The following is a 288,358-nucleotide window of genomic DNA, read 5'->3' as shown; positions in this document are numbered from 1 at the left end:
TGCGTGCTTTTATACTCTATTCTCATTGTTCATAATGCATTGGGTGCTGCATATCTTAAGAACCAACGTCCTGCACTTTCAATGATTTGTGCATCCACCTACCCAGATTAATATCATGTGCAGATCCTTGGAGTTGAGAGGCCATGGATGGTGTAGAGGATACAAAGGGTTATGGGAAATGAGTAGATTTTAATGAGGGTATGAGGGGCTAGGTAGGGTGAATTAACTGGCTTGGATTGGGCATGGGGACACTGTGGAATGAGGGACGGTCAGTTGGAGGAATGTCTTTTGCTTTCATTTTTGACTTTTAAATTTGGATAACAGTGCTTGGGTCCTGAACCAGCCTTTCCATCCAGGCTGTCTTGGGAACTGTCATCTTTTTAAGCTTGCTGGGTCACCCAGCTTGGCTCCAAATTCAGTTCAACCACCACCAACCACTCCGTTCTGAAAATCGCAATTGCAGGCATCAATTTTCAAAGGTGAAGTTCACAGAGCTAGGATTCCTCTGGCCTCAGTGTGCCTGATCCAGGAACAAAAGTCAGGGCTCTGCTGGTTTATAAACAAACATTTATTAAGACACACTTTGACAGCAGCCACAGAGAGAGAGTAGGAATATTCAAACCCTGCTTCAGACCTGGCAACAGCTGAAGAACTGTGGCTAGCCTTCAATTGCCAAATTGAAGAGCAAGAGCAGATTTTCACAACAGAAGTCAAACTGCACATCACAGCGTGAAGTCAGAAACCTGCGACTGTAAACTGTAAGCCATTGTGATTCTGTCACTGGAAACACCCAGCATCTACTTCTTCAGTGAAACAAGTTACAGGTGTACAATGTTTCACTACTGCATCACAAGGAAATCGAAGGTGACATGGAAAATTTGGACTCTCAAGATGTGAGTGCATGCTATCTCTTTTATGATCACATTTGTGTGTGTGTGTGTGTGTGTGTATGCACACGTGTCTGTGTTTGCATTCTTGTGTGTGTTTGTGTATGTTTGAGTGTTTGCATGTGCGTGTGAATGCATATGTCTGTTTGTGCAAGCGTATGCTCATGTGTGCGTGTGTGTATGTTTGCCTGTGTGCCTGCGTGTGAGAGTGCGTTGAGCAGACATGTGTGTGAATGTATGTTTGCGCATGTGTGTGTGTGTTTGCGCACGTGTGTGTGTTTATGCACCTGTGTGTGTATGTGTGGATATGCATGTGTGTGTTTGCACATGCATGTGTGCATCGGCATGTGTTTGCATGGATGTGTGCTTGCATGTGTGTGTGTTTCTACGTGCGTGTGTTTGCACTTGTGTATGTGCTTGCACCCATGTGTGCATGTGCGTTTGCCCATACACGCATGCACATGTGTATGTACGTGCATACATTTGTATTTGCCCCTGTGTGCATGTGTGTGTGTGTGTGTGTGTGTGTGTGTGTGTGTGTGTGTGTGTGTGTGTGTGCGTGTGTGTGTGCATGCGTGTATGTTGGCATGTGGGTTTGTGTGTGTGTGTACGTATACATATGTTTGTGTGTGTGCAAGTGTGTGTGTGTTTGTGTGCATGCATATGTGTGTTTATGCATGTGTACAAATTTGCATGTGTGTGTTTGTGCAAGTGTGTGTTTGCGCATGAGCGTTTACGCATGTCTTTGCTTGTGTATGTGTGTGTTTGCACATGTGTTTGCACCTATGTGTGCGCATGTGTATGCATCTGTGTGTTTATTGTGTGTGCATTTACAGATGTGTGCATATGTGTGTTTGTATGTGCGTGTTTTTACATGTGTCGGTGTTTATACATTTCTGCACGTGTGTTTGCGCGCGTGTTTGCGTGAGTGTGTTTGCATGTGTGTGTGTGCTTGGATGTGTGTTTCCGCACATCTATGTATTTGAGCGTGGTTTTTTTGCACGTGTATGTGTTTGCAGCTGTGTGTATGTGTGGATGTGTTTGTGTGTGTGTATATGTGCGTGCATGTGTTTGCTTGTGTGTATGTATGCACATACATGTATGTGTTTGCACATGTATGTGCTTGCATCTGTGTGTGCATGTGCGTGTGTCTTTGTGTATACCTTGTGTGTTTGCACATGAACGTGAGTGTGCATGTGTGTGTTTGCATGTGGGTCTGTGTGTTTGCACGTGTGTGTGTGTGTTACAAATGCATACAAATGTTGAGTGTTAAACATTCATTCCTTTAGTAAGAAAACATGTCTAACAGCTGTTATTGAGACTCACAGTGCTGGAGAGATTAAAACATATTGCCTCTTTTAAAAAAGTATCCTCCAGTCAGTCAAGAAGAATTTGGAAAAAGGAGAGCAGACCTATCTTCATTCCTTTGGCTGTAAAATTCAGAATATGAGAAGGATCAAAAGCTTTGTACCTTGGCAAGACAGCAGGTGAGATGCTTCAGCATTTAAAGAATTTCCCGTTTGTCATTTATTCAGTTTCCTCAAATGCCATTGCCCACTCACTTCACTCCCCTGAGAAGTTTCAAAATGCCATGAAACCTATTTACCCACCATTAATACTCGGGTAACACGGAGTAAAAACAGCTCTTCATGAGCATTTTGCGCATTATAATTGCAAACCTGCATGTGACACAACCACACACTGTAGGTTGAGGTCAGGTTAAAAGTGGAAACTGGCAAATTTCATTCATATAACATTAAGCTCTACCAAATCTGTTGATGCCACAAATAGTCTTTGGGTGGAGACAGTTGAGTTCTGCAAAAGTACCAAGAAGGGAGTAGGCCTATACCGTACAGCTCCCAAGAATCCTTAGAAAATTTGCCAAGCAAGTTATTTTAAACTCACTTTATTAGATTGCAACTAACTACATTGTAACCTCAGAGAAGTGCTTCCTCTGTTTCATTGATAGTTTATCCTCCAATGCTTATAATTGATTAGGCCCTAGGCTCATCATAGAGAAAGAGGATCAGTGAAGCAAACTACCCAAACCAGAATTCCACAGCCTGATGGAGGTAGTACCTGACAATATGACATCTCCCAACAATAACCCTCCCACTCAGAACAGGTTGAATCCCCCCATAATAAACAATGCAATCATCATGTGTAGACAAAGCATGAAGATTGCTGCCTTGTTTTCAAAACCCAACTGATATCTATTCATTATCACATGCTAACTTTGTATATATTTTGTAATCAACATATTCAGAGATGTTAGCCTATACCTATGAAGTAATTGGGATTTGAACCTAGGACTTATCTGGCCCAAGAGGCAGGAGCAATACCACTGCACTACAAGAGCCCACCTTACTGACGCCGTATACGCTGAGGAAACTAGGAATGGGCAATAAATGCTGCCTCAGCTATTACTACCAGCATCCCAAGAGTAGAAAAGTGGCTGGTATACGTGCCACAGACGCATAGGGCTATTGAATACATGTTACATTGTTTTCCCCCATGTTATCCACTGTCAAGAATATTTGCTCATGTTTAAAATTTTCAAGATATTCTGCACATCTGTTCCTTTCTTAAATCCAATATCAGAATAGACAGTAATTGTAATATCGTACATAATGCCCAATCAGTGTACAATATGTCTCACAAATAAGCAATAATTAACCAGAAGCAAAAGAAGGGAATTGTAAGCGAAGATGGGTTAAAAGGCAAAACAAACGTAAGAGTTGGAGAATGAGACTGATCAGCCAGAATTCCAAGTATGAGATTTGGTATTTAGAAAAGTGAAAGATATTATAGCAACTGAAGGGATTAAGATTCCGACCTGAAGTCATACAGCACCAGTATTATCAGTTAGATATTTAATTAAGATAATGACCCTGTAATCATAATGTCATCAGTAAATGCCATTGTAAAAACTACAAAGAAGCTAGTAACCATATCTTAATGCTGGTTTTGGTCAGAGTCGCCAGGTCCCAGATTCAACAATGTTTGGATCGTTAGGAATTTTGATCCAATTTACATCTTTTTGTCCATAGATGGGACCTTGTGCTGCAGGAATCATATACTCAAAGCATGGTTTGCTGTATTTGAATTCATGGATTTGAGCAAGTAGATTGTAAACATAATCTAACAGCTTATTTATATCAGAGGACCTTACAAAGAGTTGTTAATTCCCTATACAACAATATATTCCCTCCCTAATGACATTGTGGGTCAACCCACGACAGGTGAACTGCAGCGGTTCAAGAAGGCAGCTCACCACCATCTTCTCAAAGGGAACTGGGGACGGGCAAACTAATGCTGCCCCGCCAGCGACACCCATGTCCCACAAATGAATAAAAGAGAATGACAAATAACATGTACCCAGCATCTTTAATGTAAGAACATTTCATGTCCTTTAGAAGCAATTTTCAGGAGAATAGGTATGAAGAAAGAAAGGGAAAGATTGGGGTGGGAGGTGACTGAATCATTGACAAACAAGCACAGTTGAAGGATCCCTGTCTAGTTGATTTATTGGTGATGGATAATACTTTGGATTAGAATGATTATACTGGTAATGATTTCTAGTTAGGGGTTCAACAACTAGAAAATGGGAATGAAAGTTCAGCATTTTGGAAGATAGATCATTCACAACTCACATTGGTATGATAAAATTGCCTATTAATCCCAGATCTCATATTTCTCTTATTCCCATTTCTGATTCCAGAAATCCTTTTGGAAATCATATGAAAATGTGAATGAAAATTGGAAAATGGAAATGAGAGAAAATTGATACCAGTTCTGCATTTACGTTTCTACAGATCTAACCACACAAACAAATTGTAAAAGTCCAGAGAGAGTGGCTTCTCAATGTTTGTTTTCCTTTCTCTAATATTTCGCACTTCTTTCAAAAATGTCCTCTTGTAGTGCAATGGTAATGTTCCTACCACAAAACCAGGAGGTCTGGATTCAAGTCCCACCTGTTCCAGAGGTGTGTAATAGCATCTCTGAACAGGCTGATTAGACAACTGGGTTAAATTTAAAAGAATATGTTTTTATTTAAGCACTTGGGAGCCAGCTAAATACCTGTGAACCTTTGCATCAGCTACTAAAGACAATATTTACTCCTCTTTTAAATGTTATTACTGTACCATTTCTGCTTGAATTGCAAACCATTTATTCACTCCTGACAATCACATCATGTGACTTAACTCAGTACACTCAGTTTGATGGGTTTACCAAATTCCGATCTCCAACAGAAAACCGATATTTCAGACTTGCTCAAGAGGATAATGTGTGCAAGGATGTTCTGGCTCTATCTTGATCTTTTTCACTATTCCTGATTTGTAGATAGTCATAACATTTCTCTAGCACCCCCCGTTTCTATCCCTCAACAGGTTGACTAGCATCTGAAAACTCCTTTCGGATTAATTGTACTGTCAGACAGGCACTGACATCATGAATGCAAGTAATCTCAATTGGAGATATTTTCTGTAAATGTGCTTGTCTGGGTTAACGTCTGCTGTTCTAAAGTTTCATAGCCTGCAGGAGTCTCACATGACTGTACCTTCCTATAGTTCTATTAATTATTACCAAGATCAGATAAGCTTATACACTTAACTATTCACATTTTAATTAAACTACAGTACCATTTCTTCTTCCTACTCTGAATTCCCACTCAAGTCAAGTTCGCTTGTTTTGTAACTCTCTTCCTCGCTAACTCACAACATATTGCATTCTCAGCTAATTGCGTAACTAAATAAAAACAACGTGGATGCTGAAAACGCAAAAAAATGCAGGAAGTGCTGGAGAAGCTTAGCAGCATTTGTAGAGACAGTAGCAGAGTTAACATTTCAAGTACAGTGAAAGGGAAAAGTTGCTATAGTCTAAGAGCATCATCCTCCGACACTTCCGCCATTTACAATCCGACCCCACCACCCAAGACATTTTTCCATCCCCTCCCCTGTCTGCTTTCCGGAGAGACCACTCTCTCCGTGACTCCCTTGTTCGCTCCACACTGCCCTCCAACCCCACCACACCCGGCACCTTCCCCTGCAACCGCAGGAAATGCTACACTTGTCCCCACACCTCCTCCCTCACCCCTATCCCAGGCCCCAAGATGACATTCCACATTAAGCAGAGGTTCACCTGCACATCTGCCAATGTGGTATACTGCATCCACTGTACCCGGTGCGGCTTCCTCTACATTGGGGAAACCAAGCAGAGGTTTGGGGACCGCTTTGCAGAACACCTCCGCTCAGTTCGCAACAAACAACTGCACCTCCCAGTCGCAAACCATTTCCACTCCCCCTCCCATTCTCTAGATGACATGTCCATCATGGGCCTCCTGCAGTGCCACAATGATGCCACCCGAAGGTTGCAGGAACAGCAACTCATATTCCGCCTGGGAACCCTGCAGCCATATGGTATCAATGTGGACTTCAGCAGTTTCAAAATCTCCCCTTCCCCCACTGCATCCCTAAACCAGCCTAGTTCGTCTCCTCCCCCCACTGCACCACACAACCAGCCCAGCTCTTCCCCCCCCAACCACTGCATCCCAAAGCCAGTCCAACCTGTCTCTGCCTCCCTAACCGGTTCTTCCTCTCACCCATCCCTTCCTCCCACACCAAGCCGCACCCCCAGCTACCTACTAACCTCATCCCACCTCCTTGACCTGTCCGTCTTCCCTGGACTGACCTATCCCCTCCCTACCTCCCCACCTATACTCTCTCCACCTATCTTCTTTACTCTCCATCTTCGGTCCGCCTCCCCCTCTCTCCCTATTTATTCCAGTTCCCTCTCCCCATCCCCCTCTCTGATGAAGGGTCTAGGCCCGAAACGTCAGCTTTTGTGCTCCTGAGATGCTGCTTGGCCTGCTGTGTTCATCCAGCCTCACATTTTATTATCTATAGTCTAAGAGGGACTGCTATCTCATTAGAGAGAGAAGACTGGTAGTGAGTTTAACCTGAGGGGCAATGTTTGTCATGGGAACCTCAGGTGATACAAGAATTGAACTCACGCTGTTGGCATCAGTTCACACTGCAAGCCAACATACAGCCAACAGAGCTGACTGACTCCTATGAGTGCAGCATGACTTTTCTTCTGAACTAGTCATGTTGCAATTTGTATGCATCAAGGCTTCTGTGCGAGCCTGCATACAGTCACTGCACTGCACCCTGGGTTCATGTCTCCCTCCAGGACTTGACAGCTGGACAAGATACATTTGTAACTTGGCCAAACAGGTTGAGTATTGACATGCAAATCCATTCAGAGTATGCCAATTGCAGGGAGAGAGAAAGCGAGAGAGAGATTCCTGGTCAGTTACCTATGAAAACTAACAGCAAACCAATTCACAACGTGGCCTGGAACTCCCTGGAATCTATGGACACCAAACTCTTTCACAACAAGTTATCTAAAGAAGTAAGACGGCAGGGAGGTTCTGTGGCACAGTAAGTAGGGATACCCGGCTCTGATCAGGGACTCTGGCATGGGCATTATTTGCCAAGGGAAAGGCCAACATCTTAGCTCTTCCTTCCTATATACTTTCAATTGACCCATCTGGCTTCTTTCTCTTTCTGATTGGGTATGTCCTCCCATTTTCACCAGCTTTACATTGCTATCAGCGTCTCTGACTGTGTCAAACTTAGACTTTGAATTTGACTACCAACTCCATGTAATGATTGGGAAACACCAACAGGTTTATCAAGCATGATTTTTCATTCACAAATCCACGCTGACTATGCCCAACCAGATAGTTTTTATCCAAGTTTCCATTAGTCACCTTCTTTACGATAAATTCCGGTGTTTTATCTACTCCTAACGTCAAGCTGTGGGGTCTGTAAATTGCTGTGTTTTCTTTTGTGCTCATTTCTTAAATAGTGGCCTGATATTTGCAATCTTCCAATCTATAGGAATCATTCCAGAATTTGTGGAATTTTGCAGATGCTGCACTGAAGCTAAAAAGGGCGGAAAGATGTTGTGGAATTTCCCACTGCAACAAAATAACACAGAAAATATTTGACTTGCGCTGACAACATGACAGACTGTATTGCCCTTGTCCAAAAACAGCTGGGTAAAATTAAGGTTAAGAACAAAGTAAACTGAGCTTTTCAAGATCTAATACCCGACACTGGGCTATTGTAAAATGTGAACAAATTAAAAAATAAAATTAGTTTTCACTGCGCTACTGTGTGTTTTCATTTTTCTTTGAAGTAGAGATAGATTGTGGGCAAATCAGGTCACATAGAGACCTCTTTGGCTGTCTTGAAGTTCAGTGTAACACAAATTAGTTGCAGAGCAACAGGCACAAAATTAGTTGCATGATTCAATTTATCCTGATTTTACTGCATGGTGAAGACAAATGTAAAATACCTGTGGGATGACTTGTGTGCAATATTACAATGGAATATGATACTGATGTAGTATATATATTCTTCTGAGGCTAGCTTGGACTGCACTCTTAGGAGACATAAAATGGTCTTATACAACTTCCAACAGTGCTGCATGTGACTTGGGATCACTTAATGCTGATACTCACGGTTCAACGATAGAAAGCCTTTTGTTTCCCAGTGCTAAAGAAAGGCAAGAACTTGCATTTATACAGTATCTTTTACCACCTCAGGACATCCTAAAACACTACTCTGTAAATTAACTACTTTTTGATATGTAGTCACTTTTCGGATTGGACAGAAATTCATCATTTTAATAATGGCATGATTAATAATTGGCACGATTGAACTCTCTACCATTATTCAGCTTATAGCAACTTCCAACAAAATTTATTGAAAATTTTAGATAACCGGAAATATAAGTTTAATGTATTTTTGACATTATTTTTCATCGAAAGTATAAAGCATTTATTTTACTAAACCCATCAGTTTGTGGGTGATTGCTATCGTAAAGCAAATTTCTTTAAAACGTTTGCCAAAATTGATGTTAATGATTTAGAATGATCAATAATCCTGAGTGATTATTTTCTAAATGTTTGTCAAATAAATTGCTAATTGATTTAAAATCATCCCTTAGAAGTGTTTGATGGGCTGACAATATAAGCTGGTGATCTACTGATTGATTTTCAAATCAATGTGATGCTCACAATTCAGCATTGTGAGACAAATGGGAAATAATCCAAAGTCAGAAATCCGGGAAGGGTATGTGGTATGATATGGCAGAAACTGGACTTGAGCATCACTATGGGGGTGGACAGGCAATTAGTGCGGCGCGTTTGATAAGATACAGGGAGAGAGTCCGTCAGACCTCATAGCAACAAGCCCTCCAAAAAAAGCAACTGGCTTAGCCAAAAGAAAGTTTCATCCCACAAAGATGCAACAGAGGCCAGGGTACATCATTTTCCACCAGAATGGCAGATAAAGGATTAAGGTCCACAGCGCAGAGCCTTATAAAGTGCTGAAGAAGGATGGAATGAATTGAAAAGGAGTGACCAGGCAGCGGCAAGGTTAACTTTTGAAAGACTGTTAAATGCAGGATGAAGACGACACTGAGGGAGATGAGAAGTTGCACAGTTAAAGGCTTTAAGACAGGGGGGTATGGAATAGGGATTGTGTATTGTGTGTTAATTTTAAGTCAATAGGTTGGCAGAAAGGGCAAGTTAGAATAGGCAGGATGTGGGACTAATAAAGTACTGACATAGTAACCGAGCAAACTCAAATTGAGAAGGGTTGTGATAAAGAGACTAAATCAAGCATATCACTCACTTTTGTAACAAATTTTTACTTTTAAATATACGAGATTCCTAAGCAGCCAAAAAATGTGATAGTTCTTTCTCTATCAAAATTCCAGGCATCGTGTGTAAAATGGTTTACATTTTCAAAACGGTTAATGGCAGTCACATCACACAGAGTTAAGTAAATATAATGTCACTGGAATATCTAGACTTCTCGATCAGTTTTTGATGGAATACAAATGAAACTGTTTGGTAATGCATGCATCGCATTTTTTGCTTTGTGTTGCTTTTTGCACTCGGTATCCTCACCTTCAAGTTGGCCATATGTATAATTAAACTGCATCGTGCGGAATGCACAGTCTCATGCCATCTAATGCTATCAAGAGCTTGTAAAGGAAAATCCATTCTCTATAATGTATCTTAGCTGTACAACACAGTTCATTGGTCTCTTGATGAATGTGTTGCTGCTTAGTGTGTGAAGGCTGGTTTCTTTATTAATGGTAGTTTTACAGGCTGAGATAGGACTGAGGACAACAGCTCTGTATTCCAGTTACATGCCAAAGCCAGACAATGCAGCCAGACAATAAACCCCAATAACCCTTTCAGAACTGAGACCTTAGAGTCTCAAACAAACTTCAATCCTTTTCAAATCATTTAGTGTGTATATAAACTTCATGATTGTACTGAAAGTCACATGTAATATGACAAAATACAACGTTTTCAGCTGAAGTTAAGTTATAACGGTCTGTTCAGGGAAACTTTACAGCTTCCATTGGCATATTGGAGGAAATGCAGAGAGTTTTTCCAAACCATCCCGATCAGCACTCCCCCTTCCATTAACCCCCATCAATACAGACAAATCAATTTGGCATTCAGTTTGTTGGACATTAATGGTGCAAAATGGTTACTTAGTTTACATAATAATGTATGTCAACATCCTTCAGTCATTGATCATGTGAAGAACTAATATACGCTCATCATGTTGCGTGAATGCAATAGATTTTGATGTTATAAAGCAAATTTTGAGTACTCACAGGCCCTATTATGATACTGCAATTCAGTTGCTGATTGATGTTTAGACAATGTGACATACAATACAGCACAACATAGGAACAGGCCCTTCAGCCCCCAAGCCTGCGCTGATTCCTAATCCTTATTTCGACTCACTGTCTATTGCCCATGCACGGTTTCTATCTTCCAATTCGCCCCTTGTTCATATGCCTTACTTGTTGCTAATGCGTGGGTCTGCTCCTTCCCTAGCTACCCTCATGCTCCAAATATATGTATAAAATGCCAGAGACTCTCCTTAATAGTGCTGGTCAAAGACATTTCATAAACTCCCTTTAGCCCTCCCAACTCTCCATTTGAGCTTCTTCTTACTTTCTCTATCTTCTTCAAGGACTTTGTCTGTTTTTAGTTGCCTACACGTTAGGTATGCTTCCTTTTTATTGTGACTAAGCTGATAATTCCCCCTGCGGTTTAAGGTTCCCAAAGCCTGCCATTCCTGTCCTTCATTTTCACAGGAATGTACGTGTCCTGCACTCTCATCACCTGGGCCTTGAAATGTCCCCCGCATGTCAGACGTGGATTTACATTCAAACAATTGCTCACAATTTAACACCAAGGTCCATTCTTGTCCTCATCCATACGTATGTGAAAATTACAAAATTATGGTCACTATTCACGAGATGAACCCCCACTGAAACTCTAAGCTCCTGGCTGGGCTCATTTCCGAATACCAGGTCCAATATGGCCCCCTTCTTCATTGGGCTATCCACATACTATTTCAAAAAACCCTCCTGGACACAATGAACAAATTGCTCTGCATCCAAACACCTGCCACTAAGGAAGTCCCACTCAATATGGAGTAAGTTAAAATTACCAACCACAGTAACCCTGTTATTTTCACTTTTTTTTTCCAGAATCTGACTACATATCCCTTCCTGTATCTCCCACTGGCAGCCCAGAGGTCTATGGTACAATCCCAGCACCTATCCATTCCTGAGCTCGACCCATAATGCCTCACTGCAAGATGACTCAAGGGTGTCCTCTCTAAATACAGCTGTGATATGCTCCTTAGCCAGTAATGCCACTCCCCCACCTTTTTCCCTTCCTCTGTCTTGTCTATCACATATTATGCTGCCAATCCTGTCACTGTTTCAACATTATTTTTGTGATAACAACAACATTATAATTGTATACATTAATCCAGGCTCTAAATTCATCAGTTTTACCTTAACATAACTCAATTAGTTGCACCCTTACCTCTGAAGTTCAAGGTTCAATGTTTAAGTTGCACTCTAGGCTTGAGCAACAAAAATCAAGACAGAATCAACTCCAGTGAAATACTGAGGTTTGCTGTTTTACCAAGACTGCATCTACCAATACAGTTGGTATTCTGAAGAAAAGCAAGGATCTTATGTTTTGAGTCTGGGCCAATATTGATCCCTGAGCCACCATTACGGAAACAGATCCTTCTCATTTTTCTATTTGTCAGTCACAAATTAGCCACCTCATTCCTGCATTTTAATAAGTGGCTACACTTAAAAGATATTTCATTGGCTGTAACGCACTTTTGAGATATTTGGTGACTGTGAAAGGTGCTAAACAAATGTGAATCTTTGTTTTTTGTTCCTTTGATGTGAAATATGCATATTATCTTTGGCATATTATGGCAAAGATTCCACGCCAGGCAGGCTTGTACCCTTAATGCAGCTGTGTGAAGTTTAATGTCATGTGACACTCTTATGTCAGAACATAGGAGCCAGATCATGCCATTCAGCCCTACAACCATTATCTACCATTCTAGATCATGGGCTGATTATCTACCTCAATATCGTTTTCCTGTGCCTACCCTATATGCTTAATGTTGTGAGTAATTTGAAATCTAGCGATCTTGAACGTACTTAATGGGGTAGAGAATTCCAAAGATTTACTACCCCCGATTGAAGAGGTTCCTATTCACCTTAGCCCTAGAGAGTCTGTATTTTATCCTGAGACTGTACCCACTGTTTCTAGACTACAGAACTTTTATGAGCCCTTTGCAAATTTTACAAGTTGCTATGACACTGCCTCTGGCTCATCTAAAATTTGGAGAACACATGCCCAAGCTATTTTATCTCTCCACAAAGGACAGCCACTCCAACCCAGGAATCAGTCCAGAGTAGATCTCTTCTGCACAACAACAACACTCAAGAATCTTGATACCATCCAGGACAAAGCAGCCCCCTCTTGATTGGCACTACATCCACAAGCATCCGCTCCCACCACCATGGACTCTCAGTAGCAACAGTGTGTACTATCTACAAGATGCCCTGCAGAAATTCACCAAAGATCCTCAGACAGCTTCGTCCAAACCCGCAATCACTTCCATCTAGAAGGACAAGGGCAGCAGACATATGGGAACACCACCACCTCCAAGTTCCCCTCCAAGTCATTCACCATCCTGGCTTGGAAATATATCGCTGTTCCTTCACTGTCACTGGGTCAAAATCCTGGAATCCCCTCCCTAATAGCATTGTGGGCCAACCCACAGCAGGAGGACTGCAGCAGTTCAAGAAGGCAAATCATGCCCACCTTCTCAAGGACAATTAGGGATGGGCAAGAAATGCTGGCTTGCCACTGATGCTCACATCCTACAAATGAATAAAAAAAGACTCACTCTATGGCAAGTATATCCTTCCCTAAGCAAGGATACCAGAACTGGTGGAAAGTGAATCCTCAGTCATTCCCAACATGTAACCGACTCAGGGCAAACATCCAGTTAAAGGTATGAAATGTATGACATTATCAGTAAGAACCAAATCCAAACGATCTGTGATATTGTAGCTTCTCATTAGTTGGGATACTAAAGGGTCAAGAAGAATAAAATTCACCAGTATTTCTGATGATGACCACACAGATCCTGACAATATTTTTCAGATGCTATAAGATCAACTTATATTTTAAGTCAATTTCAGGATGAATTCATAACACACCACCAACATCCAAGTGAAACAATTGACCAATTGATAAGCAGGTTTCGATATAAAGGTTTGACATGATTTCACCAAAGTGAGTTTAGATTAAAGGTTTATGGAAATGGCTGCTTGCCTTTACACCCATTAAATCTTTTTAGGATGCATTTGTCGACAAACTCAAAGAATGTTCTATTGATGTTGCACTCAAAGAAGGATATAAGTTAGAAGAAATTATAGCAGGGCTGCAATATCTACAAGTGTTTGACTCTGGAAAATCAAAATATTGTAGCTATTAAGAGGCACAGTGGAACATCCAAATCTTGAATGTGATGTGTCTTGTCTCACCCATCAAGACAGAATCCAACATTTCACACAACTGTGTTTCACAATAACATATTTGGCTAAAATTTGTAGGAAATCCAATCATCCAGAAAATCCCAAAATGCAACACAATTCTCCACAACTAAGGTAAGGCAGTTTTTTAAAATTACTTACCGGTAGCGGGCAGCGGTGTTTTTCTCTTTCACAGAAGGAGCGGGAGCAGCGGAGGAAGTGACGAGGACCAGAGGGGCAGCCGGGAAGGAAATCACTGACCATATATATCAGCAAGGCAGCTAAACCCGAGACTCTACAACTGTAGTGCCTCCCACCCGCCCTCCTCCTCTAACCTAGTTAATAAGGTAAGGTTCATTCTAAACTTTCTCTATTGAATATAAGTTTGTTATTAATTTTATAGCAACTTGAACTAAGCTTTCTACTTTAGTACTGAGTGGGTGTTCAGATAAGTGGGGTATGGATGTTAGGGCAGTTGCTTGCTCCTCCTGCAGAATGTGGCAGGTGGGAGATATGGCACACATCTCCGCTGGCTACATCTGCGGGAAGTGCACCCAACTCCAGCTCCTTGAAAACTGTGTTAGGGAAATGGAGCTGGAGCTGGATGAACTACGGATCATTCGGGAGGCAGAGGGGGTAATTGAGAGGAGTTACCGGGAGTTGGTCACTCCTAAGGCTCAGGACAAGGATAGATGGATTACAGTTAGGGGGAGGAATGGGGACAGACAGACAGTGCAGAGATCCCCTGTGGGCATTCCCCTCAGCAATAAGTATACCGTTTTGGATACTGCTGGGGGGGATGACCTACCAGAGGAAAGCCATAGTAGTCAGTTCTCTGGCACTGAGCCTGACGCTGTGGCAAAGAAGGGAAGGGGGCAGAATAGAAAAGTACTCGTGGTAGGGGACTCGATAGTTAGGGGGATCGACAGGAGATTTTGTGGTCAGGATCGGGATTCCCAGAAGGTATGTTGCCTCCCTGGTGCCAGGGTCCGGGACGTCTCCGATCGGGTGTATAAGGTTCTAAAAGGGGAGGGCGAACAGCCAGAAATCGTGTTACATATTGGCACTAATGATATAGCCAGAAATAGGATTGAGGATATATAAAAGTGATTTCAGGGAGTTAGGATGGAAGCTGCAAAGCAGGACGAACAGAGTAGTGTTCTCTAGTTTACTACCGGTGCCACGAGATAGCGAGGCGAGGAACAGGGAGCGGGCGCAGCTGAACACGTGGCTGCGCAGCTGGTGTAGGAGGGAGGGCTTCAGATATGTAGATAATTGGAATGCCTTCTGGGGAAGGTGGGACCTGTATAAGAAGGACGGGTTGCATCTGAACTGGAAGGGGACCAATGTCCTGGGTGGAAGGTTTGCTCAAGTAGTTCGAGAGGGTTTAAACTAGTATGGCAGGAGGGTGGGAACCTGAGCTGTATACCGGAGGTGAGAGTTGATGCAGGTGAGGCAATAGCAGGTAGACCTGCTAGTGGGAAGGATTTTCCTGGGAAGGAACCAAGGGATCGGTTAAAGTGTGTTTGCTTTAATGCAAGGAGTATCAGGAATAAAAGTGATGAGCTTAGAGCATGGATCAGTACCTGGTGCTATGATGCTGTGGCCATAACAGAGACATGGGTTTCTCATGGGCAGGAATGTTTGCTGGATGTTCCAGGGTTTAGAGCATCTAAAAAGAATAGGGAGGGGGGATAAAGAGGAGGGGGTGTAGCACTACTAATCAGAGAGGGTATCACAGCTACAGAAGCTTCCACTGTCGAGGAAGATCTGCCTACCGAGACAGTATGGGTGGAAATTAGGAACAGCAAGGGAGTAGTCACCTCGTTAGGGATTTACTACTGGCCCCCTCAATAGCAGCAGGGAGATTGAAGAAAGCATAGGTCGGCAGATTTTGGAAAAGTGTGGACGTAGTAGGGTTGTTGTAATGGGTGACTTTAACTTTCCTAATATTGATTGGAACCTCCTTTGAGCAGAAGATTTGAATGGAGCTGTTTTTGTAAGGTGTGTTCAGGAGGGTTTCCTAACTCAGTACGTTGACAGGCCGATGAGGGGAGAGGCCATTCTAGACTTGGTGCTCGGAAATGAGCCAGGGCAGGTATCAGATCTTGTGGTGGGAGAGCATTTTGGTGATAGTGACCATAACTGCCTCACATTCTACATAGATATGGAGAAGGAGAGGATTAGGCAAAATGGGAGGATATTTAATTGGGGAAGAGGAAACTATGATGCGATTAGACATGAGTTAGGAAGCATGGACTGGGAGCAATTGTTCCATGGTAAGGGCACTATAGACATGTGGAGACTGTTTAAGGGACAGTTGTTGCGAGTGATGAATAAATATGTCCCTCTGAGACAGGCAAGAAGGGGTTAAGATAAAGGAACCTTGGATGACGAGAGCGGTGGAGCTTCTCATCAAAAGGAAGAAGGTAGCTTACATAAGGTGGAGGAAGCTAGGGGCAAGCTCAGCTCTAGAGGATTACAGGTAGGCGAGGAAGGAGCTCAAAAATGGTCTGAGGAGAACCAGGAGGGGGCACGAGAAAGGCTTGGCAGAACGGATTAGGGACAACACAAAGGCATTTTACACTTATGTGAGGAATAAGAGAATGGTCAAAGAAAGAGTAGGGCCGATCAGGGATAGCATAGGGAACTTGTGTGTGGAGTCTGAGGAGGTAGGGGAAGCCCTAAATGAGTTTTTTGCTTCTGTCTTTACGAAAGAAGCAAACTTTGTAGTGAATGAAACCTTTGAAGAGCAGGTGTGCATGTTGGAATATATAGTGATAGAGGAAGCTGATGTGCTGAAAATTTTGTCAAACATTAAGATTGACAAGTCACCAGGCCCAGACCAGATTTGTCCTCGGCTGCTTCGGGAAACGAGAAATGTAATTGCTTCGCCACTTGCGAAGATCTTTGCATCCTCGCTCTCCACTGGAGTCGTACCTGAGGACTGGAGAGAGGCAAATGTAATTCCTCTCTTAAAGAAAGGAAATAGGGAAATCCCTGGCAATTACAGACCAGTAAGTCTCACGTCTGTCGTCTGCAAGGTGTTAGAAAGGATTCTGAGGGATAGGATTTATGACCATCTGGAAGAACATGCCTTGATTAAATGCAGTCAACATTGCTTTGTGAGGGGCAGGTCATGCCTCACAAACCTTATCGAGTTCTTTGAGGATGTGACTAGAAAAGTTGATGAGGGTCGAGCTGTGGATGTGGTGTATATGGACTTCAGTAAGGCATTTGATAAGGTTCCCCATGGTAGGCTCATTCAGAAGGTCAGGAGTAATGGGATACAGGGGAACTTAGCTGTCTGGATACAGAAGTGGCTGGCCAACAGAAGACAGCGAGTGGTAGTGGAAGGAAAATATTCTGCCTGGAAGTCAGTGGTGAGTGGTGTTCCACAGGGCTCTGTCCTTGGGCCTCTACTGTTTGTAATTTTTATTAAAGACTTGGATGAGGGGATTGAAGGATGGGTCAGCAAGTTTGCAGACCACATGAAGGTTGGAGGTGTCTTTGACAGTATAGAGGGCTGTTGTAGGCTACAGCGGGACATTGACAGGATGCAGAGATGGCCTGAGAGGTGGCAGATGGAGATCAACCTGGATAAATGTGAGGTGATGCATTTTGGAAGGTCGAATTTGAAAGCTGAGTACAGGATTAAGGATAGGATTCTTGGCAGTGTGGAGGAACAGAGGGATCTTGGTGTGCAGATACATAGATCCCTTAAAATGGCCACCCAAGTGGACAGGGTAGTTAAGAAAGCATATGGTGTTTTGGCTTTCATTAACAGGGGGATTGAGTTTAAGAGCCGTGAGATCTTGTTGCAGCTCTATAAAACTTTGGTTAGACTGCACTTGGAATACTGCGTCCAGTTCTGGTCGCCCTATTATAGGAAAGATGTGGATGCTTTGGAGAGGGTTCAGAGGAGGTTTACCAGGATGCTGCCTGGACTGGAGGGCTTATCTTATGAAGAGAGGTTGACTGAGCTCGGACTTTTTTCATTGGAGAAATGGACGAGGAGAGGGGACCTAATTGAGGTATACAAGATAATGAGAGGCATAGATAGAGTTGATAGCCAGAGACTATTTCCCGGGGCAGAAATGGCTAACACGAGGGGTCATAGTTTTAAGCTGGTTGGAGGAAAGTATAGAGGGGATGTCAGAGGCGGGTTCTTTACACAGAGAGTTGTGACAGCATGGAATGCGTTGCCAGCAGCAGTTGTGGAAGCAGGGTCATTGGGGTCATTTAAGAGACTGCTGGACATGCATATAGTCACAGAAATTTGAGGGTGCATACATGAGGATCAATGGTCAGCACAACATTGTGGGCTGAAGGGCCTGTCCTGTGCTGTACTGTTCTATGTTCTATGTTCTAACAGTGGAGGATAGCCAATCAAGCACCAATGTCAAAGAAGTTCCCAAAGTTCAGTCCAAAAAACATAAGTTGGTCAACGAAGTCAAAAAGCTCACTGCGATGTTACATCTTGCAAACCCCGGTCATGCAGTGCATGTGGTAAACTTGACGTGCCAAATGAATGCCTTAAGAAAAGCTGAGTCCTTTATTTATATCCAACTAATATATTGCTCAGGCATACCATCCTTTTATGTACCTTTAATGAGATAAATGTAGGAAACTGGCCCGGCATTCTGCATGCACATAAGAGAAGCTAAATGCTTAGGACAGATCTAACATCCTATGCATTGGCATTGTCCACATTAAATATCAACACAGGTCCTTGCAGAGAACTCCTGAAATCTTTCACATTGTTGAAACAGGCAGATCTCCTATCACTGGCCTGCCAATATGCATAGATCCACAAATTTTCATGATCCACGAGGTAAAAATTCCATCAGTTGCAACACAAATGATTCCAGACCACAACATCAAGGCTCACCTTCATCCAAACCAGTTTGAAGCTATCAGCATCTTTAAAGGCAATGCAGTGTTACATTTAAAGATCATATGACATGGGCTGGGCAAGATTCCTATTGCAGAAGTGCTTAATCCCAAGTTCTCAGGTACCAAGAGTTTGCAAATTTCAAAACTCGATAGCAAGAATGGATATAGGTCCATACATCTTTCTCCAGAGTCACACACCCTTCAGTAGATACTATTTCTTCAGATTGCCATTTCAATTATTCGTCATCAAGGAAATATTCCAACCATATATGAATCCTATAATCAAAAATTTACCATGGTATGACTGTATTATAAAAGACTGTATTATAAAATTATTGTTCTCGGAAGAATTAAACATGAACATGAAACAAGCCTCAATCACCTCATGACAGTGCCAAGGAAACATGGTCTTTCCTTCAGCAGTAAAATGGATAAAATTAACATAAACCAATTCTTCATCAATCCACTCATCAAGTTATATTGGTGCTGATCTCACCAATATGGAAGATATGTAGACGATGCCTGCATTGCAAAACAAAGGCGACTTCAAACATGTCTATTTCTCCAATTTCTGTGGCCAAGGTATTTCCTTTTCGAGTTGTTATCCACAAAATTACATCATACTTATGGCAAGAAGATCACTAGCTTGTTTTTTTCAATCTGTCAAAAATGATCCATAATCCAGTAAGTGTGACCTTCCATGTTGTGATCCCACCAAATCTACCAAGGTGTAAATAAATGTATCCCAGAAAGCCTCGGATTGTCAAGGATTTCAAGCCTCTCGTGTTTGGATCTAAAGACCTTGTGACAGCAGGATAAATACACCAACATTAAAAGAGGAACACTTGCTCCAGTTTCTGGGATGCGCCAGTTTCACACATACCTATCCAAAAAGCATTTCATTGTTCGTACCAGGTACAAACTGTCAAAACCTACTCACAAGTGCATGACTCCATGAGTGCACCCACTCCATGACTGCAACATCTATTTGTGAAGAAACAAAGGTGTGATTTAGAAGTACTATGCAAACCAGGTTCCCAAAAAAAACTACATCCAGTGCTCTCAGCCACTTTCCAAACAGATAATCCTTTAGATCTATCAGAGCTGAAAAAATAGAATTAATATATGTTTTGGTCACAGAAGAGTGGAGTAAATTCAGCCAGCTGCAACACAAGAAGAATACCATCAACAGGTGACCTGAATATCCCCAACACGTTCCCAAGCTGGAATACTCATTTTGATCATTCGGAGATTGACTAGGACTCTCCAAGAATCTGATCATCAAAGGCAAATAAGTTGTTAATCATCAAGCTCTATGTCATGAAATGGTAGACCATATAGGTCACATTAAAGCAAAAAATACTCAATAGGTTGATTCAAGAAGCTTTGCATTGGCACAGTATTAATAAGAGCAACTGATCAAGTTGTGTGGTAAATGTCAATTCTATCAATGACAACAACAGATAGAACCTTACTTTTCACACCAGATTCCTTCAGAGTCATAATGCATGATTGTGGCTGATTTTCATGTTCACATGTCCAGGGATATGATTACATTCTGGTGACCAATTACTTCATCAACTTCTATCTTATGCAACAAATCAAAGATCCCACTAGTGCAACGGCTAGTTATACTTTGACAGCCGTACTCAACACGTTCAATGCACCTTAACAAATTAGGTCTGTCAACAGTCTGCAAATACCATTACAATTGACCAGAAACTGAACTCAACCAGGCATAAAAATACAGTGGCTTACAAGAGCATGTCAGAGTCTGGGAACAATTCAGCAAGTAGCTCACCTCTTGACTCCCCAAAGCCTGTCCACCATCTACAAGGCACAAGTCAGAAGTGTGATGGAATTCTCCCCATTTGCATGGATGAGTGCAGCTCCAACCACACTCAAGACAAAGCAGCCTGCTCATTTGGCACCAAATCCACAAGCATCGATTCCATTTATTGCCAATGCTCGGTATCAGCAGTAAGCATCATATACAAGAAGCACTACTGAAATTCATCAAAGCTCAATTGTAAAGAGCAGCACTTTTCAAATCCACAACCACTTCCATTTAGAAGGGCAAGGGCAGCAGATACATTGGATCACCACCTTCTACAAGTTCCCTTCCAAGCCACTCACTATCCTGACTTGGAAATGTATCACCATTTGTTTCATGTTGAAATCTTAGAATTACCTCCCTAATGTTGTATGTGTCTACTTACAGCACATGGACTGCAGCGGTTCAAGAAAGCAGCTCATCACCACATTCTCAAGGGCAACTGGGGATCGACAATAAATACTGGCCCAACCAACAATACCCACATCTCATGAAAAAATTTAAAACAAATAAATAGAAGTACATAAATGCAACTTCAAAGACGTACAGGAAATGGTTGGGGGGGCAACATATTACATCTCTTTAGTTTCTCAAGATAAACAGTTTCTCAGGATGCACATATTGTAAAACCCATGATCATTAAATATAAAGCAACATGTGAAATTTTCAGATAGCTATGTTAAATCTATACATTGCACCTCTAAAACAGTTTTATCCTCATCAGCAGATTGCATGTTCAGAAGACTGCTTACGCATTTCTTCCCTCCCACACTGTTCCCATCCAAAAACACATGCATGATACGTTGTTTTTAAAGAAGGGAGAAAACTGTACAAGAGCATGATCGAAAAGCTTGAAGACAGTTATCCCAACTTGAACCAGGACAGTAATTTACAAGTCTGAAGCTTTCACATAAACTCACAAGTTTGTGGAAAGATATGACATCCTTGTGTCCAGCCTCGGTCATACAACAATGTAATGAGCAATGGCCAAATCCTGTGAAGAAATAGAAAGTACTCAAACTGCAGTTCATTAAGCACCCTTTTTAACATAGATTAGCAACTTGGGTACTGAAAGTATTCTGCCGAATAAAACTCACATATCTTCAATAACTGATACGCATTCCATCCGCAATGACAGATATCACACCACAGAATGATTGTACACTGCCAAATTATGAATACTGTACAAGTACCAGATCTGGTCATGTTTATGCCCACTAAGGCATTATCTGACAATCTGAAGACAACATGCCACATGCATCTCTGTCCGTGTTGATGGAGAAAAGTTCCCATTCTCTTAAAGGGGTGGGTGTTTTTGATTGTGGCATAGATTCCAGATCAGTCAGGCCTGTACCTCTAAGATAGTTGCATGTATCATTCTGTGATAAAGGTACCCAGCTTGGTTTCATCCAGTCTCACTATCAGTGTAGTTAGCCAGTTACATACGTGAAAAACACAGTAAGAACACACGTGTAGATCGGAGGCATTTTCCCTTGTGAATAGTTAGTGTGGTAAATACCTTCACGATATCAGTCTCAAGAAGAACTCAAGTCTCTACTACATAGACTAACATATAGACAAACAACACCAGAGACTGATATAAAACATTGGGAATTGTAATGGTGTTAATTAGCATTTGCATGCCCTTAATGTAAACATAAGTCCTATAGTATTTTACATATTATTGTCAAGAACAGGTGTCAAGCTAAAAAGGGAAAGATTTGGAGATGTCCACAAATTTGACTAATTGAGTACGTTTTTGAACAAATTTTGAAAAGAGAAGAGGAAGGTGAAAAGGGTTTAGAGGCTTCAAATAATAAGAATAGTCACATATTGATTCTGACTGCTCTTTTTCTGGTCCTCCCTGAGAAGCACGCATTCACATCAAAATGCAGTTCCAGATCTCCTGGCAGTTTCCTAACTCCCTCAACCGACTGGAGTCAATAATTTCTTCCATTTACCACGTGCGCAGAATTGTAAGGACGAGCGAGTTTTGAGAAGATTTGTAGCTCAGGTTGAGGTTCTGGATGTGAGTTTGCTCGCTGAGCTGGAAGGTTGGTTTTCAGACGGTTCGTCACCATTCTAGGTAACATCATCAGTGAGCCTCTGACGAAGCGCTGGTGTTATGTCCCGCTTTCTATTTATCTGGTTAGGTTTCCTTGGGTTGGTGATGTCATTTCCTGTTCTTTTTCTCAGGGGATGGTAGATTGGCTCCAAATCAATGTGTTTGTTGATGGAGTTCCGATTGGAGTGTCATGCTTCTAGGAATTCTCGTGCGTGTCTCTGTTTGGCTTGTTATAGGATGAATGTGTTGTCCCAATCAAAGTGGTGTCCTTCCTCATCTGTATGTAAGCATACGAGTGATAGTGGGTCGTCGTTTTGTGGCTAGTTGATGTTCATGTATCCTGGTGGCTAGCTTTCTGCCTGTTTGTCCAATGATGACGTTAACTAGAATGGTGACGAAACGTCTGAAAACTAACCTTCCAGCTCAGCGTGTAAGGACGAGGTTCGGTTTTTGTTACAGAGCTGTTCAATTGCACAATCACACAAAATCCACATATTGGTTTTCCAGCTGGTCGCATTTGCTAGATCTCAATTCAAAGTGGTATTCCCTCTAATTCTCACGAACAGTTTTTGAGCAGTTAGTTTTTTTTGCGGTTGAGGGGGTAATTCTGGTCATTCAACCAAAACAAAACTTTGACAATTCTGTTGATCTTTTGTGTTCAGTTTAAGAAAACCATAGTCAGTATCTTTTCTAAATAGCATACAATTTGTGCTGGCATTGTTATCATCCTATTGCTGGACAAGCCAAAGGCTTACAGTAATAATCATACAAAGATGAGTTCAAATCATTGATTGAGAACTTGAATTCGTGCAATAAAGTGACTGCAAAGCTGTCAAGTATTAGAAGAACTCAACTGTTCCAAGAATGCCTTTTCAGGAAGAAAGTCTAACATCCTTGTGCAATCCAGTCTGGGAGAAAGTCAAAAGGAAGAACCAGCAACAGTCAGCAACACTCAAAAGAATGGGTGAAAGCAGCACCTGGAAACAGTCAGCATAGCTATAAAAATAGTATAAGGAGCACCTGAGGACTGGCAGTATATTAAGGGGTAGGATGACACTTCTATGTAAAGTTCCCTGTTAAATGTGTTTGTAGATAGTACTGAATATCATATCAACAATATTAATGCTAGCATGTGCGAATAGCTTTATCAATGTAATGTTTTCTACTGGTGTAAAAATGTGCAAAATTGTCCAGACTCTGAAGTCAATCTCCTTGGAAACAGCAGCACTCTAGGAATTAGATTTTTCAAAACTGAATAAGGTATATTGACTTAGTCCTGTGGAAACAAATAAGGGATCCCCAAGTTCAATATTTTTCGGACAAATGCACCTCTGAGGGCTATGGTAACAGCTACTCTAACTGGACAACATTAATTAGTTAATATTTTGTATTTGAGGGGTGTTAACATTGGGAAATTTAACACTTTTCAATTTAGGAATATATAGGGTCAGCAACAAGCACTTCCAGGTGAGGTACAGCATAGTTTGATGCAGAGTAATACTGTCCCCGCTCTATTCCCAACAATATGCACCAGGCCAAACCTCCACCAACTGCAACAGTGTGATGTTTTTCTATCTCTTGCATAGCCATCCTGGAAGGGCTCCTTGTCTGAGATCACCAGAACTGAGAGCAGCTTTGAACTGTGGCTCCACAACCACAAGACATTGGATTAAGACACAAGTAAATTTGTGCCCAAAGATATCACTGGATGACCACTAAAACAAGCAAGAGCAGAAGCCCTTCCTACAACAATCAATGATATTATGATCATTGTCAATACCCTGAGGGCGACTACCAACTAGAAACTCTGTTGAACCAGACTCATTGCTGCAGTTAGTGCTGGTCAGAGGCAGCATTTTTTTTTAGAAAGTACAGTCAGTCCTCCATATGCAACAGGTTTCTGTTCTTGAGATGATGAAATTTGCAAGTGCAAATCTGGTTTAAAAATAGGTTTAAAATGACAGCTATACGTGTTTTGCCTGTGGATGTTGATTTTTGTTACTACTTATGTTTTTGGTGTGGTTTCATGATTTCACGGATACATAGGATTTACTGTAACTCACCCCTTTCCTCTGCAAAGCCTACTGCTTAAGGGCTGCACTGAAATACCCTCCACTTGTGATAGAATAGTCAAGCCGAGACTTCTTGGACGGAATTGCCCAAACTCATAAGCTCTGAACAAGCAGTCAGGAGGCACGTGTAAACATCACCAAGTCTCTCTCCAGACTGACAAGGGCTCAATATGCTGGTTGTTCATTTAATTTGGAGCAAAATATTGGAGCTTCCCACCTTGTAACATAATGAAAACATCTTCACCTCACAGAATGTACCACAACAAGAAGAAAGCTCACCAGCAGCTCCCCTATGACAATTAGGGATCACAATAAATATTAAAATTTCCAGTGGCCCATACTTCAAAATTGGTTCTATTTTCCGAAACAGTCCAATTGCCAAAATATGTTTCAGCCTAAAGTCCAAGATACCTCTGTACCATTAGTCTGGACTGAATTTGAACTCAAATCTGAGATATGAAACTTCAATATTATAATGTTGCAACCATTAAAGAAAAAAACAGAAATAAACAACACAGAAAATTGATCAGCATAACTTTAAAACAGGCAATGCAGTGAAATATATTACATTTAAAGATGCTGATGGGACAGGAACCATCTAAAATATAGTTATATTTCAGTTTAGTTGAACTTTATAGTTCCCATGCATATTTATATTTAAATATTTATAAAGTTTCTATTATTCTATTAACTATTTATTGATTTATTATTTAAAAGATTTATGCTCAACCATTAAAAATGACTAAGTTGGATTTCACCTATAAGAGATGTCACATACCATATATTGTAGGGAATGTCTAATGTGGCTTTTCTCTTCAGCACAGAGTGGCAATCAGTCAGAGGTACTGGGTTTATTTTTTAAACAGTGCTCTATACAATTCTACAAGAAACTCAGCACCATATGAATAGAATTTTGAGGTAGCTAACTTTTCATCTTAATTGTTGGTTTCTTTTTTACTATTTTCATGTATTAATCTATTTCTTTAACCTTCTTATAACCAATCCAATCATTTTGAATGGCACAAGCCATTACAATGAGTTTTTGCTCTATGGCAGAAACAATAATTCTAATGTTAGAATTAAGTACCTTTCTTTCCATCTGAAACTATAGGTGACTAAATTTACAAGTGACACTCCCACTCAAAACTTTTCAGGCAATTTACCTAACTGAAATTGTAGGTAACTCAACAAATGGCACAAAATACAGGTAACTACTAGTGTCAATTGCCAGGTAGCACTCTCCTTGTGTTAGGGTACAGTATATGCTGCATTCTACTGCAGTCCCAAATACCAAGTAAACGCCTGAGAGTGATGGTGAGACCAAACCTGAAACATTGTGCACCATTTTCATTTCTCTTACCTATAGAGAGATATACTTTCTTCACAGGAAGTGTGAAAAGTGTTCCCCAAACTAATTACTGAGATGGGGTGGCTGTCCTTTGAGGAAAGATTTAATTTTAAAGACTCATTGTTGACTGGTTTGAAAAATGACTGGGGATCTCTGCCAAAAAGATAAAATGCATACAAGGTTCAAATGGGAAGATGCAGGAAGGATGTCTGTTCTGTTTGGGGACACCCGGAATGGGGTACACTGTCTTGGTATAAGGAAGAGACTATTTAAGAGAGAGATAAGGAGGAATTTCTCCTCACAGAAAGGGGGACACTATAGACTCTTAGTTGTTGTACATGTTCAACACTGGGATTGATAAATTTCTCCATATTAAAAACACCACAGAAGTCTTACGGTGCATAAGGAGGCCATTTGGCCCATCCTTCATCTCCTTGCCATATTAAACAAATATCATAGCCTCGTGCCAAACTCCTGCTTTTCCCCATACCCTTGATATTATTCTCATCCAAATAGCTGCTCTGGCAACCTTTGCTACTACCTAATGATCTGTGCACATATACACCCAGGTCCCTCTGCTATGGAACCTCCTTCAGAACTGTAACCCCTATGTTACACTGGCTTTCAATGTTCTTCCTACTAACATGTGTCACCTCATATTTCTCTGCATTTAAACTCATCTGCCACATATCCATTCACTTAAACAATTTTTCAATGTCTGTTTGGGGTTAAAGATTGTCCTCCTCATACAGTACACAGTTATTCAAGTTTCATGTCATCTGCAAACTTTGAAATTGTCCCCAGCACATCATGAACATCAAGGAATAGGGAGATAGTGCAAGGAAACAATGCTTCAGGCAGAACATAATCTGTGCTCTCATTAAATGGTGGAATTGGTATGGGGGGGGGGGCGTCTCTTGGCCTATCTCCCGCCCCTGTTTTGTTTGTTCTTATGTTCACAGCTTTGGAAGGATATGTTTGCTTTGAAGAGAGTTGTCAGAATGATATTTGGGCTTCAAGATTTAAATTATAGGGAAAAATTATTTAAAAAACCTTAAATTGGAATTCAAGAAGTGTATGTTTATTTATTCAAAATGCTCGTGATAATGAGGAGAACAAGTAAGGCAACGATTTATGTTAGCTTGAGTGATTATGAATCTAACTTCATATTTAAGCCAGACTTTTAGGAGTGAATTTCAAAAAATTCCTACACGTGAAGGTGATAGAGTTTGGAACTCTCTTTTCACAAAATGGAAATTGATACAAGTTTAACAGTTAATCTCAAATTAGAGTTTAATAGATTTCTGATAACCTGTGGTACTATGGAAAATTAAGCAAAGCAAACAAATGTAACAGGGCCATATATTTCCCATGATCTCACTGAATGGCAAAACTGTATGAAAGAATTTATCAATCCCTTCCTGATTATATGTTCCTACTGACTTCAGTAAGCTCAAATACGGATCCAATGTCCATATAAGTTTCCTGCTGTCCCAAATCACACCTGTCGGCCCAAGCTCTTTAGTTGGAAAATAACTACTACTGTTTCAATTGAACATCTTAAACAAACAAATTTTTCCTTCATTCCTAGTGAAGCTTACTCAAGGCTTCTGAACCAACCTATGGTTTTGACCATTCACTTCAAGAAAGTAAAGCATAAATTTAGGAATAAAAGATGAACACCATGCAAAACATTTAGATGATCAGGATCAATCTGTGACTTGCAAGTCTGTACTACAAGTGATCTGGGTGCACAAGTCTATTTTTCTTGCTAAATTTTCACCTTGCCAGTCCAAACAGAAAGAGGAATTAAAGAATTATCTTCTTACCACTTAAGATAGAGATCAGGCTGACTCCAGGACTTGCATCTTTAAAGAGGAGAAGACTCCCCAAGAGGCCCTGATGACAGACAGATTCCTGATGGGACCTGTCAGCACTAATGGTCTGTAAAGTGCACTGTACTATCTGGGAGAGACACACTAAGAGTTTCCCTGTGGCAATAGTTATACCTGCATGGCTAATATCATGGGAAATTGTCTGATCTGTCATCAGATGTTAGGAAGTCACTCTTCACAACCTGTTGAGGTTTAGTCATTTTCAAACAAGAGAAAATATTACTGCTGGATATTGTACAATACCAGAATGATTCTTCATTTTATTTAAATGAGTAATTTAATATTGAATTATAATTGTTAATTGAATTGAAAGAGACCCCTATGAACTAAAAACTTTACATTGGGAAAATTGCTTGCTCCTGTGCTGCATATTTTTATATAAAGTTTCTTACTCCAACTTCCTGAATTATTTCCCTCATGACTGCCATCTATTGTCCTTTCATGTTCTCTCCATCATACTTTTGCGCCCTTACCTATCTATTTGGTTGGTATTCCCTTATAAGGGATAAAATAACTAGAAATGCCTTTTCTTCTATTTAAGGAAAAGGAAGCATTTTGCTGTGTGAAATTGAACAACGTACTGCAAATCAGCAAGAATTGATCAAAGAAAATTTAACATGATTGAAATTGGTGACCCTATTTTCTTTATTGTCCTTAAAAGGCAAGCACCTGGAAATGGAAAGCATAATGTGGCACTAACTGAAATATAGACATGGCTAATGTACATGAGTAAAACTCAGGGACAGGAATAATAAGAGTGTAGAAATGGTTGCATGCTCCCTAATTACTGCCTAATGATCTACATTGGATCAGGACAATGTTTGGACTGGGCCAAGTGGTTGAATATCTAGGCAAAATTAATTTCCAAAAAGCTTCCATGCTTTTATGGAATGGGAGAATGAAAATTTTTTTAAAAATGAAACATCACTTGCAGGATGATCTTTGGACTGAAATATTATCGTATAATTACAGAATTTTTACATACATCTCAGTGTTTCTTTTTCCAGATTCCACAATGCAGGAAATACATCAGCAAAATAATCTTTAATGAACAAAATGTCTGTATGAAAGGTTCATAAATTGAAAGCTGGAAATGACTTGTTGTCTTTTTGAAAGTGCCAATGGATTTGAACCTTGCTGCCTGCGATTTATCTGCCATTAAGTGACTCTTCACAGTGGGCAATGTCATGTCTGCTTGAGCTGTCACTCCAATAGACGATGAAAATATAATTGACTGTCACTGAATCCAAGAAAAAGTCAGCAATATGCCAAATATCAAGTTCATATCAAGTTATTCACATGAAACAGTTCATGCTGCTTTTCTCCCTTTCTTTCCAGAAGAGACACACTCTCACCAACTGCACTGTTCCTCAACCAAGCTGCTGTTTTTCATCTTTGAAGTGAGACAGTGAAAATTTGGCAGGCTAAATGAACATTTAAGGTATCACCATGGACTATTTATATCACCTATGCAGACACTTATGAGCAGCAGTAATTAGATGACCATCAGGAACGAGAATGCGAGTTGATTTTTCACTCTTCCCACTGGCAATTTGCTTGAGTTCAACTTTCTTGGAGTTGCGTAGCACATAAGACCCTCACACCTAAAGTTATGTCTCACACAGCACACATATATGCTGCATAAACTAGTCTCAGGTTACTTAAACCTGGGTACCTACATCAATCACTTATTCCATTTTGTGTGCATACAATCCTACATACGGCATTCATTCCTGGTACACTTACCCGTCGCATTTTACATAGGACAACCATAGCACTAATGTCTCAAGATGGGTATCCGTATCTAGCACCTGAGCCAGTTATGTCTCACACAAAGTACGCACACATTACAGCAGATGGAAACCAATACTGGTTTCTATATAAGTTATTTTGCCGTGTCTAAAATAAATTATGTCAAGTTCATTCTCTTGGTTGGGGAAGGTATACAATGAAATAAATTCAATTTTAGGAAAAGCTTATTAAAATATAAATCTATCCTCAAAATACCAACTATGCAAAATTAAATCTTCATGCCAAGGTTTATTTCAAAGTCAGATTCTCCACATTCCCTCTTTGCAACAGAAACCTAAATGACTACTAACATTTACTTGCTATATATTCTTTAAAGGGCTCTTTCAGAAATGATATCCTGATCACAAGAGCAGATGTTCATTAGTTCTGATATTTCACGACTATATAGCATTTAGGACTCTTTAAATTCATTGGGAAATAAATTCTGCATTTTTAAAGAGATCGATTCAAACGCTGTTTTTTTCAAAGTATTGAACAGTTGCTAAATTAAATTAAAGTTCAATCACCACAATAAGGCATAAGAGAAGGGGAGGGGGAGTTTGGCTTATTTCCAGGAACTTAATAGAGTTAATAGGAAACAATCGTGTAATGTACTCTGACTGCGATTGCACCTAACCATGCGTGGAAGATTGAACTTGCTTGCCTGATCTATGCTGTGCTGATGGAATTAAGTAGTGTGAACTTCAACTGTAGTTTTATTTTGTTGTTTCATGCTCATTAAGGTGCAGATGTTGGTGCTGGAGAAAAGAACACTTTCCATTTCAGGCACCTGGGGGCAGAAATTGACGTGTACTGTTTCTGCGTTTCAGGCATAGAACAAATTTAGCAGTATCTACTTCACAATGGTCTAGAGTTAGATCAGACTAGTCCTCTGAATTCGCAATGCAAGTTCAGCATTGATGCAAAGAGGAAATCATTTCACCCAAGACTCAATCTCTTCAGTTCAAGAAACTTCACCTGTTACTAGAGCTTCAAGAAATTACCAGACATTGTACCAGACCTTCCCTATTGGTAGGCATGTATTTGAAGTGAATCAGTTTAAGTTTTCATGGAAATTCCTCTTACTTACAATTTGCAAGTGTGTTTCTAAACTTAAAGGAACAGACCATAAAGGACTAATTATATTCTTATATGTACCACAGCTAAGTACAGTGACCTACATGCCACCTCGCAACAGTATTTCAGCTGACTTTTCTTCAATTTTCTTCCATTTCTCTTGAACTAGTCAGACTTCCTAGGGTTTGATCCATTCAAGCCCTCCTACCTTTCCTGAAATGTAAATCTGGATCTCAAGTGTGAATTGCCTGTTTGACTACAGAGGACACATCGTAGTTCACTTTGTTCCCGTTGTCATGCATTATCCACACATGCAGAAGCTATTTCATGGCAACTAGGAATAAAAACAGTGGAACTATTTATTTCGCCCGCTTTATCTCAAGGGCAACAAGCTTTCAGTATCATTATTTTGGTAATGAATTTGCGACCTGCAAATCATGTGCCCAATTCTTACAACGTGTGAGAATACAGGTTGTGAAACAAACAACTCTGGTAGATTGTGGACCAGGAAGAAGGAAATTACCATGAATTCTGCTAAATTACCATTTGGAAATCTTATTGGTCCATTAATGTCCTTCAGGGAAAGTATCTTGCCACCCCACTAGAATTGGCCTACACATAACAACAATTCTGTTCAATGTGACTAACTCCAATGTTCTCAAGGACAAAAATAGAAGTTGTTGGATAAGCTCAGCAGGTCTGGCGGCATCTGTGGAGAGAAATCAGAGTTAGCACTTTGGGTTGAGTGACCCTTCCTCAGAACTCAACCAATACGTTAACTTTGATTTCTCTCCATAGAGACTGCCAGACCTGCTGAGCTTTTCAGCAACTTCTGTTTTTGTCTCTGATTTACAGCATCCAGTTTTTTTTTTGTCTTTTATCCAATGTTCTCAAGCAAGATACAATCACTGTGGAGCAGATAGTCCATCATCATTTTTTCTTTAGAAGCTTTTCTATTGTTAGTCAGGTATGGCGAAAAATTTAGCTCTTGTCAGCTTTATCCATGTCCTGAAAGAAATATGCTTTGTAAAATTTATAGTACTTCTCCCATTATCCTGGCTGGCATTAGTCAGTTGAACAGGGAACAGGCTAACAAAGTGTGAAGCTGGATGAACACAGCAGACCAAGCAGCATCTCAGGAGCACAAAAGCTGATGTTTTGGGCCTAGAGCTCTCTGATGAAGGGTCTAGGCCCGAAACATCAGTTTTTGTGCTCCTGAGATGTTGCTTGGCCTGCTGTGTTCATCCAGCTTCACATTTTGTTGTCTTGGATTCTCCAGCATCTGCAGTTCCCTTTATCTCTGAACAGGGAACAGAGTATTTTTGTTGTATGCGATTTTATGATGAGGAGTGCAAATGCCTATGATATCAATGTAACTAATTGTTAACATGAAATAAATTATACCATGTTAAACTGCAAGAGACTCTTCTAGTTAGAGCATTTAGTGGATTTCCTCTACCACACCAAGCAAATTCTGTGATTTGGTTTCTTGCATTTAAATCGGATGGTGATCAATCTTCATGACGTGTTCTCATACATTGTTCTAACTGGCATGTCCATGCAACATGGTATACAGTGACTTGAGATAACAGGGTGTATGGCTGGTTGAGCACAGCAGGCCAAGCAGCATCAGAGGAGCAGGAAGGCTGATGTTTCGGGCCTAGACCCAAGAAGGGCCTAGGCCTGAACCGTTAGCTTTCCTGCTCCTCTGATGCTGCTTGGCCTGCTGTGCTCGTCCAGCTCTACACCATGTTATCTCAGATTCTCCAGCATCTGCAGCTCCTACTAACTCTGAAACAGCAATGTGAAATTATTTGCTGCTTATCTTAAATGGGGAGTGGCATTTTGAGATCTTAAGAGTCATCTTGGGTTGCCTGCTTATACAACATGATTAACAGCAGGGAAAAACTGAAGAGTTAAGAATGTTACAGAAGAACATCTCATAGCAGTCCTCAATCAGGAAGCATATTACCATAAATGGTAAAAGCAGCTCAGACCTGATAATAGAAGGACTGCAACAGGAGAGTTAGCAACTCCCTGGAGAAAGATAATTCATAATTCCTGTGCGGAAACATGTTGCATCATGAGGCGATGGTCTGTGGAAGGAGTCCCAAGTCAAAATTCCTCAGAGGCTTGGTGATTAAAGTTTAAAATCTCCATTAGGTCATAGAAAACTTTATAACAGTGGAGTAAGAGAGGCTGGAAAAGTGAGAAGTTAAAAAAAATTACTTACAGTTCAGACGGAGTGTTACTGCCATAGAGACCAGACAGCACAAGGCATGACTACAAAGGAAAATGCCACAAAATAAATATTAATTTGAGATCACAGACCCAGGAAATTGTGAAGAAAATTACTTAAAGCCAAAAGACTAAAGACTAAAGCAGATGTACTTTAGTGAGGAAAGAAAGATTTGAAGATTATATTTATGCAGGAGATACTTCATAAGAACTGTAATCAAGGTGGGAATCATTTACTTAGATGAGGAGGGGAAGGTTGATTCAGTAAAAACTGTAATGAAAGTAGAAATTATTCATTGAAGCCATAGATACTGGAAATCATTCAGCAAAACTTTTAAAGATGGAATGATTTATGAAGCCACAAAAAGCAGGATATATACAGTGATAGAAATCTATCATCCTTACCCAATCTTGCCTTCGTGTGACTCCAGACCCACAGCAATGTAATTGACTCTTGACTGTGCTCTAGGCAATAAGGATTGAATAAATGCTGTCTCAATCAATGATGCCCACATCCTGTGAAAGAATAAAAGTAAGGAAAAGTATTATTTGTAAGAAGACTTAACAAAACACAGAACTGTACATTGTTATGATATTAATTTCTAAGATAACAAATAGATTCCAAATCAGACACTAAATCAGAAGCTGAACAAATAAATACATTTCCATATGCAAATGAGAGTAAGCCTGAGTGTGTTAAAGCCCATCAAAACATGAAATAAGCAACATATTCTTTTCATGAAATTCTAAAGTAAAAACTTTGCCATTTGTTTTAACCTCAGAAAAGAAAGTTATTGAAGCAACAGTATTTAATAGATGAGTTCAGCATCAAGGGAAATCTGTAATTTTCCTGCATGATCTTGACAGATTAATGCAGAAATGCAACCACAGTAACTTTAAGTCAGAATTGATGAGCCAGAGTTGTTGTCAGCATTGCAGATGAGTATTTGTCAAATTTATTGCAGTGACCCTCCAAATAAGCAGTAAAGTTTTTTTAACACTTGACTCCAGAGAAATCCATAAGAAGAAGATTGTAACATAATTTGGTAATGTTTACTTTAGCAATGGAAAGGGATAGGAACATGCCACGGGGCAAGAGTTATTGATGGGGGAAGGGCAATTATAATGCGATTAGGCAAGACTTAGGAGGCATAGAATGGGTTCGCAAAATGCAGGGGATATGGACAATCGAAATGTGGAGCTGGTTTAAGGAACAGATATTGCGTGTCCTTGATAGGTTTGTCCCTGTCAGGCAGGGAGGAAGCGATAAGGTAAGGGAACCGTGGTTTACTAAAGAAATTGTATCTCTTGTTAAGCGGAAGAGGGAGGCTTATGTGAAGATGAGACGAGATGGTTCAGAAGAGGCGATGGAGAGTTACAGGTTAGCTGGGAAGGATTTAAAGAGAGAGTTGAGAAGAGCAAGGCGGGGACATGAGCAGACATTGGCAAGTAGAATAAAGGAGAACCCTAAAGCTTTCTATAGGTATGTGAGGAGTAAGAGGATGACTAGGATAGGAATAGGGCCAGTCAAAGACAGAAGTAGGAAGTTGTGTGTGGACCCTGTGGAGAATGGAGAGGTGCTAAATGATTATTTCTCATCTGTTTTCACTGAGGAACAGGAAAATATTGAAGAGGAGATGACTGAGTTACGGGCTACTAGAATTGAAAGGATTAAGGTTAGTAAGGAGGAGGTGTTATCAATTCTAGAAGGTGTGAAGGTAGATAAATCCCCTGGGCCGGATGGGGTTTCTCCGAGGATTGTCTGGGAAGCTAGGGAGGAGGTGCCGGAGCCTTTGGCCTTGATCTTTAAATCCTAGTTGTCTACAGGTTTAGTACCAGAGGACTGGAGGATTACAAACGTTGTGCCCTTGTTCAAGAAGAACAGTAGGGATGACCCAGGTAATTATAGACCTGTGAGCCTTACGTCTGTTGTAGGAAAAATTTTGGAAATTATTATAAGAGATAGGATTTATTATCATCTAGCAAGCAACAATTTGATTGGAGATAGTCAGCCTGGATTCATCAAGGACAGGTCGTATCTCACAAACCTCATTGAGTTTTTTGAGAAGGTGACCAAGCATCTGGATGAAGGGAGGGCAGTTGATGTGGTGTACATGGACTTCAGTAAAGCCTTTGATAAGGTTCCACATGGTAGGCTAATGGAGAAAATACAGAGGCACGGGATTGAGGGAGATTTAGCAGTTTGAATTAGAAACTGGCTTTCTGTAAGAAGGCAATGAGTGGTGGTTGATGGAAAATATACAGCCTGGAGTCCAGTTACTAGTGGTGTGCCTCCAGGATCTGTTTTGGGACCAATGCTGTTTGTCATTTTTATAAATGACTTGGACGCAGGCATAGGTGGCTGTGTTAGTAAGTTTGTAGTGACACTAAAGTCGGTGGAGTGGTGGACAGTGTGGAAGAATGTTGCAGGTTGCAGGAAGACTTGGATAAACGGCAGAATTGGGCCGAAAGGTGGCAAATGGAGTTTAATAAGGATAAATGTGTAGTGATTCACTTTGGGAGGAATAATATGAAGACAGAATATCGGGTCAATGGAAAGATTCTTGGTAGTGTGGATGTGCAGAGAGATCTTGGTGTCCATGTGCATAGATCCCTGAAAATTGCTACCCAGGTTGATAATGCTGTTAAGAAGGCTTATGGTGTTTAGGGTTTTATTGGTAGAGGGATTGAGTTCCGGGGCCGTGATGTCATGCTGCAACTGTACAAAACGTTAGTGCGGCCTCATTTGGAATATTGCATATAGTTCTGGCCGCCCCATTACAGGAAGGATGCAGAGGAGATTTACCAGGATGTTGCCTGGTCTGGTGCGCAGGCCCTATGAAGAAAGGCTGAGGGACTTGGGTCTGTTCTCATTGGAGAGAAGGAGGCTAAGAGGGGATTAATAGAGACATACTAGATGATCAGAGGATTAGATAGGGTGGACAGTGAGAGTCTTTTTCCGAGGATGATGACTTCAGCTAGTACGAGGGGGCATAGCTACAAATTGTGGGGTGATAGATTTAAGACAGATGTCAGAGGCAGGTTCTTTACTCAGAGAGTGGTAAGGGTGCGGAACACCCTGCCTGCCAATGTAGTTGAATAATGATAGGATAGTGTAGGGGGAGGGACTTAGATTAGTTCACAGGTCGGCACAACATGGAGGGCCAAAGGGCCTGTTCTGCGCTCTATTGTTCTATGTTCTATGCTCTATGAGCTTTAAAGGATGAGAAGGGATCTCATTGAAACTTACAGAATACTGATTAGTCTGGATAGTGTGGGCGTGGAGCAGATATTTCCACTAATAAGAGAGACTAGGACCCAAAGGAAAGCCTCTGGGTGAAGTGTCAACCGCTAGATGAGGAGCAATTTCTTTAGCCAGAGGGTAGTGAATCTGGGGAACTTATTGCTGCAGTTGGCAGTGGAGGCCAAATCATTGTATGTATTTAATATAGAGATAGATATGTTCTTGATTTGTCAGGTGATTAAGAGTTATGGGGAGAAGTCAAATGAATGAGGTTGAAAAGTATGTCTTGCCATGATTGAACAGTGGAGCAGACCTAAAGGGCCTAATGGTCCAAATCTGCTCCTCTATCTTACAATCTTATGGTCTAGTTTCAATAATCTGGGCCCTATATGGATCTTCTTCCCTACTCTATGCCTAACACTCTTCTTGTAAGTTGCTGTTTAAGGATTACACCTTTGGGCAAACTTCTGGTCTTCTTATCTCCTTCTGTGGCTTTATGTCAAACTTTGTCCAATAATGTGCCCATCAAGCAGATAGGGACAGTTTTCTCCAGCAGAGCTGTGATTGAGAGATTTCAGTCTTTGTGAAACCTGTCACTAGTTCTATTGGTTTGTCAGCTTAAGTCAGTTCCTGACCAGAATATCGTCTTCACTGAATTTGGATTTTATGATGTCCTTTAATCATGATATTCACCTCTCTGTCCTGCAACTTTGTACACTTCCTGGAACCCTATTCCTACAAAGTGCCCCCTCAGTGCATCCTCCAAAACCCTAACATCAAACAACTTCTGGACTTCATTCATTTCCCCTCTCTCCAAACTCAGGCAACAATTCATTAATGCTAATGCTGATTCCACACTCTGACTTCATCATGGAACCTCCACCTTTAACTTGGACTCTAACTTATTACCAGAATCAATTTCCTATTTTCCATTTACTGTAATGTCATATGCAACCTAATGTTTATGTAACTGGACCGATGTAATTTGAGAATTCAATGCAATTCAGTCACATGCTCATTTTGGTTGCCCACTCTGGACCTGAGCCGAAATTTCTATTTTTACTTTTGTTTTCATTTTCCTTTATTCCCCAAGATGTATTTCTTTATCATGCCTCCTATAACTTCACCCCTCTTAGATACAGTGTCCCTCTTAGTCCCTACTATAACACCTTGGTATTCCATTCCTTTCTCTCCCTCTTGCTGCTGTCTCAGGTTTGACTCACTGTTAGTTCAGCCCGGAGCTTCCCTCTAAAGCTTTCCTGTAGCCTTCAGAGAGGCACATTAAGGCACTCTGTAATGGTCTTCCCATCCTGAGTGTGTTCTAGGGTCTGCATTGCCAATCAGCTCTCTGCCCAAGTCACCTCACACAATTAGCTTTGGGGACTCTGCCAGCAGATCATTTCTTACCACTCCTTAAAGAATCCTTTTCCAGATTAAACATTCATCTGCAAACAAGACTCTTGCTAACCATGAACTTATTTTGGATGATCAATATTATGGCTCAAATGGAAACTTGGCTGTGAGACGATATCTTTCTCCTTAATGAAGCGTCCTTTCCTGTCTAGATCATCTGCCTCTGCCTCCAACAAGACTTCTATATTGGTAATGAGGCACCAATTGCTTAATCACAACATAGAGTCATGAATTTATAGAGGCCTAAAGCATAGGAAAACGTCATTGGCCCATCAAATCTGTGCCAGTCAGAAGCAATCATTTCAATCCCTTTTTCCAACACTTGGCCAATGGCTTTGTATGCTTGACATTGTAAGTACACATCTCAATACTTTCAGATGCTCTTAACATGTCCTACCTCCTGCTCCCTAGCACATGCTTCTTCTTGAGCACTCACATTATTCCACCACTTTTACCTCTCTTACTAAATCACCGCTCTCACAAACACGACAGAAGTTTTCTCACTGAAATACCTTTCGTCACTTTCATCCGTCTTCTTCATCGAGGTCTCCATCCATTCCATTTATAGGTCTTTTATCCTCCCTAAATCTCTCCCTCCATGTAAAATCTCCAACTCATATCCATGGCCACCCTCCTTATTTGCTATGTCAAGTGATCTTACTGGTCCCATTGTATCAATAACAACTGAATAAAACTCTGATTACTCCCACTTGATATCTGCAACCACATTCCCTTTCCACACTCCAAACTTACCTTCTTCTGTATGTGACCCTAAAAGAAAACTACCAATTCACCACCACTACATAGTCAAGTCCTAGCTATTTAGTTTTTCACCCCCATTTGCCACAATATTTCTGCAGCTGCTGATTTATTCTCCTTCACTCTCACTTCCAATTTCATTGCCTAATCTCCAATAAGACCATTAGTCTCACACCTTTGCTGTTCCATTGGTATAGCCCTTATTTGGCTCCCTGAAACCCAAGGGACAGAGATTTGAAAATATATGGTAGACCACCTGTGTAGCCTTCCATTACCAGCAGTGGAGAACTTAATACACTACTAGGTCCTATTCTTGTTTGCTGAAATTGTTGCCATTTCAGGGAGGTAAAGTTAAATCCAGTATTCTTTTCTCCACTACAAACCATTTTCTTAAATCTCTCACCATCTACATCAAATATAAGAAGCTCAAGGAATTTTTGGTCACTAAGAAGAAGACAATCCAATAGGCTGCCTCTCCTATGTTCCTATAGTTCACAATCATATCTGTCCAAACGAACAAACTTCCTTTTATGCTTCCCCTTGCCCTACCCTTGAACTTGTATTTTTCTTTAGCTTCTCTCATATGTCCCCTTGTGCCCTGTGGCCATCTTTCAATGAAAACCACCTCATATTCTCTTGATCCTATTCTTTCTAAATTGCTGACTGCCCAATTCCACTTCTTGGTCTGATATCAGCTAATAATAAGCAACAGTTTTCTTTTGGTCCACTGGTATTGTCCCTCTCTTCTATGGATCTGTTGTCATCACCTCTCTCCACATAAAAAGTCTTGCCCACACAATCCTGCCAAGTTACTATCTCATCTCCAATTTCCCTATCCTCTCTAGTGTTTTTGAAACTATCTCCCAATAGTATTTCCATCCTTCCCAGAATTCCATACTTCAACCCATCCAATCAGGTTTTTGCCCTGCCACATAACTGAAACAACACTTATCAAATCCACAAGTGACATGCTACCTGACAGTAAAAAACTAATGTTTCCCTGCTCATTCTTCTTGTATGCACCATTTGACATGGTTAACCACCCATCCTCCTCCAAGACATCTCTATTATCAACCAGCTAAGTGGGACTGCCCTCCCTGGCGTCACTCTGATCTACCTAACTATGTACGCAAGTATAGATGATAATTTGCAATCACTTCTCTTCCTATTCTATCACTGCTCCCTTTAACATCACTAACATTCTTTCCACGGTCCCCGCTTAATTCTCATCTGCATGCCACCCTTTGGTGACATCTTCCATAAACATAGAATTTATTATGTACAATGATGACACTCGGATTTATCTCACCGTTACCGTCTCAACTTCCTTACTGTTCCTGAAGTTTCAGACTGAATATCTGACATTCAATATTGGGGAGCAGAACATTTCCTCAGTTAATTATAGGTAAGAATAAAGCCATTGTTTTCCCACTCTAACTCCATTCCTCAGCTATTGACTCCATCTGGTTCCTGGCACTGCCTGGAATGAAGCCAGTCAGTTCACAATCTTATTATTGCATTTGGTCCCAAGTTGAGCATTCAACTTCATTATCATATCATTAATAAGGTTGTTTATTTTCTCCTCTGTAACATTACCTGTTTCACTGCTGCTAAAACCCTCACCCAAACTTTTGTCACCTTCAGACTCGACTATTCTAAAATACTGCTGGCTGTTCTCCCAAACCCGACAGTATAAATTTGAGTTAACAAAGTGTGGGGCTAACCTAGGCCCGAAATGTCAGCTTTTGTGTTCCTAAGATGCTACTTGGCCTGCTGTGTTCATCCAGTTCCACACTTTGTTATCCTGGGTTCTCCAGCATCTGCAGTTCCCATTATCTCTGAACACGAGTCTAAATTTGATGTTGCCTGAATCTCTTCTGCTCATATCTTAACTCGCACCAAGATCCATTGCCCTATAACCCCCAAGCTCACTAGTGTATTTTTGCCCCCAGCCAAGCAATATCTTAATTTGAAAATTCCAATCCTTATTTTCAAATTGCTCACCTTTATAACCTCTTGTCACACCCCACACCCTCTAAGATACCTGTGCTTCTCTAATTCTGGCCTCTTATGAATTCCTGATTTTAATCATTCTACTATTTGTAGCCATGCCCTTGGTTGCATATGCCTCAAGCTCTGAAGACACTGCCTACATTTCTGGATCTTGTGTTAATCCTTTACAACACTAATCAATCCTAGTTCTTTGACCAACCTTTTGGTCATCTGATATACTTTATCTTAGGTGGATTTGCATCATACTTCCTTTTCACAATGATCCTATTAAGTATTTTGGAATGAGTTATTATATTAAAGGAGCTACTGACATAGCCATGCATTACAGACCCAGATCACCTATGGACTTATCTAACTTTTACATTCCAACATGTAACATGTGTTTTTTAAATGATGACGGATACAGTCAAAAATGACTGTAAATCTCGTGACTTGATTCCTCTAAAGAAGAATTCTGGAATATCACACTTGCAGGTGTCAAAAAAACTTCAATTTGGAATACATTTCTGTATTTGAATTATAATCTCTATGGTGTATACGGTGAAAATAATGGTTACAAAAGCAGTCTGGGTGAAAGACATTTGTATTTTCCTCTTTATGTTATGCACAGGGACAGGGGTTAAAAGTGAGCTTCAACCCTAGTCTATTTATGTTAGTGGCCTCACATTCTAGTGTGAGGACTGGTGTGACTAGATTACAGTTTTAGAAATAACCATTAACTGCCCACACGCTGCAGGTAAAACAGAGGATAGTCTTTCTTTCACTCTGAATGCTTCCAATCAGCTACTGTTGAAAGAAATCACAATAAAAGATTTCCAGACTAAACAAGAAACTAAAGGAACTATGGATGCTGGAAATCAGAAGCAAAAACAGAAATTGCTGGGAAAATTCAGCAGGTCTGGCAGCATCTGTAGAGAGAAATCAGAATTAATGTTTCAGCTCCAGTGGCCCTTCTTCAGAACTCTGCTGAGTTTTTCCAGTGATTTCTGTTTTTATTTTAACCCACAGAGCCAAAAATCTTAAAATCGATTGTTCAATCATCAATGTTACTGGCAATATCACTTAATGGCCACAATGTTCTATTATCCACTCTTGATGAATAACTCAGAGACAGAGCTGTTTGCCTCTTTTAACTTTTTTTCGACTCACTTCTTATTCCTCATTTGTGTGTATGTGTTCATATTAATATGAACATTTCTTGAAACCCTGCAATGTGGAATCAGGCCATTCAGCTCATTGAGCTTACATCAACCTTCTGAAGAGCATCCCACCCAGACTCACCCTATCCCTGTAACCCTGCATTTCCCGTGGCTAATCCACCCAACCTGCGCATCTTTGGAATGTGGGAAGAAACCCTTGCAGACACAGGGACAATGTGAAAACTCCACACAGATAGTCACCCAAGTTCGGGATCCAGCTTAGGTCCCTGGTGCTGTAAGGCAGCAGTGCTAACAACCGAGCCACCGTGCCGCCCCATGTTCCTGTTCAGTAATTAATAATCTTGACATTTCTTTTTTAACTCAAGAAAGCTGAGTTAAATTGGCTCCTCATAAAGCATGAATTCAACTGGTCTTGGAAAAAGGCATCCGGAAGGGAGGGATCTTTTTACTAAATTAACCTTGTTGTGAGTAACTGAGGCAGTGAGGTAAATAAAGGAGGGCAGCTAGTTTATCCTTTTTCAGCCAAGAGTCTAATAATTTGGGGTGTTCCGTCTGTAATCACTATAATGTGGGGGACATTGCCCGGGCTCTGCTGATAGCTCTTTATACATGTAAACTGTCATTGTTTTACTGTATAAACTACTCAACATAAATGCGAGCTGTTGATCTATTGAAAACACCCCGTATTTAATGTAAATAGGCAATTGATAGTACAATTGGACTATGCAGCACATATATGTTTTAGGGTTAACTTTACACTATGTTGTCTGTGAAGAAGCTTTCCTTCCAAGAACACACTCTGAAAAATTATCCACAAGTGTGTTTGTGATCTCCCAATATAAGCTCATGTCGATAAAATTAGTTCTTGTGTTTGCTGTTTCCCATTCGTTCTCGGTACCACTGTGGGTATAACTGTACTGAAAATCTCAGTATTGTGAAAGCCAGCCTCTATCGGCCAATAAAGAGACTTTGTGTCTTTAAGATTTGCATTGAAATATGACTCAAGCCTGTACTTCAGCTCCTAAACTGACTCTAATTATCTGCTACCTTCTGTTCTGTGGTCCCTGCTGTGATGAAAACCAGCAACGCTAAAGCAAACTGGTTCTTAATTTTCCCTGACAGCCTGCCTTAAACATAAAGGCAAATCTCTCCTCTAATTAAAAGCACATTCAAAGTCCAAACAAATTAAGTACAATTAAATCCTCTGAATTATGAGTATCTATCACTTGGAAATATTTTTGTAAAAATTACCACATTTAGATCAAAGTCTCCTGCCTCCTAGTTTAATTGCATCATTAGGAGCATTGCAACAGGCTTCATAAATATAAAGTCTGCTCGTTTCTCTGGGAATACTGAAGGGACAGCCCTCAAGCTAATTGTTTCCATATTTCCATAAGAGGCTCATCTGTTTGAGCAAGCATAATGGACAGACTGAGAGTTTCACCTAATTTGGTGCCCTATTATTTTACATGTAGATTTATCATTTTTTTTCAGGGTGCTTTTCTTTTATTTTTATGAACTGCATTCATCTGGACAGCCTCCTGGTTTTTCAAATTCCATCAAGTATCAGGCTGAGCCCATCTGTGAGATTACAATTTTCCTGTCTCAACGAGCAGCAATCAATTATTGATAAAGCAACAGTCTTTCATTATGTCAGCTTACTCAGCCTGCATCTTAATCAAACAACTGATAGCACAGAGTGTTGCAGAAAGTACAACTTTATTAATTGCTACTGGGGAAATATTTAGCCATTTGATCGGCCGGTATCTTGAAACGCTCAAGTGTTTATGCAAATAGAAGGACTGCAGATTAATTCAGAAAGCCTACCCTATTCTTTCAAAATCCAGACTCTTTGCTCAGCCTGAATTTGTTTTACACGGCGACTTGCAATAATCAGGAACTTGCTGCCAGGAGCAAATTACTTACGTATTTTAAAAATGTTTTCCCTAATTGTATGATCTGATATGACTGGGGAGAGTTTAACTACAGCCCAGTAACAAATGATTCTGGATAACACTAAAATAGCTCTCCATTAAACCAGGGCAGCATATTTTTCTTTGTTTGATTCAGAATCCTAGTAGACACCCATTTTTCCCATTCCAAGAGACCAGTTTGTGACCATGCAATCTGTAAATGCCTAGCAGAATGTGCACATAAGCCACACAGAGTGATATGTGCAGCTCTCCCCATGTCTAAGTGACATTTTCCCCCATTGTCCCATGGGATGACTATGATGAGGGTCATCAATTATATTGAACAAATGAAGAAACTGAGACTGTTCTCTTTATATGAAAGAAAGTTAAGGGTAGATTTAATGGAGATGTTCATAGTTATGAAAGGCTTTGCTGGTGTGAAACTGTTTCAGCTGGAAGGAGAGTTGGTCATGAATGTTTAGCTAATTGACAAACGAATCAGACGAGAGATTAAAATTTGTTTGACCCAATGTGTTCCTGCAATCTTGCATTCACTGCTAGAAGCAAATCCAGCAGAAACTTCCGAAGGGAATTTATGAGCAATTGAAGTGAAAAAAATTGAAATGTTATGGGACTAATTAGATGAATCTTTCACAGCCAAGATGGCTAAATGGGTTTTATTTCTGCTGTGTGTTTCCATAACTCTGTCAATAACACCGAATTTCTTGTGAGTTCCACCACCTCCCACAGCAATCCTTACAGAAGCCCAAATGACTGGTCGAAAATGTTGAGTCCCCAAAACATAAAAATATGGCACTTCCCATATGTCTCACTCTCTCTTTACTGAATTTCAGATGCTTTTAACCAAACTTGATATCATCCTAAGCTAATTTAACTCCTCCACTACCTTACTGATTTTAGCCTTGATTTTGCCTTGCATTACAGCCTTGGCTGTTCACTTGGGATGATAAGGTTAATTAATTCTCAGGAAACATGCCACTGAGCCTAGTTATTCTCCAGTCTACCATTTTATTTCAATCTTTACTTATTGATGTTTTATGGAGGGCCACAAAGTGAATCTCACCCTGACTTGTCTGAGGAATGTTACAAATCCAAGTAACAGAACACAGATTCATTGCCCCAGCTATCACATGCTGAATTCTCAATCTCAATCATGCTCCTAATGAAGAATATATTTTCAAAGGCATTGAAAGCTATATGGAGAAAACAGATATAGACTACTAAGTGGGATGATCATCCATGATCATACTGAATGGTGCAGCAAGCTTGAACAGCCAAAAAAGCATACTCCTGTTCTTATTTTCTATATGTCTGTTATTAAGATAGGCATAAAGATTCTACGCCTCATGAAATTGCATCAGTATGTAGTTCCATTTACTTTCAGTATGGAATCTAAGATATCTCTGGTTCAATAATATTCAAGATAATAAAATGTGAGTCTGGATGAACATAGCAGGCCCAGCAGCATCTCAGGAGCACAGAAGCTGACGTTTCGGGCCTAGACCCTTCATCAGAGAGGGGGATGGGGTGAGGGTTCTGGAATAAATAGGGAGAGAGGGGGATGGGGTGAGGGTTCTGGAATAAATTGGGAGAGGGGGGATGGGGTGAGGGTTCTGGTGTGTCTCAATTAGTAGAAAGGCATAAAGAAAGCACACTGAAGCAAACAAGCCATGTCTCACATATAAGAAAGAGGGCACACGTTCGCCTTCCTTTTGTTATGAATAAAGGGAAGACCAGCATAGTCCCATGCTCTCATTAGAGAGAGAGATGTCCAGTGGTGTGCTTAACCTAAGAGTCATCATGTCTTAGGCCAGGCGCAAGGTTGAGAAGGTAGGGCTTTCATGATGACTTCAATTGCTATGGGAACAGAACCCATGCTTTTGGCATCAATCTACTTTGCAAACCAGGTGCCCAGCCAACTGAGCTAACTGATCAATATCTGCTCTCTTTTAACAGTGCCCCACCTGATGTCTTCTTTGCTTGAATGTTGTGTTGTTTTTAGGGCTTGTTTCTCTGAATTGCATGGACATTTCCAGTTTATTGTTGTTGCCTCCACAGGGTCCCATCAAAGCCTTGGCTCTGGGAAATGCTTCTCCATGCCACTGGCAGTTCCTACACCTCCCTCCACAATAACCTTTCATCCTTGCCCCTTCCTGGGGCACACCTCCCAGTGTTATCTCTTCACTGGCTGCGCTTGCCTCGGCACTGCCTCCCTCTGCCCTTACCCTGGCCTCCTTTACTCTGTTCTTCCTATCGGCCACACTCTTAATCCTTGACGCTGCTCTCTCCTCCTGGCTGCAGTTCTTAATTCATACTGAATGGCTTCATTACAGGTGAAGGGGTCAGAAGTTGTTTGCTTGGTGCAGGCAATGCTAAAACTGAGTAGTTCCCTGAAAAGCTTGACTTCTACCATTAGGTGGAGACTGGTCAATCCAAAAATAGGGGAATTTTTTTTGAGTAGGCACAGGTCTTGTCATGTTTGGTGCAGTGATTCCCACTGAGTGCCACTTCCTCACTGTATCTTACCAAACACATGCTATTAATTGGCCTTTCAGCCCTCATAGCCAGCAATATCCGATTTCTATTCCCATATTACCATGTTCTGCAGCAACTATTCACCAGAGATCCCAGCATTGACTGGCCTTCCAGGTGCTGGTACCATCTTAAAAAGCCCATTGTGCACCTGGACAAGCAAAGTCAATCCGGAGCCATCCTGCACAGGTCACACCTGACAGGGGGATACGAGTGCCTTGCTTTGCGGACCTGGTCCTGGAGGTCCTGATGGCCAGAGGCTGGATTTCCACTTCTCCAAGACCACTCACGAAGGCCATGACACCAGATCAAGCCCAGCCTGGTACAAGGCTGTTGCTCAGATAGAAGTAGTCTCAGCCATCTGGAGGAATCTCCCCAGTATAAGAAGGAGGTCAATGGTCTTCTTCAGTCTGCCAAGGTAAGTGTCAACATCTTCTCTCCGATATCGCACACTCATGCTATCTCTGATTCCACACCCACTTTCCATGAAGCTCCACCATTCTCACTACTGCCAGCAACATTTTCCCTACTCACCCTTACCCACCCCAGCTCCCGATACCACTAACCTTGCATGCCATTTACACTGCCTACTCACTCTGGAAGCCTCCCCAGATGTATTGACAGTAATAGCCAAGCCACCCACAATCATCTCCCATAAAGACTGCCTCTCTCTCATTCCATAAGCAAAGCAACCCACAGATGGGGTAGAAAGAGTCAAGGTACATGATGTGTAGCACATCAATCAGTTCCTCGTCCCTTTTGAGCAAAGGATCCTGACTCTGACTCCCCGAGCAGGGACAGGACAAATCAAGGGCTGCTTTTGATTTACTGGGCTGGGATTCCCTGAGCAAAGGCCATTCCCCTTGATGACTGAAGCCCGCAGGCAATGCTGGCAAACCTCAATCCTCTGTGTTAGCGCTAAATGGCAAGGCAAGACAAGAGTAATATGACCCTAATCTCTGGCTGAAGGGCTGAAGCACAAAAATATAAGGCAAGTCAATCCAAAGCAATGGTGACATGAATATCTGGGTCAGCTCAGAGTGAATGAGGGCTATGATACTAAGTGAAGAGCCCGGAGATGTAGTTGGTCCAGTCCATAAGCTGGGCGCACATCCCTGATCACACAGTACCCTTGCTGCAACATTACAGTGAGAGTTACCAGCCCAGCCTTGAGGTGTAGCAATAAAGTAGTCACAGCTAGAATGCTATGTGCCGTTCTAGAATCCACATTATAGGACAGATGTTATTGCGCTGAAGAAGGTACAGAAGAGATTTGCCAGGATGTTTTCTAGGTAAGTGATGTTCAGTTATGAAAAGAGATGGGATAGGCTGGGGTTATTTTATTTGGAGCTGAAGAGACTGAGGTGATTGAGCTGTATAAAGTTATGAGGGCATTAACAGAGTAAATGGGAAGATATTCTTCCCTTCAGTGGAGGTCTAAATGACCAGAGGGCATGGATTTAAAGTAAGGGGCAGAATGCTTGGGGGGATTTGAGGACAAGCTCTTTCACCCAAAGGATTGTAGAATACTTGTACTCACTACCTGTAAAAGTGGGTGGAGGCAGAAATCCACAGAACGTTTAGGTAGTATTTAGGAGTACACTTGTGATGCCAAGGTTTACAAGGTTTTGGATCAAGTGCTGGAAAATGACATTAGAACACTTAGATGGTTGCTTTTTCACTGATGTAGACCTGATGGGCTGAAAAATAATTTTTTATTTGCCACTGTCCCCTGTTACTCTATGACTCTAAGTCTAAGGGGATCTGAGATCAGCCAACAGCATTCCTGAAGGTTGGCACATATTGGATGGCCATGTCCTTGGCCAGTGCACATGCAGAATACCCAAGATGTTACATAGAACATAGAACAGTACAGCACAGTACAGGCCCTTTGGCCCAAGATATTGTGCCAACCTATTATCCTACTCTAATATCAAACTACCTGCATACCCTCATGTTATTGTCATCCATGTGCCTATCCACCAGTTGCCCTGTGTCTAAAAGGGAAGTATTTTGGAGCAAGTGGCAAGTTGAACCCACCACAACCTGCTCTGAATTCCAAAGCGAAGGTTTCCTGATGGCTTGTTTGTATAACATGTATAGGTTAATGGGCAATCCGATCAAGCTAATGAAGAGTAAATGTTATCAGTGGAGCCTGCTGACGTGAGGGGCATGTGCCTGCAGAGTTGTAGGAATGTTTTCTTCCCACCAACTTTTCCATGTCATGTAAATCACTTTTAAAGGTTGCTGTTCACCAGTTAAAGAACAGACTCGCCTGTATCTGTTACCTCAGTACGATCTTACTGTGGTGATACCATTAGCAGCCCCCCATGTGATAAAGCTTTATAGATGTCCAATGTGACAACAGGCACATTCAAAGCAGACAGCAGCACAAGACAAACCTAAACTGCAACGTACACTTAGGCTTAGACAATGTTGTGAATGAGTAATCGCCAAGAAAAGTGAGCCTGATGGGTAGTGTATTGCAGGACGTCCACAGCAGCAGTACACCTCAATGACTCCCAGTCCAGACCCCAGAAGGCGGTAAGCAAATGGTAGTTGAAGAGATACTGTTTGGTTATTACACACAAGTACATTAACTCGCAGTCTTGCTCAACTGCTGAGCATAGTCATCCTTAACGATGGATAAATCCCAAACGCATACCTGAGCATTTGCTCATGAAGCTGGCCTAGATGTCTTAATGGATGAGTTGTCAACAACAGTTTATTTGATGCTATAACACCTCAGACCATGCTTTTAAATTTGAACAGGTTAATGGCACCAGACACATTGCTGTTGTAATTATTGTCCAACTTGGAATAGACAGAAAAATAACAAAATACTATTAGACTTAATTAGAGCTGTCTACAACTATTTCATTCTAAGGTATAACAGTGTTATCACCTGCACCCAGTTTATTCCATACAATCAGGGGCCATGGAGAGTCTCGGTTCTTTAATGAATGATATCTCTCATTTACCAGACCACTGGAAGGCTGGGACCCTATGAGATGAGCTTATACAAGACCACATTCTAGTTGGAATCCTGATTGAGACTCTATCAGATCTCCTACAGTCAAGAGAGGATCACATGTTGTCCAGGCCTGTTCAAGTAGCCAGGCAACTTGAAATTTACACACAGAGCAGGTTTTTTCTCCAGAGAGACAGAGACTTTCCCTGGGCACCAGAGCTGAGTCTGTTCAGTTTGCCATTGTGTGAATTGCTGCCAGCCAGAACATTTGGAATACAAAAGGAACAGTCACTGCAATTGCTCATTGTTCTGGTAGGAAGTGTTAGCCTTGTCACTAATGCAGAGTGCTATACCTGTACCAAAAAGTAATCACTTCCAAATTGTCTGCACTGGCAGCAGCACAGTCCAACTGTGGGACAGAATAACAAAAATAAATTGCAATATCCTATCCCTGCCTAAGAAGTAGATGTTAATGAAGACCAAGTTTTTGTTTTCTGGAGGAAGTTATAGAACCTCAGGATGGTTTTTGAGACTTGACGTTTTGTTAATGGCAAGGAGACTTGTTTTAAATTAGAGACTGTAGCCAGTGTGTCTGTTCTTTCTGATACTGAACATTTTTCAACCCTGTATAATCCAATTGCAAGGTATGGGAGGTACTTCAATGGAAGTTAAAGCTTTGTGTGACACTTGCACTGTAATTGCTGCGAACTTAATAATATTCTATGTGACAGTTCTAATCAACAGTATTCCTTCCTGAATAAAGATGTTTACCTCAGCCTGAACCTTCTTTATTTCTGCAGTAGCATATGACTACATCTTCGGGCAAAGTCAAACAGAGATGTGGCAGGGGACAGAAAGAATTTGAAAAGTTCGATGAGTTGAATGTTTTAAAGGTAATGTTCATGGTTAAATGAAAATAATTCAGTGGGATAGAACAAAGTGTAAAAAAGTGGATAATTCCTTTGCTGCTAATGAATAGCACACGTAGTATACAAACAGCAGAGAAATGCCTGCTGACCTGAGGGCCATATGGAACTAGGACTGAGGTTGCGTGAATCTAGAAGTGTTCTCCCCTACCACTTATGGAAATAATGTAACCACTTTATAAAGGTTGTTGTTCACCAGTGTGAGACCTCCGTCCACATCCTCAGTATGATCTCACAAAAAAAACACATGATCTAGCAAAAGCTGCAACTCAAATTAATATAGTCATAAAAATAGCAAACCCAGCACTAGGATTCAATTCTAAAGAGAAGAATTGAAAGTAGAGAATGGTTAGACTAGACTATAATTCTGATTGCATATTATACAAAGGTATGAAGGCACTTGAAGAATAACAAAACTATTCATAAGGATGACACCAGAAAGGCAAGATTATTATTGAGATGGACATGCCAATGTTGGAGTGGGGTGGGTAAAGTCAGAAGTCACACGGCACCAGGTTATAATCTAAAAGGTTTATTTAAAATCACAGGCTTTTGGAGAGCTGCTCCTTCATCAGGTGAAGTCCAGACTTCCCCTAACAAAGAGCAGCGCTCTGAAAGCTTGAGATTTCAAATAAATTTGTTGGATTATAACCTGGTGCTGTGTGACCTCTGATTTTGAAGATTGTTATTGTCAGGAAAGGTTGAACAATCCAACTATGATATTTTGATATCATAGATATATAGACAATGTTTCAACCTGTAGGAAAGAGCACAACTACAGGCCAGCACTTTGGTATAGTTTGCAAGAAATCAAATTAGAAATTAAAAATAAACTTCTTCACCTAGAAGGTTCTGGGAATGTGGAATTGGCTAGAATGGGAATGTTGAGGCAAATAACGTAAGTACACTTAAGTGGAGGCTAGATAAGAATATGAGGGAGAAGGGAATTCAGGGTTACACGAACAGAGTTAGACAAGAAAGGATAGTATGAGGCTCAAGTGCAACAGAAATATGAGCATGTCTAGGTGGGGCTGAATGGCCTGTTATTGTGCCTTAGGTTGTATGTAATTCGATGTCACATAAGTAATATTTATCACAAATATTCAGCCAATTTTCTTCTCCCTTCTTTCTCTGGTTGTTCAAGTGTGTGTGTATGTTTTGATGTTAAGTGACAACTTTTATAGAGCTGTTTATAATATTCAACATAGAAACAGGCAATTTGCACCTAACTAGTCCATATCTTGTTTATGTTCCCACAAAGGACCAGCTCTGGCCTCACCTTATCTAAAATCATCAGCATATCCTTCTATTTCTTATCCCCTCATATGTTTACATACCTTAACCTTGAATCATCTGTGATAAACACCTCAACTGACTCATGCGGCAGCAAGTTAACACCTATTAACTACTCTCTCAATGAATTTTAGTGATTTTCTTGTATTTATGATCATCATTTGACTGTGATGCATTCCACAGTTGAATAAACAGCTATGGCACGCCCATAAAACTTTGATATAAACGATAAGTCAACTAGGCAAGGTGACTGAGGGCAAGTTGTGCATGCACAAACAATTTTCAGGAAAGATGGAGAGAAAATTGGAACCACAGAACAAATCAGCAAAATGGATGGAAAACGCTTCCAGATGATCTTTAAACTACTGTTACTGTGAGTATTGTACATTGGTACATCTCTAAATGTACTGTTAATTGGCTTTTGTTTCCTTATGTGTTTCCTCACAGATTATTTATGCTTACACAACTCTTCAAACACCCATGACTAGTGAAAAAGTAAACAGAACAAAAAGTACTTTCAAAATTGCTCATTGACCTCTGAACCCTTTAAGTGCGGAGTTTCCTGAGCAAAGTTTTGTTAGAAATATACATCTTTTTTACGTAACGCCTGTAAAATAATTTCCTTTGCGTCTTTCATTTATTTTAAACAGACTAAAGAGAATGTCAAAACATGGCCAGAGTGATGACATGAAAGTCTTTTAACTAATTAGCTGTATGTTTGCCACTGTGATTTCTAGGCCAATACTTATCCTCCAACCATTGACAGTGTCACATTGTCATTTGTGAGGTCTTGCTCTGTTCAAATGCGTTGCCCTACATTACGACAGTGATCACATTTCAAATGCATATTATTCATTTATGAAGAGTTTTTGGGGCATCCCAATGTTCTGAAAGGTGCTACAAGAATGCAAGTTCTACCTTTCCATCAAGGCATGTAAATAGTTCTGAAGAATTTAAGACGTACGTAGCTTTATGCTTCACCTGCTTGGTCTCAGATTTTCATTAATCCAGGTTTTCATCCCCTTAGTGTCTGTCCCCGCCCAAATTCTCTCTAGCTTCCTGTTTAATTTGCTGCCACCATCTGTCAGTATAGATCTCCTACGCAATCTGCTCCACATAGTCATCACTAATTTTGGTCAGTCAAATCTCCTGTTTCCCTGTGTTTTCAAACATCTCTTATTTTATGACAAGAATGGAGATTCTGTTCCCTGATTCTGCTGGATTTTCAATCTTGATCACCTTGCGCTGGGCATAGAGTGTGCTCTGAGTGCCTGCCATGAGGAGGTAATATTTCTGAGACAGAATCAGGTTTCAAAATTTTCCGTGAGCATTGCAAATACCGCTTATCTTTCGAGTAGAGAATTCAAGTCAGGTTCATGTAATCAATCTCCATTTGTTTGTGAGGGGTTTAAATACTGGGAGCAGCCAAAATATGTGAAGTACCTTAATAACTTCTTTACCCAGATAGTGCTAAGAATGTGGAATTTTGTAACAGAAGGAATATTTACTGCAATTCGCAAAGATTCTTTTGAGGGGAAGGCAAATAATCACAGGAAGACGAAAGGAATGGAAGGACATATTGATAAAGAGAGCTGTAGTAAATAGGCCAAATAAAATTGCATGATCAGCCATGATCATACTGAATGGTGTTGCAGGCTCAATAGGTTGAATTGCCTACTCTGCACCTATTTTCTATGTTTCTATGATGGCTCAGGTGGGGCATGAACACTAGTTTTGACCAACTTGACTAACTGGTCTATATCACTGCTGTGGATTCTTTGTAGATTTAGCAGTGAGTTGGAGACAAACAGACAACCATTGGGCCACAGCTGAATTCATCAGACTCATTTCGAGAAGTCCACCAGTCACGTCATCCAACCATCATCATTAATAAAGGATTGAGCTGCTTCTGGAGGATTGACAGGCAACAGGACCTCAATTAAATATTAATAATGAAGTCTGATGGTCAAGTTCAGGCAGTCGCACACCTTCAGGTTGATTCACATGACGTCAGCATATAAAAGGTTGTAGAACCATAAATGGATCTTTGCCAAATTTGTGCCCCAACATGTCAGTCCTGGACACAGCACTAGTTAGATAAAGTGTAACATTCCTCCCATTCACTGTGTTTTGTTTGCCTCAACAGTAGTACTCTGGCCCCCAGTTCAGAAACTTTGTGCGTTCATGCCTCACTCCATGATGTGCAGTGTATAATCCAGACTGTAGTACTAAATTAGAAGTGATGCCTTTCTAATGAGATGTTAACTCAAGACTCCATCTGCAAGGTGTGCAGAAAATGCCTTGACACTATTTTGAAGTGGAAAGAAGCTCTCCCCGGTATTCAGCTAACATTAGTCCAAGAACTAATATCACTGAAACAGATTATCTGGTCATTTATTTCATTATTGAATTTTGCAGCCTGCAATATGCCTGCCATGTTTCTTGCATTACAACAGTGACCACACTTCACTATGAAGATTTTTGGGACATCCTAGGGCTACAAAAGGCTCTAAACAAATGTGATTTGTCACATACAGAGCACAGATTTTTAGCCAAACAGTCTGCAAGTCACCAAGTGTAGACTGGAAGACCATTTTGTAAAGTGCCTGCACTCTGTATGTAACAAACAACAACACCTTCCAGTCGTCAACCATTCTAACTCCCCCTCCCACTCCCTGGGTGGCATGTCTATCCTAGGTCTCCTCCAGTGTCTCAATGACATCAACTGCAAACTAGAGGAGCAGCACCTCATACTCTGCCTCGGGAGCCTACAGCCTGATGGTCTGAACATGGAATTCACCAGTTTTAAAATTTCGTCGCGCCTGGTCTCATCCCATGTCCAACCCTCCCTCTCATCCCTGCCTCCTTGACCTGATACAACCTGTCCATCTTCTCTCCCACCTACCTGCTCCTCCCACCTCACTGATCAATCCCCACCGCTTCCTACTTGCACTTGCCTATCACCATCCCACCTACCTTCCCCAGCCCCACCCCCTCTCTATTTATTTCTGAGCTTCCTTCACTGCCTCTGCCCCATTTCTGAAGAAGGGTCCTGACCCGAAATGTCAGGTTTCCTGTTCCGCCGATGCTGCCTGGCCTGCTGTGCTCCTACAATTTCATATTGTGTTATCCCTAAACACATGTAATTTTGTTCCCTCCCCCCATCCCCCTCTCTGATGAAGGGTCTAGGCCCGAAACGTCAGCTTTTGTGCTCCTGAGATGCTGCTTGGCCTGCTGTGTTCATCCAGCCTCACATTTTATTATCTTGGAATCTCCAGCATCTGCAGTTCCCATTATCTCTAATTTTGTTTTCACTCTGCTTCCTTTCTTATACAAAATACCACCTCCTACCTCAGCTGCCCTTGTGGTCTCTGACTGTTTAAATCCTAACTTGTGGTCATTTTGGCTGAATTGAATTAAGATGGCCCAAACTCAATTTATGTGAAGTTCTTAACAATGAACAGATGGAATAAACTTTATTCCATCTGTGCAGCTGGATCCAAACCAAAGATTCAATGTCAATGTATTATCCCATTGCAGGACGCAGTCTCTACTACAATATCGATTTCCAACATTAGACCATCTTCGGAGAAGTAAGTTGCAGCTTAAAATACCTGGTTGCAATGGCCCAAGTGGAAATGTCGTCAGTCAACTTCAATGGTAGCAAAATTTGGGCAGAGTTTAATACAGATGGTCAATCCACTACCGTTGATTATCTGGCCAATGACAGATGTGAAAATTCTCCTGCTCAGAGTTTCAGCTCACCGTTTTGTTGTACACGGATGTAACTCAGATTAAATGGATTAAAAATATATTTGATGCACTCAGTTGAATAGAAATTGGTTAGTGCCTGATTTTGGTCTCACGTCCAATTCCACTTGTAAAACTATGTGTTCCAAGCAGAAGGTTCAACATGGGCCTTAAGTTTTATTAATCAGTAGCCTGAGAAAGTAGTGAATTGCCGAGGTATCCACACGAGGCCAACCATAGATAGGTTGACTCTTCTTAACCTAAAGAACAATGGTGACAAAATCCTAAAAGAGCTGCAGATGCTGGCAATCTGAAAAAAAAACAGAAAAGGCTGGAAAATCTCTTAATGATTCGGGTCTAGTGATCCTTCTTCAGAACTTCAGAACTGCTGCCGCTGTAGTTTCCTCATGCTTTTTTTAATTTTACTCTCTCAAGATAGGGACATGAATGGCAAGCTTCGAACGTATCGAACCTTCCCAAGTTGCCCTTCAAAAGGACTCCTTCTTTGTATAGCTTAATACAACCTGAGTCCAGAGCAGTCCGCCAGCCTCAAGAACCTTAAGGTTAGGCCCAGTGCAGCCTGGAATCTAGGCCCTGGAGCAGCCCGGAGTCAAGGCCCCGGTGCAGCCCAGAGTCGAGGCCCTGTGTGGTCTGGAAAAAGGCCTGGTGTGGTCTGGAATCGCGGCCCGGTGCAGTCTGGAGTGGAGGCCTGGTGTGGTCTGGAGTAAAGGCCTGGTGCAGTCTGGAGTCAAGACCCGGTGTGGTCTGGAGTTCAAGTCCCAGTGCAGACCAGAATCAAGGCCCTGGTGCGTTCTGGAGGCGAGGCCCAGTGCAGCCTGGAGTCGAGGCCCTGGAGAGGCCCGGAATCGAGGCCTGGTGCACCCTGGAGTCGAGTCCCCTGTGCAGCACAGAGTCGAGAGTCCTGAGCAGCCCAGAGTCAGGGCCCCAGTGCAGTCTTGAGTCAAGGCCTGGTATGGGTCTGGAGTCGAGGCCCCGTCGATCTGGAGTCTAGGCGCCATTGTGGCCTGGAGTCTAGGCCCAGTACAGTCAGAAGTCTAGGTGCCAGCAGAGACTGTGTTGGAAGGACTGCAGTTCGGAGCTTTCTCATTTCTCTACTTTCTATTTTATTCCTACAATCTGTTTATTTCTTTATTTATCTGTTTTTGAGCTTGCCCTGAAGAATCTCTACCTAGGTACCTGGTATCTGAGATGACACATTTGAGTACATATGACAATATAGCCAATTCAATTCAATTTAATTCAATCCAAAACCTTCATAAGGTGGTTAAGTGGCAAGAGACTGGGAGTCACATTTGGTCAGATTAAGTAAGGACAACAGGCTGCCTTAACAAAAGGACGTGGGTGAACTAGTTGAGTTTTATAATAATCTGATAGACTTGTCACCTGCTTTTTATTTCCTTTCCTTTTGCAATTTTAAAAAATTTAACTTTACTTCATGCCATGATAGATTTTGAACTCATGCCCCCTCGAATATGAATCCCCGTCTATTCATTCTTAGTCCTATAACATGCACTATATACCCCAGTTCCAGAAACATTGAGTGATTGAACCTTGGATTACAATGCTGAATGGCTCAGTCCCACACTGAGCAGTCTGTCTCCCGAAAGAGACCTTTTCCATGAGTTTGTCCAGAAAACATTGAAACATTGTCTGGGGTTTAACATATTGTTTTAATTCAGAGTCACTCTTAATTTGCAATAAATTCAAACAAAGCAGCTGCTGGAAATACAGTAGAGTGATTCATTGCAGTGAGAAGTCAATGCAGAAATTAAAAAGTGTCCATCTGCTAGCAAGGATTAAGATTGAACACACTTCAAATTTAATCTGAATGAAAGAAGGGTAGCCAGGTGTGGCTGATTTCCAATAAATCTATGCGTATGTTGCAAGCAGAGCTTCCGATTGTCTTTTTAGCTGGGGGTGATTCATTCCATGGTGCAGTCCCCCAGAATACTCTTCATGCATGGACCAAGCTACTGAGCTATCGCTAGCTATTTGACCAAGGAAGGCATCACAGCCCTGTTCAATTCCATTGTCACCAAAGGTCAAAACTTCCTGACTGGATTCAGTGGTTAGTGACCAGGAGTGGGATTGTTTACAATGATTCCGCTTTGGGACCAGTTCAGTTTTCTAATTCTTGTCCAAAAAAAGAATAAGGATCAACAGAGAGTGTTATTTCCTGACACAGTTCAGTTCCAAACTATCTCCTTCAATCCACAATCGGCAGAACCTAATGTTTGCTTCATTCACATGTTTACCAGAGAACTAAAATACTCCTTGATTACTACAACAGATAATCCCTTCATTAAGCTTTCTGAAAATGGTATCAGAGAAAGCTTCACAGTTGTGTTTGGGGTTTCAAAGGCAAGATTTCTTTTCTATGCCTGAACAACGCAGTTCGTGTTAAACTGTTAAGCAAAAGATGGAATAAATCTTGCACTGGTTGTGACTTGGACAGTGAAAGCTACAACAGACAGGCTCCATTGAGATGTAAAGATGACTGATAATATGGTAATGTTGTGACCCACTGCTGTGTTATTACCCTCCAGTGCTCTCTACCTAACTGTCTCTTATCTTACTCTGACAGTGCTAATAGAATATGCATAGCACTATTAGCATATTAGCTAATAGCACCCTCGAGGAGCAAAGCCATAAAACTTTAAGTAGAGATCAAAACAGAAGGATGAAAAAAAACAGAACATTGTCACAGGCAAAAAAAACAGGGCCTAGGGCGATGTTTGTAAGAGCACATGGAGTCATAATTCCTCTCCTAATAATAATGCAAATAGAAAGAGTAAAGGAGAAACAAAGTCCTTTTGAAAACTAAAGCTAACAATAATCATTGAGATAGTCTATGTATTGGAAGAGGGCACATGTTCTGAGGCTTTTGAATTTTGTTGTCAGCTATAACTCTGATTTAAACTTGTGACTTTTGATGTCGTTATGTTTTCTTTACAAGATGGGAACAGTGGCAAGTCGTAAAATTCTCTTGTGGAGTTGACGGCGCCTTAACAGAGATTTGGAAGTGGAAGAAAGATTTGTCCTTTTGGAAGCTATCCTTGGCCTTGATAGGAATGAAGGTCAGTGAAACTGTACATGCCGCAGGGCTAATTTGTTCATTAATTGGTCATCAAGTAAACAGTCTGTGACCTGAACAGATGTATTGTCTTTTAGAGTTGATGGGTTTAATGAAAAGAACCATGTCCTTTTTATCCCTCTGATGTCTAATTTCTCTCATTATACTGCTTGTTTTCTGCCATTTTAGCTTGTCCCGCTGGAAGTGAGGCAAATCAGGCAAACACTTGTTTATGAATTCCTAACGTAAAAATAATAATAATGAAACTCACTATATAATAAAAATCTAATCCAGTCACTCAGGGTGGGGCAAACCAGAGCCCAAGAACAGGCAAGAGGAAAACAATTCACAGCATTAATTCCTCCAAGCCTCTTTATTTTGAACGTATCTCACTACCTGGATATTGAATTATCTTAATTAGCTGAAGCCTGGAAAAATACTAACTACTCATAGAGACTGATGGACAACACAATGAATCAAAGAAGAGAAAAGAAGACTTTCTGCTTCTCAAAATGAGCTCATAATTGAGGAATAAATTGAGTCAGAAACTATGCAAGAGATAGCGAGTGGGTCAGACACGTGAAATTGTACAGGAGAATTTTCAAGAGGCCTAGGCATTGATTTTCATTTAAATGTGAGGAGGGCTGTGCATTTTCATTTTTCTCTTCCTATTGCATTGGAATACCATCAAGATGCGGTGAATGAAGTGCAACGTCAGACAAGTTCAGATGCTAATGATGCACCACACTCTGACCAAGGCTCACAGATTCACTTTTCAGTTCGGTACTCTGGATTTTCACAGAGTACCAGTTTGAAATCTTGCATAATGTATCAAAGTGAACGGTAAATGGTACATTCTAATGCTGACTGGCAAGAAGACAATACTGGCATTGAGTTTCCCAGTAGTGATGACATGGGGCTGGCAGTGAAGCCAAAGATCCAGTACAACAATTGTCTTTCAGATATTCACACACAAGGTTAGTGCTACTAAAAATCCCAGATTTGTCTCTAATGAAAGCAGATAGTTAAAAAATTACAATTAAAAGTAAGGTTTTGAAACCCTGCATGCCATCCAGATGCTAACCATAGACATACTATACTCAACATTGAAAGTTTGATGTGCCTAAGAGAATAATGTAATGTTAATCTTTGTATATCTAAAAGGATTTTGAAGGTGCAATGCAGCTATATATTTTTTTCTCATCTTGATAGTCTCTGCTGTTATAAGAAGCTGCTAATTTCACAAGATCATGGAATGAGAAGGATACATCTTCCATGACATATCAGGCAACCACAAGCCATAATCTTCAACTAAAGTAAGCCAAACAGGTTCTGGCTCTTGTCTTCCTTCTCTATTTCATTGTCTGCTCATGCATTTCTCCAGACAATGCATCTATTGCTGAAGCTGAAAGCTTTTCTAACTCTTCCAATGCTCAATCACAAGGATCCATTGAGTCAGTGTTGTACACAACTAGGATGACAAATGGAATAGAGTCAGAAAAGATCTCACAAGTCATGGCTGGATATCCATGTCATGTTGTGGGCCATCAACAGGAAGAGAATTAGATTCATTGACAATCTGTAACTTCATGGCCCAAAAGGTCCCTCACTCTATCATTATCATCGAGCCAAAGGCATAGTCCTGGTTCAATGAAAAGTGCAGCGGCCCAAAAACAGAACCACGCGTTCCTTAAAATGAGGCATTAGCCTCATTGGAAAACACAGACCTGTGAAAAAATGGAAGCAACATGGCTCTGCAGTCCTACCACATTTAGCCATGAATGGTGATGAATAATTAAACAACTAACAAAAGAAGGAGGGTCCACAACACCCCCATCCTCAATGATGAAGGAGGCCGAAACAAAAGGCAAGGCATGACCATGTGCAATAAAAAACAAATTGCTGGTAAAGCTCAGCAGGTCTGGCAACATCTATGGAGAGAAAGCAGAATTCACATTTCAGGGTCCAGTGACATTTCTTCAGTTCTGCCAGTGCTGCCAGACCTGCTGATCTTTTCCAACAATTTCTATTTTTGTTTCTGACTTCCAGCATCCACAGCTCTTTCGGTTTTATTTCAGAACCATTTGCATCCACCTTCAGCCAGAAGTACTGTGTGCAAGGTTCATCTCGGCCTCCTCCTGAGGTCCCCCACATCACAGATACTAGTCCTCAGTAAATTTGACTTACTCCTTGTGTTATTAAGAAATGGCTGACAGCGTCAATACTGCAAAGTGTGTGGTACTGACAACATAACAGCAATAATATCGAAGTTGTGCTCCAAAACTAGATGCATCCCTATCCAAGCTATTCAGTTAAAGTTACAAAATTGACATCTACCAATAATGTGGAAAATTAGTAAAGTTTATCCTGTGTCCAAAAAGCAGGGCAAATCCATTCCCTCAATTACCAATCAGTCTTCTCTCAATCATCATCAAAGCAATGGAAGATGTTGTTGATAGGCTATCAAACAGCACATACTCAGCAATAATTTGGTTGCTGATACTTAGTTTGGATTTTACCAAGGTACTTGGTTCCTGATCTCCCCAAAACCTTGTCCCAAACATGAACAAAAGGGCAGAACTCAAAAGCTGACATGGGAGTGACTGCTCATGACATCGAGTCAGCGTTCTTGAGCCCTGCAAATTTGAAGCCAATGAGTTGTGGGGGAACCTGTTCAGTGGCTGGGCTCACATCCAACACAAAAGAAGGCAGTTGGTGTTGTTGGAGGTCAATCATCTCAGTACCAAAACTTTGCTACACAAGTTCCTCAGCATAGTATCTATGACTCAACCTTTTTCACCTGCTTCATCAATGATATTCTGTCCATCATAAGGGCAGAAATGAGGATGAATGTTAATGAATCAGTACCAATTGAAACTCATCAAATACTGAAACAGTCAGCATCAAAATGTAAACTGGGCAATATTCAAACTTAGGCTAATCAGTGGCAAATAAGATTCACACAATACAAGTGCCAGGTAGTCACCAAAAAATGTGACTGAGTCATCCATCCTAGATACTCAATGGCATTACTAATGTTGAATTCCTCTATCAAAATATTCTGGGCACTACCATTGACTAGTAACTGAACTGGACAGGCCACAAAAATGCTGTGGCTATGAAAACTGCTCAGGGACTATGGGTTCTTAGGGTAATGACCTATGTGTTGACTCTCCAAAGCCTGTCTATCATTGATAAGGTACAATGCAGAAGTATGATCGAATACATTCCATTTTCCCGGGTGATACAGCTCTAAGCCAGACATCATCCTGATTTATTGTTCCTCCCTTCCCAGTGCATTGTGATATACCTTCATCAGATGGAATGCAGGACACAAGAGAAAGACTCACCACCACGTTCTCAAGGACAACAACGATGGGCAATGAATGCTGGTCTTGCCAGCAATGTCCACGTCCCATGAAAGATTTTTTTAAAAAAAGTTGAATATGAAAATTGGTGAAGGTTGTTATATTCTAAATGTTTCAAATAATGGAAGATCTAGTGGCGGGAGAATACAAGATCTGTACAAAAAAAATAAAACTTTTAAGCAGTTAATAAATTGAAGATGGCAGATCAGATTGGCTGTAGTGTGTAGGAGTTCTTGGATGTTAGTGTGACACTGGCAAACATATCTCTGGTAAATGTTTACGGCTAAAATAACTGTAGCAGAGGTTATGAAGTAGACGTCAAGCAACAAAAAATGTGACACATCAATAATGTGGAATATTACCGGAATTATTTTTACACCAGGAGGTGGCCATGCATCTTGGCATATGATCAGTGATCAGGGAAAGGAGGGTGTGAGTGTGAGCCAGGAAGATAAGGGAACTCAAAGGGCAGACACACGAAAAGTTCAGCTTTTACATTTGTTGAAAATGCCCAAGGTTCTTTCTGCTTCTTTGGATGAGAGTGAGGGCTTCATTGTGGATGAACTAACTGACCAATGCATTATGGTACAGGAAGTGATTCAGTGGATGAGTGGGGCTGGTGGAAATGGAATATAATGCTAGCAGTGTATAGCATTGTACATTGGATAGACACTGCAGCCAAAAGAATGAGTCAAAAAGGTCACATTGCCTCCCCAGTGCTGGACAGGAACAAAGAGTACAAGGGGAAGGATCCAGTTATTGGGATCCATGTAAGTACAAATGACATAGTAAAGAAAAGGAAAAATGTTCTGCTTAGGTTGATAAGCTAGGCACTAAAGAACAGAACCTCAAGTCCGACAATTTATGGAATATTAGCGGAACCACCTTCCAATTGGCAGAAGGCACAGAGGAGGAATAAAGTTAATAGTGCCTCAGAGACTGATATGGGAGAAATGGGCTCCAGTTCGTGGGATACTGCGTCATACTGGGGAAAGTGGGACTGTCCTGTTGGGAAAATCTGTACCTGAATCATGCTGGGACTAGAGTTTTAGCAAACTCTATGCTCAGTGAAGGAGAGAAGTCTTTAAACTAAACAACAGGAACAAGGGATCAAGCTTAAGCAGGTGAAACACCACAAGTGATAGAGCCAAGACAGGAGAGCAAAATGGTAATATGGGAAATGTAGATTGGAGAATGGCAGGAAGGGACATTGAGAATAAGCCCAAGAATATGCCTATAGTCAAGACTAGGTGTTACAATAACAAAACTAAACTAAAGATTCAGTATCCAAATGCATGTAACATATATAACAAAGTGAACAAATATACATTGATGTAAATAAATATGATCTGATCGCCATTTCAGAGACATAGCTGCATGATAACAGGGATTGGTGGTGAATATTGAGCGGCATCTGATATTTACGGAGAATAAGAAGCTAGGTAATGAAGGAGGGGTGGCCCTGTTAATCATGAATGGCATTGGTCCAATAATAGAGGAACCTTGGTTCAGCAGATCAGGCCACTGAATTGATTTGAGTGGAGCTGAGGAAATGGTAGAGGGAAGAATCATTGGTAGAGATGGTCTGTCACACCCCCTTATGGTAACCACAACGTAGATTGAAGGTTATAAAGATAAATATTGGATGCTCGTAATAAATGTACAGCAATAATCCTAGGTGATTTGTATCTACATATAAACTGAAAAGGTCAGATTGGTGCAAGTAGTCTGAATGCAGAGTTCATAGAACATTTTTGAGATGAGGCACATTCTGGAAATGACCAGCGAGCAGGCTATATTAGGGTTGACATGACTTGGTGTGATGTTACAGGATTAATTAATGACCTCAGAGTAAAAGCACCCCTAAGGTATCAGCAAACACAACAAGACTGAAATTTGCATTCAGCTTGAACAGGAGAAGAGTGAGTATTTAAAACTTAAATAAGTGGAAGTGTGTGGACAAGGAAGCCAAACTAATAAAGTGAACTCAAATACTAGGCTGGAGGACAATTTAATAGAGGTGCAGGGGCAGGTATTTAAGGAGACATTTCAGACTACTCAGATTAAGACTATTCCTCCTGCAGAGGAAATTCTAAAGGAGAGGGCCCCATCTGTAATGAATGTAAGGTGTTAAGGAAAGCATCAAGCTTCTGGGAAAAACATATAACTGTGAAAGGGAAAATAGCAGGTGAGAATGATTGGATATAATATTAAAAAGGCAGAGAATGGTTAAAGAATTAATTAGGAGTGAGAAATTTGTGTAAAAACATTCACTAGAAATGTAAAAATGAACAGCAAACTTTATACAGCTATTTGAGAAAGAAAAATAAGCAAAGAAAGTTTTTGTCCTCTAGGGTGAGAATACTAGACAATAAGGAAATGGCGATAAAATGAACAAATATTTTGTTTGTTTCTTCACTGTAGAGGATACAAAAAAATTTCCAGCGATAATGGTAAATCAGGAAATGGAAGAAGAAAATAACTTGATGAAATTGTAATTACTAGGAAGTGGTAAAGGGCAAACTGATGGAGCTGTGGCTCAAAAGCCCATGAAGGACCTCATTGTAGGAGGTTGAAAGAATGGTTAATGAGGTAATAAATGCATTAATGTTAATTTTTCAAAATTCACTGCATTTGAGAATGTTCCATGAGCCTGGAAACTATGACTCGTCAATTCAAGAAGAGATGGAGACCGAAAACAGGAAACTATAATTCACTTAGCTTGGCATCTGTCATGGGAAACGTGTCAGAACCGATCTTCAAGGATGTTATAGTTGGTGCTTTAGAAAGACTGAAGGTAATTTGAAAGAGTCAGCTTGGTTTTGTGAAAGAAAAATCATGCTTTCAAAGGGGTCTGAGGAATCCTAGATCAGGATTCTCTTAAGGTTAACATACAGGTTCAATAAGCACTAAGGAAGACAAATGTGATGTTAGCATTCATTTCGAGACAGCTAAAGAACAAGAGCAGGGATGTACTGCTGAGGCACTGGTCAGACTACATTTGGAATATTGTAAGTGGTTTTGAGCTCTGTTTCTAAGGAAGGATGTTTTGACATTGGAAGAGGTCCAGAGGAGGTTTACTAGAATGATTCCAAGAAATGAAGGCCTTCTCATATGAGGAGCAGTTGAGGACTCTGTGTCTACTGAATGGATTTTGGAAGGACAAGGGGGGTGATCTAATTCAAACTTAAAGAATATTGAGAGGCCTGGATAGAATGGATGTGAAGAAGAGATAGTAGGAACTGCTGATGCTGGAGAATCTGAGATAACAAGGTGTAGAGCTGAATGAACACAGCAGGCCAAGCAGCATCAGAGGAGTAGGAAGGCTGATGTTTCGGGTCTAGACCCTTCTTCCGAAATGTGGAGAAGATGTTTCCACTTGTTGGAGAGACTAGGACCCGAGAACATAGCCTCAAAATAAATGGATGGCCCTCTAGAACTGAGACGAGGAAGAAGTTCTTCAGCTAGAGGGTGGCGACTCTATGGAACTCATTGCGATAGTAGGCTGTGGAGACCAAATAGTTGAGTATATTTAAGACAGAGATAGATAGGTTCTTGATGAGATCAGAGGCCAAGGGTTATGGAGAAAAGACAGGAAAATGGGGTTGAGAAACGTATCAGCCATGATTGCTTGATGAAGCAGACTTGATGGGCTGAATGATCTAACTCTACTTCTATATTTTATGTTCTTAAGATCTTATGTTTAACTGATTTACCGATGTTCTTTATGGAGTTAGCAGATTAATGGGAGCTTGTGGAAGCACTGTACTTGAATTTCCAGAAGGAGTTAGATAAGGTGCCATCTTAAAGATTATCGTACAGATTAGGAGCTGATGGTGTAGAGGGTTATAAATTAATACAGACAGATGATTGGCTGCCTGGCCGAAAAAGGAGAGTATGCAAAAATGGATCTTTTTCTGGTTGGTGGGATGTACTAAGTGGTGTTTCCCAAGGATCTGTGTTTGGCCCACAGTCTTTTTATCCCCAATGTATATCAATGATTTAGTTGAGGGGAGCAAAAACATTGTAGCTAAAATTGCAGATAACACAAAGATCATAGATCATAGAATCCTTACAGTGTGGAAACAGGCCATTTGGCCCACCAAGACGACACCAACCCTCAGAGCATCCCACCCAGATCCATCCTCCGATAACCCACATAACCTACACATCTCTGAACACTATGGGCAATTTAACACGGCCGATCCATCTAACCTGCATATCTTTGGACTTTGGGAGGAAATCGGAGCACCCAGAGGAAACCCACACAGACATGGGCAGAACATGCAAAGGCCACACAGACAGTCACCCAAGGGTGGAACCAAACCCAGGTCCCTGGTCCTGTGAGGCAGCAGTGCAAGCCACTGAGCCACTGAGCTGCCCCAAAGATAGATAGTTAAGTACGTTGGGAAGCAGACATAAGAAGGGTGAAGACTGACATAAATAAGTTGGGTGAGTGGGCAAATATCTGGCAGATGGGGTATGATGTTGGGAAAGGCAATGTCATTCACTTTGACAGAAAGGATAAAAAGCAGAGCATTACTTAAACAGAGGCAAACTCTGGAATTTTGCAGAGGGATCTCGGTGTTCTAATGCAGGAGTCACAAAAAGTTAAGTGCAGGTGCATTAAGTAATTAGGAAGACTACAGGAATCATAATCTCTACTGCAAGGGAAGTTGAACATGAAAGTAAGAATGCTATGCTTCAGTTATACAGAGCATTGACAAGACTAAAATCTTGAATACCACATGCTCTTTTGGTGTCATTATTTAGGGGTGTTAGTACATTGGAAGCAGGTCAGAGGAGGTTCACTAGATTGATAAACTGAGCAGATTGTCTTATGAGGAAAGGTTGGACAGACTGGGCTTGAGTCCATTGAAGTTTAGGAGAATGCGGGTGCAACTTGATTGAATTATATTAAACCCTAAACAGCCTTAACAAGGTGAACATGGAAAGAGTATGTAAGTTCAGAATTTTAAGGCAATGTTTAAAAATTAGGGGTCACCCATTCAGGACAGAGATGAGGAGAATTGTTTTCTTTGATCTCAAAGTGTTGGAACTCTTTATCTCAGAAAGCAATGAGTACAAGTATTTTTAAGGCAGAGGTAGTCAGATTTGTGTTAGACAAGGGAATCAAATGTTCTTGTGGGTAGATGGGAATCTGGAATTCAAAACAGAAATAGATCAGCCATGATTTTATTAAATAGTGAATCAGGCTTGAGGATTGAAATGACCACCTTCCGCTCCTTGTTCATATGTTCATATGGATATTTGCTCAGTAAAACAGAAATAAATTGAAGGAATGTGCAGAAAGAATAGAGAAACTGAATTAGTGTTCTGTTGAGCCAGCAGTGACAAGCTTGATAGACTGAATGATTTTCCCTGAAAATCATGGTCTGAATGAATAGTGGAACAGGGCAACAAATTTCTACATTGCTGCGCTATTATTTCTCTGATGAATTCAAACAAAAATGGAAGACGATTTAACGTGACCAATTGCTTAATTGGAGCTACTGTCTTCCTTTTCAGATGTGATGATTTAAGTGCTGATGGAAATTTTATTTTGATGAACTTCTTCCAGAAGTTTGATTTGTAGTTTACAAAATGATAATGTAATCTTTTACTTAAAACCTGTAGTTGAGAAAGGAAACTCGGCAGAGAATAATTTGAGTTCTATATAGAGGTGGAATTTAAAGTGCAAAGCACTAACATAAAATGACCAATTGGTTGGACTGAATAGTCGTTTGCTTTTCTTAAATATTATTATATTCTTAAATTGTAAGTGATTTTGTCACCTTTACTATTCCTCAGCAAGACTGTGAAGGGAGTTCAAAGTGTTTCATTGGTAGCTTTGCTGGAGAAAAAAGATAAACACGAGTGTTCATGATGGAAGTTTGTGCTGTTGAGAAAGAAGATGAGCCAAAGACACTGACAATCACCTGCCCTAGTGTCACAGTGGGGAGTACTGTGCAATCACACAGCTGACAACACAGATATTCTCACCACAGCTGGACCGTTTGGTGTTCACTCCTCTGATGCCGTAACTGAAGCCCAGTTGCACATCATGTCAGAAGTTGTAAGCCAGGAACGTCCCTCATGTGGTTGTACTTGACACTCAAAATTCAGGGCTTTGTGCAGAGTAAGGAAAGCTCACTCCCAGCTTCACAGACAGGGACCCGGAGGTGTTGGCAGAGAGGAGGCCAGGTGTTTTTCTGGCTAGACACCATAGAAGGCCATTCCACTAGACCCAGCCAGCCCAGATGCAAATTACAGTTCCAGGTGAAAAGGAACACCCAATAATGTAGGTAGAAGGCCGATGATCTTCAGTGCTCTGCAAGAATTATTGCCACGATATTCTATCTACTACCTCACAGCCACAGCACTACCACTCAATCTAAATCTACGTTTAGACACATATCTCTCTAAAGGCTTATTGGCTACAGCTCTCATTATTACATGTGTTAAATCCACTCAATGGCTGTCACACACCTCTTCCTCACAAACTACTCACCTCTTCTGCTCTCTTTGCTTCCTACTCATTCAATGGAGACACCTCGCCCAGTTCTCCTACTTCTGCATGACCACCAAATGTTTTGTCATCCATTTCAGCCATGCTTAGTCACTTCCTTTATCTCATTGCAGTAAAGATGGGCCCATTTCCTTGGACTGATGTCTCCTATTGAGCTTCCTGTAATCCCTGTTTGCCCTCAATTGTGGGCCAATCCCTGGATTGCAAGGACACAAAGCTCTGGACTCCAATAGGACCAAGCACTTGACAAGATCAATCCTTCACACTGGAATCAGAAAAAAACCCTTGACTGATGGTGGCAGTAACCCTTGACTGACCCTTTATCCTCCTCAGGACTGGTCCCCTTTGACTTTCAAAGTTGGCTATTGATGGAAATACACACAGTGTATATGCTGCATGAGCTGCTGATGTGATGTTCACTTAAGATGATGCTGCACTGCTGGCTGATTGACAGATTAACTACCCACCATCACCAGCTGCATGCACGAGAAAGTAATATAGGCCAATGAGGCTAGCAACCTGTAATTGACCAAGGAAGACTCTGTGCACTAAGAAAAGGAATGTGTCCTACACAGAGGGCGTTAGCCTGAAAATTACAACTGAAATCAGTGGGTGCGTGCTAAGTGTTGAGAAGTACATGGAGACCTCAAAGTGAGTGGTAAAGTGAGTGAGCACTATGAAAACAAGCCAAGAACCGTAAGAGATAGTAAGAACTGCCAATGGAGTCAGAGATAATGCAGTGTGGAGTTGGAGGAACACAGTAGGCCAGGCAGCACCTGAGGAGCAGGAAAGCTGATGTTTCAGGTCAGGATCGTTCTTCTGAAATAGGTTTTCTAAGAGCCGTAAGATGCATCTTGTGTAGCTGAACATATATCCTTGTGAATGAAGTGACCTGATAGAATCACAGATGCCCCTGACATCCAAGATAAAGTGCTGCAGTGCTCAAATGGTGTGCAATCTGTTCTGAGGGCAGGCATGATGTTAGGGTGAGGTCGGTGTTTTGTTGAAGCCGACTCGAGTAGGTGAAGGGTCAAGGCTGATGGGGATAATGGAGCAGTTCGAGACATTGTTGCAAAGAAGTAGCTGTATAGCGACGAGGACAGGCATTCATAAAATACAGAAGATAGAACTCTACAGCACAAGAATGGGGCCTTCGGCCCATGATATTGTGCTGAACATGACATCCAAAGAAACTAATCCCTTCTGCCTGCCCGAGTTCCATATCCCTCCATTCTTTGCATAAATGCCCCTATAGTATCTGCCTCCACCACCATCCTGACAGTGCTTTCCCAGACTCCTACCATGGTGTGTGTAAAAGACTTGCCCATCACATCTCCTTTGAGCTTACTCCCAACCGTAAATTCATGCCTCCTTGTACTAGACATTTCCACTCTGGGAAGAAGATTTTGACCGCCAAACTCTACCTATGCATCACATCATTTTATAGACTTCTACAATGTGTCGCTTCATCCCGTGGTGCTCAAGAGAAAACAACACAAGTTTTTCTAGCCTCTTCTTATAGATCAGACTCTCTAATCCAGCAGCATCCTGGTAAACCTCTTCTGCACCCTATCCAAAGCCTCCACATTCTTCCTGTAATGGTGTGACCAGAATTGAACACAATATTCTACAGGTGGCCTAATCAAAGTCTTAAAAAGCTGTAACATGACATCCTGACTCTTGTACTCAAATCCCGAACAATAAAGGCAAGCATGCCAGATGACTTCTTTACCTCCCTATCTACCTGCGTGGCTACTTTCAGGGAGCTATGGGCTTGATCCCCAAGATTTTTCTGTACATAAATGCTGTTCAGAGTCCTGCCATTAACTGTATACTTTTCTTTAACATTTGATCTCCTAAACTGCAGCATCTCACACTTTCCCAGATCAAACTCCATCTGCCATTTCTCTGCCCATATCTGCAACTGATCTATATCCCATTATATCCTGTGACAACCTCCTACAAATTCGGCGAGCTGCAATCACCAGGTACCACTTTGATTGACATATTTGCATGTCTAGTTTCTCAGTGGAGAGGAGACAAGAACTGGAATATTTATATAGCAATCTGAGGCTTTAATGAGAATCTAATGCATGAACATAAGGTTGTCACTATTTCAAGTAATAAAGGACACTGAGAATCCTAGCGAGATTCTGAAGTCACCATTTACAGCTTGAGATAAAAATTACTAAACACTTCTCAACGTTGAGAACGTGAATTTTTTTTCCGATTCTCAATCACTTGCATTTCCCCACCATTCTTGCCTGTGTTTGCATCATACCTGGGAGGTTAGAATTCTGCCTTCTGCTGCAAAAGTATTTAATTGGCTGTAAAGCACTTTAGAGCTAATAACGAAAGGCGCCATATAAATGCAATTTTTGCTTCATTTTATAATTGGCAGTACGTTTTAAAATCAGTGCCATTTCATCTGTCGGTTCAGGTTGATGGAAAAGGCCCTGTGGGGGTTACTTGATAACGGGCTGAAATGTGACCAGGTCAATAAAATTGCAATGCCACCAAAAAGCAGATACTTTGAATTGATTTGTTGCTATTTGCAGATGGGCTGTTGTATGTGTAAACATTAAAAATGCCACTGTATTCTGGAAAGACATCTATTTGTTGCATAGCAGTTTAGACTATCCTGAGGACCGGGGAGGTACCATATAAATTCAAGATCATCCTTACAGTCATACTGATGAAGCATATTGTTAAAATGACAAAAATTAAATGGAAAGCTCATATTTTGTTCTTCAAAAGATCAGATAAAATATATACTTTAGGTTGATGTATATGTTATAGTGTGTAAACATTGTGTTACTTCTGTGAGATATCATCATATTCCATAAATCTTCAGCTTTTTTCCAAACTCAGGCATACAAAGGAAATCCATTAACAAAAGCTTTCTTAAAGAGATGGTGGCCTGACTGGATCAAGCATTACAGCCAGAAATCCTAAATAGGTGGCGTATTTATTAAGGGACAATTTATTCCCTGATGGTTGCTAGGCTTTATCATTTAAATGAGAAAAAGAGACAGAAAAATAATGGCTTGAAAAATGTACTGGTGGAAAGCTGCTGCTTCTGGTAATGTGACCCTGGTTTTGTTGTGTCTCTCAATGTGTCCGCTGAGGCTGCAGTGTAAAAATGGTCCAAGCAAGAAATTTAGAGCATGTTGGGGTCATGGGCTGGGTCACTTGGTGGCAGAACTCAGTAAATGATTCCGTCCCCAGGCTGTAATAATAGTAACTGTCAGGGAAAGGGAGCAGTTGCAGACAAGGCCAGCTCCATGAACTCCAGACGAAATAAGAATATCATTGCCTGAGGGGAACCCGTGTTCAAGATCTTGAGCTGAGAGCTAAAGGTGGGCAAACATACTGTTGTGCTTATTACAATCCACACCCCCAACCCCCTCCACCCCTGAAGAATTGTAAAAGTGCAGTCACAGGCTTTGCGGACTGCCGCAGGGGAAAACCTCAGAGTTTGTGGCAATTTTCTGCATCAAATGTTTTGATAATTAAGCAAAGCTGATCAAGAGAAAAACAACCAGTCTCCAGAGCTCAGAACGCAAAGGCCCATAAAATGGAATATCCAGAAAATGCCAAGGGCTGCCTTAGCAGATTAATGATGCTCTAGTAATAGATTTTTCCCATGCAAACTGTTAAGAAGCAAGGTCTTAAAAAATGTGCAGGTGTATTGGAGAAGTACCTACGGGTTGTGACATTGGGCACACTCCTAGCAACAGTCAAAACTGCTCAACTGGAGCCAAAGCAGCCAATGGAACAAATGCAACTAACATTAATGAAAGAAGTGATTGTAAGTTATTCATTAATTACCTCATAAAGGAGTACCACTAATTCCCTTCCATGCCAAATCTGAAATGTGTGTTTCTTAATCAGGTTGTGACTATTTGCTTGATACTTCTTTTCGCTCCCCACTCTAATCTGCGTGGAGTTACATGCAGATTGTAAGACAGGTTTTCGCTTCTGAAGGGTAGAAATGTTTTAAGGTTATCCTCCAAAGGGATCACTGAACCCTGTCAGCTAATGTCACTGACTTGTTGCCAACCACGGTGGAGATAGCTCACTTGGGAAAGTGCATTGAACGACCTCATTGGGATCAGGCAGAGGTGAAGCTGATGCATTCGAAGTACCAAACAACCCATCTATCCAATCCTTAAAGCACCAGCTATCCCACACGTGACAAGATATGCAGATAGTGCATCAGCCATCTCTGAATTCTTCCAACTGGAGTGGAAGTCATCCGTGATCCCGATGGCATGCCTCAGAACAAACAGAAAACACTAATTTTCTGATTTTCAAGATTTACATCTGTGCACCTCGTGAGCTTGTTTGATATTCATTTTCTGGCTTTACATCAGTGTTAACGCATTCCTTTAAAACGTACCAGCGTCACCTCAACGAGACAACGCAGCTTGTTGTAAAAGGCTATTAAACATCGGGCTAAAATATGGACAATCAAGTTGTTCACCATTCATTTCCTGAATTAATCTTCATCGCCAAATGGTCATTTTGAGAAAATATATCCTTGAGCTATTCAGGTGGCTGGTGGATGTTCTACATCTTGGAAGGGCATTTATTCGAGGATGTGATATGCAAGATCTAACAGTTGCCCAGTGTATTGGCTTGATGGTGTTTCAATCGATGCTTGCTGACTTACGTTGACTCCAATTTGGAAATGTCTCAACTTTTGAAGAACTCACTCTTGTTTTCAACTACCTCAAGAGTCTCACTGCTCCCTCTTTCAGGAACCTACTTTAATTGTACCACACTCAGATCTAACTGCTACCTGAATTCTGGTAGTCCTGTCAAAGAGTCACTGGACTCAAAATATTAACTTTATTTTTTCCTCTCCACAAATCCAGCCAGACCTACTGAGTCTCTCAAGCATTCTTTGTGGTTTATGTGTTCGAATTCTGGCATCCTGTGTGGTACTTTCCCAGATGACCATCCCTGCCACCTCGAACAGTATGTTGAGTGCTTGTCGTCGGTCTCTTGCCACCTTTTCCATGTTTTGTCTTGAACTTAGCTAGTGATTAATGGTCAAGGATAAATAACCATAGAGTATTGACAGAAGAACCTTAATTGTCAGATTATAAGAGATTTTTGGACGATGACAATAAGTATAACAACATTTGGTCAGACATAACGACTCGGACTTCAGGGAACTGGAGCATATTTATCTGCTCCCTCTGATAGCTAAAGTAGGGTTATTTTCTTCCATCCAGAGACGTCAATAAAATGAGTGGAGACAATGCAACATGAAAATGAGCTCATTTGAAACATTACCTGAAATAACGATGTGCACCCCAATTTTCCTCACTAAATTATTAATGACTCAACTTCATAACTGCCCTGACCCCAAGCTCTGGAGTTCCCTCCTTCAAGTTTTCTACAGCCCTATCTCTCTTCTCCTTCTTTAAAGAATTCCCTAAAACCTACTTCTTTGGTCAAGATAATAAAATGTGAGGCTGGATGAACACAGCAGGCCCAGCAGCATCTCAGGAGCACAAAAGCTGACGTTTCGGGCCTAGACCCTTCATCAGAGAGGGGGATGGGGTGAGGGTTCTGGAATAAATAGGGAGAGAGGGGGAGGCGGACCGAAGATGGAGAGAAAAGAAGATAGGTGGGGAGCAGAGTATAGGTGGGGAGGTAGGGAGGGGATAGGTCAGTCCAGGGAAGATGGACAGGTCAAGGAGGTGGGATGAGGTTAGTAGGTAGGAGATGGAGGTGCGGCTTGGGGTGGGAGGAAGGGATGGGTGAGAGGAAGAACAGGTTAGGGAGGCAGAGACTGGTTGGACTGGTTTTGGGATGCAGTGGGTGGAGGGGAAGAGCTGGGCTGGTTGTGTGGTGCAGTGGGGGGAGGGGACGAACTGGGCTGGTTTTGGGATGCGGTGGGGGAAGGGGAGATTTTGAAGCTGGTGAAGTCCACATTGATACCATTGGGCTGCAGGGTTCCCAAGCGGAATATGAGTTGCTGTTCCTGCAACCTTCGGGTGGCATCATTGTGACACTGCAGGAGGCCCATGCTGGACATGTCATCTAAAGAATGGGAGGGGGAGTGGAAATGGTTTGCGACTGGGAGGTGCAGTTGTTTATTGCCAACCGAGCGGAGGTGTCACTTGTCCTAAACAGTGACTTTATGTAGCTTGATGATGAGCTTTCTTTGATAAGCATGAAACGTTTTGAGATGTTAAAGAAAGGATATTATTAAACTGGAGTTGGTTCAGAAATGATCTACCAGGATGTTGCCGGGTATGGAAGGTTTGAGTTAAAAAGGAAGGCTGGATAGACTGGGACTTTTACTACTGGGACATAGAAGGTTGAGATGTGACCTGATGGAAGTTTATTTAATAATGAGGGATAGAGATTGAGCAGGTCTTTTCTCTACGATGGGGGATTTCAAGACTACGGGGTACATTTTTAAGTTGAGAGGCGAGAGATCTAAAAAATACATGAAGGGCAATTATTTTTTTAAACAGACAGAGAGGGTGGTTCATATGTGGATTGAACTGTTAGAGGAAGTGGTGGATGCAGGCACAGTTACAACATTTAAAAGGCATTACAGTTACAACATTTAAAAGACATTTGGATAAGTACATGAGTAGGAAAGGCTCGGAGGGATATGGGGCAGGAGCAGGTAGGTGGGACTAGTTTAGTTTGGGATTATGGTCAGCTTAGAGTGGTTGGGCCAAAGGGTCTGTTTCCTGCTGTATGGCTCTATGACTATGTTAGCTCAGCTAGCGGGATGACTGGATTGTACTACAGGATGAGACCAGCCACGTGTGTTCACTTTCTGCACCAGTTGAATTTACCACGAAGGATACACCTTCCAACTTCTCCCCTTACCCGAGGCATGTTGACCCTTAAGTTAAATGACCACCAGTCATCTATCACCAATGACAGAGCAGCCCTATGGTCTAGCAAGACTATGGTGACTTTTATTGTCAGCCGAAATATATTGGGATATTACAATACAGGTCCAGTTTTAATTCAACATGTGGTCCTTATCAACCAAAACATCACATAATTTGCATTTATATAGCATCTTTTGCAACCACAGGACACCCCAAAGAGACTTACAGCCAATACCATATTTCTAGAGTGTAAACATTGTTGTAACATAGGGAAAGCCAGCAGTCAGTTAGCAAGATTTAACAAACAGCAATGAGATAATGTCCAGGTAATCTATTTTAAAGAATTTTCCTTGAGGGATATAAGCCAGGACATGGAGGACAATTCCCCCACACAGGTTCAAAATAGCATCTTATATGTTTTTATTTATTTACCTCAAGATCACACATCTTAATTATTTCTGTTGATGTTTTTATAATAACATTTTCAAGATTATTTAAATATTTACAGCCAGTTTCTTAGGAGAAGTCTGCGATGGTCACAACAACAACTTGGTCCTCAATGACCCTTTCAGAATGGTATTGTAAGTGATTTGTTTTTTATTCTCTGTCAGTTAGCCAATGCACTGTGTAAGTTATATATCCTCCATTTCCATATCAACTTTCAAAAGCATAAGTCTCATCTTGATACCCTTAACAAATACACTGTGAAAATCCTAATACAAGTGACACTGCCATAGTCTACAAACCCTAACATGACTGATTAACATATGAACATCATGTGGCAAGAATTTCACAAGACCTGAGATAATAGGCACCGCAGATGCTGAAGAATCCGAGATAACAAGGTGTAGAGCTCAAAGAACACAGCAGGCCAAGCAGCACCTTAGGAGCAGGAAAGCATTTCACAGGGCAAGTTTACTGATTTGACTTGTGCAAACATCATTCCTTCAGCTTCAGTTTACTGATGAAACAGATTGCAATAACTGCACAGAAGATAGTATCCTGCCATCAAGTCACCCTTTATTTACATCTGCACTCTATAAGGGCTCTGACCAGCCTGCTCAGAGCTAGTCCCTAGACTGAGGAGACCTTCTGAATCTCTTGTCTATGTCTGTCAGCCAGGGCTCTCTGACTGGCCCAGGTTAACAAGCCCAATCAAGGATCTCGTAGTCAATGAGATCCACCTGGTCCTGGTCTCAGTCACTTCATAAGGATATAAAAACTAAAGTTGGGAGTTGGCCATACAGTCTTTTAAACTTGCTCTTCCATTTAAATATTATGGCTGAGCTTACACATTAACTTCATTTTCCTGTTTTATCTCCTTATCTTGTGCCTCCCTTAGTGCTCAAGAATATTTTAATTTCAGCTCTGAATATACTGAAATCAGCATCCACAGTAGCAAATAAATTCAAAGATTCACCATTATCTTTGTGAAGAGGCATTTAGATGCTACAGCCAGTATCTAACTTTTACATTAGGAATAAAACATTACATATTTCAAAGGGACCAACTTTCATTCTTGTCAAATCCATAGACATGTTCCATGCAATCCATCCTCAAAGGACAGCCATCGCTTGTCGAGAAATAATTTAGCAAACATTTGTTGTCTCCCTTCTTAAGTAAATATATACTTTCTTGGGTAGAGGGACTAAAATTGCATACAATACACCAGGTTTAATTTCACCAAAGCTCTGCATGCCCATCACTAACATTCAGTCCCAAATGTATGCATTGTTTGGTCTCTTCTTCATGGTCACCCTCAACAAGTATCCTCTGTCCATCTGGTCAGTGCTTCCTATTCCTCTTCCTTGTTTGTCTCTTCTTTCCTTCATTGCAGAAGAGCATGAAGCACAAGGGAATGCTTGCAACTAAATGTTGCAGATGATGAGGCACTGGATACTATTGGAGTCTCAGTGTGCCTGACTGTCAGAGATGGTCCTCCCAGAAGACTAGTATCAGTACTAAATATCAGACAGACACACGGGATAAACTCTCTGATGCTGATTTGATGTCAGCATGAAGTGAAATATCGTGTAGATAATTATCACCTCAATTTTATTTTCCCATTGGACAAATAGGCAGTGCTAGCATTTATTGCAGATCTTAAATGCCCTTGAACTCTTCTGAGATAGGCATTTTAAATGGCAATTAAGAATTAACCACATTGCTGTGGGACCAGCAGTTGGGCCAAGTAAGGATGGAGGATTTTGTCTCTAGAGGAAATTAAGTAAAGTTTCCAACGCTAAAGTGAATTGGGGGATTTTTTTTTTAAACAGTCAACGATACTTTCATGGTCACCGTCATTGAATTCATTTTCAATTCTTAACTCATTGATGAATTAAAATTTAGCTTTCATCAATTTCCTTGGGTGGAATATGAGTTCATGACACCAAAAAGTTAGCTTTGGGCCTCTGAATTATCAGCCAGTGACATTACCACTGCATCAACATCTCCCAGCATCTAAAATAAGGGCAGCATGGTGGTTCAGTGGTTAACACTGCTGCCTCACAGCACTAGGGGCCCAGGTTCAATTCTAGCCTTGGATGACTGTGTGGAGTTTACGTGTTCTGCATGGGTCCTCTGTGGTTGCTCTGGTTTCTTCCCACAGCCCAAAGATGTGCAGGATTGGGCTTGCTAAGTTGTCCAGGGATGTGGGGGTTAGGTGGGTTAGCCATAGGAAATACAGGGATAGGGCAGGGGATGAGCCTGTTTGGGTGCTCTTCAGAGAGTTGGTGTGGACTTTTTGGGCTGAGAGGCCTCTTTCCACAATCTAGGGGTTCTGGTTAATGTTTTTAATCTCCTTTCAAAGTTCTTGAGTATCCCCAAAGAAGTGGTCTGAGAGAATGACGATATCCCTTAAAGGTCAATTCTGAGAGGCCTTTCCTGATTATAGAATCTAAATAGGGACCACAGTCTCAAGATAGGGAAAGACCATCTAACGATTTTGTATCCTTGAAAGACCTACTGTCACAGGACTCAAGCAGCAGTTCAGGCTCTCATACATTGAAGGGACTTATGATAGTTACATTTTCACCTGGAGATTTATACTTCTTTGCAGTTTTGAATTTCTTTGCTGTACAATGTCATACAAAGTGGATCACACCATGACCATTTAGACATGCTGGTCTGTAGATACTAGGGTGCCTCCAGGTCCGTCCCAGCACCCAAAGTGCATCACCAAAATGCACATAGCTTGCTCATTGACACGCCTGCTGATTCATTTATAGTTTAGATTTGTTTCTTCAGTGGCTCCAACAGGATGCAGTCCAGTAGGTACTGGTTGTGCTCCATAGCTGGGTGTCATAGAACTTTCATTCTATTGCCCTAGTTTTCCCATTGGTGTCATCAGCAACAGTTTAAGTGGGCACTCCATGTCTCCAAGAGCTCGAAGTTTATCAGTTAGCTTCAATATGTGAAAAGGTTGGGTAAGATGAATTGCACCAGAATGTAACCATCGTGGTATCTGGTTCTGAATCTTTGGCACATCTGCTTATAAATCTCTTTGAACACTGGTCATACATTGATGGAGTAGAAGTCTTTTTATTTGAAGACTGCCAAATGATCTGAGAGGATGTCTGAATTGCTCAAAGTGTGCAATGTCTTATGGAAATCCAACTAGGGCCACAAATCTAAGTGTTTGCTCATGTTGACTGGTGTCATCATGTGAAAAATGTACGTAATGGCTGGCCTGAAAAATAAACCATTATTCACCTGTTGTATGTTTTTGTGGATGGCTGACTATAAAATCTTGTGACTATCTTCAGTAGGGGATCCAGAATCAAAACGGTTAGGGGCTGTTGTAACTAGCTATCACTGATGAGCATGGCCTCCACATCCATGTTGCAAGAAGTCTCATTGTAGCAAATTTCAAATGTTGGCTACCAAGTCAGGTAAAATCCAAGCCTCCTACGACACCGGTCCTCTATTATTTCAAGCAAACTTATCCTTTGACTCTAAATCCTGTAGGCTGCATGTAACCACCGGTGAGCTGTATTTCACTGCTCTTCCCCTCTATGCTGTTACTGTAGATCTATGAGCGACACATTATTATGCCTACGGTTGCTACTATTTTTGCTCTTGTTGATTCATCCACAACCCAAAATAACACATCATACGTGGTGTCTATGCTGATCTGATCAATCAAAGCTCCAAAGAGAGGATCTAGTGTAAAAACCTTCAAGTTATAGATGGCATCTCCAAAGTTTTAAATAAAGGTAACCTTCAAATTTGTTAAATTAACCTCTCAGCCCATGTACTGTGAACAACGCCTTTCGCATAACATGACAAGAAACCACCATGAGATGTCAATAGTTGGTGGTATTATTCCCAGCCAGGTCTTCAGCACCTTCAGTTATTGTTGTGTTTTCACCGTGCTTTTACCACTGAGTTTCTGGAAGCCCAGAAAACCCAACTTCAAGATCCATGTTAATGCTGCTGCAATTGAGTGAGTTATGTATCAAAATTGACAACCATCCTCTTGTGAGGCATGCAGCCTAAGGCACTGAAGTTACGAGCATGTTATTTGAGTTAGAGGCAGTTCCTCAATGTTCAAGCATTTCTCCATGACTAATACCTCACTCACACTCAGACCTATGTTTTTTTGACAGAATTTATGCCAAAATATATGTTTAATATCTCTCCTTTCCTGATGTGATATCTCCTATCCCTACCTCTAATGGGTCCACATTTACTTTTGCTGATCTCTTCTGTGTGCCTGAAAAGCTCTTGCAATCTATTTTTATATTTCTTGCCATGTTACTCGCAAGTTCTATTTTCCATGTATCTATTAGTCACAGTCGTAAATCAATTCACATTCTTCCCCTTTTATATACAACTTATAAATGGTAAAAACCAATTTGAACAAATGCCTTTAACTATAAAGGGTAATTTTACAAGACATCTTCATCAATGTGAAGTCCTTAAACAGGCAACATGTTCCAACAATAAGGTTGTAGTACATCCCAGAGCTGCTGTCTCAGTATCTACCTCAGGAGTGAAGATTCACAAGATGCACTCAGAAGATCAAGTATAATGCAAGATATAATTAAGACAAACTGTCATGCATACAAGGTGTAGAGCTGGATGAACACAATGGACCAAGCAGCATCAAAGGAGCAGGAAGGCTGATGTTTGAGACCTTGACCCTTCTTCAGAAAAAAAATGCACACAAGACAGGCAATGGGTACTACCACTGTTTTATTATGTGTGCACAGTCTTTGCATTAATAAGTGAGCAGTCCCATTGTTTTAATAGGAGAGTAGAGTCAATGATTCATTACATGATCATTGCCAGTGTGTCAATAGATGTCACAGCTGGACAGAATGCCAGTAAATCTAGTCGATTCATTTAGAGTTTGGATTTGTTTCTTCAGTGGCTCTAACAGGATGCAATCCAGTAGGTATTGGTTGTGCTCCATAGCTGCTACATCAATATTTCAACTGATTCCTCTGGGACTCTTTGCCAGCAGTTGGTCAGAGTGTCAGTCTTGCCACTGCCTTAATATTTCCAAAATATGCTAATCCCAATGTTGTCTGTGTCTCTGTGCCACATTTCAGTATTTGGTGCCAGGATAACCAACCGATGCACATCAGCACGAAGTACTAATTAGAACTGTAGCTGTAATTCACAAAATACAGCCAGCACATGTCATGGCACAGTGCCAGTATTTCAATTGGAGCTGTTAAGCTGCAGTTGGGGTAGGACTTGAGTGTATGGATTTTTGGATTTGATGCCGGCTTCCGAGGAACAACTTCATACAAGCATTGACACACATGCTAATCCCATGTTGCGAGTCTCCTCATAATACCAAACCAACATTTTCCATCCCTCATGAGCTATTTCCTGCATATACTTTGATTAGCTTTGGTATAAGCAATTGGACTGTCTGCATAGAGTTTAGTAATCCAAAAAAAAGTGACAGGATAAAAAGACTTTGCCACTACTTAATCCCTACGTACGAAGCTATTTTAAAAAAAATTAATGTAGCAAAATGTTTACTCACCTCAAAGGGTTGCACAGCAGGGTCAATGGGCTAATCCTGTTCTTATGCTCCCGTCTGTTTTGAAAATGTTGGTTCAGGCTGTGTTCCAGCACCATGGGCACCAGCTGCTCTGTGATTCCTCACACCACTTCCACGAGTGCCTAGACAGTGCTGGCAGGCTGCCTGTCCAAGGAGAACATCACAGCCAAAGTGTTCAGATCAGCTAATTCAGCACACATCAGGAATTGAAGGTACTTTGTACATCCACACACAAACTGACAAACTAAACCTTGGTTTAATGCCTCATTCAAACAAATCAGAAATCTGCCTTCTTAGTACTGAACTATTAACTCACATTATATAGTTCAGATCCACAATTGACGGTTGTAATTCCTGCTGCCAATTCCCTCACTTAATCTCTTCAGTTACAAAACTGTCTTCCCTTTTTTTTGTATGCTCCTTAAAACTTAGCTCTTCACTCCTTACAGGACTCAGTGCCAAACATATTGCATATTTTTATTTATGAGTTTCTATATACTTTATTGCTGTTATCGACCTGGAATTGAATTTATAATCCACACCCTCATGAAATAGCAGAAAGGATGTCACTGACAGAGTAATTTAAGGTGTGTCAAGCTCAAACCGGCCAAGTGAAGCTGATGCCTTCACATAATCCAATAGTCTTTACTGGGGAGAAAGCAGAACATAATGTATTAATTGTCTGCATTGGCAGAACTCGCCTTCAGCCTCTCAGCTACCTGAACCGAAGGAGCCAAAAATCAACCAACTTACAATTTTGTTACAGAGGTAGTAGGAACTGCAAATGCCAGAGAATCTGAGATAACAAGGTGTAGATATAGATGAACACAGCAGGCCAAGCAGCATCAGAGGAGCAGGAAATTTCTGAAGAAGGGTCTTGACGCAAAACGTCAGTTTTCCTGCTCCTCTGATGCTGCTTGGCCTGCTGTGTTCATCCAGCTCTACACCTTGTTAACTTACAATTTTGCTCAGGATAAAACATCCCAACAACCAATTTCCAAAAAAAAAAGAGCTATTCACAGAAATGGCTCAGGAATGAGATACATCAGTTATGTAGATTGATTGAAGAGACTGGGGTTGCTTTGTCTGGAGAAGAGATGGTTGAGATGATGTTTGATAGGGGTATTTAACATCTTTAGGTGTTCGGGACAGAGTAGATAGGGAAAGATTACATTCCTTGGTGGAATCATCAAAGATCAAGGTGTCAGAGTTAAACCAATGAGCAAAGAAGCAGTTAAAGCTTGGGGAGAATATTTTTCACAAAGCAAGTGATTAGAATCTGGAATGCACTGAGCAAAGGTGTAGTTGAGGCAAGTTCCATTGAGTCATTTAAGAGGGAACTGGATTATTCTCTTGAAAAGAGAAAAAATGTGCAGGCTTATTCAGAGGTAGCTGAGGAATGACAGAAGTTAACTTGCTATAACAGAGACCACCATTGGCAAAATGGGCCTAATGGTGTTCTTTTGTGCTGTAATCCTTTTGTGATTCTGTGATTCTACTTCTTAAACTCTGAACCAATTGGTTCACGGAAGCTTAAATGGAGATTCAATAGAGGTGTTCAGAATAATGAGAGGTTTTTGATAGAGAGCATACTGGCAGGAAGACCAGTAACCAGATGGTGGGTGCAAAGCATAATGGCTATGTTACTGGATTGTAAACCTAGAAGCAAGGAATAATGATCCAGAGACTTAGTTAATATAAATACACTTAATCGTGTGTATTTCAATTTCAGAGCTAATGTCAGTAACGGCAACTATAAAACTACAAAAGTTGAACAGTAATTTTGAAAAGAGAATTGGATATATACTAAAAAGTCACAGGGCCATAGGGAAAGAACAGGTTTGTGCAATGAATTGGAGGGCTGTTTCAGAAATGCAACAGCCACAAGGAGCTTAATGATTTCATTGTGATTATTTGACTTGCAGTTCCCTTTACATCGTTGTTGTTTGGGGCATAAGGCTATTGTTTCTTGTGGCTTTGATGATTGTCTCATTACATGCACTTCGCAACTTGATGTCTATGTTTTTACAAAATGCAATTAAAAGTGCCATGCCAACCTAACCAGCAAACATCCTTTGCAGTTCAACATGATGTATATAGTGGATGCAATTAGATCAAATGCCAGTTTGTTGTAATGGTTCATTGAAGCTGTGAGTATGGCCAATAGGTTCTCCCAAACACACTAAATGTCAAATGGATGAAAATTACACAGTGTCAACAATGTTTCATCGCTTCAGTTTGGGATTATTACCAATAGTTGTTAACATGGAGCCAGTACGCTGATGCACTCCACAAAGCCTTGCCAAGTGTTACAAATGTCAGCCTTGGCTCTGTGTGTAGCACACTTGCCTCTTGGTCATAATTCAGAAGCTTAAGCACATAATCTTTGTCAGCAACTAACACACATATATTTAAATAAGATCTAAATACTATGGATGCTGGAGATCTGAAATAAAAATAGGAAAGGTTGGAGAAGCTTAGAAGGTCTGGCAACACATGTGGAGAGAGAAATAGAATTATTGTTTCAAGTCCAATATGACTCTTTGTTGAAACTCAGGAACACACACATTTAAGTTAATTGGCAACAAAAGAGCATAGGGGAGATGGGGACAATTTATTTTACATTTTGCATTGTTATGATCTGCAATGATTCCCTGCCCGAATGGCTAATGGAAGCAGAATCAACATGAACTTTCCAAAGGAATTGGATACATATTTGAAAAGGAACATTTTGTAATGCAATGGGATCAGATCAGGAGAGTGTTATTAATGGGATAAGCTCTTTCAATGAACCAGCACAGGCATTGTAAGCTGGAAGAACTCCTCCCCTGCTCTATGATTCAACAATATATTTTATTTCTCATGCTGTCTATACAAGTTCCAGTGCAAACAAACCTTTTATTTAGCTCATTGATGTTTTAACCTTAAACTGTTGGCCTTGCTTAACGGCAATGGAACACTGAAGTTCATCTGAAATTCAAAAACTACATGGATCCAATGACTGTCTACTGTTATTCCCCAGGCCTCTATCTTTTGTTGCTTTTCAGTAATCCCACCTCCTTTACTCAGGCCACCTCACAATGAAGTGTGAGCCCACTGGCAAAGTAATTTGACAGACATTTCACCATGGTATTGCAAGACCATTTCTGCCCTTGCTCAGAAGGAGTCACTGGATGGTGAATGGGGATACAGCCTGATCTACGTGGCTTCCCTTTCCCAACGACACTGAGGCTAATTTTGTGTTACACATTGTAATATGCCAACTGAGATCAACCAACTGAGAAGGGATCAGAGAGTAAATCCAGGATCTTGTGAGGCTCTATGGATTGGTCTCATGCTGCTTAATAAATATCTATTATGCCGATGGGTAATATCACAAATCTGCACCTGATTTCAGCCATCTGCTGCTGAAACTCTGCTCTGGAATCTCTCAAGTCAACAATTGCAATCCTCTCCTGATTGTCTTCTCACTTTCCACCCTCTTCCATCATGTCCTAACTTGAGCCGAGTTCCTGCAGACTGATCCATTTGAGTTTCCATTTCAATAATGATTCAAATTTAAAATATTCATCCTTGCATTTATCATCCTCCACTGTCTCATCCCTCCCTGTCCCTGTAACCTCCTATAGCTCTGAGGTCATTTGAGAACACTCCACTCTTCCACTCTGGTCTCTTGTACTCATACAAATCCCTAGAATATTTTATCCTTCTCCTTCCACGGATAGAGACTATCTTGTCTCATCAGCCACCTAGTCTCTCAACTCTGGACTCAAAAACTACTGACTTAAGTTTAGGTCACCCATCTTAATCTCACATGTGACTCAGGCCTGGATTGCAATCACATATCAGGAGCTCAGAGTTGGGACATTTCCTGACCCTGCAAACTCAACCAGAAAAATGTGGTCTAGAAGACTGGCTTTTCATTCCAGCACTCTTCTGAAGTTACATTAAAAATTATTAAAACCAAAAAAAAATGCTCACCCAAACTTTCACCCCTTCTTCTCCCCGCCACTACACCCCATCCACACACACATGCACACGTTCCCTATGCCTCATCAATGCAAAGCTTTGGCACCTAATGCCTCCCACCTGCCCATAACCTCCCATAATCCCCATGCAACCAAAGCATCTCTACTGCCCCGAGGATTTTTATCCTCACTATTCTATTGTATTCACCTATATCTCCTCATGTTCTCATGCCAACATATCCCCCATTCATCTTCTATGATCCTTTATAGCCCCAGTGTTAAGCAAAGGAGCAGCTGAGGGGGAGCATCCTGTGACAGGCAATTGGCATCACTGAGAGAAGCAGAAAATGGGAAGCAGGCTTCAGTGGGATTTGGGGCATAGACAAGAATAAGATTTTTCTAGTCTATACTTACATAGGAGCATGGGAAAAATAACACCAAAGTGTCAATTTTCTCTTTAGTTCAATTATATCGGGGGAGCTCAGCCTGTGGATTGCACATCCTGAACCACTGGGATATCCTAGACCTTCCTAATAATTTGCATGGGGTGCCTAGAGCAGCTCAAACTCTGTGTTTTGGAGCTGAAACATCAGCTAGTGCATTCATGAGGTTGGGAGGTTTGTCAAAAGTAAGTTTCAGGGTGTGGTCACTGTAAGCTTAAACAAGTGCAGGCAAAAAGGGAATGGGTGACCACCAGAAAGAAGAAGGGCACCATGCAGTTAGTGAGGGCACCCCTTGAGTGCATCTCCCTAGCAAAGAGTGACAGTTTCCATGTTGAAACCAGTCAAAGCCAGGCCATGACACTGAGGGGATCCAGCTGTTCATGAGGAAGGGAGAATTGTGGAAGGGCAATAGCAGAAGTGGATCCATAAGTGAGGAGAGAAGACAGCATCTCTGTGGCAGTAGATGTGACTCCAAGATAATGATTGCCTCCCAGATGCCAACCTCCAGGATGTTATGGAATGACTGCAGGGCATTCTGAGGAGAGAAGGTGAGCAGCCAGACATGATCCATGTTGGGGCCAAATTGCATAAAACAAAAGACATCCTGCAAGCAGATTTTAGGGGAAATTGAAAAGAAGGACTTCAGAGTTAGTATCTCCAGATAACTCCCAGTGCCCAACAGTAGTGAGCTTAGGAATAGAAGGATAGAGCAGCTGAATGCATAGCTGCAGAGAAGGCAGGAGGAGGGCTTTAGATTCCTGAGACGTTGGGACCAAGTGAATCAAGTGACAACTGTACAAATTGGAAGGGTTACATTTAAACAGGAGTAGAACCAACATCCTCCCGTAAAGGTTTACTAATGCTGCTCGAGTAGATTTAAGTGAGCTTGGCAGAAGAATGGAGCCCTGACAAGTAATTCAGAGGTGAAGGAATCTCAGATGGAATTAGAAGTTAAAATGAAAGTAAATGTGTCTGGAAAACAGAGGAAACAGGCTAGATGAGAAAGAGGTGAAGATTGTCAGGCTAAATGGAACATTTTTGAATACAAAGAGCCTGAGGAATAAGATAAATGATCTGAAGGCACAGAAAGCACATGGGAGTATCACATCATAGCTATGACTAAGACTTGGCTTAAAGATGGACAAGATCTGCAGCTCAACATTTTTGGTTGTGGGATATTCAGACATGTTCAAGAGGGGATAGAAAAGGAGAGGAATCACAAAATTGATTCAAGAATCCATTATAGAAATGAAGAAGGATACTATGTTGGAAATGGATGCTTGGAAATAATCAAATGATGCCGTATGGATAGAAAACCACAAAAGAGACGAACATTCTTTCAGTTAAGTGTGTACTATAAACCTCTAAACAGTCAACGAGAGATTGAGGATCAAATATGCAAGCAAATTTAGAGAAGTATAAGAATGATGAGACAATAATTGTAAGGGATTTAACTACCAAATACTAACTGGGATAGTTTCAGTTTGCAAGGTAGGAAGGAAATACAGTTCTTAAACTGCATGCTTAAAAGCCTTTTTAGCCAGTACATAGAAATCCCAACAAGGGAGAAGCTGTTCTGGATCAAATTCCTGGAAATGAGTCTGGACAGGTGGTATGTGTACCAGTAGGGGAGCATTTCAGAGATAGTGAACGTAACACAGTTAAATTTAGGATAGTCATGGAAAAGAATAAGGATGGGACAGGAATAAAAATTTTAAACAGATGAAAGGCTAATTTTACCAAGATAAGGTGTGATTTGGACCAAGTGGCATTGGAGCAGCTACTTGCAGATACAAAAGTGTCACAGCAGTGGAAGTCATTTAAAGAGGAAATAGCAAGAATACAAGGTAGATATGTGCTGTAAGAAAAAGATGGGACCAAGATTGAAGAACTCTGGCTATCAAAGGAGATGAAGTTTAGCTTAAACAAAACAAAAGGTTTATAGCAGATATCTAGAGTTCAGTACAGCAGAGGCCCTGGAGAAATACAAAAGGTGTAGATGGAACATAAAAAGGGAATTAGGAAAACAGAGTATAAGAAGAAAGCATTGTGAAGTAGAATAAAGGGAGTCCCCAAGGATTTTGATAAATGTATAGTGAAAGGGAGCAACTGAGAAAAGAGTGGAACAGTGGTTCAGAAATTAGTGTAAGGTACCTAAGTTCGACTCCACCTTTGGCTGACTGTCTGTGTGGGGTTTACACATTCTTCCTGTGTCTGTGTGGGTTTTCTCTGGGTGCTCTGGTTTCCTCCCCCAGTCCAAAGATGTGCAGGTTATGTGGATTGGCCATGAGAAATTGTCCATTATGTCCAGGGATGCATAGGGTGGATGTATCAGCCATGGGAAATTCAGGATTTACAAGGATGCAGTAGAGCAAGTTGGTCTGGGTGGGATGCCCTTCGGAGGGTCAGTGCTGACTCAATGAGCTGAATGGTCTGCTTCCACCCCTGTAAAGATTCTATGAATATTTTGCATTGGTCCTGACAATGGAAAAGGATGATGCAGATATAGACATCAGGGTGGAGGACTGTAAAAATTACAAGAAATTAACAGAGACAGTGGAGTTACAATTGTGTTTAGCAGCCTTCAAAGAGAATAACATCTGCAGGGCAAGATGAGATGTATCCCAAGTTGTTGAAGGAGGCATGGGAGGTAATATCAGGGCCATAACAGTAATTTTCAAATCCTCTCTGGCCACAAGTGAAATGCCAGAAAACTGGAGGACTGTTAACGTTGTTCCATTATGAAAAAAGGAAAAAGTTCAAGTCAGTCAGTTTAATGTCAGTGGTGGGAGCTATTAAAATCAATTCTAAAAAAAAGAATATGTTTACACTTGGAGAGACATAGATTAATCAGGGAGAATCAGTGTGGATTTATTATAGGTCCTGTTTGACAAATTTAACATTTCCTGAGGAGGTAACCAGAAATGTGTATTAGGGAAAGGCATTTGATGTGGTCTGCTTGGACTTTAGCAAGGTTCTTGATAAGTTCACTCTTGGCACACTGGTGAAGAAAATAAGACCCCATGGGATCCAAGGCAAAGGGCCACATTAGATCCAAAACTGACTGAGAGGCAGGAAGCTAAAGTTTGCGGAGGACACAAAAATGGATAGGATCACAAATAGCGAGGAGGATAGCTGCAAACTCAAGGAGAGTGTCAATGGACCACTCAAGTAGGCAGTGCAGTGGCAAATGGAATTGAACCTGCAAATGTGTGAGGTAATGCACTTAGGGAGGGTTAACAAGGCAAAGGGTTACATTATGAATGGTAAGACCCTTTCACATGGTCTGAAGTTACTACTTAAGGTTTGTGGGGAAAATCAGAAAGAACTTTCTTGATATTGAGATTCTGAAGTTTTTCATACTCTGAACATTCTGCTATCTTTCTCAACTATAAGTGATGCCACCTGGCCCAGTTGGACCAAATGCATGGGTCCAAATTGCTTAATCCAGACTCTTTAGGGCTAGGATATTGCCTTCTTACAGAAAAAGTAGTGGCACTTGAGGAAGATGTCACTTTGAATAGAAATGCCAAAGAATTTGACTATATTTTCCTAGGCTGACTACAATTGACCACATTGGTCAGAACTCAGAGTGATGGAACATTTAAATACTTTTTGTTGTCTCAATGAGTAAAGCTTTCTCAATGTATTGATGGACTAAAGATTTAGTTGCAAAGAGAAATTGTTCAAATGCATAGTAGAATAAAAATTTGTTTTTATTCTATCTCTTTGGGTTACAGATGAATACGGTAGGCTTGATTTGGTGGACGTGCCTTCAAATCCAGTTGACTCACAATTGTCCTTGTGGAAGGGAATGCTGCCACTCTTACTTAGCCTTGCTTACGTGTGACTTCCATCTCACAATGTGTGATCAACTCTTAATCCCTGTTTGAGACAACCTAGCCAGTCATTCAGTTGTGAAAGCAATCGCTAGAATTAACTGGAGAAGGGCAATAAATGAACCTCAACCAGCATCATCGACAGTCTGAGAACAAAGTTTAGACCAATGCCCTTTTATTATAGTCAGGGAGGGAGAAGGATTATGCCTAACACATTATGTTTGGTGGAGTGGATATGTTCAAATGACTGGAAATAGCATTCGAATAATCTAAATAACACACAAAAACATCAAGATGGCATTAAATCTACATTCATATACTTATTACTGATGTTTTCATGGAAATAAAAATTATGGTATTAAAAATAGATGAGCTATCCAATTCAACTGTAACCATGTTCTGATAATGCCCTTAATAACAGTTTTCATCACCATGATTACTCTGCTTCCAGTGGCTGCCTTGATTTTAAATTTGCAGAAAACATTTTGTGTAATCCCTTGAGCCAACTTTATATCTTTACATCTTTCTCAGAGGAGATGATGGAAATCTGCATTTTCCATTTCATTTTTTTTATTACTATTATGTCAGATGCAGTGTTGGCCACGGAAGTCACCTAGCATGCAGGCAATGTCAAATATGGACCTATTGAAGTAAGACAGTCATCTTGGCTTTCAATGCGCGATTAATGTCACATTATTATGTCCTGGTCCAACACTTTTACTCTTCAGCAAATAACCATCAATCACCTGGCTGCTACCAATCAGATGTTTGTCATTGTAACTAACTACTAATGTATGAAGAGCTACCTCACTATTGGATGTGACAGGAGGATATAAATCTGCCTCTAGCCAACCGATTCAGAGTGATCAAGTGTGAATGGGGGGGGTGGGAGTTGGGTAATGAGGTGGAGGGGTAGTGGGTATAGGAAGATGAATCCCAATACCAAAAGACTGAAAATATATCAAAACTGGCAAAAGGCAGTTCTACTATCTTTTAGAAACATGGCAAGCATTTTATCACTGAACGCCTGCATGCTGAACAACACAACTTGCCCTTGTAGATAGGTTGTAAGTTGTCAGAAAGTGCTTTGCAAAGACAAAATCGGAGACAGAACACTCGCAGGAGAATAATTTTGGAGAGGCAGCCAAAGGCCTATTGAAAGAAAGGTTTTAAGCAGGTTTTGAGAAGGATGGAGGCACAACAGAAAGTAGATTGGGCAAAGAATTTCAGACTTCACTCAAACTTTGAATTTTTGCATATTTACAGTAGTCACGTAATCTAAATAAATAATGATCAAATAATCTTATCTGTCACATGCCAATGTCTGCTTATAGTGGGCTAGATTGCTCACAAGAAGTGCTAAGGGGACCAGTTACCCCTTTAGGCAGAATTTCCCCATTCCCGGCATGGGAGGTCATGTAGTGGGAAAATGTAATGGGATCAGAAGAACAAAATTCCCAAAGTCAAGAAAAAATGTCAAAAACAGAAAAACAAAAACAGAAATTGCTGGAGAAACTCAGCAATCTGACAGCATCTATGAGAATAAAATGGAGTTAAAGTTTTGAGTCTGATGTCTTTTTACCAGAACTTTGCTTTCTTCCCACAGATGCTGCCAGACCCGTTAAGTTTCTCCAGCAATTTCTGTTTGTTTCTTTTCATTGCAAAGCTGCAGTCAAGCCACTTTTTCACACATTGGAGCAGGCTCTTCACTTACTTTCTCAGTGCTTCCTGACTTCATGCTCACTTCAATGCTGTCTGCCTGCCTTGCATCTTTGTGCTTTGCCGCCTTATTCAGAACGTATGTGCTAACAGTACTTTGACTTTCTTTACCTTTTAATACAGACACAAAGCCAGGAAGCCTGTGGTATCTGCCAACAGTGATCTGTCAATGGGTTAGACACATTGCTGCATGGCATCATGCTACATCAATGTGCTAGCAGCATATGCAGCAAATGCACAGGATGTTCTTCAGCCAAATGGTCATGTCTCAGAGTCTAAGAGGAGTAGACCTCATTTAAGTCAAGAGAGAGTAACGTTAGTCAAGGAGGTCAACACAGTCAGCAAACAGCAGCATCTGATCTCAATCAAGGGACACAGTCAGTTGGCTGCTTGGGCTGTCATGACACCAGGTCATAGTCCAAAAGGTTTATTTGAAATCACAAGCTTTCAGCGCTCTGCTCCTTTGTAAGATGAAGTGGCCCACTTCACTTGAGGAAGGAGCAGTGTTACGAAAGCTTGTGATTTCAAATAAACCTTTTGGACTATCATCTAGTATCATGTGACTTCTGACTTTGTCCACCCCAGTCCAACACCAGCACATCCACATCACGGGCTATCATTGTCAGGTGTTCTGTTTTATGGAGTGTGGGCTGAGGTCAGTCTCACAGGCAAAATGCAACCAGTCAAGGTGTTAGTGCAAAGTCAGCCAGGGAGCTGCACAGAAATCAGTCAGGGGTCTGGTCATCAATGTTCCCCTCGAAGGTGCCGCTCCAAAGTTCTGTGGACAACAATCAGCACGGGCCCTATTCCGGAAGCAGCTGCTTCGCACCAAGAGGTTTAGTCAGCCTGGAAGAATGTTCAAGGGAATGTTGCTGGTCACTCATCAGGCAGAGTTATCCTTTCCAGGTAGATGGGGAATAATCAGTCCTGATTCGTGAGAAGACATTCTGTTATGTTGGAAATTAGGGAAAGAAAGGCACCCCCACCCCCCATTTAGATAGGGTTTGAACAATGTGTGTGGTGAACGAAGAAAGGTTCTTCTGTGGAGTTTCATTGTTATGGCTGCAGTTAGAACGTCAGTAATAGTGTAAATTAGCAATACATTTACAAATGTGAGTTTCTATTTGCAATGAAGTGTCTGCAGAAGATGTACTGAATTGTTTCTCTTCCACTCCATGCACCGTGAAAGGCTATTCATACCTTGTGGTGATTGATCTGATATACAACTGGGCTTTAAATGTGCCAAAGACACCAGAAACCCCATAACTTCTTCCACACTGGTGAGCACACAGCATCAAGTACAGTGCCCTTGAGGCATGGTCCAAGCATAACAAAATAAGCAAGGGAGATTTGCATAAGAAAACTCGTGAGAGTTTGTGGAGAGAAATCCTCAATGAAACTGCCACCTGTTGACACTTAGCTAAATTTTTGTAAAATTCATTATCTCTAATTTCCTGGAATATATTGCTGAATGGCAAACTGTATGGATAAGACCAAATCAGATGAATACATGTAAATGCATTCTACTAAATCATTCTAACAATAGGGCAAATGTTTTACATTCAATATTTAACCCTGTTTTCTCTTCCTCTCCATAGTTAGAAAATACTGTAAAGTCAATCCTTCAACCTACCCTATCTTTGATCACCACTCCCTCCAGGGAACTGTGGTAAATCTACTCGACGATCCCATCCTTGGGTGAGTTCCAGTTCTGTTCATAGAACTGCATTCTGAAGTCTAAATTCCAAACTCATTCACAGACCAGAGTTCAAATCCAGTTCACAGGGCTTGGGTTCCAAGCCCATTCACAGGGTTCAACTTCCAATCTCACTTTCAGGTTCTGAGTTCCAATGACACTCACAGGTGTTGAGTTCGAATAGCATTCACAGAGCTCAGGTTCCAATCCGAGTCTTGAATAACATTGAACTTTGCATTTAGGGAGTTGTCAGTTGAGTTACTAAACACAACCACTGATGCAACACAAGGATTAGCATAATCGTAGAGTCATGCAACAAGGAAGGAGGCCATTTGGCCCATCATATCTCTTTTGACTCTTTGAAAGGCCTATCAAATTAGTCCTGTTCTGCACTTTTTCTCATAACCCTGGAAATTTTTCTGCTCAGTTTTGGATCTAATTACCTTTAGGATGTTGCTGCCTTTCCAGGTAGTTGCATTCCAGTTCGTTAAATTGTGCTGCATGAAAAAGCTCATTTCCGCACCATCCAACCAGCCAGTATTAGACATACAATTTAGTATAAAGGGCATTTGTTGCAAGGGGTATTATCACTGCAGCATGCGTCAATTTGGGTTCTGGCAATCTTTAGTAATTGCAAGAGATTGCCTTCTAAGAGCAGAACACTAGGATAGGAGAACAGTCTACTTCAAAGACCCATTTAAATGCTTTGTGTGTTGACACTTACTACTGAGCCATATTCACAAAAGTAAAACTGTTCTAGAAGGATGAAATAGATGAGGGTGGAGCCAATACTGCTGTTGTCACTGTATATGGAAAGAATACTCTGCAGAGCAAATTCCATTGTGCATCATGACTGATTTGACATAAACTGCATCTGGAGACTATTCAAATCTGCTAAAACAGACTGTTGTCACAGAGCTAGGCCAGCAATATGGAGAGGAAACCTTCCTGCAGGATGGCCTGCAGCCATGATTGTGGCCCATTGATTCCTGGAGCTCTCACTGGGGATGGGGGTAAGTGGAAGCTGTCTCACAGCCCCCAGCCCTACCCCACTTCAGCCAGGGACAGAGCTACCCAAAGCTCCCTTTGCCTTTCAACCCTGACTTCAATAAGATCAGTCAGAGGCCCACAGACTCAATGCCATCCCTTCCTCCCAGTCCCACTGTAATGCCATCTTGACAAGACTGTGAAATATCTACATTCATTGTTGCCTTACCAATGTAATTTTGACAAAGCTCTTTTTTCATACTTAACTAAAGTATTGTCCACATTATTCCATTTTATTGCTCTTTTTGATGTCATGATGTGTCAAAAAACACCATTTTCCAAAGTATTTGTAAAGTGTGTGAGAGAATTTCCACAATGGCTTTGAGTAGGGGGTTGCAGTAGGAAAGGCTAAAGTTGACTTTAACACAGTGATCTTGAGAAGTTGGGGTGGTTTATGCAGAGCAAGTTCCAATGCCAGGTCATTATCCAGTGATCCCTGCTGTGTTTTGATGTTGAAACTTGTTTTGTTCATTCTTGGAACATGTGTACAACTAGGTTTACATTTATGAGCTATTTCTCGTTGCCCAGTGTTTCATAAAACTGAGTGATACATTCAGAGGACAATTGAGGGTCATTAATATGGAACCAGATTCTTGTGTAGGCCAGACTGGGTAAGTGTGGTACATTTCCCTCCAAAATAGATATCAATGAACCATGCCTTGGGGTGTTTTTAGGAACATATGGTTACAGGGATTTTGAACTCTTTAGATGAAAATTGAATGTTGGTTTCCACTTTTAGCCCTTTGTGTGATATCAATTCTCTTGGGCCAACCACAGTGAAGGTGATACTGTCTCTATCCTGAATTATTGGCAGGTTTTGTGCAATAGATTCATTGGGAATTGGGTGAGGTTCCCGGAATCATTTAAGAATAATCCAACTACTTCATGTTAACTTTTGTTGATATTCACAACTTATTTTCAGATTTTCAAACCTGAATTAAATCATCCATCATCCATCCGTCTCAGGATGATTTCGACACCACTACCAGTCCGAGAAGATGCTAGCAGGTTTGTCCCTGATGAAAGAATAGCTTAATGATTCAGGGTCCATCATAAATTAGTTTCAATCAGAATCCTGCCCATGTGACTATTCTAGCCTAATTTAACACCTCCAAGAGGGAAGGAATATAGGTCATAAGTGTAAGGGGGAAAATAAATTAAAAAGTAGATAAATGTAGGAAGAAAACAGACACACAGCATGAAGGAGAACAGAATTATTTTGAAAAACTGCATGACACTTTAGCTGTTAATGGCAGTTCTCTGTAAATTAATTAAATAATTAATAGTAATTTGATTAAGTTCAACACTTCACAGCATGATTGTTATCTAGATAGTTTTCAGTTAAATTAACATTTTAGCAGTTGAGCTACAGGTTTTTCTTTGAATTCCTCCAGTACTTTGTGCTCAGGATCTCGAATGCCTTGCAGTATTGTTCCTTAGGAGCAACTTTTAGTTGAAAAATTCCAACTGACTGTTGGATTTTAGCACTCAGTGTGAATGGATCAGCCACAGTAAAGGTGAAATATGGGATGATGTTCTGACTTATGGATAGACTTTGCACAATAGATTTGATTTATTGGGAATGGAATGAGATTCCTAAATTCATTTCACTTATGACGCTTATAACCAGTAGAGAAGGGGAAAAATATACCCATCAGTTTCAGCCATATTTAAACAATATTTAAGAGCAGAAAGTAAAATACCAATAATGTTCTTCCTTGTACCAACGTTGCTAGGGAACTGACCCGTAGAGCTATCCCTGTACCATCACAGATAGCCACTGACCCATAACTTCTGCTCCAAACCATCACAGAAGCCCTGACCCAAAGGGGTATAAATTTGTCTTCGTTGTAGGACGAAGCAGGCAATATCACATAATTCATCTGTTAGAAGCTGAGCTTCAAAGTCAGCCCCATTGTTTTGAATAGAACTGAACATAAGCCAGGGTTTGAAGACTGTGGTACCTGCCTGTTTTGCACCACTGCCAAAGATGAATTTCTACACCTACAGGTTGGTATCTTATTTCTGAACTATCCCTTACAATTTTGGTTGAAGTCTGCTCATTGTGACAAACAACAAATAGAAGGAGGGGCATGGGGAGGCAGCAGTGTGTCGCAACAGAACATCTGCAATGCGGTATTGGGGATCTTTATTACTAATCTCCCATTTACAACAGTCATCCCATGGGAAAATGCTGCCTCTAACACTAGGCAGTTGTGAAGTTGATATGTTCCAAAATATTTAAGAACCAGAATGAACTCTGTGAGAGTGTACAGAACAGTGATGTACCATCTTACAGATGCATCATTGATTATGCCCATCTGTGAATATCCTGTTCAGAACTCTATCATTAACTTCCATCAGAACAATGGATTACTTTTCATTATTGATCTTCCTTCGTGCCAATGCAACCACCAATGCCACAGAGCATTATCGAAAAGGCAATTGTATTTCAATTATGTAGAAACTGTTGTTTTCAACCATTTTACAACTTCCAAGCATGATTTAAAACATATTATCAGAACTTGGCTTCAGAATAAGGTCTTTTGCTCCTTCTGAAAGCTTCATCAGCTCATAATATCAACAACTGTAAAAGAAAAAGTTTATACAAGAAGTGTAGATAAAGAACAGAAAGAAACCTAAACAATTCTTTAATTCTCTAAATGCTGAATGCAAAGTACTTTAATTCCAATCAGTGGCTGGAATGTGATCTGAGCCTTTTCTGTTCCAGCTGAAAAGCCTCACTTCCATTAATTTTGGGCAGTTCTTATTAGGCATTGGCCACTGCAGCTAGCTGTCCATTTGTTCTGTGTGGAATCTTCCCGATCCTTGAACAATCTGGGCTATGGCGAGAAATGTGGGACAGTCAGGTGAGATGCCAGGAAGGACCTTCTCGATGCTAAGACCAGAAAGCTGCACTCTCCAACTAAGTGTTGTGTGCTGAAATGAGGCTGTTGCTAGCGAGCAGCAAGAGGCCTAGAAAGGTGGATTATTGTTCATTATCACCCTCAACGTTACTTTATCTCACCTCATTAACATGTACTCTCGTCTTTTCCCAGTCTCCAGATTGGATGTCAAGAAGTACGAACATAAAATTAGAGCGGATGTACGGTGACTCTAGATGACTGATTGCTCCCATGGACCTCTATCTCGCACACAGGCACTAACATCTCAAGGCACAGTCCTTGGGCAGCACCCATAGGAATGCTATATTCAGGGACATTGGCATCCGATGTATACCAGTCTTTCTACATTATCATGACATATCTCCAAATCACTAACAGAATGCTCATGCACATCAGTGCTGTACCTTGGAGCACGTCTCATTGCAATGCTTCAATGACACTGAGTATGATTGGACAGCTCACAGTTTGGACCAGGCTGCATTTTAGAGCTGCTCGATCACTCCATTTGCCCACTCACTAGCTTTGTAACTAATTGGATGTACCTTTATAATGACTTATCCATTATTTTTCTGCTTTGGTCAAGCAGCCAAACCTTAAAGGACCACCAAATCACACCTCCATCTTGCCTAGCAGTTTAGTGCTGAAACAAGACTGTTCAAATTCTTATAATTGTCAGCAGTCATCAATGGACAGGTTGCTGCACAGCATCATCATGATATGTCAGTGTTATACCTGTACTATGGGTCGGCCACCTATATACCAACAACATTTTGTGTGTTGCAAGCAAGTAACTATGTTGCAAAGTTGAAGGGGAGTGGACCTCAGTCAGGTGCAGGAAGACCCCCTTCAGGCAGTGGGTTCCCAACTTATTAAGTCAAGGGCAGCCTCTAATATCAGCCCAGAGGTTTGTGCATTAGCAATCTGCCTCTCAGAGTGGTCAACTCAGGGGGTCCATACTTATAAAGTCCAGACAGTAAGTCATAGTCATTCCTGTGTGTCCAGTGCAACCGTCCAGGGACTGGAAAGCTGTATAAATATAAGTTAGGGATCTGGTCACTCATCACTTGAGGCAAAGTCTGGTTAAGTCATTCAAGGGAGTGGGCAGTTAAGAGTCAACCATCAGTCAACCATTAGGAGGCTGTTCCCAAAAATGTAAGGAGAGGTTTATCAGAGGTCACTACTGCAGGAGTATGGCTGTGGAACTTAATTGTGGAGAGCGGTTTCCAATAGTGAAAGGGCAACTCAATGTCCAGGAAGGCGAGACAACAGAGGAAAGGAGCAATGTGAGAGGGGAATCATCAACTGTAAGCAGCATAAAAAGCAAAAGAATTGCAGATGCCATAAATATAAAACCAAAAAAGAAGTTGTTGGAAAAGGTCTTCAGGTCTGGCAGCATCTGTGAAGAGAAATAAGAGTTAACGCTTTCTGTATGGTGACCTTTCCTCAGAATGGATGATAAGCAGCATTCAGGCTTTGTTAGGGGAACAGTGAACATGTAGATCAGGCAAGTTTACATGGCAAGCTTGGTGTCAAGGGTAGAGTGGGGCATAAAGTGGGCAGAAGGAGATGCAGACAGACAGGTAGGGTGGGGACTTGGGGAAGTTCAAGGACAGGTAATGTGCTTCAACATATGGTGGGGAAAGTGGGGCTCAGATCAACTGAGATGGGTACCTTAGGGAGTCGTTTATTGTTAATGGAGCTAGTTTGAAATGATCACATACACAAACTTGCTGAGCCTCACAGACAGAAACCTTCCATGAAACTAGATGGAAATGACAGAGTCGATTGATTTCTGGTAAGATACAGCTCTCTGAGTCAGAAGGTTGCGCATTGAAGTTTGACGCTAAGACAAAATGAAAAGCATTTGAAAATGTGTATCAATTTTTCTCATTAGTAGCTTCACTTTAACAAGCATTAAATTATTCAAATTTTCAAAATGAAAATCTCAAAATCCTTCATGTCCTGCATTCTGGAATTTTGTTCCTAAATCATTCTACAGCGTCCCCAATTTACAAACATCCAAATTTAACTAACACTCATACTCATGAACGTGATTTCATGTAATTTTAAAGATATGACATATGAACATTTCCTGTACTTACAAGCAGCTGCTTTAAAATGGCCTGCACCGTGATCCAACTTGAGTACAACTTGATCTGCAAATGGACTCAAGAAAGGAATCCGTTCACAACCTAGGGACAGTCTGTACTTTGATATATCTTCTTTAATTAAAACAAACTCCTCACAGTCTCTTTGACATCACTTTTGGTCACCTCTTCAGTCCTTTTAACTCCTCCTAGATGTCACTTTATCCTTATGTTTGCACTTTTGATTTCACATTATTAAGAATAGTACATGAGTAGTTGTTATGTTGTCAAATGTGAGCAGCTTTTCTTTATGACAGTATGATCCACAATCATTAACAATGATAACGGGGAGGAGCAATAATTAAAATGAAGATCTCCCCAGCAGCAGGTGAATTGATCATGGAGTATTAATTCATTCATGAACATATACCAAGATAACTGATTACTTCGTGAATAAAGATTCTATATCCAATACAGATAGAAATTGCTGGCAAAGCTCTGCAGACCTGGCAGCATCTGTAGAGAGAAAGCAGAGTTACTGTTTCAGGTCCAGACCCTTGTTCAGAACTGAATTCTGTTTTCTCAACATGGGATGCTGTTTTCGTTTCTGATTTCCAGCATCCACACAATTCTTTTTTTAGTTTAGTCCCTATCCAATACACAATTTGCGTTGATTGTCTTCTCTCAACAACAATAGCAGGTAAAATATTTTGATTTACCTTAACATCGTTGGATAAGTGAGGCAGTGCAACAATCAGTGAACCCATCTGGTTCACTACTGTCCTTCAGGTAAGGAAACAGCCATCCTTACCTGGTCTGGCCCATGCCAATGTAATTGATTAATAAATACTGGTCAGTTATGCCCACATCACAGGAGTGAATAATAAAAAGAAAGTTTTGCTGACCATTTTGCAACAACTTATATTGTAAAGTAAATATGTGTTGATTTCGAGATCATGCTTATGAAACTGTGAAACAATCAAAAGACATAAAACCCTTACTGATTAAAATTGGTCTTAAAGAATGTGCTATATTGAAGTTGTACAGGATGTTGGCGAGGCCTCTTCTGGAGAACTGTTTCCAGCTCTGGTTGCCCTGTTACAGGATGGATATTATTAAGTTGCCCAGGATTCAGAAGAGATTTACCAGGATGTTGCTGGTAATGAAGGGTTTGAGTTACAAAGAAAGGCAGAATAGGCTGGGACTTCTTCCACTGGAGCGTAGGATGTTGCTGGGGGTAGGGGAGGTGTTGCTGACGTTACAGAGATCTGTACAATCATGAGGGGTATAGTGAATGGCAGGTGCCTTTTCCTTAGAATGAGGGGTTTCAAGGCTGGGGACATATTTTTAAGGTGAGAGAAGAAAGATTTAAAAAGGACATGAGGTGCAATTTTTTTCTACACAGAGAATGGTTCATATGTGGAATGAACTTCCAGAGGACGTGGTAGATGCAGGCACAGTTACAATGTTTAAAAGACATTTAGATAAATATACGAAAAATAAATGCTTGCAGGAATATGGGACAAGCACAGGCAGGTGGGAATAGTTTAGGTTGGGATTACAGATGGCATGGACTGTTTAGATCGAAGGGTCTGTTTCTGTGCTGTATTACTCGAAGGCTCTAAGTTGAGCAACCATGGCAAGGCAAGGCTGCCAGAACCTACAGAATCACAGGCTTTCAGACATCTTCGGAAAAGGTGAGGTGAATACTCAGGGAAATAAGGCAGTTTAACCTGTACTTTGTCCAAGTCTAGAAGGACAAATTCCTGAATACAACCTGGCACAGCAAATGGAGATTACAAGCTGTAACTCTCAAGGTAATGTATGTTTAATATTCTTGGACTGATAACAGGCCTGCTTTTCAGAAACCTCTGTTTTTTTCACTTTATAGCAGGCCACTCCCTGACAGGTATCGTTTCCTCATCCTGAATCTAGAATCTACCAGCAATGGAACAATGCACTTTTAAAAAAACCGACTTGTGCATAAATAAATAAATAAATAAATAAATAAATAAATAAATAAGTAAGTAAGTTTTTCAATAGGCAACTTGGAGTGGCAATTCATGACAATTTATATTCAAGCAGAGTGCTTTGTTTATTAATAATTAATAGGAAATCAAAGCATTTGGGGGCCACAACAACATATTATTTATTTACTCTGCTTTGTTTTGTGCAAATCACTGACGTGGAAGTAGTGCTCAGAATGTTAAAGGAAACAAGTCATTGTGAGTCTTGTCAGAAAGAGCCGGGTGACATGGTCTTTCAGCCAAGATAGTTAGGAAACAAACAAGGAGACCATCAAGTAATGTGAGCGGGCAGCTTACCACCAACACAGCTTAACTAAAGGCAAGGATTCCTAGACAGAAGAATGTCACTTTACATTTAATTCATAGTAGGATACTCCTAACTACCTCCAGACCCAGACAGATAATGATTTAACAGGCATTCTGGTTTGACTTAAGTCCTTGGTAGTATATCTACAGATCGGGTTTCATAGTCAATGAGTAAAATGCTTAGGCTCATTCCTGCCCAGTAAGAGGACACTATATCACGAGAAACATTTCCAGATGTTAAGGGCACTGTGGAAATACAGGCCAAATATTGTTGCAGTAGCACATTGCCATCTGCTGTTGGACTGGGGCCCTGGTAACTGTATCCTTAAGATACAGCCAGTGCTGATTTCATACAACTGAGGAAACCCAGGTGGAGAACCAAGAGTCAAGGAACAGAACAACATTAATATTGAAAATAGTTGTCTCTTCAATATTTCTCTATCGGTTGCAGGAATGTATCATGTGAAAATGTGTCCCCACATTTTGCAGTGATGATACTTCAAAGAATACTTCACTGGCTGCCTAACAAATATGAAATTTCCTGAGCTTGTGTAAATCATCGTAGAAATCCATAGAATCTGTAAAATCCCTACGGTGTGGAAACAGGCCATTCAGCCTCAAAATGGATGCCTTTTCTTTCTATCGCTGGAATTGGTCCACCCATCTTCTGAGAGACAATGCTAATTTCAACAACATTAGTTGTTTCAATGTTTTCAGGTCCTTGATAAACAAACCTTGTGAGTTCTATTCCTCTCAATACATTCTGGTTCATGCCTTACATTCAGTTCTTTGATTTTTATTTTTATTTTCCCCTTCCTGAAATTTGTTTTTGGTGTCACCTACTTGAGATTGGATGGTGACACAGGGATTAGCACTACTGCCTCACAGGGCTAGGAACTGGGTTTGATCCCAGCCTCAGGTGACTGTGTGGAGTTTGTACATTCTTCCTGTGTCTCCGTGGGTTTCCACTGGGTCCTCTGGTTTCCTCACAGTCCAGTGATCGACAGCCTAGGTGGATTAGCAATGTAAATGTGAAGTTACAGGCATGGGCTGGTGGGCTCGGTCTGGGTGGGATGCTCTTCAGAGGGTCGGTGCAGATGCAATGGGCTGAATTGCTTCTTTCCGCACGGTAGGGATTCCATGATTCTACTCAGTTTCATCATTTGTTTTGTCACTTCTTCTACTGTTCAACATGACAGCATTATTTATTATAGGCCTCTGGCCTCCACAACAGATTTGATTGTTAAGCTTTCAACATTGTCCTGTAATCAAAAAAACAAATCGACACCAATGCAAGCAAACACAAGGAGCAATAAAATAAAATATATGACATACTTATTCATTTTCTGTCTCCTTTTAGTTTTATTAGTTACAAACAATATTTAAGTTGGACAAAACATTCACTTGACAAAGCAACTGGAGATAGGATGTCATTTGATGAAACTTCCACAAATTGGCAATTTTGACTATACCTCTCTAAATGAGATCTATCAACCAAACAAGGGAGGGAACCTGAACGCTGTCTGAACATATTTTGTTGGAAAGCATTCTCTTGATCCAATGAGTTCTTGGCTTTTACCTGGTGCCCTTCATTGTTGTGATACCAATTTATACTGGGGTGGGGTGTGAGACTTACGTCACTTTGGAGATGTACAGCTAAACTGGCCAACCTTCCAGCCCTAGATCAAGTAATCAATTTATTCATATTGGAGGACTTCAGTACAATATGCAGCCTGCCTTGATACTTACTGTTTATATTAAATAGCAGAGCCTTCTCTTCAGAATGTGCAAGACTAAGTCAGTTCTGGTGTGTAAAACAAAGGAATTCTTGAGTACCATCAGGTGAAGACTGAATTTCTGGACCCAACAGGTGTCCTTTGTACAGAGTGTTAAACAGGGCTGTCCTTGAATAAAATTTACAGCATTGCGATTCACTTGGTCCTCATCCCTATGCCCTGCATTTCATAGTGATGGTCATGCAATGGTGGAATCTGGAGTTAGGTAAATGGAAATATTTTACCGAGAACTGAAAGCAATTTCAGGGGAGCAAGACGTCTGTGGGCTGTTTTCATGAAATACTGTAAGTGTTTCACCTCTTTTCCAGAACACATGACTCCACATGGAATACAATGCAGTCTGTTGACTCACAATGCCAGCAATTCTTCATATCTGAGCTTAGTTTGTTAACATCATTTGTTAACCAGAGGAAATATTACTGTCACATTAGATCCTGTGCTGACTGTCTACAATTTAAAGTTGGATTTGGTTAGTGGTGGAAGGATGAATGGAAGTCTTCTTTCATGAAGACCTACTAAGACCCAATTCAGCTTTCTAGCTAGAATCATGATTTGCGATAAACAGAAGAATGAGGTGGGTAGAAGGTAGGCTGAATAGCCTCCCTCATCTGGGCACTTAACTTCTTGATCTGTACAGGTCAAACCAACATCAGTCAATTTTATGCAGTGGAGACACGTAAAGGAAAATTACACTGACTTTTGGCTTCATTAAATCAGAAGTTATCTCCGATGGAAATAAACCAGAAATAATTCTGAATTCTGTCTGAGATCAGAGAGTTGGAACTGCTCCAAAGGGTCAGTCAATGTGCTGAGCCGTAATGAGTTCTGGGACCTTCATTCACAATATGCTGAGTTGGATCCCCAGTCACCAGCCGCCAGCCTTAATGTCAACATTAGCCCCACAGGGAAAGGCAAGTTCTGCAAATATATCCACTGTGAAGGTATCTCACCAATGCTTTATTTTAGTCCCTGGGTCACCTACAGAAAGGCAGATTTTAAAAGCTTCAGTAGAAACTTAATCTATTAGTGTTTACACATGATTTACTGCAGCAGAGATAACAGTGCCATAAAATGCCAAATAGAGCAAATTTATGACAGTAACACACAGCTACCAACTGTACTGGAATTTACACACATACAAGGCATGGTTTTCTCCACCCTGTTTTAAATAGTTTAACAGTTTAATCAAAATATCAATCAGATTACTTTTATACAAGCTCATTAATATCACCTAGCAATATTGCATCAACCAAACCATTTACATCAAGGGCCCAGTAATGTGAATATAATGTGGCATGATCTCACACACTCAGAAGGGAGAAATGCTAATAAGCACCGTACCTCAGTAACTGAGAGGGGTTGGGGGTGAGGCGCGGTACATCTATAAAGTCCATCCACTAAAAGTCACAAATCATGGAATGATCCCTCATATTTACATAGTGTATTATTTAAAAATATTTTGTGTACATGTGCACTTTCTGTTCAGCCTTCAGTTGACATTGTTTTAAATCATACATGATGTCAAATTTTAACATTAAAACGGCCTATGTAAGCATTTAGTATGGAAATTCAGTATATGATAGCAGCCCTGTAATGACACAGAAATTGCAGAGTCTAGCCAGATGCAATGCAGTGACATATCTCAATCCTTCTTGGAGTCTCAGAGATAATGGGAACTGCAGATGCTGGAGAATTCCAAGATAATAAAATGTGAGGCTGGATGAACACAGCAGGCCAAGCAGCATCTCAGGAGCACAAAAGCTGACGTTTCGGGCCTGGACCCTTCATCATCGCCTCCCCCTCTCTCCCTATTTATTCCAGTTCCCTCTCCCCATCCCCCTCTCTGATGAAGGGTCCAGGCCCGAAACGTCAGCTTTTGTGCTCCTGAGATGCTGCTTGGCCTGCTGTGTTCATCCAGCCTCACATTTTATTACCTTCTTGGAGTCTGTTTTCCAATGCAGGTGATAGGACACCCCCTGTTAAGAAAGGCTACCCTGATCCATCTGCACATGTGCAGATATTCTCAAGATGTCATTCGAGCTCACACAAGCATACAATTATTCTTAGCTGGAACCTGTTGCTTATTTCACTGTCAAAATGGGCAAGCTAAAACCAAGAAGAAAATGTTTCTGACTTATCTTCCTAGCTACAGCAGAACGTGGAATAAAGAGAAATGAAGTTTCACTTCGTAGAAACTTTGCTAATCTTCACGATCACAGAATATGACTTAGACAAACCAATTTTGTCATTTCCCTCTGCAACTTCCCTGCACGTAATGAATACTGTTAGACCAAAGTCTTTAGTTTAAAACAAAGCTGACTGAGATTAATTGTCAAACAATGTCACACTGCAATGCTGCATTTCTACACATGCGTGGTTGTTGTTCCACACAGAATCAGCTTTGCCCATAAGCAAAACCAATCCTTTTGCATGTTACATTTAACAACTGACTGTGAAAGAAAAGTTGCATTTCTAAACACTCAGTATGTCAAGGTGCTTTAAAGTGAAGCCACTTTTGTAATGTAAGAAATGTAGCTGCTAATTTGCGCAAATAAATCAATTAATCTGTTTTTGTGATGTTGACAGAGGGATAGATATTATCAGGACATTGGGGAGAACATTCTATCCTTCTACAAAATAGTACAATGGGATCTTTTACATCCACTCAAGTGGGCAGATTAAGCCTCTGTTTAACATCTCATCCAGAAAAAGGCACCTCCAGCAGTGCAGCACTGTCGCAGTACTGCACTAATGTGTCCTCCTTGATGTTTGTGCTTAAACCATGACGTGGTATATGAACTTGGATTATTGTGGTTTATAGTCAAGAGTGTTACTGGCCAATCCACAACAGATAGCAAAGTGTAAATGCAGAGAATAACAACATAGGCGAGTAAAGTGAAATGAGTGTATTTGATAGCTTGTAACTTCTTTCCATATAAGGTGTCCCCATGTTACTTTCAAAATAGAGACCCTAATAGGCAGACCCTAACAAGATAACGGGGGATCTCTCATGGTTATCTTAAGCTTTGGGGATCAGCTTAGCTCAGTTGGCAGAACAATTGGTTTGTGAAACAGTGTAATGCCAACAGCGTGGGTTCAATGCCTGGTCCAGCTGAGACTAACATGAAGCACTTCTCCTTCTCAACCTCTCCCCTTGCCTGAGGTATGGTGGCCCTCAGGTTAAATCACCACCAGTTGCCTCTCTCTACTGAGAGAGCAGCCCTATCGTACTCTAAGATTATATTGACTTGACTGATCATAACTTTACATTTTTGTTGACTTCTTGGTACGTGGAAAAATGAAGCTAACACACCTTTTTAGAAACTGATGGAATCAGGTGCAATTTTACTCTCCAATGAATTCAGTTAGAATTTATATCACTGCACCTTCTTCAAATATGTAACTTAGTATAACTTTACCACGCAAATTGCCTTAACAATTTTAGCTACTTCTATAATAGTACCTCTCAAACACTTCCTGTGAGCCTGAGCTTATTTAGCCTTTTTGTATAAACCGCACCTCCATAACAAAGGAACAACCATGAAGCTCTTCTGTGCACTAGCCCCTATATTTAAACAACTCGCCTTTTCTTTGATGACCTGTAGAAGAGTGGAAATGAAGGCATCACCTTCGGAACATCATGAGGAATTAACAAACAGTTTTTAAAAATGTGGTCACTGTTATACACAGCAGCAGCAGCTGAGTTGTTTTTAATAACATCTGATGAAGGTAGATATCAAGCCAGCACTGCTGGAACAATCCCCTCTTGCTAATATGAAGAGTGCTCTTGGGTTATTCACATCTACCTGAGAAGGCAAACATGATCTTAGTATAATATTCCACCCGAAAGATAGCAACTGTGACAGCGCATTGCTTCCTCAGTCCTACACAGGAATGTCTGCATAAATTACATTTTCAGATTCCTTGCCTTGGACCTGTACTTGTAACTTTCTCACTCAGAGGTGAGAGCGTTACTGCTGAGCAAAATCACACACCCAATGAAACACATAAGGTTATGTCTGGCCAACTGCTCGGTATAGCTAGGCCATGGTTACCACTGATGTGTATTCTAATATCTAGCCTTGGTAACTCAGTATCCTATGGAGTATCTCAGTTGTTGCATTATTTTGGGTGTTTGGTGTCAAGCTTCATCCCTTTCACCTCAGCTATTTCAATCTAATTTATGTTATTTAGAAGAACAATATTTGTGCTCTTTTGTTTTATGTGCATGTTTACTTTGCAAACTGTCTCGCTGAATTAGGCAGAGGAATGAAGTGTCGTATCAGCATTAAAAGCATTCCAAGTTTGTTAATTGCATTAAACAGTTCTGCTTAAGTTATATCAATCAACCTTAACCCCAGAAGAGCACATTCTTTTGGTCCTGGGTGACATTTACTTTCTTTCCTACATGCAGCTATTAAGATGCTAATTTATGGGGAGATTTTCCACTCTGGCCCTCTCAATGCAAGGCCTGGCCCCGCTCTGTGATTTTCCATCCATTAATGTTAATTACAGGTGGTTTCTTCATTCAGGCTTCCGGCATGCTGTGGGAGTGTTAAAGAAGTGAATCTCCCCTTCTGAGATAACAAGGTGTAGAGCTGGATGAACACAGCAGGCCAAGCAGCATCAGAGGAGCAGGAAAGCTGACGTTTCGGGCCTAGACCCTTCTTCAGAAGGGCCTAGGCCCGAAATGTCAGCCTTCGTGCTCCTCTGATGCTGCTTGGCCTGCTGTGTTCATCCAGCTCTACACCTTGTTATTTCAGATTCTCCAGCATCTGCAGTTCCTAGTATGTCTGAATCTCCCCTTCTGTCATGTTTCGTTGCCACCAAAAGTTGAATGAAGCTTCCGAGTTGCATAAGACTCACTTTAGTTCCGTCCTTTTGAGCTGGAGCTGAGCCACCCAGGAATAAAGGATCAGTATCTAACCAACTGGGTCACCCTTTCAGCCTTTAAAAGCGTGTTCAAGAGACAAAATATATTTGAATGAATAAAATAATTTTAAGGAAACAAGAACTGAAAAATAACAATTGACATTTATTTGGTCTCTTGAATGTTGTAAAACATCCCAAGGCACTTCACATGAGCATGAGTAAACAACAAAATTTAACACTGAGCTAAGGAGGAGCAAGGTCATGAAAGGACTCGAAAACAAGGACTTAACTAAAGGAAAGCACTTGCATTTACATAGCGCCTTTCATGATATCAGGCCAAGTAAACTGCTGTGCCAACAAGGAAACACTTTCAAAGTGTAGACACATTTGTATTATAGCCAGTGACGCCAGTCTAACTGTGGACAAAATTATATCTTGAAGACATATCATAAATGGCCAGATGATCTATTTTAGTGATGTTGCTGGAAGGATAAATATTGTCCTGGATAATTACAACAGTTTTCCCATTACTCTAAAATAAAATTTTCTCTCCCTCGTCACTTTCATAACAGCAACTTCTGTTCAATTAAGCTTTTGTTTTCTTTTATAAAGCTACAAGACCAGTATAAATTTTGGGCCAAGTGCAGAGAATATAGAGCACACTGCCCAAAAGGAGTTCTGTTTTAATTGAATATTGTGTCTCCTGGTTCAAATAAACCAAAAGACCTCTTGGTGGGTAGATTCTACTGTTTGGAAGTTCTCTCATTGGAAACTTTCAGTCCCACTGCTACATCTTTGCTTTTTGCTTAGCTCCCATGTGTGTGGAGTGCCACCTGCTGGCTTAGCATTTTCTTCTCCAGTGAGACGCTGCTGTTGACATTTGAGCAAAAAGAACAGTGTCCTTTTCAGTGGAATATTGTGAATCGTAAACATGTTTTCATGGACAGCTGACCACAGCAAGCAGTTATTTTTTCATTGCATTGCTACAGTGGTGTTTGAGGTTTAATTCTGAAAGACGGCAAACAAAGATATTCAACAGCATCAATGCGGACTTTACAAGCTTCAAAATCTCCCCTCCCCCAACCGCATCCCAAAACTAGCCCAGCTCATCCCTGCCTCCCTAACCTGTCCATCCTTCCTCCCACCTATCCACTCCTCCCACCTCAAGCCCCACCCCCACCTTCCACCTACCAGCCTCATCCCGCCTCCTTGACCTGTCCATTCTCCCTGGACTGACTTATCCCCATCCTAACTCCCCATTTACACTCACCTTTACTGGCTCCATCCCCACCTCCTTGACCTGTCTGCCTCTTCTCCACCTATCTGCTCCTTTATCCATCAACCATCTGCCTCCCCCTCTATTTATTTCAGAATCCCTTCCCCTCCGCCATTTCCGAAGAAGGGTCCAGACCGGAAGTGTTAGCTTTCCTGCTCCTCTGATGCTGCTTGGCCTGCTGTGTTCATCCAGCTCTACACCTTGTTATCTCAGATTCTCCAGAATCGTCAGTTCCCTTTATCTCTATTCAACAGGACAGAATGTGTTTATATGCGTACAGGTCATAGTAGCCAATTTACCATGGTCAATGTTACTGCACGAACAATCCTCACCTTTCCCTGACATCTACATTTGTATTTCACACTTGGCTATCCATATTCCTCTTCCCTTTCCCCAGAGCCCTCCAAATTACTTCTTCTTCAAATAATCTACCATCGGTACAGTGTAACAGAATGGGATGTAACAGGGATGGTCTTATAACTGGTATTATAATTCAAATGGTACAGGAGTATGTGCGATAAGTGAGAGCCTTAAACAAAAGACCTCATTGAAAGCTGAAGTGTAGTAAAGGGCAAGGAAAGAGGGGAAATTGAGCATTAAAGCGGCAGCGTTATTAAAGGACAGAAGGAATAACTGTTGGGACAAATCAATGAATTTATTTTCTAAGTGAAATTTTAAGTTCATTTTCCCTGACACAAAATGTGTCATTCCCTAAGGAAGTTTCAGGGAAAGATTTTGTTACAGCCAGGCAATTACAACGAGATCTAATAAACAGGTGAGTCTAAATACAAGAGCTTAGGCAGTGAAGAGTAGTCAGCATCTTAATTTTACAACTTATCCCCTGAGCTATCATGCTTAAGACTCCGAAGTCTGAGTTCCCCAAATCTTAGCCCTAGCTCTGCATGATTCAGCCCATCCATGTTCACAGAAACACTAAAGTGCAGAAGCAGGCCATTTGGCTCAACAGGTCCAATTGACCCTCTGAAGAGCGTCCCTCCCATACCCTATAATTCCCAGGCTAATTCACCTAACCTGTATACTGTGGGAGGAAACTAGAGCACGCAACAGAAATCCATATGGACACAGGGAAAATATGCAAACTCCACACAGACAGTCACCCAAAGCTAGAATTCAAATTGGGTCCCCAGCACTGTGAGACAGTGCACTGCCCCTTTAGACTCAACCTATAGAAAAGTCTGGAAGAACTTCAATGAACTTCTCTGTATTGAGATAAATATTTTCAATAACTGTGTCATCGCTCATGGTGCAGGAAAGGCGGCCCTGCTCACTGACCAGAGAATTACATCAAATTTAGAGTATTAAAAAAGACTATTTGGCCAGCATTTCCCCATGTTGCTGTTTATGCCTCCCTGCAGTTTATTTCATCTCATCCTATGACTAAGTTTTCTATTTGTTTTGTACTTATTTACTTCTCTAACTTTGCCTTAAGTACATTTAATGCAGTTGGCAAGTTGCTGCCATGTATCTTAGAGATGGTGCATTCTGCTGTTAGTGTGCTAGTGGTTCAGGGGGTGAATGTTTAAGATGGTGGATGGTATGCTAATCAAGGGTTACTTTTTCCTGAATTGGACTGAGTTTCCAGTGCTGTTACAGCTGCACCTCTACAGGCAGATAAAGAGTATCCCATGGATGGTGGGAAATTCAGAGATGGCAACAGCGTTCAACAACAAGGAGAGATATTATATTCTTTCTGTTTGGAAATGGCCATTGCCTAACCTTCCTGTGGCACATATGTTACTTGTCACTTTTCAGCCCATACATGCAGCTCTTGCTACATTCAGCACAGACTGTTTTGTATTTGAGGAATCACAAATGATACTGAACACTGTGAAATCATCAAATATCCTCACATGATTTTGTGACGAAGGGTGCTGCAGAAGCTATTTGGGCTTAGGACACTACCCTGACAAACTAAGGTAGCACAGTGATAGTACCCCTAACTCTGAGCCAGGAGGCCTGGGTTCTAGTCCCACCTGCTACAGATGGAGTATAAAAATATCTAAATTGACACAGTCCTAGCAGCCATATCCTGAGGCTGTGAAGACTGGTCTGTAACATTTTACTTTGAGCTAATTTTGACTCCACCCATTTAAGATTTTTTCCCTGATTCACATTGACTGTAATTTTGCCAAAATCCCTTCATGCCAGTTTCTGTCAGATATTACCTTGATGGCAAGAGCAGTCGCACTTCCCTCAGTTTTGCAATTCAGCTCTTTGTCCATGTCCGAACTAAGGCTGCAATGAGGCTTGAAGGCAAATACTCCTGGAAGATCTTAACCGAGTAGCAGGGAATGAGTTATTGTTGACTAAGTGCTACTTGATAATACTGTCAATTACATCTTCCATTGCTTTGTTGCCTTCTGTTATTTTGTTTTTGTATTAATGATGTAGGCTCACATGTGGGAAGCACATTTGAAAAAATTTCAAATGACACATTTAAATTGGCTGTGAGTTGGTAGTGGAGAGGATGGCTGTTGACTGCAGGATTGTATACTTCCATTCAGTGGGTGGAAAAGTGGCAAGTGGAGCTCAATCTGAACAAGCGTGGTGATGTGGATTTAGGCAGGGAAGACAAAACAAGGCAATACACAATGAACTAGAGGATATTGTGATGGGTAGATGAAAAGGGAGACTTTGGAATGCATGACCATAGATGCCCGAAAGTGGCAGGACATATGGGATACTTTTCTTCATTGGGTGAGGTATTGAATAGAAAAATAGGGATGCAATGCTAGAACTATGCAGGATACTCATTAGGCCACAACTGAAGTTTTGGTTATAGTCTGGTCACCATAATTGGCTCAGTGGTTAGCACTGCTGCCTCACAGCGCTAGGGACCCTGGTTCAATTCCAAACTTGGGCGACTGTCTATGTGGAGTTTGCACATTCTCCCCATGTCTGTGTGGGTTTCCTCTGGGTGCTCTGGGTTCCTCCCAGAGTCTAAAGGTGTGCAGGCTAGGTGGATTGGCCATGTTAAATTGCCCGAAGCATTCAGGCATGTGTAGATTAGGTGGATTATAGCGGAATGGGTCTGTGTGGGATGTTCCGAGGGTTGGTGTGGATTGGTTGGCCAAAGGGCCTGTTTCCACACTGTAGAGATTCTATGATGATGTGGGATAACTTCGATAATTCTATTGAATAGAAAAACAGGAATGTAATACTAGAACTATGCATGTCACTGGTTTGGCCACAGCTGAAGTTTTGGTTATGGTCTGGCCACCAGAATATAAGAAAGGCAGAAGGTACAGAGGAGACTTCCAAGAATGTGGCTAGGGTTGAAAATTGCAGCTTTAAGGAAAGATTGGATAGATTAGGTGGCTTTCTTTACAACAGAAGAGGCTGAGGACTGACTTAATCAGTGCGTACATAGTAATGAGGGTCCCAGAAAGAATGGACAGGGAATATCTGTTTCACCTAGCAGTGAGTTCCATTACCATGGGATTCAGATTTAAGGTGATTACTAGAAGCATTGGAAATGATATTAGGGAAAATGTTTTTTAGCCAGAGGGTACTGGCTGCCCAGTTCAAGTGCTGAGGTAGAAACATTGGACTCATTTGAGAGGAACCTGGATCTATACCCAAAGTGCTGGAAGGCTAGGGACTAGATTCTAGAACATGAGCTTAGAATGTGTCTACTTTATTCAGCCAGTGCAGATATGATGGACTGATTGGCCTCCAACTGCCATGCAACTGTTCTATGATTCTAATCCTTTGACAGCTGAAGCCAGCAAACACAATTAAGAAGAAAGACTGTGGAGTAAAATCACAGGCACTAGACAAATGATTTTCCAAAGCATCCTCTCAGCAGGCATAGCCCAGAAGGAAAACTTACATCTGCCCACGATAAATGAAACAATGAAAAGACTCAATTAGATTTTCATTTGTATTAGAAACTCCCAATAGCATTAAAGTGCACTAATCTTTCGAAGGTTAATTTATTCATGGATCTCTTGACAGAGATGTATGACTGAACCACCAACCCCGGGAGAGCAAAGCAGTGAGAAACTGTGCCATTGAAAATAGCCTTTCTACAAACCGATCCGTGACATTCTGCTACAGACACGGTTGTGGTTCAAGTTCCCCAATTTATAAACATCACTGTGGTATTAAGTCGATCTTGGGTGGGATTGCATTCAATTTGCACCCATTATTCAGTTCTATTGAAATCAGTGTTACTGAATGATAAGTGTGATGTATATAAAGCAGGTGCCCAATATCATGATCAATGTTTTGCCTCTCTGCTCATATCTAATTTCTCTTCACCTACTCCACATAGTCACAGGAGTCACTTTCACCCTGAGTTACAGTACCAAATGGGCGATGGGCAGCAATCTTTGAAGTTAAGATGAATTAATATCAGGAAAGACACATGACAGGTAGCTCAACTTAAATCATTAGTTTACTATATCGCTCAAAAGTCAAAATGATATATCTACCCACACCCCCAACCATACCCCTCCACCCCAAACCCCTTCCCCACAACCTCTCTACGGCAATGCTATTGTCTTACATGTAAGAGCAGGGTATTAGTGGGAATGGAGGCATAACAGCTTTTTGACAACAATCAGTTGTAATGGTTTGTAACAGACTGCTATGGGATAAGACTGAAGAGGCAGTTGAGTATGTACCTGACCATGTGTATGAGGTACAGTGCGATGTAGTTTCCTGTTACCAGAACAAGAGCCAACCAGTTGAAATACAACAGTTTTTCTCCAGCCTTGTGTAAATATGTCAACCATGACTAAGTGCCACATTCTTATCTCTGAATAAGAAGGTTCTTCCATCCTAGAAACTTGAAGACATAATTCAGGCTAGCAATTCAGTGCTGAGGCAGTCCTGAACTGTTGCACGTGCCATCTTTTAGATAAGGGTTCAAATAAGGTCCTCGATCAGGAAAGATTCCATGACATTATTTCAAAGAACAACAGTAGATGTCTCCTCCGTGTCCTTGCCAATAGTTATCCTTCACTAATAATCAAATTGCCTGATCATTATCACAATGTTATTTCTGTGACCTTTCTGCATGCAAAATGAGTGCTGTTTCGCCAACTACAGCTATGACAGTATTCAAAACTACTTCATTGCTTACAAATGTTATGGCACACACTGACAATATACAAATACAATCATTTATGATCCCCTGTCAAAGGTGGAGCATTGGTTTCTGAACAAAGAACAGGATGGGATGAACTTTTTGAGAAAATGCACTCTAATCCAAGTTATGAAAGAGAATAATTATCAGAGTACCCAGATATTAAATATTGAGGGTAACACTCCTTTCCTTTCTCTCCTGAAGCCTTACTGAAGACTTTTGCTGGATTCTGGATATCTGAACCATTATGTTGACAATTGTATTGTCATAGTTTTGTCTATTCAGAGCTCCCATCAGTAGCTGAGGTCTGGCAACATCTGTGGAGAGAAGTCAGAGTTAATCTTTTGAGTCAGGTAGCCTTGCTCAGAAATGCCAGACCTGCTGAACGTTTCCAGCAATTTCTGTTTCTGTTTCTGATTTACACCACCCTCAGTTCTTTCAGTTTTTATGAAATGAAGACAAGGCTGAGCTGGGTTATGATGCCTCCCAGTGCAGAAGAGCTACTGATGGGAGCTCTGACGAGACAAAACTATGACAATACAATTGTCAACGTACTGGTTCAGATATCCAGAATCCAGCTAAGGTTTTCAGTAAGGCTTCAGGAGAGAAAGGAAAGGAATGTTACCTCAATATTTAATATATGGTACTCTGTTTGATAATTATTCTCTTTCAGAACTAAAAACAGAAATTTATGGAAAAGTTCAGCTGGTCCAGCAGTTAGGCCACCTGACTCAAAACAAGAACTCTGACTTCTCTCCACAGATGCTGCCAGACTTGCCGAGCTTTTCCAGCAATTTCTGCTTTTAGTCCTTGCTTCATCACTGATTACAAGGGAGATGGAAGGCGAGTCAATCAATGATCCCAAAAATTAATTGGATGGGCACTTGAGAGAAGTAAGCAATCAGACCATCAAGGCTAGAGCACAGGAGTGGAGCTGATTGGATTGTTCTACCGAGATTGGACTTCATGGAGTGACAGGCCTCTATCTGGGCTAGAAGGACTCTGTGAGTGAGATTAATGGGTTCCCACTGGAGACCCAGAAGGATTCACATATCACCACTTTTCAGGAAGGCCCAAACCATGAAATAGGCACTGGCAATGCCAGCGGTAGTCCTTCCACCAAAATCAAGGTCATCCAAAGGTCAGATATCATGCACCCAGACTGCTGTCAGCCATTCTGAAGCTTCAGGAACAGAAATACCACTGGGAAGGTGAACGCTGCTGCCAGTGTGGGGCCTGGTATTGACAACAAATCCCAGGATGCAGATGAAACATAAAAACAAACTAAATAGGAGCAGCAGTACACCATTTCGGCCCTTCGAATCTGCTTCACCATTCATTATGATCATAGTTGATCATCCAATTCAATAGCCTATTCCCATAATTCCTCTGTACCATTTTTGCCCCAAGTACTATATCCAACTCCTTCTTGAAATCATACAACTGGCCTTGGCTGTTTTCTGTTAATTCCACAGGCTCACCACTCTGTGGGTGAAGACACTTTCCATCACCCATATCCTTAGACAGTGAGCCCTGATTCTAGGCCCCACCACAATCAGGAACATCCTTCCTGCAACTACCCAGTCTAGCCCTGTTAGAATTTTATGTGTTTCTGTGTGATTCTTTTCAACTCCAGCAAATATAATCCTAATCATCTCAACCTCTCCTCATATGTCAGTCCTGCCATCCTAGGAATCAGTCTGGTAAACCTTCACCGTAATCCCTCTATAGCACAACAGACTTCTTCAGATAAGAAGCTCAAAAGTGCACACAATATTCCAGATGTGATCTCACCAACGCCCTGCACAATTGCAGCAAGAAAGCAGCAAGACTGATGGTGGAAGGGAAGTTGTAGAATAGTGATCAGGGAGAGGAGCAGGTTAGGCTTACAACTGTAGTGGCAAAGAGGGGAGTTAGTTTTCATCAAGTCTCAGTTCCAGACAAAGCTGCGCCTCCTAGATCAGGCAATAAGTGCCTTCAAACAATAGACACGTCAGGAGCTAGGTAGACTGGAGTTTGCTTGCCATGTTCCCTGTGTAGTGATGTCTCAGCCTGCCACTAGGTTAATACACGTCACATTCAAGGATCTCAGTTTGCCATGGTGCTAGAAAATTACAGGCCCCTTCTTCACCATCCACTCACCACCACCTTCTCCAACAAACTCACCACAGGGGAGGTCATCGGGATTCCACATAACATTTGAAGCAGAGCTCATTGGAAAGTGAATGGAAACAGGCACCTTGCTGTTTCTTTCTGTGTTTCTGGCCTAGCAGCCTAGAGGTTAATTGCAAGGCTCCCTAATCCATACCTCAGCTGAACTCAACTAACTTTGCACAGGCCAGGAATTGAACCTTTGACCTGTTTGGTCTGGAACTATTATTGTTCTTAATAGAACAAATGCTGCAAGTGAGTTATCATTGATGTTTAAGTGAGGCCTGAAAAGGCTCATTATGTTCACCACCTATCTTTGTGATTGTATATGTGCGTTGGTTGTAACAGCTGTCATATCTCACCTACATTGGTAAACACTGTCTTGCAGCTCTTCCTTTGCACAGCCCCCTTGCTACAGAATGAGATATTGGCCTGGCTTCAAGAAATTGCTTAAAATGTGTTTTTAAGATGTTGATGTCGTCGAAATATTTTAACCGGCTTATGGTAATTTCAGTAACATTGCCCAGCGATTGATTGAGCCTCAAAAAAAAGTCAGGAAATCATGGCCTGCCAATTTCCACTCTTTCAATTTGCTGACTATTTTTGTTATGTACTCCCAGCATGCAAAATTCTGCCCCAGGAGCTCTCATTTGTAATATGTGCCTCAAGATCTGAGAGGACTCCACACACAGTAGAGTTCTTATTTCAAAGGTCTCAAAGGAATCGTTTAAATTTAACCTTAAGGGGGAAGTGATTCACAAATTGGTTCATAGGTAGGTTGACTACGATTCGGCATAAGCCCCCAGCAGCTTTCTAAGACAACAATTTAACATCTGGGGGAGGCAACAACCTAACGGTATGACACTGGAGTCTTAATCCAGAAGCTGAGGTAATGTTCTGGGGACCTGGCATCGAAACCTGCTATACCAGATGGTAGAGTTTGAACTCAATTGAAAAAAATCTGGAATTTAAAGTCTAATAAATACAATGAGTCAATGTTCATGAATCCATTGTCAAAAAAACCTGTCTGGTTTACTGATGGGAAGTGGCCATCCTTACCAGGTCTGGCCTACATGTGATTCCAGGCCCACAGCAAATGGCGTTGACTCTTAACTGCCCTCTGGGCAATTAGGGATGGGCAATGAATGCTGGCCCAGCCAGCGATTCCCACATCCCATGAATTTTCTTTTAAAAATTGGGCGAGGTCAAATTCACTGGCAACAAGATTGGAGTAGGATAAGGCCATTCAACCCTCAGGAGCTGTTTCTCTTTTCAAACAGTTGTTGTGACAACACGTAATAAATCCAGACCTGGTCAGTCTATCCCTTGTACTTTGGTTTTCTCCTCATTGCAATAGTTCATGTTTAATCATGTGACGGTTACAGTGAAAAAATTCCGACAAATAATCAAACTCCTTATGGCTATGACCTGAATAAGTGGGGTTCATTCCAAGGCCTACAAAGACAGACCAACGTTGCCATTTCAGCCAGAGCTTCCCCCAGAGATCGCGCTGATGGTGGTGTCTGTGCCAAACAGAAAGCTCAATCCCGGGTGAATTTGTAACAAATGACAGATTTGGCAATCATTTGCTGCTTCACTCAGATTAGATTAGATTAGATTAGATTCCCTACAATGTGGAAACAGGCCCTTTGGCCCAACAAGTCCACACCGCCTCTTGAAGCATCCCACCCAGACCCATTCCCTTATAACCCACACACCCCTGAACACTACGGGCAATTTAGCATGGCTAATCCACCTAGCCTGCCCAGGAAGAAACCGAAAGGAAACCGGAGCATCCGGAGGAAACCCACGCAGACACGGGGAGAATGTGCAAACTCCACACAGACAGTTACCCGAGGCTGGAATCGAACCCGGGTCCCTGGCGCTGTGAGGCTGTAGTGCGAACCACTGAGCCACCGTGCTGCTCCTCTGGAATCAGCTGACAATGACTTCTCATTACTAACTGCCACTTTATTGCTTTACAAGGCAGCTTCTGAAGGCAGAGCTGCAACGCATAGTGGCGTGTTATACATCTCATTAGGATTCCCCTATATGTCCACTGTGGTTCAGTTGGTAGCACCTACTGGCTCCGAGCCTGAAGCTTGCACGTTCGAATAATTCTCAGGAGACTTGAAGAGCCAATGAAGGTGATACTGAAGCACTGCACCAGAAAATTATTGGAGGTATTATTAATTACATGAAATATTAAACCAAATCCAAGCCTAGCTCCTTCAAATAGCTGCACTATTTCAGAGGAAAGCAGCAGAGATAAAATGTCAGAAATACTCACCTGACCAGCAGTTTCTGGGGATAGTAAAACAGAGTCAACATTTTATGTTAAAAACCAAAAGAACTGCGGATGCTGTAAATCAAGAGCAAAAACAAAGTTGCCGGAAAAGCTCAGAAGGTCTGGCAGCATCTGTGGAGGAGAAAACAGAATTAATGTTTCAGATCTGGTGAGCCTTCTGAGGAAGATTCTCTGGACCCGAAACATTAACTCTGTTTTCTCCTCCACAGATGCTGCCAGACCTGCTGTGTTTTTCCAGCAACTTTGTTTTTGTTCAACATTTTATGTGGATGAGCTTGAATCAGGTTTCCTCTCATTGCAGCAATTTACCTTTATGAAAGTAGCAGAGTCTTCTCAGGTGTTCTGGTGAATGTTTATCCCTCAAGTCGCATCATTAAAATGCACTCTCTGGTTGTTATCACTTTGGCATTTGCAGAGGCGTGTTGTTTGCAAATATACTGATACATTTCCTACATTATAGCAGTGACATGGCTGTAAGATGCATTGGCATGGCTTGAGATTGAGAAGTACATGATAAAAATGCAACCTTTTCTTTATTTTACACTCTGCTGTACATTTTCATTCCACTGATAAAAGTTGCACTAATCACTCCTGCATGAATAAATCACCCCCTTTTATCAGGGATGTCATTTCATGCATTTTGAGTGTGTGGGACTTGAAACCCAGGCCTCCTGGTTCAGAGGTAAAGACACTAATACTGCATCACAAGAGGCCTCATTCTCCCACTTTAATTTTTGTACATCTTGTCAGTTTTTTAAAAACCTATTTTCTAATCAACCTGCTCAGAGATGTTATTATAGGCCTTTGGAGCAGGTGGGACTTGAACTCAGGCCCACTGGCTCAGGGGTAGGACACTACTAGTGCACCACAAGAGCCCTCTCTGTTCCCCACTTTCTGGTGATTCAATAATCCTCACCACCTGAGTACTTACTTAGTATAAGTCCTGATATTTCGGCACAACTGGGATGAGCCAACTCTGGACCTTCTCCACTTGCACCTCGTGCAACAAATCAGAAAAGATTTACAAGGATGTTGCTGGGAAAGGTTTGTTTGAAATATAAAAATAGACAGGGATGTTTTTTACTAGAGCATAGAAGATTAACGGATGGCCTTATTGAGGTTTATAACATCATGAGGGGCATAGATAAGGTAAATGATAAGGATCTTTTCCATTGGGTGGTGGAGTTCAAAACTACGGGGCACATTTTTAAATGAGAGGAGAAAAATTTAAGAAGGACATGGAGGCAACAATTTTTTACACAGAGAGTTCTTCGTGTGTGGAATGAACTGTCAGAGGAAGTGGTGGATGCAATCCAGTTACAATGTTGAAAAGCTATTTGGATAAGTTCATGAATGAGTAATGTTTGGAGGGATATGAGCCAAGCGCACGCAGGTGGGGCTAGTGCTTGATATGAATTGGTTGGACCAAAAGGCCTATTTCCATGCTGCATGACTCTATAATTGGGTGTAGTTGATTTTAGGTGGTTATACTCAGCAATGTAAATATGAATGCTATATAGGTTAAATAAGATGCAGCATAGCTGTGGGGCAAATGGAGATTTGGAATATGTTTATTTCTCAGTTGATTGGATTTTGTCCCATGTATGTCAGCTGACAGCTTAAAAATACAATTAGTTTAACTGAACTTTTTTTTAATAATGGTGTGCATAATTTAAATAAGTAAGATGCAGTCAAGGATCATTGTAAGATATTATTACTTTTTCGACGTTATACTCAGTGAATGTTATTGGTTCAGTGACTAAGTGCCAGACAATTTCAAATTCAAATTATTGATTTGCAGGGAGTTGTTTAATCTCAATCGAGCACAGTGTTAAAGAGGTGAAAGGATAACATTTTAATTGGTCTCAATACCCCTAGGCTTTGGATTGAGGTGGTAAATTAGTCACTGTTCTCACTGATTCCTATGGCACCCACGAATCATGGGAAAGGAGTTAAAAAATACTGCTGCAAATAGCCCACAAGTCAACTGCAGCATACAAACAAGTAAAAGGGGGGCGGGGGCAGTGCAAGGTTAGGCCTCAAAGTGTTAATGAAGTTTGAGAGGAAGCTCCACCGTACCTCATAAATCCAAGGATTTCTTTGCAAGAAGTCTTTCCCGTGGTGTGCTTCGACTGCAAGTGGCTGCTCTGTGTTCCTGGACTTGTACACCAACAGCTTGTAAAATTGGACTGCAACATCTGAGAGGAATTAACAGCCCAGATCTGGCAGAGTTTGAGCTGAAAGTGTCAGTAGTCCAGTCCAGCACCCTGCAGACAAGCACAGGCCTCTGTCACTGCTGCATCGAATTTGATACAACCCATACCAAACCTGGAACTGATTCTTTTTTGTTACCTTCTCTCAGCTGCTCTAATGAGGATGGGTAACAACGCAATTGTTGACCTGCCCATCGCTCCCATGGGGCACTCGTAAAACGCAAACCTCATGCCTCATTGCTTAAGTGCCTCCATGTGAGGTTAAAGAAAAACTAGAATTTGTCAAAAACAAATGAATATAATTAACAAACTTTGGCAACAAATCAGGGCTGCCAAGCTAAGCACAAGCAATAATAGGTGTGTGGGGCACAAGTGTGTCTATAATGTTGAGCAGGGCAAAATAAAACATTAATTTTATTGTCTCATGTTCAGAAATCTGTTGATGTTTTCCTTTGTATCAATCATTTCTGTCATAACTTCATATCTGTTACACTTAAGGGCTTGTCAAGCCTATCATTACTTAATTTGTCTGTTTTTTACTGCGTTTTCAAACGCTACACACTTGATTGACTCTTCTGTAAGAGAAGAGGGAAAAGTAAAATTTATGGCAAATCAAAGCTTCCACGCTCTGAAGTTTTTTTTGGGGCCAGGTCTATGTACTGCCATGCCTTCAATTAACATCATTCTGCTAAATCCTTCATGTCAGCCCAGGGCAGTGAATGAAAACCTCTTCCTTCTTGTTTCAATCTTTCGCCAAGTCCATTTGCCTTGAGCTCATCTAATTGAAAGTGATCTTCGGTACGAGCCCCCTCCTGCCTAATCCTTGTCTGAAGGAACTCACATGGTCCTCATTATAGCCACACCGGTCTCTTTTATTCAATTTCTCATTCGTTTCTGCCAGATGCATTTTTTAAGATGACATTATTAACTCCATGCTCGTGAGTTCCTGTCCATGACACAGGCCAATAGATGTTATCAAGCAGCACTGATGTATACAGTTACCTCTCAAGTATTCTATAGATTACATTTTGTGCAAAAGGCGATTGAGGGCTTTATAACTTTAATAAAACTGAAACCCAAACGCACATTTATGTAAACAGTAATATAGTAGAGTGTGACTGTGTACCTAGGATTTTAGTAATATGGGATGCTGTCTGACGTGTGTAATAGACATTTACAAGAAGGGACCCAAAGGGATTTCAAACAGTATTGTGGTAAAGACTGATTTGCAACGTTGGAATTGTCTTTTGCCAAAATTTTAATAGACTTTAAGCTGAACAGTTAAGCAATTCATTGAGCAAAATGTTGAGTTCATAGGCAAGCTTTTCACAAGCAATTTCTTTATAGTTAAAAGGGAGTGAGAGGTTTTACGAGCTGCTGCTGTTGGATATAGATTTATTTTGTAGCCTGTAATGTGACCATGAGAAAGTAACAAGGATGTGTATTCTTACACCTTAAATGATTCACTTTCTGTCAATTCCGAACAAATACACCGATGGTCTAGTTTAAAACTGGCATTGATTGAGAAGCTGCAGAGTTAAAAGTGAACAATCAATCGCCAATAAATTCAGGAGGGAATTAGAATCATAGATTCATGAAATAGTTACAGCAGGGGGGTGGGGGGGGGGGGGTCAGATGACTAGTCAAGTCATTGCCAGCTCTCTGCAAGAGTGACTAGGGCTAAAATAAAAGCTGAAAGAACTGCGAATATTGGAAATCAGAAACGAAAACAGAAATTGCTGGAAAAGGTCAGTAGATCTGGCAGCATCTGTAGAGAGAAATCAGAGTTAACGCTTCAGGTCTAGTAACCCTTCTTCAGAACTTGAGTTGAGTTCTGAGGAAGGGTCACTGGACCTGAAACTTTAACTCATATTTCTGTCCATTGATGCTGCCAGATCTGCTGACCTTCTGCAGCAATTTCTGTTTTGATAAGTAACACTAGTTCACTCCCAATTGTCATCCCTCCCTGTATCACTTCTGAACTTTTTCATCCAATTCCCTTTTGAACACCTCAATTAATCTGCTTCCACCATCTTTTCAGACAGATTGCAACCAACTACCAATGATGCATTTAAATATTTAGTTGTCCTGAGCAGTGCATTTTTCCTAGTGTGTAGCTCCTTTAAAATTGTACATTGAATTATTTATCACAAGGAAAGACCTGTATGGTACCATTTAAATTGTTGCATGGCAATTTGCCATTAGCTGCAAACAATGCTTTTCCTTGTATTGTCTTTGATCTTTTTGATGAGGGGAATTTTTTTACCTGGCGCATTGTTGTGTTCTAGAATGAACTGACTGAAAGCATTGTGGAACCAGACTCAATAATAAATTTGAAAACGGAATTCGATGGATTAAGGAATCTCTGCAGGAAGAATAGGCAAGTGGGATTGCAGTACAAGACAGCAGCTACCAATAGGGCAGCTGAAGACATCACAGGAAGTGACATCAGGTCATATGTAACACTCTGTGTAAGGACTTTCTCCACCACAATCCCACCAGCATCTCTCCTTGCTCTCTATTGTGTAAATAGTTCAAGAAATTGTTCTGGCCTGATTAACTCAGTTGGTTGGACAGCTGGTTCACGATACAGAGTGATGCCAACAGTGTGGGTTCAATTCACACATCAGCTATGATTACTATGAAGCACTGCCCTTCCCAACCTCACCATCAACTGAGGCATAGTGACCCTCAGGTTAAACCACCACTACCTATTCCTCTCTAATGAGAGAGCAGTCCTATGGCCCAGCAGAACTGTGGCAATTTTACTGCAGGTCTCTTGCGCTATAATGATGGTGTCCCTTTTTGTGGGCCAAGAGATCTAGACTGACCCACAAGGGAAAGAAATGGTTCCATTTCCAACTTGTTAAGACCATTCAGGACCTTATTCATTTTAAACAAGTCATTCCTCACTCTTCCATTCTTCAGCGGAAACAAGCCCAGACTGTTAACCTATTCTCATGAGAGAACTTACTGATTCCGAGTATCAATCTAGTAAACATATCTCCAACACATTTACATTCATCCTTTAATAAGGAGTCCAATAGACTGCACAGTATTTGAGATATAGTCTCAACTATGCTGTTTAACTTGCTTACTTTCATGTTGAAGTTTTCTTATAACAAAGGAGAGCAACCCATTAGCCTTCTTGATATGTACCTTGAACTAACTCTTTATGGCTAATGCGCTGGAATTTAAATCCATCTGCCCCTTGGAATTCTGTATTCATTCTCTACTTAAGCAATTTTTTATACTTCCTGCCAAAAGAACATCTTTACTTTTCCTATATTATGCTCCATCTGATAGTTTTTTGTCTGCTCCCACGAACTATCTACATCCATCTGTATCTTTCCTATTTTCTTCACAACATGCTTCTCCTAAATATCCTGGTGTTATCTGTAATTAGCTACCACACATTCACTCTCCCCCTGTAAGTCATTGATGTAAATTGTAAAAAGGTTAAATCCTCAGCATAGACTCCTTTTCATTACTAAGCTGGAGGGTTTGCTCAGACCTCCAATTGATTTTCAAAGTAGCGGAATTGTGTAACCAGGACAATTTGGAACAATTCAGGTCAGAATTCCAAAAGCTATTTGCTGTACTGACCATGCTTTACTGCAATACACTAAGACTAGATACCAACTGGTATCCCTCTTCACCCCAAGGAAGCCCCCCACACCTGATTCTACAGGAGGCTAAACAAGGAATTGAGGGGATCATATCACAGGTAACACAGCCTACCAGTTAGTGATCAAGGATGGTTCCAATCCTCAAACTTAACAACTTGCTACACAGCTACCTAGACCTAATGCAATTGAACAAGTTGGTGGTAAAAGAGGTCAATGTCATGGTATCTGCTGATAACAGCCAGGCACATATTGGGAAGAGCCAACAGCAGGTTCCTGAAGTTATTTTTAGAGGATGAGTCTAAGCTGCTGGCAACATTCATTGCACCATTTGGGAGTTATTGCATCAAATCTTTCAGAATCACATCTGCACTAGAAATCTTCCACAGACAAACATCGCTATTTAGAATGGTCTGCCAGGAACCACTGACACCCCTGCCTACAGGTCAGTAATACAACACTTGAATGTGGGTGGTATTGCAATGCATACAGTGTACAGGGTTCACACTTAACCAGAATTGTAAACTCTCTAAACCTACATGCAACATTTTGGAATACATCATCCATGAATCAAACACCCAGAGAATAGACTCCCAGAAGACAGGTATTTTGGGGTTTTCCTCTGTCTCCTCCACCTGCCAATGTTATGAATCTCCAATGGCCTATGTGCATGGTCAATCAGCTGAAGACATCCCTCCTGTTTCTGGTGCAGCTGAGTGTGTGGCTACAGCAATTATTTAAGCAGGATCACTCCTGATATTTGGATGAATAAGCAAATCATATAATTGTAGAACCCCTACAGAGCAGACAGTGACCATACAGCTCGTCAAGACTACACTGACCCTCTGAAGAGCATCCCACCCAGACCCAACAACTCACCCTATGCCTGTAACCCTATAATTCCCATGGCTAATCCACCAAACCTGCACATCCCAGAATACTATGGTGCAATTTAGCATGGCGAATCCTTCTAACATGTACATCTTTGGACTGTGGGAGGAAACCGGAACACCTAGTAGAAACCCACACAGACACGAGGAGAACATGCAAACTCCACACAGACAGTTACCCGAGGCTGGAATTGAACCCAGGTCCCTTGCAATGTGAGGCAGCAGTGCTGAACACTGAGCTATCGCGTCACCCACTGTGCTGCCCACAAGTTTTTAATCAAACAGAAATTGTTAGCATATATGTTGACATTCACAATGCAGACTGGCCATAAACCGTGGATCATCTTGTCAATCATAAGGAAACAGCAGAGATGCCATTCCAAAGACAAAGATCCTACCTATGATCATGAGCTGAGATGATATGACAAAGTATATGTAAGGTAAACATCAAACTGCAGCATTCTTCAAGGACACAGATGCCACAAAACATCAACTTTGACAAAGATGAGGAATCCTCCACTTCTTGGACCATCAAATGTTTATTTGCAACAGCACAAAGACTCAAATTTGAACAGTGGATGCAGAGTGCGCGCAGTAGGAGAACACTGCCTCAATGACTGGCCCACGTTCAGTTTCAACAACTTTATTTTCAGGCAGTACAGAATGGTGCCCACATCTTAGTGTCGTGGCCAATTTGCTGATATTCAACGGAAGAGTAATCATTGACAGACTCCTCAGAATGGAAATTCTCTGAAACCTTCAATAAGGACATCTGAATATCGCCAAATGGTGAGTAAGGGTCCAAAATTTAGCTCAGTGGCCTTAGAGCTTCAAAACGATCAGAGACGTGACTTTCCATTCTATTGCTCTGCTCCATTCATAGACAAGACCACAAAAAGGGATTAACGGCCTCCTCATTCCCTCTAGACCAATGAAAAGACCTCAGATTGTATCTCTTGGCCTTCAAAGATAAAACATTCCTCATTCTAGTTGATTACTGCTTGCAATGAATTGAAGTTAAAACACTGAAATGACCCCACCCTGGCTACTGTCATTGAGTTGTTCAGGGACAATTTTACTATAAATGGCATTTTTGACTTAGCTATTTTGGATAATAAGCAACTTCACCAATAACTGCTTTAAACTCTTTATAAAGACCTACAGCTTTACATAGATGACTAATTCCTCCAGAAATCTACAGGCTAATGAGGAAGCTAAGAGAAGAGTCTGAACTGTAAGGTTTTATTGAAAAAGAATGCTAATATTAGCTTAGCTTAATCTCACTAAGCTATTGATCCACACGCTACATTAATGTTCTGGTCCCGTCAGAACTTCTGATGGGCAGAAATCTATGTGCTCAGCTCCCAAATCTCCTATCCATTCTTCAGCCTTGACTGAAGGTGACAGAAAGGCAGAAGAGGGGGGGGGAAAGGAAAGTTTCTATCAGGAGCCACAGACTTCAAACTATATCTGCTACCAGAAAACTTGGGATTTACCAGAGCCCCTGGCATGAGAGTCAGGATGGGATCATGACCTGGATCACGGATGCCAGGTTCTGAGGCACATTACTCGCCTCATCATATTTTGTGGAAACGGGCCACATAGTCCTCAGGAGAGACAGCCCACACAGGTACTGACCACAAAAAGGCCTTTCAAGTGTCTGGGTCAGTTACTTTGATGACCAGGAGTCCATACTACTCAAGTAGAGGGTTCACATGCCCCTCCACATGGATGCAACAATTTAATATCTTTTCAAATGGATTGGGGAACACAATCAGGGTGGAAATGTCTGTCCCACTAAAGCAGGGATGTCGGGTACAGGTTAATAATAAGCAGAACTGTGAACATGTTAATGTTGGGAAAGGATACATCTTCAGGGACAGAATAAATACTTGGGGTGAGGTTTAGTAATGCAGTAGGCAGCAACTGTTAATAGAATGGTCAATGATGTCACAGGAAGTGACTTCAGGTCACATGGAACTTAGTCTAACAGTGATAGAGGAAGGGATCACAGCCTGCTATGTACACAATATATATAGCTCAATGACAATAGTTCTGGTTACGAAGTTCTGCACCAGGCCCATCCATAATCACAGGGATTCACTGGTCAGCTCTTTCAAAGTGGCTTTAAATGCTAAATTAACTCTTTTATACTACATTTTCCTAAGATTCTGTGAAGAATATGAATGCACAGCAAGTACCAGCTTGGGGCAAAGGGCCTGTTTCCATGCTGTACAACTCTTAAGAAAATTTGTGTATTGAGAAGGGCCATAGTACAATAAGAAGAATCAATTGGTGAATAGCACAAAAAATGCAGTGAAGGGAACTATGGCACAGTGTGAAATGGAAGACTTCCATTTATGGCATCTTACATCACCAGTGGGCATTCTGAAACACTTTACAGCTGATTAAGTGCTTTCGAAGTTTAGTTGTTGCTGTATTATTGGCAATGTGGCAGCCAATTTTCACACAGAATTGTGAAATAGCTCTTAATTTCTTACAATCATCAGGAGCCTTGAAAGTGAGGCCACAATTTCAGAGTCACATTGTGCTTGTATCTACCACTAACCCCTGTCATTTTTGCTTTCTCTCAGCAGCAAGCAATGGAGAAAATGTGGCAGGTGATCTCAGTATCTTTGACAGCTGAGCAAGACATTAATAGGACCAGCAGTCTTAGTGAAGAGATTTCATTACACTATGGGTGCTGGGACAGCCCAGACTTCCAACTGATTTCATTTTTCTCTCACTGTCTAGCAACAAAATAGATTGCAAAATCCCCATGACAGGATAGCTTTGCAGATAAACTGGAAGGTACACAAAAAAGACAGAAGCAAAGGATGAGGAAAGAAAAAAGACAGGAAGGGAAAGAAAATTGAAAGAGTGATTTTTAAAAGTAGTGTAAAATTAGGCCAGGAATAGGATATTGATATCATTTGACAATGGCCTGTGAAGCTTTCAGATTTTACCATGTCTTATGTCTTTGGAGTTAGCTGTTGCCTCGGGTGAATAGTTCACAAGTGAAAATCTCACACCTCGGGTTTGTGCAATGTTGACAGCTTTGACATAAAAAGTCCCATCTGTGTACAATCAGCACTTGTTGCAGTGCAGGAGTAGTAGAACCAGCTGAGAAAAAGGAAAGCCAATTCCAATTACAAGGAGACAAACATGTTGACAGCACTGGACTTGCATGACTGAAAAAAAGTTACTGAATTTGAGGGAAAAGGCAGTAGAAAAAATACAGTGCATTGCCAAATAAGGATTGGATAGGGTAGATAGAAACAGATTATTTTCAGTTTGTGTGGAAGTAGGAATGGTGGAGCCATTGTTTAGTATTACATGTACAAGATTTAGAATGGAAAATGAGATAAACAGACTTGTGAGACTTGGATTCATTTCTGGGGCTAATTAGATTGGATCAATGTTAGATTGGACAATTGGGCCAATTCAAACGGGTATAGGAACATAATTGGGTGAATTGTTTATGAGTATTATATGCATGGTAGGTAAACGCTAACTTTAATTGTGTTTCTACCATAGTTATAGGCAAGGTTTTCTATGTCATTATGGCTGTAGATAGGAACTCTCAAAATAATCTTCGGAGAGAGGAAGATGAACTAGCTTCTCTTCTTCATTTACCTAACTCATTGGTTGGTAGCAGTAAAGTTAATTTGTAAAGAATCCCTTCCTTTATGGATACCTTTCTCCAATACCACATTAATTTTAGTCTTAAAGGAAGCCTGTTTGATCAGGCTTTTCTGAATTAACAAATGGTGTGTTGATTAGTTACTAATCATGAGTATAAATAATAACAGCGATACATACTGGAATAAGAAACGAATGCCCATAAAAACACTAAAGTTTTAAAAATGATTGATCAGTCCTTGACTCATTCATGAAGAGTTAAAAGCAGGATGTCATATTATGGTGGATGTTACCAGTAATATCCATCACTGAACAGCCAATTTCAAGGTTCTTTGTGTTATAGGTTGATTGAAATTCTTTTGTCATGGTTTCTTCAAATAATAGTTGATTAACAGCATTAGAATGAAAGATTTCTGAAGAAGGGTCTAGACCCGAAATGTCAGCTTTCCTGCTCCTCTGATGCGGCTTGGTCTGCTGTGTTCATCCAGCCCTACACCTTTCCACACTGTAGAGAATCTAATCTAAAAACCATGTTATCACTAGAGTGAAAGACTTTTTTTTCCCCTTTTCTCTACCTGCAATACCTGGGTTTTTAATGGCTGTGTATATGAATTTTCTGCCTGATTCTCTTTGGTTCCAGATATAGTAGGTCTCATCTGTTCCACACTCAGCTAAATGCTGTCTTGATGTCAAGGGCAGTTCTCTCACTTCACATCTGGAGTTCAGGCTTTTTGTTCATGTTTGGATCAAGGTTGTAATGCACTCAGAAGCTAAATGATCTTGATAGAACCAAAACTGAGCATTAGTGATCAACTTGTTTCTGGCCATGTATTACTTAATAGCATTGGTGATGAATTCCTTCCATCACTTTGCTGTTGGTCCAGGGCAGGCTTATGGAGCAGTAATTATTTCCCATATTAGCAGTGAGCTATTAGGTTCTTGGTAAGCAGCATTAAAGTGAGTGAAATGCACTCACTTTATCTTTCAAGGTAGATTCATTGCAATTCATCAGCTACATTAATGAACCGAGAATTATCAGTTCATTTGGTCATCAGTGTGAATTACAGGTATTCATTTGCTATCAGGAGAAGAAATGGGCTCTGTCACGTCCCAACAAATAAAAGAGCAAACCCCATCACTGTGAGCCTTGCAAGCTTCCTGCAAGTAAACATGAACTAAATGCATGTGAAACAAAGCAAAACGATAACTCAGTCAAACAGGTTCATGGGTAGGCATCTCCATGGAGATTTCTTGACTCAAGCAAGGATGTTTCTATCCTCATTTTCATAAGGAATGCTGGATACCGTGGACCTGTTTGTGAAAAACAGAGGGAAACTTCTGCAGCTTGAGAACAAAACTGTCGTGAATTCACTCCATAAAGAATATAAAAGAGTTATAAATTGTGTTATTTGGAACTAGTTTTGGGAAAATCCTTAGGAAATTTAAAAAATCATCGATACCAGAGACCCTTTATTTCAATAGATTACTGAAACTGAATGTCCATATCACTTCCTGAATGAGACTGACAGCTATTTTGCACACCAACACTGACATAAGTGAAAAACGCTAATAGTGAGATTCATGAAGTGTGCCAAAGCTGGTTTCCATGATTCAACAGCCAAATAATCAACTTTTGAAAATAAACATGGCAGTGAGATAGAGGACCCAGGGTATTTTGTGACAGGCTGGTGTTTTATGTTTACTGTTAAGAACACTATGTTTGAAAGTAGTATAAAAAGGAAAAAATAGTATTGGTATATTTTCAAGTTCAATTTACTTGTTGTGATATTGTCAGAGTTATTTTCAGATATGAAAAGTGTCTGGTCTGCCTCAAATTACCTGGAGGTGCAATATATTTTAAAAATTTGAACAATGGATGAAGTAAGCCAGCAGGGCTGGCAGCATCTGCAGACAGAGAAATGGAGTTAACATTGAGTCCAATGTGATTCAGTTCAGGCTCAAAATGTTAATTCTGTTTCTCCTTCCTTAGATGCTGCTTAGGTCCATTGAATTTCTCCAACATTTTCTGCTTTTATTTCATTTCAGCATCCACATTGCTTCGTTTTTATTAGGTTGAGCAAACCATTTTACAATGCAGTAGCTATTCAAGTGGGATTTTCCTTTCATGGGATGTTGTCATCAACCCAAAAGATAATCTACATACAGCTCACTTGAACCACAATATGTATGATTTGTAGTGTCACTGCAATATTAGATAAATAGGTCAAATATCCCATAATATACCACATATTATACCACATACCTCATTGTTTCAAATAGCATGTTCCTTCATTTATTTGTAATATGTAGAATATAAGCCACATTCAAACAATCTGCATTTGTCAAAAACAATCCCAAGCAAAAAGACTTACAGTTAACTATGATTCCATGGTGGGGCAGCATATGCTGAATAATCCCGAGTGTATTAGTAGCCACATTAACAGCCCAGTTACTATAATTAGTTGAGCTCATTACATCGCCTATTTAAAGCTGCTGGAAGCGATATGCATTCTTCACAGGGACACACTCCCTTCAAACAAAAGGGAAGTAGTCAAGCCTTGACCATTTTTCTAAAATTACACAGTAGCGCTGTTTATTTCTAATGCCACAATTCGGGCAATCAGGATTGACTTTATCAACCATTTAAAACCATTCTCCCCTGTTGTATAATTTGTGATCAATTGAAATTTGACATTCATGCTTTTGCCCTATGAGTGCCAGATGATAAATGTTGACAATGTGACACTGTTCAGCAATATTAACATTTTATACAAGCAACTAATTTTAAAAATATCCTGTAAAATTAGGTACTTTTGTGCTTTACAAAATACATTTACCAAAGGAGTAATATATAGGAATCTTTGTGCAATACAACAAATTTTGAATTTTAGAAATATTATTAGCTAGCAATTGAACTTTATACGATAGTTTTATAGAAAAGGGGCAGCATTGGTCAAATGCTGTCTGTCACTGGACACATAAAATCAAGATATTAAGACCTATTCCACTGAGTACATACTGTTATCTGTGTATGAAAAAGAGCACCAAGCAGATTTCGTGCCCATTACCAGTATGCTCACTACTTCCCAAATGTTACCTCTAAGTTATCCAGTTACAAATTACAACGGAATAGGCTGAGAATGTGGAAGGAGTATCTTATCATATATCAGTGCCTTCAAGAAGAAAGATGATGGGTGATGGGAAATGGGGAAATTTAAAACAGAATGAATTGCAATCTGTGGAGAATCATCTGTGTGTCTGTTTTTCCTAATTGGGATGGTTATATCTTTAATCCATGATTGATTCAACATGATCAGTTTAATTCTGTGTCCTAAGTTGCTTTGACTTTGGATCGAAGTTTGTCAATATGTCAGGGATTACTTTCTCAATATATTTGCCACCACTTGTCAATTATTAATTCTGTGGGAAATTCATACATGTGTCATTGAATCACTTTGCTAATGGGTAAGACTCCTCATCAGCAACATGAATATGTTGCGGTATCTGCACAAATCCAGTTCTGGTTTCATGCATCTCCCCAACTGTTTTCCTTTCTGTCCATTTCTGGCAACTGTGACTTGCCAAGGCTCTAAATTCTGGAATTCGCTCCCCAAATTTAGCAGCTGTCTGACTATGTCTTCTCTTTTAAACATTTAGTAAACTATTGTAATATTTATATACGTGACTGAGTATAACGTTTTGTTTGGGAACAATTCTGTGAAATGCCTTGGGATATTTTAGCTAATGTACTGTGGAAGTTTCTATTGTTGAGCTATCATCCCTAACATGGAATCCCTACAGTGCAGAAGCAGATCACCAAGTCTACACAGGCCCTCTGAAAAGCATCCCACCCAAACCCAATTCCTGCTTGTCTGAGGGTAATCTGCTTAGCCTGCACATTTTTAGACAGCATGTGTAATTTAGCATGGTCCCGTCTTCTAATCTGCATATCTTTGGACTGTGAGAGGAAACCCGCACAGATACAGAGAGAATGTGCAAACTCCATACAGACAGTCACCTGAGGTTGGAATTGGGCCCACATCCCTGATGCTGTGAAGCAGCGGTGCTAATTAGTGAGCTACACCTAACATTTGCAATACTTACACAACTGTCTCAAGCATGATGCCCTATGAAAAGGTCTTAAAATTTAGTAAAAATGTCGGTATTACATGTACATTATCCATTTTTATGCAATTTATATGTTCAGATCACTGGAATGAGCAATTTCTCAATGTTTACCTAAAGACTGGGCTAAGTCACAGATCGGGCATTTGACAATTGGATTCATCTTCTATACATCATTTGCGATGATGGTGGCGGCCAACTCAGTCATTATGGTGATGACCTGGGCACCTAGCTGCTGCATAGTGCATTTCACACAATGCTGTCTTTGGCATCACAAGCTAAAATGAACATTTACTTAAGTCGCAGTTTCCCATTTCTGAAGGCAGCTTAACTCTCCGCAGGAAAACCAATGTGAATACACTTCAGGGCAACCAGAATGTATGGCATTACATCGAGACAAACACAAAATCCTGTGTCACTGTTGCACAAGATTAGTCAAGGAGATTCATGGGCATTGCAGAGTTCTGAAAGGCATATTAAAATAGATATCTGGCTGATTGTTGTAGCTTCACATGAAGATATGTAAAGAAGCCTGACCTTTGTAGTGCTAACAACAGATTCACACAAAGTGTGGTGTCAGCTTCCTGTCTGTTCCATTTATAACTTCCTTTGCAATGTGATGTCAATTTAATATAAATCCTGATCGTGATTCCATTTATTTTTCTGTTGCCAGTTGCTCATGCATTCTGATCTCAAATTCATTTAAAGAACTTTAAAATATAACTTATTGACAATATTGTGCCTTGATGAATCCACAACATCCCCAGCATTGTTGTGCAAAGTGTATGTCATGCCTTTTAGTTTCAAGGCTCAAGGTGACAAATTACATTTTCCCTAAAAGAATGATTTAATCGTAGCAGAGATTGTTACCGTAAACAACAGTTTACGTTCTCCTTCTCCAAACTTAGAGCTGAATCTTGTGACCAGACCCATGGTAGGTTTGGTGATGAGAGAATTTAATACGGTGGGACAGTAGCAACTGGGGACTCTTCTGCCTTTCCACCTCCACCCCAATTGAGCCTGTGATTGGCCAAGTGTTGGGAGCTCAAGACTGATGTGTACCACACAGCAGCAGGCAATATTGAAGAGAAGTAATTCTGTCAGTAATAAATTGGTCAGTTTTGCAAATTAGTTAGAAGCAAAAAATAAGAATTGGAAAAACAGCCAATTAACTGTAGGTGAGAACAACTGAGTCTGTTCGCAAAGAGTCTGCTTTTTTAAAAATTAGTACTGGCAAGTTTGAATATCTGTTTGGATCAAAGCCAGTGAGAGGGAAGTTGGAGCAGAGAGAAGATGTTAAGGCTGATTGCAGTGTCCTTTTTAACTCTAACCAGCTGAGATTCACCAACCCCGCGTGGAGCTGAAGCCAGAGTTTTATTGATCTTTATGGCTCAATTCCACACTGAATAGTCCACTCACCGACCAATCATTGAGGCAGATCATGGAATCCTCCATTCAATTTCATTCAATATAATGAAGTTTAATGAAATTTTTAAACCCAATGGTCACACTTCATTAAAGTCTGTTAATTATACAAACACCATTTTTCTAATAAGTGATAAAAATCCTTCATGTAGAGATGCAGGCCTGGAGTATACTTTTTATTGCTCAGCAATATCATATTAGCATAATTCATTCAGGATTACTCAGTGCGTAGAATTGGCCTACATTATTCTAATCTTTTGTCTCAGTTTGAGCCTGAATTTCTGTCTCTGTAGTTCATTGGTACTGTAAACATGTTAAGACAGCAATTTGAGAAATAACTAAAAGAATGGTCAAGTTAACAATGGCTAGTGTTATGGCTGCCTGTTGACAACAGTAAGGTATCTTTGTGCTAGCATATAAAAAAGACTAAGAACTGCAGATTTAAAGCGGCATTGTCTTTCTCAGTGTTGAAGAGACACCGAATAAAATCCACAGAGCAAGTTTTTTTCATGCTTGTTTCTGATTGCTGCATAGAATGTCTGCCATGCTTTCCTGCATGAAATAGTTCATAAAGAACAGGGGCAGGATTAGGCCGTTCGGCCCATTGAGCCTGCTCCACCATTCAATCATGGCTGATATGCTCCTTACCCCCATTTTCCAGCCTTCTCCCTATAACCTGTCAACCCATTACCAATTAAAAATCTGTCTAATTCCTCCTTAAGATTACTCACTGTCCCAGCATTCATTACTCTTTGGGGTAGCGAATTCCACAGATTCACAACTCTTTGAGCAAAGTAATTTCTCATTAATTATGTTTTAAATTTGCTACCCATTATCCTAAGACTATGACCTCTCAATCAAGAATGCTGCACAAAAGGGAGCATCTGATCCACGTCTATTTTATCTATACCTTTTATCATCTTGAATACCTCAATTTGATTTCCCTTCATTCTTCTAAATTGCAGAGAGTATCGGCCTAAACTGTTCAATCTCTCTTCCTATGACAAAAAGCTCATCTCTGGGATTAAGGTAGAGAACCTCCTTTGAACTGTCTCCAATCCTACAAAATTCTTCCTCAAATAAAGGGGGCAAAACTGTGCACAGTACTCCAAGTGAGTTCACACCAATGCCTTGTATACTTGCAACAATAGGTTGCCAACTCCTTGTTATGTGTTGAGGAACATTTTATAAGAGTGTCCTCACTCCATAACTCCATCCAGCTAACTGCACTTTTTTGTTATTTCCAATATCTCATCTCCACAAACTGAATCGTTCAAAGAAAATTAAAATAAATTCACCAGTTTCTTGATTTTGCTCAAGAATTTGCTCATAAATGTTAAGAATACAAGACACTAAAAGTTGGTATGTTTTAAACTAAATGCTTTAAATTCAGGCAAAACAGAATGTCCAGGAATGGGGATTATGATTGACATAAAGGCTATTGGTCCTGAAGGGGCTAGTGTTGAATACTGCATTCAACTCCATCCAACTTGATAAGGTCATACCTTCTTGGCCAAAGAGTCGAGAGAATAGCTCTGGATCTTGAAGGGAACAGGTGTGACATCTACAGGCAGAACTTTCCATTCCTTGGCAATGGCAAGAGAGAGGTGTTGACAAGGGGGAAATAATAGGGCAAATTTGCCCTGCAGATAAACTCACCCGCTTCTTGCTAACCCACATGAACATACAAATGGCAGCACAGTGGTTAGCACTGCTGCCCTATATCACCGGCATCCTGGGGTGGCTGTGTGGAGTTTGCATATTCTCCCTGTGTCTGGATGGGTTTCGTCCAGGTACTCTAATTTCCTTCACAGTCCAAAGACGTGTAGGTTAGATGTATTGGCCAAGGTATAATGCTCCTAATGTCCAGGGGTGTGCAGGCTAGGTGGGTCAGCCATTGACAAATCCGGGTTATGCGGATAGGGACACAGGGTGTGTCTGAGGGGGATGTTCTTCAAAAGGTCACTGTGGACTCAGTGGGCTGAATAGCTTCTTTCTGGACTGCAGGGATTCTATGAAATAAAGCAGAAGGAGAATATTCAGGCCCTCAACTTGTTCCACCATTCATTAAGATCATGGATACTCTGTTTGTTTTGACTTCCACATTCCAATAACACTCAATTCCCTGCCTGACAAGAATCTATCCACCACTCTTAAAATATTTAATGAACCTGTCTCCACTGCTTTGAAAGCGAGGGAATTCCAAAGTTGCACACTCTCTTAAGAGAAAAAAAATTCTCCTCAACTCCGTCCTGAAAGGTTGACCCCTTATTTTTAAATATTTCCCCCTAGTCCTGGCAGACCCAAAAAAGTAAATGTCTTTTCCATTTCCACATTGAAGTGTAAAGGACCCTGATTTGTTTTGACAATCAAGTCACCCATTAATCTCTGAAACTGCAGAAATTCAGAAAACAAGCCCAGGCTGTGCAACCTAGCCTCATTAGACAGCCTACTGATCCTAGATATCATTCTAGTAAACCTGTTCTGAGCCACCTCCAACATGTTTACTTGCTTCTTTCAATAAGAAGGTCAACCTGCACACACAATTCAAGACATAGCCCTGGGTCACTAATGCCTAAGGTCCTTCCTTTCATGATCTTTAGCAGTTAAGTGCTGGACCAGAAGGCCCATGAGTGACTTTTGACTCACCAGCAATTAAATCACTGAAGTGAGCAATCAATGGGCATTTAAGGGCTTCAAGTCGCCAACTCCCTGATCTCTTGCCTCCCTGACGGATGAAGAAGATAGCTTATTTCCTGACTGGGAAACCATTGTGACCAACCTTTTGGTGACATGTGTAATTGGCACTGAGGCCAGTGATAAAGCAAATTAATGTTCTTGCTCTTTTCTCAGTTTTTAATTAACTGTTTGGTGGGAACAATAACCAACTATCAAACTGGCAGGGATAGCATATTAGCTGCCATCTGAGATGCTTCAGCCCCACAGCTGGAAAATTTTTCAGAAAATCCCATATCTTCCAATAGTGTCATTAACATTGTCAGGCTAGCTAATGTAACTAGTACTTAATTGTATTCATGCAGTAAACAACATCTCATGAAAACAAGAGTCTTTTCTTGTTAAGGGTCACTTTTGGATGTTCCTCCATCATTGTAAATCAAATAGGTTCATTGACCCAGTCAAGGAAAGGGGAATAGTGGCAGGTAGCCTCACCCCACAAAGCCACATGATCATATTGAACTGTGCCCAGAGGTGGATCCAGACACAATGCACAGAAACTAAACTGTTAGTTTCATACTTTGATATTAAAAAGGGATAAATGGCCTTGCTGGACACACGCGCAGTCAGATAGAGAGACCTAAAGTGAAAGACTGAAAACAGTGGCTGCAATGTGAAACAGTAGGAAAGACCATAACGGGAGATTTATTGTGCACTAATACTTTGATATAGATGTGTTGGGAATATTTGATGGAAGATTTACTTCAAACCTGAACCATTCTATACCTCATTTGGGAGTACTTCATGAGACATTGCTGAGGGAGCTTTATGCTAGATCTAATATGTAGTGTATTTAGCACAGGAGTGCCTATTGCTGACATTGGGTGCAAAAAAAACATGGAAAACTTCACACTCCTCCATAGTGAAACACTTCATGTTTTGATCTGCCTAAAACTCATATAAAAGAAAATCAAATTTCAAGGAAACATTATACTGTGCATTCTGCGATCTAATGGGCTGAGTTCACATAGGCTCAGCTTCTGCATTTGATAGAAATCTATTAAATAAACAGTTTCAAAATAAAAACTATAAGCCTGGAATGTTATTGTACTCTGAGATAAATTGGGATTTGTATTATATTTACAAATCAGTTTCATATCATGTGCTTAATATTACAAAAATAACAAAATTGATATGACTAAAATTTGATAATTACATTAAAAGGAGAGCAGAAAGGACAGAGACAGCAAACTGACTGGATGGCATTATTCCCAGTTAAACATGTTCGATGAGCTCCATAGCTATCTTCCTCCATCCTGTGTAAATCTATATTCCTCATCCAAAACCTCTGGCTCAAAGCATGAGAAGTCATTACAGTCTGATGAGGAACACTGCTGTGAATGTTTTCATTCATTTTGATCCAATACACAATGACATCAGGTTCTTTTAGCAATTCCTATACTTAGATAGTATCGCTGTCTCTAAGTTCAACCAGTGCAATCCATTACCTTTTGAAGCAATTCGTAAAACAGAAGGCTGGGAAACAAAGAGCCAGAATGGAGAATTAAAATCGCTCACAGAACGCAACACACAAACACACAAGCTTTACCTACTAAGCTAAGATAGCAGCAGGGAGGTTTCTCTGTCTGCTTATGTTATTGGAATGTCAATGCAAGTGTGAAATGGGCATTAGTGAGTGCAGGAAAACATAACCTTATAAGCGGTAGGATTTTTCCTCCAGCTGGGTATTTTAGTTGATTTGGCAATGCTTAAGTCATTCTTGTAAAGTAGACTGGACATAGATCTCATGGTTTTGATAAATACAACAGATATTCATGGCAAGTGGGTATTAGATATAGTCATTACATGCATATACACATCAGTGTCTGGGCTGACTTTAAGCTATGAAGTTATACAGAGTGGCATATCACGCTTCAAGTATTCCTGGGCTAAAATGGAGTGTAAACTTTATATTCTGAGATCACATGCCACGATACAGTGATCATATCATGAACACGTTTCTTAAGGGTATACTGATCATGAGACATAACACAATGTTCCTCTTTTTCCAAACATCAAAACTTATCCCAAACAATTATGCATGGTTGTTCATAGCTACCTGTGGCCAATTCAATAATTACAAAACAGGTAAAACTGGATTTGCAAGGTTAATACTTGAAATTTCAAAGTAACACTTTAGCATTTGACAACTCACACTGACCTGGTGATTGTATATCTGTCTGCAGGGTTATACATTGTTCTTGGAAGAATTAGTTGTCTTGCTGCCGGTTGCTGTCACTCTATGTCACCGCACAATCATTATCATCAGACTGTTATTCCTCACTCTCTTTGTGCATGATTGGTGTATCATACATTGGGTTCAATTGATTTCTGTTCCTTTGCAATATATCATCATTATCAATAATTACTTTGTAAGATCTGGGCTGCTTTTCAAAGTTTAGAAACCTAAGCTAGTGTCCATGCATTTGTATTTCTAATATACACATTGTCTAGTGAACAGATTGGTAGTTCACTGTATGGCTTCCATTCTTCTCTGTTTTTAAAGAAGAACACTCTGCGTCTTGGAATGGTTAGACGGTTGGCTGCTAGGCAGGTTCATCGACATTTGTCTTCTGAGCATTTGAATGGTAGTCCCTCGTCCATTGGTGTTACACAAAAATGCAACAATGCAATATTAAAATCTTGCCTTGTTGGTCCGCATTAATGGTCATTGATTTGATAGTCGTTACCATACATTCTGCTGAACTGTTTGAGCAGAAGTAATGTAGTGACATTGTGATACAATTACTGCTCACATGGTACACACATCTTAAAATGGCTTTTTGTGAGCTGTAGTCTGTTATCAGGTGCTGTGCACTCCAGAAAATGGAACAGACTGAATATAGCATTCGTCTTGTCAGTGGTGGCTGCACTCGTTGCATTGACAAAGTCAGGAAATAATAGGAAATTTGGAACTGTAATCTATTATAAGGATGTAGAACATAAATTTAAGAGGGGAGGAGAAAGATTCAAAAGGGACCTAAGGGGCAACTTTTTCACACAGAGGGTGGTGCATGAGAGGAATGAACTGTCAGAGGAAGTAGTTCAGGCTGGTACAATTACATTTAAAAGACATTTAATTGGCTATATGCATAGGAAGGGTTTAGAGGGATATGGGCCAAATGCTGGCAAATGGGACTAGATTAGTTTAGGATATCTGGTTGGCATGGATGTGTTGAACTGATGGGTCTGTTTCCATGCTGTATAACTCTATGACTCTATGTAATTTTCCTTGTGCACTGCTCCCTCTAATTCGGGTGTTGCTACTTCTGACATACATCACATGAGTTCATGGGTCATTTTGAAAATCTTGATTCATTCCTGGCCAATATAGAGGCTCAGGCACTGGTCATCTTGAGCATTAAATACCCATGTGTCCCCAGGGTAACATGCCATGATATCTTGTCATAATGTTTTTTATATTAAAACTTGTAAATCTGCCTCGTATCTTACTTCAAAGCCATTCCTTTGGAAATCTTTGCCTGGTTTGATTGTGTCACGCGTGATCTGTTCCACCACCATGGATATGATTTGACTCTCATGAATTTTAACCATTCCAAAATCTGCACATATCTACTTGGTAAAAGATCTGGGTGAGCCATGTATGAATTTACATGTTGGCACTGCAGTGTGATTCCAACAATACATGGAATTGGTGATCCATTATACACTGTGAGACAGTCTCGTGTTTGCTGTACCATAGGATGCTACCTGCTAAGATACCTTTTAAACGAACTTTACAGAGTTTGGTATCCTGTCACCAAGTCACCTCTTATTTATGAGTGCATAGTACTTGACATTGGTCCAGCTTCCTCAGAGCCAGTTATCAGTGTGAACAGAAACTCTGGCACTCCTGTTCATATCTATCAGTCAGGGCTCCCTGATTGGACCAGGTATTCCAGAAATCCTTTTTCTGATGAAGGGTCTAGGCCCAAAACATCAGCTTTTGTGCTCCTAAGCATGCAGCTTGGCCTGGTTTGTTTATCCAGCTCCACACTTTGTTATCTGGTTTACTCAAGAAATTCATTCTATGAGGCCAACCTGGCTGACCTTGTTAAAATCACATCCCTTTCTTTCAGGATATGTTGTGGTAATATGTTGGCACTAACTCCCATGTCAATTATAACTTCTGGTGTCTGTCTCTGGCTGTTTCATAACCTAGGATAATAATGGGTTATAGGAGCTACTGGTCAAATCATACCAGTGCATGATGTGTGAGGTTAGCAATATGAAAACCTCAGCTATCCTTGGAAATTTTCCTTCTAATTGTTTGACTCTGAACCTCATGGATGAGTTTACATTTTTGCACCTTCTTTAAATTTTCCTGACCGTCAGCACTATGGTGCTGGACTACCTTGTTGATCACCTGAATTTTGTTCCAGGATCAAAGTGTAGTCTTTGGAACCCGATTTCTAGCACATGTGTGGCCAATTTTCGTTTGGTGCCACTTGCTTTGCAGTTGCCAAAAAATAGTTGACATCTCTTGGGTAGTTGGAACAAAATGCATCTATTACAAATCGTGTTTGTGTCATGACTCCCTGTTTTAGTGCATTGGAAATCAAGCTCCATTATTCCTGGTGAAAGTTTTATTAAACCAACAAGTTACCCAATTTTGCTTAACTGTCTAATTCAACTTACAAGAATATGCTTGCCAAGTTTTTATCGTTAACAAGAAAATCATTATTTATTGCAATCAAGCAGATCTAACAAATGGCATGATAGAAGCAAGAATTATGAACAAATAACTCTTTACAACTTAAACTGTGCCATTTTCCAAACATGTACAACACAAAGAGGCAAGGCACAACACAAATATTACAAATATTACAAATATTATGTTCTGAAGAATGGTAACCGGACTCGAAACTTTAACTCTGTTTTCTCCTCCACAGATGTCGCTAGACCTGCTGAGCTTTACCAGCAACTTTGTTTTTGTTCCTGATTTATGGCATCCGCAGATCTTTTGGTTATTTTTTAAAAATATTACAGTGTTAAAGGAACAAAAAAAACCACTGAAGCATAGTTTTGACAGCAGTCCAGATTACAGGTGTCAATGAGTTGTTTTTCTTCAGTTCCCTTCCGATTCAAAGTGATTTTTTGGTGAGAACATCTACACAATATTTCAATTACTGATTGACAATTTGCCTTTTAATTACCAGCGAAAGTAAACAGCTAGCTTCTCAGAATTCTCTTTTACTTCTCCACACACGGAAGGGACAGAAAAAGGGCTATGGATTCAGGTGTTTTCTCTTTCTCAAGCTGGACATTTCTGCTGTATTGTCCAAACATAACAGAGTAGCCACTCATCCAGGAACCATACTATGCTGAGTACTCACAAACCTGGTTCTGGTTGGAAAATCAATCAAAAGTCTGCTGTTGGGTAAAACTGAACACATATGCACTGAATTGAGTTATTAGATTAGATTCCCACTTAGATTAGATTAGATTCCCTACAGTGTGGAAACAGGCCCTTCGGCCCAACAAGTCCACACCGTCCCCTGAAGCATCCCATCCAGACCCATCCCCCTATAACCCACACACCCCTGAACACTATGGGCAATTTAGCATGGCCGATCCACCTAGCCTGCACATCTTTGGACTGTGGGAGGAAACCGGAGCACCCAGAGGAAACCCACGCAGACACAGGGAGAATGTGCAAACTCCGCACAGACAGTCGCCCGAGGCTGGAATCGAACCCAGGCCCCTGGTGCTGTGAGGCTGCAGTGCTAACCACTGAGCCACCGTGCCGAGTTATCTAGCATACACCCCAACTTCTTGAATTAGGTAACACTGTAGATACAACTGACAATGAATTCCATGTTTTCGAAACTGCTACATCTTCCACACTTTAATTTAAACCAGTAACTTTCCCTATTTTTAACGCACAGTCCATAGATAAAACTGGCCTTTACATTAGTTGGTGTACTTCATTGATTATTGCAATGGTATTGGCTGCAACTAAAGCATGTGATTGTCGTTTACTGTACAGTGCTTCCAAACGTCCAACCATCCGCAAGTAATGTGACAATGGTATGAACCTATCCCTTGCCTACAAGATAATTCTGAAATTGAACTGCTGTAGAGGTGATGACTGACTAATTGAGTCTTTCCGAGTCTCTTTTCTTTTTGAAGAGTCACACTCATGCCCTTTGTTGTACCAGCTTCTGACAGACTGGTCATTAGTCTCTTGGAGCGGCTGTCTATGTTACTTGAGTTGGAGTTTGTTAATGCTAGAGTTAATCCTTACCCTCCACTGGTTTTTAAGAACTTTCCAGATCATAAAATCCCTACAGTGTGGAAACAGGCCCTTTAACCCAACAAGCACACACCGACACTTGGAGTTTCCACCCAGACCCATCCCCCTATAACCCAACTAAACTACACATCCCTAAACACTACAGGCAATTTAGCATGGCCAGTCCACCTAACCTGCACATTTTGGACGGTGGGAGGAAACGCGAGCACCTGGAGGAAAACCATGCAGACATGGGGAAAATGTGCAAACGCTAAACAGACAATCACCCAAGGGTAGAATTGAACCTGGGTCCCTCGCACTGTGAGGCAGCAGTACTAACCACTGAGCCACCATGCCACTTATCTTGGAGCTTTCCACTTGCTTGTCTGGATCTTTCCAATTGCTAATGGAAAGCCCGAGCGCATTAATTCTGCAAACCCCCTCCTTGCAAATGCCAAATAAGATTTTTGGAGCCCCTTTATACTGAATTTCAATCTATTGTTCCGTAAAAGTTTGCTGAATTATTCCAATTCAGTAAAGATGTCATTGGATGCCTAACTAAAATGAGGTTTCTATTATCTATAATTTTGCATTATAAACTTTGCACTCTACTGTTTTAAGCATGTGTCACTGATTGTGTCAGTGAAAATTAAAACCGCCAATCACTGACCTTGCTCCTTTTAAAACTGTAATTTTAAGAATTGCAGGCCTGTAGTTTCAGATTGGCAGGCTTGCAGTTGCAGATTTCTGCCAGTTTGTGCCCATTCACACTATGCAAGGGCTGCCAATATCACACAAACTAATTTTTATTTTCATGCCAATTTGGAGATAGAAAATGGCTGAACTGACTGAGGACTGGACTGAGGCAAGCTATGTTAGTACAGAAAAATATTTTGTTAACGTTTTTCAGTTATATTTTCTTTCAGGCAAGCTTTGGAACTGTGCTTTCAGAGATAGTTAACTACCTTTTTAGAATTGTATCAACAAAGTGTCATGTTTGTTTCTAGCTGTGTTTCTGTACAGGTCAATAGCCCTTAATTATATTTGTAACTTCAGACTTTTAGTTTTTAATTAAGTATGGCTCAGTTTGAAATTTTTTATATTTTGAAGGAGCTTACAGTCTAATCAAAAATTAGCTCTGTCTTTTTGGTGCTTAATGCCCTAGGTACATATCTTTATGGATGTCTGTATTCAGAGAACTAATGCTGCTGAATGTTCAAATTCTCTGATATCAAAGGCTGTTGTGCAAATTGTCTTCAATTGAATTCTAACTATCTACCACTAAATATTGGAGTATTTTTATGGATGGCCACTAGTGCTAACTATAATGTAATTTTGTCTCCAGCAGTTCTTATGTTATCCCTCACAGCAGAAAAAATGTTGACATGCAAGAATGCTACAGACATTTATTTACATGGAGCAGCATGCTTCCAGTAATGTTTCATGTTCAAGCGATCTCAGGGTATGATGGAGTATGAGATCTTCAAACCCATATGTTGCATGACATTATATAGTAGTTATATCAAGAACATGTCTCTTGAAAGCATGCTACCATTATTAACAGTGAAGCACACAATAACAACATATTCTAACAATACATTCACTTCTGAAGAACGGTCTCGATCCAAAAACTTTCCTGCTCCTCTATGCTGCCTGTCCTGCTATGTTCCTCCAGCTCCACACTGCGTTATCTCTGATTCCAGCATCGGCAGTTCTTACTATCTCTGATATTCCAACGTATATCATGTGGTTACATATTCCCTGTGGGAATACACCAATTTCAAATTATGATCTACATAAAAGTGATTTCTCAATGCACTGAACCTTGTGTTAGCAGTGTACAATTTAATTATATATCTTTAAATATTGCTTGATTCAGTGAGATTTTGCTTTGAGTTCTTCCATCCTATTTTGTTCCTCCTCTATCCTCTATTCCTGAAATTGCCAGCTCATTTAGGAACCGTTCCCCGGTGGGATTTCCCATTTGAGATTGAGGCCTGATACCAGAATCAAGTGCAGTACACAACTTTGCTGTGGCATCAAACAACAATTTTTACTGGATTGGACAATTTACAGTTGGAGCACACTCACCATCCAATTAGGGGCAGTGGCTCACAAGCCAAGAAGATCAACAGAAATCGCTCCAGAAATGACACATCACCAACCCCATCTGTCAAAGTAAGTGTACAGACTCCAAGGATGGTGCTATGTCACCAGTACCACTTCATCATACCTTTCTGATGCTTTGTATCATCCTTGATGAAGTCTTGCACTATGGTCTTATCATATTGTCCAAATTTGTCAATAAAAAGTAAAAGAAAATTAGATGAATAATGTGGATGCTTGGCAATAGTTGAAACAGGAGTAGGATATTCAGCCCTTCAACTCTATCTTCCATTTAAATAGATAATGAGTGATCTAAAGCTTGGTTTTAATAGTCCAATAAGTTTAATGCCTTTTCTTAAACAAAAATCTATCAGTCTCAGTTTTAACATCTCAATTGATCCTTAATTTTAGGGAGGATTAGAATTTCAGATTTCCAATAGCTTTTGCGTGGAATACTGTTTCCTGATATGAATAACCTAGCTCTAATATTAACTTATGACTCATCATTTCAGACTCCATTGCCAGAGGATATTGTCACTGGCATGTTAATCCAGACACCTAGGTTCAAATCCTGCCGTGGTAGTGGATGGAATTTGAATTCAATAAAAATATGCAATTAGGAGTCTAATGATGATCATGAATCCATTGTCACTTGTTGGGAAAAATCCATCTGGATAACTAATCCCCTCTAGGGAAGGAAGCTACCCTACAAGCAACTTCAGACCAACAGCAAAGTGGTTGACTCTTAAGTACCCTCTGGAAAATTGGAGACAGAGATATAATACCAGAAGCTCTTCATCAACTGTTACAACTATTTTAATCATGAACACCTTGACATGGAGCACTCAGGTGTAGAGTCATTTCATTGTGTAGAAAGAATCCTTTGTAGGTTAAAGAGGGAAAAACAAAACTTTTAAAGACTGACTCACAGTCATGTGTCATCTTTTTGTATGCAAGTCCCATGTTCTTTATTGATTAGAACCATTTCAATAGTACAGTTGTGTGCTGCTCTACATTCAAACATTCAGACATCAAGACATACAAGTAATGTAAAGGCTGATATAACATTCCTGTAACATAATTGATCAAACCATAAATGGGTTGTACAGAAGTTCATCTTCTAACCAACCCAGCTCGCATTCATTCCTTGCCTTCCCCAAAAACAGGAAATCATGCTACATTTCATAAGCCTCTGGGCTGTGGGAAAAAAAAACAAAAGATTCTTCTGCCCGAAAACATGTGCTGATAAAGTTCAGTCCGTCGATACTAATTTAAGAATAGGTAGTTCAGTGAGGTTCTGGCAGACATCCATAAAGCTACATCACAACATGTGTCAACATCTTCAGGAGAAGCTGGATAGGGCACAGTGCAACATGACGAAATTGGGCATGTATCTTTTGTAATCAGAAATGTCTTCACTGGGACTGAGGGACAAAGCATTAGATCAGTTGTGTGGAGCTGGGTGAACACAGCAGGCCAAGCAGCATCTTAGGAGCACAAAAGCTGACGTTTCGGACCTAGACCCTTCATCAGCCCGAAACGTCGCTTTTGTGCTCCTAAGATGCTGCTTGGCCTGCTGTGTTCATCCAGCTCCACACTTTGTTATCTCGGATTCTCCAGCATCTGCAGTTCCCATTATCTCTGATTATATCAGTTGTCTTCATTTTCTGTAATCTTGAATTGCTTTAAACAAGAGCTGCTTTCCTCTTACACTAGCTACACCTCTATAGTGAGCACCCTGATATAAAACCTAAGCAACATGAAAAACTGTCATGGATATTGGTTTCCCTAAATAAATTGAATTGTCTCTACAATCAAATTAAGTGAGCAACTCCTACTCTCTGGTCCACATGCCTTATTGGCCAAAATACTTCTCTCTGAAAAAATGCTCAGTGGTGTACATATGCCTCCAATTCCTTCAAGAACCTGAGCCAGAATATAGTTGGTAACATATGCATCCTGTTGCCAAAGAATCACATAACACATGGAGTGTATGTGTAGGCACATTCTACAAGCAATTAAACAAACACTAAAGTGAATCTGAGCAAGACATTAGCTTTCTCTAATCCATGTCATATCCATTTACTTTCATCTGATTTTTAACTTTGGCTGAATGTTGAATCTGTCTGTAATACACTGACCTGACACAGCAAACGAACGCACGGTTATGTTGTGAAATATCCAACCCTACAGGCTATTTAATCTGATGTGCTAACCCAAGCAGGTTCTCTGAGAATGTAATGCAAGTTTAAAATGCTGCAAGTTATGCATCACTGTGGCCTTTGCACTAGCCTCTTCCAATTACAGTGGGTCACATATTTTAAACCTTCACTGACATTAAGGCCACATGATTTGCCTTTCTAATTCTGCACAATGATCACAGAGAAAACCAATTGCCACATTCACTGAAGTATAAAGGCATCTTTTTAAATAATCAAAGTGGAATAAATGAGAGAAAAAAAGTGATATCTCAACCAAAGCAGACTGAAAATGAAATGCAATTCAAGAGGCCTTCAGAGTTTTAGGGGGGAGACTCAGAATTTTTGTTTTATTCATTCACAGTATGATGCTGTCACTGGCTAGGCCAGCTTTTATTGCCTATCCCCAATTTTCCACAGGGCAGTTAAGAGTCAACCACATTGTTGTGGGTCTGAAGTCACTTGTAGGCCAGACCAGGTTAGGATGGCTGTTTCCTTCCCTAAAGGTGTTTAGAGATCCAGATGGGTTTTTTCCCAATGAGTGACAATGGATTTATGATCATCATTAGACTCCTAGTTCCATATTTTTATTGATTCAAATTTCACCCATTGCCAGAGCAGGATTTGAACCTTGGTCTCTGGATTAATACCCCAGTGATAATACCAATAGGTAATTATGTCATTATTTTTAATGATAATAGCATTATACTGGTCCATAAGATTTTCCAAATTTACCAGTATCAATAACAATAGACCAATCAGTGGTTCTACTCAAGCTTGCAGAGAAGATGGGGAAACCTGTGAAGTTTAAAGTTTTCAAGAAGATTTGTAGCTTGGGTTGCGAATGGGGCTGGAGACATGCTCGCCAAGCCAGTGGGTTTGGTTGCAACGTGTTGTAACTCAATGTAACTCATCCAATATAGCTCACTAATCACACTACCAGGCATCAGGCACCTTTCAGAGATGACCATAAGACTACTCAGATCCCTGGGTTTTAGAGTAGCCCACAAACCGACAACCACCCTACGATAGCTACTGATGAACATAATGAATCCCATATTATAACCAGCACAACAGGGGTAATATACAAAATACCATGCAAGGACTGTGAGAAACACTGCATAAGCCAAACCGGAAGAAAATTAACTACACGGATACATGAACACCAACGAGCCACCAAGAGGCACAACCAATTCTCATTTGTCTCACTACATACGGACAACAAAGGACTCGAATTCAACTGGGACAACACATCCATAATAGCGCAAACCAAATAGAGGCACGCCAGGGAATTCCTGGAGGTTTGGTATTCCAACTGGAACTTCATCAACAAACACATTGCATTAGGCCCTATGTACAAAGCACTGAGAAACAAAATTGGAAGAGACACCAACCACCCCAGCAAATTGAAGCACATAAATAACAAGCGGAACAGAACACCGAAGCTTCACCAGAGGCACACTGACAATGTTACCAAGCAGGGTGGTGAAACATTTGCAACAAAACCTACCGGTTTGGCGAGCAAGTCTAAAATCTGGGAAGTATGATTAGTAAGTTTATGGGTGACAGCAAAATTGGTGGTGTAGCGGACAGCGAAGAAGGCACCCTCAGAATACAATGAGACTTTGATCACTTGGGGTCAAAGGGCCAAGGACTGGCAGATGGTGTTTAATTTAGATAAATATAAGGTACTGCATTTTGGTAAGGCAAATCAGAGCAGGGCTTACAGATTTAATGGTAAAGTCCTGTAAAGTATTGCTGAACAGAGAGACCTTGGAGTGCAGGTTCATAGTTCCTTGAAAGTGAAGTTGAAGGTAGACAGCACAGTGAAGAAGGCATTTGTAGCACTTGCCTTTATTGGTCAGTGCATTGAGTATAGAGGTCATGTTGTGAGTGTACAGGACTTTGGAATACTGTGTTCAAGTCTAGAAGCCCTGCAATAGGAAAGGTGTTGTGAAGCTTGAAAAGGTTCAGAAAAGATTTACAAGGATGTTGTCAGTGTCAGAGGATTTAAGTTGTGGGGAGAGGCTAAATAGGCTGGGCCTTTTCTCCTTGGAGATTTGGAGGCTAAATGGTGACCTTACAGAAGTTTATAAAATTATAAGGGACATGGACAGGATGAAGAGTCAAGGTCTTTTCCCTAGGGTCGGGGTGTCCAAAACTAGAGGGCATAGGTTTAATGTGAGAGGAGAAAGATTTAAAAGGGACCTAAGGGGCAACGTTTTCAAACAGAGGGTGGTGCATGTATGAAATGAACTTCCAGAAGAAGTGGTGGACGCTGGTACAATTACAGCATTTAAGAGGCATTTAGAATCATGCATGAAAAGGAAGGGTTTAGAGGGATGTGGGCCAAATGCTAGTAAATGGAACTAGATTCATTTAGAATAACTGCGCGGCATGAACATATTGGACCAAAGGGTCTGTTTCTGTTCTGTACATCTCTATGACACTATGACTGTGTGTGTACCAGTATATGAGTATTTTAGATTTGTCAAACTTTCCAATGACAGTTATAACATATTGAACACTGAGACTTGCTAAGTCTCCCAGCCCATTAACAGTATATCACTTAGTGAAAGACCATAAACTTGAAAGCTGTCTTGTCGGGATTCTTCTGCCTACAGAAGATGATGGATCTGCAGCAAATTAAACCGGTAGGGTATATAGTAGGGGGTTGTATTATATGGTGCATTTGTGCTGATGGCTGAAGAGATCAATCTGCAAGAAGCAGGTTCTGACAGACCTATTGCAGATGAAGTAAGTGGCTCTGTGGTTGTTTTGGGTGTTGGCACCCACTGCCAAGATGCTGCAGATATTGATCATCATGATGCTATACGCTGGTCCACAGATGAAGTCACCATTGTCCTCCCTTATCAAGAAGTGGCACCCAGTTATAAAAATCAACTTTTAGAGGCATCTGTCAAGCTTGCAAGCACCCCTGAACCTGAACTGTGGTGTCCTATTGGTCTCTGGTTTCAGTTACCTCATCATACAGAAAATCCTGAGGTATGCAACCATCTTCCATCCTGTGAATTTGTCCAAGCCAGTGAACTTTTATTTGCTTGAGAATTACTGTAATACCCAACAAATTTTCCCAAAAGGAGGACTGTCACATTGGTTAATTTGTCCTTCCATGGGTTTACCAGAATGTGCTGAAAACAGCAAAGCTAAAGGTGTTGATATTCTCTGCTTGATAGCTATAAGTTATTCATAGTCATGTAAAAAGAACCTGACAGCACCAGCCTCAAAAGCAAGCAATGTGGTCCTGAAGAACCAGCTTGATGATATCCTTTGGATTTGAGTTGGCCAATGTTGGTAACTAGTTTGCCTATGAATGTATCAAGTTCTGGATCTAGAGACAGCCTGTCTGTTATCATGCACCCAAGGTAGCAAAATGTGTTAACTACTTCCAGCATGGTTTTATTTAGAATAATTGGTGGTGGAATGTGATACACTATCCCAAATCCACAGTTTTCTTAAAGCCCATAGTAAGGGAGAACAAGTTGCTGGCAAGGGAGAGGCGAAGCTTGGCAGCTGTGTTTCTGTGTGAGAGACATCATCAGTGTACAAGAGTTCTGCAGTTAAGAAGTGGTGTTTTCGCTTTCGCCACAAATAGGTTATGGAGATGGCCATCTGATCTAGTATAGAGCTAAACTCCTTCAAAGCAGAGGTTATGGCACAGTCCTATTTAATTCCATTCCTCACCATGAAACTTATGGAAATTACAGGTACCCTTGTATTCTACTATACAGTGCAGACACTGTCAGAAAGAGGCAGGGAACTTTTGTGGACAGTCATTATTCCCCAAATTCTTGCTCAGTTCCATCTTCGTGATGGTATTGATTGGTTCAGTGAAGTTGATGAAAGTTGGGTAAAGAAACAAGTACAAAAGATTGATGTATTGATGAGTGAAAACTGCCAAAGAGTTCCTTTTAATACCAATGATCATATTTAGGTGGGTGAAATGTATCTGTTGTATAAGACCTATAGGGCATTATTGATAACCAAGACTTGTCAGGACAGTTGCAAATGATATATTCTTCTGAATCATATTCACTATGGCTGAGTCTGCAGGGTTAATATTCAAAATATCACCAGGTAGAAAACTGCTTGAAAATTGACTACTCATTTAAAAAGGCTATGATAAATCTTACACCCAGCCAACCTAATGCAAGGTACTTACGCCAGTAAGCTAGAGATGGTGGACAAAGGAAATTGATGAAGCAGTAGATACAGTTGCTGTTCATTGTTTTCAGTTTAACATTTTGTAGTTTGCTCCATAATCATTGTCAGCCATCCCTCTATTGAGGAACATTTATTGAATATGTTACATATAGGAAATAATATAACAAAATACACAGAACAAAAATTAGATGAAGCAGAGCTACTGGAATAGTTTGAAGTTGAAATTGAAATGAAGGGATGAATTTTACAGGGGAATATTCCACATCTTACCCCTGGTGAATGTTCAGTCAATAGCTTGATGCTTTTAAATCTGGCTGCCTCACAGGGACAGTATGTCCCCCCTTTACAAACTCCTGGCCAATCAGATTGTCTAGTAATTTGTTAAGGCCCATGTAGCCCCAGCAGTGCCAGAAGCAGTTTATAGCCAGTGCTAGGATGACAAAGATTCCTGAGAAAAAAGAGCAGACTAAGGGTAAATCTTGACATTTTAGGTGCAGAGGGATTGGGGTCCCAAACAAGGACATACATGGGAGCAGGGAGTGAGAGGGGATTTGGGTTTTAGAGTACAGAGAGGAAAAATGTTGGGTATGTAGGTGCTATCTGAGGAAAGTGCCCCCAAATTGCAGAGGGGAACAAACCCCACTCCAAAGTGGTATTCTTGATTTTACCCATTCTTGAAATTGCCAGGCTGACTGCATTCCTTCCATTTTGCCAGTTGCACATATACTTGCAGCAAAGGCAGCATGAGGTGCTTGAGTAGCCACCACTTATCCATTTAAAGCCACAGAAGACCTAAGGATGGCTAGGCTGCCTGACATCTTCATGCACCTCAATGATATGGGGGTGGGAAATGCAATCAGCTTATGCCAACTGTATTTGACATATATCTACCATCAAATAGACCAATGGGAGGCTTAACCCAGAAAGTGTGGTTGATCTTCCTCACCAACATTGAAGGGACAACTGGACATTTAAGGACTAGAAAAGCATAGAAAATAGGAACAGGTGTAGGCCATTTGGCCCTTCAAATCTGCTCTGCCATCCAATAGGATCATGGCTGATGATCCAACTCAGTACCCTGTTCCTGCTTTTGCCCCATTCCCTTTGGTCCCTTTAGCTCTAAGAACTATATCAAACACTTGCTTGAAAACATTCAATGTTTTAGTCTCAACTTCTTTATCAGGCAGAAAATTCCATAGGCTCACCACCCTCTGGCTGAAGAAATTTCTCATCCCAGGATGAGAAACCTGGTAAACTGTTGTTTCATCCTTCCTCAGAGAAGGAGACCAAAGCTGTACACAATTCTCTGGGCATGGCCCTGAATATCTGCAGCAAGACATCGCTGTTCCTGTACTTGAATGCTGTCACTTAGAAAGCCAACATACTATTTGTCTTCTTCACCTTCTGCTGCACCTGCATTCAGTGTCTGGTGTTCAAGGACCTCAAAGTCGCATTCACCTCCTTCTTTCCCAATCTATCGCCATTCAAATAATAATTGACCTCCCTGTTTTTTACTGGCAAATTGAATAAGCTCACGTTATCCACATTATGTTTCATCTCTCATTCATTTGCCCAGTCACTGAACGGTCCAAATCACACAGAAGCATCTCTTCATCCTCCTAACAGCTCATCCTCCCACCTAGCTTTGTGTCATCCGCAATCTTGGAGATATTATAGGTGAGGAGGTTTGAGATAATGGCAGTCAATCACACAGATTCACAGAGACCACAAGAGCAAGATCCCAGGCATGATTAGGATGGAATTGGGTTGGATGTCGGAGAACACTAGCAGTGAGTGTGTCTGGTGAGAATGGATTGATTGGATATCTTAAAGGAACAGCTTGATTTCACTTTAAAGCTCTATATTTTGGGATGAAACCACTTGAAAACAGAATGTGATCTAGTTAGATGCCATGAATAGATAATCTGACATGGTTTGTATATAAAAATTAAGAAATTAATCCAAATGGTACACTTTGGGTTGAAGCTGATGTTTCATTACTGTTGGAAGTGTTTGCATTTAGATTTGAAACTTTTTTTCGATGTAGCTCGGGTGACCAAGGATTACTGGATTACAGAGCTCTTTGTGAATAGACACAAAGTAAGATATAAGCTCAATGGGAGCAGCCATCTCCATTTACCCTCTCAAATACTGCTGCAGAGGCTGAGAGCAGAGCCCCTGCTCATCTCCACAGAATGCTTTCATGGCCCAGAGGGCACCTCATTGAGTGTCTTCATCTGCATGACTGTGTGACTCTACCCCAGGGGATGAGAAATTTCACGACATGCTTCTGAATCATTTCTACTCTTTGTTGAGCAGGGAAGCATGCACATGGTCAGACACCTTCTTTAATCACTGGTAGCAGAGAAAACTCATCAAAATTGTGCTTGTTTCAAGGTGTTTTGCACCAGCAGCTGAAGGGTGAGAGGTACCAGATGAGACGCCACCCTTCAGGGAGCAGGTAGATGGAAAGCCAGGCTGGAAAAGCATTAACCAAGCAACCAGGCAAACCACGAGTCTCTGGGCCTCACACTTTTCAAGGAAATGAGGGGGGGCCAGGCAAGGTAAATGAAAAGACACCTCAATCCTTGGTGACCAGCCAGAGGAAGAAATTCTGGAGCTTACACAGCTCTTCAAGGGCAGCATGGGATGGGGCCCAGCTGCCACAGAACAATCGTCCAGAGAGCCCAGGAATATTGAGAATTCCCCCACTGAGTAGCAAACTATGTCAGATTCTGGCAGACGGCTCCCGACCACGTCTCTTGCTGGCCAATTGATGCCAAGTCCATACCACACTCAAGCTGTACTAGAAGACGCCCTCACAGTTGCAGCCAAAAACAGCTGGGAGATTATGATAAACAGCTCACCGCATCCACCAGACTGGCACAGTGGGCGCTACTCCACAGAAAAAGAAACAGCCAATGTTCCTCTTCACTCCTAAAAAGGAATCATATACCTCGAGCCAGGCTTATCCATCCTCTAGGGGAACCAAGAGCATGCTCAGCGAGAGGAGCCTCACCACAAAAGATTTAGTGTAAGGGTTGGGTAGTGGGATACAGGTTAATGATGAATAGAAATGTAACAATGATGGGAAAATGCATGTGTGCTGATGAATACTCGGGCAGGATGAAAAGGAAAAGTGTAGTACAAGGTAGCAGCTCGACATCATTATGTCACTTGACACTCTGTGATGAAAGACTTACTTCTAGACAGGCATGCAGAGAGTTCTCCGTTATGGATTATGATAGCAGTTGTTCAGGAAACAGTTCTGATTGCCCAGATCAGCTCTGTCCCCTTTTGTAAGCACACTTAAACAGTCCACATTTTTAACTCAGCAACAGTGAAGGGGATGTGATTCCAAGTTAGGAGTGACCTGAAGTGGAGACTGCATGTACTGGTGTTTCCATGAATATGTCTTTGTGTTTTTAGATGGTCTATGTGGTGATTGTAATGAGGTCAGCCAGGCAGACCTCATAGGATATGAGTTCCCTGGTTGGAACTGCTAATCTGGTCCAATCAGGAAGCCCTTGCTAACAGATATACATAGAAGTGTCAGAGGATCTGTTCTCTCTGAGAGCTGGCTCTGAGGAAGCTGGATCAGTGTCAAGGACTCTTCATATATAAATAAAGAGTGGCTTGGTGATGGGATACCATTCTCTGTGGAATTGTTTCAGTGGCAGTGAGGGAAAAGCATACTCCTGAAGAAATTTGCTTGCAACAGACATCTTTGAGTTAGTGTAAGCATTTCTGGCATCATGCTGTTATTTGGGAAGCTTGATTCATTTGATCCTGCCGTCAAAGACGAGGCCCAGTATGTGAAAAGAATGTGCTATTATTTTCAGGCAAATGACATTGGGGCAGATGAAAAGTAATGAGTAATTCTCCGAACAGTTTGTGGGCAGACAGCTTTTTCAGTTATTAGGAGCCTCACTTTCCCCCAGGCACCAGATACAAAAACCTTTCATAAGTCAACCAATTTAGCTGAGGAATATTATGACCCCAAACCTCATCTAATTCTGAGATGCTATCGTTTTACTCAGTAGTTTGAGAATCAGGGGAATCCATGTCAGGACTTTAAGGTTTAGACAACTGGCAGAATCAAGTGATTTTGATTTAAACCTCAATGAGATGCTAACAGACTGTTTGGTACATGGTATTAATGATGTAACCATGCTAAAGTGCCGACTAGCTGAAGCCCAACTCGACTTCAAACAGGCATGACAACTGGCTTTATCATTGGAAAATGAGATAAGTGGGGCATGTGTGATTACAGGATATTTTGATAGATGTAGATACTCTCACCAGACCAACTGAGCCTGGGAAGCACCACTTGAGGGAAGGCAATTGCATAGCTTCAGAGAGGGCATATCCTGAACACAGAGATTCTAGGACAACCGAAAGCAAAAACCCAATACAAAGCCAAGCCTCGGCCAAAATTAAAATTTTAAATTTTAAGTTAAAATTTTCTTCAAGATCCAAGTTGGCAAGCCATCGTAGTTGTTGCCAATATGTGGACTTGTGACAGCAAAAGTGGCCCACTAAGCCCGTACTGAGTAAAAGAACTCATAAGCCAGTGTCCAGGAGTGTGCATACCCTGGAAAGTCTACCTCTATCTGGTTTGGAACATCTAAATTGCTCAGCAACATCCTAATCAGAACTGATGAAAATTAACATCTGGTTAAATAGGCACCCGTTTCAAATGGAGGTTGATGCCAGTGATTGCAAAACCAGTCTTGAACAAAATTCACTCTCAACTCCAACCCTTAAGTTTGTGGAAGACCTTGGCTAGACTAGAACCTATACTGAGGAACGTTTACAGATTAAGCGTACAACTTTCAACCCTGTCTCTTATGTGAAGCAGTTGATTCAGTTGCCTCTGATTGTATTAAAGGGCTGAGGCCTAAGCTTGATTGGGGCAAAATTGATTGAGAAAAATTCAAATAGATTGGCTCAGCATTTTTTCGTTAGAAAGGGACAGCCTGAGTGAAATCCTAATAAAATAGCTGTAAGTTTTTCAGGAAGGCCGAGAGATTATCAATGGTGTCAAGACTACCGTGCCAGTCGACCAGGAAGCAATTGCATGATTCTGCAATGCCCACCCAGTGCCATTTGCCTTACGGGCAAAAGTAGAGGCAGAAATCATCAGGCTGCAAAGTGAACGAATCATCAAACCAGTATAGTTTGCAGAAAGGGCAGCACCGATTGTTACGCCCAAGGGATTGGTTCAGCTTTGTGGGAATTTTTAAAAAATGGTAAATCGCTTCTCACAATTGGATAAATACCAAGCCCTCGCAAAGAGGATTTATACGCAAAGCTGGCAGGGAGACTATCCGTCATGAACATGAGCAATTGCAGTTAGATGAGGATTCCCAGAGGTATGCTACAATTTGGGCCCATGAAGGTTTATACCAATGTATGAGACTACCATTTGGGGTATCGTAAGCCTATGTAACTTTTCAGTGGACGACAGAGAACATTTTACAGAGTCTGCACGAGGTCACCATTTATTTAGAAGACATGTTAACAACAGGGAAGAACAAGAAGGAGCACTTACAGAACTTGGTCATAGTCCTGAGACATTTTTTCCAAGTTGGGCATATGCCTTTGAAGGGAACCCTGGGCTCGGTTACGTCGACTATGCAGTTTGGTTCATAGACTTTAATGTTCTTAATCATTGTGAACTCCCACTCAAAATAGCTAGACGTGCAAAGAGTTCATTCATCAAACACAGAAGCAATGACAGAAAAGCTCCATGCATCTTGTGCAATACATGGACTCCAAGAAGTGCTCGTTACAGATCATGGGCCATCATTTACTTGCAGGGAATTTGGATGTTTCCTAAAGTCAAAAGATATTTGTCATATAAGGACAGCTCTGTAACATCCATCATCCAATAGGCTGGCAGAAAGAGCAGTCAAAACTCTGAAGGCAGGCTTAAAGAAATAGCATACAGCTTCACATGATACCAAGCTGTCCTGATTCCTATTTAATTATGGGACCGCCACATCACGCAGGGATAGTTCCAACAGAGTTGCTAATGGGGAGAAGACTCCAAACCAGCTTAAATCTCAAATTCCCAGACCTTGGGCGAGGAGGGTGAAATGGCATCATGAATACCAATGCCAGACACAAGACTCTGTTCAGCAAGAGAAACGGTTTACTTCGGGGACGAAGTTTGGTGTAGGAACCACCGGAATGGCCCTGTATGGATAAGAGACATGGTCAACATGAGGTCAGGCCCAATGACATTTAAAGTTCAGGTATATGCAATGGTCTTAAATGAGCAAATGGATCATATGAAAGCTGCAAACTTGCAAACAGTGCATGAGCAATGTGTGCCAGGATCCTTGACTGCCTTTCCCACTGAACTGGAACCCATGGGTTCTTCCTTTCCATCAAGTATTCAAGAGGCCTCGGAATTGGAGATTAACACATCAGATGTTGCTGCCTTGACGCCATTGTCACCTGAAGACAAGAATGAATTCCTTCCAAGGAGGTCCAGGCACAAGCGGTGAGCTACTGGGTATTACACACCACCCTGTAACAGAGGTTGATTTGGAGGAATCTGACCCAGTGCTAAAGTGCCCCAGGAGGAACTACAAAAAAAACTGCGTAAGTCCTTGCACTCAGAGAGGGAGGGATGCGGTGATTGTAATGAGGTCAGCCAGAGGGACCTCATAGAATATGAGTTCCCTGATTCAGACTGCTAATGTGGTCCAGTTAGGGTGCCCTGGCTGACAGATATAAAGAGGGGTGACAGTGGTTTCGTTAACTCTTGAACGCTGGCTATAAGGGAGCTGGATCAGTGTTAAGGACTTTCCTCACGTAAATAAAGGGGGCTTGTTGATGGGCCACCAGCCTCTGTAGATTTAGTGCAGTGGGGGTAGGATGTTTTGAGGATCCTGTAGCGGCCTGAGGAAGTAGTTGCAGTGCACCGCATAGATGGTACAGATTGCTGTCACTGTGCATCAGCAGCATCTTAGGAGCACAAAAGCTGACGTTTCGGGCCTAGACCCTTTTCTGATGAAGGATTTTCTGATGAAGGGTCTAGGCCTGAAACATCAGCTTTTGTGCTCCTAAGATGCTGCTTGGCCTGCTGTGTTCATCAAGCTCTACACTTTGTGATCTCTGCTGAGGTAGTATGGGCTGATGTTAGAAACAGGAAAGGAGAGGTCACCCTGTTGGGAGTTTTCTATAGGCCCCCGAAAAGTTCCAGAGATGTAGAGGAAAGGATTGTAAAGATGATTCTGGATTGGAGTGAAAGTACCAGGTTAGTTGTTATGGTGGTCTTTAACTTTTCAAATATTGACTGTAAATGCTTTGTTCGAGAACTTTAGATGGGTCAGTTTTCATACAATGTGTACAGAAGGGTTTCTTGACACAGTATGTAGATAGGCCAACAAGAGGTGAGGCCACATTGGATTTGGTACTGGGTAATGAACCAGGCCAGGTGTTAGATTTGGAGTTGGTGATCACTTTGGTGATAGTGACCACAATTCAGTTACCTTTACTTTAGCGATGGAAAGGGAAAGGTATATACCGCTGGTCAAGAGTTATAGCTGGGGGAAAGGCAATTATAAGGCAATTAGGCAAGACTTAGGATGCACAGGATGGGTAAGGAAGCTGCAGGGGTTGGGCACAATTGAAATGTGGAGCTGGTTCAAGGAACAGCTACTGCGTGTCCTTGATAAGTATGTACCTGTCAGGCAGGGAGGAAGTGGTTTAGCGAGGGAACCGTAGTTTAATAAAGAAGTTGAATCTCTTGTCAAGAGGAAGAAGGAGGCTTATGTAAAGATGAGGCTTGAAGGCTCAGTTAGGGCGCTTGAGAGTTAAAAGTTAGCCAGGAAGGATCTAAAGAGAGAGATAAGAAGAGCCAGGAGGGGACATAAGAAGTCTTTGGCAGGTAGGATCAAGTAAAACCCTAAAGCCTTCTTTTGGTATTCCAGGAAGAAAAGAATGACTAGAGTAAGATTAGTGCCAGTCAAGGACGGTAATAGGAAGATGTGCGTGGAGTCGAAAGAGATAAGAGAGGTGCTAAATGACTATTTTTCATCAGTATTCACACAGGGAAAAGACAGTGTCGAGGAGAATATTGAGATGCAGGCTGTTCAACTAGATGAGATTGAGGTTCATAAGGAGGAGGTGCTGGCAATTCTGGGAAGTGTGAAAATAGGTAAGTCCCCTGGGCCAGATGGGATTTATCCTAGGATTCTCTGGGAAGCTAGGGAGGAGATTGCAGAGACTTTGGTTTAGATCTTTATGTCATCATTGTCTACAGGAATAGTGCCAGAAGATTGGAGGATAGCAAATGTTGTCCCCTTGTTCAAGAAGGGGAGTAGAGACAACCCTGGTAGTTATAGACCAGTGAGCCTTACTTCGGTTGTGGGTAAAGTGTTGGAAAGGATTATAAGAGATAGGATTTATAATCATCTAGAAAGGAATAATTTCATTAGGGATAGTCAACATGGTTTTGTGAAGGGTAGGTCATGCCTCACAAACTTTATTGAGTTCTTTGAAAAGGTGACCAAACAGTTGGATGGGGTAAAGCAGCTGATGTGTACCGCAAGGATCTGTTTTGGAGCCACTGCTGTTTGTCACTTTTATAAATGACCTGGATGAGGGTGTAGAAGGATGGGTTAGTAAATTTGTGGATGACATTAAAGTCTTTGGAGTTGTGGATAGCGCAGAAGGATGTAGCAGGTTACAGAGAGACATAGATAAGCAGCAGAGCTGGGCTGAGAGGTGGTAAATGGACTTTAATGTGGAAAAGTGTGAGGTGATTCACTTTGGAACGATTAACAGGAATGCAGAATAATGGGCTAATGGTAAGATTCTTGGTAGTGTGGATGAGCAGAGAGATCTCGGTGTCCATGTGCTGAGATCCCTGAAAGTTGTCACCCAGGTTGATAGGTTTGTTAGGAAGGTGTATGGTGTGTTAGGTTTTATTGGTAGAGAGATTGAGTTTTGGAACCATGAGGTCATGTTGCAGATGTACAAAACTTTGCTGCGGCCATACTTGGAGTATTGCGTATACTTCTGGTCGCCGCATTATAGGAAGCATGTGGAAGCATTGGAATGAGAATAGAGGAGATTTACCAGGATATGCCTGGTATGGAGGGAAGGTCTTATGAGGAAAGGCTGAGGGACTTGAGGCTGTTTTTGTTAGAGGGAAGAACGTTAAGAGGCGACTTAATAGAGACATACAAGATGATCAGAGGATTAGATAGGGTGGACAGTGAGAGCCTTTTTCCTCAGATGGTGATGGCTAGCACAAGGGAACATAGCTCTAAATTGAGGGGTGATAGATATGGGACAGATGTCAGAGGTAGGTTATTTACTCAGGGAGTAGTAAGGGCGTGGAATGCCCTGCCTGCAACAGTAGTAGACTCGCCAACTTTATGGGTATTTAAATGGTCATTGAATAAACATATGGATGATAATGGAATAGTGTAGGTTAGTTGGGCTTCAGATTGATTTGACAGGTCGGTGCAACATCGTGGGCCAAAGGGCCTGACTGCGCTGCAATGTTCTATGTTCTAAGATCAACATCCACGGGCAAAACTCACATATCCGTGATTGTTAACATTTTTTTTTAACAAGCCCCGCACTCCTGAATTTCATCATTCATGTCGGATCTCAGGAACAGATCCCTCGCAGACATGGAGGAAAGGCTGTAGCTTTTTATTTCAAATTTATTTAACCAGCTGAATTTTAAATTCCCAAGCTGCTCTGGTAGGATTTAAATGTATGTGATCCAGGCTTCTGGATTCCTCATTCAGTAACATAACACATTGCTACTGCAGTGGTATAGCGACTCTGTCTGAATTCCCTGTTGATGATCTAAGAATGCTGCTGAACACATGAAAGATGACGAAGTGAGGTCTGTTTGGATATAACAAGAGGGCAAAATTGTGAAACTTAACCCATAAGATGCCACTGGTGAAAATTCTGTTACTTAATCTTTGCAAAAATAAACTCAGAGTCATTAATGACAAAGTAGATGAAGATGCAATGGGCAAACTCATTAGCTTTAGGTTGTCTGCAAAAGAGAAAAAAATGACTTGGTTGCTCTCCAGGGATCACTAATGGAAAGCTATGTTTGTATGGATGGCAGATGAAGTGTGGGGAAAACGTGTCATGGTGCCTTTCATGATAACTTACCCCTTGCCACACACTACCTTGGGCTGACCTAAATAATGGATATTTGAATAAGTTTTTCAGGAAAATTCCGTTATGGAACCAAGAAAGACCCAGAGCAGAAAGGCATAACGGCTTGAAATTCAGCTTGGGCAGAAACACTGACCAGCGGAAAAGAAATTGGGCCCAGTGTATTTGGGCATTTGGGCTCTAAGATACCGTCTGAAATCAGCTAACTGACGACAGTCCAGGGATTGGGCGGGTATCTTTCTGATCGACACACTTTGAGCTGTACATTTACCAACTGGCCTTTCAGAGGAATGTATCAGTAGAGTATTTTTATTTTATTATACAGCCCCACTGGCATCTTTATATACTCAACACAAAGGAGTGATGCAGGTGCTGGGAAAAGAAGAATATATTAAACATCCTTTTCTCTTGCTCATTGAAACTACAACCCCCTGATAATAGGTCTGTTTGCTTAGCAAGCTGTTTCTCATTCCTGCCTGTCATTCTCTATATGAATCAGACTGGAAAACATAAACCATTTTGACATCGTATGCAGCAGATATTTTCTCTTGACTGGTTCATTAAGGCACATTTACTTCTGGGGGCTGCTGTTTGACTTAAACTCATCATTAAATCTCTTCTACTGTGTCGGAAGACAAACATGGGTTTCCCTCTTCGGTCTGGTACCTATCAACAGAGAAGGCAGACATTGTTCCTCCCATCACCTATTCAAATTGCGATGGATGGCGATATGTATAAGTCATGACCATTGCACTTTTCATCTGTCATCAGAGCTATGGTGATTCCCTTTGACCTCTGAGACTCTGTTTAACATTTACCCTATGCCAGCACAATGATCAGATGCTCTGCAAGCACTTAAATGTACACCATGTAATTTCTACTCATTACATCTCAGGTCGAGCTCTTCAACAACCATTCTTTGTTACCTTGGATTGAAATTGTTGGTTTGGTATTTCAGTGCAATCTGCCTTAATAAATGGTCTGTAGACTGAAAAGAATAAACATTGTCATTAGTTTCTACCAGCATTGAGAATGATAATCACCATTTAACATCAAATCATATGTCCTAAGTCTGCTGAATGTAATCCTCTCCATAATCAGAAAGCCTGCTTTCTTTGTGAGCAAGACAAAGCTCATTGGGTAGTGGATGGTGACTGCTGTCTATGGGCTCATACACAGGACAAAAGGAGGAAAATGGGAAGAAAAATTCCTGGCCAGTTTTATAGTAAATTGGGCTGTTCTTGGTAAGCAGGAAAACCAGGTACTATATATACTCTAGAACATAGAACATAGAACATTACAGCACAGTACAGGCCCTTCGGCCCTCAATGTTGTGCCGACCTGTCATACTGATCTGAAGCCCATCTAACCTACACTATTCCATGTACGTCCATATGCTTATCCAATGACGACTTAAATGTCCCTAAAGTTGGCGAATCTACACCATTGCAGGCAAAGCGTTCCATTCCCTTACTACTCTCTGAGTAAAGAAACTACCTCTGACATCTGTCCTATATCTTTCACCCCTCAATTTAAAGCTATGCCCCCTCGTGCTCGCCGTCACCATCCTAGTAAAAAGGCTCTCCCTATCCACCCTATCTAACCCTCTGATTATCTTATATGTCTCAATTAAGTCACCTCTCAACCTTCTTCTCTCTAACGAAAACAGTCTCAAGTCCCTCAGCCTTTCCTTGTCAGACCTTCCCTCCATACCAGGCAACATCCTAGTAAACCTCTTCTGCACCCTTTCCAAAGCTTCCACATCCTTCTTATAATGTGGTGACCAGAACTGTACACAATACTCCAAGTGCGGCCACACCAGAGTTTTGTACAGCTGCAGCATAACCTCTTGGTTCCGGAACTCAATCCCTCTATTAATAAAAGCTAAAACACTGTATGCCTTCTTAACATCCCTGTTAACCTGGGTGGCAACTTTCAAGGATCTGTGTACATGGACACTGAGATCTCTCTGCTCATCTACACTGCCAAGAATCTTACTATTACCCCTGTACTTTGCCTTCCGGTTACTTCTACCAAAGTGCATCACCTCACACTTGTCTGCATTAAACTCCATTTGCCACCTCTCAGCCCAGCTCTGCAGCTTATCTATGTCTCTCTGCAACCTACAGCATCCTTTGTCACTATCCACAACTCCAGCGACCTTAGTGTCGTCTGTAAATTTACTAACCCATCCTTCTATGCCCTCATCCAGGTCATTTATAAAAATGACAAAAAGCAGTGGACCCAACACCGACCCTTGCGGTACACCACTAGTAACTGGTCTCCAGGATGAACATTTCCCATCAACCACCACCCTCTGTCTTCTTTCAGTAAGCCAATTTCTGATCCAAACTGCTATATCTCCCACAATCCCATTCCTCTGCATTTTGTACAATAGCCTACTGTGGGGAACCTTATCGAACGCCTTGCTGAAATCCATATACACCACATCATCCGGTTTATTCTCATCTACCTGTTTGGTCACCTTCTCAAAGAAGTCAACAAGGTTTGTGAGGCACGACCTTCCCTTCACAAAACCTTGCTGACTATCCCTAATCAATTTATTCTTTTCTAGATGATTATAAATCCTACCCCTTGTAACCTTTTCCAACACTTTACCAACAACTGAGGTAAGGCTCACTGGTCTATAATTACCAGGGTTGTCTCTACTCCCCTTCTTGAACAGGGGAACCACATTTGCTATCCTCCAGTCGTCTGGCACTATTCCTGTAGACAATGATGAGTTAAAGATCAATACCAAAGGCTTGGCAATCTCCTCCCTAGCTTCCCAGAGGATCCTAGGATAAATCCCATCCGGCCCAGGGGACTTATCTATCTTCACCCTCTGTAGGATTTCTAATACCTCTTCCTTGTGAACCTCAATCCCACCTAGTCTAGTAGACTGTATCTCAGTATTCTCCTCGACAACATTGTCGTTTTCTAGAGTGAATACTGTTGAAAAATATTCATTTAGTCCTTCCCCTATCTCATCTGACTCCACACACAACTTACCACTACTATCGTTGATTGGCCCTAATCTTACTTTCGTCATTCTTTTATTCCTTAAGTACCTATAGAACTCTCTTTACATGTGGGTTCCTCATTGTCCAAAGGCTGTTAATTTATTGCTCAATGATGTCATGGTATATCGGTGGCACAAGTGGAAAAGGTTGGCAACAGGAACTACCTTTATCAGGTATATGTAGTTTAAGCACACACTGTCATTGTTATTAAGCCCCATGCTCCGTCTGCAGAGCCAACCAGTCATGCCTTGTGCTAGCTCTTGTCATTCCCACTTACAATGTAAGTAGCGAAATTCAACCACACAGCATCAGTCTGGAGTTACGTGGAGGTCAGACCAGACATAGAGGTGGCAGGATCTAAATCCAGCTGTATTTTTCTTGTGCCAGTATGATTTTATGAAACTGTTATGCTGAGATTTGAGTTGTTTTACTGGTTCAGTATCACAAAACACTAGGATACTTTCTTCCTTGTTTCTTGTTATTAGTTTATTCCTACACTATGGTTTCCCTTCCATTATCCTTCATTTAGCATTCTCTCACCTTCTATCAGTGGATTGAGCAAGATGTGAAATTATCTTGCTGATTTTTGATCACCCATTGTGCACTTCTCCCAGAAAAATTACACCCCAATTTGTCCTGTTATAGAGAACTGCACTTGCAGGACTGTTTTCTTTTTGCAACATTATCATTGTATTATTTTGCTGGTAACAGAAACCACAGAATAAATTTGCTTTGAGTAAAGTGCAGAATATCCCTGCTTCCTCCGTAGGAGCAAATACAGGAATCATCAGACATGAAAAAGAGAAACAGCCTTCTTTACTTTGAATCAACCTCAGTGCTTATCATTAGTACTGGCAGTTAGTAACATGTGGCATTAATAAGGTTCATTTATTTTTCATGGGAGGTTTTGTGCATCTCCATTTTTATCAGTTCACTTACTGCCCTGGTTTCCAGAACACCCAGCTAAAATTGACTGAAGCTGAGTTGATCAATTTGTTTAAAAAGGAGCTGGAAAGAGATCTGATTGAAAACAGGCCAGGAGACATATAATCTGGGACATTAAAACAATAAATATGTTGCTTCTCTGTTGTTGAGCCAGGAAGGGTGGAAGTAAGGGTGATGCAAAGACAGTATATTATGTGAGAAAAGCAACAGGATCTAAAATAAATGAATATCCTCATGTTTTGCTTGATTTATTTTTGAGGTTGACACACAACATCAGAAAGATACTACACGCACCAACACACTCATCACACTACCCTACATCAGGAACACATTGGAACTCACCACAAGACTCCTACGATCATTGGGCATCGGAGGGGCACACAAGCCCACATCAACCCTACAAAAACTGCTCACCCAAACTAAAGACCCACTCCCCACTGTGGACAGGACCAATGTCATCTACAAGATCCCCTGCAGAGACTGCAAGAAACACTACATCGGACAAATAGGGAGGAAACTAACAACAGGAGTATGTGAACACCAACTGGCTACAAAAAGCCATGGCCAACACTCACTCACCTCAATCCACATGGACAAGGAGAACCACCACTTTGACTGGGACAACACCAAGATCCTGGGACACGCTAGGCAGAGACAGGCATGAGAATTCCTAGAAGCCTGGCACGCCATTAAGCATGCTATTAATAAACATATTGAACCCAATCCCATAAACATTCCACTATGGTGGAAAACCAGAAGTGAGGCAATCCGTCTCAACGGACTCCAGGATTTAAAAACCAGGCCAGAAAACACACCGACGCTTCATTGGAGGCTGCCTGAGGATGTTACACAGCATGGCAACGAAATGTCTGCGAAACAAGAGAGCAGCTTGGTAAGCCAGCCAACCTCAACTCTCACAACCCAAGCTACAAATCTACTCCAAAACCTTAGAGACATTAATTGGTTTCCATAGGATTGCCCCACTGTTTCTCTCTTAATTTCAAGGCTGAATCTGCTCATCTGTTGAGAGTGTGAATGAGAGTGTTAACTGCTGAATTGTCAGGTGGCTGAGTAGCTGGAGGTCCTGGTCTGTTTGCTGATCTGAACCTCATTATTACAATGCCTCTGAACTGATCACAGAAACTGAGAACCCCAGGGCAGGCCTTCTGGGCTGAGCCAGAAGCAGGCCTGCCCAGTGGGTACAAGATCCATTTTGTCTAGCCCACCAGCTTACGCTATGGGGAGCATGTTTCTCCCAGTTAAAAGGAAGATGGCTTGCATTTCTATGGTGCCTTTTATGACCTCAGGTGTTTCAAAGCATTTTACAGCCAATGAATTCACTAAAAAATACCATCACTCTTCTAAGTAAAAGAAACCGAGGTAGCAACAATAAGATGCCAAAAAATCTGATAATGAGAAAATTATCTGCTTAAGAAATAAGTATTGGCCAGTGCACTGAGAATGTATTTGTCCATCTTAATTCCATCTTCCACGTCCATCTGAAAGGACATCCAGGCTGTAGTGCATCAGCCATGACTCTGTTTGTAATGTTTCCACACTACATTAAAGGACAAGGTCAACAGTTCAAGTTCTACATTAGGAATGAAGCACAGAAATCAAGTCTGACTCTCCAGTACAGCACTGGGGAGTGCTGCCTTCATGGATGAATGAGTTGGTATCAAACTGTGATCCTACTACCCACTTGGAAAGATGTAAAATATTCCTGACATCATTTTGAAGAAGAGCTGGTGATTTTGTTGATATCCAGCTCAATATTTATCTTCCTATGACCTGGAAGCACAAGTGATAACAGAGAGCCAACTATTCTGCTAAAATGGCTAACAGGGTAATCTGTATCAAATCTATTTCATATGCATTTACCCTGAAATGATGAGAAGGGTGTTCCAGCCTCTCACAGCAGATCCTGGGGAGAGGCTAGGGACTGGAGTGGTGATGGTGGATTTACACAGCACAGGGGATGACAGGAACCGAACAGTAAATACTTCTCCAGCATCTATGCCAGCAAGAAGGCCTCAAAATGTATCCATTTAAATGTGTCTGGTGTCCCATTTAGTAATCAGCTATTTTTATCAAAAAAAGTTTCAGAATCACTTCAATTCATTCTCAATATGTTTTCTGCCAAGCTGACTGTAATTCATAACTGCGGAAGTAAATTAAGACAAAATGGTTTCCTTTCAATTAAGTGTGCAGTAGCCTCAAGTAACCAGTTGTAATTCTATTTAATGAAAAAATTAAATTATTCTCTTCACTTCATTGCCTTTTTGTGATGGACACAGAGCGTGTGTTCATTAAATGGAGAGGATTTATTTAATACCTCCAAAAATGCCCTATTTGACTGATAAAAGAAAAGGTCTGGCAATTAATTGAACATAGAGTTGATTACTCCTGGTGGATAATCAAATGCATTTTTAAAAGTATTGATCTGACGATTTGACAGGCGGATTCATAAAATGAAACGTTGACATTAAAATTCATGTCAGAGCAGCAAATCTTTTATAAAGTAATTATATGTTGAGGGAAAATGTTGTGTATATGGGCTGATGACTAAATTGCTACAAATCCTCTGTGTAACCAAGCACAGTATATGTATTGTTGAGAGTGTGAGTTGAATATTTGGTATCACTGAGGCCCAATCTTTGCATCTTTCTCCAGCATGGGCTCCTCCATTCAAATTAGATGAAGTGACAGGGTCAAGTTCAGCATGAAGAATCAAGCAATGGCGTACCAAAGATGCCTGTAGAGATATACAGAGACTTCAAAAGGACTGATTAAACCCAATTCTTGTGGAAAATTTAGATGTTGAATTTGAAGAATTGGAATGTGTTTTCTTTACTGAGATGTTTACCTAGAAGTTGGATGTTGTCAAGTTTGAAGCTGTTACTTGCTGCAAGCCCTTGACAGCTACTTTCAACATATTCTCCACGTCAGAGGACAGTTAATATTGAACCATGTTACTGTGGGCTCCAGTGTCACATAGTCCAAACAGGGTGGAGATAATAGATTTCATTCCCCTTAGGTTTATTAGTGAACCAGATTGATTTTCACAACAATCCACTAATTTTACAGCCACCGTTAATAACATTAAGTCTTTATTCGACATTTATTTAATGAATTAAATGTAAATTTACCAGTCGCTGCGGTGGGATTTGAAGCATATTTCTAGAGTTCTATTACAGGAAATTGGACTATTGCATTTTTAACCATCATGCTGCCATACTCCTCTCCCAAATCATATGTATTAATGCTAAAAAAATGTAGCCTGGACAATAAACTGAGAATATCCTGCAGGACCTATGTTCTGCCATTTTAAACTAAGTCTAATCTCAGCTGGACAGTCCCAGTAAAACTCAACAATTGCTACTAATACTAACCCAAATACAATGGCAGTGGGATATTCCAGGCTAGATCTGAGGAACAACATAACTACAACAACGAAAAGAACACTGAAAAATCAAGAGATCAGTTACTGGGAATAAGGTAGCTGATACAGTCATGTCGACAGAGTGACTAGTTAGAGAGAAGGTCTGCATTTGCTGGTTTTACACTAAAGGTAATAGTCCAATTGCATATACGGCTATTTACATTTTTATTGTGTCAGGATGGATGCCAAGCTTTTATTATAGTTTTCCTCAGCTTGCTTGTGAGCCATGGAGGAAATGGGGACTACATTCTATGCTTTTGTTGTTGCTTCAGTCATGTAATAGTCAATTCATTCAAACTTTCTCAATTGCATGTACCTCAACTTGCTTAAACAAGACACAGAGAAAGTGTATTCTTGAAAGTGATTCCAACATTGTATGCACTCTGTTTCTGATCACTGGCAGATTGTTTGGTTGCAAAAAACTGCTTTTGTTTCAGTCAATTACCCCATACTTCACCCAAAATTGGTAAAATAGAGTAGGGTCAAATTTACCTTGAGAGTTGGATAAGGAAGCCACAAAGACCACTATTAGAAATATAAAGAAACTATTGGTTGATTTTTGGCTCCTGTCATGGTTCACACATGTTACCTTGGTCAACTGGTTTAATTTCCAACTGTCATTTCTTTTTTTGATTTTTCTTTTTTCTGGCATTATGGTCTAATTGGCGTAAAATATCAATCTGTCCCGAAACCCTGGACCTCAAAATATTGTGGGTTAATTTGCCATCAATATGCTACAGAGCAGAGCAAACTGTAAGGGATCCACAGATTAAATCACTATTCTTTGACAAATTAATGAGTAAGCTTGGGGGTGACATTTGTGGTCTTGCACCCCTTTTTAAGTTAAGGAAGCAAAATATCAGCTAGACTTTTAGTGAAGTATATGTGTGGGGACAATCGGCCTGTAATACAGTAAGTTCAGCCTCAACTGAATATCCTGAAAATTTGTCAATAATGAACACTTAATCAAGATATTGAAGAACAACTGACATCTGTTTAATAATAATACACAAGAGTCAGTGCCTTTAGGAGAATAAGGCAGAGTAAAAGAGTGGAAAAATAGTGTGTCAACAAAATGTAAGACAGATTTGACCAACCTAGAACTGTAGTCCATTTATTGTAGGGGATTATATTCCTTATAGTTTCCAATCTTTTTCTAATGTACAGTGGGCTGGAAAGAACTCAGCAGTGAAATTTATTCCCAAGTCAACTGCTCGGCACTAGGTAGTGCTGTGAATTAAAACAGTGTTACATCTTATCATTAGGGGTTGAATTTCGTCAGGGCTTCCCCTGCTACTATTGTAACTTTAAGGGCAACATTTTCTCACACACAAAAACCAGTTTTTTTTTGACAAGGTGATACCAAGCTGAAGGCAATGGAGTTGAAAAGCCCATTAGAACATGTGTCCGTTCATATTTCAGTCTTTCACTGACGTCTCCTATCTATGCTTACTATTGTATCCACTTAGAAGATAGTTATGTGGGCAATCTCATTCTGTTTTCATTAATTCTTAGCCCACAGCTATAATTCCTACTGCCTTGGGAAAGCAGTTAACATAATCAAGGACCCCTCCTACCATGGTTATACTCTCATCCACTCTCTTCCATCAGTAAAAGATACAAAAGTTTGAAAACATGTACCAACAGATCTAATGACAGCTTCTTCCCTGCTGTTATCAGACTTATGAACAAACCCCTCCTATTAATAAACTAAAATGTTAGATTTTATCTTTCTCTGCGCCTTCTCTGTAGTTGTAACACTATATTCTACATTCTGTTCTATTACCTAAATGAGCTTATGTAAGGTATGATTTGGCTGGTTAGTACACAAAACAATACTTTTCACCATATCTCAGTACATGTGACAATAATAAATCAAATTAAAACAACAAAGCCGTAGCCATATATTGGCCATCATTTTAATTTCAAAACTATGATTTATTCAAGAAAAATATCTTTATATATATGTATGTGTAGGCACTAATGCAGTTCAGTTCTGTGCAATAGCATATATGAAGAAAACAAAGAAAGAATGGAATGCGACTCTAACAAACAAACCAAAGGCATCTCTTACTTGTGCAAGATTATGTTTACATATAATTGAAGCACGAGGAGGGTCCGATAACTGAACAAACTCCTATTAATTTTGGCAGGAAAGACCTCAGACAGTGTTTTCTCCCCACTGCGACTTGGTTGCAACTGGCCCAAGCATTAGTGCATCCCTCAGCACATCTTGGACCTTGAACTGCCATTTTACTGCTTGCAGAGAATTGCTTCATCAGTGGCTGCTCTGCTGAGGCATGGGTGAGGCCACATATTGGAACAGATTGATAAAACTTTACAAAGCAACTGACTAATCTGTTAATCAAGTGTGAATGCCTAAATCTGACACTTTTCATTCTCACCTTTGATATCATCTGCTGAAATAGGAACAATTTTTAGAATGCCACTGGTTGGACTAAAGTTTCGAGTCAGGATTCCTCCCAAATGAACAGGAGACGAGGTTAAAGTAATGTCAGGTTTCAGGAACACTGGAACAGTTAAGTGCACATCCCAGTTGATGTGGTTGTTATGCCTGTAAAGTTAGCCCCTTTTCAAGTGGGTAATCCCCTTTCCATGGATTTTATGCATTTATCAGGAACATATGTATTAGATAATTCCTTCTGAAGTATTAAAAGCTATTATATACTCATACCAGTAGTGTAACAAAATATATAGGGAGTCTCACAACTATGACACATTACTTGACAACTAATTTAGGCCTTTAGGGCCTGCACCTATGCTTATTATGTTAAAGTTTAAGACTAAAATACACTTTCTGATATTATGATTCTTTCTGAGAGATTTATTTTTCTGAAACTCTGATCTTTCTGACAGATATTAAGTTTATAAATATCTGGTTTGTTTTCAAAAAGACTTACTTGATATTGGGTTAATTTGGCATTCTGACCTCCCTTGATTGAATTGCGCTATAACCTGCAAAGTGACCTGCAACCTAACTCATCCACACCAAGCCCTGAACACCATATGCATCTGGATTACTGCAAGACATTAACAATAATTTCAGCCAAAGCAGTCAATCTGAAATGCATAGAATATAAAATTATATGAAATAGGAGCAGGAATAGGCCATTCAGCATCTTAAGTCTGCTCCCCACTAATCTATAAAATCATAGCCAATCTGCCCAGGCTTCAACTCCTCTTTCAAGCCAGCCTAGTGTAGCCATCAACTCCCTGGTATTTCAAAAAGCTATCTACCTCCTCTTTAACTACGTTCAATGATCTATTTTCCACAACTCTCTGGGCTAGAGTATTCCAGACATCTTATTACCCTCTGGGCAAGGAAATTTCGTTGCACCTCCACTTAAATGAGTGGTCCCAGTTCAAGATGCCCCAGCAGTGAAAAATGGATGCATAAAACAAGAGATGAAATTTATTTCACTCAAGCCAAGAATATAAATCCCCTGCGGGAAGCAGCATCAAAGAATTTTCTAACCTCCTTTTGGTTCAGAGTTTGTTGATTGTGTCACAATGTACAATCTGTTTCACCACAAGTTGTGTATTTTCTGTCATCTGAATGTTCAGCAATTGCTGTGAGATTGTGTAAACCATGACACGTCTCAGGTAGCTCCCATAATGCTTTCATTTTAAGATAGACCATCATCACAGCAAAGTTGACCAATAAGCGACAAGTGGCAAGATGGCTATAATATCTTCTGTGACATCCAAGGGCATCGACAAAAAAAAAGTTATAAGGATAAGCTGGCAGACACCAGCATCGTCATGGAGATATTTTGTAGCCAATCTGCTCAGAGATGTTATTACATACCTCTGGAACAGGTGGGACTTGAACCAGGCCTCCTAGTCCAGGCATAAGGACATTACCATTGCACATAAGCACCCTTCACAGATGATACCACTGGCACTAGAAGCATCAGCTGTGTGGTAAAACTGCATTATCAGTCCATTAATTTGATCACAATGCTACTGTGCCAGTTGTTTACAGTATTATAGCATATACAGCACAGAGAAAGTCATATGAGTACATTGTGTCTGTGCAGGTGTTTGCTTTCTGGCAATGTGGCACTCATTTTAACCATGTTTTTCTGCTTGATTTCCACCCTGCAATATTCCCTTTTACAATTATCTGATACCTGCCACTCTCACATAACAATTTATGGACTCTGCTTCCAAAATGTTTAGGGCCAGGAATTCTACAATCGAATTGCCCCACGTAAAAAGATGTCTTTCCGACTTGCCCTTTTATTTTTCTTGTGGATATTTGAAATGTCTGCCCTCTCAGATACTCCTAGCTGACCAGGGAAAACAAATCTAAATATTTAAGTTATGAGAATCATTTATAATTTACAAGATCTCCTCTGGATGAAATGCCCTGACTTGCCTCAAGCAACTCTCCATAACAGGAGCATTCCTCATTTCTCACAGTCTGTGAGCAAATCTACAACACACTTTATCCCATTGCATTCAAATCCTTCCTACAGTGGGATTCCAAAATCTACCACTGAGTCTGTAGCAGCTTCCCCTGCTGATAGATGGTCATGGATCTACTATTTCCAAGGACTATAAAAGCCCGCTCCGGGAATGAGGGCAAGAGCTCAAACTGGCAATCTCATTTTGCCACCTGGAAGATGACTGATGAGATTTAGCTTGGGGGTTGGGATGTAGCCAACATCACACAGGTAGATCTTTCAAAGGACTGGAAGATGGGTTACTCAGGATGCAGCACAAGTCTGATCATTGCAGTCAGGGATCTCTGCATGAGCTGCAGTGCACTCATCAAGGAGGGACACCTTCCCCCACCCCGTCTCCCACCATCTTCAAGACTCTGCCTTGAGGTAGGCAGGGTTTACCTGCGCTAATGTGGGCAAAGTGTCAATGGCCCCTCTTTTGACCCTTCAGTTGTTCAATGGAGTGGTTGCCGCACCCATGTTCCCCATCACTGGCCAGTACTTTGTACCCACCTGCAAACGTCACCACCCCCAACTCTCCCATGCCTTCCTGCCAGCCTGACACCAAGGGGCCAAGAAAATGCAGCCCAATCCGAGAATAGAGAAGCAGGTCCCTTGAGCCTACACCACTCTTCCAGATGATCAGGGCTGATTATCCAACTCAGTACCCTGCTCCTGCTTTCACTCGTATGCTTTGATCTCTTCAATCCTAAGAACTATACCTATATGTGTGGCCCGGTGGCTCAGTGGTTAGCACTGCTGCCTCACAGCACCAGGGATGCAGTTCAATTCCAGGCTTGGGCAACTGTCTGTGTGGAGTTTGCATGTTCTCCACGTGTCTGCATGGATATCTGCCATTTTGCTCCGGTTTCTTCCCGCTGTCCAAAGATGTGCAGCTGAGGGTGAACTGGCCATGTTAAATTGCCCATGGTGTCCAGGGATATACAGGTTTGGGTGGATTGACCGTACTAAATTGCCCATACTGTTCAGGGATGTGTATGCTAGGTAGATTAGCCATGCTTAATACAGGGTTGCAAGGATAGAGTGAGTGCCTCAGTCTGGGTGGGATGCTCGTTCAGGGTCAGTGTGGATTCGATGGACTGAATGGCCCCTTTCCACACTGTTGGGATTCCATGAAGTTTCTTGAAAGCCTTCAATGCTTTAGCCTCAACAGTTTCCTGTAACAGAAACGTCCACACTCTTGGTGAAGAAATTTCACCTAATCTCTGACCTAAATTGTGCACCCACCCCTCCCCCACTAACCCTTATCCTTAGATAGTGACCCAGATTCTGGGCTGCGCAGTCATCATGAACTCTAGATAACAAAGTGAGGGGCTGGATGAACACAGCAGGCCAAGCAGCATCTTAGGAGCACAAAAGCTGACGATTCGGGCCTAGATCCTTCATCAGAAAATCACGAATGCTGTGCTTGTTTCGGTTGCTGTAGAAGCTGCCTGGCCAGCTGAGTTTTTCCAGCATTTTCTGACTATGTTTCGGATTTCCATCTCTTGAACTATTTTGTCTTTTCTGAAATCTGACATTATTTTCCTTCATGTGTGCGGAATGTCTTAATAACTTTATTACAGGCTCTCAATAACTGTTTGTTATTTTTTACGTGGTGGATGATCCAAACCAAGTTCCACGCTGAAGTATTTCTTCTTGTTGGAAGCAATTTCAGTGCACCAGTGCCCTCTAAAGGAAAGTGTGAGGATTGTGAATGATTTAAAATGTGAGTCCACAGTCTCACTTCAATATCGCTGCAACAAAGTGTTTTGTTCAGTCAAATGCCTTCTAGTAAAAAGTTTTTTCACCAGTCAAAGGCACCTGGAATTGGTGAGAAAGCTGGTGGATCTTTGCTTGTGGGCTTTCTCTGAAACTGACGTATTCTGCTATCTTGAACATGAGATGGCTTTCATCAGAACTTCTCATGTTCCACCACCGTAAAAATCCTAAAGTAATTTTCAAATTAAGCAAGGGACTAAATGCTAATACACTTTCACTCCTGCCCAATTCTCTGTTGCATTGGAGCAAATAGAACTATACTTCAAGCAGAGAGAGTGCAGCCAATGTGATGTTGTCAGAATTTAATTGCCAATCAACAGGCTAAGTGAAAGATACTTGCAAGGTTTCACCTTTCTGAGGGGAGCAGGGAAAATGCGGGACCCCAAGAATGTCATCCATGATTCCCCCTAACCAATAGGAATGAAAGTTGGTCAGAGAAGTGTGGCAATACCCCTGCACTAGTGATCCCAATGTCCGGGCGAGTTTGAATCCCAACACTGGTAAAATTCGATTTGTTATTGTCACATGGTGCCTAGGCACAGTGAAAAATTTTGTTTTGCATGCAGTGCAACCACAGGATACCATACAAAGTGCATGAGGGTATTAGTAAAAAGCAAGGAATACAATGTTACAATTTGAATTCAGTTAATAAATTAAAGGCTAGTCTCAGTAATGATGACCATGAAAAGGTCCTCTTTGAAAAAACACCCTCTGGTTCCTTACCTGATCTCGCTTACATGTGATTCCAGGTTCACAGAAATGTAGCTGACACTTAAAATGCTCTCTGAAATTATCTAGCAAGCCACTCAGTTGTATCAAGCTACTACAAAGTCAAAAAGGCATGAAACCAGACAACCTACCCTGCAGCATTCATACACTGGAAATGGCACTGGTAAATCCAGCCCTGTCAACTTTGCAAAGCTCTCCTTTGTAACATGCAGATGCAAGATTTGAAGAACTTCCTCAAGCAATGGCTGAATCATACCTTGTGAGTGACACACAACCAGACATCGCTGTCACCATCCCTGGGTATAGCCTATCCCACCAACAGAAAGGACCCATCAGTGATGCAGCACAGCAGTATGTAGTCATACGAACATATGACCAGGGAACAGTAAGGGGCCATACAGCTCCTCCAACCTTCTCTGCCATTCAATAAAATCATGATTGACCTGACAAACATCAAATTCAGAGTATGCTCTAAACTTGAAATGTTAGCATCCTATTTTTGCATTCCCTTTGCGATAAATTATAATATTTAATTTGTTTTCCTAATTACTCACTGTAACTGCACACTAATCCTTTGTGAATTATACATAAGGACACCCATGTCCCATCTCAGAGCTCTGCAATCTCTCAGCATTTAGATAATATTCTTCCATTTTAATGGGTAATTCCACATTTTCTCAAATTATACTCCATTCGCCAGATCTTTCCCTAACCTTTAACCTATCTTTACGCTTTTGTATTCCTTACATCATCCTCACAACTTACTGCCCTGGCTGCCTGTGTTAAGAGCCAATTTGGCAATCATACCTTCCGTCCTTTCATTCAAGTCATTTATATGTTATAAACAGTTGAGGTCCCAGCATTGATCATGCCAATATGAAAAAGAACTATTTATGCCTATTCTACTTTCTGTTAGCAGACAATCTTTTACCCTTGACAGTATGTTTATCCGTATGCCATGAGCTTTTATTTTCACAAATGCACACCCCTCCTGAACAATGGCAAAACACAGCACATCAGTAAAAAGACAAAGCTGAAACATTTGCATTTGTGTTCATCCAGAAATGTTTCTGAACTAGCCATGCCCTAAACTATTCCAGAATAGCTACAATATTGGCATCTGTGAGCAATGTTGAAAATTACCCAGCCAAGTACTGTCCACAAAAAACAGGACAAGTGTAATTAAGCCTCTAGCATCACCCATAGATAACACAGTTTGGAGCCAGACAAGCACAGCTGACCAGGCAGCATCAGAGGAGCAGGAAAGTTGACATTTCAAGTCGGGCCTGGCCTGCTGTGCCTCTCCAGCTCCATGCTGTGTTATCTCTGAGTCTAAAATCTGTAGTTTTTGCTATCTCTCAGCAGCGTCACCCATCTACTCTCCATCAACAGCAAAGTGATGGGAGGGATTGCTGGCAATATAATGCTATCAAGTGGCACTTACTCAGCGATAAGCACTCATTGAAGGTCAATTTGGGTTCTGTCAGAGTCATTCAGCTCCTGGAGCTCATTGCAGACTTGTTCCAAAACATGACCAAAGAACTGAACACAGGGGGTGAGGTGAGAGTGGCTGTTCTTGATATCTAGGCAGCATTTGGCAGAATGTGGCATCAAGAAACCCTGACAACAGTACAGACAATGGGAATTGGGGAAAATTCCAATTGTTTAGAGTCTTGCCTTGCACAAGGGAAGATAATTGGGTTGATATAAGTCAAACTCCCCTGTCAGATGACATCACTGCAAGAATTCCTCAGGATGGCATGCTGGACGCAACTGTCTTCAACTGTTCCATCAACGACCTTCTCTCTGTCATAAGGCTAAAAGTGAGATGTCTGCTGATGATTGCAGTGTTCAGTACCATTTTCTATTCCTCTAAGACTGAATAAGCAGCAAGACCTGGACAACATTCAGGATTGGTCTGGCAATTGGCAAGTAACATTCATATCACAGAAGTGACACACAATAACTATGACTAACAGGAATGAATCTACCCACCCCCCTTTCGCATTCATCGACATTATCATCTATGAATTCGCTACTACCAACATCCAGAGGACTTACCATTGATCAGAAACTAAACTGGGCTACCCAAATAAATGCTGCGGCTGCTTGAAACACTTCAAATGCTGGGAATTTTACCATAACTCACCTACTGACTCCATAAAGCCTGTTCTCTATCTACTTGCCTGGATGAGCGCAGTTCCGACAATACTGAAGCTTGACAGCACCCAGGAAAAAAACAGACCAGTTGTTCCATGATCCTAACTGTTCAGTCCAACCATCATCAACAAAAGTATGTACCACACACAAGTTGCACTCCTTTAACAAAACCTTCCAAGCCCTCGATATCTACCACCAAGGACAGCAAATGCATGCAAACACTACCACCTTCAAGTTTCCCTCCAAGACTCAAGCCCACTCTGACTTCAAAATATGTTGCTTTTCCATCACTGTCACTAGGGTAAAATCCTGGAATTCCTTTCCTAGGAGCAAGTGATGTGCTTACACCAATACAACTGATTTGCAGCAGTTAGAGAGGCCAGTTCACTACCACACACTCCAGAATAATTAGGAACAGGCAATAAATGGTGGCCAAGTCAGTGATACATAAATCCTGATATGTGAATGGTGTCATTGCCCTTTTGTTTCCTATTTGTATTCACCATGGACCAAGTCTTTCCTGTTAAAAGAAAAATATTTGCACTCTAAACACCCAGATTTAGCATCACAGCCTCGACATGCAAAATAGCCCTTATTAGGCCTAGAGGAGAGCATCTAGCAATATATGTCTCTTATCTTCAGAAGTGAGCCCCTTGTTGCAGCAATTGTAACATCTCTGTTCCCCACAATGGTTGCAATCTCAAAGTGAAAATGAAAATTCTGTATAAACCTGTACCAAATTTAGGGGAGCCTCATGTTACATCTTATTACTGCCCCATGTCATTTTATAAACAAAAAAACAGAGTCAAAGCTTTTAGCCTCACCTATTTGGACTGCCAGAAATGAAAGAATAATTTTCCAATTATGTTTCCAGAGAAATTTATTTCACTGATTTGCCTATAGATTGAACGACCAACACCTGATCTATTTTCAATGTTATTCATCTCCGCCCCGATACACTAAACCATATGTAGATTTTTTTTGTTGAATAAATTCCTAACCTAAATTCATTCTGTTCTAATGTAAAAGTAAAATCCTGAAAATGCTGAAGTCGAAACAGAAAGTAGTGGAAATACTCAGCAGGTCTGACAGCATCTGTGGAGAGAGAAACAGAATTAATGCATTGGGTCTAAATCTTTCAGAACTGCCTCTCTGTTCTATGCCTTACTAATCCCCTATATTAAATATATATCATATATAATCTTCATCTCCACAACGCAGTAAAATAAGTTGGGTTATTTTTGAATGTGTTTATTGGAACATAAATATTAAACAACTGTCATTAATTTCCACTACTTTCCACCACAACTACTTACTTTTCAACTGAACATGGAAATCAAAGCACATAAGCATTCATTATCTTATTTTAAATTCAATCCCAGTGAGCTGTAATTATAACTTTTCTGATGACATTTTGTGATAATGTGGGAGGGAGGGGGCAACAACTGTCTTTGCCAAGTGTCTGGCCCCTAACCTCTCATCCGAGATATCAGATCTATTGTATGATTGTGATTTAGTTTGGAATTTGCTCTTGGGCAGTCTGGGAATTTGCTCCAGAATTTACTCCTTTTAAAGCTTAGTGATATTGAAGCTTTGAGCAACCAATTATTTAAAACCTTCATTATGGTCAATTGCATTGAGCTGGCAGGGAACAGAGCTTACTTTGCATGATCTGCTTGTGGCCTGATATGTTATAAAGTAGTGAGTTCCGAACAAATAAAGCCATTGTATTTACATCTACCTTTTACTGTATAAAAAAGACTGGCTCCCTTAATTAGGCTGAATAATATCCCTTTGATTGCTGCCAAGATTGCCTTGCTCAAACCTGAAAGACAGCCTATCCATTTTACTCAGAACTGGAGGCATCCTGTCCCTTCTGTTACTCATTACGATTAAATACTTACTGATACACAGACGGCTTTTTTGGTACGAAGAGGAAAGACTAATTTTAGTTGTAGCAGCATTTGAAATAAGTAACTTGCTGCAGAATCTACGCTGGTGTGATGTTATCAAAAAAAGATTGCATTGTAGTAAAGGCAGGCTATTCTGGACCACTTAAAACTATTTACTGGCTCCTAGAGGAATGCGCTGGTAATGTAGAAAACCAGCCAGAAGTAGGCACTGCTAACTGAATGCCATTGGAGTGGAAGTGAAACAGTTCCTGCCTGCAGATCAAAACTGAGGACACAGAATATCACTGCATCAAGCAAGCCTGACCAAAATTGCGTGCCCTTATATAAATTAGACTGGCAAGATATGGATACTCTCTGTGCACCTCCAGGCAACTCATTGGTGAAGCATCACAGTTGGATCAACAACAAACTACAAGTAAGTCTCATAAATGGTGTTAGAATTGGTTGTGCCTTCAAATGAATTAATATGTTGACCATAATTAAATTCATGCTTGGTTGGTGGTCACAGGGACTGGCAAGTTCAAACCTGTTGTCTTTTCTGCTCATCAATAGCAAGCTTCTCCAAGAGATCCTTCAACTGCTAAGACTACCTTCTACCACCTACCAACTATCTTCAAGAGGTCTCACACTTCTTTTCGGCGACTACCTGGGCTGTATAAAAATCACCTTTACAAATCTAGCAGTGGGATCAACACCAGTAAATATTAAGTGCAGGCCCTCCTACTGCTAAACTACCCACTTTAAAAAACAGACACAATGTATTCTCTCCAGCTGTCCTAAATGGATTCAATTAGAAATGGTTAAACTCAGTAGATCTAAGATCTACCATCTCAAATACAGTAAGGGATTGCATGGGATTTTTATTTTAATTGAGAAACTTGAGTTAAGGCCTTCCGGGCATAAGTTGAAAATGTAAAAACGTGCAAGTGTATATTTCCTATAGCAGTACATTGCAGAAAATACCCAGGAACGGACTATCTTAGAGTTAGTAATCTGTAAGGATGAGATTAATGAGAGATCTTACAGTTAAAATTTCTCCGGGGGTAGAATTGCATATAAAAATTAAAATTCAGTTTAAGGGAGAGAAGCAGCATCCTCAACTTAAATTAGAACAATTACTGAAGCATGATGTAAACACTATTGAAAGTGGACTGAGAAAATAAACCAAGGAGAAGATCAATAGATGAGCAATAGCATTTATACAAATATTTCAAAACACTCCATACAAATTGATGCTAGTCAAAAAGAAGGACTTGGTGCCAAGGATGAACCACCCGTGTTTAACAAAAGTGGTTAAGGAGAACATGAAATTAAAGATTAAGGCACACTAAGCACAAGAACTAATAATAGGCCAAAGGATTTGAATAATTTTAGGAACTGTCAGCTGATGATTGTAAAGTTAAAAAATGAGGAAAAATGTTGATTATGGAAGTAAATTTGTAAGAAATATATAAACAAACAGCAAAAGCTTTTATGGATACATTTAAAGAAAGCGAGTAGCTAAAGTAAGTGTGGGCCATTGGAAGATACAACAGGGGGAAATTAATAACGGGGAACAGAGAAATGGCAGGTAGCTTAAACCAACATTTTGCATCCCTAATCACAGTGGAGGGCACCCATAAGAATCCCAAAGAAAACATATAAACACTGTGCTAATAGATGAAAAGGTCTTACGAGAGTCATTATCACATGGAACAAAATATTTGATAGACAAATAGGACTGCAGGCAAACAAGTTGCCTGAACCTGATGACCTGCTTCTAAGAGTTTTAAAGAAAGTGGCTGCAGAGATAGTGGAGGCATTAGTTGAAATATTCCAGATTCCAAGAGGGTTCCAATGGATTGGAAAATCGCTAATGTGGTCCCGCCCCTTCCTGTTTAAAAAGGCGTGGAGGCAGACAACATAAAACTATAGGCCAATTAATCTGACATCTATTGTTGAGAAAATGTTAGAGTCCATTATAACTGTCTTCCCCAACAGACTGTGAAGACGTATTTGAAATAAAGGATTAGGGGTACACATTCATCTGATATTTAAAACGGATTATTGATACTACAATTCTATTGATTGCAGTAGAACTGGATATCAGGCCCAGGTTTTGTGTTACGGGTTAAGACAAATTTCTCCACATTACAATTTAGATATCAGCACTTGGGGAGAAGTTGAAACATGTTAAGTAAAAATCAAGTCCAAGTCACAAACAATGGAATAGAAAAGGAAAACCAATGTACTTCTGGTCAACATCACTAAGTGTGTGGAGGCTTAACCAAATGTAAGTCAATTCCTCAGAAAGACTGAAAAGAAAATTAAGAACAGAGATATTTGTAAAAGCCTCGTACAGACATTTCCACATAGGTTGAAACCTTTTTGTACACATATAAAAATGACTTGTAAAAGTTAATATTTGGTTTTTAATCACAAGCAGGTTTACTTGTTGATTGTAATAGATTTGATTTGTTTGTTGCACAACCAGACTTTAATACAACAGACAGCACACCAAATTATTCAGAAGACAAGGGTTTCCCACCAAAATTAGCTTATTTATATTTAAAGGCTTCAGTCTATTACTAATACTTATTGTGTATTGCCATATGCTTTAAGTTGGATCAAAGATTATATGGCTAGAATTTCAATACAACCCAGAAAATGCAATGGTAAAACGTTTTTGTCAAGCAGAATGTTTACAATCTTAGGTTGGATTGCCACCTTTTCATGCACCAAATCCGGACAGGAAGCAAAGAGTGGAGTAACATCTGAACTTAGTTTTATGGTATGGAGTATCATCCCCACATTTGAAGATACAGATGAAATAAAGGATTTATGGATAGAAATTCACCTGATATTAAATACCGATTACTGATATTAAATTCTATTGATTGCAGTAGAGCTGAATATCAAGCCCAGGTTTTGTGCCACAGGTTCAGACAAATTTCTCCCCCTTACAATTTGGATATCAGCATTTGGGAAGAAATTAAAACAACATAGGAAATTTGTCAATGGAAATACCTTGAACAGAAAGTCACAAATGCCAAAACAATAGCAAGGTGAACCAGATCAATCTCCAGCCTGTAACAGTTTCAGATGGTGGCTATGTTTTTACATATCAATTACTTAGCAATCAATGAATTAATTGCTTTTGAAATTTAGTCACTGTTATTAAGCCAGCAAACACAGCAGTCACACAGCAAGCAAGATGAATGATGAGTAAATCTGTTTAATTTTCCTGCCATTACTTAAGGGTGAAATAATATTCCAGTCAGCAGGAGAACCTCAAATAGAGGGATCTTTTATTATCACCTGAACATGCAAATAGGTTGTGATTATATAGAACTTTGCTCAAGATCAACGTTTAATATTTTATAACAAAGCAAATTTTGGTCTGTTTAGTCAGGACACAAATTGCTCAGTTCAGAATCTACTTCAGTGTCTGATTGTGATAAATCAGAACCATATTCCATACTAAATCTTACTTAAATTAAGCAATTTTGTAACAGGTTAAATTAAGAATTTAATGGTAAAAATTTAATCATTTGAATTCAGAGACTTTGAAGAAAGGGAGTAAATGTATCAAGATTTCTGTATTTCATATTTTCTTTGAGGAACTTGTTTCATTTAACCCTTGGACTTAGTGATGTCTAAATGTTTCCTCTGCACAACTGTGATATATGGGCACATTGCCTGTAGCTAATGCATAAATATTCTAATTATCTGCTAAGTCACAGGATTCTGGAATTATTACTTTAATGATTTTTCAGCAAAAGCTTTGTGAATTGAAGTCTTATAGTCAGCCATCTTGTCACCTCAGCGCTGTGTTGAAGATTTAACATGAGCATCCATGCTGATCTGGCTTAATTTTATGCATACTAATGTATCATGGTGCTTTGCAATTTCTTGTAAAAATGATTAAGCTGCTAATTAAAGCTGTTTATAACTTGTTTCTCTCGATCTAAGCCATCAGCCACCATGATAATTAACATGCAAATTACCTCAGGGGAGCAAAGGCACAGGGGTTCTCCACTCCCAAACGTCTGCAAACTGATTTAATTATTGCCTGAATACCAAAACATCACAATTATGAATGGTGGCATTTGTTTTAATGGGCAATCAGATAATTATCCAAATGACATTTTGGGAAAAAATCTTCTTTTAGTTTAATTTTTATGGCTTGTGGCTAAGATGATGAAGTTACATCAAACATTTTGATGTCCAATTTACTTTATCCAATGATGATAGCCTCAGTGGCACAATAATTGGACTTCAGATAACATCCGAGGGGCACAGATTGATTGAGATTAAAGACATTATAGCTACATTTGGAATGGCAATTAAACACTCCAGCACACAAAGGCAGAAGAAAACTATCTGCAAGTTGCGAGTTTTGTGATGAGTGCTATAAAAATGACATTGGTGAACTGTGTAAATAATTGTAACTTGTAATTTAGTGCTTTTTTAAGTACCTTTTGGTTTTCTTGAGTCTTTGTAATATTTAGAATATAAATAAACCGTTTATTTGCTGATTAACTAAGGATGAGAAACATGGCTAAACTTCTAATCCACAGCAGACGTTATTAAACATTCATTTCCTGGCATTACTTTGCGTATAAATTTGAACAAAATAGATTTTAAAAATCCTGAATTGAAGTGAAAGAAATATTGAAATTACAGTAAATTTCAAAATGGAAGTGAATGCCTTTCTTATGCTGAAATTGACCCACACCTTTTTCTGATTCTCCAAGTTTTAGCAAATACTGATTAAGCCATCAACCTCTTAAAATGTGTTTTTCAACCTATTTGATAATAACTGTATAACTCCATATCATAGAGTTTAGAGCTCACAAAGTAAATATCAGATGGCTAGTACATGAGTGGTTTTAGATTTAGATTTAGATTTTATTGTCACATTTACTCAAGTACAGAAGTATAGTTAAAATTGTACAATATTGCAATGCATGTCTCCATCTTAGGTACAAAGGTACAAAAATCTTAGGTATAAAGCAGTAAAAGAAACAAAATTTAAAAAGTTAAGCGTAAGTAGAAAAATAAAAAGATGTGGTCATAATTAACATTAAAGGAATAGGAGACCATGGATTGGTACAACGTTGCTGAGCCCAGTTCTATCCTCACCTGAGGTCCATGTCATTACAACTCTTGCAAGGTGACCTTAGTTGATCTTCCTTTCTTAAAGGGAGCAGTTGTGCAAAAACGCACATTCCCAAACTGCCCAAGTGAAATCAACTAACACAGCATTGATTGGGTTTTGAATTCCAAACTTTTGGTTATTCCCTATATTTACTGACTGAGCAATTGGAAGGGTTTCTGAGAATCCACTTAATGATAAATAATTACTTCTGATCAAAACCCACAGAAACAAAACCCACTTCTGAACAAAGCCCATAAGTGAGTTCCCCACTTTGTATAAATAATAATAAAGAGTAGGGCTTCCTGGCCCTGGCTGACTTTGGATTTCTCTAATTCTGTGATACCACATAAAGAAGCCTATTATGTCATCATGCACAAGGATTTAGTTCCAATGATGAAACAATCTTAAACAGCGACATCATGAACATATATCAACTGAGATTTTATGTTGCGAGCCATTGCAATCACCTTCAATTGCACCAGGTCAAAGTGATCGTCATTAGATTTTGGGAGAGGGTGAGGACAGGGAGTAAGCCAGCTGGTCTCTCGAAGAGCCAGTAAGGACATGATGGGCCAAATAACCTCCTACGCTGCAACCATTCTATGATTCTATATGAATTCATTTCACCAGGTGAGATCAACATGTAATGAGATGATTTAAAAGGTCAGTTGCCTTTATTCAAAAAGTGCTGAAATAAAAATTTGGCTTTTTTTTCCAGTTTGGTGTTAAAGAAAAGCGATTGGTCCTATTGATTACAATGACATCATGCAAAACTGCTTGATGTTACAACACATCTTTAGACCACATGTCATAAATGTGAGATTAGAGAAGGTTTTTATTTAGGTGGTATACTGTTTAACCACTCAAAAAACCTACACAATTTAATTTTGACAAGGGAATTCTATCAAACAAATTTTACCATTTTGTACTGGCAATCCAGACTGTAACACGACAGGAGCACAATTGAAATAATGAGCCCCGCGAGCAATGTCCTGACTAAAGATTGCTGCAACAGGCTGACAATGATTGGATGAGGGCAACAGATAAATAAGAAACAACTTAACACTGGACGATGATGATGGTCCAGAAGAAAAAGATGTGAAATATTGACACAAATATCTCCTTGTGTACTATGATGAGAATCAGGAAGCTAAGGAGGAAGATAATGAACAGGAAAATGAAGGACAATTTTGACTGAAGCCAACCCGTAAGTTCCTTCAAATCTCCTGTATTGATGTTCCTCTTTGTTTCATTGCCCCTATGAGCAAACTCAAATGTAGTCACCTGACAGGGAGGAGTGCGATAGTGTTTAGTGGATATGGTAATGGAATAGTTTCACAAAGCATGAGGAGGGAGTATAAGGTGGATCGGTGTATGCAACGTATATGTGAAGGCTAGAAAAGTAGCCTTCATGTACCTTCAGATTTGTGCAACTTCTGTAATTGAAATATTAGGCACCGAGGTGAGGAATTTGTGATATATTTGATATTTTATGATGAGACTTGGGGAATGAGGGAATCCTGAAGATGGATGGGGCTTTGACTGTCAAAGCCGCATCACTAGAATTCCTTTCATAAATCTTTTGATCACTCTTATCCTGTCGGACACTCCTTAAAAACTAACTCTTACCCAGCTTTAGGTCACTGTCCTAATTTATCTTAAGCGGTTCAATGTTACGTATTAGAGATAATAGGAACTGCCGATGCTGGGGAATCCGAGATAACGAGGTGTAGAGCTGGATGAACACAGCAGGCCAAGCAGCATCTTAGGAGCACAAAAGCTGATGTTTCAGGCCTAGACCATTTATCAGAAATGGGAGAGGGAAAGAGGATTCTGAAATAAAAGGGAGAGAAGGGGAGGCAGATCGAAGACGGATAAAGGAGAAGATAGGTGGAGAGGAGACAGATAAGTTACAGAAGCAAGGATGGAGCCAGTAGAGGTGAGTGTAGGTGGGGAGGTAGGGAGGAGCTAGGTCATCCGGGCTGGACGGACAGGTCAAGGGGACAGGATGAGTTTAGTGGGTAGGAAATGGAGGTGCGGCTTGAGGTGGGAAGAGGGGATGGGTGAGAGGAAGAACAGGTTTGGGAGGTGTAGATGAGCTGGGCTGGTTTTGGGATGCAGTAGAGGGAGGAGAGATTTTGAAGCTTGTGGAATCCACATTGATACCATTGGGCTGCAGGGTTCCCAAGCGGAATATGAGTTGCTGTTCCTGCAACCTTTGGGTGGCATCATTGGGGCACTACTGGAGGCCCAGGATGTACATGTCATCTAAGGAATGGGAGGGAGAGTCAGAATGGTTTGCGACTGGGAGGTACAGTTGTTTATTGTGAACCGAGCTTAGGTGTTCTGCAAAGCGGTCCCCAAATGTTACATATTGTTTGCTAATATTCCAATGAAAGACCTTGGGACACTTTATGATTTAACAGTGCTATATAAATGCAAGAATCTGTCATTGGGCACATTGCTGTCATTTGTTCTAAGGAAGCACAGCAGTAACATCAATTTGGGACTAATTTGGGGTAACACCCGGGCAGCGTAGACATCAGCAGAATCTTCAGTGTGAACTAAGTTGGTGATCAAATCTGAGAAATGATGAAGGATCTTTTAATACATGAAACACTACTGAAGAAAACATCACAGCACCAGTAGAACAGCAAAAAGAATATTAATCATGCTGGAGTATGCTGGTCACAAGTCTTTCATTATCTTTCAACATGGTCTTTGTATCAGATGGTTATCCGATTGAACAGTTTTAGCAATGCTCAACAAAGACATAATTAGAGAACCTAGGAGTGGCAATGCCAGGAGTCCTGATGTCAGATACTGTTATCTCTTAAAACACCACCAGCAGAACACAGAAGGAAACGTCAAGCTGGTCATTAACATGTTCGAGAGATGTCAATGGTAATATCCTATTGCCAAAACCAATCTACCCCAAGATGAGACCCTGGTCTTGTTATACAAAATGAGCAACCTATTATAAAATTGAAGTAAATGAAAGTAAGGCAATTGTAGATACCCAAAGAATTCACAATGTTAGGGGAGAATACATTGGCTTGTATTCACTTTTAGATATTGTTGTGTCAAACTATTCAACCAAATAATAATTGGTGGGCTTATTCAGAAACAAAAAGGCCTGCCATGTACATATTTTGTACAATGCATAGTAGATTGAAGGATTGTCCCCAAGAAGGAATTAATATACTGAGAAAATGTGCAGAATGTGTTAAACACAAATAAAAGGGATGAATCATGTTGTAATGCCCCTGCAATAAGTCACTGAGAGAGCTCTATGTGAAGGTCATGATAGCGTTCGCTTCCATGAATTCCTGCTTCAAAACCAATCAGCTCCCTCCCCCCAAGTATCCTAGTCCAGAACGTTTTATGAGTGACTTCACACAGGACACATCAGAGTTCATCTTTACAGGGCATACAAGCGTTTACATGTTGCAGAGGCTCCCCTAATTTAATAGAACAACAGAAGCCCTCTTTTCATATTCTAAATGTTCACGATTGACCGCACTTGTAGGGATCACTGTTGCTGTTCACTTCACTCTTAGCGGAGCTACATGTCTTTCTGATGAGCAGTTAAACCAATGTTTGCCTTCTTGGCTGATGTAAAAGATATTGTGGCGCTATTTGAGGAAAAGCTAGAGAGTTCATCCTCAAATCCTGACCAACATTTGTCTGTCAACTGACATGATATGATCAGACATTCTAGTCATTAATATCTACCTATCACGCTACGCAACATTCTTGCAAGTCAATTTTTAGAATTTTTTTTATTATGTTGTTTGGAAATGGGATAGCTCAAGGACAAGAAAAAAGACCTTCTTGAATGGAGATATATCATATTAGAAATTTGGAGAGGTATCCTAGCATTAAAGTCAATGCTTTCGAACTCGTACACAATATGTAACTGATTTTCTGAAATGTATGCTCTTGTGAAGCTTCTGTTGGCAATGCAAAGTTGGAATGTTAGTCCCAGCATTTGTGATTTGTTCATTAGATCCTCGTAGCACAGGCATGATGGGCCATTTGTCCTCATTCTGCATTCTGTGATTCCATGTGTGTTTGAAGTTAATATAGTGTGGCTTTTGTTGTATTTCAGTTTCTTGTCTCTTCTGAATAATGTTACACACAAGTGCTAGCGATGCCCAAATGCCTCATTCAGATGGCCATTCTCTTTATACAAGGCTGTTGGTTGGCCCTGAATTGAACTCGATTCTGTCCTTCCCTAATATTATTCATGCACAGTGATTCGAAGTGAAATTCCTGGCTGATTTTTCTTCTTCACTTAATTTGTCCACGATTAGAATAGTATGATAGCCATATCCCTGAATGGCATCAGTTAGTTCATTTCAAAGTTAGTCGTTAATTTTCTTTTTCTCCAATGTTAACCATTCATCATGCAAATACCAACAAAAGCATGTCAATGAGAAACTCCCAATCATTTATCGGTCTCCAAATAAATGGCCCAGAAAGCATCGTTTTCAAGATGGGAGAGGATAGATGTTACAAAGAAAGGCCTGTCATCTCTCAGTTATATGAAAGGCTTTTAGGCCTCACCTCCCCAAACTGTTAATGCCTAACCATTCCCTATACTTCCTTAATGTCCCCAATGCTACATCCGTGTCGCATGTCATCTTCATATCAATTCTAAATTTACCCACACATTACGTAATACATATAGTATCAATGAATCATATGATAACAATGCCAAGTATAGATATGGGAAAAAGATCAGAAGTTGCTTTGAAAATGTAACTATCTTTGTGACATTACAGTAGTGTCAATCAGACACTCTTATTCATATTTTCGGGAAATACCTTCACACATATCAATCTTTTACAAATAAACAAGACATTGAAAAACAGATCAATAGAAGAATGCCATACTATAACCTCATTAAATTAAAGCAAATGCTCATCTTCAGCCTATTAAAATAAATGTCAACAGAGCTGATACATTAGTGAGGCTTGTGACTCCTTAAATACTGAAGCATTATTTACACTTCAAAATACTTTTTGCTTAAAGCGTACTTGCATGTCTTGTGGTTATCAAAGATGTGATACAAATACAAGGAGTGGTCAATGTCCAGGCTTAGGCTGAAAAGTGGCAAATAACATTCGAGCCACACTAATGCCAGGCAATGACCATCTCCAACAAGAGATAACCTAGCTATCATCCCTTGTCATTTAAAGTTGTTACCATCCCTGGAGACTCACTATCAACATCCTGGTGGTTAACATTGACAGGACACTGAACTGAATTAGCCATATCAATACACTGGCTACAAAAGCAGGTCAGAGGCTAGGAATCCTGCAACAACTAATTCACCTCCTGGCTTCCCAAAACCTATCCACCTTCTACAAGGCACAAGTCAGGAGTGTAATGGAACACTCCCCACTTGCCTGGATGAGTGCAGGTCCAACAACACTCAAGAACCTTGACACCATCCAGAACAAAGCAGCCCACTTGATTAGCACTACATCCACAAACATTAAGTCAACCCACCACCCACAGTCAATAACAACAGCGTGTATCATCTACAAGATGCATTGCAGAAATAAGCCTCCTTAGATCGCACCATCCAATTCCATGACCACTTCCACCTCGAAGCTCAGGGGCAGCAGACACATAAGAACACCACTACCTGGAAGTTCCCCTCCAAGCCACTCACCGTTCTGACTTGGAATATTGGCACCCCACAACCACCTTCTCCAGGGAAACTAGAGAAGAGCAGTAAATACTGCCCCAGCTAGATATGCCCACATCCCTTGAATAAATATTTTAAAAATGCGCAATAGTGCAAAGTGAGCCTAAATCCTTACCCAAACTAACATATTTTGGTGGCACGGGGTGGGGCTGGTGGTGGTGGTGGTGGATTCCCAGAATCAGTTCCATCCACCATTTTAAAAGATCTCAAAAATTGGTCTAAATCCATAAAATCCCATGCCTAAGCCTTACTCAAGCCTTACACTCAAAATCTGAGACTCCTGTGCAGTTCTTTTGGAGGTACCATTTTTGCATGGGACCTTAAACTAATCCACTCTTGTCCTCTCTCAGATGGACATAAGAGATGTCATAGTACATGAAGAAGAGCAGGGAATTATTCTTTGTGGCCTCGTCAATTGTTGTCCCAAAATTGCCATCACTAAAATAGATGATCTTGTTGTCATTATCATGTTGGTAGTTTTGAGAGCCATTTCCGACACTTGAACTACTTGTGTCTACACTTCAAAATACTTTTTGCTTAAAGTGTACTTGCATGTCTTGTGGTTATCAAAGATGTTATACAAATACATATTTCACTTTTTATCATTACTTTCTGATAGTGTTTCAATGGCAGTGTTAACAGTTCATTTAAACGTTCATCTAAAGTCAAAATGCTCAGCTATTGCTGAATGCAAGCATTCCTGTGATGTTTGTCATCCAACTTTGGGGACATTTGAGAAGGAAACATGCCTCATAACAGCTACATGGAGAAGGGAGATGGTTTAAAGGGGGCAAAACTTCAAAAAAAAAATCAAAGATCTCAAAGTGGAAGCAGACTTTCAAGCAGTGAGAGCTTTGAGCCATGGTACTGACCAGATCACTTTCTACCAATTTTGCTTTTTGTCATTACTTTGTGATTGGCTCTAAATGGCAGTATAATTTTTTGCAGTAAATATTCACCTGAAGCCTAGGTGATCAGCACATTTGGGAACTATAGACTATTAATAAAGAACTTCTCCAGAGATTAGATGGGTGGTACATGGAAGTAATTTGATGAATCCAAAAGACTTTCCCTGCTGCACCTTTTACTATTCTATATAAGGTAGTATTCTTATCTTACTCCATTTAAACCCAATGTATGTGATAAAAGGACATTTTGTCTATGACAATTATGTTTATTTTCAGGTGAATGGTGGAAAATATGCGAAGTTAAGATCAAGGTGGTGGACAGAATTGTTGAAGAAATAACAATCAACAGGATCATGAGACTGCTTCAAATTGTCTACCTATTGCTGCAGTTCCAAAATACAAGAGTGGAAAAATTAAAGGATATGATTCTGGTTAAACATGAATCAGTTGTAGGAGTGAGAGAAGGTCACCGATTTACAGCCTTCTGCAGACTGAGCAACATTATATCTGAATCAGGCACCTTTGATATTGAATGGGAACGAATCACAGATGGCCATACCTTGGAGAGAGTACTCCATCACTCACTCACTCCAAATGAGGAAGTAGTCCAATATCTGTCTGAAAAAGTCAAAACCAGGGCACGTGAAAGCGATCTTAATGCAAGTTTTTCCATCTTGCGCCTTAACCCAACATTACTTGAAGACAGTGGAAAATATTTTTGCTATGTCAATGGTCTCAAAAGTCTCACTATCACCCTCATTGTTTGTGTACCATTCAAGGATATTTTTGTAGACTATGAACCGAAGGGACTAGTGGACGGAAGCAAAGTGTCAATAAACTGTGTTGCCAAGAAAGGCTTTCCCGAGCCCTTGGTTCAATGGATTGCTGAAGGCAATGACATTACAAACAAGGCAACCACTATCATGGAAAAACTACCCGACAAAACATTTGCCATAAAAAGTTCTCTTGTGGTCAGCGCTAAGAAGGGAGTAAAGTACATCTGCAGCATTTGGAATAAGTACATAGAGAATTTGTTGGTGGATTGGGTGTTGCCTTTGCCAAGTGTCACAGTTTCTACACCATATAAAAATGTAGTTGGGCTGGCTGGAAGTAGCGTTGAGCTGATTTGTGATGTTTCCATTCCAGAGAGCGATCCAATCACCATAGCTGATTTGGGCTTCTACTGGGTCAACAAGGATTCAAATAGCAAGGAGCACTTGGTCTATGCTTTCATAAATGAAGAAGAAAATCTAGCTGGTCAAGATCCAAGATTTGTAGACCGGGCTTTCCTGTACTGGGAAGACTTTTTGAATGGATCTCCAGACTTGAAGATAAAAGATGTTACAATTGAGGACATGGGAGAATATATCTGTAGAGTTAAAAGAAATGAGAAGATAATCGATGAAGATCTTTTGGACCTTCGAGTCGCAGCACCCTATAGTGAACCAATCATCACGTATGGACAACATTCAGCCAACTTCCGTAATGTGTTCCTCATCTGCAAAACTGGAGGAGGATTTCCCCTGGGAAACATCAGTTGGCTAACAGATAATGGCAAAGACATCACCTCTCGTTCAAAAACAGTCATGAAGTTGTCAGATAGATATTTTAATTTCAGAAGTGACCTGCATGTTTCAGTGGCTGAGGGAACACGGTTCACTTGTATCATATCAAACCCTTGGCTGCCAGATAAATCAAGCTCAACAATAACTTTTATCAGTGAATAAATGGTGAGTGCATCTATATTTACTGGCTTGTGGTATATGTGTTTGAAAAAATATTGTATGTTTTTATTAAATAAATAATTTAAATGCTACTCCTTGTATAATAAGAGTATTAAATGCCATTGATTCAACCAATAATATTGCACTCTTTTAGTGGACATTACCATAGATTCTCTTGCAATGTACTCACTAAATCATCACATTTTGATCCTCCTGATGTTGTTCCATGGGCAATGAAAATCTTCTTTCATTTCTCCGAACAGTGGAGTATGAACTTACTTGCCACTTTGGCATGAGGCAAATACTCCAGATCAGGGGGCTATTACAGCAACTTTTCGTTTATGTTTACTACAAATGACAATTGGACAGTTTCCATAATAGCCAGCCAATCCACCTTGTTGGTTCATATCAAAGCGGCAAGTTGAAAATCCAGCCCAGTTTTTGTTGTGCATCTCTTACAAATCTAATCTTTGCAACAATATATCATCTTTGATGATTCCACTTTTCATCATTTTTAGCCAGTTATTGATGTTTTTGGCCTCATTACATCCTCTAGGTTCATCTTTGCATTAGCAAAGCCTACTTTCATCTTTTTGCCTACAACATCTTTCGATTCTTTGTAAAACATCTATTTACATTTCATCCTGAAGTGGCCCAAGGCTCTTCATGGAGCATTATAATCAAATTTGATTCCTAGAAAATTAGCAGTTTGTCAAAGAAGTAGGTGCTAAGGCGTGTCAAAAGGGGGAAAGTGACCTGGAGAAGCCGAGGGGGGCATGGGATTTATTCCACAACTTGAAGCGTAGGCAATCGAAGACACACCCACCAGGTGGTAGAGCGATTAATGTTAGGGGTGCACAGGAGGCTAAAATTATGGAAGTTCAGACATCCCAGAGGGTTGAGAAGCTGGAGGTAATTACAAAACAAGGCTATGTAGAAATTTGAACAAAGATGAACATTTTATAAACGAGATATTGTTTGAGCTAATGTAGATCAATGAGCACAGAGCTGATTGAGGAACTGCTGTGAGTTACAACACAGGTATTAAAGTTTTGACTTAAAGGTTACAAAGGCTAGAATAAGGGAAACCAGCCACAAGTCCATTGGAATAGTAGATTCTAGAGGAACAAAGGCATGAATAAGGGTTTCAGTTGTAGATGAGCTGAGGTACGTACAAAGTTGGATAATATTAAAGAAGTGAAGTGAACGATTTTAGTGATAGCACAAATATATGGTTGGAAACTCTCCTTGGAATAAAATGTGAGGTTAAGATTGTGAACACAATCCGTTAATCTCAAATTTTTGTCAGGAAAAGAGTTGGTAAGTAGCTCAAAGTGAAACTAAAAACATTGGCCCCAGTGCAGCTGCTCCTGGGATTGCTGACTTAATTAAAGATTTATTATAGTTTTTCTTTTACACTTATTTACAGTCATTATATTTTACTAATATATGATTTTTATTCATTTTGTTTCATTAGCATTCAAGAAAAACAAATAAAAGAAAAAAGTCATGAGTTTTTAAAAAACAGATTTTTTTAAACAAGCTTTCAAGGGTCTACAGTGAATGGCTGAGACTTTGTTATCCTACACTCAAAAGTTAAAAATGTCTAAATGTGTTGAAGACTTTTTGTTTTACAGTGTAAAGGTTTTGTTTTGAAAAGCTGAACTTTTTTTTTAAGTAAGGAGTTGCGCTTTTGTTTTAGGGAGTCCTACATGTGGCCAGCTCTGGAGAAGATATCTTTTTCAGTGAGGAATTTATTGAAGCGGAGATTTATTTTATTCAGTTAATCAGACAAGTGGTTGTTTTTATTTAAGATTTATACGATTAATTTTTAATTTTTTTTTGATTTTAGTATTATTTTCTGCAGGTAATGAAGGGCAGTTTATACGTAAGTTGTTATTGAAATTTTTTTTAGGCTTCATGTTATTAAGGTCATACAGAGTGAGATGGCTGATGGATTTAGACAAGTTATTACATAACAGGATCAGTCCGTTAGATGGGTGACTGTCAGGAAAGGTAAGTTATATTAGTTATAGGGGACTGCCCTGTCAAAGGCATAGACAGGAGATTCTGTGATAGTGAGTGTAATTTTAGGATAGTTTGTTGCTTTCCTGGTGCTAGGATTAAGGACATCTCTAAACACTTCAAGCATATTGTTAAAGGTCTGTTCGAGCAGCCAGAAATTATTGTACACTTTGGTATGAATAAAATTTTTAGGGAAAAAAATTAAAGCAATACAGACTGAATTTAAGAGGTTAGGCAGAAGATTATAAAATAGGATAGTGTCTGCTTTACTCCCAATGCCAAACTCAAACGAGGGAAGGAACAAAAGGTTAAAGGAGATAAGTCAATGACAGAAGAGCTGGTGTATTGTTTGGGGATTAAGATCTTTGGACAATTGGAATGTCCTTTGGGATAGAAAAGACCTGATCACAAAGGATGGGTAGCCTGGAAAGAGGCCAATATCATAGCAGGGAGATATGCTCATTCCAATAAGGGACACTTTAAACTGATAGAGAGGGGCAGTGGAGATATTCTAAGTAGCAGTATAAACAGAAGGATTGATGGGGAAACATTCTGAATGTGAGGAGAGCATGTCATTTACAAAAGAAAGACAAGTAGGTAATTCTGCAGTAACTCTGAAGAACTAAATTGCATGCATTTCATCAATGCAAGGGGTCTTACAGGTTAAGGCTGATGAACTCAGGGCATGTTTAAGGACATGGGTTTCAGATGTTATAGTTATTACTGAAACTTGGCAGAGAGATGGTCAATACTGGCAGCTCAATGTTCTGGGTTTTAGATGTGTAGGAAGGATAGAAACAGAGGCATGTGGAGGGCTGGTGACATCTTTGATTAAGGAATAAATGATTGCTGTAACTAGGGAAGATATTTCTGCAAAATTGTCCAGTGCAAGTGTATGGGTAGAAATTACAAATAAGAAAGGAAATATCACTTTGATGGCTTTGTTTTATAGGTCCCTCAATAGTAAGAGGGAAATTGAGAAACAAATATATACGGAGATCTCAAATACATGTAGCCATTTTAAGGTTGTAATATGGGGATTTTAATTTTCCATACATCGATTGAAGATACCACAGTGTTAAAGGTTTGGATGGTGAAGAATTTGTCAAACGTGTTCAAGAAAATTTTCTTTACCGATATGTGGATGCTCCTAATAGAGAAGGAGCAAAACTAGACCTTCGCTTGAACAATAGGCAGGACAGATGACTGAAGTAAAAGTGGGGAACACTTTGGGTCTAGTGATCATAATCCTATTAGTTTTGAAATGGTTATGGAAAAGGATAAGCTTTCCACGAAAGTTACAAGGTTTAAATTGAAGTAAGGCAAATTTTAATGGTATGAGACAAGAACTTTCAAAAGTTGATTGGAGTAGACTGTTTGCAGGTAAAATGATGCCTGACAAGTAGGAAGCAGTTAAGAGAGTGATGATGAGAGCTCAGAGGCATTTTGTTCCCATTGGAGTGAAGGGTGAGTCTGGGAATATTAAGGCACAATGGGTGAATAATGATATTGAGTTTCTAGTCAAACATAAAAGAGAATCTTAATTTAGATATAGACAGTTTGGTTCAATTGAATCTCTTAATCCATATAAAGAGTGTAGGACCACTCTTAAAAGAGAAACCAGGAAGGCAAAGAGGGGATATGAAATAACATTGGCAGTTAGGGTTAAGGATAATCCAAAGAGATTGAACGAACACATTAAGAGCAAGAAGGTAACTCGAGAGAAGCTGGGGCCTCTTAAACATCAAGAGGGTTGTCTTTGTGTTGAAAGGAGACGGGAGAGATACTAACTGAATATTTTGGGTCAGTTTTTACTATGGAGGAAGAAATGGAGTCTAGAGAATACAGAGAAATAAATGTTGATGTTTTAGTAACAGTTCATATCACAGAAGAGGATGTTATTGGTGTCTTAGAGATTATTTAGGCAGATAAATCTCCGGGATCTGATATAGTATATCCCAGAGCATTGTGGGAAATAAGGGAGAAAATTACAAGATCCCTTGCAGAAATATTTGCATCATTTTTATCTATGGGTGAAGTGCCTGATGACTAGAGGGTGGCTAATGTTATACCTTTTTTTAAGAAAGGTTGTAAGGAGAAGCCAAGGAACTATAGACCTGTGAGTCTGTCTTCAGTTGTGGGTAAATTGTCAGAGGTGATTATAAAAGATAGGATTTATGGACATTTAGAGGGGCAAAAATTGATTAGGGGTAGTCAGTATGGTTTTGTATGAGGAAAATCTTGGTTGAAATTTTTGAGTAAGTTACCAAAAAGAGTGATAATGGCAGAGCGGTAGACATTGTTCATTTTGATTTTAGTAAAGCGTTTGACAAGGTTCTACATGTAAGACTAATTAGTAAAGTTAGGTCACTAGGGATTCAGGGTAAGCTTGCCAATTAGATACATAATTGGTTGAATGTCGGAGACAGAGAGTAATGGTGGAGGATTGCCTTTTGGACTGGAGGCCTGTGACTAGAGATGTTCCACAGGGATCAGCTCTGGGTCCTCTTTGTTTGTCATTTATAAAAATGATTTGGATGAGAATATAGAAAGTATGGTTAGTATGTTTGTGGATGACACTAAAATTGGTGGCATTGTAGACAGTGATGAAGGTTTACTAAGATTACAGAAGGCTATTGATAAAATGGGTCAATGGGCTGAAAAATGGCTGATGGAGTTCCATCTGGATAAATGTGAAATATTGCATTTTGGTAAAACAGACAGGAATAGGGTTTATATAATTAATTCTAGAGCCTTGGGTAGAGTTGTAGGAACAGAGGTATTTAGGGGTACAGGTACATAGTTCTTTGAAGTTTGTATCGCATATAGACAGGGTGTTTAAAAAGGCATTTGGCATGTTTGCCTTCATTGCTCAGTCCTTTGAGTATAGTAGTTGGGAAGTTATGTTGAGGTTGTACAGGACATTGGTGAGGCCTCTTCTGGTCACCCAGTCATAGGGAGGATATTATCAAGCTGGATAGGGTTCAGAAGAGGTTTACCAGGATGTTGCCAGATACGGAAGGTTTGCGTTATAAAGAAAGGCTGGATAGGCTGGGACATTTTTCACTGAAGTGTAGGAGATTGAGAGGTGACTGGATAAAAGTTTACAAAATAATGCAAGGTACAGATAGAGTTGATATTATTTGTCTTTCCCCTAGGATGGGGGATTTCAAGACTGGGGTTGGGGGGACATTTTTAAGTTGAGAGGTGAGAGCTTTTAAAAAGATATGAGACAATTTTTTTTAAACAGAGCGTCATTTGCGCGTGCAATGAACTTCCTGAGGAAGTGGTGGATGCGGGTACAATTACAACGTTTAAAAGACATTTGGATATGTACATGAGTAGGAAAGGTTTGGAGGGATATGGGCCAGGAGCAGGTAGGTGGGATTAGTTTAGTTTGAGATTATGTTCAGCATGGACTGGTTGGACCGAAGAGTCTGTTTCCATGCTGTGTGATTCTATGACTCTATAAGTTAAACTCAAATCTTAATACTTCATCCAAACATGGTAAAGTGTTTTTAACATCTATCTCTCACTGCAGGATACAAGTAAAAGATTTTTCTTCATAAAACTTACCTTTTTTCATGAAATAATTAGCACAAAACATTACAAATTTAAAGCTACAGAAAGTAGAATAGAATTAAGCTTTTCTCCATAGAGTACATTCCACTCTGAGTTGCTTCAATACAATTGAAAAACTCTTGATATTTGTAATATACATTCCATGAGAGGCATATTGCTTACCAAATAAAAGCTTGATCACTTTCCTAACTTGTCCCCTTCCCCACCAGCCTTGTATTTTCTATTGCAACCTATTCTATTAATACTGGTTGTCAATTGTCTTCTGAATTTCCTTTATTGTTCCAAATAATCTGCAAATATAGTATCTTCCACCACTCTATTTCTACAAATACCTATTTTGAAGATATTATTTAAGAAAAATGTGCTTTTATAAGCAACTTTCATGGTTTCAAGTGATCCCAAAGTACCTTGCAACCGATGAAGTACTTTTAACTATGATCCCTGATGTAGAAATTTACCCACACTGCATTCTTATTTTTCTTATGATTGCCCCAACTCCTTCTCTATGCCAGCATCTTAAAATGGTGGAATCACTAAATCCCCAGAGTTTGCAGTCACTAAACCATTGGGCTTTAATTCCAAAATTAGATAACAATCACTCAGTGACCATTTATCCTGTCATTTCCTTCACTCCTCTCATTGTTGTTGCTGCATTTGGACCTTCAAACAAATTTCTGAAAAAAATTTTAAAAATTTAAACAAGAAAACTTCAAACATAACAATTTTCAGCATAAAACATAATCAAGGAAGTTACTTTAAGCAGAAACTAGGGGGCAGTTCGCAATAGTAACAACTTATAGGAAGAATTGCTAATAGGAATCAAGGTGAGAACAAAAGAAAACATAGCTAGTAACGATATAAATAAAAAATATGGGCAGGAAATTATACTGAAAGAATGGTTGATAAAACAGATAATCCCATTTTACAGGAAATAATCCTCCATTCTTCTAAAAATTTACTGGTTTCTCCAAAGTATATCATAATAGTTTATCTGAAAATCCATCACACCCACTCTGCAACCTCTTCCAAATTTATTGCACAATTTTGACTCTGTCTGACTCTGGTGCCTTTTCCATCCTACCATTGTTACAGCTTTCTCCTGTAACAGTTTCCAATAGAGTAAATCACGGAGGAAAGACATTATAGTAAAAGGGGCTGAATTCAGTTACTTGTGAAAAAAACTCTGACATCAGGACTGAAAATGGGAGTCTAACCTATGGCATCAAGTGGTAGAATCCAGGGGCAGCATTTTCACAACAGCAACAATTAATGGGCCACCACTGAGACCTCTGGCCAACCAGAGAGTTGGCAGTTCACCACAGCGTGGCCTATCATGATTGAACGAGAAAGTTCCTGAATATTGAATTACTCTCCAAGGTAAGGTATGTTCTGCTGAAGAAGCTGCGTTCAGAGGTGGAAGGCACATATCAGCAGTGGGTATCATAATAATGGAGCAGCTATTGCCACGTGTGGGTGGCCTCAGTTTGAATGAGCAGCTATGTAGGAGCAACCCTACCCCTGGAATTTACTGGCAGGCCAGCAGATATTTTTTCCTCTTTATTCACTCATGGGATGAGGGCATCACTGGCTAGGCAGCATTTACTGCCCATCCCTAATTGCCCAGAGGACAGTTAAGAGTCAACCACATTGCTGTGGGTCTGGAGTCACATGTAGGCCAGACTAGGTAGGGATGGCAGTTTCCACTCCCTAAAGGACATAAGTGAATCAAATAAGTTTTTACAACAATGGATTCACTGTCATCATTAGATTCTTAATTCCAGATATTTTATTGGATTTAAATTTCACCAACTTCCGTGGCAGGGTTTGAACCTGGGTCCCCAGAATGTTGTCTGGTCTCTGTATTAACAGTCAAGCGACAATACCACTCAGCCATTGCCTCCCCCTACCTGGCAGACTTCCAAAACTGCTACAGCCACTCCCAAACCTTGATGATCAATTGAGCAATTGGTTACCCAAAACACAGCTATGCTGCTGAGGTTCCCACTACTGATGACATACCGTGGTAATGGGAAGTATTAGGTTTCCCTCGTAACATTTTCCCGAATCACATTTCTGCTCTCCCACCTCCCAACCAAAGAAGTGGCCACTGTAAATGGCAATAGAGAATTCAGGCAAATAGTAGGAGGAAAAGTGAACTGGATCACTTTATTAAATGGTCCTTTTGTGCTTTCAGATTCACAGCAATTTTTTTTTTTAACTTATTCATTGATTACGAGCATTTCTGGCCAGGCCAACATTTATTGTCCATTACTTTTTGCCAAGCAAGCAAATAAGAGTCAACTGTATTGCTGTGGGGTCTGGTGACACACGTAGGCCAGAATGGGTAAGGATGTCAGATTTTACAATAATTGACAAAAGTTACACAGTTGCCATTAAGTTGGCTTTTTAATTACAAACTTTTCATTGAATTCAAACTTCCCTATCTGTCACCTGCAACTATGTATTTTTCTTTGTATTTTTAAATGAAAACAGTTATTCAATCAATAGATTGTATCATACAGTTCAAAACTGAAAGTTTTATCGTCAATCAGACAAAGATAGTAGTGTTTCAACTTCAGGATTTCTTTTATGCAGCAAAGCAACTGAAGACCAAACGTCCGCAGTGACACAGCCTGGGAGAAGGCTGATCTTTCTGTCTCTGCTGGTCTCTAAGCGAAAAGAGCCTCTGTATGTTTGTCTTTGTCTCTGCCTCCAACAGAATCTTCCGCTTTGCAAATCACTCCAAGTAAGTGACAGGTAGTTTGGGTCAGGCTGACAGAAGTATGGCAGAGTCTGTGGGAGCCTCTTAGGAGACCTCCTATAGCAGTGAAAGAATCCCACCAAACTGTAACCATAGAAAACCGCTGCTGGCAGACTGTGGCTCCCTGCGGTGCTGAATGCATGATCATGACTAAGAAGCTGTTCAAATTATAGAAGTGGTTTTCCATTATTATTTTGATTTCACCCCTCTTCTGGGTAGAATATTAAATATCCTTAAAGTGACATTGCTATGTTTATAAAGTGGATTTTACTTCACTCCTTCAAGGTTTTTAACTAATAATTGAATTACATAATTGTCAAGCCAATCATTTTTCCAATAAATATTTTGCAGTCTTCTCAGTTTTTTGGTATTCTTCTTCCGAAGGCATTGGTTCATATTGGGTTATGCATGTACTGGAATTGGATACTCTGCCCTACCTTAAATAAATAGTTATTCTTCTCACCAGCTGAGGCAGTGTGTATGGATAGGCTCTCCAAATCTGACAATCATCAAAATCATGCAGAGTTCTGTTGTCAGCTGTCGTAGTGCAACTTTTTGCAGTGACGCATGGAGTATTGAAATATAAGGGAGAGCATTCTTCATTCAAAAGTAATTGGTAACATTTTATTTTGGACAATGATTGCTGCCAACTCAACTGTAAGGATGCATTCGCCACATGTGCAGTAGCAGTTCATGCTATCTTTGCATTGAATCAGAAATGTTGCATTAACAGCTTGTAGAACATGATGTCTGGGATTGTTTTTAATGGTCTCAGTGTGGAGGCAACACCACAAAAAAAGTATGATGAATGTTCACTGAGTTGATGGTCCTCCAGGTGCAGTTGTTGTTGTCTCAGCATGTGTCTTAGGGAACAGACCTGAGAGCGCAGAGTCCTGCATTGCAGAGCTGCCTGGGACAAGCTTTGACCAAAAACCACTGTGTTTTTTCTCCAGACTTTCTTTGCAAAGGCACATTCTGGAAGGTGATGCATGATAATCTCATTGCCCACCCCCTCCCCTGCAGCTGCTTTGAGAGCAGTGAGCAGTGGTACAGTCCAACCAGGCATACATGAAGGATCTCACAGATAGTACCCTTCTCACAACTAGCCAAATGAGCGCTTGTTGGAAAACTCTGGTGATGCCTCAATGCATGAAAATATAGTTTTGTATCTGTAAGACACGTCTTAGGTTAGTTTGGATATTCAAACTCCAATGTCTGTTTCCTTGATTGGATATTCAAACTCCAATGTCTGTTTCCTTGATATGCTACGTACAGAACTGAACTGCATTTATATATATATATGAAGATATTTTTTCTGAATTAAAATATATTTTTGAAATTAAAAAAACACGATTGTCTAAAGACATTGAGACAAGGATTCTGCCCATATTCTTCACTCTTTAAATGAATAGATAAATAGTGTTAAAGGTGTAGGAATTACAGCTTAGCTGCAGGAACCATTCTGAAATTTGTACACAGCATGGCCAGCAAATGAAGCAATGAGGAAAGTGAAGAACAGGGCAGTGAGTAGGGCAGTGAAAGGATTGAAAAATGGACTTACCAGGGGAATGAAAAAGAGGGTGTTGAAGGGGAGGAAGCAACAAGAGTTTTCTACTTCTAGTTCAAGTTCCAACTTTGGGTTGCTGTGTAGGAGCATAATGACAAAGTCAATAGCACCAACTTCCTGCCTTAGTTGTTGGCAGGAGACACGTCTCTTACTTGAGATACGAGTATAATGTAAAGATGTAAGTAACCTTTGTGTGGCACAGTGATATTAATGTATCAATGAGGGCTTGATGTCCTTAAAACACAAATGATATAAAGTTGTTCACGATTTTATTTCTCCTTTCACGAAAAACTACACTTCTGATGTGTCATTCTGCCCTTTTAATATCATAAACTAAATTCTGTGGATGTTGGAAAAGCAAAATAAAAACAGAAAATGGGAGAAATATTTACCAAGTCAGACATCATCCATTGACAGGAAAACAGAGTTCAGGCAGTTTAATGTAGTGCATCACATAGTAAGCTTCAGTTTTTTTTCTACTGTTTCGATATTTTAGAATACAAAATCTTCTGTACTTGATTGTCGTCCAAATAAAGTAATTTATAATAATGTATAGTGAATTCCCGATAAGCATGGACACCATGGCAATAAAATCTGTCAGGTAATAAAGAGAAATTACATTGGTGTCGATACTCAGGTCGACATTTGTGGAAGTGTTTAAAAAAAACATGTTTTGTATTCCTCTTCCGACCTCCCTCATCATCCCCAAGGAGTCATGTTCCTTAAAGTCCCCCTGGGACTCTCAGTTTGTCTTTTCACAATTTCCCAGACTTCATTTGTGGGTCCCGACTACATCCTGGCAATATTACTAAAGACCTGTGCTCCAAGACTTGCCATGCTGCTAGTCAAGCTATTCCAGTACACAATGACATGAGTATCTTACTAGTAATTCGCATAGGAAGGGTCCTTCTGAGTCACAGCCCAATCAATCTAATGTTAATCATCAGTAATGTGATGGAAGGCATCATTAACAGAGCTATCAAGGGAGACTTGTTCAGCAATGATCTTCTCACTGACATTCGTTTAGGTTTTTCCAGGGCCTCTCAGATCCTGACTTCAACACAGCTTTTGGTTCAAATATAGACAAAAGAGTTGAACTCCAGACATAGGAGAATGACTGTCCTTGACTGGGTGTAGCATCAAGAAGCCCTAGCAAAACTGGAGTCAAAGGGAATCAGGGGAAAAAAAAACTCTCTGCTGGTTGAAGTCATACTTACACATCGAAAGACGATTGTTGACGACCCAGTACTAATCCTTGTTGCGCATCACTTGTTACATCTTGGCAATCAAAAAATGACCCTCGTCTTTTTTTTTCTTTATTTGTTAATGGGAGGAGGACGTCACTGGCTAGGCAGCATTTATTGCCCATCGCTAATTGCCCAGCAGGCAGTTCAGAATCAACCACATGGCTGTGGGTCTGGACCCACATGTAGGCCAGACCAGGGAAGGATAGCAGTTTCCTTCCCTAAAGGACATTAGTGGGCTTGATGGGTTTTTCCCAACAGTCAGCAACGGATTCATGGTCATCATTAGATTCTTAATTCCAGATATTTTTATTGAATTCAAATTCTACCATATGTCACGGTGGGATTTGAACCCAGGTCCTCAGAATGTTATCTGGGTCTCCACATTAACAGTCTAGTGATAATACTACTAGGCCATTGCCTCCCCTAAATCCCTACTTTGTTTCCTGTTACTAGCCAATTTACTTTCCATGCCATATGTCATTCCCTATGCCATTAGCTTCTACTCTTTGAAATAACCTTTGATATGAGGTCTTATCAAATGTTATCTGAAAATCCAAGTAAAGTACATCTTTTTTCATCCACTTAGCCTGTTAGCCATACTTCCTCAAAGAACTTCATTAAATTGATTGAACATGATTTCCCCTACAGAAAATCACCTGACATTCCAGTGCAGTGCTGAGACAGTGCTATTGGATTGGATAGAAATCAAAGCCCTGCCTGTCCCCTTAGGGTTGAGTTGCCATAGACCATCAAGCTTCTCTCTCATTAGAGAGAGAGACAACCGGGGGTCATTTAACTGGAGAGCACCATACCACAGGTGAGGAGAGAGGTTGAGAAGGAAAGTCCTTCATTGTAATCTTAGCCAGTGATGGGAATTAAACCCATGCTGTTGGCATTACTCTGATTCCCAAACCAACCATCCAGCTGTTAGAAAGAATTAAATATCCTACGACATTGCATGAAGTGAAAGAGAACTATTTCCTGTTTCCTGGTCAAAATTTATCCCTCAATCAACATCAGTGAAACAATTTACTGAGTTCTGAGGAAGGGTCTCCAGACCGGAAACGTTAATTCTGTTTTCTCCTCCACAGATGCTGCCAGGCCTGCTGAGCTTTTCCAGCAACTTTGTTTTTGTTCTTGATTTGCAGCATCCGCAGTTCTTTTGGTTTTTAAACAATTCACTCGGTCATCATTGTTGATTGTAAGATCTTCAAATGTAGTAGATGGCTGCCATGTTCCTACATGATCACTTAACTACGTTTCAAGAGAATTTCATGGCTGCAAAGTACTTTAGGTATCTGAATATCGTGAATGGTGCTATATTCATGCACTGAAGAGGAAAATGGTTTGTCATTATTAATGTAAAGACTGTGATCTTAGTTCATTTGATCTGGCGACCGATTCCGTCAGGAAAGCCAGCGCCGCGTTGTGTTTATTTGCAACCGTGGCAACGGGAGGCACGTGATCCTGAAATCGATCAAAAAGCTGGTTTGTTGCAATTTTGTATCGGGACGAAAGGGGTTACAACGGGGCAGGGGAAACCCCGACACAAGACACCTGACATCGGATTAGATCCGCATTTAAAAAGAAATAAAGTTGCATGCTGCAGTACTGCACGTCTGAAAAGTAAAAAGCGGAGCCTATTCTATTAGAGTCTGCGAAACCGGCTTCAGATATCTGCTCTGGAGAGGTGAGTGTTTGTTAAGGGGAGGAAAAAAACCACAACAGCAATTGGACTGCAGAAAAGACACCGCTCAGAGAGGTTACGTCTATTCAAACAATCCTTTCATTCCTCAATTTGCATTTGTCACACTTTACGAATCAAAAAGTTATAAGAAACGTGTTACCCTGACATAACGAAATAAAATGGTCGAAGAAGCTTACAGGGTAGGCGAGGAAGCAATGGGACGGCAGGCAGGATACAACACTGTTGATAATCGCTGTAATTTAGCAAATATATTACTTCATATAATGGTTCTTGTGTAGTGGTAATATCCAGGAGGCCCGGCTTGAAGTCCCACGTGATCCAGAGGTGTGTTTATAACATCTCTGAACAGGATGATTTTTTAAAAATCCCGCCTTACAGATATTGGCTATTCACTTCCAATAGTCATTATTAAGTTGAAACTTTGCGAAATCCTGTTTGTCCCTCTGAACTGATTAGACTCTCCTATTTTAATAGGCCCATCTCGAAGGTAATGATGCGCTGTAAATCACCGTCTACTTAGGTACCTGACTGCTCCACCGAGGTTAGAGATACTACCAAGGCATATATTAACGAAATACAAATATTTCTATATGTTTAATTTGGTAAATATTTTACAAACTTTGCCCAAGCGCAACATAATGAGAGGTCAAAGAAGCAACTCTGGCTTCTCGTCCCCGGCTGAAAGCCGATTTGCTGTAGTGGTGTCGTTAAAAGCATGAACGCTACTTATTTTGTTTGCATTAACAGTTTAAAAGATTTGCCAATCATATGACAACCATTTGGTGCTTATAAAGGGATTTTATGTTTTATTCTGTTGCGTGCTGCTTTTTGGAAATACTCATTAAAATGGATGAACTGCAAAGTGGCTCCTGACTTGAAGCCAAATTGGAATCTCTCCTATTTATGTGAATTGGGCCTATTTAATCAGTCCGATTAGGTACTCCTACCACACAGGGGCCAAGATAGTTCATAAAGAGCGTACTGTGCTCAACGAGTATAAACTACTGAATTATGTTAACGACGATCTGACCAAAATTATAAAATGGACACATGCACAGACGAGGTTAATATGAGATTTGGTGAATGCCCTGGTTTGTTTTGGAAATAACTAGTCCCCAGGTTCGTTTCAATTAATGATCTCTTACTGAGCTACTTTCTTCTGCCCCGAAAAATCCTCCTTCAGTCCGATCTTGGCCAAGCTTTATTTGTTCTCTATCTTCCAGGCTGCTGATTTTTCAGAATTCCCTGTACGTTATGAACAAGAATGCAACTGTTCATTCTGTTGTCACAACAGAGTTCCTTTTCGCGAATCTGCTTCCGTAAAATAAAGTGAGGGATATTCTACTCACATTCCCTCTTTTAAAATCAGCTGATGCAATCTTCTGAGGAAGTGTTACATTTACTCACGTTAGGGCTGAAGATGACAGCGATTTTGAACTTCTGATGGCAGTGAGCTCGCCCACTGGCAATGCAACAAAAAAGTCCGTCAAATTGTAAATTTTGAACGTATCCCCACAACTTTATTTAATTCGCGGGTGAGAAGTAATAAGGAATAGAAACCAAAAGAAGTGCGGGTGCTGTAAATCAGGAACAAAAACAAAGTTGCTGGAAAAGCTCAGCAGGTCTGGCAGCATCTGTGAAGGGAAAAATTAGAGTTAGCGTTTACTCTGTTTTATCTTTCAGAGATGCTGCCAGACCTGCTGAGCTTTTCCAGCAACTTTGTTTTTGTTCCTGAGATACAATAGGGCTTGTTTGTTCAATAAACCATCTCTCTCATGCAAAAATTGAACATTAGAGAGACGTCTTGGATGTATTTCTGGTACTGAATGGACTTACACCTTTACACAACACAGGTTTATGCACAGAAAAGAGCGCAGAAACACAATGCGGATAGATGGTGTTAATAGTAATTGAATTGGCGTTGCAAACACCTGAGTCGAATTGCAAAATGTATTATTTCAAGCGCAAAGATTTGTATTGAATTACGACTAAATCTGAAGAGACTAGTTAACCTCGGTATTGGGTTTAGAGTAAAAACAGGCCATAAACTTTAACGCTGACGTTTCGGGCCTGGATCCTTCATCAGAGATGAAGGGTCTAGGCCCGAAACGTCAGCTTTTGTGTTCCTGAGATGCTGCTTGGCCTGCTGTGTTCATCCAGCTTCACACTTTGTTATCTTGGATTCTCCAGCATCTGCAGTTCCCATTATCACTCACATAAACTTTAACGGTGAGGTAGTCAGAACTGCCGATGCTAGAGACAGAGATAACCGAATGGAGCCGGAGGAGCACAACAGGTCTGGCAGCATCAGAGGAGCAGGAATGTTGACGTTTCGGAGGGTCCCGACCCGAAATTCTTTAACGCACAAGTTGACACTGCAACATGTTATTTTATGCAATTAAGCTTATGTTCTGTGTGATTAAACCAAAGTTAGGAACTTGTACGAAGAGTTAAATTAAATGGTGATGAAAACTGGCTTGCAATATTGTTCGAGGTTCCAGTTCAGGCTCTAGTAAGAGGAAGGAATTGAAGGAAATCAATATTAGTAGAGGCTGATTAAATTCTCAGAATCTGATAACCTCCACCTCAAAGTACTTATAGTGGTCCTAGACATAATTGATACAATCGTGGTCAATTCTGGAACAGTTCCTATGTACTGGAAGGCAGCTATTATAACCCTACTTTTTTGTTTTAAAGGAGGTAGAGAGAAGAACAGGAACTATAAACCAATTAGTTTGATATTAGTAGTGGGGAAAATGCTATTTTCTGTTACTTAAGAAAAAACACAATAGCAGTTATTGAAAATCAGTGACAGAATCAGACAGTCAGTTTGGATTTATAGAAAGAAAATTGATGCTTGACAAACCCACTGGAGTTTTTCAAGGATATAACTAGTAGAGTTGATGGTGAGCTAGTGGCGTGGCTTACTTTTCAGAAAGGTTTTGGTAAAGTCCCACAAGTGATTAGCATGTAAAATTAAAGCACAGGATTGGCGCAGTGTTCTGACCTGGAGGGAGAACTGGTAGACGTACAGGAAACAACGGGAATAAACAGATCTCTTGCATACACAGGCAGTGAACAGTGAGGCATCACGTGGATCAGTGCTAGGGTGCTAACTATTCACAGTACATATTAATTATTTAGATGAAGGAACAAAATGTAATATCTCCAAGTTTACGGATGACGCGAAGTTGAAAGGGTGAATGCTGATAAGGATACAGGAATGCTTTAGAATAATTTGTACAAGTTGAGTGGTTAAATGCAATGCAGAGGAAGTGTTATGTGGATAACTTAATTACCTACTTTAGTAGCAAACGCAGGAAGGCAGATTATCATCTGAACAGCAATAGATTGGCAAAGAGGAGGTGCAAAGAGACCTGTCCATCTATGAACACCATTTGCTGAAAGTAAGCATACAGGTGCAGTAGAAGTTGAAGAAGGCAAATGATGTGTTGGCCTTCAAAATGAGAGAATTTGAAGACAAGGGCATGGATGCCTTGCTGTATTGATATAGGGCCTTGGTGAGACCATACCTGGAGTACTGTGTGCAGTCTTGGCTTCCTAATCTGAAGGAGAATGTTCTGGCTACAGAGGAAATGCAATAACATTTTACTGGACTGATTCCTAAGATGGCAGGGACTGACATATGAAGAGAGACTAGATTGATTTAAGATTATATTCGCTGGAGTTTAGAAGAATGAACATTAAACCTTTAAAATTCTAACAGGACTAGATAGGGTAAATGCAGGATGGATATTCCTGATAACCTGGAAATCCAGAACGGGAGTCACAGTTTACTGATACTGGGTGGCAGTTTAGAAGAATTGAGGAGAAATTTCTTCACCTCGATTTAAGCCTGTGAAATTCTCTGCCACAGAAAGAAATTGAAGACAAAACACTGAATGTTTTTGGGGGCAAAGGGATCAAAGGATATGGGGAGAAAGCAGGAACAGGGTACAGATTTTATGATTAGCCATGATCATGTCGTATAGCAGAGCAGGGTCAAAGGGCTGCATGGCTTATTCCTATTCTCAATGCTCATTATTTGATTGGCCTGATGGAACGGAAGCAGTAAACTAAAGTGAAGCATCCTGGAAATAATGAAGAGTCTCAGTAGGTGAGACTAAAGGTGAAAACTGCTTTGCAATTACCATTTTCTTTTGACAACCATGCCATTGAGAAAATTTGTATTAATGCAATAAAGACATAAAATGCATTATTGCAACCAACCCTGCATTGTTTTAGTTTCCTCGTCTTTCCAAAGAGCTGCATATTACATTCCCGGCTAGATTCTTTTATGGGAGTAGCGTGCTCACAAAATATTGATGGTGCCCAACCAGTCAGGCATCTTGGTGTCAGATATGCCATATGGGCATATCAACTCAGTACACTGAGCTGATGTTAACGATTAATGTTACTGCCACCATTCCCTTGAAGTGTAGGAAACTACAGGGATATTGCGATTGAGGAAAGCCACTTCTTTGTCCAACTGAAGGAAATTCTTGTAAGTTAGCAAGATATTGTTCACTGCAACTTGTCACAGGCTATGTTGCTAATGATTGATAATTTAGCCAGATCGTTTAGTCTCACTCTCCAGATTCTAAGCCACTCAGTCCACCAGTCCAAATGATCTCATTATAGTAGGTGGTACTTTATGACACTGATCATTTTTGAATCAATATACATTTCCTCATTATTATTCTACAATTATATAGGCAACTTTATTTGCCAGTACCACATCTCCAGCTGCCCCCTACCCAAGTTTTTACAAATGCAAGGAATCCAGAAATTTCACATTTCTGCTGTAATATGTATTATCTTCAGACTTGGAAAACTGGCGGTTTGATGAAAGACTGTTGCCTCTGATTTTCTTACTGTCTGTGTGTAAGACATAACTGTTCCTTTGGACTAGGGGACCTATAATCTCCCAGAATTCCTTCAAGGAAGATGCTCACCCTGCCTCTTTGCAGTGCCCTGAATCCCTGAAACAGACAATTTCTTCCACGTAGTCTCTTGAAACATTGAACATTGGTCATCCCTTTGCAGTGGTAACTCCTGTAGAATTGTATGCACATCATCTTTAATCTGTGTCAGCATATTTTTCTTTCTCAGTCTGCTTGTAAGCTTCCTACTTCAACATGTCAATTGGCTTGGACTCTCTCATTTCCTTTCAGCAATGTGCTTAATTGATGAAACCAATATGTCCACTTCTTTAGCTCTGCTATTTAAAGATTGCTTCCAGCTTGACATGATCTCTATCACTAACTGATGATTCTTCCTGGGGAAATAACAAAGTCCAATAGCTTGCTTGAAAACGTCCTTTTTGAGTCACCTCCACATCTAGCATCAGATTCAAATGTCATAGCTGTTTGTTCACAAAGCTGTTGCTTCAGTTATAGCTTTATCAAGTGGAGTGTGCTGTTCATTGACTGTCTCTTTGCAAACTTTACTAGCTGTTGTAGTCTGAATACTTTGCAGTATTGATAGTACAAATGTTTCCCTCTGCTAATCCATCTCACTGGGAGTATGAAGCTAATTTCTTATGTCAATATAACTTATCACAATGAACTTCTTTTTTGTTTAGGCTCCATCATGAGCCTAGAAAGACCTGTAGAATGTAATATTCTACGAGCTGGTCTGTGACCAGTTATTTCTGTACTAGTTGTTCCATAGTTTTACATTATTTAACTTCTTTTGACTATTTGAAGCTTGAGGTCAAGGTATGTCTTCCTACTCAAGTAAGAATTCTTAAATGTGTAGTCTGCATAGATTTTCTACTATTTGACATCTCCTATATTTGAGTTGCTTATTGCACACCATTTAATCTTGTGTTATGTAGTTGCATTTTTGACTGTAGGCAATGTTTTCTTAACCATTGCTCACAGTCTGATCTGTCTCAGTCTCCCTCACCATTTATTGCCAAAACACAAAGTCGGGATCATCTGGGATAATGTTTGGTATTTTCTTGTTGCCATTAATCTTTGTGTAGATAGCTACTTGATTTCTTACTTTTCTGAAACAATGTTCCATTTATGCACATTTTCTGAAAAAGGCCTATTGTGAAAAATAATTCACTTTTAATTGGTGTCAGAGATAATGGGAACTGCAGATGCTGGAGATTCCAAGATAATAAAATGTGAGGCTGGATGAACACAGCAGGCCAAGCAGCATCTCAGGAGCACAAAAGCTGACGTTTCGGGCCTAGACCCTTCATCAGAGAGGGGGATGGGGGGAGGGAACTGGAATAAATAGGGAGAGAGGGGGAGGCGGACCGAAGATGGAGAGTAAAGAAGATAGGTGGAGAAGGTGTGGGTGGGGAGGTAGGGAGGGGATAGGTCAGTCCAGGGAAGACGGACAGGTCAAGGAGGTGGGATGAGGTTAGTAGGTAGCTGGGGGTGCGGCTTGGGGTGGGAGGAAGGGATGGGTGAGAGGAAGAACCGGTTAGGGAGGCAGAGACAGGTTGGACTGGTTTTGGGATGCAGTGGGTGGGGGGGAAGAGCTGGGCTGGTTGTGTGGTGCAGTGGGGGGAGGGGATGAACTGGGCTGGTTTAGGGTTGCAGTGGGGGAAGGGGAGATTTTGAAACTGGTGAAGTCCACATTGATACCATATGGCTGCAGGGTTCCCAGGCGGAATATGAGTTGCTGTTCCTGCAACCTTCGGGTGGCATCATTGTGGCAGTGCAGGAGGCCCATGATGGACATGTCATCAAGAGAATGGGAGGGGGAGTGGAAATGGTTTGCGACTGGGAGGTGCAGTTGTTTGTTGCGAACTGAGCGGAGGTGTTCTGCAAAGCGGTCCCCAAGCCTCCGCTTGGTTTCCCCAATGTAGAGAAAGCCGCACCGGGTACAGTGGATGCAGTATACCACATTGGCAGATGTGCAGGTGAACCTCTGCTTAATGTGGAATGTCATCTTGGGGCCTGGGATGGGGGTGAGGGAGGAGGTGTGGGGACAAGTGTAGCATTTCCTGCGGTTGCAGGGGAAGGTGCCGGGTGTGGTGGGGTTGGAGGGCAGTGTGGAGCGAACAAGGGAGTCACGGAGAGAGTGGTCTCTCCGGAAAGCAGACAGGGGTGGGGATGGAAAAATGTCTTGGGTGGTGGGGTCGGATTGTAAATGGCGGAAGTGTCGGAGGATAATGCGTTGTATCCGGAGGTTGGTAGGGTGGTGTGTGAGAACGAGGGGGATCCTCTTGGGGCGGTTGTGGCGGGGGCGGGGTGTGAGGGATGTGTCGCGGGAAATGCGGGAGACGCGGTCAAGGGCGTTCTCAATCACCGTGGGGGGGAAGTTGCGGTCCTTAAAGAACTTGGACATCTGGGATGTGCGGGAGTGGAATGTCTTATCGTGGGAGCAGATGCGGCGGAGGCGGAGGAATTGGGAATAGGGGATGGAATTTTTGCAGGAGGGTGGGTGGGAGGAGGTGTATTCTAGGTAGCTGTGGGAGTCGGTGGGCTTGAAATGGACATCAGTTACAAGCTGGTTGCCTGAGATGGAGACTGAGAGGTCCAGGAAGGTGAGGGATGTGCTGGAGATGGCCCAGGTGAACTGAAGGTTGGGGTGGAAGGTGTTGGTGAAGTGGATGAACTGTTCGAGCTCCTCTGGGGAGCAAGAGGCGGCGCCGATACAGTCATCAATGTACCGGAGGAAGAGGTGGGGTTTGGGGCCTGTGTAGGTGCGGAAGATGGACTGTTCCACGTAACCTACAAAGAGGCAGGCATAGCTGGGGCCCATGCGGGTGCCCATGGCCACCCCCTTAGTCTGTAGGAAGTGGGAGGAGTCAAAAGAGAAGTTGTTGAGTGTGAGGACGAGTTCCGCTAGGCGGATGAGAGTGTCGGTGGAGGGGGCCTGCGGGACAGGAAGAAGCGGAGGGCCTTGAGGCCATCTCCATGCGGAATGCAGGTGTACAGGGACTGGACGTCCATGGTGAATATGAGGTGTTGGGGGCCAGGGAATTGGAAGTTCTGGAGGAGGTGGAGGGCGTGGGTGGTGTCACGGACATAGGTGGGGAGTTCCTGGACCAAAGGGGAGAAAATGGAGTCCAGATAGGTGGAGATGAGTTCGGTGGGGCAGGAGCAGGCTGAGACGATGGGTCGACCAGGGCAGGCAGGTTTGTGGATTTTGGGAAGGAGATAGAAACGGGCCGTGCGGGGTTGGGGAACAATGAGGTTGGAGGCTGTGGGTGGGAGGTCCCCTGAGGTGATGAGGTCATGAATGGTGTTGGAGATGATGGTTTGGTGCTCGGGTGTGGGGTCATGATCGAGGAGGCGGTAGGAGGTGGTGTCGGAGAGTTGGCGTCTGGCCTCGGCGATGTAGAGGTCACTTTTAATTGGTGTGTTTCTTTTGCCATCCAAAACTGATAAGGACTTTCTATCTGCCTGCCCTAGTCGCTGTACTGGTTTATCATATGTCATTTGTGATTTTGTGTCTTAAGTGTCAAATGGAATTTTCTGATCTCTTATATCATGGTTTTTCACTTGTTTTGCTTCTAGGCTTTTGATTTATTAGCCATCTGAATGGCTTTCTCTAGTCTTCTTTGGATGGATTTTGATAAATTTGACACTGAATCATCAGTAATTCCTAAACAATATTATCTTAATCACCATAGTTACAGTTCTCCAATTATCTGTGAAGATTGTTAATGAAAACATCCTTGGATTGTCCTAAATCCTGAACTCTTGTATTAAATCTTTTCTGCAAAGAGTACTTATTTTTAGTTTCAAGGTTGAAACAATTGTCAAAAGTCTTTTTGTACCTCTTCAAAGGTACGTGTTGCTGTTTTTACTCCATGGTGAGATATGACATTAGCAATACTCCCAACTGTGTAAAGAAGTGTATTTACTTGTTCTGCTTCTGATTTACCATATAATTAATATTTCAAATTATTTTCTTCTAAGATGCCCAATTCTAGTTTATTTAGCCCATCTGAAATTAAGGCTTTTTGTCAATATTATTAGTAATATAACATCTAGTTCTATATATGACTGACAAGTAACAGGTCACATTGATATAGGTATTTAGACATCTTGAGGAATGAGTTTTCCAGGTTATTGATCCAAATATTCAAGGAAAATATTGAGCAAATTAATGGACCACACTTCATGTACCGCCTAACCAAAAACAAAACATAATGTAGTTTTCACTCAGTGACTCCTCAAAATGGCATATATTCCACTGATTTTAAGGTGATTTGATGATGCACTTTGAGGGTGATTGTAGCAGCTCAAATTTTCTTTCAGTGAGGTGACTCACCTGGAATCACTCCCATTCTTTATGGATTATCATTGGTGTGATTTGGAATGATTTGTAGGATCAAAATTTAATGTGTCTGGCCACATTATAAATGCACTTTCAGTGGCCATAAAGTCCTGGCTGGCACCTGAACCTGGAGTTTCTGGCTCAGATGTTGGAACACTATCCACTACACCTCAGGACATTCCATGGTTAAATAGCATAGGATATTCAGTTTTTAGTCTCTTCTATAATTAGCAGTTGTTGAGTGACATTTTGGAGATCTGTGTTGAATGCAGGGTCATTCTTAAGTCGAAAGTACATCCTCTTGGGGGGAAAAGGCAGTGTTTAAAGAGAGATTATTTCAAACTAGCCGGCCACCAGGGAGTTAAAGGTTTTTTGGACTACAACATTAGCTAGGTTTTCTTTAGGTCTTAAAATACAGTAAATATATACCAACAGGGCACTAACTTACGAAGCATCTGGTACACTTTTTCATTTAATTAGAGATAGACAATAAGTGGAAGAGGTTTGTGTAAGTTTTAGCCTTGACAGCAAGAATTTAAACTGAGTGTCTCAGAAGAAATGTACATCAAACTCTGAGATGCTGACAAAGTGACTGCTGCTTTTTTTTGGCTATTCCTTGCTGAACAAATTAAATGCCTTTTTCATAAATATATTTATAAATTGTTTTCTTAACGGAGAAGATATTACAATGTCTGTTACCTTTTTTAGAATTGAAAGACCTGGCTCATTTTTTACTCATGATTGTCCCAATTGCACTGCTTCCCTGCCATGGCTACAAGCATCAGTGATAATGATGTTGATATTCTACATGTTAATGAATCATACTGTTACTTTCTCAAGGATATTTTGTGCTTTTGCACTCAAGGGCATTTTTATTCTTTCAGGGGAGGGGAATGGGAGTATGGGTGAGGTTGATCACTCTCAAAACAAAACTTTGCTAATGTCTAATTGCCCTTCAGGACTTATTGTAATTTGATTTTTTTGATTCATTATTGTTCACATGTACCTAAGTTTTGATTTGTCGGCCATACAGTCAGATCATAACAAACAAAGACACATCGATCGTACCGGGCTTACAGAGAGGTATAAAAGTACAAACGCACAAAAGCGAAGCCAACATTAAGTAGAAATTCTAGAGGTCTATTCAGTAGTCTAATAGCAGCAGGAAAGAAGCTGTTCTTGAATTTGTTGATCTGCGTGTTCAAGCTTCTATATTGTCTGCCTGACAGAAGAGATCAGAAGACAATACTACCAGGGTGGGAAGGGTCTTTGTCAGCAGCCTTTCAGCAGCAACAAGAAGTGTAGATGGAGTCCATGGATGGGAGGTTGGCTTCCATGATGGTCTAGGCTGTGTGCACAACTTTTTGTAGTTTCTTACTGTCCTGGGAAGAGCAGATGCCATACCAAGCTGTTATGCAGCCAGTTAGGATGCTTCCTATGGTGCATCTGTGAAAGTTGATGAGATCAGCTTTGGGGAATCAGGAGTTATATGGTGCAGTATTGACAACCACTAAACTGGTGTTGTGGCTATAGTATTTGTATGGCTGGTCCAGTTCAGATTCTGGTCAACTGTAACCCCTAGAATAATGATAATGACTGGACGTTCAATGTTGACAATGTCAAGTGGAGAGATTACATTCTTTGTTGCAGATCTTTTCTTGGCACTGAAATAGCACAAAGGTCACCTAAAGGCTTGTTCTCCAGATATTTCTGCATGTGAATACGGAAAAGCTTCTGCATCTGAAGGATTGGGAATGGTACTAAACGCTTGTGCAATCATCGGTATATATCTTCCCATCTGACTTTCTGTCAGAGTGGAGGTCATTACTGAAACAGACAAAGATAGTTGAGCCTACTGTTTTCTTAAATGAACCGATAGTACAATGTTAGTGGTGTCTTTCTTTTTATAACTTTAAGGATCTGGGTCACTTTTTTTCCTACTCCATTTAAGGCTGTGTATGTCCAAATTGTATTGCTTCCCTACCATGGCTACAAGCATCAGGAATAATGACATTCTACACAGTACTTAATTACTTTCTTGAGGAAATCTGGTGCTCTTGCACTGGAGAACGTTTTTATTTCTTTCAAAGGAGGAGATGGGGAGTAGGGGTATGGGTATAGGTGTATCACTATTGAGGAACTCTTGTAGTGATATCCTGGGACTGAGATGATTTTTCATCCAATAATTGCAAGAGTCCTTTGTAACACATGACTAACCAGGGGAGAGATTTTCCCCCTCCAATTCCCATTGATATCAATTTTACAAGGGCTCTTTAATGCAGCATTAATTTTTATCAAGACAACACTTACAGCAACTGCCAGATTTCATTGTCAAGTCCCTAGTATCAGCACCAGAACATTAGCTGAGATACACCAATTCTTTCCCAGGCAGTCCCTCTAACAATTGCAACAGTCCCTCGTACCACACATTATAACTTCAAGCCCATTCCAAGTGGTAAGCTATTATCAATTTGGGCAACTTTACACTACAAATACAAATTTGATTATTGATTGTGAATGCTTTGAAATTAACCACATGCTAAACTATTCCAAATCCCTTCATGACTTTCCATTATCTGCCATAAACCTGAGCTCAATCAGAACTCTATTATCTACATCCTAACCTGCATTAAGTCCTGCTGTCAACATCACCTATGCTTTGTACTGTAGCTTGCTGTCCAGCGAACATACCAGAATTCCGCCTCTCAACTCATCACATGGCAGTGTGTTAGTGATCAGAGTTTCTACTGAGATAACATGGCATAGAGCTGGATGAACACAGCAGACGAAGCAGCATCAGAGGAACAGGAAAGCTGATGTTTCAGGGCGAGACCTTTTTTCAGAGTTTCTACTGCTCTGAATTTATTTAACAATGCTTAATTGGCGACCTGAACAGTTAATGTCAGTTCTAACTTTGTGCTTCTACTTTTTGCAGTGGCTGAATTTCTCCCTTTTTAATCTCCAAACCTCCAATCTCTCATTTCCACCAATGCTCTAAGCAGATTTCTTGTCCCCTCTATTCGTCAAAGCTATGTTGTATTACTGCCTCCAGACTAACTTGAAATCAAATGTTCATTTTTGCACTTTTTTTTGTCAAATATCCAACACTTATGCAATATTATTTCCTTTAAAACTTGTCCATAAGTAGTGCCTCCACTATTCGTCACTTGATGCGATGCTCTGTGGGCTTGCAAACACCAAAATATATCGCGGAATCAGAGAATATGACTAAATGGTCACTTCGTGCAGGCTGGAGTGGGGTGGAACAGGTGGAAAGCCAATTTTATACTTCAAACTGTAGAGTTCAATGGGGAGTCAATTGGGTGACTGTAAAACATGTTATATGCAGTCTCGTCAGGTTAAAATTGTTTTGTCGTGGTGACTCTTGTCGATCCAATCCTCAAATTTTGCATTTTTCTTTTTCTAGGTTTGGATTCATTTTGCTCGTATGTAAATCCCTAGCATGACAGTTCGGTCGTGGTGATGGCTGAAGAGGAGGTGCCCGCCCAGCTCTGCGCCAAAGGGGACAGGTTCCTGGCGAGCGATTCTCCCGTCAGTGCCACCGCCTGTTACACCTCAGCTTTCAGCTTTCACACCGAGGCGACTGTGCAGCATGTTAAGGCCTTAGGGGAACCGGGCCTGGGAGATGTGTTGGCCGTGTTGGAAGGCTGGTGCAGAAGCCAAAGCTGGGTGCCAAGCCAGGCCGGTAGTGACGAACCTGCGGTTGAGGCCCCCGTTAGCGTGAGAGTGGCCGCTGTCTTCCTGTCGGCGCTGAGTCCAGGCAACCTGACGGCCTCGGTGCTGAAGACGGACGCGCTATTGAGGAGCGGGCGGCACCAGGAGGCGGTGAGCCACTGCAACGCTCTGCTCAACGCTCACCCTAGCCACTCTCTGGCACTGCTGCTGACCAGGGCCCTGGCCTGGGTCCTGTCTGGGAGACACTCTGCCAACGGCGTGGTGGACTACATGCAGGCCTTCGGCAAGTGGCAGGAAGAGACTGTGGCGTTTGTCGTCCTCCACCAGAAGAAGGATTTGCCTCAGGTCGTGCGTGCCGTCACCCGCTACCTCTCGCTGCACGAAGGGCAGCAGGAGCAAAATGGCTGCGCTGCCAAGCTGCTTGCCGATTGCCGCCGTTTCCTCTCGCTCGTGGCGCCTCATGGCGACGGCGCGCGCACCTTCGAAAAGCGGCAGTTGGCGGAAAGCGCGGGAAGCCCAGAGCTCATGACGCAGCCCTCGGCCGCTGACAGGTCGAAGGCTGAGCAGGTGAAGGGCGCCTCACTCTTCGTCGATCGGGTCTCTGCCCTCACGGCCGGGGATGACACCGACTGGGAATTGATCCGCCACTTGGCTTCAGCCTTTGACGGCGGAGCCTCAGGACGGCCCCAAGCACCGCATGGCGCGCTAGAGCTGGCCAAGCGTCTTGTCGAGGCTCAGCTCTCTGAGTACAGGGAGGCGGTGCGCCGCCGCCTAGACCTGCGATCCGACGGCGGCGTCGAACTCCTGCGTCCCGCCCTCGAAGTTCTCCGGCTGGTGGCCCACGTGGAGCCGGAGGCCAAGCGGGAACTGGAGATTCGGCTAGCTGACTGCATGCTCCTCTGTGGGGATGTGCAGGGCTCCCTCCAGCTGTGCCAGCGCCTGATCGCGTCGGACCCGACCACCTACCAAAGCACCATTCTCGTCCTCCGCGGGTTCTGCCACCTGCACGACGGGGAACTGACGCGGGCCCTCAGGGATTTCCAGTCCATTCTGGAGCACGACCTGCCGCACCCCGGGAGCTGTGTCAAGGCCATGTGCGGCCGAGGCCTGGTCCGAATGCTGTGCAGCAGCCCCTACCTGGCAGCCCTGGACTACATCACCGCCAGCAGGCTGCGGTTGGACGAAGTGGCCCTGTCTGTGAAATCCTATGTGCCCTGGAACCAGCGAGGTCTCTTGTACAAGGTGCTGCAGGAAGAGGGGCAGAAAATCCTACAGAAGCAATCCTCCAGTCCCTCGGACACTGCTGCCATAAGGAAAAAGAGAAGTGGGGAGCATGGAAGCCAAAACTATTTTTTAAAAGAAGGGTACTCCTAATTAAAAAAAACCCTGTAAACTCGAGTTGGATTTCTTTCAGGAAACAGTATGTTGGTGTGTCGGATATACATAGAACAATTCGGTCAGTGTAGAATCCATATGACTCAGGAATCAGGTTCTCAATGTTTCTAAAAGCATTTCATGTCAGCTGTATGATTCCAGTTGGGGAATCAAACATGGGGCCTCAGTCTTCCCAGTGAAAGAGTTGATCATTTAAGAACGAGATGAAGCAAAATTACTTCACTGTAAAGCATTTGTGTACCTAGTTTGGAATGGCCTGCCAGAGTTGTGGATCGTCAGTCTTTAAACACATCTAAGGCTTAAGGTTCTTGCGAAGATTTGTAGCTCGTGTTGTGGGTGAGGTTGTCGACTTGCTCGCCGAGCTGCCTGTTTATTGTTCAGAAGTTTCATCACCATGCCAGGTAACATCAGTGCGGCCTCTGACGGAGCTTTGTTGTTCTAAGGGACCAAAGACCCCATACCCATGACATGTAGGACCGACGTGTGTACAAAGACTGCCAAAACATTACACAGCCAGACAGGAAGGAAACTAGCCATCAGGATACACAAATACCAGCATCTGCAAAATGACATGACAAACTTTCCCTCATTTCCGATTGTATGAAAAATGAAGGCCATGAATTTAACTGGGATGATGTGACCATCCTAGCTCAAGCGAACCATAGACGTACATGGGAATTCCTAGAGGCCTGAGTCTCCACCCATAAAGTAATCAATGAGCATGTGGAATTAGACCCCATATACAAACCCTTGCAAAAAAGAACTGGAAATGACACAAAACCCTCAACAGACCGGATCATATAAATACTAAGCTTCATTGGAGGTCTCGATGATGTTAGGTAGCATGATGATGAAATATCTGAACCAAAACCAGCCAGCTTGGCAAGCAAGTCAACAACCTCCCACTTAAGGCTGGATGGACTTTTTCTTTAATTCTCAGCAAATCCAGGGGATGGATGGGGAAGCAAGTAGGAGAGTGGAGTTGAACTCCAAGATCAGCCTTGTTACTAGAGAATGGGCCAAATGGTCTGCAGCTCCCGTTTGTTTTGTCTGGGTCTGTTGTAAATTAATTCAAAGAAATTTGACTAGTCAGCCACTGTTGTTGTACTAAGGGATGATGTGAGGGTGGATGTGTGAGATCTGCAGTCTCCAGCATATCTTTGACAATTGATCTTATCTCTTGTGTGTGTGCTCCTGCTGCTGTGTGCACATTGATTCATTGTCATGCCATGCATGACGTCTGTTTCCTGAAGCTACATAACCAGAGAAAAATGCGTGCCGGGTTGTTGCGTCATGTTTCAGTTTGATCCAGTTGGACTATCATTGCAGCATAAAGTAATTCTTTTTGTGATAGCAATGCAAATAAAATGAATCCATGTTGAAAGCTATATATTACAGTACTAGAAACATCACCAGGCTATGCAGTTCACCTGTGTCCATACAGATTCTCTGCAAGGGCAACTTAAGTCTATCCTTCAGTTCTTCAGCTACTTGTCTAATGGGATGAAGAAAAGTTAAGGGGAATGCTACCGTACTTACCATATCCAAGCAAAGCAAGCTGACCGAAGCCCCTGGAAGCAAATAGAGACCACAAAAGTGACTTCTTGTGCCCCCACTCTTGAAAGCAGCCAGCTATATTCTGGGTGTTACAGAAGCATGGATCTAGAGGCCTACCTGCAGTGTGACCAATGGCGGGGTGATGTCACAAAATATAAGATGCAGTTTTTAAAAGTCACTCATGGGACATGGGTGTCAGAGGCTGGCCAGCATTTATTGCCTGTTCCTAATTGCCTTTTGAGAAAGTGATGGTTAACTATTGTCTTAAACTACTGCTGTAGGTAGACTCTCAGTATTGTTAGGGAAGAATTCCAGGATTTTGTCCTAAAGACACTAAAGGAGTGGTGATCTATTTCCAAGTTGGAATGATTGGTGGCTTGGAGGGAAATTTGCAGCTGGTGGTGTTATGTATCTTCTACTCTATCTTTTCAAGATGATAGTGGTTATGAGTTTGGAAGGTGCTATCAAAGGATCTTTAGTGAACTTCAGCCGTGCCTCGGGTAATTGGTAAAACACTGCTGTTCCTGTCAATTGTGGAGGAAGTGGATGTTTGTGAATGAGGTGCTAATCAATTGGGCTGCTTTGGCCTGGATAGTGTCAGACTTCTTGAATATTATTAGAGCTGCACTCGTTCAGGCATCTCATACTCCTGATTTGTACCTTGAATATGTTGGACAGGTACTAGATGAGGAATGATGAACCTGGATCATCTGAAAAGAAACCAAAAATCTGTACTTTCTAAGCAGATTGGGGAAAATGAATTTCTGTTCTTTATATGTCATCAAAGTATATCCATAAATAAGAGGACATTTGGAAGAACATCACATAACAATCCTAAATTCAAAGATAGTTTTCCCTTGATCAGCATACTTCAGACAAATTTTGACATAAATGCTCAACAGTTGTTCCCGTTTAAATTCTAGTCATGAAAGAAAAGGCCTGAACTGCAGCACCTCACTTTTGCTATACCCTTGCAAAGCATAAGAAATCATTCACAGATGGCAAATAATCAAAGAAGCAATGATTGTGACCATTGACTCTTTACTTTGAAGACTTAAGAAATAAGAAGTAGTAATAATGGCAACCTCAACTTGTCACTTAGTGTTTCCAAAGTGGTATGATGAATAGAATCTCTGTCCAAAGTGGTCTTACAGCAACACCAGCATCATCTGAAGGGCTCTGATTGTTTCTTGCTGCAGTTTAATGATCCATCAACATGACAGATTGTCCATTTGTTTTGTGCATATGATCTTTAAGAACACAATAAAAGAGGATCATCACACACATTGCCCCTTTAATGAGAGAACAAGGAGTCAAGATATCCACATTGAATTCAAAATGTATGTGTTGAGAAAAATCACTCTGATCAAGAACTTGGCTTTCATCATGACTAATGCTGCACCAGCTATGTTTGGTGCAAATGGGGGTTTTGTTAAATTTTAGCAGAAATGAACCCAATTTTCCCAGTTTTGTCAATTACCACTAGATAATCCACCACACGCATTGGACTTTACCCATGTAGTGGAAGTTGCTGTTGAGATTGTAAACTCAATTCGAGCAAGAGCCTTTCAGCACTGAACTTATTCAGTAAGGTCTTAAATAAACAACGATGCCTTCAATTAACTAATCCTGCATGCTAATTTGAGGTGGTTAAGTCAATGTAAGGCCCTGCAAAGGTTGGTAGATCTCATGCCTAAAATTGCTAGTTAACTGAAGGAATGAAGTGTTCAGCGACCTATCAGACAACGTTTGGTTGCTCAGTTTCAGGTTCCTTACAGGCAACATCCAAATTGAACAGGCTGAACTGTGAACTGCAGGGAAAGATCAGAGGCTTAATTGTGAATGCATTTAAATTGAGACAGTAGTCTTTCCAATTTAAAGAAAAAAAATACTGCTACGCTTTCCAAGTCTGGAGAAAATACTAGGAAAAACTCAAAAGACAATGTAAAATGGTTTCATCTAGAAAATCACTTCGTGCACTTTAGGTTAGCAGGGGAGTTCAACAGCTGATTTCAAGAATTTGATGAAATAGCACAAACATCAGTTTGACTTCATTCTTCGAGCAAATATTGTTGGGTTGGCTACCAAAATCCATCAGTTGTTGGATTTGCAGAGCAGTGGAGTTGATATGGAGATAATTGTTGTGCAAAAAGATATTAAATTGAAAATCCTATAAGGGAGTCAGACTGAGAAAAAGCTTACTTTGCCTCCACACACCACCTCTGAGACAGCATTCTTCAAAATTATGATAATCAATTCCAAGTAATGTACCGCTTCACAGCTGTTTGATGGACTGCATATGACTAAGTCTCAAACTATAATGCCGATCTCAAGACAAAGGCAAATATTGTGCAGTTAAAAGGATTGCACTGGTTTGATGAATGGAGGACAAAATTACATGTACTTGGTCTTAGAATGATAAAGCACTGCAAATAAACTTCATATTTCCTTTAAAAGTAGATCCTGGGTTGCACTTAAATCGTTTGTTTAACAAGTTTGAAGACCACTGCTCTACAGAGACCTTGGACTTCCAGCTTTGTCCTATCTTAGCAGACTCTAATACAACTTGGATTGCAATGGAATATGTTGGTTGGTCATTCAAATAGACTTCTGAACAGTGTAATTGTAAACTGAAATGGGATTGCAGATTCAAAGAAGAATAGAGCTCAACAAAGCCTGACATGGCCAGGAAGTGTTCATTTTGCTGAAACCCAGGATTGAACTGGGGTCTTTTAGATCTTTCAATCTAATGCTCTCCCAACAGAGCTATTTCATCTGGCAACAGGGAGACAATAGCCAAGAGGTATTATCGCTGGATGCTAATCCAGAGACCCAAGTAATGTTCCAGCGACCGGGGTTTGAATCCTGCTACCAGCAGAAGGTGGAATTTAACTTTAGTAAAGATCTGGAATTAAGAGTGTAATGATGACCACGAATCTATTGCCAATTGTTGGAAAAACCTGTCTGGTTCACTAACATCCTTTAGGGAAGGAAACTGCCATCCTAACATGTGACTCCAGACCCACAGCAATGTGGTTGACTCCTAACTGCTTGCTGGGCAATTAAGGATGGGCAATAAATGCTGGCCTTGCCAGCAACATCCTCATCCTATGAATGAATTTTAAAAAAGCTCCACTGGTGACTAATTTTGATTATTGCAACATCTGCTTTGCACCAATGCTAATTTAAGCTTATGAAGTACCCTGGAGCCTATTGCACTTCGGTTGAATTGCACTGGTTTCAGCATACTACTTTTGGTTCAGGCATTCAAGTTAATATACTTGAAGCTAATGTGAAAATATGTAACTCTTCCTGCACGCTTGTCGTAGCTTTGAATATTTACATCATTATATTTATACAATCTGATTTGCAAGAATTCAGTTATTTTCAGATTTTGGAGAGTATAAATTAAAATTAGTTTGATTTTGGATTGTCACAGGACTTGAACATTTGTGCTTGTTTTTAAGGTGTAATTCTGGAATATGATAGGTATTATGATGTATACTACATGATTTATATATGTTTAATATATGTTTTCAAGTTCGTATTTTTGACTTATTGATATTTAGGTTTTGTGTATCTGAAGGGTTTAACCATTAACTTGTAAATAGTTCTGTACCGTAGTGATTTATTTTAAACAACTTGATGGAGAGGTAGCCTCCGGGGTTTTTGCTCATAAAGAGTGTACCACAAGCAAATTAAACAGTTGTGCATTCAGATTTCATGATCAAAAAATTCTTGATTTTGGGTTTTGTAAACTTGTGTGAAACTCTCATTTTTCGGGAGGAGAAAAGGGCTGTTTTTGTTTGGGGCAGGTCAGAAATTTTTTGGATGAAGGTGAATAGGTAAAGCAGAGCTCTTGAGACCTGAGAGTGGAGATAGTAAAATGAATTGCCTTCGGTAAGGAGTTTAGTAATAGCTCCAGACGGGGAGTGTTTGGATAAAACCTTAACAATGTTATTTGAAGTTGAGAATATTGAAACTCTAGTAGATGCATACTCCAGGGAAAGATTTCAGATTTTCCAGCCTGGGTGTTGAAGTCACAGTTAAATTAAACCTAATGCGATGTTAAGGAATAGGAACTTTCTCTGTGCTAAGTACTATATTGGGGGTGCTTTTGGGTATAGTACTGGTGTGTGGAATTAGTGGGATTGCGTGTTATCATTTGCTTTAACATTTTTATGTTATATGTAAATAGTTTGGGTTAGTCTGTTTTTACCTTTTAACTTATTTTGCTTAGTAAACTTAAGGGTATGTTTGTGTTAAACCCAAATCGGTAACCTTGCATGCTTACATTTCATTGAGGGACGACTTTGTTAAAGCTAAGGAAAAAGACCAAACCATATCACAGTCTAGAATCTGACATATCCAGTAATAACATCAACTGGGATCATGGTGTATAACTGGTCATTTTAGTTTTCAAAGATCAAAGCTAAGTACCTGCAAAGCAACTCAGTGCTTCCTGGTAAAATCACCTTTTAATGTATGGCATCCTGTGGAAATATTTCCACATGCTTCACCTAAATTATTTAACTGGAGTATGCTTCAGCAATTCTACACCAACATGCCATAGTTGCCTAGCAATTTATGAACTAGACAATCAGTTTGAGGTCAATTGTACCATGGCAGCTTGAGAACTTTGATTTGATGTACAGCTGGTAATTTGAAGAAACAACAGGTAAAAATCAGATCTGCTATAAAATGCCAACTTGTTCACTAATGCCATTCAGGAAGGAGAACTTACTATTCCTGTGTGGCCTGAACTAAATATGATGCGGGTCTTGTTCTGCATTGGTCAACTCTTTGTTACTGCCCTCGGAACAGCAAATGAGACTTTTTTTAGTGTTACCCATAACTGAAAACACATATGTCAATAAAGTGTAACAATGTTTTTGAGGATCAAAGGTAGAACTCCATTTTATCTTGTCGTCACATGATCTGTGGTTCTGTTGGTAGCACACTTGCCTCTGATTTAGAAGCTCATGGGTTCAAAATGTACATTTTTTTTTAGTTAACATGTTTTTCTAATCAATCTGTTCAGAGATGTTATTACACAGCTATGGAGCAAGGGGGACTTGAACCCTGATGCCTTGGTCCAAGGGTAGGGATTGATTTTAATGTCACGTGTACCAAGATACAGGGGAAAGTGTTGTTTTGTGTGCTGTACAGGCAGATCATAACATACAAAGTGCATCCGGGTAGCAGAATGGTGTGCAGAATGCTGCGTTACGGCTGCAGAAAAGTTGCAGAGAGTGAGAGCAGAATTAACATTTGAGAGGTCCATTTAAAAGTCTGACAACAGCGAGGAAGAAGCTGTTCTTAAATCTATTCATACATGCAATCAAAATTCTTTATCTTTTGCACGATAGGCCCACACCCCATTCACAATGTAAACTCACAGATCTAAGTTGATACACCTACACAGTATAACAAAGTGTGAAGCTGGATGAACACAGCAGGCCAAGCAGCATCTTAGGGGCACAAAAGCTGACGTTTCGGGCCTAGACCCTTCATCAGAGAGAGGGATGGGGAAGGAGTTCTGAAATAAATAGGGAGAGAGGGGGAGGCGGACCGAAGATAGATGGATAGAGGAGAAAATAGGTGGAGAGGAGAGTATTGGTAGAAAGGGGATAGGTCAGTCCGGGGAGGACGGACAGGTCAAGGAGGCGGGATGAGGTTAGTAGGTGGGAAATGGAGGTGCGGCTTGAGGTGTCATTCCTCAGATGACATGTCCATCATGGGCCTCCTGCAGTGCCACAATGATGCCACCTGAAGGTTGCAAGAACAGCAACTCATATTCCGCTTGGGAACCCTGCAGCCCAATAGTATCAATGTGGACTTCACAAGCTTCAAAATCTCCCTTCCCCCACTGCATCCCAAAACCCGCCCAGCTTGTCCCTGCCTCCCTAACCTGTTCTTCCTCTCACCTATCCCCTCCTTCCACCTACTAATCTCATCCCGCCTCCTTGACCTGTCCGTCCTCCCCGGACTGACCTATCCACTCCCTACCTATACTCTCCTCTCCACCTATTTTCTCCTCTCTCCATCTTCTGTCCGCCTTCCCCCCCCCACTCCCTATTTATTCCAGAACCCTCACCCCATCCCCCTCTCTGGTGAAGGGTCTAGGCCCGAAATGTCAGCTTTTGTGCTCCTGAGATGCTGCTTGGCCTGCTGTGTTCATCCAGTTTCACACTTTGTTATCTTGTATTCTCCAGCATCTGCAGTTCCCATTATCTCTGATCGCATCTACTCAGTACTTAGGCAGTATCACATTTTCTGAGGCGCCATCTTTCAGCAAAGACTCGAAAGCTGAATGAAATCTCAGTTTAAATGTGTGTAAAAGAAAAAATCTAGTGGCACTATGTTGAAGAAAAGTAGAGCAGTTAGCCCCATATGTCCAAGTTGAATAGTAACAATTTGCTGTAGTGATTTTTTTTTTAACCAGATTCCATAAATGTGCTCCATGCTTGCCTCTTGGTCAGTAATGTGCAAAGTGTATAGTTGGCATAAAGCTTTGACAGCTGGAGCCCATGGGCCATATGCAGTATTTTTTTCCTTTTCACTCTTGGGACATGAGCATCACTGGCCAGCATGAGGAAACATTTGGCATTGAGGTATTATCAGTAGACTATTAATCTGGAAACCCACATAGTGCCCTGGGAACCTGAGTTCAAATGCTGCCACGGCAGATGGTGGAATTTGAATTCAATTTTTTTTAAAAACAGACACTGGAATTCTGATTCTAATGATGATCAGAAAATCATTGTCAATCATTGGGGAAAAACCTGTCCAATTCACCAATGCCCTTTGGTCTAGCCAGCAATGCTCACATTCCATGATTTTTTTTTTGTTTTAAAAAAAAGCAGCCTGCCTCTAATTGTCCTTAAGAGGATCGTGGTGAACTGCCTTCTTGAACTGCTGAATTCTGTGATGTAGGTTGACCCACAGTTCCCTTTGGGCTTTGTTAACCTTGGTAGAAATTGACACAATTGAGCGGCTTGCTGAGCCATTTCAGAGATAATTGAGAGTCAGCCAAGTTGTGGAGTCACATGTAGGCCACACCAGCTGAGTATAGCTGATTTCCTTCCCTGAAAGACATTTGTGAGCCAGATGGATTTTTCCGACAATCGGCAATGGTTTTGTGGTCATTGATAGATGATTAATTCCAGAATTATTTTTTAAATCAAAATTAAATTCATCATTGTTTGCCATCAAGGGATTTCAGCCCCAATCCCCAGAACATTAGCAGAGTTTCTGTATTGATAGTCCTGTGATAATAATACACTTTCCACTGCCGCCTCACGTTGCTATCAATATTGGGCTTTGATTCTTCACCCTAGGCTAAAATGATAACTTCTGATTTTTAAAGGTAATGGTCTTGCTAATTCAATCCACCTACATTTGTTTACTTCTAGAGATGCAATGGGTGTTCATTATTTGGCTTTATTGCTGCTCGAGCTGGAGCCATCCGATGAGGTTTCCCAAATTCTGTCTGCAGATGCCCTGTACCAGCTCGGTTCTGTGGAAGAAGCTCACAAGTCGTTGCTGGGTTCTCTTGGCAAGAACCCTCAGCATTCTTCAATCTTGGCTCGGCTTGCCCTGCTTCAACTGAAAAAAGGCTTTCTGTATGACGCCAACCAGGTATGATAACAAGGATGCTGGAATCGGGGTGTTTAATGTGAGGTGTTCTTCAGTTTTGTGTTCCTTGGCATCATTGATTTGTTGTTGTGGAAGACAGAATGCCTTTTCGATGACCTGATCAGAAATGAGTTTTAAAGCAGATTATTGACGAGCAAATCTATAGCTATGTATAACAAAAAGTAGTCATTCACTGCTTCATATTTTTACCTATAAAATTGAAATAGGAATATAACTGGCTGGATCAGCAACTTTCATCCATCTCTAGTTTGCGTTTTGAGAAGGTGGTAGTGAGCTGTTGCCTTGCGACTCTGTATTCCATATCTGAGTTGATTATGTTGCTCAAACCATCTAAAGATAATTGCACTCACTCATTATGGTACTATGTTCTCCTCTGCTTCAATGTTTGTCTATCCTTTTAACAATGTTCTCAGTCTCTTACCACACTTTATGATCCATACCTTAGTGAATTGAAATACAATTTCCTAAATCCCTTTTCTCAGTCTCAGATTCCAATGAGATGTTTTGGTTATGGGAACACAACTTAAACTTTGCATAACAATTGAGGTTGAGTGGCATCCAAAGGATTATCAAAACCTGAGTTATTGAAGTAGATAGTATAAAAGTGATTGGAGACACTTTGACATGTTTTTAGAGAAGCAAGGGCTCATTGAGGTGAGAAGACAGTACAGGTGTGGAGTTTTATCTATGCACATTTTATTTTGGTCGTCTGATTTTTACCTGTCTCACGGCTTCTAATTGAATTATTTTTGAGGAAAGTTCTAATGATATCTCCAAAATTTAAAACATTTAAAATTTTGCTGTAATATTTGGTATGCATAAAAAAAGCCCATAGCTTTCAGAAGGCAACCCTAAGTCTTTTTACCACAAGATGGCACCAATACCACAGATTACAGTATTTCTTTAGCCAGCCAAAAAAGTGATTTTTATTTTAAATTGCTTCAATGCGACATTCAAGGGGTCTTTGACAAAATTTCGTTATCAAATATGCTATAGAGAATTTCAGTTTAAATTTGAATCCATTTGGGAAGGATTTAAGCTAAGTAGAGAGAAGGCTTTGAAGTGAAATGGATATAGAATGCAGATTTCATTCAAGCAGTGTGTTGGTAGTTGATTTTCTTTATGATAGTATGGGATTCATGAATGGTACTGAGGTATGTATACTGTATTGAGGTAATTGGGCATTGTAGCAATTGTATTGAGGAATGGCTATGCTATAGAACTAAATGAAAACAGAAAGACTTGCGCTTGTAAAGTGCCATTCACAACTTCTGAATACTCAAAATATTTTCCAGCCAGTGAAATGTTTGAAACATTGACACTGTTAAATGGGCCTGCATAGACTTTTATAGTGGATGTGCATACTATGAGTTTGATTATCTGTGGAAATATGTCTGCAGGATGAATGGAATATTGCCGACCACTTACAGCAGGAAATCTGAGCATGTTGGGGTGGGGGGTACACCAGAGTGTTTCCTGCAGAGCTTCCAGTTGAAGAACATGTGGGAGCGCAAGTCACCAGCTCCAAAGTTTTCATTTTGGTCATGCTGAATCACCAAATTTTCCACATCATTGGATCAGAGACATTAAGCCCTACAGTGGACTGCTCAGACTGTATGAAATGATGTATAATTTTTTTATTCTGTTTGCTGTTAATGCAGTCTCCCTGCTCCACATCTCATTCATCTTCTACCACCTTTGTTACTTTGTCTCTAACTTTCTTCCCCCATTGACGAAAATCTAAACTGCAGATTCTTAATCTCTGACCTTCCTCCACATCATATTGATTCCACATATGCAGGAAGTACAGATACTCCTTTATTTCACTTCTGTACCAAATTATTGCTTTTTATAAAAAAACTGACTGTATAAGTTGTCAGCAGCTTAACTACATCTTACCTGAAGGATCATCTCGACTGAAACACAAAGCTTATATTCTGAACCCGTTGTATCGTTACCAATACTACTACTCCTATTTTAACACCACAGCTTTGCATGCTTTATAACATTCTCAATCTTCTGTTGTTCTGTCTTCGCTTTTGTATTTGAAACACTTTTTCTTCAAAAAAATTGCAGTGATTCATTGTACTGAAATTATAGATGTAGTATAAGGTTGTGGACATTTAGTCACAGACAGCCCATTACTTGCAATTCTCCTTCCTGCCACTTTTCATGTGCTTCTGCTGTTCTTTTGAAATTACCTTTTTTAACCAATTGATTCTTTCCCGATTTTTTTGAAAAATTGAATTGGAATTGTTGGAGTAGATTCCTCACCCTGTGCTGTTCTTTTATGAAGATGTAACACCTCTTCAGTAGATGGTTATCTGATCTCTTTTATAAAAGGAGCATTAACTAACTTTTGGAATTAATTGAAAGTGCATCTTGCATTCATGAAAAAGTGCAAACTGAATAGGTCTGTTCTAGAGACTGAAAGCGAAAAGAAAAATTTTGTCTTGAGCCTTTCAACCTTTGAACTATTCTAATGTGTTTTATTCACAATGAATTTATATTTTAACTATCTCATTTATGCAAGGCAATGTTATAAATTACTGGTTAATCTGTTTTTTTTTGGTGATGGTTCAGAGTGGACACCCTGCTTCCCCAAAAACTGAGTCTTTCATAACTGCCTGTAAAGGCATACTGGGTCGCAACTTGGTGCCTCTTCTGAAACAATTTTCTGAGGACTTTATTGCAGAGGAGACCTAGACAATAGGCTTTATATGACAATAGGAATGAACATGGAGGCTTTCTGGCTCCAGCCCTGCTAAGACCATGGGAATGTCACCTTTCAAACACAACTACATGGTATTAAATTGATAGTTGTGTGTTGTTTGGAAATTAGAAAAAATCTAAGTTTTTGATGGGGGCGAGATAGTTTTATGGCTTGCCGTCATTCACCCCTCTTGGGCATTTATATCAATAACAAAAATATTGGATTCATAATAAACATATTACTGTGGCTTTATTTTGCCTATTGAATTGCTTTGTTCAAAGGTGTGTAAACATGTTTGTTTTAATTCAGCAGTCAGGATATTGATCAGGAGATTCATCACAACTTTATCTCAACTCAATGCAAAAGACCTATCATATATGAAATAACTCCTCAGAGGCCAGTATCCTGTCACCCTTTTGTTTACTTGTGGATAGTACTTGTCACTGGTCTGGCTTCCTCAGCCAGCTCTGAGTGAACAGAACGTCAATCCTTTTTATAATTTGTCAGCTAGGGCTACTGATTTGGGGTTGTTGACCTGGTCCTATGCCTCACAACCCATTTCACCTTCAAGGACCATATATTTCAAACAAATCAATGGAACACCAATGGGATCCCCAATATCAGGACTGATAGCAGAGGCAGTAATGCAGAGATTAGATTGGACAACTCTCCCAACTATCCAACCCAAACTCTGCGTCCACTATGTAGATGACACCTTTGTGATAATCAAATGCACAAGACTAGAAGAAACACAATCAACATTCTCCATTGGAATAAAATTCACAATAGAGGAAAAGAAAAATAACCGACGACCCTCCGAGACTTAATGGTGGAACATAAGAACAACAAGGAACTCCAGACCTGTGTATACAGAAAGACTACCCATATGGACCAGATACTTAATTACACCAGCAACAACCCCAACACCCATAAACAGAGCTGTATCAGGACATTAGTCAAATGAGCCACAACACACTGCAGCAACGTGGAACTGTGCAAAGCAGAACAGAATCACTCAGAGTTTATAAAAGGAATGGATATCCAGAAAGCACAATTTGCTATTACTGCCACGACAGACCACAACAAGAAAACACAGCATGACCAGACATACTAGTCACCCTACTGTACATCAGAGATGACTACAAGACTACTCAGACCCCTAGGTATCAGGGCAGCCCACACAAACCAACAACCACCCTATGACAGCCACTGACGAATGTAAAGGAGCCCATGCCCATAACCAATAAAACCAATGTAATGTACAAAATACCATGCAAGGACTGTGAGAAACTTTACATCGATCAAAGGGGAAGAAAACTGACAATAAGGATACTTGAATGCCAACTAGCCACCAAGAGACATGACCATTTCTCACTGGCCTCAGTACACATGAACAAAGAAGGACAAATTTGACTGGGACAACACATCAGTAATAGCACAAGCCAAACAGAGACATGCCAAGGAGTTCATGGAAGCCTGGAATTCCATCAACAAACACTTTGAACTGGATGTGATATACAAATCACTGAATAATGAAACCAGAAGTGATGTCAACCCCAGCCGACCGACACGTATACATAAGAAACAGGACTGAACACCCTCCCTTCACTGGAGGCACACTGACAATGTTACCTAACAGGGTGATGAAACATTTACAATCAACACACTGGCTTGGTGAGCAAGGCTACAGCCTCAGGGAACTGGTATTCTATGAGGTCCACTTGGCTGATCTTGTCACAGTCACTACATCCACGCCCCTCCACACCCCTCCCCAAAAGTCTGGGGACATAGGCTGTTCTTGTAGCCCATTCTGGAGTGTTTTCCCTCTGCATCTGGTTCCTCCGACTCTGCTTCAGATATGGGTGGTGCGTACTGGACCATAGCCTACTTTTTGCGCCTGAAGCAACTTGGAAGCCATTCATTCTCTTTAAGTAGTAAATGCTTTGAGGCGGCGACATCTGCTGTGTCCATCTCAGACTATGAGGTTTCTTCAAAGCTGGATGAAGGGGGAGAACAGGTTCCAACAGCCATTTGAGCTGTTCTGAGGGGCTGGGTACATTTGCTCCTACCCTGTTGGCGGGTTTGCAGCTTTCGTATGGTCCACGTACATGTTCGGGTCCATCTCATCTACCTGAACTTCATATGTCATCACACCTAATCTTGTATCAACCCTGCCTCTTACCCATGCAGGGACGATTCTGTGGTTTTGGCACCAAACTTTGTCACCTGAAGTAAACTTTCTCTGTCATATAATGGAGTCTCGTGTCTCTATGCTGCTTCACCACCGCAACATCCCTGGCCCCAGATTCAAAGACCAGATTTAACCTGATACAGAGCCTTCTCCCCCTTAGCAGTTCTGCTGGAGCTATCCCTGTGGTTGCATGAAGGGTGGTCCAATAATCAAATAGGAACCATGCCCATTTGATATCTTGTGAAGCAGTAGCCTGGTTCTCAAAGCCTGCTGTCACAGTTTGAGCCGCTCTTTCCACCAGACCACGGTAGATGTATGGAGCTATCCTTGTATCCTAAATGCCATTCAATTTCAGGAAATACCCAAATTCACTGCTGGTAAATGATGGTCCATAGTCTCTGACCTCTGGGAGTCCATATATTGTAAAATGTTCATTGATTTTCTGTTACTGTCCCAGTGTTTAATAAATGAATTCTATACACATCCAACCACTTTGAGCGGGTGTCCACAGTGGCTTAGAACATTGATCCCATGAAGGGGTCGGCATAATCAACAACATGTAACCAGGTCCAGGATTTACCCAGCCATTCCTTTGAATGTGGGGGAGCTGCTGGTGGTAATTTTTGTCCTTTGTCACTGTCCTACCAATCCTGGCCACCAGCTAACCTCCTGCCAACATCTTCATTTTGGGTACCTCTGCTGGCATTCAGCCAGTATCTGGCAGTGATCTTTATCAGGACATCACGCTTGCGCTCCATAGTAAATTTTTTTTCCTTTAATCACTGACCAGATGAGGGCATTGCTGGCTGGGCAGCATTTATTGCCCATCCCTAATTGTCCAGAGGACAGTTAAGAGTCACCACATTGCTATGAGTCTAGAGTCACATGTAGGCCATACCAGGTAAGGATGGCATTTTCCTTGCCAAAAGGGCATAGTGAACCAGATGGGTTTTTCCGGCAATTGACAATGGATAACATTAGACTGTGTTAATTTCAAATATTTATTAAACTCAAATTCCACCATCTGCCGAGGCAGGATTCAAACCCAGGTCCCCAGAACATTATATGGGTCTCTGTATTAACAGTCCAGCGATTTTCTTCTTTTTTAAAAAAAAGACTAGATCATTGCTTCCCCACTGTATTCTACGGTGACCTAGTCCCACTGGGTTTGGAAAGGTTTCAATTCTGGTTGCGATAGTCCTGTTGACCTCCCATCACCACCAGCTGTTATAGTTTTGGCAGGACCAGATATTTTGGACTGGTGTCCAGAAGGTTTAAACCCAGAACAGACTCTTCCAGTGGTGGCACCACCTTTGGTGTATCTGCCAGCAGGAGGTGGTTCAAGGCATTTGCATTTGTTACTTTGACTCCTGGACAGTGTTCCAACTTGCAATTATATCCACTTAGAATGAGAGCCCATCACTGAATTAGACCTGAAGGTATGGGCAGCACAGCTTTTCTCTTTGAGTAGCCCTAGCAGGGGTTTGTGGTCTGGTACTGTTACAAGTTTACATAGGTAATGGTATTGGTGGAATTTTCTCACACCAGAGATGACTGCCAAACCTTCCTTCTCTATTTGGGCATGTTTGCGCTCTGTATCAAACAAAGTCTTGAAATCATACGCTATTGGCCATTCCTGTCTTTGGGCCATCTGTGAGCCAGCGCTACCTCAGTACCTTATGGGGAGGCTTAGCATGTCAGCACCAGATCTCACTTGGGATTACAGTGTGCCAACACGCTGCTTTCCACATCCCTAAAAGCTACATCTTGGCTCTGAGACCATTTCCAAGGCTGACCCTTTGGAGCACCTTTTGATCTCCTCTTTTTGTCTTCCAGTTGGTGTTGGTGACTATAGGCCAAGTAGGTCACTTGAGCTGCCGGGAACACACATTTTTCCCTTCTAAGGCATACGCTTGCCTTGGAGAAACTTCTTGGGACTATGACCAATTTCTCTAAGTGCTCTTTATTGGTCTTTCCTGTTATAAGCAAGTACTCTTGACAAATGGTGACCTAGGATAGGCCTTGTAAAATGTTGCCATCATTGGATGAAAAACTGCAAAGGCTGATGATTCCCTAGATGGCAGCCTCGAATATTGTGACAAACCCGTATGTGTATTAATTGTAGCATACTTCTAGGAATCCTCATCTAACCATAATTGAAAACACACAAGGCTTATGGACAGTCCAGCTTCATGAAGAATAGCTTCCCCCGCCAGCTTTATATACAAATCCTCTATGCAAGGGTTTGGGTATTTATCCAACTGTAAGAAGCACTTTACTCCAAGTTTAAAATCCCCACAAAGACGAGCTGACCTGTCTGGCTTCACAATCGGTACGACCATTGCTGCCCATATTGCAAACTGGACTGGTTTGATGATTCCTCCACTTTGCAACCTCCTGATTTCTGCTTCTACCTTTTGCACATAAGACAAATGCACTAGGCAGCCCTTGCAGAATTGTGGAATTCCTTCCTGGTCAACATGCAATGTGGCCTTGACTCCTTTGCTATTACTTAGACCATCCTGAAAAGCATCCTGATATTTAAGTAGGACTCCCTTCAGGCAACCATTTTCTAATCAAAAAATGTGGAGTCAATCATGGTGAATCTTTTTGAACCAATTCTACTCCATCCGGCTTGGGCCCGAGCCTTTTACTACAGTCAGCGGTAACTGAACCAGCTACTTCTCATATGAGTTCAGAACTGCACTTGTCCGCTTAATCTGTGAACGTTCCCAGGTTTAGGTTCTCAGTCTAGCTGAGGCCTTAAGCAAATGTAAGGGTTGGAGTCCAGAGCGAATGTTTTTTAATGACTGGTTCTACAATCATTGATACAGCCATGCTGGTATCAGCCTCCATTTGAACCAGTTAACTATTTAACCAGACATTTACTTGATTGGTTCTGATTTCAATGTGCTCAACAATTTAATTGTTCCAAGCCACATGTAGGTGGGCTTTCCAGCGTGTACACTCTCCAGGATACCGGTCTATGAGTTCCCTTACTCAGTTCTGACCTAGTGGCACTCTTTCGCTGTCTTATGTCTGCATACTGGCAGCAACTACAATGGCTTGGGAAATGTTAACTATTTGGCCAAGGCTTGTTTTTGATTTGGGCTTTTGCTGTAGGCTGACTTAGGACGTATCCTGAACAGAGGGACTCTGTGAGGCTACACAATTTCCTTCACTTGTGATGGTGTGCCCCAAGCTCAGTTGGCCTGGCGAGGGTGTCCACTTCCATCAGCATACCCTTTCACTCATATGCTCCACTTGCCCTGTTTTCTTATGATGATGCCAGTTGTAGTGCCTGTTTGAAGTCACTTGGAGTTCAGCTAGTAGGCACTTTTGCATGGTGACATCATTAATACCATGTACCAAATGGTGTTTCAGCAACTGATTAATGGTTAGACGAAAGTCACATGTCTCTGCCAGATGCCTTAACCTCATCAAAAATCTTGATACGGATTCCCCTGGTTCTTGAACAGCCAAACAAAATTGGTGCATCTCATAATTTGAGGAGGCTTGACGTCATAATATTCCTTGACTAAATCCTTCAACTCTTGAAAGCTTTTAGTATCTTGTGCCTCAGAGAAAATTAGGCTACTAATAACTGAAAAAGCTATGGGTCCACATTTGTCAGGAGAATTACTCATTACTTTTCATCTCCCCCAATGTCATTTGCCTGGGGGAGAAGAAAACCCATTCTTTCCATGTACTGAGCCCAGTCTTCGGCAGGATCAAGTGAGTCATGCTTCCTAATTAACTTCATGATGCCAGAAATGCTTATCCAACTCCAAGATGAGTATTGTGAGCAAATTTCTCGGAGTGTATTGTTTTTTCTCATTGCCTCTGAAACGACTCCAAAGGCCAGTATCCCATCACCAAGTCGCCCTGTACTTTCATGTGCACCATGCTTGGCTTCCTCGGATCCAGCTCTGAGTGAACAAAATCTCTGACACTCCAGTTTGTACCTGTCAGCTAGGGCTGCCTGATTGGAGCTGTTAACCTGTTCCAATCAGGGAACTCATATCCTACGAGCCCACATGGCTGACCTCCATTACAATTACAATAAACTATATATATATATAGGTCATATTGGCAGGCACTTAAGAGTCCACATGTAACATGGGGCTAGAGTTGCATTTAGGCAACAGTGGCAGATTTCCTTTCATTCCTTTTGAACATTGAGTGGACTGGTTTAATTTCCACCTTTGCAGATTTTATTCTGCAACTCAGTGGGACAGGATTTGAATTCATGATCTTATGTTTAAGTTATATTGTAAATCACCACTTTGCACTATTTAGTCAGCTGTGTTTAATGACTTTCAGAAGGGGATACGTTATGGAAAGGATGTAGAATCATAGAAGATAGGAGCAGGAGGAAGCCATTTGAGCCTGCTCTGCCATTCTTCACGATCATGACTGATTGTCCAACTTAATAGTCTAATCCTGTTTTCTCCCCGGTAGAAACATAGAAGATAGGAGCAGGAGGAGGCCAAGGACATACAGTAAAATACCAACCACCTCCTTTGGGCTCAGCAAACTCAACAAAATGAGACAAGTTTGCAAAAGAAAAATTTCCCGGAATTATAAAGGGGATTGTGTAATTAAAATCGTTACTGCATACTGGGGCTGATGAAAGAGTTTTATCTTTCCAGATACTGTATTTTCCTGTGAATAATTGCTGAGAAAAGGTCAGTAAATTTAAAGTGCCTCCAATTAATTCTCGAGGTCTCACAAAACATTTCTTTTTTAAGCTGATAAAGAAAGTCATTGAGATCGGTGATACTTCCTGCCTCCTGCCCATAATGGACATTTTCAAGTCAGAAGATCGAGACTTAATGCAGAAGCATTGTCATTCCAGTGCGATGTCAATCCTACAAAATAAGGAAGGTGACACACATGTAAAGGAAGCAGTGGCCTATCTCTCTCTGGCCATAATTTCATCAGGTTAGTGCCAGAGGTTGTTCTTTAGATGTGATCAGTGAGATGAAACTTAATCAGAATTATAATAGTAGTCTAAGAATGATGTGTGGGGATTGGGAGGTTGGGGGGGCATGGGGGTTGAAGAAATTTAAATTCTGAAAGTGAACTTAAGAAAGGAAGGTTAGAAATTTCAGGGCTTGTAGCAAATATTCTTTAGCAATTTAAAAAAAACTGAGTTGACTGTGAAAAATTTATCAACATTTCTTAATGTTGCAGAACTTCATTAGATTTGAAGCATTGCAAATTGAGGAATAGTCACAGATCACTCACTACTCAATTCTGAATTGCCATTTGCTTGGGGTGTGGCTGATTTGAACCTCCATTCCATTTGTGTAATACAATTAGCTAATAGACATTTTCATTCTTAAAGTCTCCAATTATCCTATTATTTACTGCCTTTGATTAGTTTTTTGATATCAAGTGCACCAATTAACCGTCTTTCATCAGTTAAACATTGCTATCCTTAGCCCTCTACTGCTAAATTTCTCATGAATGCCTTTGTGACCTCCAGCCTGCTTCCATTCTAGTTCCAAGTTCCACCCTACAGAAACTCTTGATTCAAAATGACCTCAGCTGTATATGCTTCTTCTTGTTCAATATACACATTCCTCTTGCCTACCTCCGCTGGAGCTTCCATATCCCTCATTGGTTTGCTCTTGTTTTCAAATCCATTTAGAAGGTGCATCTCAAGCAGGAATGGTAAATTCTATCTGTTTTGCAAGAAGATATAAAAATAACCCCTTTGTTTTGTAATCATACAATGGTTACATTGCCAAACAAGGCCGTTTCGCCCAAAATGTGTGACAGAAATTCAGCTAGTTCCACTCCCTGTTGTTTCCTTGCAGCATTTTCGTTTGTTTTCTTCCTTCCAGTGCTTATCTAATTACTGTTTGGAAGCCATAATTGAATCTACCTCCACCTCACTTTTAGGCAGTGTCTCCCAAACTATAATTGCTCCTTGCATACGAATTTCTTCATGTGTCTAGTTCTTTTGCCAGTCACCCTTTTAAAGCGTCCCTTGATCCTAACCCCTGACAGCAGTGATAGCTGTTCATTTCCAACCACACTGCCTGAGTCTCAATATATAATTTGCTAAATCAATTCTGAAAGAGTATATATACTGTATCAGCTGCTTGTCCTCATCAATCATCTTGTTCTCTTCTCCAAAAAAGTAAAGTCAGTTAACAAGATTTGTCTCAATCATGCTGACTTTGTTCAATTAATCAACCAAGCAGCTGTTAAATTTTGGAGTTTAGAATCTCTAAAAGTATCCCCACCTCCGATGTTAAATTGACTCTCCTATAATTTCTGGTTTATCATTGCACCTTTGCTCTAGAAAGAATGTAATATTTGTAATTCACCAGCCTTTTGATTTTACCCCCATTTTTAAGGTTATTGAAGGTTGTGGCTAGTACCACTTTAGTTTTCACCCTTCTATCCCTGAGCAGCTTGGGATACATTCTATCTGGATCTGGTGAATTATTTGGTATTAGTACAGCCAGCCTTTTCCATACTTTCACTATCAATTTTTAGATCATCCACTATCTCAATTGCCTACTTAGACTATTTAATATCATTCTCTTTACCGTCTTGTGTATTTATTACATCATTTCTTTAACTGAGAGCCGAAAAAGTATGTATAATTGTATTCCAAGTCTCCACATTGTCATATGAAAATCTTGGCTTGTTGCAGGGCTACGATGAATAGAGATTGCCCATTCTGTTTTTGTTGGATACAATGAAAGTTTGCTTGCCAGGACTCCAAAGTAAGAGTTTTTATTTGCAATCAAGAGTTTGGGAATTCCAGTGTCATAAAGATTCTGCTGGGGATTTCTAACAAACGTTTTTTTTTTCCTTTTTTTTTTTGCTGTGTTCCACCCATTTTTAGGTAAAACTGTTTCTCTGATGCTTTCTTTAAATGCCACCCAGTCTCTTTCTCAAAAAAGGCCACATTATATTAACTTAACCTCGAATCAATACTTTTTCATTTAAAACTGTGAGAATTTTTGCTTTTAACGAAAGCTAGGTGAAGAACTCTGGTCAGTTAGTACCGCAATCTGCAAAGGTTGAAGAAAGTAGACAGAAGATGGGACAAATCCAGAAGTATCATTTAAATGATACTAAATTTGTCTTTCAGTAGTCCTACCACAATTACAATCTCCTGAAGTATTTTCACAACTTGAAACATGCTGCTTATGTTGGAACAAGGTCCAATTTGTCAAAGGCCTGTGGAAAGGTATTCCATGGCCCTCCTTGTCCGAGTCTTCCGTGCCTCATTGATATGAAGGACATTGCTGAACTTTCATCAGCGTGTGATCTAAATGTGATTGCTCAGAATACTAAGAACATAATCTGTTTCTGAAATTCCCCACAGAGGTTCATTAGATCCAGCCACAGCACAGGTCATCATCTCTGTGACTATAGACATGGAGAACATAATGAGGAACAAATCAGCTAGCAAGCTCGGGTCCAGCAACTGTCTCCAGAGGTTGCTGAACAGTCTCCACATGAGGAAATTGTAGCTGAAGAGCTTCTCAGGATGTAAAGGAGGTACAAGAAATCCAGAGTCTATTATCCTCAATGCCATCTCCTCCAGATGGGAGAAGCACATTGTTACTGCAGACAGAGGATGTCCTGGGACACCTTTGCAGAACTATGCCATCTAAAGGGTGGGTGATCATCCTATCCCAGTGGTCATCAAGGTGACAGCTGGGCTGACTTTAAGTAGCTGGCTACTTCCAAGGATGCACTAGGGATCTGTGAAGGATTTCTCAATCCTCAAATGTATCAAGTTTGTTATATAACAGGGTTTTATCTTGTTTCTTCAGAATGAGGTCATTACTGCAGCCTGGGCAATAGTCTTTGCCAACATAGCTGACTTACCCCAGATATAGGGTGCTGTAGACTGTACATACAGTGTTGAGAGCACCAGATTGATTATAACACAACTGATCTTTTCAACAGAAAAGGGTTCATAAGTGTACATGTTATCTTTGATCTTGAGTATACATCTGTAAATTTGCAGCAGGACCCTGGAAGCTGCTATGATGCCAATATACTGGAGAACTCTCATGCTGCTCATGCCTTACAAGGATGATTATGGGGCTACAAGAACTAATCTCTGCAACCATGATTGACTGTGTTACACAATCTCCTAACTGAGGCAGAGGATAGACACCGTGTTTCTTGTTCTTCCATAAGAGCTATAATGGAGCAGATGATAGGCATCCTAAAGATGAGGTTCAGTACTTGTATTGGTTTGGGGGTGTCGTGCAATACAGTCTAAATATTGTGTACTGCGTAATCCTTGCATGCTGTGCCCTGCACAACAGGACCAATCAAAAAGGGAATATGATAGATGCTGAAGAGCTGGGAGAGCAGCAGCAGTCTTCCAAGGTGTAAGGCGAGGACGTTGCAACACCATGAGCTCATATGTCCTCTGGTAACAATTTTGTGCCCCTTTAGTAAATGCCTTGTGAAAACCCAAACTCACTTATTCCCCATGATCTGTCCTGCTTGTTTCTTTCCCAGTTAGTTGACCACTGTTTCCCTTTCACAGAATCATGTTGTCTCTGCCTAGTTGTATTATTATTTTATTCAATGTCCTGCTGTTACCTCCTGAATAATTGATCCTAGGATTTTCCCAAAGTCAAGTTGAACTAACTACCATATTGTTTTCTGATTTTTCTATCTGCCTCCTTTCTTAAGTAGTGGTGTTTATATTTGCAGTTGTCCAATCTACTGGGAGCTTTCTTCAAAAACCAGAGAATTTTGAAAGACAACCAAAGTTAATGGTATCTCTGCATTAATTGCTTGGAAGATCCTTGGATGCAAGGATCCAAGGAACTTGTCAATCTTTAGCCCAGTAGTTTGTCCAATACCTTTTTTTCCCTTGTGACAGTAATTTGTTTTAAATTTCCTCCCTGCCATTTCCCTCTTGGTTTTTCAGATTTCTTGGGATACCTTTTGTGGTTTCTACAGTGAAAAATGATTCAAAATACCTGTTCAGTGCTTCCTTGTTTCCCATTACTAGTTTCCCAATATCATGCCCTAAGAGGCTGACACTTATTTCAGGTACTCTTCCTTTTAACATGCTTGTAGAAACTCTAGCCCAGATTTTCCAGGGATTGGTAATCTCACACAGATTGCCAGTCTACTCCTTTTCTTTATAAAGAAAAGCTCTGCCTTTCTGACGAGAGATTCCAATCAGAGCTCCTTCTAAAGTGCAGAGCCGTACTTCCATTCTGACAAGTCCCCACACCACATAGAACAGCTGGGGGAATGCAGATCATACCCCTTTTGGTACAGTAGTCAGTTTCCATTCTCTGAAACATTAAAGGTTCAGAAGCACAGCTATTTTGATAGCTCCTGTGCAAAGGGAACTACATAAGATCATTGTGAGGGTAGGCTGCCAGGTGCATAGGGTCCAAGGTGGCAAGAGTGCCAGGTAAGTGATTAAGTGTTTTTAGGATAAATTGGAGTAGGTTGGAGATATTGGGTCATGTGTGTAGTTTTAAGTTTGGAAGTCACTTTAATTGCAATTCAGGAATTAGACTAGAAAGAAAACCATTTACTTCACAACTCCTCATATTTTCTGATTTTAATTGGATATTTTGAGAGTTTTATGTTTGGGGAATTGCCCAGTGGAATCTACAATTTCTTGGGCAATTGCTTCAGAATTCACCGCAGTAGGGATTTCAGAGTCCATATGCACAACTCCCATCTGTACTATAGAATCTGGTATCTGGCCTTTGGAATATCTGGGCTTCTGATTTTGTATATCTAGCTGGCTTTCTCTTTTATGTTTCCTTTTTATGGAAGAGGTTATTCTTTGCTGGTTTCTAAAAGTTGTCCAATCTTTGGACCTGCCACTAATCTTCACAGAACTGCATGTGGTTAAATTCTATGGTTAAGTTATAGACATTGCATGTATGATGAATTCCCCATCTGTCTTGAGCCATGAGTTGCTCTGGCACTGAGTTTTTATTTTGCAGGAATTCATATTGGTATTTGTCAACCTGACCTTATGCTTCATAACAAGTTGATTAATTAGCCTGAAAGTAGACACTTGCACTCTAACCAAACTTTAAATTTTGTAATGTTGTTGTAGACTCTGTTTATCTGTTTCGCCAGTGTATTATCCCTCTTTTCAATTTGCTATTCCACCATATAAGGAACTCGCTGAGATCTCACTGGATTGATACCTGAGCCCAGATGACAACTGTCTGCAGGTTTTGTTTTAACCCCATCCTGTTTAGGGGCCTGACAGTAATTGAGCTTTTCACATTATGTCCCATATTCTGTTAAGAAATTACTCAAAGGCAAATCTCAGAGCTCCTTAAGATGCATGCATTGTGGTGAAATTACCAAGTTGAATATAGTTCACTTTGTTTCTTATTTGTGATTTCTATGATTGGGTTAATGCTGATTCCTTGTGCATACTCCCAACTAGTTAAAATTTAGTGCTGATTTATACTAATTCCCCAGTCAAATCTTTACAAAATGGCTGTGTTGTTATGGCTGACCTGTTTGATGTGAAAGATTGACTAGAAGGGGATTAAGGTCGACTGACAACTTGTTCACAAATATAAAGGCAACAAATGAATTCTAAATCGATCAGTGAAGATGATCATTGACACCCTCAAAATTGGAGGTAGGCAGCCCAGTGAAAGCTATCAGGATTTGAAATAATGGATAAGTGTCCTTTGTATATCTTTATTTACATACCATACAAGACTAAGAAAAAGATTGCAGAGATATTGATCTAGGTCTGTTTTACACCAAAGTTTGAGCATATTGAACACATTACCTGAAGGTACCATCTTAATCAATTGAGGTGTTTAAAAGAGAACTGAACAGTTACTTGGGAAGTATACGTTTCAAGTGTTTACTGGATGAGAACTGAGACTCATTGATATGTATATGCAGGTTGGAAGGGCTGTATTGGGTATTTTGACCCAGGATCAGCTGTACCAACAGTTTTAAGAAGGACTACAACTAATCTATTGCCCAGATTTTCCTCTGCTTCAAATACTGTTCTACTTTTCTTGCAGTCTTGGAGAGAAGGTAAGTAATGCTGTCTGGTCCTTGATTTTACTACAAGGGGAAACAACATTTCTACATCTACCACGTTATGACCCACAAAATATCTTAAGTTTCAAAGGAATTATCTATACATTATCTCAGTGATTTGTCAATCCACATCCTTATAACATTTCCCAAATGTTGTTACAACAGCAAAATAGAATCAACTATATCAGTTTTGTTGCCAAAAGAATAGCTTTTCTTCTTTGTCAGATATTGAAGTCCTCATGGTTAACAGGATTTGATTGCTCCAAATTGATGAGATTCCATATTTACTCAATAAGTTTAAATTCTGTCTTGTCAAGAGCAAGCATGCAGGTTTGAATATTCTCTCTTTATAGCAGGGCTACATACCAAATCAAGCCAATATTTAAAATTAGAAATTGAATAGGATAGCAAAGACAAAATAATGAATTCAAAATTATCTATTTGTATAAAGCTTGATTAGCCGATGCTAGAGTTGCCTATTTTACATAGTTTGCACGGAACGTATCTATCTAGCTCATCAAGCTGTAGATGTCTTTATTACTGCTGGTAGTGCTGCTTCTTGTCTTGTATTCAAATAAAAGACAAGTTGTAGGAAACTGTATTTTATACCTGGCAAACTTTTCACAAAGATACTGTGTTGTTTCTGCATACATCATGTCCAACACGATAGATGGAGGTATACAGTGATTTGGCCTTTTTGTCTTTCGATTACATTGTTTTGTATGTAAGTGTTCTGAGTTTTTTTTTTGAAATCTTCTGGTTTTCAGATCTTGAAAAGAGAGAGCTGTTTGATTTATTGGAATTTTCCAGTTGCCTTGGTTGAAAACTGCCTACACGCTGGTGTCATATTACACGCACAAACTTGACAGTCAAGTGTTGTTGTTCTTGTGGCTTTACTGGCATATTTTCCCGACGTACATTTGATTCCTAGCTGTTTCCAGACAGTGCAACATTATATTACAACACCCATCCATTGGTGCTAACATTTTTCTCTGTTCCTTCTCTTTACTAGTTGTATGTTGAGAATCAGGTACAGTTATAAATCTGGGTAGGGCTTTAAATGGATGAGACTTTTGCTTACTCTATTTTTGACCACTTTCAATAGCAAGAGGAGAAAAGGAAATCAGTCAGTAGATTTTTCTGGGATATGAGGTGTTGGAGAGCTTTGAATACCAAGATAACAGTTTAAAAACTGATACACTAGTGGACATAGAACTAGTGCTATTCAACAAATGCAAAGATGTTAGCTGAGAGGATCATGTTATAAATAAATTATGGAAACAGAATTTGTAGTGAACTCCTGTTTATGCAGGTTGGAAATGGGAAGGAAGTCAGGCAAATGCTGGAATAGTCAAGTAAGCAATTCAATGCAATAATCAGTTCTGTGCTAGAGAAATTTAGAATGCCTGGGCTACAATTTACTGGTTAAATTTAATTTTTTAAAAATTAAAACACTACAGAAGTGATATTGTGTAAAATAAATTGTATTCTAATCTGCCAATGCCAGTAATTATTGAATAATTTTAAAAACTGACTAATGGGAGAAACATCTTTGTTTATCAAAATACTTCTCCTGACCTGAACAACTCTTGGTGCTGATTTTTGCAATAAACTAGCTGTCGTGAATTATGGAAATATCAAAGTAGCCTCAATACTGCTCCAAGCTTGATGGCAAATGTTTTGTGGTAAACACATGAGTAATTCATGCATGTTCTCTATAATCGCTGGTAATTCAAATCCTTTCATATGCATCCTGATTTGCTGAAATGAAGAATTTAGAAGTCTGTATTTGTTACAAATCTTTGTTCTATTTTCATCACATGCCTTGCTTATGCAGAAAGATAGCCATTCTGGCAGAACATATTTACTCATTGTGCCTGTTTTGATTCAACAAAATAGACGACAGTCTTGGTTCGTTGCGTCATTCCTCAGGCCAGTACCTTCATACATCAGAATCAACCTGCCTGGTTAAAAAATTAAAGCTTGGCAGTTAACTGTTAGTCATCATCTAAATGGTGCATTCTTAGGTTACTCAGAACAATGAAGAAGTTAGGACTGTTATCCTTGGAGAGGAAAAGACAAAGAACATTTGATTGAGGTTTCCAGATCCTGGGAGATCTGTACAGAGTAAACAGGAACTGTTCCTGCTTGTGAAAGGGTCAAGGGAATGAAAGATAACGAAGTGTGGGGCTGGCTGAATACAGCAGGCCAAGCAGCATCTTAGGAGAACAAAAGCTGATGTTTTGGGCCTAGACCCCTCATCAGGAAAGGTCTAGGCCCGAAACGTCAGCTTTTGTGCTCCTAAGATGCTGCTTGGCCTGCTGTGTTCATCCAGTCCCACACTTCGTTATCTTGGATTCTCCAGCATCTGCAGTTCCCATTATCTCTGAAGGGAATGAAAGAGTTCACTTAAAATGATTTGCCAAAGAAGTAAATCAATGCAAGAAAACACCAGTGCACATTTTCTTGCATACAATAGAGACATTCAAAAGGGCATTAATTGATCATTTTAAATGGAAATAATATTCAGGGTTATAGGGAAAGTGCAAGAAAATAATTTGGAGTTTTGGTCATTTGGAAAGCTGATACAGATACAGTGCGCCAAGAAAATGCTTCCATATCTTAACAATTCTGTGACTTCTGAGCAATACTTCTACCAATCAATGCCCCATTGCTGAATGGTTGGCACTCTTTTTCCTCTTATACAATGAAATACTTTTTTTTGTTTACATTGGTATTTCTTGTGAATTATCCTGATGAGTGCAAGATGGAAAGTTTCGATAGAATGTGTTCTTTTTTTTCAGCCAAAATAATATAAGTTGTCACAGGTTTAATATGATGCCAATAATGCATTCTCCAGATAATGCCATAAAACTTAAATTACCTGAACACTAGCTGCATCGTAATATGTCTTTCTGAATCAAGTGTGGGTCTCTTAAATTGATCCCATTGTATAGAATTACCGTGGAAATTCATCAGGTGGTTCAATGGAATTGTGTATTAACTTAGTTGTAGGCATGGTCATTTTTAAAAATTTAAATCTTCCCATTACCAGTTAAAATGTGAGAAAATAAATTTTCTTATTAATGAAGTCCAGCTGTAACGGTATCACTTTTTTGGTCTTCAGCATATACTTTATAATAGACTTCAACTGTGTCCTGTGCTTTCTGTTATGACCACATCATAACTCGGGATCACTTATGGAATTTCCTATTTTAAATTCAAACATTAAATTTTGAAAAGCGGACTAACTTCAGACATAAGTTCAGTGACTATCTGGCAGAGTGGACCCATAGAATGTCTCACCTACAGAGTGAAGAGGTACTTCAATTGGGAAGACTAAAATGGAAAAGAGGCTGACTACCTAACCTGATCTCAGCAGAAAGCAATCTCCTACAGATATGTTTGAGTTTTATCTTTCCAAGGATATATGAAATTTAGGTTAAAATCCAGCTTCAACTCTAGTCTCTATGTGGCCTTATATCCTAAAGTGTATACTAGTGTGCTTTGGAGACGTCTTAAAAAGGAAAAGACACACTCTCTCACTGTTGTTAGCCAGCCACTGTGAAAATGAACCAAGACAAAAGAATTTCAGTTGACCTGCAAACCCAATATCTCAATCAACTGTTCATCTACTATTGTCAGCAACACTGGTAATTTGCACAGTAATAAGTACAACATTCTGCTATCTGATCTGCACAAAGAAATCAGAGGTTCATCTGTAGTTTGTAAATTTTTTTTATTCACTTCTGATTTGTTATCTGTGTGTATGTTTGTTGCATTGTCATGTGTTCTCAGGTCTTTGGTGACTGATAAAGTCACTCTTAATTCAATGACCCCACCCCCAAACACCAAACCATTACCTCCCCAACCATCCACAACCTCATCACCTCAGGTGACCTCCCACCCACAGCCTCCAACTTCATCGTTCCCTGATCCCCCTCATCGCCTGCTTCTATCTCTTTCCCAAAATCCACAAACCTGACTGCCCTGGTCGACCCATTGTCTCTGCCTGCTGCTGCCCCACCAAACTTATTTCCACCTATCTCGACTCCATTTTCTCCCCATTGATCCAGGAGCTCCCTACCTATGTCTGTGACGCCACCCACTCCCTCCACCTCCTCCAAAACTTCCAATTCCCTAGTCCACAACACCTCATCTTTACCATGGACGTCCAGACTCTATACGCCTGTATTCTCCATGCAGATGACCTAAAGGTCCTCCACTTCTTACTGTCCCGCAGGCCCAACCAGTACCCCTCCATTGACACCCTCATCTGGTTAGCCAAAGTCGGTCTCACCCTCAATAATTCGTTTTTCAAGGACCACAACCTCCCCCCTCAGTGGCCGAGAACCCCCTCAACTGCGTCTCCTGCATTTCCCGCAACACATCCCTCACACCCCCTCCCCGCAATAATAACCAAAACAGAATCCTCTTCGTCCACAAGTACCACCCCACCAACTTCCAACCTCCGGATCTAACACATCATCCTCTGGCACTTCTGCCATCTGCAATCCAACCCCACCACCAATGACATTTTTCCCCTCCCCACCCTTATCTGCCTTCTGGAGGGACCACTCTCTCCAGGATTCCCTTCTACGCTCCACACTTCACTGCAGCCCCACCACACCTGGCATTTTTCCCTACAACTGCAGGAAGTGCTACACCTGCCACTTCTCCTCACCCTCATCTGACGCCCCAAGAAGACTCTCCACATCAAGCGGATGTTCACCTGCACATCTGCTCATGTTTACAGTATGGCCTCCTCTACATCGGGGAAACCAAGCAAAGTCTCGGGGACCGCTTTGCGGAATGCCTATGCTCAGTTCGCACTAAACAAACTGCACCTCCCAGTCGCAAACCATTTCATCTCCCCCTCCCATTCCTCAGATGACATGTCCATCCTGGTCCTCCTGCAATGCCACAATGATGCCACCCAAAGGTTGCAAGAACAGCACCTCATATTCTGATTGGGAACCCCACAGCCCAATGGTGTCAATGTGGACTTCACAAGCTTCAAAATCTCCCCTTCCTCCTACCGCATCCCAAAACCAACCCAGCATGTCCCCACCTCCCTAACCTGTCCTTCCTTCCATCTATACCCTCCTCTCACCTCAAGCCCCACCCCATCTCCAACATAATAGCCTCATCCCGCCCCCTCGACCTGTCCATCCTTCCTGGATTGACCTATCCCCTCCCTAACTACCCACCTATACTCCCCTTTACTGACTCCATCCCTGCCTCTTTGACCTGTCTGTCTCCTCTCCACTTAGCTTCTCCTTTATCCATCTTCTATCCTCCTCCCCCCCTCTCCCTATTTATTTCAGAATCCCCTTCCCCTCCCCCATTTCTGAAGAAGGGTCTCGGCCCGAAAGGTCAGCTTTCCTGCTCCTCTGATGCTGCTTGGCCTGCTGTGGCCATCCAGCTCTACAACTTGTTATCTCTTAATTCAATGAAGTCTGATTAAATTGGCTCCTTTTAAAACATAGATTAAGGGAGAATGTTTAAAAAAAAAGTTAACTTTGAAGCAGACAAGGATGAATAATAAAGAACAGGAGTCAGTGCATCTCCCCCCTGCCCCTGCTGACTGATTTGGGATATCCCCTCTGGGAAATTGGGGGAACATTGTTTAGGGATTGGTGTAGCATTTGAAAGAAACCTTGATGTATAAGCATTATAGAACAGAGGGGAAAGGAAACAGAGATTCAGGCCTTGCTTGTGCTGCCCATATGTTGAGAGTTAATAAAACAGACCTACCCGTTACTATATTTAATTCATATTATAAAACTATTTTATGTCATTTAATGTATATTTAATTTTGTTCTAGGAGGCACTGATGAAGCCTCACTGCTCACCAGAGCACGATGTTATGGACATCTTAACCAGAAGAAAACTGCCATCTTTGATTTCGACACAGTTTTAAAGGCGAACCCAACCCATGTACAAGCACGATGTGGACGGGCCTTTATGTATGTGATCCTTAATAAAAAAAAGGTAATTTTTTTTTGTTCTCTTGTTATGCTGCCTGTATTCTATAATCCTCAAGGTGAGAATAATTCCTATTTCCTATATGAAACAATTCATATTTCTTCTGATGAAAGCCATAGTTGGTGACATCCAATATGAAACAAATCTTGAAGTGAGATATAGACTTAATGAGCTATATCTGCTGCAAGCAACCATTTGCACTGTATTTTTTTCTGAGTAACCACTTGCACCAAAGTTTCTCCATTATTTTAGAACAGGTTGATTTATTTTAACTACAAGCTTTTAAATGATATCATTTTGCTCTTTGTTCTAGTGCAATGTTAAATTGTTCGGTAAAATGATATGCTCACTTGCACTTCGATGATTTTTTATTTTGCAATTAGAAATCTGGATTATTCAGTGAAAACAGGTTTAGTTGCTTGAATTTTTCTTCATAATCAGTTTCCAAAACTTGTTGTTCTATCTCTTTCGTGGCCCCTCTCTGCTTCATTCACATCCTCTTTGGCCCAAGTTGAGTAGAAGGGCAGACCACACTTCAGAACAAACCTCATCAGAGATATCCAAGATAATAAAATGTGAGGCTGGATGAACACAGGAGGCCAAGCAGCATCTCAGGAGCACAAAAGCTGACGTTTCGGGCCTAGACCCTTCATCAGAGAGGGGGATGGGGAAGAGGGAACTGGAATAAATAGGGAGAGAGGGGGGAGGCGGACCGAAGATGGAGAGTAAAGAAGATAGGTAGGGAGGGGATAGGTCAGTCCAGGGAAGACGGACAGGTCAAGGAGGTGGGATGAGGTTAGTAGGTAGCTGGGGGTGCGGCTTGGGGTGGGAGGAAGGGATGGGAGAGAGGAAGAACCGGTTAGGGAGGCAGAGACAGGTTGGACTGGTTTTGGGATGCAGTGGGTGGGGAAGAGCTGGGCTGGTTGTGTGGTGCAGTGGGGGGAGGGGACGAACTGGGCTGGTTTAGGGATGCAGTAGGGGAAGGGGAGATTTTGAAACTGGTGAAGTCCACATTGATACCATATGGCTGCAGGGTTCCCAGGCGGAATATGAGTTGCTGTTCCTGCAACCTTCGGGTGGCATCATTGTGGCAGTGCAGGAGGCCCATGATGGACATGTCATCTAGAGAATGGGAGGGGGAGTGGAAATGGTTTGCGACTGGGAGGTGCAGTTGTTTGTTGCGAACTGAGCTGAGGTGTTCTGCAAAGCGGTCCCCAAGCCTCCGCTTGGTTTCCCCAATGTAGAGGGAGCCGCACCGGGTACAGTGGATGCAGTATACCATATTGGCAGATGTGCAGGTGAACCTCTGCTTAATGTGGAATGTCATCTTGGGGCCTGGGATAGGCTGCAGGCTGCAACCGCAGGAAATGCTACACTTGTCCCCACACCTCCTCCCTCACCCCTATCCCAGGTCCCAAGATGACAATACCATATTGGCAGATGTGCAGGTGAACCTCTGCTTAATGTGGAATGTCATCTTGGGACCTGGGATAGGGGTGAGGGAGGAGGTGTGGGGACAAGTGTAGCATTTCCTGCGGTTGCAGCCTGCAGCCTATCCCAGGCCCCAAGATGACATTCCACATTAAGCAGAGGTTCACCTGCACATCTGCCAATGTGGTATACTGCATCCACTGTACCCGGTGCGGCTCCCTCTACATTGGAGAAACCAAGCGGAGGCTTGGGGACCGCTTTGCAGAACACCTCAGCTCAGTTCGCAACAAACAACTGCACCTCCCAGTCGCAAACCATTTCCACTCCCCCTCCCATTCTCTAGATGACATGTCCATCATGGGCCTCCTGCACTGCCACAATGATGCCACCCGAAGGTTGCAGGAACAGCAACTCATATTCCGCCTGGGAACCCTGCAGCCATATGGTATCAATGTGGACTTCACCAGTTTCAAAATCTCCCCTTCCCCTACTGCATCCCTAAACCAGCCCAGTTCGTCCCCTCCCCCCACTGCACCACACAACCAGCCCAGCTCTTTCTCCCCCCCCCCCCCCCCCCACCCACTGCATCCCAAAACCAGTCCAACCTGTCTCTGCCTCCCTAACCGGTTCTTCCTCTCTCCCATCCCTTCCTCCCACCCCAAGCCGCACCCCCATCTACCTACTAACCTCATCCCACCTCCTTGACCTGTCCGTCTTCCCTGGACTGACCTATCCCCTCCCTACCTCCCCACCTATACTCTCTCCACCTATCTTCTTTACTGTCCATCTTCGGTCCGCCTCCCCTCCCTCCCTCCCTATTTATTCCAGTTCCCTCTTCCCCATCCCCCTCTCTGATGAAGGGTCTAGGCCCGAAACGTCAGCTTTTGTGCTCCTGAGATGCTGCTTGGCCTGCTGTGTTCATCCAGCCTCACGTTTTATTATCTTGGAATTCTCCAGCATCTGCATTTCCCATTATCTCATCAGAGATATGTTTTGGCTTGTGCTGTAACAGTGTACACATAACTGTATATGCCTGCATTATAAACGTCGAGGACAGTGAATGACTGAATTCTAAATGCTACATTTTTAAGCCTTTATGCATCTATTTTAAATGCAACTACTTGTAACTTGTTTTATAGAAAGGAAACAGGTGATTTGAATTTTGTTAGTTTTCTCACCTTTTTATCTATGTTGTCACTGTAATGCGAGCAGTGCACTGTCTTTATTTAGTTGCATCACATCAAAAAATTAATTGATTTACCAATGGTATTTTCTCTATATTAGACTATAAAGGAACCTGTTTGATGGGTCTTGCTTTACTTTAAGACAAAATTCCTGGAGGACTGGCAGAGGAGATGTTGACACTAGACTCTGGCAGCCTGGACCAAAGGTCACCAGTTAATAACAGTATTCCTGAACACAGTGACGACAACAGTTAGAGATTCCACTTGACTGACAGCTTCAGTCTGTTCCCTTTTGAACTCGTCTTTGGTATCCCCTGAATTCACATGAGTGAGCTAGTGAACATTTTGCAACTGGCTCCTCCCCTATTGCTGAGCAGAATTGAATATTACCAACTGGCATCTCTTGGAATGGTGCTATCTGTAAATCATAGAATCCCTACAGTATTTAATCAGGCCATTCAGCCCGTTGAGTCCACACTAACCCTCCGAAGAGCATCCAACCCAGATCCATCTCCTGTAACCCACCCTGTATTTCCCATGGCTAACCCACTAAGTCTGCACAATCCTGGACACTATGGGCTATTTACCATAGCCCATCCCCCTAACTTGCACATATTTGAACTACGGGAGGAGACCAGAGCACCCAAATGAAACCCATGCAGACACAGGGAGCGTGTGCAAACTCCTCACAGCTGGTTGCCTGAAGGTGGAATTGGACCTGAGTCTCTAGCACCATGAGGCAGCAGTGCTAACAGCTGAATCACTGTGCTGCCCCATCATATTTTCAATTATAGATTGATGACTTGCTGAGTACAAAACAAGGACACAAATAAAAGTTTTCATCGCAATGGATTGACTTAGCGATGATACAATTGCATCACAGCATTCAAAACAGTGTCACTGGACTAGTAATCCAGAACTTCTAGGTGCGTGGGTTCAAATCTGGTGAATCCATTATGATGAAACTCAAACTTACCAAAAAAAAGCAATAAAATGTTTAGCCTAATGTGAACCATTAATTATTGTTAACTGCAGTAAAAAGGAATGGCGGGATGTGCATTAAGGAGAAGAAGGGATTGGTTTAATTTAGCGTCATGTTCAGCACAACATTATGAGCTGAAGGGCCCGTTCCCGTGCTATACAGTTGTATGCTTTACGTTCTTAATGCTATTTAGAACATAGAACAGTACAGCACAGAACAGGCCCTTCAGCCCATGATGTTGTGCCGACAGGAGAAAGATCTGACATCCTACATGTGACTGGAGAGACATTGCAATGCACTTGATTCTTAACTGTCTGAGCAATAAATGCCGGCCTAGTCAGCCATGCCCACATCCCATGAACAAATTTTAAAGGTATATGAATATGCAAGGCACCCATTATGCATTTTGTCTATGGACTTGTGTATTAAATGTGTGTACACATCAGAGATCAGTTTAGATTGTGAATGTGGACAGAACCCAGAAGTGTGCATGACATTTCAGAATCTTGTCCCTAAACTCTTCCTTGTGCAGTACTTGCACTCCAGTGATCTAACTAACATTATGATATTCTTTGTAACAAAAATCAAATGGCCACAAGTGTGATATTGACACATCCTATTAGGTTGAATAGGAATGATCTTCACTGTTGTAAGCTTGCATGTCTTGGCAGAACCTTCAACAGTATAACATATCAGGCTTTTTCTTCAGACTTCAAATTTCAGTGTAATTTAAGTTGGGACACGTCCATTCTCTACTAATCTCTGCTTCAGTCACTAATTTATTCTTCAATGCTTCAAACCTTTCTGAAATACAAATAGCTACAGTCGCCTTGACAAATGTTTCAGAACGCAGACAACAACTGGAACGAAAAAGAGAAAAGTGACCTTACTGCTAAAGGCATTGATTAACCATTCAGGCAAAATAATAGAACTGACACCTTGATGGCTCATTTAATCCAGCTCTATGAGCCAAGTTCTTAACTTTTATTTTGTTTGTAAAGAACTGAGAAGGGCATGAAGACCTGCACAATTTGTTCCCTGTTGATGAAAATAGATGCTATATTTTAACCTGAGTACCATTCTTTCCCCACCAATTTACTTCCTTACGTGTGGGATGCAGATATACAAACAGATGATACTAATGCTCTTCTTTTCTTTTATACACTGGTCACCTGGGTGTTTTAAGTGTATTGACATTGTAACAGTACTGAAGAATTCCCAAACCAAGTGATTTGAGGTATCTAATTTGAGTCTTCATTTGACTGATATTGAAGATATCATTGCCCAAAGCCCCACTCCATCCCCAGAAGTACACTTAATCCAGAGAGTTTAGACACAAATTACAAACACTTGTGACTTAGTATAAAGTACAAATATTTAGTGTACTATTAGGGTTTAACCAACTAAAATAGTGCAGTTCATCAACAATGGATAACATTTCCAATATTTGTCCAGTTGATTTCACCAAATTTGTTAAGACGTTGTTCCAGCTAATGCTTTGAACCAGAATGAGAAGTATTTAGTCCTTCTGACAGAGTTAATGCCCCATTAATATTTTGGCAATATTTAACAAGAGCTTGAATGCTCTTGTGGCATAGTGGTGATGTCTTTTCCTCCTGAGGCATAGGACCTAGGTTCAAATCCACTCCCTCCATGTCTAAACATGTTGATTTAAAAATATCTATAAAATTACTCTGGAATACTGTGCACTGCTCAGTTCAAATATTAGAATCATAGAATCCCTACAGTGTGGAAACACACCCTTCGGCCCAACAAGCCCACACTGACCCTCAGAGCATCCCACCCAGACCCGTCCCCTCTATATAACCCACCTAATCTACACATAAGCCATAAATTTGACTTTTTTTGTTCAAACTTTCCATCACTATGAAGCATTAGAGATACTTTGACTTCAAAGGCATAACAATTATTTATGTCCCCTACCTACCTACCTACCCACCCACCTGTAAGGAGGAGGTTATTTTTAGTTGAGCAACTGAGAAAACCGAACTTGCAGCATAAATGGTGGCTACACAACTTGCAAAAACTTCTGGTGCACTACAACCATTATCAAGCCTTGGGAAAGCACGTCACAAATGTGACTGAAGAGTGACACCACTAGTTGCAATTCGGTAATGGCAATGACTGTTGTATGGAACACAAAGTCCAGGTAACTTCATCTGGTAGATTCCTGCAAAGCCTGAAATTTCCTCATCAACTTTAGGTTAGATGGCTATCTCAGTACAACATTCATAGCTATATTCAGGATACAATTTGAAGACATCGCAATGTACGAAGTTCATCATCATATGCTAATATTACTTTAAATCAAATATTTTTGAGCTGCTTTAACAAGCTAACATGCTTGCTTAGAGACTCTTACATAGTTGCAAGCGAAGTCAGTTATAAAGCTGCTAGCAGAGGTCAGCTAATTCAGCACATACTAGGCTTCAAACATGGGCCTACACACACTGCATAGCTCAGTGCTACACCAAAGGTCACTCGACATCTGAATTATCAGAAGAAGATTGTATCCTAAATCAAAGAAAACTTAGTAAGCATTATGAACAAAAACATATGCAAGTATAATATTTGCATATTAATTTTCAAACTTAGAAGTAAAACTTGTACTTGAAAAAACAAAATATTGGCTATTTTGAACAGCAAGGTAGTGTCCAACTTCATGTCATGTCACTTAACAATTTTTTTTTGTCCTCCCTTCACTTTCTCTGGGGTCTAATTCTGTGCTTCTTGCTTTTTAAAGCCTGTAACTGCTGAAAGTAAGTTGAAATGAATGCAAATAACAAACTTAAATTACTGTAGGAAGGGAGAACTTCAGTTGTTAAGGATCTTTTAAGTGGTGACCTTGAGTACCATCTCAGGTCCAAATCAAAGATCAATTGTCAGTTTGGATTGCATTAATTCAACTTGTCCAAATTGAATTAGTTAATCTTAGCAACCAAACATCTTTCATCTTAACAAGTCTACAAAACATTGAGGAATTTAAAAAAAACTATTTCTCTTTCAAAGTGTGGACAAATATTCGTTCATAATTGCATGATTGTTGCCATAAAATTGCTGGACGTTACAGATAATAAGCTGGTGAATGCCTAATTGAGCACATTTACTTAAGTACAGTATAATGTATTGTGATTGTTATTTTAAGATGTATTTCATGTCGTTTTTTTTAATTTTTAGAAGTGGTATTCTAATAGAGGAAATCGTAGATTAAATGAAGTGTGTTTCAGAAAGTAACAATTCATGTTAAATTTACTGAATGTCAATTTCACAAATTCTACCAGTTTTCAGGTGAGAAAGTAGAATGTGAAAATCCAGGTCACCTAGACTTGAGGTGCCCAACCATTTTATTGATAGCCTTCTCCACTCAAAATGCAATGCAGATTTGCATATTATGTGTTATTATTGTTACTGCTTTATAAAGGTATAGCAATGGAGTCACATCGGTGATCAGGATTTTGTAAAGTTGCTGCCTGTTCAAATTGGTAACTATTCAAATGTTGGCAATGTTTGACTTTCTCTGTGCATAATAGATGGTATTTCCAAGAATGCTTGCAAACCCACCATTAAATTAGGCTTGATCAATCAATTTTGTTTTCAGATTGATACCCGTCTGATTTTTGTTAACTCGGTGTATTTTCTTTTTGAATCGACATTCCATTTTGCTTGTAACACAAATAAAATGGTAGTGGTCTTCCAGGTTCTGGTGCAGGTTATACATGATGCAGTGTTTACACTAATGGTGTATTTGTATTACAAATTTAGCATCACTGCAAAGCAATATTAACTTAATAACAAACATTATAGACTTGCTGCATAAATCTGGAGTTGGCACTTGACCAGAATGAAACATAATGGAGGTGGTAGTTCAGCACCATGTGGAGTAGAAATTAGTGTTTTGTATAAAAATAGATTTACACAATACTTGAGAAAAGTTTATTACAGCTCCAGAGGATTTCTTTTTAAATTCTGAAGAAGGGTCACCGGACTAGAACGTTATCTCTGTTATTTCCTTCACAGATGCTGCCAGATCTGCTGAGCTTTTCCAGCAACTCTGTTTTTGGCCCTGACCTCTTTTTAAACATATCTGTCCACAATTGTCATGTTTGTAAAGCAGATATTGTGCCTTCTCTATGCTTTACCCAATTAACTGTTCAGATCCTCTCCTTCAGAACAGAAACAGCCAAGCTGAAGTTTAAACATATTTCTGTCTGGCTGGTATTTAAACTTAAGCTCCCGGTCTCAAATCTAATTGCTGCAACGCAAATTCAGCCCTAATTTAAATACTGATCACGTTGATGCGAAACTGGCCAAGCTTCACAGTAAATTTATTTAATTTCTGCTCATTCTTGATGATAAACAATTACATATTTGTACATTTCCACCACACAGTGGTTGTAAGTATTTACCTTTATAAAATTTTATGAGTTATTTACTCATTCTTTGTATTGATTTGTCTGGTACTTCAAAGAAAGTGAGGAAAGAGCGAGTTGAAGTGAAGTTGATACTTGTACATTTGTACTTCTTAAAAGTGCTGGCCACACTTCATTCAATTTTTCACAATTTTCCACCACTTTGACTTGTTTGGGATCAGAATCTCCAATTTGAAGAACAGTAACAGAGATAATGGAACATTGCCTTGTTGAAATTCTGTTGCCACGTGGACTATCCAAAGAATACTGTTCTCTGTTGTATGGGTTCTTACCATATTAACACATCAGAGACAGGAAACAAGAATGCACCTTTGGATTCAACTTCATTTTAACCCAATAAGCCATATTGTCTCTAACCAGTGATAACCTTTCCTGAGAGGTTTTTTTTAAAGCATGTAGCTAAACTCGCTGTTTTTAAAACTAGCTTTCCTCTTCCGGTGACGGGGCCCATTCCCTACCTGCAATGAGGACGTAGAACATAGAACATTACAGCACAGTACAGGCCCTTCGGCCCTCGATGTTGTGCCGACCTGTCATACTGATCTGAAGCCCATCTAACCTACACTATTCCACGTACGTCCATATGCTTATCCAATGACGACTTAAACGTACCTAAAGTTGGTGAATCTACTACTGTTGCAGGCAAAGCGTTCCATTCCCTTACTACTCTCTGAGTAAAGAAACTACCTCTGACATCTGTCCTATATCTTTCTCCCCTCAATTTAAAGCTATGCCCCCTCGTGCTCACCGTCACCATCCTAGGACAAAGGCTCTCCCTATCCACCCTGTCTAACCCTCTGATTATTTTATATGTTTCAATTAAGTCACCTCTCAACCTTCTTCTCTCTAACGAAAACAGCCTCAAGTCCCTCAGCCTTTCCTTGTCAGACCTTCCCTCCATACCAGGCAACATCCCATTGAATCTCCTCTGCACCCTTTCCAAAGCTTCCACATCCTTCTTATAATGCAGTGACCAGAACTGTACACAATACTCCAAGTGCAGCTGCTCTAAGACATGCTGTAAGAATTATATTTCAAGTCAAGAAAGGAAGAAGCGCTGATGCTGATGAAGTTATGATGTCTTCAAAGAATGATGGAATTCCTACAGTGTGGAAGCAGCCATTCAGCCCGTTGAATACACACCAACCATCCAAGAACACCCCGCCCAGACCGACCACCTAACCCATCCCTGTAACCCTACATTTCCCATGGCTAATCCACATAGCCTGCACATCTTTGGATTGAGGGAGGAAAACTGAGCACCTGGAGGAAATGCACGCAAACACAGATAAAATGTGAAAACTCCACATAGACCGTCACCCGAGGCTGAAATCCAATCCGGTCCCTGGCGCTCTACTAGTGCTTAATCACTGCTCCACTGTGCCACCCCATCTTGTAGAAACAAAACATTTCTTAGCAACGATAGAAAACAAACAAGCGTAAACTGGTAAGCCTGACATCAGTGGTGGGCAAGTTGTTGGAGGAAATCATGAGGGATAGGATTTACATGTATTTGGAAAGGCAAGGACTGATTATGGATACTCAACATGACTTGTGCTTGTGAAGTCGTGTCTCACAAACCTGATTGAGTTATTTGAAGATGTAGTGAAGAGGATTGATGAGGGTAGAGCAGTGGCTATGATCTATATGGACTTCAGTAAGGCATTTGACAAGGTACTTCATGGTGGACTGGTTAGCAAAGTTAGAACACAGCGAATACAAGGAGAACTAGCCACTTGGATGCAGAATTGGCTCGAAAGTGAAAGACAGAGGGTGGTGGTGGAGTGCTGCATTTTAGACCAGAGGCCTGTGATCAGCACTGTACCACAAGGAGTGCTGCTGGGTCCACTGCTTTTCGCCATTTATGTAAATGATTTGCATGTGAAACTAGGAGATTAGTAAGTTTGCAGTTGACACCAAAATTTGAGGTTTAGTTGACAGCAAAGAAAGTTATCTCAGAGTACAATGGGATCTTGATCAAATGGACCAATGGGCTGAGGAACGACAAATGGAATTTATTTTAGATAAATGTGAGGTGCTGTGTTTTGGAAAGGCAAATCAGGATAGGCCTTATAAATGCAATGGTAAGGTACCTGGAAAGTGTTACCGAACAAAGAGACCTTGGAGTGCAGGTTCATAATTCCTTGAAAGTGGAGTCGCTGGTAGATCGGATAGTGAAGAAGGCATTTGGTATGTTTGCCTTTATTGCTCAGTGCATTGAGTATAGGAATTGGGAGATCATGTTGCAGCTGTACAGGACATTGGTTAGACCACTATTGGAATACTGCATACAATTCTGGTCTCCTTGCTATAGGAAGGATGATGTGAAACTTTAAGGGTTGGAGGGTTTGAGCTAGGGAGAGGCTAAATAGACTGTGTCTATTTTCCCTGAAACTTTGGAGGCGGAGGAATGACCTTCAAAGAAGTTTATAAAATCATGAGGGGCATAGATAGGGTCCTTTCCCCAGGGTTGGGGAGTCCAAAACCAAAGGGCACAGGTTTAAGGTGAGAGGGGAAAGATTTAAAGGATCTGAGGGGGACTTTCTCATGCAGAGGATGGTACGTGTTTAGAATGAGCGTGTTTGGTGGAGGCTGATACAATTACAATATTTAAAAGGCATCTGGATGGATAAATGTATAGGAACGATTTAGAGGGATGTAGGCCAAATGCTAGCAAATGAGACTAGATTTATTTATGTATCTCGTCGGCATGGACAAGTTAAACTGAAGAGTCTGTTTCTGTGATGTGTATCTCTGTGACTCTAGCACACTTGGAAATGACTTATTACGGCAGACATAAAGATGCTCTGCCTTATCTGAACATATGTGAAGTCTTGTGTTAGCAAAGACCCAAGAAGCTAGAGTGTAAGTACACAGGCCAGATTCTGCTACTTTATTAATTTTAAAGATCGTTGTCTATTTTGGGGCTTTACGAATTAATTGACAACAGTATTATAGAAGCCTTGTGTTTCTTAGACCGATCAACAGAATTGAGAATATTTCTCAGAAATGATAATGATGTTGGGGAGTAGGGCACTTTATGTGAGATTGAAGAATCTGATCCAGACAACATTGGTGAGGGTATACTTACCAGTGGAGTTGGAGTTTGTCCAGTAATATTTCTAACTATTAAGTATGCAAACATTAATCTGTTCAATAGAATAGCTGTGTAATGCTATTGATTTAATCAATTATCTGAAGAATCTAATTCTAAAATACTCTTGCCAATTAATATCCTTTTTTTGATTCTGGTCTCAGCTGAAATTTATAATCAAGGAGTTGATGCTAAATTTTTGTGACAGATCTGGGTTACCTTTTTGTAATCTGTGAGGAAGAAAACAGAGTTAATATTTCAAGTCATTGAACCTTATTTGAAAAAGTAGTTTGAACTTTTGCATACTTGACCCACTGGGAGTGGGGTTTCCTAAAGTTTATAGGGACTCCAAACTTGAAATTTCTGTGCATACCTGAAAATTTCAACTTGCTGTCATGTGTGTGTTGTTACTGATCAGTTCTTCACCTGGAAGCATGGTGTGGGCAATGGGTGTCCTGGTGGTGTTGGGAGATCAAGGGGAAGGTTGGTGTCAGGGAGGCTCCTCAGATAAGCATCTGAATCCAGAAGGTTGGTTAAAGGCACTCCACTGCTAAATCTACCAAGTCTTTGCTCAGTGAAGTTGCCAGGTTTTCCGATACTCAACCCAGCTGACAAGATAAATTTGAAATATTAAATAAAGGTCAAGTTTGCAGCCTCATTACAATAGTCAGTGTTCCAGCCACCACCTTGATACACATTGGTCATCCATTCACTTTCTGGCTTTCAATACAGCTGGAAATGGGCAGTCTAGGGTTGGGTTTTGGTTGAGGAGCAGATTATTCTAACTTTAATGATCCACTGATCCGACCGTCCCAGTGTATTTTCTGTTAATATTTCCCTGTTACCTCCATGTATTTCTCTACACTTCTGCCTGGTTTAAGTATTTATAACATGCCAAGAGTAGCATCAGGCATACTTAAAATGAGGTATCAACCTAGTAAAGTTATGGAATAGAACTACTTGTGTGCCGACAGCATAAGCAGCAAGTGGTGGCCGGAGCCAAGCGATTCCACAAAACTGAAGATCGGGTGCAAGTTCTGCAGTCCTGCCACATTTAGTCATGATTGGTGTGGACAATTTAATGATTCAATCCTGATTCAAGGCGCCTCCACAAACATACCCATCTTCCATAATAGGAAAGCCCAGCACACCAGTGTTTGAAGTGTTTGCAGTAATATTCAGCCGGAAGTGCCAAGTTGATGATCCACCTCTGCCTCATTCAGAGTTGCCCAGCATCACCGATGCCAGTGTTCAGCCAACGCTGCTCACATGATATCAAGAAAAGTTTGGAAATGCTAGATATTGTAAAGGCCTATGACCCTGACAGCATTCTGGCAATGGTATTAAAGATCTGTGCTCGAGAACATGTTGCACCCCAAGCCAATTTGTTCCAGACTAGCTACAACACTGTTGTCTACCCAAACATGTGGAACATTGACCAGGTAGAAGAGAAGTGGGATTAATTGCTATCCAGTAATCACTGTCAAATCAATTTACTTTTGATAAATAGTAAAGTGATGGAAGGTGACATCAACAATGCTAACAAGCAGCATTTGCTTAGCAATAACCTGCACACTGAATTTCTGTTTGGGTTCTACCACAGCCAATCAGCTGCTGACCTCATTACAGCCTTGGTTTATATATGGACAAAAGAGTTGAATTTGAAAGGTGAGGTAACAGGACTACCCTTGACATCAAGACTACAAGTGACCAAGTCCAGCATCAAGGACCTGTAGCAAAACTGGAGTCCGTAAGTCAAGAAAAACTTTCTGCTGGTTGGAGTTGTACTTAGAACAAATGAAGATGGTTGTGATGTTTGGAGGTCAGTCATCTCAGTTTCAGGACATCTCTGCAGGAGATCCTCGGCGTGGTGTCCCAGGTCCAACCATCTTCAGCTGCTTTAACAATGACCTTCCCTCTATCGTTAGGTCAGAAATAGGGATATTCATTGTGCAGTCATCAATGTTCAGCATCATTCATGATTCCTCAGATACTGAAACAGTCTACACCCAAATGCAACGAGATGATTAGGGATTGTCAACATGGCTTTATGCATGGAAAATTCTGTCTTACTAACTTCATAGAGTTTTTTTGAAGAGGTGACAAGATTGATGAAGGCAGAGAGTTAGACATTATCTATACGGACTTCAGCAAAGCTTCTGCATGTACTATTCAGTCACATAGCATCTGGGAGGGCTAGCCAATTGGATACAAAATTGGCCTGAAGGCAGTAGACAGGGTGGTGATTTAAAGGGTTGCTTTTTGGACTGGAGATCTGTGACCAGTGGTGTGCCACTAGGATCAGTGCTGGGTCCACTGCTTTTCATCATTTATATAAATGATTTGAATGCGACTATAGGAGGTATGGACAGTGAAGAACGTTATCAGCAAGTACAACGGGACCTTGACCAAATGGGCCAATGGGCAAAGCAGTGTCAGATGAAGTTTAATTTAGATAGATATGAGGTGTTGCATTTTGTAAAGCGAACCCGGACAGGACTTGAACAGATAATGGTAGGGCTTTGGGGAGTGTTGCCCAACAAAGAGCCTAAGGGTGCAGGTGCATAAGTTGAAAGAGTGATGAAGAAGGTGTTTGCCGTACTTGCCTTGACTGGTCAGAACATTGAGTATGGGAATTGGGATGACGTTGCAGCTGTACAGGAGTGTGGTGAGACCATTTTTGGAGTACTGTGTGCATTTCTGGTTGCCTTTCTATAGGGAAAAATGTTGTTAAACTTGAAAGAGTTCAGAAAAGATTTAAAAGATCTAGAGGGTTTGAGTTATATGGAGAGTCTGAAAAACCGGGGCCTTTTCCCCTGGAGCATCATAGAAGTTTATAAAGTCATGAGAGTTGGAATTGGGTGAATAGTCAAGGTCTTTTTCCTGGGGTGGGCGAGTCTAAGACTAGAATGCATAGTTTAAGGTGAGAGGGGAAAGATTTAAAAAGGACCTGAGGGGTAACTTTCTCATGCAGAGGGTGTTGCATGTATGATATGGGCTGCCAGAGAAAGTAGTGAAGGCGGGTACAATTACAAATTTAAAAGGCGTCTGGATGGATATATGACTAGGAAGGATTTATAGGGATTTGGGCAAGTGCTGGCGAATGGGACTAGGTCAGATTGGAATGTCTGGTTGGCATTGGCAAATTGGACTGAAGAGTCTGTTTCCTTGCTATATGACTGTATCTGGACAATATCCAGGTTTGACCTGATGTGTCAAGTAGCATTTAAGCCTGACTTTTCCAAGGCAATGATAATTTTCCAACAAAGAAGAAACTAACCATCATCCCTTGACATTCGGTGGCATCACTATCTATCTGGGAGTCACCATTGACCAGAAACTGAACTGGATGAGGCATCATAAGTACTTAATCAGAGGCTAGGAATCCTGCAGCAAGTAACTCTCACCTTCTGACTCCCCAAAGACTGTCACCATTTACAAGGCACTAATCAAGAGTGCCTTGGTATATTTCCCATTTTCTTGGATGAGTGCAGCTCCAACAATGCTCAAGAAGCTTATCTAGCCTATTTAATTGGCACCACAACCACAAACATTCAGGCCTTCCACCATCAACAGAGTGCACTGAGAAGCACTGCAGAAGTTCAGCAAGTCTCCTAAGATAGCAGCTTCCAGGACCGCAACCATTAACATGTAGAAAGACGAAGGCAGCAGGTCTATCAGAATACTATCACCTGCAAGCTCCTGTCCAATTCATTGAATACCCTGACTTGGAAATGCATCGCTGTTCCTTCAATGTTGCTGGGTCAAAATGCTGGAGCTTCCTTCCTTATTAAATTCTTGGTGTACAAATGGATGGCAGCAGTTCAAGAAGGCAGTTCAGCTTCACCTTCTCAAGGACAACTGGGGATAAATGCTGGCCCAGCCAGCAGTGCTCACATCCTTAAGTAATTTTAAAGAAAGACTTGCTATTCATATTTGTTTTCTAACACCTATTGTATTTTTGCTATTTCCTGCAAATTCTGATGTGTAATTAGTCATGTAAATTATATAATTTTGAACTGGTTAATGTAGGACATTTCAGCAAGCTGAATTTGGACATCAAAAACTACTTAAGCATTGACTGTGCGGAAAAGGGCTCCTGTGATGGCACTGTCCCTACTCTGAGGCAGGATGCATAACATCACTAAACCAGGTTTATGTCTAGACCGTGTGGGAAAACATCATGCAGTTTCTGAATATTCCTATCAGTACTGAAAATAATTGTAAAGCTTTGATTGTGCCACATGCATCTTGATGATGTTTTAAGGTGGGGGTGCATTTCTGGATCATATGAAATTCATTTATCTGTTATCTCTGCATAATTTAACCTGTTTACAATAATCATACTTTTTGAATTTAGTAAATAACTGGATGAATATATTTGGTGTTTAGTTGCTAATGTTTGTTACCAATAATACCATGGATCAAATTGAACGACTAGGGTAGATACATGAATGAAATGCTTTGGTGAAACCTTTATTAATTTTTTTTTCTGTTGTCCATCAGTCTTAAGAAAAGGCTTTGTGGATGTAGTAGTTGAGCTGCTGAGCACTAGTTCCAGCTCCCCAACATCATCTAACTCTGCAGATACTGAAACCTTCCTGTTACATCTGGACTTGACTATTACAATAGTCTGCTGTTCATGCTCACATCTTTCACTTCCCATAAACTTCCTGTTACATCTATAATGTCTGTTGCCCATTTCTTAACTCATATCAACTCGTATTCCCCAATCGCTGCTAAGTGACCTATATTAGCTTCCAGTCTGGCAAAGCCTTAAATGATTTTTTTTTTTTAAATTTTGATTTCAAATCCCTCCATAGCCTTGTCATAGTCTCTCTCTCTCCATGACTTCCTCCAGTCTGCCCCATCCATAAGCTTTGGAATTCACCCCTTAATTCCCTGGTTCTCCTCCGTAAAATGCTCATTGAAATCTATATTTTTGACCAGGGATTTCCATCTGCACCATTATCTCCTTACATGGTTTTGTGTCAATTTTTTTAATGATGTTCTGCAATAATGTTTTGTTATAATCTTTCGTAATATTCTTGTGAAATCCCTTCGGACATTGTACTGCATTAAAAGTGCAAAAAAGTTTTTATTGCAGTGTGAGTAACACTAACAGACTAATTTTCAGAATTCTGCATACAATTTCACAGCTCACATTTTTTGGATCTGGTACATCTTTCATTCTGTTTCTATTTTTTTCCTATTAGGAAGCAATACAAGACATCGTATTAGCTCTACAAGTGGATCAAAAGTTGGCAATCCAAGAAATCTCATCTCTGAAGGTTGAAGCTCAAAATCTAATTTGCTGCTGGCTGCGTGATCACTGTATTAGCACTATAACCAGAATAGCAGAAGCAAAGGCAAAAGTCTTTAGAGAGGAGCTTGTTAATCTTCCTGCAATTGGCCAATCTCTACTCCTGATAAATGGGAGAGATTCAACCTGGCACATCCTATACATTGATATGTTGATTGCAGAAGGTAAAGTTCAAAAGCTTTAAAGTATAAGCTTAAAATCGTAATTAATTTTTGCATTGTTCTCTTTCCAGTCAGACATCTTCACAAAGGAAAAAAAATGCAGACATTCAAGTTAAAGGGGAGGAATTTGAAATATTAGATTATATAATCATTCTGAGAAGGATATTGCAGGAGGGAATGACCTCCATGAAGGTGGATGTATCACTATTCAAAGACGGTATGAGGGAGAGGTCAAATAATTTTTAGGCTGGTCATACTGACCTCCCTGATGGCCAAGTTACTGGATTCAGTAGTCAGAGATAGGATTAGCCCTTATTTAGGAAGGCCTGGGTTTTTGAAGAGAAGTTTGTGTTGCTAACTTAATTTAATTTTTTGAGCAAGTACAAGGAGAGTTGATTGAAGGTAATTTAGTGTGTTGCTTATATGAATTTTAATAAGGCATTTAACAAGGCCCCACGTAGACTGGTCAGAAAAGTTAAAGTCCACAGAAGACCGGGAATGTTGATCTTAAACCTAAATTTGGCTCAGTGACAGGAAACAGTACTTGTTGACAAGAGATAATAAGGTGTGGAGATGGATGAACACAGCAGGCCAAGCAGCATCTTAGGAGCAGGAAAGCTGATGTTTCGGGCCTAGACTCATTGGCAAATGTCTTTGCGAGTGGAAAGCTGCTCCCACTGGAGTTCCATAATGCTCAGTGCTGGATCTTTTGTCATTTGTGGTATGTATGAATGATTCAGACACACATGTAGAAGGTTTGATTGGGGAATTTGTAGGTGGCACAAAAATTAGCCAGGTAGGCAACAGTGAAAAGGATGTGTCAACTGCAGGATTATATCAGTGATATGATTGAATTCCAGTTGCCATTTTTCCACATGCTCCGTCTGGAAAGGTACAGGGTTTTGCATTTGGGGATGTTAAACAAACCAAGGAAATAGAAGCCAATTGGGAGTAAATTATGAAAGGAGAAAAATTGAGAGAGCATAGAGTACATATCCAGAGGTCCATAAAGTTTGCATAACAGTTAAGAGAGTACGTACAACCTATGGAATCATTTCCTTCATTGGATGAGGTATTCAAAAGCATGGATGTAATATAGAAACTATTTGAGACACTGATTAGTGTCTCAAAACAACTGGAGATTGTTTGCAGTTGTGGTCACCACTGTAGAGGAAGTAGTATGTAATGTAAATACGAGGTGAAAAACACATTTTGCAGAATGAGATGTTTGATCTTTGAATGCCTGGAAGTGTAATGGAGCAGATTTAGTTGAAGCATTCAAGAGTACATTGGATGATTACTTAAATAGAAACAATACATGATGATGGCAAACTCATGTTTTTCCAAAGTCAATGCAGTGAATAGCCTTTTCCAACCTTGTACCAATTCCATAATTCTCTGAATTGGTCTGGGGAGACAACAGGGGAAATTTACAACAAAGTTGTCAAAGCTTGAAAATTACAGCCAAGGAAAGATTCAATAGACCGTAGATAATGGGAACTGCAGATGCTGGAGAATTCCAAGATAATAAAATGTGAGGCTGGATGAACACAGCAGGCCCAGCAGCATCTCAGGAGCACAAAAGCTGACGTTTCGGGCCTAGACCCTTCATCAGAGAGGGGGATGGGGAAGAGGGAACTGGAATAAATAGGGAGAGAGGGGGAGGCGGACCAAAGATGGAGAGTAAAGAAGATAGGTGGAGAGAGTGTAGGTGGGGACGTAGGGAGGGGATAGGTCAGTCCAGGGAAGACTGACAGGTCAAGGGGGTGGGATGAGGTTGGTAGTGTACCCGGTGCGGCTTCCTCTACATTGGGGAAACCAAGCGGAGGCTTGGAGACTGCTTTGCAGAACACCTCCGCTCAGTTCGCAACAAACAACTGCACCTCCCAGTCGCAAACCATTTCCACTCCCCCTCCCATTCTCTAGATGACATGCCCATCATGGGCCTCCTGCACTGCCACAATGATGCCACCCGAAGGTTGCAGGAACAGCAACTCCTATTCCGCCTGGGAACCCTGCAGCCATATGGTATCAATGTGGACTTCACCAGTTTCAAAATCTCCCCTTCCCCTACTGCATCCCTAAACCAGCCTAGTTCGTCCCCTCCCCCCACTGCACCACACAACCAGCCCAGCTCTCCCCCCCCCCCCCCCCAAACCCACTGCATCCCAAAACCAGTCCAACCTGTCTCTGCCTCCCTAACCGGTTCTTCCTCTCACCCATCCCTTCCTCCCACCCCAAGCCGCACCCCCAGCTACCTACTAACCTCATCCCACCCCCTTGACCTGTCCGTCTTCCCTGGACTGACCTATCCCCTCCCTACCTCCCCACCTACACCCTCTCCACCTATCTTCTTTACTCTCCATCTTCGGTCCGCCTCCCCCTCTCTCCCTATTTATTCCAGCTCCCTCTCCCCATCCCCCTCTCTGATGAAGGGTCTAGGCCCGAAACGTCAGCTTTTGTACTCCTGAGATGCTGCTTGGCCTGCTGTGTTCATCCAGCCTCACATTTTATTATCATTCAATAGACCATGCCAGTTTTTGTTGGAATATAGGTGGCTGAGTGGTGAATTAATTGAGATGCACAGAGTAATTGAGGGCTTGGATAGAGTTGACAGTAAAGACCTGCTTTCCCGACCGGGAAGCATAGGATTGATTGTGCGGCTAGTTTATTCTGCTGGCGCAAGCACAATATGCTCATATGGCTTCTTTCTATGCTGTAACTTTTCTGTGATTCTGTGGTTTATTTAAATTAGAATATGACCAGACAGGAGATAAAATGGATAGAGAATATCTTGGATGTATTGCTGTCAAAATTCTTGAAAGAAATCTTTTGTCTGAGCACAAATCTTTCTTTGTCGAAAACATTTGATACAATCGTAGCACTAATACAATAATATACAAATTTAGATTAAATCTAATGTGCCATACATATGTTCGTTGGAACTTCTATAATATTTCTAAAAGTGGGTTTCAGAACAAGCAAATTTGTAGCCACTGAACCTGTCTAAGATGTTGCAGTTTTAAATTCCCTTATTTTGACATGATGAGCTATTATACTAGATTTTGAAAACAGTATTTCATAAATGTATCCTTTCTGCAGAAATGTATGATGATGCCTTAAAACATCTGCAGGAAATTTTTGGACCAGTTCCTAACGATGATGCTGCCTTGGCCAGGTATGGACTCATTCAAATGAAGAAAGAGAATGTCCAACATGCTGTGCAGAATCTGAGCATTCTTGCTGAAAAGAACAACAAGGACTTGCAGTTTCTGTTACTGTTCCTGGATGACAAATCACGTTGCCATGTGGCTCAGGTAATACTTTGTAATTCAAGAAGCCAGACCATCACCTGCTGTGGGGCATGTGGGGAATTGCATTGAATGCTAGTCTTGCAATGAATTTCACATCCCAGTGAACATATTTTTAAAAATAATTGCACCATGAGAACAAAGATATTTTTGCTGTTTCTGGAATTCTGCTGAGACCTGTGTGCAACATTACCTCTCAGCTGCCCAAATTGCTCAGAGTTGGAGCATGCTAATCGGTGTGCGAATGCATTGACTTTCAACTCTAAAGGTCATTTGAACACATAGATGGAGATCCATGGAGCAACAGAAAAAAAAAAACTGAGAATATGTAGGACATACACATTCTTTTAGACTCCTTACCTGAGGAATAATGTATTTGACTTGAGTACAATGAATATTTCACAAAATTGATTTATTCAGAAGACAGGACAGCCCTGTGAGGAAAAATTGAATTGGAAGGATCTAAGCTGTCTGGAGGTCAGAAGAATGAGTGTTTATTTAGGTGAAATGCATAAATAACTTCCCTTTTGACAGGGCTTGATTAGGATAGGTGGTGACAGGCTAGGTTGAACTCGGTTGAAGAGTCTAGCACTAGGAATTATAATACCAGGCTGGGGTTTGGCTATTTCTCTGCTGACATGAGTAATTTCTTCACTGACAATTGTGAATCTTTGAAATTCTGTACTCCAGAGAGCTAAGGTGCTCAGTCATTAAGTATATTAAAGAATCAAGATCATTAGATTTTTAGGCACTGAAGGGGAGTTAAGGCATATGGAAATGAAGTGGGAAAGTGGCATTGACGAAAAAGGCCAGGTGTGATCTGGATGGAGCAGGCTTGACAGTTCTACTTTTTTTGATGTTTTGGATCTGATAGAGTTGATGCTACGCTTGTTATATAATCTGAGCAGCTGGTTAAAGAATGGTGGTTAAAACATTGTAGGATTTTCTGCCTATATTTTGATGTCTTAACTGAAAGGTGACAACCAAACAATGCAGTACACCCTGTCTACTAAATTGAAGAAAGCATTAAGGTGAAGGGTAGGATTTTACTGTGAACACCTGAAACCCTCACGTCAAAAGAAAACATCAGGCTGAAATGGAGCCAGAAGTCTATTCATAGAGAAACACAAACTTCATTCAATTTTCATAATTAATCTCCTACTTTTAAAGCATGTGCCAGACAGCCTCAATTGTTGGAAACTTCTGCATGCATGCATACATGTATGTGTTTTCTCTGCATTTACTACCCTCAAAGATTCTTTAATTTCATGGATTTTAGGCAGTTATGACAAAAATTAGTATTCTTTGTACAAGGGAAACTGTCATAGTGAGCAGGCTGTTCAAATAGCAGCATACATCACCTGTGTTAATCAGGGGTTACAGGCTAGGCTATCTCCTTCCCCATTTTGCATTTCTAAAACTGAATTTGAGTGAAGAGTTATAATTGTTTTTAACTCGCCTTCATACTCTTGGGCTGACAAATGTCAGTATTTTACAGGGTCAGGGGAGAAGGTGTGGTTGAAATGCACTGCCGAAGAGGCTGATGGAAGCTGACTTTTTATTAACTTTAAATAGAAATTGGATTAAAAATTTGTTGGATAAAATACAGAAGTATTGGGGGTAAGCAGGAAAGAGACTAATTGGATAGTTTTTGACTTGGGAATGTTACCTCTTGCCATTTTTGAAATGTAGTTTTGTCATTCTAACCTCACGTTACAGTCTTGTTACCATTTCACTTTTATTCAGGCTCTTCTTAAAACAAATGTAGAGGTGCCACTCATTTACACATTGCTAAAAGAGACAAAGTGTAGATTGTTTCTCAGAACTAAAAAGAAAATAATCTGTACTAGAGGAGTTATGAAACTTTCTCCTTTTTTATTCAAGAGATTTCATGTTTATTTTCTTTAATTTCTAAACAGAATGGAATCTTTGGGCAGGAATTTGTAAGTCTGTTGGATTAATTGCTCCCTAAACAGTAATTAATGCTGTTCAGTTTGTGATGCAATAATGGACGATGGACAATTGTGATTTTTTTAAAATAAATATTGAAGTAGAACACCATCTGTGATTTTTGAAATATTTATAAATCAGTTGATTACGAATAACACATATTCAAAATTTGATGTTTATTGCCATGTTGCAAATGTGACATCTACAAACCATTTTCGATCTGTGAACTAGGTGAAGAATTGACATTTTTTTGGTTTTGTCTGATATCATCTCATGGTAGAGCAGTTGACATCTGTGAAGATCTTTTGCTCCATTAATTACTGATGGCTTCCCTGCAGAACTTGCTAGCTTCTAGAGTAGAGCAGCAGCTGGCTGTTCTGATATCCCTGTAGCTTTAGAAATCTACCAAAGAACACCAGCTTTTCACTTGAAGGTAGACACATGATTCAAATTGAAGGAAGTTGCAATCCAGATCAACAATATTATTTCAACTTACTCTCTAACCAAACTTAACCATGGACAGACGAGGCTTTTATCATCATACTGCACCATGATAACATCCATACCAAAGAATTAGGTTTTGTGGCAACAGGCCACAATGTAATGTGAAAAACCTGTCAATGGAAAGGACCATGTCCTGATCTCCTACAATTGCATAGAAAGGTGAAGCAGTTAGCATACAGCAGTGGAATTCCAATGGAAAGGCCACTAGGGTAAAAACAAAAGGTTCCAACAAACAGTATTTTTATTATTGGAGATAATAGGAACTGCAGATACTGGAGAATCCAAGATAACGAGGCGTAGAGCTGGATGAACACAGCAGGCCAAGCAGCATCTTAGGAGCAGGAAAGCTTACGTTTCAGGCCTTGACCCTTCATTGGGAAAAAAATTCTTTTTTTTTCTGAAACATCAGCTTTCCTGCTCCTAAGATGCTCCTTGGCCTGCTGTGTTCATCCAGCTCTACACCTTGTTACCTCTATTTTTATTATTGGATGTTTCTTGGGAAGTGAAAAAGGGATTGTGCTTTTTTGATGTTCTGTAGAACATTCCCTATAAATGCTAGTCAGCCACTCATTTAAGAGCTGCTTTTTTTTTTACCAACTACAGAAGGCACCCCCACCGTACCTGTGGTATTTTTCAACTACTTCACAGGCAGGCTTGTGGGTTGAGTGAGACTAGCAGTAAAATACTGCCCATTTTGGGCGTCTTAGCCTCCAGTTGGTGCACAAGAGTCATCTGTTTGTTTGAGATAATTAAACATGAAATGTTGAGATATAGATTCTACTAACCAGACTTTTTCTTCTCCCACCTGACAATATTTATAACTCATGAAATTCTAATCGTACTTTATGGGCTGTCCTCTTCTGCAGGTGGCATTGCAGGAAGCTGACACTTTGACTAAAGGGAATCAGCTGGAGAAAGCAATGAGTTACTACACACTGGCTGTCCTTTCAAGTAAAAATAAACCTAAGTACATCCGCCAACGTGCAATGTGTCTGACAAGATCAAAGCACTATGAGAGAGCACTGAAGGACCTGCAGGAGGTCATCAAAAGGAGTCCATCCAGCAACTCCCCAGAGCTAGTACAAGATTATTGCTCTGCTGGGCATGTCCAACTCCTTATCCTGAAGGAAGAGGAGGCATGCAACAATTATATAAAAGCCCTACAGTTAGATCAGTCTTTGGCATTAACCAACATCTCCAGAAGGCCAGGACAGCTCAGCTTAGCTCAACGCTTCTACCAAATTGCTCGCAATTACTTCAAGCAGCAACATTATGAAGAAGCGTGGAATTTAACAGAATACGGATTAATAATTGATGAAAGCAACACTGAATTAAAAAAGCTGAGAGCTAGGATCAAACGAGAGACGTCAGGGTGTGTCATTCATTAATACTGTGTGTCACTGATATGAATGCCAAAGCAATGATGTGGAAAATGTACCTTGCACAGAGTGAGGTTCAGAAAATTAAAAAATAGTCTAAGTGGTCTTGGGCTGCCAGGAGTAGAGTGACTTGAATAGTAATGTGGACAGATGTAAGAGCCACAGCTTGAAGGGGGAGCTAATGTCTATGAAATAAGAATCTAAAACACTGGAAATACTCCAAGTCTATCAGCATCTGTGGAGAGAGAAAGTTAATGTTTCAGGCTTTGATCTGTTATCAAAACAATGTCCACAGTGCTTTGCTTTCTGGTTAGCACCTCTTCTAAATTGCCTGACAAATCATTTGGTAACTATCTAGATTTTCCTTTCAACTATTGCAATACTGCTGCTATGTCTGAATTGTATTTCTGCTAGTTATGGCAATGGAAGTCCATGATAAAAATTTGAAGTGTTACAACAGTGAGAAAATGCAAATAGTTCAACTTCAGAATGTTTTATATCTTGGTCGACAACACGTTGGTTTATTTTGAAGTCAGTAATTCTATTTGTGCTCCTAAAAGCCCAGGGTCACTTTAAGACAAGGAACAGAAGTTGCTGGAAAAGCTGAGCAGGTCTGACAGCATCTGTGGAGAGATATCAGAGTTAACATTTCAGGTCCAGTAACCCTTCCTCAGAATATTTTGAGGCTGCTTTTGCCTTCTCGTGGTCCTGTTGCATTGTCTTTGTCAGATACCTGACAAGTTAAGATTCAGTGCTGTGATCCTTTGTCTGCAAAGCAAAGGAATGCCACAAACACGCTGGGTTACTCAAGCCTTTGTAGCATAGATAGAACATTCTTTTTACAAATTTATTGGGGTTTTGTAATTTTTAATTATTTTCGTGACCAGCGCTTTACAAGGATTTTAATGGTATGATTGAAATCAGAGAACCCTGTTTGGATATGCAGTCTTTGCAGTGAATACTTGGGATTGCACCACGAGTATAAGTTAACAGATCCATTTGAATGCAGTATTACTCAGTGTTTTCCATCTAATGTGATCATTATTATTTTCGCCTTTTGCAATGTGGAAGACTTAATGGAAGTCCAACACAACAACTATCTCTCGTAGGAAGATGAGATTGTGGATATTACTACTGTATAAATGGAAATTCATTTTTTCATAAATTATGTACTTAATGTGTGGTATTTATTTTATATTAAATTATTTGTGAAGAATTCATGGTTGGATTCTGAAATTCATTGAAACAAAAAAAGTAATTTGACAAGTATTAATTTAACAGCTGGCCATCAAGAAGCTACTGGAAGTTACAAGTGATTTGAGATAAAATTGAGGTGTCAGGATGGCATTTAATTAATCGTGTATTGGATGTTTAAATTTTTAAAAAATTAAACATCAGAAGCTCCCAACTTTATTTTGCATTATCCTCCTTTTAGTTTCCCTCCTTGCTCCCTTCAGTGTTCAGAACCATGAGGTTGAACTCCACTGCTACCAACAATGACGAAACACCGTTAACATGATCATTCTTGTGCGTTTGCAAAAACCTGGCATTGGCAGGACTTTCATTCATGCAGATATTGCAGCCTGACCAAGTTCCATCTTCACCAAGATTATATCTACATGTACTTTCCAGCAAGGGTCACAGGCCATCAGTTAGTTACTCAGTTGACGATCTGCAGTTGTCACCAATCTTGGCAACATGGAGGATTTCTATGTACCTTAACTTGAAAGATTTAGCTCTGATTTGTTTCCGAACCATGAAATCCAAATAAATATGATTGAATCCATATTGAGAAGATTGTGTGCAGTAAATGGTTTGCAGAAGTGGAGACCTTCATGGACCTAATAGTTTAACTTAGATTGACATTTCCTACAACTATCTCCAATGAGTTTTTCAAAGGGTTTTAGGAGTGCAGCTTTTATCCAACAACCGGCAATTTACTTTTCCACCTGGCTGTTCATTTAAGTGCTGGCCAGAAGTTTATTCCATAATTTCAAAACCCAAGTAAAAGAAGGTGCCTACTGCTCTGGAACAGTGTTAGTTGGGTTGGTTACATTCCTAAATGACACTGGCAGTGGGAAAATTTGGATACACTGTGGCTAAAAGCAATATATATAACTAGCTTTGTGGCATGATAGATTTACTTTTGTTTCCTTATTATCAGCCTAGAATTAAATGTATGTATAGCCTGTTGTTATCACTTTGAACCAGCTTTTTCACCATCTTTCTTTTCAGTCTTTCAAATACTTCCATAGAAAACCTTTTAACTTGCCCACTACTTGATATTGCCTGCTGATTTGGAGGTTGTGATAGCAGTCACCTGAATAAGCAGTCAACCATTTGCAAACAATTTTGTAATAGTTTGAGTTTGAGAAGCAGCAGTTGGGCTTGTATACATTTGAGTTTAGAAGGATGAGAGGGGATCTGATTGAGACATATAAGATTATTAAGGGATTGGACACTCTGGAGGCAGGAAGCATGTTTCCGCTGATGGGCGAGTCCAGAACCAGAGGATGCAGTTTAAAAATAAGGGGTAGGCCATTTAGGACAGAGTTGAGGAAAAACTTCTCCACCCAGAGAGTGGTGGATATATGGAATGCTCTGGCCCAGAAGGCAATGGAGGCCAACTCTCTGGATACTTTCAAGAAAGAGATGGATAGAGCTCTTAAAGATAGTGGAATCAAGGGTTATGGGGATAAGGCAGGAACAGGATACTGATTGTGGACGATCAGCCATGATCATAATGAATGGTGGTGCTGGCTCGAAGGGCCAAATGACCTACTCCAGCACCTGTTGTCTGTAGTTCAGATATGATACATTAGACAGAAAAGTATACAGTCACTGCAGTTGAGTACAGTTCACAGATACCAGAGGGAAAAGCAAACTGTCAGCACAAAAGTTGTGAAGGCGGTATCTTGCTCTTCCCTGGGTTGTCTTCCTCTTTTTCTGGCTTATCGTCCATCTGGAAAAGACAGGTCCCTGTCATAGTGCCTACAAGGGCAACCTGATGAGAACCCCCACTGTTTTGCTGATGAGCACTATTTCTTCAGGCTGGTAGCTTACGCTGTGTCATTCAATTGTCTGAATCCTTTAGGCTAACGACCATAAGGCAGCTTCTCATGACATTGGATGACTATTGATCTCTTGCACACTTCCATTTGAAGGTTTGTTTTCATTCCCTTTAAGAGCAAAAAATGACTTTTTTTCAAAACACGACATTCATAATAGTGTGGCACCTGCTAAATCTTTTGTGTACATTTGTAGAAGACTGTACACAATTGTAACAGATGGGATGTCATGTTACACAGGAGGTACTAAATATGAAATAGTAAGAAAACATAGTTTTAAAGGTGCACCAATTTCCAACGTACCTTCAGCACTGCCTCTAAAAGTTTCAGCCAATATCCATGCTATCCTGTCACTCGTGTTTCAGATTTAAAATCCTTATCCCAATTTTTAAATCCCTACGTGACCTAACCAAACCAATCTCCTCCGCCCTTCCGTTTCAGCCTTCATTGTAAGCCATTGCAACTATGACATTCTACATTCCACCCTAATTATGTTCCTTAGCTTTCTCAGTTTCATCTTTTGAACTCTCCCCAAAAGGTACTTCACATGCAAAATTTAATAACCCCTCAAAACCTAAATTTATCACTTTTCATTTAGTTAACCTGCCAGAGTTCTCCGTTGTTGAGTCTGCTGCTTTGTCTTGAATTGCTTTGCTGCTCTCGAGTGTGGGAGTTGGGAGGTCATGTTGCAGCTCTACAGGACATTGGTTAGACCACTTTTGGAATTCTGTGTTCAATTCTGGTCTCCCAGCTATTGGAAAGATGTTGTGAAATTTCAAAAGATGTTGCCAAGGTTGGAGGGTTTGAACTGTCGGCAGAGCCTGACTAGGCTCGTGCTGTTTTCCTAAAGCGTCAGAGGCTAAGCAGTGACCTTACATAAGTGAATAGAATCATAAGGGGCATGGATAGGGTGAACAGCCAAGGCCTTTTCCCCAGTGTAGGTAAGGCCAAAACTAGAGGGCATAGGTTTAAGGTGGGAGGGGAAGGATACAAAAGGGACCTGAGGAGCAACTTTTCATGTCATGTGTGGTGCATGTATGGAATGAACTGCCAGAGGAAGTGGTGGAGGTTGGGACGATAAAAACATTTTAAAAGGCATCTGAATGGGTACATGAAAAGGAAGGGGATAGAGGGATATGGGCCAAATGCTAGAAAATAAGACCAGATTAATTCAGGACATCTAATCGGCATGGACAAGTTGGACCAACAGGTCTGTTTCTATGCTGTACATCTCTGACTCACCACATTGATATACCTTTTGCCTTTTATGTTTTTGGCTACACATAGTGGACTCTAGTTTTGACTAGACAATGAACTGATAAATATTATGTTTGCATATTCTGTAAAATGCTTGTGCAATGATTTTATCAATACACTGCAGTACAGCATATCTTTATTACAATAAATGATCATTTAAAAATGAGATCAAATTCATCCAGGTTCTTCATCACAGCCTATCTGATAAATTATTTTTGAGAAATAACATCTAATTTCAATTGATGTAGCCTTGAAACAAGGTTTACAATTTTGTTTCGTATAAAATGTTGGATTTCACAATAATACAAGACTACATTCTGTAAACTAAGTTTTGTTAATCACTTTTTTAAAATAGTGACAAAGTTAACACGAATTTTAACTGTGTAGAATGATGTGCAGAAAGAGGCCGTAAAGCCCTTGCCTGTGCAAGTGTGAGAGTGTAGGCTTGGAGGGCCGAAGGGCCTGTTTCTGTGCTGTAGTGTTCTTTGTTCTGGTTGTTCTAAGTATTTGAAAGAATTATCTAATTAGGATAACGCCTCAGCACTTGCTTTTTACCTTGCAAATTTCTGTTTTCAGGCATATATGCAATTCCCTTTTGAAGACGTTATTATTGAATGTTTCAAAAAGCAGAAATTGCTGCAGAAACGTAGCAGGCCTGAATCCAGACCTGAAGTGGAGCCACTGGACTTGAAACGTTAATTCTGTTTTCTCTTCACAGGTGCTGACAGATATGCTGAGTTTCTGCAGCAGTCTCTGTTTTTGTTTCAGATCTTCATCAGCTGCAGTTCTTCATTATACTAAGTCTCCTGTTAACTATTCCTATTCTGAGGAGAATAATCTCAATTTTTCTAACCTTTTCACAATTACTCAAGTATTGAAATAATTTAAACTAAAGGGGTTCTCTGAAAGTTTTCCTCAATCTTTATTCAAAGAACATTAAATGCAATGTCATTCTTGCAAATAATCTTGACATTGAGTCTTTTATTTGCTGTGTTTACAGTTGACGACAGTTTCAATCATGTACCTATATTCAGCCAGTCACCTGCTTCCCTTTCCCAGCAGAGTTTTATTTCTTTGTTTTTCAGTGTTGCAATTGCAAGCCTATTTTATGCATCTATTGTGTTTTTACAGAATTATGCCTTTTTAAAGGTTTTCTACTTAGCATCTACTGAAGTTTTGTTGAACAAATCCCCAATCAATTTTTCTAACCTCGTCCCTCAATAATTTGGCTCCCATAAAACAGGAGCTAGATGTATGGTTGTACTCCATTTGTTTCCTTTAAGAGAACTCATCTTCAAGGACTACATGTCAGGACTTCTGGTAATTAATTCCACTTTGGGTTTGCAAGAGACCGACGCGTGTGCGTGCGCACACAAACTGGTCTTCTGTAATGTCTGTTCATAACTTAATTATCTGTTTTACTCTTTTAAATAAACAAACCCACAATATGAGTCAATCCCTGACATGCAATTGATTATTAGGCCATTATCAACATGGCTGTTCCTAGTTCTCAGCACTTGAGATTTCTATATCATTGGCAAGGGAAACTCTCAGAATGTTTAAAATTTCTCTGTATCACAATTAATGAATCCCTTTAAAGATTTATTGTACAACGCCATCTGTATCCCCACCTTGGATTAGACACTCTTGCAACAAAAATACTACACAAGTCTTTGCTAGCATTGGAAAACTAACAACATTAATTAATTTCTCAATAAAAACCAAAAGAACTGTGGATGCTATAAATCAGAGACAGAAACAAAGTTGCTGGAAAAGCTCAGCTCCAACTGTGAAGGAGGAAACCGAGTTAACGTTTCAGGTCCGGTGAAGAAGAACCCAGTTCTAAGGAAGGGTCATCGGACCTGAAACGTTAACTCTGTTCTGTCCTTCACAGATGCTGCCTGACCTGCTAAGCTTTTCCAGCAGCTTTGTTTTTGTTCTTAATTTATTTCTTTCCTTTCTGGGCTGCAGACCAATCCATCTAACACTGACATTTGGTGGATATAGTACATGCTACCTACAGGGTACCTGCAAGAACTTGTATAAGCCTTCCCTGACAGCATACCCAAACCCATGTATATCCAGCTGGTAAAATTCAGGACATGCTGGTACATAACCATGCTGAAATAGCACTGTTCCTTAACTGTTATTAGGTCAAAGTACTGGAAGTCCAAACCTAAGATGCCTACACAGATGTAGCAATTTAAGATGATGGCTCCAAGTTTCCAAGGGAAATGAGCCAGCAGTAAATAGGATAATATCCTAATTATGTTCTTTTTTTTAAAGAAAGAATCAGAGTTTGGGGGCTTCTTTATCATGTAAGTTACCATAACTGAGGTGTTCCTGCATTCACAGATAGACAGTAGAAGTCACTAAATACTGATCAAGAAATAATACTCTTGATATGTTTCCTTCTTTTAACCCATGTACTTTGAAGCTAAATATAGGATTCCTTACAGGCTGAAATTATCTATTGTATACTAATAAATTGAAACTGTGACCTCTCCAGCTATTTTCATAATTTTTTTTAATCTTTATTAGAAGAGCCATGGGAATATTACTCGAGTAATAAATTACTCCAGTCTTTAGCTTGTGGCTCATGATATCCAAAAACACATCACATGTAATGACATTTTCGATGAAGGGTCTAGGCCTGAAACGTCAGCTTTCCTGCTCCTAAGATGCTGCTTGGCCTGCTGTGTTCATCCAGCTCTACACCTTGTCATCTCACATTTAATGAATTGTCTTTGAAATACAGCACAGAATTTAGCAGTCAAATATGGTACTTAAGTTGAGCACAGCAAGCTTCCAGTAACAGACAGAATACTATTTGTTTGGTATTAGTTGAGGGAAGTGTAATGGCCAGATCAAAATGAAGTTCTATTTGTTCAGAGAACTCAGTAGGCTTTTACAACAATTGACAATAGTGTCAAAGTCACTGTCAGGCCAGCTTTTTAATTCAAATTTAACCTGTCATGGTGGATTCCATACCTATGTCATCGTGATCATTAGCTTGGGTCTCTGGATGACTGAACCAGTGAAAACACCATTATGATACAATGCCCTCTTTGTCAAGAGACAATACCTATTAGGAAACACTAAACAGGCCAGTTATATTATCTCCAAAAAAAATGGAAGAGTAGCCAAATAAAGACCTTTAAAATCATAAGGGGTCTTGATAAAGTAGAAATAGTGAAGATGTTTCCATTTGCTGGAAATACCAAAACTAGTGGCCATAAATATAAGATCAGTAAGTTCAAGAAGGAAGTTAGGAAAGATCATTTTTATCCAAGAGTAGTAAAGAATAGTTCTTACTCTTCTTACTTGAGAAGAGATATACTAGCACTGGAGGGGGCGCAGATGAGATTCACTCAGTTGATTCCAGAGTAGAGTGTTGAATTAGGAGGAGAGACTGAGTATGCTGGGATTATACTCATTGGAATTCATGAGGGGAGATCTCATAGAAACATAAAAGATTATGAAGGGAATAGATAAGGTGGAGGCAGGGAGGTTGTTTCTGCTAGCAGGTGACTAGAGGGCATCACCTCAAAATAAAGGGAAGCAGATGTAGGACTGAGGTCAGGAGGAACTTCTTCACCCGAAGGTTGTGAATCTGTGGGATTCCCTGCTCAATGACGCGGTTGAAGCTACCTCGCTGAATGTTTTTAAGGCAAAGCTAGATAAATTTTTGAACAGTAAAGGAATTAAGGATTATGGTGAGTGGGTGGGTAAGTGGAGCTGAGTCTCAAAAAGATTAGCCATGATCTTATTAAATGGCAGGCCCGGCCCGAGGGCCAGATGGCCTACTCCTGCTCCTAGTTCTTATGTTCTTATATTCTAGTTCAATAAGAAGCAGCTGTGAAAAATATCAAAAGCACATGTAGGAATAGAAACGCATTTTGATAGGATAAGTGAAGACAGTTAGGAGAAGTCTTATAAGGAGCATAAATACTGGCATAGATTAGTTGAATGAATGCCCTGCATATGTAATATAGATACACTGCCTATGAGCGCGTGCATATGTTTGTGCATACAAATATACATGAAGCATGTGTGTATGTTATTACAAGCTGTGTTAGTCACTTTTTCTGAGTACTGATCTTTAATTGACCTTAGCATTTTGCAGCTGTGGAGCCTGAGTATTGCAATTTAATTACAGTGTGTAGTAAATGGGGCCAATGAGTTTCATAGTCTCACCATAGGCAGGGAAAAGGGCAAATCAATCACACCATAGACAGCACGTGTGCTGATGTTCTAATATTTCATTGTTTGTAAAACTGACAAAGAAAGACAGATCTTTGTCCAACATGAATATGTGAGAGTGCAATTCTACTGCCAGCTTTGTGAAGACAGAGCATTTTCAGATAAGTCCAATGTTCTGATTACTCTAAGATGTATCAATGCTATGCAAAGTGATAGTACCCTCAGCAACACCATCATGCACCTGTTCAGCATGATCCCACATGGAGTAAAATTTCAGTGAGTGGTTGAAATGGGTTTTTTAAAAATCATGTGGACACAAACCGTGCCCACTAAGGTGCTACTAACCATGCATTAAGTATGCCTCCTATTTTGAATATTTCAACGAGTTCTTTATCAATTTGTTGCTGTTCATAGGTAATGATTCAACAAACAACAGCAATAGTATATCTGTATAGTGTCATAATGTAATGCAAATTTCCATGGTACTTCACAACGTATTAACAAACAAAGTTTAACTCCAAACCACACAAGGAAGTAACAGGTGAGATGACCAAAATCATGGATAACAAGATGTAGAGCTGGATGAACACAGCAGGCCTAGCAGCATCAGAGGAGCAGGAAGGCTGACGTTTTGGGCCTAGACCCTTCTTCTGGGTCAGCAGGGTCAGTGCAATATTGTCAGCCACAAATGTGAAGCACGTATTCACAATTGGAATTTATATGTGAATTGTACATGGTGAATTGTACATGGTGAGCTTGATATTTTCTGTGACTTGGAAACTTGGAGCTATTTCCTATCACAAAAGCATATAGTATAATGGTGTAGCTTCTGTGTGCGAACCAGTCCATAAGGAGTCTCAGTCACACGAGGTCTTGGTGGTTTCGGGGCGGAAGGCTGACTAATGCCATTAGTTTGCCCAAGCTAAACAGCCACAGGGGCCCGCCAACATGATCAGTATGCAAGCAGGTCTTAACTGAAAATTGATCTGAAATGAAAACGGGGCTCAAAAGAAATTTTTCACAGAAAAGTGGGCCTGATGGAAGAGAACAGCAAGGGATTGGCACTTAAAGTGTATGGATGTCAGGGCTCTAGAACAATCTTGAGGAATGAAGGGGACAAACTAGGATGCAGAGAGAAGAATCACAGTGACCAGAGCAAGGGAGGAAGCTGGATATCATGGGAAATACAATGAGGTAATTTGACGTGGTGGTGAGGGAAATCCAGATGGTGAACTGAATAAGAGGTGGTGTAAAGGGCATGAGGACCTGGATGAAACTGGGATCAGGGAAGAACAGGAATGTCAAGGGAGAGGTTAAGAAGGTTAATTGTCATGGGAGGGGAAATTGGAGGACTGGAGCAGCCTATCTACAGTTGTGGAGGAAATCTTAGAGGAGGAGGATAGAGATTGAACAAGCCATAGCAAACATTTCCAAGCAAAATTTTTGCCAGTGTAGGTGCGGAAGAGGGATTGTTCCACATAACCTACAAAGAGGCAGGCATAATTTGGACCCATCGGGTACGATGGCCACCTCCTTTGTCTGTCCTCTACATCGGGGAAACCAAGCGGAGGCTTGGGGACCGCTTTGCAGAATACCTATGGTTGGTTCACAATAAACAGCTGCACCTCCCAGTCGGAAACCACTTCAGCTCCCCCTCCTATTCCTCAGACAACGTGTCCATCCTGGGCCTCCTGCAGTGCCACAACGATGCCAGCCGAAGGTTGCAGGAACAGCAAATCATATTCCGCCTGGGAACCCTGCAGCCCAATGGTATCAATGTGGATTTCACAAGCTTCAAAATTTCCCCTCCCCCACTGCATCCCAAAACCAGCCCAGCTCGTCCCCGCCTCCCTAACCTGTCCTTCCTTCCACCTATCCTCTTCTCCCACCTCAAGCTGCACCCCCATTTCCTACCTACTAACCTCATCCTGCCCCCTTGACCTGTCCGTCCTCCCTGGGCTGACCTATCTCCTCCCTACCTCCCCACCTACACTCACCTTTACTGGCTCCATCCCTCCCTCTTTAACTTGTCTGTGTCCTCTCCACCTATCTTCTCCTCTATCCATCTTCAATCGGCCTCTCCCTCTCTCCCTATTTATTTCAGAAGTAGAGTCATGGTGATTTGGCAGTGGAAATGCTGTTTGGTTGTGTGTGATAACAGTTGCAGATATAGAAAACAGAGGGGTGAAAAGGCAGACCCAGAGGGTGACTTTTAGCATAGTGGTGGTGACCCTACCTCTGGACCAAGAGACCCAGATTCAAGTCCCACCTGCTTTACAGGTGTGTCATAACATTTGGGAACAGGTTGTTTAGAAGATACTACAAGAGGATAATGCAAAACCAGGAGGGTTATTGTGGGCTAGTGGGACTGTCTCTACCTCTGAACCAGGAAACCTGGGTACAAGTCCTGCTTGCTCCAAGAGGTGTGTCATAAACATCAGAGGATATGTTGATAAGGAAAGAAAATCATAAAGCAGACCCAGGATAGGGGCCTTGTTGCATGGCAGTAATGTCCTACCTCAGAGACAGGAGATCCAGATTCAAGTCTCGCCTGCTCCAGAGGGGTGCAATAACACCTTTGAACAAGTTGATTTAGAAAATGTTATAAAACTGACCTAGGGATGGGTTTACCGAAATGCCTGTCCCAGGCTGGAACTACCCTATATACACCATGAGTAGTGGCTCTATTTCGCTGCTCAACAATCAACAATTTTCCTTACTTCAGGCTTCCTGAATTATTACAATTGTGAACCTTGGTAATTGTAAGAGACCTAGTAGTACATTGGTAGCTGCAATGAAGTGACAGGCACTGTTACACAAATATGATATGATGGAAATCCAATCTTGCATGCGACAGTCCTCTGTACTAGCAACCTTAGAGTGCTTACTTACACCTATAGGACCAGCAGGTGTTGAGTAGACGATCGTACGTATCATAGTAGAATGCAGCAGATTATTCACCCTCTTGCCTAGAACCAAGTTTATTTGACCTCAGCAACCTTCATTTAAATGAAATGAATTTCTACTTATGCAGTGCTATCAAACAGTCAGTCAGTGTGGTAACCTACAGGCAGAGGAGGAGGCCAAGAAAAGTGAGTGATGCCACCAAAGGACGGTGTGAAGATGAGAAACTAACCATGATTATATGCTTCAGGGTGCCCAGAGAGGCACAGAGGCAGGGAGAAAATGCCTTGCAGCTGAATCTCTGGCTACGACAGGATTAATAAGAATTGAATTGGGGAAGTGGAGTCTTACCTTATCTGGACAATGGAGAAAAGATGTTGGTAAAGGATAGCATGCTTCATGTCAAAGACTGCAGGTCCATTAGGAAGAATGTGAAGGGATTGTTTACAATGGGCATTTGTGAATTAAATAAAAGTCATTCAGTATTGTGACAGAGATGGAAAGCTGATCAGGAGGATTCACACAAAAGATTCCAAGAGAAGTAGGTGTGAATTTAGGAAGCAACAGCAGGGTTCAAGAACTTTGAAGTGGAAAGTGAGGTCAAAGCTAGATCAATAGTTTACAAGGGCAAAGGGTTCAAGTGTTGGTTTTTAGTGGAGATGGTGAAAGCAGATTTGAAGGGTTTCAGTCCTGTATCTGAGGAGGCAATTTGATAATCACATTCTATTTTATCAATTTAAATGCGCCACTGACTTCAA

The 288,358-nt window shown here is 40.8% G+C and overlaps 1 protein-coding gene and 1 long non-coding RNA gene across 3 annotated transcripts; both read left to right on the top strand.

Annotated features, from left to right (window-relative positions):
• The first annotated feature begins 602 nt into the window (after window positions 1–602).
• Window positions 603–7,903, top strand: LOC125466557 (uncharacterized). The gene is made up of 3 exons (XR_007250474.2): window positions 603–893; window positions 2,255–2,374; window positions 7,793–7,903. It is a non-coding gene; the product is annotated as an uncharacterized LOC125466557 (long non-coding RNA).
• Window positions 7,904–51,576: 43,673 nt separating this feature from the next.
• ttc34 (tetratricopeptide repeat domain 34) lies at window positions 51,577–277,347 on the top strand. 2 transcript variants are annotated; one of them, XM_048561892.2, is made up of 10 exons: window positions 51,577–51,690; window positions 58,045–58,165; window positions 192,558–194,011; window positions 219,575–221,207; window positions 230,211–230,436; window positions 240,110–240,302; window positions 252,238–252,404; window positions 268,757–269,027; window positions 272,127–272,341; window positions 275,656–277,347. In XM_048561892.2, exons 4-10 carry the CDS (start codon window positions 219,631–219,633, stop codon window positions 276,175–276,177), a joined length of 3,171 nt encoding a protein of 1,056 aa, XP_048417849.1. In that variant the 5' UTR covers window positions 51,577–51,690; window positions 58,045–58,165; window positions 192,558–194,011; window positions 219,575–219,630; the 3' UTR covers window positions 276,178–277,347. The 2 variants fall into 2 exon arrangements, with proteins under 2 accessions (XP_048417849.1, XP_048417850.1); XM_048561893.1 differs by lacking the exons at window positions 51,577–51,690; window positions 58,045–58,165; window positions 192,558–194,011 and adding an exon at window positions 206,702–206,877.
• The last annotated feature ends 11,011 nt before the right edge of the window (window positions 277,348–288,358 follow it).

The sequence above is a fragment of the Stegostoma tigrinum genome, chromosome 28 (assembly GCF_030684315.1).
Source record: "Stegostoma tigrinum isolate sSteTig4 chromosome 28, sSteTig4.hap1, whole genome shotgun sequence".
NCBI lineage: Eukaryota > Metazoa > Chordata > Chondrichthyes > Orectolobiformes > Stegostomatidae > Stegostoma > Stegostoma tigrinum.
This window is presented reverse-complemented; position numbering and strand designations above follow the sequence as displayed.

What these genes read in the sequence shown, in the direction of transcription:
- ttc34 (XM_048561892.2), top strand. Translation starts at nt 219,631, where the DNA reads ATGGCTGAAGAGGAGGTGCCCGCCCAGCTCTGCGCCAAAGGGGACAGG. An exon ending in TGATATGTTGATTGCAGAAG is followed by an intron (nt 269,028 to 272,126) that starts GTAAAGTTCAAA and finishes TCCTTTCTGCAG; the next exon opens with AAATGTATGATGATGCCTTA. An exon ending in CACGTTGCCATGTGGCTCAG is followed by an intron (nt 272,342 to 275,655) that starts GTAATACTTTGT and finishes CCTCTTCTGCAG; the next exon opens with GTGGCATTGCAGGAAGCTGA.